Below are 273,319 nucleotides of genomic sequence, written 5' to 3'. Positions count from 1 at the left end.
GAAGAAGCTCTTCGAAGGACTGCAGTTCTTTCTCAACAGGGAGGTGCCTCGAGAAGCCTTAGCTTTTGTCATCAGGTGTGTAAGCCCTTGCCGTTGTTTCACCAGCTCTCTTCTGGAATTCGGGCAGGGCTGGAGCACAGCGCTGGGTTGCTCTGCAGCCCTTTGAGGTGGTGGCTTGTGTTTAGGTCTTAATGGAGCGAGCCTCCTGCATGGATGTCTCTGGAGGTCCTCAGTCATCCAGGCCACGGTTGTCCCAAAAGCTGCTCTTTCAGGAGGCAACTGGACTTTCTTGTTTTACTTTGAAGACGTTTCGTTTCTCATCCAAGAAGCTTCTTCAGCTCTGACCATCCACCATCTAGTCAGAGTTGAAGAAGCTTCTTGGATGAGAAGCGAAACGTCTTCAAAGAAAAGCAAGAAAGTCCAGTTGCCTCCTGAAAAAATCACCTTTGGGACTGCTGCAAGGATCTCCATTAGGGAACCAGGATGTATCCTGGAGAAGTCCAAGTACTTGATAAAAGGATGCCATTTTTTCTCCTGGGCGGGCGGTGTAAGTTGTCTTCTCCCCTCTGGCTACCTGAATGTAAAATCGTCCACAAACTCTGCTCGGTTTTTTTTTTTTTTTGCTGACTTCATGGACTCAACCGTACAGCTTGAAAAGGGCATTTGGTCGCTTTCTGTTGGGATGCCTATGGAGATTCTCAAATCATCCAGGTCATGCCCGCCCCAAAGGTGGCTTTTCCCAACAACAAACACATTGTCTGTGGAATTGTAGCACAATGCGAATTTGAATCTAAAACCTGTCGCTAGATCTGGCTTAAGCCCGCCTCTCCTTCCCCAGGTGCTTTGGGGGCAAAGTGTCATGGGACAAGTCCGTCTGCATCGGCGCTACCTACGAGGTTACGGATCCATGCATCACCCATCAGATTGTGGACCGGCCAAATGTAGAGCAGCAGGTGGTTGGAAGGTGAGAGCTGCTCTTTGGGAGTCAAAAAAACAACTTGCCATCGAAGTTGAAGGAGCCACATTGTTCGTGCTGCCGAGTCACAAAGTCCTAGGGCGACTTATGACTGTTTTTCATACTTACGACCATTGCAGCACACCCCTCCCGATCAAAGTTCAGACCCTTGGCAACTGACTTCCATTTATGACGGTTGCAGTGTCCTGGGGTCGTGTGAACACACCCAAAGTCAGCGGGGGGAAGCCAGATTTATTTACCAGCCATTTAACTCACTTAACGGCTGCAGTGTTTCGCTTAACAGCTCTGACGAGAGAGGTGGTAAAATGGGGCAAAACTCACTTAACAAGCGTGTCACTTAGCCAGCAGAAATTTTGGGCTGAGTTGAGGGCTGTAAGGCCACAACGTACAACCAGCATTCTAAAATACCCACTTCTCATTGGCTTTCCTTTCTCCCCAGATATTATCTCCAGCCTCAGTGGGTCTTTGACTCGGTCAACGCCAAGATGTGCCTTCCGGTGGCTGATTACTTCCCCGGCGTAATGCTGCCTCCTCACCTCTCCCCCTTCGTCTCGGAGAAGGAAGGGGATTACATCCCTCCGGAGAAGCTGAAGCTTTTGGCCTTGCAAAGGGGTGAAGCACCAGGTATCCAGCGGTCCCTGGGTTTCTGGCGAGCACGTTGTATTCTGTGGGGGCTGAGAGGGTAACATGGTTTGGGTCTTTCCAGTAGCAGAAGACAGTGAGTCCGAAGAGGAAGAGGGGAGCAGCAGAGAGGACGAAGGCTCAGAGGAAGAGGACGAGAAGGATTCTGACCAAGAAGATGAAGGGAAGCTACGTAAGATGGAAGCACAGAGATCTCGGAACAAGGTATCACAAAAGATGCTTAGGAGGGACCTGATACGATGGGTGTGAATCACCGCAGTGGATAAGTTGGTAACCTGGTGGTTAAGCGAATCTGGCTTCCCCATTGACTTAGCTTGTCGGAAGGTCACAAAAGGGGATCACAAGACCTTGGGGACGGTCATAAATATAAACCAGTCTCGAGCGTCCGAATTCTGATCACAGGATCATGGGGATGCTGCAAAGGTCGTAACTCTGAAAAACGGCCCTAAGTCTCTCTTTTTTCCCAGTGCCGTTGGCTTGGGAAGGCTTCCTGATTGTTGCGTTCTCTGGTTGAACTGGAGTGCCCAATTTTTGAGTGCCCAATTTCCTTTGGTCTCAGAATCTCCCAGTGAAGGTGACCCCCGGCCAGGTGGTGAAGGAGGATAAGCAGCGTCTGATGCAGGAGCAGCAAAGCGAGGAAAAACGGTTGGCCATCATGATGATGAAGAAACGGGAGAAATACCTCTACCAAAAAATAATGTTTGGGAAGAAGCGCAAAATTCGAGAGGTATCCTTCTTGCCTTTGCTTGGTTTGTGGGTGTGTTTTACCTCCTGAGGTTCTTCGGAACTGCAGGAATTACGTCTGACGGTGACTATACGTGTCCCCGGATAATGTTGCAGGAGCCAATCTGGGTCGGTTATCAGAACCACAGGTTTAGTCTTCTGAGCTTTCAGACTTGTGCAAGAGCCCATTTTTTTTGGGGGGGGGGGAACTTAGCTGTGAGAATTGGACCTAGCTTTTTTTTTGCTTTTTTCCCAGGCAAACAAACTGGCAGAGAAACGGAAAGCTCACGATGCGGCAGTAAAATCAGAAAAGAAGAAAAGCAAGAAGGCACGACGGGAATAAAAGAGCCCATCTCATTTTGGGCTATCGTTTCATGACGCAGCCCTGGAAAGGGGACTTGGGACCTAAAGCCAGTTCTTTCCCGTGGAGGTGGACAACATTGGAATTCCTGATTCTTTAGGTGTTTTGCCTGAATCCCCTCCCCAAAGCAGAATTCAATAGAACCGGGTCAAGAATAACCCTGATTTCTTCAGGAAAACCCATTCTGCTGAAAAGACCTGTAAATTCTTGGTTCCGTTTTTGTTTTTATGACGGCCACTGTATCAACCCTCAGTGAGACGGTCAGGCAGATCTTCAGTCTTGGATGGAGAAATGTTATTTTTGAGCAATAGTCACTAACAGCTCCTCTTTGCCCAGGACACATGAAATAGCAGGCATGTGAACAAGGTTCCTATCTGGAATCGGAAAATTGGTTTGCTGAATATTCCGAGAAGATTCCTCTTCTGCCCCCGTTAGTTTTGGCACAGAATAAACATTTTGAGGCTCTTGCCTGACGCACCATTTTAAGTGTCATTTTCTTGCAAAGTAATCTTGCTATACATGTCAATAAAATCTCAAATTAAGATAGTTTGGCTGTACCTCAGTTGGAGGTTGACCTCCCCCCAGCAGACATGGCTCCTTTGCAGCCATTGTGCTGTCTGCCTTTGCATTTCAGTTGCAAATTACGGCAGGGTGAATGAGATTTCATTAAACTGAACTTTAAAACGCATTCAGCTATCAGTCTGCATCCATCTTTTTATTTTTTTAATACGTATATGGATTCGACTTGGGAGAACACACTGGGGTGATGTGTGATATCCGAGGGTTCAAAACATTACAGAGATTCTAAAAGGTATAACCTTGTTTCTTTCCTAATAACTTTTACCCTTTGCATCCATTTTGGCTCTTTTGTGCCCTCATGTCTTGGTTTACGATGCTGCCAGGCTAAAAAGCACATTAGAAGCCTATCCCTAATTTTTAATTTTTTTAAAAAAAATATTTAAACCAAAGGTTTAAACCGCAACAGCCAAAGTGGTCAAAACCCCTGGAAAACCACACCCATAACATCCAAAATAAAGGCATCCACTCAAGCTTAGGCAACCGCAACAGGACAGTCATCTAAATAGCCAATTAAAACGCCACTAAGGCATTAAACCATGGTGTGCTCAGCCATCATTGGGGGAGCAAACCTCAGTTGGTTCAGCCCAACGCTGGAAGACGGGAGTCCCAGCCAAAACACGAGTGACACCATTTTGGATTCTGCCCCATGCAACCAAGAGCCAGTGGGGCACCCCATTGGGATCCTGACCCAGTGCTGCTCCCCCATCACCCCCAGATGGGCAGGGTGCCATGGGGCGGATGGGGAGATGGCTCCCCCAGGCAAAAAAAAGGAGGGGGGTCCTTGCTATGATGTCCAGCCCAGCCATGGCAAGCAGCTGCTGCTTCTCCCAGCCCAAGACCTGCCAGGCAGGCAGGCAAGCCAGGCCTGGGCCCATCCGAGGGGCTGGTTTGCGGGCTGCCCCCTCGAGAGCTGCCCCGGGACGCAAGCCACCTTCCCAGCTTCTCCCCCTTTGGCCCTGGCTGGCTGCAGCTGCTCGGCCTCCATCTTGGTGGTGAGGATTAAGGGCAAAAGGTCAAACTGCTCTCAACTGCCCAGCCTCTCTGCTGGACACAGCGCAGCAGGCCAATGGAGGACAGTCCGAGGTGACCTTGATTTTCGTTCTTGGTGTTTGGTTTGGTTTGTTTTCTTGACCTCAGCTCCTTTCAATAGACCATGGTTCACCATCCTGGTTAAGCCGCCCTGGGGCTGGGCCCAGCCGTGCACCGATCTCCCATGGCGCGAAGCTGCGGCCTGCTTCAATGGTGGTTTACTGGTCATCTCCCCCCCCTTCTCAACTGTGGTTTGCAATGGTGGCCGAGCGAGTGAATGTCCTCAAGAAGGACTCTATCTGGCTGAGGGCATGTCTCAGTTGATGGTGTGGTGTGGCTTGTTTGATCAATCCAGGCTAAACAATGGCTTAGGGAAGCCCAGGAAGAGAGCAAGTTGATCTTTGGCTGGGCTCTGCTGGGCCTTTGGCTTAAAGCAATCCGTTGTTTTTTTTTTAGCAAAATGGCAGCCATGGTGAATTCCTCAGAACAAGGGTGGGCCCTAATATCTTGGATGAAAGGCAGTTACTATATATATATATATGTATCAAGATGAGGAGGTAGGTGCTCTCCCGTGAAGCCAAGAGGGCATAGGGGGGAGGTCAAATTAAATTTATATGCCATCCATCTCACTATCAAGCAACTCTGGGCAGCTTATAATGTTAGGCCTACACCTACGTGAAATTACTTTTTCTAGCCTCAGAAACAGGCTGTTTTCCAACTGCATGTTTACTAACTTTTACCTTTTCCAGCTTCAGAAAGACTGGTTTTTCCAATTGCAATGTGGTTTTTCCCCCCCTAACAACTCTTTTTGTTTTGAAGAACTAGTGATAATATAGAACTGACGCACGCTTCAAGTTTCTCTATAGAAACTTAGGATGAATCATGGCTTCTATAGAGTTCATACAATGTAAGGGGCTGGATTGAGGTCGATGGCTGGAATCAAGAAATAACATATCGAGTCTGTCAGCGGACAAGGGAAAGAAAGAAGCAAACAGTTTATAAGATCACAATACACAGAAGTTTGAATTAGCTAGTGGAAACAGTCCAAAATCCCATCACCCCTTCAAGACACTCACAAAGCTGGACAATATTTGATTTTTAAAAGTTATGCCAGCTGGACAGAGGGCATAAAAAGGATGACGTTTCCTTCTTTTTCCAGTTGTCTGGTAGCCCTAACCATAACAGGATGCAAAATAACCATTTTGAGGAAAAACAGACCTCAAAAGCAAGAAACTAGCTTTTTCTGGTAAACTGAGATGTTCACAACAAACATTACTAATAGGGTAATTTGTATTATGTGTAACCTGAATCTGCATATAGATTGTCTTCCCTTTCCCTTTCCCCCCCTTTCCCCAATTTAAACCCTACGTCACTCCAGCGTGCATCTGATAAATAAAATGTGCCTGCATTTTAATAACAGAATAACAGAGTTGAAAGGGGACCATGGAGGTCGTCTAGTCCAACCTCCGGCTCAAACAGGAGACCCTGTGCCATTTCAATTAAATGGCTGTCTAGTCCCTTTTCAAAAGCTTAACGACATCTGTTAGTTGGGAAAAGGGCTGCCAGACTGCTGGTTTTAGGATATTTAGGATAATTATTCCACAACCTTATTGTGCTGAGATTTTTAAAATCCAAATTTGAACAAGGGACTGAACTTTATCCTCTATTTGCCAGGAAGAAACATTATACTGAATTTAAGAAAGGTCTTCCCACAAAGTAAGATTAAACTGGGGGTAAAAAAAAAATCTGATGCCAAGTCTTAAGGCCTCTTTTTTAAAAAAATAATTTATATAGAGAAAGTAGCACAAGTAAAGATGAGCATGCTTTCGAATCCTACATTTATATTTAGATTTCCCCATAGGAAGTGTGTTTGGAACGTGGCTCAAGATCCCAAAACAAAGTCACTTGGAATTCCAGCAAAAGTTTTATTTAGGAAGAAGCATTTGCAAAGGCTTGGTGAACTGAAATACACGCAGGAATTCAGTCACACCTTAAAACACCTGTTTTACACATTTTATAGCCTGCTTCCGAGGCAGATTTGTCCTCCCTTATGACTCTCAAACCCACTTCCCTAATCATCTAATAAACTATCCCGACTGCCTAAAACCATTGTCCCTCGCATGTTTCAAGAATCCCTTTTGAGCACATCCTACCTATCACCATCTAATTTTCTGTTAACAAAGTTCAACTCCTATAATTATTTCTGTATTTCCTTTGCTTGCGGTTTAGGTTAGCTACAACTACTTGTCAGAGTTTATGTCTTTCAGGTGGCTTCCTCTATCGATTTTTTTAGGCTCATTAGAAATTTCTGAATAATAATCTGTTCCTTTCAAGTAGGATTGTCTTCCTTCAAAACAGCAGTTTACGCTCAGTTGGGACAGAGTTGATGGACTGCAGCATTCATAGTCTCAGAGCCTTACTGGAGCATTAGTGGAGCTGTGTTTGCAGACACTTGTGCAGTAGTCTGCAAGCACAATCATGAAGGCTTGCTGCTAGAAGATTAGCCACAGATAAACCTGAGTTTAATGGTGAACAGCTACTACCTTTGCCTGGTTCCGAACATCACACTTCTTCAATAAGCTGAATGGTTTCAAAATGTTTTCTTTTAGGAATCAACTAACAACGAGGGGGGGGAAAAACAACAACAACAAAAGTGATGCAATTCATTTCAGCTGTCTTCCAGGCCAGAAAAGAAACAGGAATATTCCCTTAGCAATCTCTCAATAGTGTAATTTGATTTGGAAGAAATTAGGGGGGTGGGGGGTGGGGGCTGCACACAGCTTCAGATGTAGCATGAAATCTGTCCGGACTGTGAAAGTATTTCAGCTCTAACTGAAACTTTTTGCGTTTTTGTTTTGCAGCTTTCAAGAGAAGGAGAGACTCCAATCCCGTAATTCAAAAAACATTTTCCAGGTAATTTGCTCTGCTGTCTCCTTTTAGGCAGTTGTTGTTGTTAGTTGCGAAGTCGTGTCCGACCCATCGCGACCCTATGGACAATGTTCCTCCAGGCCTTCCTGTCCTCTACCATCTTTTAGGCAGTGGTGGGATTCAAATAGGTGAACAACCGGTTCTCTGTGTGGATGCCGCTTCCGGAAGTCCATTCTGGGCCTGGGCAACAACAAAAATTAGCTACCGGTTCTGCCAAAGTGGTGCAAATTTGCTGAACTGCAGCCCAAGCCAGCATGGGCTAATGGTTGAAGAATGCTGGGCATTACGATTCACTAAACAACTGAAGGATCTCTAGTACTCCCATCCTAAAGTAACCCTTTGTAGCTCAGAGTTTGCCCTTTGAATTGCGCCGGGTCACCAGTGGGCTGGCAAGGCTGCAGCCGAATGGGACGAAAATGCCAGTGGCCACGTGGAGCTGTTGAGCCCCTTTGCATCCCAGGTCCTCGCCAGATGCTGACCTTCCCCGGTTGTTCATCCCAAGTGCAGCCCTTTCTGTTTGCTGCTGTCAGCTCCTACTGGGGTAAGACTGAGCTGAGAGGGGGGGCGGGTCTGCTGACTTTTGCTGTTCCTCGCTGGAGAAAGAGGGAAAGGGAAAACCAATTGTGCCAGGGACAATGTCTTTCTTGATCCCAGTCCTGCAGAGAGATACAAGCAGTGGCTTTGTTCCAGAACGGGCTCTGGGAAGGCTGGTGAATGTCTCCTCTGTGCCAGGAAAGGTGGGAGGAGAATCCGCTGTGTGGCAGTACAGTAGCTGAACTGCTTGAGCATTTTCTGCGGAGGAGATGGGGAGGGTCCCGTGAGCTTCCCAAGGGAAAGAGCTAGCCCTAAGTGGGAGAAAAAATTGTCCGAAGCTTGGAAAAAGCTTTCTGGAGCGCTGGGACGGATGCCCTTGAGGAGACGCTGCTCCATGTCGGAGAAGCATCCCCAGGTTTTCTTGGCAAGCTTCGCTTTAACACACGCCAAGGAGAAAGACTCCAAGAAAGTGCTTCAGAGAAGAAAGAGGTAAGCTGCAACCCCAGGATTATTTCTGCAGAACTAGGGCAGGGGCCGAGGCGTTGGAAAACTGGGCAAGAAAGAAATCTGGACAGCAGGTGATATTTAATAACAATTAGGTAGTATTCCAGCAGGAAGGAAAGGCATGTTTATACCTCCCTGGCATGTGCGCCAGTTGATAAGAAAATATCTTGGCAAAAAAAAAAGATGCTGAGATCCTAGAAAGAGTACAGAGAAAAGCAACCAAGATGATAAGGGGACATGCAGGATGAACGGCACGATTGAACGGTTGAGGGAGCTAGCAAGTCTAGTCTAATGGAAAAAAAAGGACTAGGGGTGATATGATAGCAGTCTTTGGGTACTTGACGGGCCATCATTGAGAAGAGGTGGGAAGGGAATCCTATTCTACAAAGTTCCTGAGGGCAGGAGAAGAAGTAATGGGTGGAAACTTGGATCCAGCCTGGAACTAAGGAGAAATTTCCTGACAGTGAGAACAATTAATGGGTGGAATTTCGGCTTGCCTTCCGAAGTTGTGGGTGCTCCATTGCTGGAGGTGTTCAAGAACAGACTGTATAGAACTATTGACGGGGGTGGTATAAATTCTCCTGCCTTGAGGAGGGGCTTGACTAGAGGATCTCCACAGTCCCTAACAACCCTCTTATTCTATATTCTGTGTTCTAACTGGTATTGTTTTAGGGCATGGTGAATTCTTGCTCCAACCAATCTCTGCATATTCATTTGCACCCTCTCTCTAATGTCCCCCTGTACTAAATTCTCCGCTACATTCTATGGAAAAGCAGCGGGGCAAAACAGCTAACAGCTCGTAAATCCAATCCAAACTCAGTAAACCATGTCAGGGATAGTTTAAACTTAAACTCCCGAACATTTTTTTTTTAAAAAAAGCAAGCAGCAGAGTTATTCTGCGTTTACTTCCATAGTAGTAGGTTTTTTTTTTAACTGAACATTGTTTAAATAAGCCGACACCAAAATTCAAGTTATTTCTTGCGGATACCGTTCGGAGTTCTTGCCTGTTGCCGTGCGTTTTTGCGTGGAAAGTGCTGAGAGAAATAGTTATGTAGTAAACACTACCATGTTAAAGAGTGACATCTGAAAACCCACCCTGAGACAACATGGCTCTCCAGGACTTATTGCTTCCCTCTCTACCACTGGAGCGTATTAATGATTAACCTGTAGGCTGAATGGAGAGGCAGAGGATGGGCAGCACAAAAGAGAGAAAACCGGTGGAGCTCACATCTGTGGCCCCTGATAAGGCAGTCAGAAGTCCAATCTTTTAAAATTATGCTCAAGCCTTCTTGATGTTTTTTTTGGGGGGGGGGGAGAATACAAATTAAATTAAATAAATAAAATAAAATAAATAAAAACATAGGATATTAAGGGAGCACTAATGCCACACAATAATCTCAGCAACAACAGCAGCGTTGTTTGTTTTGTTTTGTTTTTTGGGGGGGGAAGCTCTGTTATGGCTCTGATGGACGTGTTTTTTAAAAGAGGAGGCGCAGGAGGGCTTCTAGGGATAATAGCCCTGCAGAGGATGATTTTACGACCTTTCTTATCGCAGTTGTTAAGTGAATCAGTGCAGTTGTTAAGTTGCTAACACAGCGGTGGAGTGAATTTGGCTTCCCTGTTGACTTTGCCTGTCAGAAAGTCACACAAAGGGGATTACGTGACCCCCCCCCGGGACACTGCAATTGTCAATAAATATTTGTCTGAAATGGTCTACCGGTTTCCTGCCTGAGCAGGGGGGTTGGACTAGAAGACCTCCAAGGTCCCTTCCAACTCTGTGATTCGATTCTATTCTAAATATGAGCCAGTTGCCGAGCATCTGAATTTTGATCGGGTGACCCTGGGGGATGCTGCAACGGTTGTAAGTCGTGAAAAACGATCATAAGTCACTTTTTTCAGTGCCGCCGTAAATGAACTGTCGTAAGTCGGGGACTACCTTTAGAGGCTTAAAATGGTATCCGCTTGCCCAACTCACAAGCTGTCTGCCCGTTGAATTATATTTGAACATGGGCCTGGTGCTAAATTCATGGATCAAAATAGACGGAGTGAGAGAGCTACGGTGGGCATGGAGGATGTGGAGAAACAATGGCACAGCACACCAACATCAAAACCTCATCACTGTAAAACATGGCGGAGGGAGCATCATGCTTTGGGGCTGCTTTGCTGCCTCTGGGCCTGGACGGATTGTTGTCATTGATGGGAAAATGAATTCCAGAGTTAATCAGGACATCTTGCAGGAAAACGTACGACCATCTGTCCGCCAACTGAAGCTCCGCAGAGGATGGGTGATGCAACAGGACAATGACCCAAAGCATACAAGTAATTCAACAAAACAATGGCTTCAACAGAACAGAATACGCCTTCTGGAGTGGCCCAGTCAAAGTCCTGACCTCAACCCGATTGAAATGCTGTGGCATGACCTTAAGAGAGCGATTCACACCAGACACCCCAAGAATATTGCTACACTGAAAGAGTTTTGTGCAGAGGAGTGGTCCAAAATTACTCCAGATCGTTGTGCAGGTCTGATCTGCCAGTTTGTATCGGGTTCCTTGCGAGTCCTGTGGGGTCCCTGCGGAAGAAGGTCAGTCCGAGACAGAAACAGCGGTGTTGAATGTCAAGAAGGAATAAAGGAGCCTTGTTCCCCATCCAGGATCTATTTACAGTTTCCATTCATTATTCATTGGTGCGCAGAAGCTCAGCTGTATCAAACAGGCACGAGCAACACAAAGCACACTCACCCCTTCCTCCAGGAGTCTTGACCATAGTGGACAAAGGCTGCCAGCTAGCAGGATGATCTGCACTACAGAAGAATTCAGATTTCTCTCTCTCTCTCTCTCTCTCTCTCTCTCTCTCTCTCTCTCTCTCTCTCTCTCTCTCTCTCTCTCTCTGTGTGTGTGTGTGTGTGTGTGTGTGTCTTTGTCTCTCTCTCTGTCTCTCTCTCTCTTTTGGAATGCTCCGTAACAAATCTACAAAGCCTGTTTGCTGAACCTCACATTTTTCAATAATGTAGAATTTGAAGTTATTTCAGCAGGCGGATTAGGCCAATCAACAAATGAAACAGGTAGCATTAGAAGAGTTGTTCAAAAGAACAGGCAAGAAATGACATGGCAGATTTTTCGCTAAACCGAGATACAGGTGAAAGGAATAAAAGTATTATTCAGAAATTTCTAATGAGTCTGAAGGTTGAAGCAGAAGCCAACTGAAGATCAGAAATAATACTTTAAGTATTGACAAGTAGAAATACGAAAAGCAGAATAGCTGAGCCTCCCTTTGTGCTCCCACCCCACAACACACAGTGACAACAAACCATCTTACCACACCATGTGAACCAACTACACCACACACCGGCCTCCTCAGTCAATTATGCATAAAATTCACAAAAGTTCACAAAAGTTATTTCTCATTCAAAAGCCTAAGATAGAAGCTGTTTTTCAGCCTGTTGGTGTGGCTGGCTATACTCCTATACCGTCCAGGGTGTGAGTCATCCCTGAGAATTTTCCTCACTCTTCCAAGGCAGCGAGCCCTGGCGAGGTCATCCAGTGGTGTCAGGGGACAGCCCACGATGTCTTGTGCTGTGCTCACCACCCTCTGTAATGCCTTCCTATCCACGGCTGTCAGACCAGCACACCAAACCACAATACCATACGAGAGGATGCTCTTTATAGTAGACCGGTAAAAGAGGGTCATTAGCCGTTGTTCTACCCTGTTCTTCCGCAAGTCCCTGAGAAAGTGAAGCCTCTGTTGGGCCTTTCTAGTCACCTGGGTTGTATTAACTTTCCAGGTCAGATCTTCACAGAGGGGCCTGTGGTAACAGAAAATCAGATGGTGAAAGATAGGATATGGAGTAAGGGGGCTTCCTGGAACATGGGAAGGAGAGTGGTTTTAGGCGGTCCGGATAGTTTATCGGATGATTAGGGAAGGGGCGTTGAGTGCGATAGGGGAGGTGGAATCTGCGTCGGGGATAGGATATAAAAATGTGTCAAACAGCTCTGTAAGGTGTGGCTGAACTCCTGTGTGTGTTTCAGTCCAGCAAGCCTTTGCAAACGCTTCTTTTGAAATAAAAACTTTGTTGCTGGAATTCCAAGTCAGTTTGTTTTGTTTTGGATCTTGAGCCACGTTCCAAACACAGGTTTTCAGCTTCTACACATACCACGCTCAGATCTGGAAAACCAGTTTCCAGAAGCAACTTAGGAACTCTGACCAAATCAGCCGTTTATTTATTTAATGAACCCCCAATTCTGCTCTCCGTCGCGGTCATTAAGTCAAGGAGCACCTGTAGTATTGTGCTCCTTATCCAAGGACCCGAGTTAAGGGATATTAGAAACGATTAGGGTTTGTCCTTTATTAGAAGGAAATCTGGCAGTGACTGGGGATTTTTTAGTTTTTATTTCTGGCTTGGTTTTATATGTTTATTTTTGAAGGGAGATTGTTTTAGGGTTTGTGTGGCACTTTTTTATATGTTTTCAGGCTCAAAATAAACATGAGGCTGAAGCCTCTGGTTGCTGAGTCCTGCCCTCTGTTGTAAACTGTGAAGACTTATGGAACCACCTCCCCCCCCCCCAGGGAATCTCTGCCTATGTCACTCTTTTGAGATTATACTATTCTTTGTACATGGACCAGGATCTCTGAACAGGAAGCACTGCATTGCAGGAACTTTTTCCTTTCGCCTTCACAAAGCATGTTCTCCACCGGTGCCCTCCGTTTGTGGAATGGGTCCCTTCTGGACCTCTGCGGGCCGGCCCTTACCCTCCCCAGGCCTTGTCCTCCCGCAGGCCCCCGGAACACAACCACAGAGGGCAATCCTGCTGCATTGCAGTTGTTCTCCTTTTACTCCCGGCACTCCTGATCTTTTTGCAAAGTGCCGGCATTCCCTCCAGCCCACCCACTGAGCTTCGGTGGACTCCTCCTGGCTAGACGCGGCTCCTGTCACCTTTCACTCTCTCTTCTTTGGTGACTGCAAAACAGACGGCGGGGGTGCAGGCTGGCCAAGCGTGCAGTGTGCAGGTATCTCTGCTTAGCGAGACCTCCTCCCTCCCACACACACTTTCCCTCCCGCAGAGACTCTGATGTGGTTGGTGGGCTGCATGACCAGTAAGGAGAAAATGTCAAAAGTACCTCTCAGCTAGAAAATGCATCCAAATGGCCTGGGGGGTGATGGGTGTGGGGTGGGTCTGTACGTGCACTGCTGCCTTCTCTCTCTAGATGAAATTAGGAATCAGAAAATCCACCTCGTTCCTCAGCCTTGCTCCCTTTCACCTGCAGCGGGTGGATAACGGAACCCTAGCAAATGCTTCTGGGTTTTACAGTTGCATAGGTGATAGTCCCAGCAATGATCCAATGCAAGAGAATCCACGTGGCTAGACTTTCTCCAAGCCCTTCATAGTTTTATGGAGTTCTGATGAGCCAACATGTCCCATGCTTGCTCGCTTGCTTACCAAAAGCCTGTGTCTTCCTTTCCATACCTCTCGTTTCTCGGATGATCTTACGAGGTGTAAGGAAAGCCTCGGCACGATCGGTATGGGCTCTGGAATTCCTGAAGGGCAGCTGTCAGCCAGTTGCTAAGCCAGTATTAACCCAAGATGCAGCAAGGCTTGTATTTTGCATTAGGCAGCCTTCCCTGTTATGTAGGAGTTTGTCGAGCGAATTAACCCAAGCGTTCTCTCACTTTCTTCTTCCAGACGATCATAATGTTCCCCCAAAGGACGAACTGGAAGTCCATGTGCAAAGGCCTCGTTCTGGGGACCCTACTGACTAGCTTCTTGCTGGTTCTTTATTCGTATGCTGTTCCACCCTTACAAGTCAGCATGACAGAGTGAGTGAAACTGGCCTAGACGGTACGAGGCGATGGAGGTGCGGGAAGCGACAGGGGAAGCCATGCGTTTTCCATCCGGAACCAGCCCAGGAGGGATCTTCCATGGAAAGCCTTTGGAACCATTTAAATTTGTGAGACAATAGGGAGGGGTACATACCTGGGATGCTGAAAGTGTACATTCTGTCTCCATCTCTCTCTGTCCTTGGCTTGAGAAGCCCTTGTAGGCCAACAAAAGTGGAATGCTGCGCCTTTGCAGAGAAAACATAGGGTGGACACCTTCTGCTTTGATCTTACTGTGTTCAGTTTTGCTTACAAAGGGCTGCACTGTATTGTTGTAAGGCAAACCAAAATTGCAAGGCCATTGTGACCAATAGCTGCTTTCAACATTAGCGATGAGGGCTGGAGGCCAATGGCAGGTCTAGAACCTTTGCCAAGTAGACCTAAGAAAAGGTAGAGATGATTTCTCCTAAAATAAATAAATCCTTATTAATTGTTCCTCTTTTTTTTCTTCTTCTTCTTCCCACCAGGATTCCCATCCCGTATTCCTGCTCTTCCTACCGCACTCGGGCCCGGCTATCGGCTTCAGGGAACAGTAGCCAGGGCTCAGCCGGAGAAAAATGTCTCCCCAAACTAAATATCATGTTCATGAAGACCCACAAGACGGCCAGTAGCACCATTCTGAATATCCTCTTCCGCTTTGGAGAGAAGCACCAGCTCAAGTTCGCCTTCCCCAACGGACGTAGCGATTTCTACTACCCGTCTTTTTTTGACCGCAGCCAGGTGAAGGACTATCAGCCCGGCGTCTGCTTCAACATCATTTGTAACCACATGCGCTTTCAGTATGAGGAAGTGCGCAAGCTGCTGCCGGCCGACGCCGTCTTTGTGACGGTGCTGCGGGACCCCGCCTACCTCTTTGAGTCTTCTTTCCATTACTTTGGGGGTATCATCCCTTTGACCTGGAAGGTATTGGGAGATGATAAGCTGGCTGAATTCCTGAGGGATCCCTGGCGTTACTACGACCCTAACGGGTTCAACGCACACTACCTCCAGAATCTCCTTTTCTTTGACTTAGGCTATGACAACAACATGGACCCCAACAGCCCGCTAGTCGAACAGTACATTCGCGAGATTGACGAGCGTTTCAGTCTGGTGATGCTTTTGGAGTTCTTTGACGAATCTTTAGTGCTTCTGAAGGACTTGCTGTGCTGGGAGCTGGAAGACGTTCTCTACTTCAAGCTCAACGCTCGCAAAGGCTCCCCCGTCTCAAGACTGACCAACGAACTCTACCAAAAGGCCACCGTCTGGAACCTCCTGGACGCCAAGCTCTACCAGTACTTCAACACCACGTTCTGGCATAAAGTGGAGGCCTACGGGACGGCCAGGATGGCTAAGGATGTGGCCAGACTCAATGAGGAGAACGAGAAGATGAAGAGCATCTGCATAGACGGAGGCCGCCCCGTGGATGCCAACTCTATTGAGGAATCCGCCATGCAGCCCTGGCAGCCAGTGGGTGAGAAATCCATCCTTGGCTATAATTTGAAAAAGAGGATCAACAAGAAGCATCGTAAGCTTTGCCGCAAGATGCTGACCCCCGAGATCCAATACCTGTCAGACCTCGGGGTCAACCTGTGGATCACCAAGCTATGGGGCTGGGTGCGGATGTTTTTGAAGTGGTAAGAGGGCGAGCACACCGTCCCTCCACAAGAGTCATGCCGATGCTTTTCTTTCCCTTTGTTCCCTTTCCACTCATTTCTCCCATTGGTTGGCCAGGCACACACTGAACTGGGTCTATGGCAATTCGCCGTGGCCGATTCACCACGGCCATCTTGCCCCAGGGCAACTCGCTGCGGGAGAAGACTTCCACGAACATCAAAGAAACAGTGGAACAGTATCGTTAAAGAAAGGGTGCAAAAAGGAGGGATAGAACAAAACGTGACTGGCAAAAAAAAAAATGTAAATACTTTTTGTGTATTTTAAATAATTAAACAGAACTGTTAAAAGTGTTAAACTGCAGCGAGTTGGCTGTGGGAAGTTGTCCCATTGCCCCACTGAACTCGCATTGTGGCCACCAACTAATGTGAGAACTATCTTGAGAATAAACTGTTCCTGAAGGTGCAATTAAACACAAAAATAGGTGGGAGGGAATGGGCCATCCAGGCTTGTAACCAAGGTAGGGGGGAAAGGGGCTGTGCCTGTGGCTCGTTTTCGGCTGGACTTTGGCAAGAAGAAAGTGAAATGGAAGCCATCAGCTCTGCTGCTTTAACGACTGAAAACATGCAGTGAAAAACCAGGTCAAGAAGCTTCCAACAGCTGCAGTATTTTGCCACTCCTTCTCCTCTCGTATTCAAACTCTCGTGGGCCGCAATCGTAAGAGAAACTGCCATCCTGCCGCTTATGACAGTATAAGGTAGTTTGGCAGGTCAGGGAAGCAAGTACGTGACGATATTTGCTCGTACCATACCTTGTCTTCTTTGTGAGTAGGACTGGATGCCTGTTCCCTAGAGGCCAAACGAACAGGTACTTTGCCCTGAACCATAGTAAAAAAGAGAGAACATTGGTGCATTGGTGGAGCAGTACAATTTTTCACGTACTTTGAGCAGATCTGCCCCAAAAGCTTTAAAGCAAGCATACTGTCATTCCTTCTTCCCTTGGACCCTCTAAGTACTGTAATTTTCTGCCAAAGTTTTGGAACTTTGGGACTTTCCATCAAATCCCAGTTCTCGGAACGCTTTGCGGAGAGGGAGCAGCCAAGCACTTAATCAGTATCGCTGTTACAATTTTATAGTGCAGGTGCGCCCGTGTGAAACTTTTACTACGCTGAGTTACGTGAGCCGGGAATGTGCATTTCTGTAACACGTGCGCGCATAAATTCCTCCGTTGAACCACAGTAGTGTTTTGTTCACTTGCCTTACTAATGTTACATCCTGAGCATGAATCAGCGCTGAGCATTTTGTTGCTTGCATGAATGGGAGATGAGCGTATTCTTCCCCGGGTGCCCTGAATCTCTCTCTGTTTAAAATTGCACAAAAACAGGGTGTAAAAGGCAAAGAAAAGATGGGATTTGCACAAATTCACAGCATTCTACACAGTCCATTCCGGTCAACGGATGCCAAAGTCAATGTAGGTTACTTTCTTATGATTCCAGGCAAACTGAGGCAGGAGAGCATGGCCAGGAGATCTGCTACTCAATAGGAAGGAGATGATTGGCCAGGCAATCTGTTTTTCGCAAAACCTATTTTTGATGCTTACAGATAGTTAATCTGGAGTTGTCTTATGGGTTTCTGAATTACAGATTCCGCTGTGGCTGGATGCATCTGCACCAATCACTCTCAGAAACCATTGGTGTGCATGGTTTCATCAGCTAATGTGGCTCTTCCTTTGCTCCTAAAAGCACATTTTTTAAATTTATTTATTTTATTTTATTTTATTTGTATACCGCCCTTCTCCCGAAGGACTCAGGGCGGTGAACAGGGACATAAATACCATAAATACCCAAAATAAAGAAATTAAAAACAAATTAAACCCTATTTATTTATTTATTTCCACTATGGAGTTAATTATCGTTTCTGGTGACCCACTTCCCAGAGGGCCTCACGGCTCTCTCAGACTCCGTCCCCAGAGTCTACTGGGAAGGAAGCATCATGTTCTGGGCCCAACTTCCCTGCCATTCCTGCCATCTAACTTTGCATCCCATTTAGTTATTTGATTTACAAATAATTCAAGGCAGCAAACATACACAAACACCCTCTCCTCCTCCTGTTTTCTCCACAACAACAACAACCCTGTGAGGTGGGCTGGCCTAAGAGTGATTGGCTTGAAGTCACCTGAATCACAGCTGGCAGATTCCAGACAAAGCCACTGCACCACCCTCACTCAGCCAAGTTTCAGTAATAAATGCCACCACCGTGCTAATTACAGATCCGGCATTGACAATAAGTCCCTTGTGGCCAAGATCTCCCACTTGTCCAACCCTGTGGGCCTCAGGTTGATAGTTAAGATGGCCACAAAATGAGGTGTCTGCGGAGATTGTGGACAGTCACATATCTGAAATGGTATATAAGCTCTGCTTGAGCAGGGGGCTGGACTAGAAGACCTCCGAGGTCCCTTCCAGCTCTATTCTGAATCGCTTCCTCAACCTAGTCTACCTTGTAGAGCTAGCTAGCTGGCTGACTCAGTATGATGTGCTATCCGAACCAATTTGGCTTGCTTGGCAAACCACGATTGAAACTAACCCAGCTGTTACAGACCTTCTGCTAATAGTTATGAGACCTACCCAGCCAACTGCCTTGGCTGAAGACACCTCAGGCTGTGGATTCTTCAAGAAGGATTCCAAAGAAGTCTTTTGTGAAAGTGGACTCAACCCTTAGAGCAGGGGTCTTCAAACTTGGCCCTTTTATGATTTGTGGACTTCAACTCCCAGAATTCCTCAGCCAGCGTGTCTGGCTGAGGAATTCTGGGAGTTGAAGTCCACAAGTCATAAAAGGGCCAAGTTTGAAGACCCCTGCCTTACAGCATCATTTGACTCAACCCATAAACCTTTTTGTGAAGCCTGAATACCCCCCCCCCCCCCGCTGGCTGCTTTCACAAAGAGCAGGAAAGCGCTAAGGTCACGTGAGGTCAGAAGACTTCCATCTGAATTCTTCCTGAAGCCCTAGTACAGGGGTAGGCAACCTGGGCTCTTTTCTGACTCATGGACTTCAACTCCCAGAATTCCTGGCTCAGGATTTCTGGGAGTTGAAGTCCATGAGTCAGAAAAGAGCCCAGGTTGCCTACCCCTGCCCTAGTAGAAATAATAACCAAGTGTCCAAGCAAGGGTTAATTGAACTCTGGCTTGTCCGATCAAAATCGACTGAGGGGTTCACGTAATCACACTAAGCCAGAGGTCTCCAAACTTGGCAACTTTTAAGACTTGGGGACTTCAGCTCCCAGAATCCCTCACCCTGCTTTACCTTTCTAAATGGGTCAAAAAAATTTATCTTACATCAAAATCATTCTAGTTGTCCAAACCCAAACCGATGTTTCATTATTTTTTTCTCTTTCCCTTTTTGAGTCTTGAGTACCCGTGGTCCTTCTTCTGATCAGCTTCTTTGCTGGCCCCACCAGCCTCTGTCTTTGGGTCCTTGCTAGAGAAAATGAGAAGAGCAGCACCTGTGTCTCTGGGTGGGGCTTCTCTGGGATGGCGATAAAGAGGTCCTCAAGGGACAAAGCCTGGATTGATTTATTTCTCCTCTGTTGCAAGTGGAGGGCCACCAAGATGCAGAGGGCCATTCCCACACTCTTGGTCTGCTTGGTGCTGCTGGGAGCCACTGCGGCTCAAAGGGGTAACCATCTTTTTCTCTAGGTCAAAGCTGAGTTAGAAGGAAAGTGCTTGGAGGTGACTCTCATTCTCCCCCCTGTGAGGAGAAGGCTTCTTTCTGAATTGGAGAAAGGTGTGGTCAAATGGAAGTAAATTTCTGCTCCCTAGATCTTCTGATGGAGTTTAAGGGGGAACCAAATCTGGAATTTGTCCACGATGAAGCATAAAATTTGCTTTGGTGCATTACATGATTCCCTGACTGGCATGGTTAGTCTGTGGTTTAGTATGCCTTGAAAAGCTAAACAAAACAAAACCCTAGATTATTTGAATAAACTGGTTTAGTTAATGATAAGCATGAGTGGCAAGTGAGCAGAGATACTAGCTGACTTTGCAAGTTACACTGACTAAGCCATAGTTTTGAAATGCTACCGATTTGTAGCTCAACCATGGTTTATTGAATTAACTCCAGTGTTAATTCATGTGAGATAAGTTTCCCTTGAGTCAGGTTTGAAATCTGATGACTACATGAACAACAAAAGTTTCCCCCCCACCCCAAAAAAAAGTCTGACCTATAGCTCTGGACTTAGTCTCCCATCCAAGTTGTAACCAGACCTCTTCCTGCTTATCTTCCAAGTTTAGTACTATATAACCTACCAATTGACTTTGTGGACTATATACACCCAGTCCAGATGCATCACCATCCGATGAATTAAGCAGAAACAATGTTGGTTTAGTTTGTTAATTGCAGCTTCCAGGACAATGGAAAGGACAGGGCCACCCCCCAATGCTTCTCTGAACCAAGACACCTTATGAAATGGAAGGCCAGCACCTGCAAGTATTCCTCCCCTGGCCCCTTCTCATTCCCCTTACTAATGATAAAATAGGAGAGAGAGAGATGACCTCTAAGCCCTCTCCCATGCTGGTTTGTTCCAGGAAGTAGTAGGTCTGATCATCGCTTGGCTTTGTGTTTGATTTCTGCCCTGCTTAACTCTCACGTATGGCCAATATCTCTTGACTGCTCTCATCCAGCTTGCTTGATAGAAACCACAAAGGGGTTTCAACTGGTTAAGTCAATTCAAACCTGTCTCCCTCTTCTTCTTTGCTAAATCTCTAAAAATATCATTCTGTTGCATTGCACTATATAATGCTCCTTCAGCTGGTTTCTGCTACCTCCTATCTTTTTTTATTTTTGGGGGGGGGGAGATGGATATGCTGCAAAAGACCAGCAAGTCTAAAATCAGGCTGATGGTTCTACAGGTTTCAGACCAAAATGTAAAATCTCTTTCAAGCCAGACCTTGCAACTTCATGGACCTGCCTGGCCAGTTTTCTCAGTAACAACCACCATGACACAACATTTGTTGCCTTCGGCTAGAATCTTCCCGGTTTGGATTATATTCCAGGATCTCCTGATGTTCTCCATCCAAGCTTGTGGTCCGTAAGCTCTTTTCTCTGATCCTTCTCTTTCCCACAGTCCCTGCAAACGCCATTATTTATGAGTGCAACAGGACCAGTATCCAACTGGCTGTCAAAATGGACCTGTGGGGGACCGGCCTCAGGCTGGACCCAAAGTTTTTATACCTGGGCAGCTGCCATACTTCACATGTGAACGATGCCTTGGGCTTCTTCCATTTCCAGTATTCATTCCAGGAGTGTCGCTTCGCACGACTGGTAAGGCGGGGGTGGGGGAATGGGGTGGGGTTAAGATTTCCCCTTCAATTTGGGGAAAATTGGTCCTGAAAAAGGACTGTAGGTGACCTGGGGCATCTTGATCTAAGGGCCTTTCCCCACTGGTGCCCAAGCATGGCACAAATATCCTTGACACCTTGTTATGTTTCCTCCTCTGTCATCCTGAGGTGGATTTATGTTAAAGTGGAGAAATATGCAGGGATCTAGAAAGGAATCTTAGAAGAGAATAACAGAGTTGGAAGGGACCTTGGAGGTCTTCTAGTCCAACCCTCTGCTCAAGTAGGAGACCCTATACCATTTCAGATTCTTAAAAGTTGCCGAGGCTGAGAAACATTGGTTCACTAAATATCCTGACATTCACCTAAAGTTCTGATTTTTCTAGACATCCGGCATCATGGTTGAGTACACAACCCAGCTGGTGTACAGGCCAATATCCAGCCACCACAGCCCTTTCACAGAGAGGATTAACTGTACAACCTATGAGTAAGTGCTGAGTTTGCAGAATTGTAACCCAAGGAATTATTGACGGATGCCGGGCAGCAGGAGAGCTGATCGGGAAGAAATTATTTCCAATGTTCTTTTTCAAATACGGCTTAACCAAATGGCTGCCGCTCTTACAATTGTCTCTTTTTTTCCCTCCTTTGTGAATCTTTAATATTCAGTATTAAGAATATTTGCCAGGCTTTTCAAGATCTGTTAGAACAGGGCTCTCCAGCCTTGGAAATGTTAAGACTCCTGGCTGAGGAATTCCGGGAGTTGAAGTCTCCCAAGTTTTACAGTTGCCAAAGTTGGAGAGCCCTGTGTTAGAATACCCATAAATCAGAGTTCCAGCAATTCGTGGGCTGCCTATTTGCAGAGCTGGTCATCCTTGAAGGGCTGACGCTGTCCAGACACCCTGTGACCAGTTCATGCTCTGCTGGGAAATCATTTTTTTATTTTTATTTTTGTTCCCTGCCTTCTAGGACACAACGCCGAACTGCTGTCGGAGTCACGGGATCTGGCCCGCTTTCTGCTTCCAGTGGATTAATGTTCCGAGGGACATTTATGAATGGTAAGCAGAAATGCATTGAATAATTTAATAACGGATGTAGCTTCCCACCACACCAGAAGTGATTCAATAAAACTACAACAATGATTGTTAAAAACCATCATTAAAATACAATCATGGCTAATAGAAGGCCAGCAGAGTTGGAAGGGACCTTGGGTCCTCTAGCCCTTTCTCCCCCCCCACTTTGAACGGTCACTAAACAGTCTATTTAGGGCTACCTGCGTATGGTGGATTTGTCTAAATTTTGTTAAGCCCCCACCCAAGGTCACCAAATCTGCAAGCTGGGCAGCTCTATAAACGGGTTAAAAATAAAACGATAAAAGCCCGTTTTAATTCTCTCGCAGAGGACTTCAGCGCCCCTTCGGATCTGTCGGTCTTCCTCTTGGGGGCACAAATCCACATCGAGTTTGCGGTCCAAGAATTCTTCCACCAGCCTCTGCGGGTTTTTGCCGACGAGTGCATGGCTGCCGATGCGGCAGAGCCGGGCAGCTCCTCCAGAAATCACACCATTATTGCAAACCACGGGTGAGCGCTTTCTGACAAGCCCACACGTCTTCAGGTGGCGAAGGGGGAGGAATCTGGGTCAGCTCTAGGGGGCAAAGTGGGGCTTGGTACAGAGTAGCGAAGGGATGGGGGATGTGAGTGACACCACCCCCCTCACCATCCGGCACAGGGACAAAAAGATTGATTTGCTAAACCAAGGTCACCCTGGTTCTTCCTACCTGACACACTGCCTGTAAAAGATGGCTTTCCGGGAAGGTGCTTGAGTGCTGATGGGTTGGTTGGTTGGTTTGTTTTTTCCCCCTTGCCGTTTGGGACAGGTGCCTGCTGGACAGCAAGGTTGCGAATTCGAGGTTCCTCCCTCGACCCGCTCCGGATGTGCTCCGCCTTTCTCTGCAAGCTTTTGAATTTGTGGGGATGAACACAGAGGTAAGGAACTGAAGAAACAGGGTTGGCTGGCCTCAGGCTTTCCCTTCTGGAAATGGCTTGAGGTTTTTCCTCGCCCCGACATGTTTTTCTGAGCAGCGGTGAGGACTAGGAACTTGAGCTAGGGAAAACTGAGGGTTTGTTGTTGTTTTTTGCTCCTCGTGGGGTGTTCAGGGCTCCTCCCGAAGGACACCACATCCATTATGTAACAGGAGGGGGTGCCCTTCGCGGGGACCTCTTTTCTGAGCCTAGTTCCACCCAAAGGCCACGGAAATGGGATTTTATTTTATTTTGCTTTTATTTATCTAATTTTCATTTTTTAATTTTCCTTTTTTGTTTTATCTATTTTATTTTTTATCCTTTCTTATTTTGTCTTTATTTTTTTATTTTTATCTAATTTTTATTTTATCTTTATTTCCTATTTTTATTTTAGCTTTATTTTTGTCTTTATTTGTTTTAATCTTTTCTTTTTAAATTTTTTTTATTTTATTTCTATTTTTTGTGGGATGACCCCTTCTTGCCACCCTGACAAGTTCTAAACAGAGCCCCCACCCCACCCCACCCCCGAAATGTCCACACAGACCAGGGCTTTTCAACCTCGGATGCTTTTAGACGGGTGGACTTCAACTCCCAGAATCCCCCATGCTGGCTTCCAACAAGCCAAGTCTATGGGGAAAGCTGGATCCACTTAACAACCTTGTGGTTCACTGAATGACTGTGGCAAAAGAGACAGCAAAACCTAGCGTGACTCAATAACCGCCACACTTACAATTGGACGTTCTGGTCCCTATTTGTCATAAGTCAAGGACTACCAATCATGGGATTGATCTGGATAGGTAGGGCCCCAAGCCAACTTTATTCTATCAGCTGCTATAGGAAATCATTGCTGACATGCAGTGGATAAGACACAGGTCGGTATAGAAGGCTGAACAGGGCTAGCTAAACAACCAGAGAAGAGACGAGGGCAGCTCCGGATGAAAGTCCCAAAATGAACATTGGCTTCTCCAAATCCTTTAATTTTTCAGATTTACCTGCATTGCCAAGTTCTCGTCTGGGAACCCGCAGCGCTGACCGATCCCAGAAGGAAAGCCTGCTCATTTAACAGGGATACTAACAGGTAAGAGTTCTCTTTCCGTGAACGGCGCAAAGAAAGAATTCTACGTTCCGGGGTTTTTTCCAGCCCCCCCCCCTCCCTCAGAACATCTGCCAAGACACAGGTGTGAAAAGGCAACGTGGACCTAGGTTTGCTGTTTAATGAGAATGCATTTCATGCCTTCAGAGAGGAGGGGAGCACCCCTCTGTCCAACTGGTGCTAAGGGGGGTGTGTGCAGCGAGTGAAGGTCTTTCATGCAGGGGACTTGAATTATTCTGCCAATTTTCACTCCAACAAAATCTGGGTTTGGGGATCCGTAATGGGCCTCTTCTCCTGCAGCTGGGAAGCTCTGGATGGGACGGCCAGCGCAGTCTGCAGGTGCTGTGACTCAGTGTGTGGATCTGCTGGCTCTCGTCAGAAGAGAGAAGTAAAAGGTACTTTCCCCTTCCCTTCTCTTTTTTTCCTTCCTTCCTTCCTTCCTTCCTTCCTTCCTTCCTTCCTTCCTTCCAACTCCTTCTTTCCTTCTCTCATCTCCTTCCTTCTTCCTTCTTCCTTTCCCTTCCCTTCCCTTCCCTTCCCTTCCCTTCCCTTCCCTTCTCCTTCCTTCCTTCCTACCTTCCTTCCTTCCTTCCCTCCTTCTTTCCTTCCTTCCTTCCTTCCTTCCTTCCAACTCCTTCTTTCCTTCTCTCATCTCCTTCCTTCTTCCTTCTTCCTTTCCCTTCCCTTCCCTTCCCTTCCCTTCCCTTCCCTTCTCCTTCCTTCCTTCCTTCCTTCCTTCCTTCCTTCCTTCCTTCTTTCCTTCCTTCCTTCCTTCCTTCCTTCCTTCCAACTCCTTCTTTCCTTCTCTCATCTCCTTCCTTCTTCCTTCTTCCTTTCCCTTCCCTTCCCTTCCCTTCCCTTCCCTTCCCTTCCCTTCCCTTCCCTTCCCTTCTCCTTCCTTCCTTCCTTCCTTCCTTCCTTCCTTCCTTCCTTCCCTCCTTCTTTCCTTCCTTCCTTCCTTCCTTCCTTCCAACTCCTTCTTTCCTTCTCTCATCTCCTTCCTTCTTCCTTCTTCCTTTCCCTTCCCTTCCCTTCCCTTCCCTTCCCTTCCCTTCCCTTCCCTTCTCCTTCCTTCCTTCCTTCCTTCCTTCCTTCCTTCCTTCCTTCCTTCCTTCCTTCCTTCCCTCCTTCTTTCCTTCCTTCCTTCCTTCCTTCCTTCCAACTCCTTCTTTCCTTCTCTCATCTCCTTCCTTCTTCCTTCTTCCTTTCCCTTCCCTTCCCTTCCCTTCCCTTCCCTTCCCTTCCCTTCCCTTCTCCTTCCTTCCTTCCTTCCTTCCTTCCTTCCTTCCTTCCTTCCTTCCTTCCTTCCTTCCTCAGATAGCTGGAGAGAGGACAAGGTTATGTAGGAGAAACTGGTCATTCCCCACACCAGCACCCCGCCAGGCGAATGTAGGAATTCCAGGAAAGAGATTTAAGAAAACTTTTCCATATGAGAATACTTGACACATAAATGTATAAATTTCCCATTTAGCTTATAGTTGTAGGATTTCCTGGTGGTGACTCATCCACGTTCTAACCAGATTCCACCTTGCTCAGCTTCTGACCTCAGACAAGCTTAGTTTTTTTTTTTTTTTTGAAGCAGTCAGACGTTAAACTTTGAATGAACTGGACTCGCTTCCTAAAACTTTCTTAGATCCGCAGGCCTAGGATGCTTAACCGCGACGAACGCTTCTTTAGTAAAATAGCACGTATCAAAGGGAATAAAAGATTCCTTGCTTTAATCAGATTAACCGAGAGAGAAATGTGCAGAGAATGCTTTTAACCATCCTTGTTAAAAGATAGAGGTGCACCAGGTTAAACTTAAGACCGTGAGGATTGTTCCCTTTTTCAACCCCTAAGGAAAGTTCTGCCTTGTTCAACTTGTTCAGATCCGGCTTCAGAAGTCAATCCGCTGCAGTCAAAATGGTTGCTGGTGGGTCAGTTGACGGTTCAGCAATCTGCACCCAGTGGGGGCGACTCTGAGTGGGGTTCCAATCATGCCCTCGTTGAGAGCCATCAAGACAAGGTAAGTAAGGCGCTATTAGTGTAGCAGTCAATTCTTTCTGCTAATCAAGGGGAATAAAGGAGTTATTTCTGCATTTTAACTGTGTCTATTCTGTTCTTGGGGTGTCGGTAAGGTGCGGTAAAGTCAGATTGCTGGCCCAAACAGTAAAATCAAAGATTTCCCTGGGTTATGTATGTCAAGCATGCTCTTGACATTTTTTGCTGAACAGACAGTCCCCAACTTACAACAGTCTGTTTAACGACCATTTGAACTTATAAGGGCACTGAAAAAAGTGATCCGGGACCGTTTTTCACACCTACAACCATCGCAGCATTCCTCACGGTCACCTGGTCAAACTTTGGATGCCTGGAAACTGGCATGGACTTAAGACGGTTGTAGAGTCCCGGGATCACGTGATTCCCCTTTTGCGACCTCCCGACAAGCAAAGTCAATGGGGGAAGCCAGAATCGCTTAACAACCAGATTACTAATTTAACTGCAGTGTTTCACTTAACAACCGCGGCGAGAAAAATGGGGCAAAAAGTCACTGAAAAAATGTCTTGCTTAGCGACAGAAAATTGGGCCTCAGTTGTGGTCCGTAAGCCGAGGCAGTGGGTATTTGCCAGGACTCTTCAGGCAGAGCCTGAACTGAAAGTCTTAAGGTTGGGAAGCACTGACCTATTGCTTTTGGTGCCTTGAATATTTGCAAATAAAACCTGGATGGAGATCGAGTAAGTGAGCCGGGTTTTGTCTCTCCTTCCCAAGGAGAGTCGGAGAGCTGAAGTTCTAATTTAAGAAGGTCCAATCCTAATGTTCCGGGATCAGATAAGGACAAAAAGTTTTGTCTTTTTGAGATCAGTCAAGTTTGTGTAGAGGTTGCCACTTTGTGGAGCAAGTAGGTATCATAGCTAAATCAACAGCTCTCCTTTTGAACGTTGAAAATGTCCTAAGCATCTCCTGGTTAGTTGTGTGAATCTAGCCATTGTGGTCTGGAAGCTATGAGTTACGGCGTATTAACATAGACAAAGCTAGCCAACTGAGGCTTCTTCCACAACTCTGTTTAAGTAAAGCATTATTTATGCAGTTATTCAATGGAATAATTTGTCCAATTATTCGTTAGCCAATGAAATCATATTTCTCTTTGCCTTTCTTCTGCTAGGAGGGAAGCAAACTTTGATGCCACCCGTTGTGGGCACCCTTCTTCCTGGAATCGCTGCGGCCATTTCCTCCTTGGCCTACTGCCACTTTTCAGAAAATATTGGACCTGCACAGCAGGGATGTTGTTGTTGACTCAGGAGCGCAAGAGCTGGGCAATGCTGACCAAGACTGTGGCTGTAGCTGTGCTGCTGGGGACAGACTAAATTAAAAGCAACGGAAATGCCCTTGTTTGTGTTGATCAGGCCCTCGACGAATAAGACCAGACAAGGCAGTACGAAAGAGAGTTGGGATTCAGTCTAAATGAGATGGGCTTTGGACCCCTTCTTGGGCACTGGGGCCACACAAGTTCATTCCCTGCCTGAGCTGGGTCTCTCAAGGTGTGTTTAGTGAAGGTATAACACGCCAGGTGAGACCGGAGTTTTGAATCCCTTTTCACACTTGAGGCTTTTCAGGGATCTTGAGATGTAGCTTGTGGTCCTCCACCCCACAGAAGCTTAAAAAGAGCCCATTTGGCTTTTAAATCGGCAGCGTAACACTGGCCCGGTGTGTTGTTGTTGTTTGCTGCCTTTGAGTCAGTTCTAGAACATAGAATGATAGGGCTGGAAGGGACCTTGGAGGTCTTCTAGTCCAACCCCTTGCTCGAGCAGACGACTTTATACCATCTCAGTCCAATGATGGAGCACCCTCAACTGCAGGAGGCAAGCTGTTCCACTGATTAATCGTTCTCATCCAGCTTCATGGATGAGAAGCGAAACATCTTCAAAAAATAACAGGAAAGTCCAGTTGCCTCTTGAAAAAGCACTTTTGGGACACATGCATCATCTTTAAGTTACCAAAGTAGAGAAATATTGTTCTACCAGGTCAGTTGATACCCCAAAAACCAATGATAAATCACATAACTCAGCTATATAACCATCATGGCTTATTTGGTGCACCCAATCAAATTAAACCAAACACACCCTGAGCTCTGTTTATATGTTCACAGGCCGACGTTGGTTTGTTCAATTTTGTGAATCAGTTTTACACACCAAAACAGCAAATGGGAATTCAGCTATTGGGTGCACACGTAACACAAATCATTTGGTTGTTTAATTTGTGCTTTGATGTGTTGTGTGAAGACAACAGTATACTGGTAGCATGTTGGTGAGCCCCAAGCAGTGTAGTTTGTAGATCACAGCTTAGTGCGTTATGTAAAGGCAACCAATTCTGAAATTCAACAAACTCTTTAAATTTTTATTTCATTGCATTTAAAAAAAAAATACAAAAAAAATGAACTAATTAAAACACAAAACTATAAACACAAAAGTTAATAAACAGAAGCGAAACAAAATGCCATCAAGCCATTTATGTATCAAACTATAACATTTCAAATTTCAAAGATGTGAAATACCATGAAATTTATGCCAAAGGGATACATAGCACACCATTTTTAACTAATAGGAAAAAAATGCCTTTTTTGGTAGAAAAATAAGTTAACCATCATTAACACAAACCAGCCATTGCAAGAGATAAGTTATCAGGGCTAGAAACCTGGTTCTCTTCAGGTAACATGGATTTTGATTCCCACAATTTCTTCACATTGGCCATGCTGTCTGAGAACAATGGGATATGAAGTCCAACATTTTGGTTAGGAGCAGAGTGACCTTGTCTTGCTCCAGTGTAAAAGCAAGTATATACAGAAAATGCATACAGATCTGTTGTATATTTGCACTCCTGCCATTTAAGGAAAGCAGCCCCCCCCCCCCGCTCTTTTGGACTCCAGCTTCCATTAACCTGAGCCATCAGAAAAGTAGAGATTTGGGGGATCGGCGTCAATATAGAATGTTAATATCACTTTATAATGCCTTGGTAAGGCCACACTTGGAATACGGCATCCATTTTTGGTCACCATATTATAAAAAAAGATGTTGAGACTCTGGAAAGAGCGCAGAGAAGAGCAACAAAGATGATTAGGGGGCTGGAGGCTAAAACCTATAAGGAACAGTTGCTGGAATTGGGTGTGTCTAGTTTAATGAAAAGAAGGAGTGGGGGACATGATAGCAGCCTTCCAATATCTCAGGGGCTCCCCCAAAGAAGAGGGAGTCAAGCTATTCTCCAAAGCGCCTGAAGGCAGGAAAAGAAACAATAGATGGAAACTTGTCAAGGAGAGAAGCAACCTGGAACTAAGGAGACATTTCCTGAACTATTAGATTCAATTAATCAGGGGGAAAGGCTTGCCTCCAGAAGTTGTGAAGGCTCCAACACTGGAAGTTTTCAAGAAGAGATTGGGCAACCATTTGTCTGAAATGGTCTAGGTTCTCCTGCTTGAGCAGGGGGCTGGACTAGAAGACCTCCAAGGTCCCTTCCAACTCGTTATTCTGTTAGAGGGACTGACCAATCTGAATTGAGGGAAGCAGCATCAGGTGGGCTTGATCCCAGGCTATCCCTAATCATTTAAGGAGGTCTGAGAGAACAGGCTAGGAGAACTTCCTTTGGAGACAAGATGGTGCTTTGCAGAAGAGGACTCTATGGGGTCTGGGGTGTTCTGTTGCTGGGTGAGTCCAAAATGGTGGTGTGATGAGAAATGGATGACTGAGACACAGTCATCCCCACGGACAATTAGTTAAACAGGCTTCTCGTTTCTTCTGATTGTTTAAAGAATTGGTCTCTTTGAACCTCCTTCACTTCGCCTCGTTAAAAGTTGCCGCTAACTACGAGACTCAAAGCACACACAAAGCTTGAACGGAAGGGTGTGTTTGCTCTTGGCTTAGTTCGAGGTGAAAACCCACCTCCAGAAAGAAATGGTCCTTTGAAAGCCACGGTGGATGGGTTTATAAAGGAGAAACTTAATATTGGGAAGTGGGGTGTGAGGCGAGAAGCAGAGCGACAGCTGTGTAGACTGAGAGAAATTACAGGCTCCAGATCAGCCGCTTCGTTCCTTTGTTGTTGTTTTTTCAGCAACTCAGGTTTTGGCCCAAGGGCATGGCTTGTTCTCCCCAGTCACGGCTCCCAGATCTCATCCGGAGACGACCGAGGAAATGGGCTTCTTCAAAAGAGTCTATCACGGTAAGCATCCTACTTTGCAGGCATGAAAGAGCGTGGATTTTGTGTGCAGAGGTCGACTCTGGCTAATGCGTTGAGTTGCATCCCCCTTCAGGGAAGGGATGGGAGACCAACTCAGTGCCGTGCCAGTCAATTAACATAGAGCTGGAAGGGACCTTGGGGGTCTTCTAGTCCAGCCCCTTGCTCAAGCAGGAGACCCTATATCATTTCGGACAAGTGGCTGTCCAGTCTCTTCTTAAAAACCTCCAGTGATGGAGCACCCACAACTTCTACAGACAAAGCTGTTCCACTGGTTAATTGTCCTCGCCGGTAGGAACTTTCAACTTTGAGTTGAGTGGACTTCAAGTCCCAGAACTCCGCAGCCAGTTTGGTCTAGTGGCTAAGGCACCAGGCTAGCAAGCAGGAGGTTGTGAGTTCAAGTGCTGCCTTAGCCGTGAAGGCCAGCTTGGATGACTTGGGGCAGGTTATTCTCTTCCAATCCAACCCGCCTCACAGGATTCTTGTTGCAGGGGAAAATAGAAGGAAGGTGCGTTGGATATGATTGCAACCTTGAGTCACTGTAAAAATAATAAAAGCGGGGAAGTAAATAAAATAAAATAGTGTTTTGCAAACTGCACCTTTACAATGTTTGGATTTCAGCTCCCAGAATGTGTTTATGGTTATTTTCCATCTCCACAGGACCACTTTGTCCTCGTGGCTTCGAAAATGGCCAGTTAACCTTCTCTTTTTGTCGCTTCCTGCTTTTCCATTCCCAGCTGCAAGAGGACTGGTGTGGCGTGACTCCCACAGTGCCACAAAACTGACCACAAACGGGTTGCCAATTCCCCCAAGCCCCGACAGGAAACCAGCGGAAAGCCACTTCTTGCAAACTATTGAATTCGACGCCAATCTGACTTTCTCTCTAAGAGTCCTGAACGGTGAGACTTGATTCTCTCCAGCGGAAAAGCATGAGAGATCCTGGATTACGTAGGATTATCCGTGTTACACAAAGGCTTTTGTTTTCTGCAATCTCTCATTCCACCACTCAAGAGAGGCTCCCCAGATTGCGCTAGGGACCTCCATCTCCATTGTGTGGTCTTCTCTCTCTCTCCTCTCCTCCCTCTCTCTCTCTCTCTCTCTCTCTCTCTCTCTCTCTCTCTCTCTCTCTCTCACACACACACACACACACACACACACACACACACACACTTGAGATAGAATTGGAGAATTTATCCTTAGGGATGTCTGTGAAGAGTCTGGGTCATCCAGGTCATCTGAAAGGGGTTTTTTCAATAGGCAACTGGAGTTTTTTTCTTTCAGGAAGAAGAAAACGTTTCGCTTCTCATCCAAGAAGCTTCATCGGTTCTGGAAAGGATGGTGGTGTTGGGATGGAAGGAGATTTTCTTCCAATTTTTCTGCCCACCACTTTGTGGGGGGAAAAAAGCCATTTGGGTCCCTCTCTATCCCAGATCTGGCTAACGGGGATTTTTGAGCTTGTTTTCTGGATTTCGCTTGCCAGTTTGTGGTGTTTAAGGTGTGATGTTTTTTGTCTCGCCCTCCAGAGGACTTTGGTGTTGAAGCTGCTCCTGAGGTCCACGTGGAAGGCTCCGTGGTCCACATAGAAGCCAGCATTCAGGCCAGCCCAGGCGTGTTCCCCAAACTCTTTATCGAGGAGTGCTATGGGGCCGACACCCAGCACCGCAGCCATGCCCGAAGGATCGACATCATTGTCAACAATCACGGGTGAGGACGGGTGGACTGGCCTGTGGATTATGGGGCTGGGGCTGGTGGGGGTCTTTCCCTTGAAATATTCCCCAACAAGGCAGCGCTCGGAGAGGTGAGCTGAATCTCCCCTCTTCCCAAAACAGAAATGGACCGTGGGGGAAAGCCATACGAGAGGAATCAGATAGTTCTTAGCTGGCGCAGTGTTTTCTCAGTTTTTAAGAACTTTTAAGAGGCATGGACTTCAACTCCCAGAATTCCCCAATCACGTGACTCTGGGATGCCGCAACCGTCATATGTACATGCCAGTTGCCAAGCCCTTGAATTTTGCTCACACGATCGTGGGGAATGCTGTGACGGTTGTAAGGAGAGGATTACCTGTATAGCATTAAAAAAAAAGCAATGTTGAGGCTTTCCACACTGTCAATCACCCAGAAGGGTTTGCATGGTGCTGAGGAAGAAGTGGGGACTTTTCCCTTGAGCCCCATCTTCCCTTGCCTGGTGTCTCATTCAAGAGGCTCTCCTCCATCTCCCATCATCCCCTGCCGTTGGCCATAGTTGGGTGGGAAGATGGAGCAGTGGGTTATCTGGAAAGCCCCGATGCCCTCCCCTTGCTATAAAAAGTTTTGGCACTTGCTCTCTGGACTTGGCAGGTGTCTGCATGCCGGGGAGCCTGAAGTAACATGGTTTCGTAAAACAGACTCTTCGATCGTCTTCAAGCTGCCTGCTTTTCTGTTGAAGGATGATTCAGAAGAGGTAGGAATGGGTGGGACAGGCAGGTCTGTCCTCGGATGGATCCTGGGAAAACGATGCAAACTGGAGGGTCCAGTGAAAGGCAAATTCTTCGCAGACACAGCCCTGCACCACCAGCCAGGCTGGCTGCATTGCAAACCGAACTGTACCACATTCTTCAAGGGATCTTTGCTTAAAAGCTTTTGGCCCAGTGCTTTCTGGGTAAATCAGCCCAAATTGGGCAAGAGTGTTTTTTTTTCTTTGGCTAACGCTACGTGAACCCGTCAGAACAAGGACATTTGCCTCGACTTTAAAGATTACCACGTGCGCTAAACTATATTTGAACGTTTCTGAAAGTATTCCTATTAAGGGAAAAATAGACGATATTACCAATCGGGAGTGAAAGGATTTGCTTAATGGCCGCAACCTTTGCTTAGCAACCATGGCAACAACCTCGGCAGCTTTTACGATGGGTGGACTTCAACTCCCAGAATTCTCCAACCAGCACAACTGTCTAGGGAATTCTGGGAGTTGAAGTCCACCCATCTTCAAGTTGCTAAGGTTGACAAACGGTCCCCTAAGGTGAAGATGGGAATATCCACGTGCTGCCTCAGCTGTAGGGTTTGAGCTTGGGGACCAACCACGGTGGCATCTCCATATCCCAAGTGCTGGTTCCTTTCTCTTCCAGGTCTATCTACATTGCCTTCTCACAGCATGGAGTCAGAAGCTTCCCACCAGCCCTGGGAAAAAGATGTGCACCTTTGACGGGGCTTCCTCCAGGTGAGCCCCCAACCCCGAGCATCTCTTGGCCTTCCGTTTCTGACCCAACCAAGGGCAACTGGAGGAAAAAGCTAAAAGGGCTGCTTTGATTGTTTTTAAAAGGTGGAAGAATCTGGACGAACTCTCAAAGTCTTCGACCTGCAACTGTTGTGACGGCTACTGCCCCCAGGAACCCCCTCCTCATGGAATTCCCAAAGGTACCCGCTGGCCAGGCTTCCGTATCTTATCGTATTTAAGCCAAACAGCAACAAGTGCCACTCAACGTGCAAAATTACGACGTGATTTCCAGGTTGTGAATTTGGTGTGTGGGGTGAATGTAATGCCTATGGTTTCTTTCTTTTTCTTTCTTTCTTTCTTTCTTTCTTTCTTTCTTTCTTTCTTTCTTTCTGTGTTGTAAAGGTAAAGGTAAAGGTTCCTCTGCACATGCGTGCTAGTCGTTTCCGACTCTAGGGGCCGGTGCTCATCTCCGTTTCAAAGCCGAAGAGGCAGCGCTTGTCCGAGGACGTCTCCGTGGTCATGTGGCCGGCATGACTAGACGCCAAAGGCGCACGGAACGCTGTTACCTTCCCACCGTAGTGGTCCCTATTCTTCTACTTGCATTTTTACGTGCTTTCGAACTGCTAGGTTGGCAGAAGCTGGGACGAGTAACAGGCGCTCACTCTGTTACGCGGCACTCGGGATTCGACCCGCCAAACTGCCGACCTTCTGATCGACAAGCTTAGCGTCCTAACCCACTGAGCCACTTCTTTGCCTCTGGTTAAGAGCCAATTTAATATAGTGATTAAATGCATCAGTCTAGACACTGGGAGACGGTGAGTTCTAGTCCTGCCTTGAGCACAAAGCCAGCAGGGTGATCCTGAGCCAGTCACATTCTTTCACCTTAGAGACAGTGTTTCTCAACCTTGACAGCTTTAAGATGTGTGAACTTCAACTCCCAGAATTCCCCAACCAGCGTAGCCTAGGAAGGAGGCAATGGCAAGTCAGTTCTGAAAAGCCCTGCCAAGAAAACCCGTAAGGATTTATCCAGGGCAGTCTCCAGGAATCGGACACAGCTGAACTGAAGGAAAAATAAAGATAATAACCTGCAGGGCCAAAGGTGGTTAAACCATAGAGTGGGCTCCGTAGCTCAGCCTAGAGGGGCTCCAGAGCCCTCGGAAGAGTCCACATTGCTCCCACTTGAAGCTCAGATGCCGTTTTAGTTCTGGCAGAAATTTGGCCAGATATTTCCTGCTGCGATTTCCTCAATTTCCCCTTCCCCGCCACTAATCATGGTGTGCTTTGCCCCGTTCAGCGTTTCTAGGTGAAGGGATATCACACAGAGAACTCCTTGGTCCGCTGAAAGTCCACAAAGAAGATGCCACGTGGCTGGAAGGTTAGCATTTCTCCAGATTCTTTCTTAATAGTCACTTTTGGGGCAGGATGGAAGCCAGACCTGGGCGGCCCATGTGAAGACATGGGACGCCACTGGAGGAGCCGATGTGGCAAAGCGACCCATTGCTTGGATCTGCCTCTGAATCGTATAGACGAGATGTTGAGACTCTGGTAAGAGTGCAGAGAAGAGCAACAAAGGTGATCAGGGGACTAGATACGAAGAATGGTGGCAGGAAGAAGGACTAGGGGAGACACGATAGCGGTCTTCCAAAATTTGAGGGACTCCTACAAAGATGCAGTTTCGGAACGGCGGTCCCTTGAAGTTGTGTGGAAGATCATCCAGCCCCAGTTTTGACATCTTCTGGACTGTGGACTTCAACTCCCACAATCCTTCAATTCCCACAATCCCAACTGGGCATGCTGGCTGGGGAATTCTGGGAGTTGAGGTCCACCCGTCTTCAAGTGGCCAAGCTTGAGAAACGCACATCTGGAAAGATCAAGGCAGTGGTGCTGCGTAATAAAAGCCTCCATAAATTTCTGAAGGGTACTTGGTTGGGCCCGGAAGTTGACCTACCCTCCAGATGTGTGGCCTTCCAACTCCCAGAGTCCCTCATCCAAATTGGCCATTGGCGAGGATTCTGGGAATTGTGGTCTACACACCAGATGTCAGAGCTGGAGAAGTCTCTAGAGGAACATCTCCATTCTTCCCTTCCGCAGGGAGGTGCCAGACCATGAAGAGGATGCTGCTGGTGAGCGTGGCCTTTGTCTGCAGCTACATCTTGGCTGCCTTCTTTGTCGGGGTCCTCGTGGCGTTGATCCTCGCTGTGCTGCGCTACTCTGGCATGGTGGCAAGACCCAGGCTCCTGAGGAACCAGAAGGAGCAGCCTTTCCACACGGAGCTCCAGACGATGGTGGGAGCTTGCATAGAGACCGAAGAGATCGAGAAGGAATCCAGCATGGACTATTGCAAGCTGAACAGCGACACCCCGGAGAAAGCATAACCAATAAATAGTTAATAAATTCCCCCCCCCCCCCAGGCTTTACAGCTCTGGCGTCACTTTGCCTGGGCCTCTGCAACACATTCAACCACAATCTAGCAGATAAACCCTTTTTTTCCCCCTGCTGGATGAATGCAGCCAACTGTGGTTTATTTAAGAGACTGCAATATAGATCAATATACTGCAATCTGAGAAGCAGTTTTTTTGGTCTGCTTGGTTCTTCCGGTGAAGGCTGCTTCTTGGCCCTGGCCTGGTTCACACGTCCCACGTAACATTTATTTATTTATTGGGGTGGGCGGAGGGGCATTTAAAGTGGGAGGGAAAGACATTCAGGGGCTTTTAAATAGGGGTGGGTGGGTGAGGAATCTTTCCTTTCCTGTATTATATTTCCCTCTAGAAGTTGTGAATGCTCCAACCCTGGAAGTTTTTAAAGAAGAGATTGGACAGCCATTTGTCTGAAATGGTCTAGGGGTTTCCTGCCTGAGCAGAGGGTTGGACTAGATGACCTCCAAGGCCCCTTCACTCTACTCTACTCCCATTCCCATTCTACATAAAGCAGTATTTCAGTTAACAAGCCGGTTACTAACTTAAAACAACTGCAGGGATTCTTAACGACGGTTGCAAAAAGAAGTTGTAAAATGGGGCTAAACTCACAAGAGTTGTCTCGCTTAGCCACCGAAAACTTGGGGCTCAAAATTGTGGTCCTAAAGGCGAGGCCTGCTTGCACATGCCCGAAATATGCAATTCTGCATTAAGAGTGCTATGATGCAATGCAAAGAACAGCCGACATCAACTTCTTTTCCCGTTTATTTTTTAAGACAGCAAAAGGAGAAAGAACTCCAGTGAGCCCGTCACCCAGGACAGGTTGGTGAGAATTCAGTGGACCTGAAGCAATTCCATTTGTGGCAAATTTCAGTGCAATTAATCATTTGCAAAATTATCTAGTACAATTCACAGTGTAGGTGAAAAAAGTGTGCTGGTTTCTTGCTAATCCCGGCTACTATATACCTATTTAATACAATTTGAAGGTCACCCACCTCCAGGTAAATTTGGATGGCTTCCATGAAGAAAAGTAAAACCTTTAAAAGTTAATAATAAGCATGTGGGAGCAGCTGCTCTAAAAACCCAAGCTTGCTCTCAGAACTGTACCTTATTTTTATTAAGTAAGACCCGTTTCTTGAAACAGGATCTGAAGATCCAGCTTAAATAAATGCCCTGCTTTTCATTTGCTCCCCAGTCCCTGAACATACTTTGAAGGAAAATCTTATCCCTTGCTTGATTCACTCCTTCCCCAAAACCCAGCCACATAGTGAGGGTCTGTTCTCCTGATCTACAATTAACCGGTTTCAGACTGGATCGTAAACCATGGTTGGGAGAGGTAGTGCAGATAGATACAAACGCCTGACCGGCCATCTCAAAATGGAGGCGGCTTCTCACTTTTGTAGAGTTTGCGAAGGCTGGAATCCATTAAGAAATCCACGGACCTGTATAACAGCCAAGGAAGAGAGGAGGAATTAAAAACGAGCTTTCTCTTAAGAGGAATTCATCCTTCCAGAAAGGCAAACTTTGCCTTTATATCTATATCTATATCTATATCTATATCTATATATCTATATCTATCTATCTATCTATCTATCTATCTATCTATCTATCTATCTATCTATCTTTCTATCTATCATCTATCTATCTATCTATCTATCTATCTATCTATCTATCTATCTATCTATCTATCTATCTATCTATCTATCTATCTATCTATCTATCTATCTATCTATCCCACCCCTCATTACAAATTCCAGAATCTGGAAACGCAATTTGGCCTACCATGAGGTTTCTTGACCTCAGCAACTTTAAGATGGACTTCAGCTCCCAGAATTCCTCAGCGCGACTGGGGAATCCTGGGAGCTGGGGTCTATACATCTGAAAGTTGCTGAGGTTGAGAGTTACTGCTGCAGTCTGTGGGCGTCTCAAGCTCAGGAACTTGAGCATCGCTGCAGTACAGCTAGTCCTTCGAATTACAATGGTTTGTTCAGCGACTGTTCAGAGTTACAGCGGCACTGAAAACCGTGATGGGTCTTGTGATGGGTCAGGTCTGAGTCATCAGAGAGAGGCTTCCAATGGGTCTTGTGACGGGGAGGTTACATCAGGTCAGGGACACTGGGAGGTGAACTGCTGGTGGGAGTGGGGGATTGCACGGGATGGTTGAAAGGCCGGTGCTGTCTCTGGTTGGCTGCGCGCTTGATTTGGATTCTGAGGGGTTCGTAGGCTGGTTGTCGGTTGTGTGAAAAGGGGATTGTGCTGGTGGACACTTGGCAAAGCGGTTCCTTACCAAGAGGCTGGCCCAGACCATACCTGTCAATAGGCTTGATGATGAAAGGAATGGCCGTAAGCCCAATGGCCGTCGTCGTCCATTTCCTAACGGGGAGGGGCCAGTGGGTCAAGCGGCCCATGAGGTAGAGGGACCCAGCGCAGATGCGGTTGATGGTGAATCCAGGGATGGCCACCGAGGCCAAGGCTTGCCAGATGAACGTGTCCACCACGGCCACGGCTGCCTGCGTGGTTCTCCCTTCCTCCTGAGGCGTCGCCTGGCCATCCCAGACAGAACAAACCCCCAAACACGGGAAACCGTGAGCGTCACCAACTTAACCATCATCCCGTCACGTTTTAACAAATTCTTCCATCTGAAATCGGAGGTTATCCAGGATAGGGGATACAAAGCGTGTGTATTACACACACACCAACAACCATCGCACCAAGCCAGAGGCCGGAAATTAATTTTCACAAGGGGCCATGTACAGCCTCTTCTTAAAATCCCCTGAAAATGGAGAACCCACATGACCTATGGAGAGATATTCTACTGTATTTAGAATAAATATGGATTATTGATTGACCGATGATGATGGGCCGTCATGTCAAGGTCAGCTCTTTGTGAGCACGTAGGTTTGTCTCATGAAATAAAATTTACCCATCAAGCACATATGACTGTATAGTAACTGTTTACATACAACTCTGGCCACTGGTTTGCCAAAATTTGTTTGGACAAGTGTCTGTATACTTGCCTACTCCCAAGGATACAGGACAGTTTGGAATATAATATCAATTGAACTATAAAACAAATACACCAGTTCTAATAGACAGGTTAGGTAGATAGACAGGTGAGCAGACAGACCTGGTCCACGCTCCATATCCAGTTTAATTAACTCTATCCCAGCTCAGGGAGCTGGAGTCCACGCGTTTTAAACTTGGCTGAAAAACACTGATCTACATTATTTTCCTGCCCTAGGAAAAATATCCAAAGCCAGCCGGATGTAGCCCTCCAGCCTTCATACTTACAGCTGCTGCCGCTTTTTTACCCTTGTCGACCGCGTCTGCTGTCACGTAGGCAGTTGCCACGCCATAACTGGCCCAGACCACGGAGATGGGCACCAAGGCCCTGAAGGACTCTCCCACCTCATTTGCGTAGCCTGCAACACACAGCGAAGCCTCCTCAGCCCGACAGCCCTTCCCCATTTTAATCTTCTTCCCAGCCCTGCAAAGTAGGCGGGGGGGGGGGGGGCTCAGCAATCACGGCCTGGCTCTTCCTCCTCCTAGCTACGCCACACCTTGTTTAACCTTAAAGGCTTAGCCTGCTCCTCTCTCGCTACCCAACTCGGCAATCCGCTCCCCCCTTTGCACACTTACAGGGGGAGCAGCTGTCCCATCCAGATTAAATTTCGTGATGCTGTGACACAAAGGGTGGGAAAGTGTCATCTCTGCACTCAGCTGTGCCCTTCAAAGTACAGCCTTTTCCCTCCTCCTCCTCCTCCTCCTGCCTCGGATCCAGCAAGTCCACCTTGAGCCACACGTCCAGCTGTCTTCTTCCACTCCAAACCCAAAATCTCACACTCTCTGGGCCTTCTCCACTTGTACCCCAACACCTTTGTATCTCCTGCCCCTAATGGTGCCTGCCTGGCGGGAGGAAGCTTTCCCCCCCCCTCCCCTCTGAGGCTTTCTTTCAAAGCAGCAGCCCAGCGAGTGCATTCACACAACCCAGCCAAAAAACACACACCAAAAAACCCTAGTTTAGGATGTCTGGAATCCCCCCAACAACAGGGAGGCATAAAGCCACCAAAGGGTTCAAGCTACGCACAGTTTCACACACCCCCCAAACACACAAAAGCCCATCAAGGTTAAAACCACGTTTAAGACGAGCTCCGAGCACAGCAGCTTTCCTTCTAACGGGGCTAGAGGTAAGAGGTCGTGGGAACTTGGGAGATTTCTGCCCGCAGGTTGGGAAGGACGGCGACAGGCTTGTGCCGGCAAAAGTGAAAGCTCCTTTGGGTTTCGCCCAATTTCCTTGGGCTCTGGGAGAGGCCACCATACACTCCCCACCGCCCCGCCTCTCCTTGCCCGGGATCCACTCGGATTTCAGGATCTCCCCTTCTGCTCGCTCGCCGGGTGCGCTCTTTCCCCGCGTCTGCCTCCGGGGGCGCTCCGGGGCAGCGACCGGCCACGAGGCGCTCGGCTCGGCGTCGCAGCAGCCCGGGGAGGCTTCAGTCCCCCCCCCCGATCGCTCCGGTCGGAGAGCGGGGCTCGGCCGGCCGCTTTTCCTTCTGCGGGGCTTGGGAAGGAGCGCACCGGGGAGAGCCTGGGGACCCGGGGCGCCCCTTGGCGGAACACTCACCCAAGTAGCGCACCCAGGTGTCCCGGTAGAGGTCCGGCGGGGGCTCCGCGGCGCCCGGCCCAGCCATGCCGCCTCCTCCTCCTCCTCGCTGGCCCGCTCGCCCGCCCCCAGCGGCGGTTGCAGACCGCGCTAGGCCGGCTCTCCACCGTGCGCCCTGGGCGCACGGCGCACCGAGGGGCCGGCCGAAGCCCGGCCTCTCCGCTTCCCCCTGGGCGCGGAGAGGGCGGGGAGAGGCGGAGGAGGGGCCGGCTTTCGCCTTGCTCTCGCCGGCGGAGGAGGAGGAGGAGGAGGTTTCCTGCTTGACCTCGGGCAGCAGGGCTCTAGCCGGCCGGCGCGCCTTCCCGCCGGTCTCCCCGACCTGCCGCTGGCGGAAAGCGGGGCCAGCCCGGCTGAGAAGCAGCCGGAGGGTCCCCGGGATGAAGCCGCGGGCGGGACGGCGCCGAGTTAAAGGCTCGGGCCGGCGGGCGCTGAGAGTTGCCCAGGGCGGGCACCGTCGGTAGCCAGAGGTCGTGGGGAGGGTCCGTCTCGGGCTGAGAGCGCGCTCGGTCAGCCCGGTCGGCAAGTTTGGGGGAGCAGTTCAGAGCCAAGCTGAGATAGGGGGGATGATGATGATAAATTAATAATAATAATAATAATAATAATAATAATAATAATAATAATAATAATAATAATAATAATAATAATAATAATAATAATAATAATAATAATAATAATAATAATAATAAAATAAATAAAAGTTGGAAGGGGCCTTGGAGGTCTTCTAGTCCAACCCCCTGCTCAGGCAGGAAACCCTGTACCATTTCTTTGCGTCCCTGGTTCCTTCATTGCGTCCAACCACAAGACTCTTTTTAGTAGCAGATTGGGAAAAGAGGGCAGCTAGTCCTCAACTTACAACAGTTTGTTTAATGATCGTTGGGCACTGGGAAAAAAAGGGACTTGTGACCTTTCTGAAACCAAATGGGGGGGGGGCTTTTTTGAATCAAACGGGCAGAGAAGCCAGTTCAAACCACCAGATGGCAGTCGGACAATCGCTTCCCATCCTGGTTTGAAGCAAACCCCCTTTCGGTGAAGTCTGGGAAGTTGGTGGCTGCAAGGATGCTGGGCTGGAGAGAGAAGCTCTGAGCTTCCTCTGTTTCTCTGACTCGGTTTTTGGGTCGCCACGTTTGTCCCGTAACTTGGCTTCCTTCGAGAGCCCAAAATCTGAGCAGCTTGCTCCTTTTTGTGGCTTCTGCAGCTGAGCCCGTTTCCCCATTTTGCTTTGGCTGCAATAAAAATCACCAAATCCGGATTAGATTGTCTTTCCCTGTACAGTTGTGAACTTGGGCAGAAATATTGGAAGTATAAAACGTTGGTATTTCCCCTCCAGACCAGACATACGTTCAGGTATACCGTACACAATTCGCGTAGTCCCAAATATATTCGGGGGGGGGGTTTGTTTGTTTTTTTAAATGTTATTGGGTTTTTATCTTTGCTTTCTTTTGCTCTGTAAGAATGGTATATTTGGGTAGGCATTCTGCAAAAAAAAATTAAACCTGGAGAAATTTGTGCAAAGGTGGTCTTGCGCTAGTCCTTTTATTCAGACTGTTGGAGAGGTCACTTCTAGAACTGGCTGCACGCACCACAGCATACAGCTGATTTGAAGCCACCTTCAGGATGAAACACTTTTCAAAGGAGTTTAAAAATAATGACCAGAATAAAATAGAATTGAGGGTTAGGGTTTGTTTGCTTTTCCTTTTGTGCTGTGGCTTTAAAATTGCAACAGTATTGTTTTTATGCGGTTGGGCATGCACTGGGGCCAAAAGAATTAAAGAAAACAGCTTAGAGTAAAGGACTTATCAACTCCTTTGCAAAATTTTCTAATGAACTGAGTTAATCTGCCAAATTCGTCTCCATAGTAAGATAAATTAGAAACGCTCATTGCCAGCATCAGTTTAAAAAAAAGGAATGTTCTTGGTGTCTTAATTTAATATTACTAGACCGGAGAAAATGTTGTTTTTACATTTTGTAAATTCCTACGTAATTTTTTTTTACAGTTTACAGTTTACAAATCCCTCTGTTTCATTGTTCTTCTTTTCTCCTTCTGGTTTATTAAAAATATTCTAAAAATATTTTTTTTAAAAACAAAATTATCTGAAGGTTGCAGAGGAAACCCGAAAGTGCACAGTGGCTTCATATTTCATTTTTGGCCATCCCGCTCAGAATAGCCAGAATATAGAGACAGGAGCAGGTAAGGGAGACAAATTCCCTCTTCTTAATTCTTCTGCGGTCTCCCCAACTTGTGCGGCGGAAAACATCCTGTTGTGCAAAGGATAAAGTCACCAGGAGCAAAAACAGGTGGGTAAATCTCGAGTGGGATTCGGTAGACAGAGAGTTCTGTTGAGGCTTGGTGGCTGACAGTTCTCTCGATGTCACAGAGTCAGCAAGGGAATTGAGGCAGGCTGGTTGACTGTTTCAGGCAATTGATGAGCAGCAAAGCACGTGTGTGTATGTGTGGTGTCTTAGACATTCGGGGATAAAAATGTACGGTATCAAAGGGCAGATCTTTCAGTGGCTTTCGAAGCAGAGCCTCCCCACAAAGGCACAGTGTACCTCAGCCAACGGCAGAGAACTCCGCTGTCTTTGGACAGGGCGGATCCCTGACGCAAGCCAAATGCTAAGTTTCCCTGGATTTTGCTGTGACCTGGTGAGGAAGGGGAGGGGGATTCTCTGGACCCCATCATACCCTGGGGGTCCAAAGCATTCTGCCACCCCAGAGGCCGGCGAGCCCCATTACCCCGAGTAGCCCTAAAGCAGAGAGCAGGCAGCCGATTCCCACACAAGCTTGACCTCTACGTCTCTCCTGCGTCCTGAACCAAATGATGGTGGGGGCCACGGGGCCCTTTTTTTATAAAACTCCGGGGCTCCAGGGACCGATTCGCTGTCCACTACCCACATCGTTGAAACTCTGGCAGCCCGCTGACTGCCCGAGCGTGAATCCCACCCCCAAAGAAGACCTCTGGGGAGGTTGCCCACCCCTGGGGGCGGATAGGAGAGCAGGGTGGGGGAGGCTCCTGGGAGATCCCATCTTCATCAAGCGTGGTTGATCTCCAGCACCCTGGTCTGTTCCTCCAACTCCTGGAACGTCTGCTCCGATTTCTTATCCGGGAGTAAAACCTCCACCGTGTAGCTGATTTTCTTGGCGTAGAGGTAGCTGTAGGTATTGTCAAAACGCAGGACGTCTGCGGGGGCAGAGGAAAGAGGCCGTCACCCAAGGCCAGCCGTTGCATTTTAAAGAGGGGCTATGGCCCAAAATCTTTTAAATAAATCTACTGGATTTATTAACATAAGACGCCCCCAACAGAAGTGCAAGAAGGAACTTCAAATATGAAATATGCAAGGGGAGAGAAAGCAAGCTGGTTTCGGCAGAGGCTACTCACAGATGCCAACATCTGGGCAGGTAAGGCTGCCGTCTTCAGGGACCAGGTGTGCATTGTAGCGCTGGTTGGGATACACCTCTGCCATCTCCGCAGCGTGCTGGCGGGCTCCCACTTTGGTCTTCAGGTAGATGCCAAAGCCTATGTCGCCACCATCGGACATAAACTGCCACCTTGAATTCACAGCAGGAAACAAATCAAACAAGAATGTTTAAATAGGAGAGCCCCAATTATTATTATTATTTTTTGGTCTGTCTGTATTTTCATAACGATCCCAACATTGTCAGTTTAGTTTGGGATATTTTGAACATCAGTTTTCCTGTGCTGGTTAATGACTGCAATAAAGTAATTCAATTTCATTTACTATTAAAAGGGGGAAGACTGTTCAGACATTCAAGTTTCCTACTCTCATCTCCTCTGCAGTGCTAAAATCCAGGGACGTCTGTGGAGATTCTCAGTCATCCAGGTCACGGTGGTCCCAAAGCTGCTTTTTTCAAAGGGCAACTGAACTTTGTTCTTTTTTTTTTCCTTGAAGATGTTTCGCTTCTCATCCAGGAAGCTTCTTCAGTTCTGATTGAACAGTGGGGAGTGGAAGGATTTATATTCTTTGCAGTCATCTGGTCGTTAGTACTCTCTCTGAGAGTCGGTTGTTAGCTCTCTAAGAGTCATTGAGAAACCATGGTAAACTTTCTACAAGTTGATTACCATACCAATTTGCGAACAGAGGGTTTTGAAATTTCTATCTTGCCTTTTTTTTTGTATTGTCCTACAAGGTCATGAATGTAGCAGATAAACGACAGCTTAATAATCTGCAAATAGAGTTGGTAGTTTAAAATTTGTTTGGGCCTGTTGAGCTCTCTGGCCTGGACTGAGGGTATTAATTGGGGTTTTAATTGGTTTTTAACTAAGATTTTTATATTCAAGGTTTAATATAATCATTTTAATTGTTTTAAATTTTGTAATTGTGGTATTGTTTCTTTTAAAAAACCTTGTGAACCACCCTGAGTCCTACAGGAGAAGGGCGATGTATAAGTCTAATAAAACAAACTGTTTCGCAAGGGGTGGGAAACTAATATCGTTGATAGTATATTTATCAGTATTTAGTTGGGGGGGAGGGATAATACGTTATCCCCACCCCGATAGGTGTTGGTGTTTTTTTTAATGCACATTTTTAAATGTCTTGCTTGGTGTACATTTTGTTTGTGTGAGAAAAAATATTTGGAGTTTAACTTCTTTTTTAAAAAAATAAAATAATAATAGGCTGGAAAAAAAGAGAGAAGAATCTGGGTTCAGAATCTGGCCAGCCCTGGAGTTCCTTGGGTGTTCCTGACCTGCCCCTTCTCCGCCATCCTATCTGGCAGGTGTAAAAGGTATGAAGCGAAGGTGCAAGAAGGACCAGCGTGTCCATCTCACCGAGGTCTCTGAAGGCCTCTAAAGCCTCCGTCTTCTCCCCCCACCCCCTATGCTGCCAAGGGGGAACCTACCTCAGGACGCAGCTTGGGAAGAGGATCTCGTATTCCAGCTGCTGGGAAGACCCCCGGCTGACCGTTACGGAATGCTCATACTGTTGTTTCAGCTGATCTTGCACGTAGTATTTTTGGGGGACGTCACCACCAAAGCATATCTAGAACACAGAACGTTATCCATGAAGCGGAGAGCATGAAATCCTATCTCAGTGTTTTGTTTTGGTTTTCAACCTTGGCAATTTTAAGATGTGCAGACCTCAAATGCCCAGAATTTCCCAGACTGGTATTCTAGGAGTTGAAGCCCACCCATCTTAAAAATGGCCAAGTCTGAAAAACACTCTGTCGTTCTCCTGACGTTCCTCATTTATGGCCTGTTCCAGAACGTTTAGCGGCCACGCTTTCCGACTGCCAGGGGCTAATTTTGCAAAGGTTTCTGGTTTCAGGGTGGCCGATAAATATTCAGTACCTTGGATTCACATTTGGGGTTTCCATCAGGGTCCGTGAGGGTCCCCCCATATATCATGGGAATCTCTGCGGGGTCAATATATTTCTGCAAGTCTTCCTTCCAATTTGCTAGAAAAAAAGGGAAAAAAAGATGCTCTTTTTAATAGGTGACTTGCTTTTGGCTGCCGTGTCACTCCAAAACATTTTGAACATTTACAAAATCATACTGAAGAACCAAAACATAAAAAAATGCCTAAAAGGACAATTGTAACCTTAGCTGACATAGCAAGATTTTAAATATTCCTATTTAGAGCATTGTTTTATGCAGAAATGATGTACTAGGAACTACGTTGCTAATATAACTTTTAAAATAGGTCATAAAAGGTCTTTTGTCTGAATTTTGCTGAATCCACCCCCCCCCCTTTTTTCTGCTAGCAATCAAAGAATCAGTAACGACGCAACCCACCTCCTAAGATAATTAACTTCTTGCGAGTGTCTTCACTCAGAATGTGCTTCACCATATTGTAAGCTACGGGGAATAGTTTCGGAGCTGTATTATGTGCAGGAAAAACAAATGAGTGTTATGTCAAGAGATAAATGACATTTTTCCCCCCTCCAAACCAAATGCATGCTTCAACAGGGAAGGACTGATGCTCACCTTTAATGACAAATAAATGTTTAAGGCACTCAGGGAAATTGTCTTCGAACATGCCAAGAAGCTGGAAGTGTGGACAAAGAATTAAGTTGCAATAGTTTACAGTATGGTAGACCATGGATTTAAACCTAACGCATCCTAACAGCAGGATCCAAAAGCCGAAGTGGGACATTCAGGATATAATGAATGTCCCCTTGAAGCTGTGTGGACTTCAACTCCCAGAATTCCTCAGCCAGCATGTTTTAAGATACGTAGACTTCAATTCATTAGCCAGAATGTTTTAAGAGCGTTTCTCGACCTCAGTCACTCTAAGATGGCTGGCTGGGGAATTCTGGGAGCTGAAGTCCACACACAGGTCGAGAAATATTAAGAAATGTGGACTTCAGCTCCCAGAATTCCTCAAACAGAAGCTTTAGGATGTGTGGACTTCAACACCCAGAACGTGTGGCTAATGTTGAGAAATTATGTTGATAATCAGGAAAAATTCTCCATGCAGGAGACACGAACCTCTTTGCCCATCTCACCTCTATGTAGACTTCAACAGCTGGCTTCCAGAGGTGCTTCAAACCAAGCCCTTCAAAATCATAAATCATGACGATAGTTTCAATTCTTCTCCCCAGCTTAAGAAAAAGAGAGGAAGGGGGAAGAGAGAGAGATCGCGGGGGGGGGGGAATTAAAGACATCAAATAGGAACAGCAGCAGTCACATTTTTATCCCTAAAGCTTTGAACAGAACCACAGAGTTGGAAGGGACCCTGGAGGTCTTCTAGTCCAACCCCCTGCTCAAGCAGCAGAAGCTAGACCATTTCAGACAAGTGAGCCTCTTCTTAAAAACCTCCAGTGATGGAGCGCCCACGATTTCTGGTGGCAAAGCTGTTGCACTGGTTAATTGTCCTCACTGTCAGGAAGCTTCTCCTTAATTCCAGGTTGCTTCTCTCTCTCATCAGTTTCCCGCCATTTTTTCTTGTCTTGCTTTCCGGCATTTTGGAAAGTTGGTTGACCCCCCACCCCCCTCTTCTTCGTGTAGCCCCTTAGATACTGGAACGCTGCTGTCGCGTCACCCCTATTCCTTTCCTCATCAGACTAGACACATCCAGTTCCTGCAGCCCTTCCACATATGTTCTAGCCTCCAGACACTGAACAGGTTCCATGGCCTGGGGGGGGGGAAATTCAGAACGTCTGGATCGCAGCCTCTGGCTCCTGTCTTACCTTTTGGGTCTGATTGTCGCAGATCTCCCTCAAAAACTCGCAGTCCTGGAATTTATTTTTGAGCAGATCCTGTTTCGAAGCAGAGTAGAGCAGCCCTTTGGGGTCGAGGGTCCCAATGATCTCGTAGCAAACTGGACAGCCGTCCCGATCAAAGCCACATATGCCTCCAGCCATGTACTTCTGGATAACCTGAGAGAAGCCGAGGGCAAAAGTGAGAAGGGCCAGTCTCCAAGTGATGGACCTAGCCCAGGGGTAGGCAACCTCGGCTCTTTTATGACTCATGGACGTCAACTCCCAGAATTCCTGAGCCAGCCATGCTGAGGGGAAAGGGAGAGGTTTCCAAGCTGAGCCGTGCTGGCTCAGGAATTCTGGGAGTTGAAGTCCATGAGTCATAAAAGAGCCGAGGTTGCCTACCCCTGGGCTAGCCAAACAATGCCGAAAAACATCTGACCCAGTGAACAGGATGGCAACACTTCTGAGGCGACCAAGATGGTGCACCCTGGAAGCTGAGAGACGGGGGAGAGCGTACCATTTTTGGGAGGAACCGGCATCCCCGGAGATCACCTGAGACTCACCTCTGGGGCTTTCCATTCCTTAATGTGGTCAGAATCCAAATACTTGCGTACCTGCACATGCTGTTCGCCAAGAAAACGAGAGAACAAGCCACATAAGTGGGGAGAAAGAGAATGTTTGCGTCAGCCTCACTACAGGTATCCCTCAGGTTACAATCCTAACGGAGCCTGCCGCTTACGACTGTTCAGTCGTAATGTGGTAAAGCAGTGTATCTTTCTTGGTTTGGGGAGACTGACACACACAAACAAAAACAAACAAACACACAAACAACAAATCCAGGCTAGCCTAGAAGCACAGCCTTGTAAAATGGGCAGTTTGCTAGGTGTCCTTTCTCCTACGTGCATAAAATAATAATAATAATAATAATAATAAGCTGAGCGAGTTGCCTCTTACCTTCCTGAGCATGGCTTCCGACTTCTGCAGGTCAAAACACCGGGCTGAAAAGAAGATCACGACAGTTAGGGATAGAAACGCACACACCGGACCGTGCCAGAGTCACCGATGTGGCATTGTTGTGAGAGTTCCCACCCCTTTCAGTAGGAAGAGTTCTTCCATTGATCGAGTCCGACAGCTAGATTTGAACCCAGGTCCAACAAGAGGAATCATTTGCCACTTTTATTTACCTTTTGTTGAGCTTCCCCTTGGCTCACTTTAATCCCCTTAAATGGCAGTCTTGCCCAGACTCACTCTGGCTAGTGAGACAGGCAGCATATAAATTCCTCAGGCAGCAAACTCAGCCAGATTTGAAGGAAACGTTTTTCCTTTTGAACGATATTATCTCTTGCCTTTTTGCAGAGTTGCATAACCATGATTTGGAAAAAAAAACAAAAAAACCACAACTGCCTGGCTCATGCGCTAATTAAAATTAAACCTAGACTGCAACTGTAGCTCACGTCCAAAGATTTGTTTTTAATTGCACCCTGGGGGCCGAAAAACGACTCCATTTAACAGCTTTGGCACTGGCCAAAAAGCTTCTGTCCTGTCCCAGATTTGCCTGGGCTTGTGGCATTCTGCAACTGACACTTCTTATCTGATCACCATTCAGAGGCCCGGTAAAGAAATGCAAGGCCACTTGGCTCCTTGTCCAGAATGGGTTGCCATCCCAAAATGGCAGGCTGAAAACATTTCCACGCTTCTTAAGAACTCAAGGAATGTCTTTGGCTTTCCCAGTTTCTCCTAACTTCCATCCAGGGACGAATCTGACCCTAACCTATGATTTACTCATTCTTGTAAATTGGCAGGATTCTTTTTTCTCTCTCCGTGTAGATGTATACATCCGAATTAAGACTGTGTTCTTTCTCTGTGTCATGTGTGTGTGTGTGTGTGTGTGTGTGTGTGTGTGTGTGTGTGCATAATCATTTGTCAGGTTTATGTAGTGTATATTGGAGTTGGGTTACCCTTTGAGAGCTGAATGTAGCTCGGCAGTGGGCTGGGGCCCGGGGGTGAGGACCCCAGCTCTAAGTGTTTCCCATTAAGTGGTCCTGTTCTGACATCTGGATCATCTTTGCAATGGGAGCGTAGCTTCCCACGGCTGAAGTTTCCGTTCCCGATTGATCCTGTGCCCTCAGAAGTATGCTCTGGCCACGGAAAATACACCCAGCTTGCTACAAACACGATGCAAATTTCTTTCTTACCTCGGAGCCATTTCAACAAGTAGTAATCATCCTGAACCGGAAGACCCGGTAAGATATCTTGGATATTCTCACGGAACTATAGAACAAGGGGCGGGGAGAGAAATGGGGGGCGGTGATTTACATTCAAGTTACAATCTTTCATTTCTTGCTCAAGCCTCTTAATGTTTTCATGGAAATCAGTCAAAATAAAATAGTGGTTAGATTTGCACGGCAGATCAGGCTATCCCGAAGGTATATAATTCATTTGTAACTCACAGCGGAGGAAAAGTCAAAGAAAACTGCCAGTGACGGGAAGGTTGGGAAGCAAAGGGTGTACTTTTCAATGGTAGGGACACCAAGTCCCAGTAGCCCTGGTGGCAGAGTGGTTAGAATGCAGTATGGCAGGCTAATTCTGCCAACTGCCAGCAGTTCAATCCCGGCTCAAGGTTGACTAAGCCTTCCATCCTTCCAAGGTCAGTAAAATGAGGATCCAGATTGTTGGGGGCAAGAGGCTGACTCTGTAAACCGCTTAGAGAGGGCTGTAAAGCACTATGGAGTGGTATATAAATCTAGGTGCTATTGCTGTCTCCTGGTGATGCCTAAGGTGGGACTAGAACTCACCATCTCCTGGTTTCTAGCCCGGTGTTTTCACTACTAAACCACCGGTCTACTGGACGCTGCAGTCACGAAGGAATATGAGCATGTGTGGACCAATCCTTCGTGACATGAAGCTTCATGTGTGAATGCAGCCCAGGGATTGTGGAATGGGAGTGAGCCTGGATATCAAAATGCACTTAATCCGATTTAATCACACCCCTGGTTGCTATGGAAAACATCCCACACATTAAATGAGGTTATTCTAGTTCAGTTCCTCTTGGTTTCATCTTATCACACAAGATCTTTACAAGGTCATAATCTTCTAGATGCAGGCAAACATTGTGATACCTTGATCCTATTATCACTTTCGGCTCTATACATTTCTTCTAATGCCACCTTTTACCTGTACATTAAAAAGGAGTGTCTCAATGCCAGCAGGAACCAATTGATCAATAAAAATCAGGTCAGGAGAAACGATTTGGAAGCACCAATCGCTACAAAAAAAATGGCTTTTATCTTTAAATGCACTTTTTAATTTTGAAAGCCTGGCCTTTTTTTGCAAAGCAAAGCCCCACAGATTTTTTTTTTTTTAGCTCAGCGATCTCACCGAGGTGGAAAAATTGAAGAAGGGATTTCTCTTATCCATTTGTGCTCTTAATGGAAAAGTAGGGATAACGCTAATGCATTAATAAAGTCCCCTCCTATTTGAAAAAAATATATTCGCCTCCTCAAGAAAAAGAGATATCAAGGTCATACAGGGCAACGTGGAACAACTGGCCACATTGACCAAGCCACCATATGGTGAAGGTGCTGACACCCTGCGCCCCCCCCCAATCAAAATGGGTCATTGACTCAAAATTATACCCCAAATTGGATTATTCAGCCAGAAGGGATGAAACCTGGTTTAACCTGAAAGGACAAAAAGGGAGAGGCCGCGGAACCTAAGAAATTAGGAAGGATTAGGGGTACCATGATGGCCGTCTTCCGGTATCTGAAGGGCTGCCACAGAGAAGAGGGGATTGAATTAATCCGCAAAGCACCTGAGGACAGGATGAGAAGTAATGAAGTTTCTTAAAGACAGATACAGCCTAGAAATGAGCAAGGATTTCCTGACAGTGAGAACAATCAACCAGTGGAACGTCTTGCCTCCAGATGTTGTGGCTGCTTCATCGATGGAGGCTTTTAAGAAGAGACCGGACAGCCCCTTGTCTAGAATTCTATTATAGGGTCTCCCTGCTTAACCAAGGGGGTCAGACTAGAAAACCTCCAAAGTCCCTTCCAACTCGAGTTATTCTGTTATTGCCCATGGCATAAACCTGATACTTAAATGCTCATCCGATGAAAAGGAACCTCACACACAACTTGGGTAAAGAGACAATTTGGAGGCATAACTTGGTGCAGAATGCAGCCGCGCGAGTTGTGATGGGAGTCTCCCGATACTCCCATGTAACGCCTCTTCTCCACGAGCTGCATTGGCTTCCAGTTGCCCTCCGGGTGAGATTCAAGGTGCTGGTGATGACCTATAAAGCCCTAAATGGCTTGGGTCCGGGATATCTGAGGGAACACCTGCTGCCAACATTAACTTCCCATCGTCCTGTGCGCTCCCACAGGGAGGGCCTCCTCAGGGTACCGCCGGTCAAGGATTGCCGACGGGCGATCCACAGGGGGAGGGCGTTCTCTGTGGGCACGCCTGCCCTATGGAATCAACTGCTAACGGAACTCCGGACTGCCGCCGACCTTCGTTCATTTCGCCGGGACCTAAAAACCTGGCTCTTTGAGCTATCTGGTCTGGACTGAGGGGTTTAATGTTTTTAAATTGTGATTTAATTTTTGTGGCTAGACTTAATTTAATTTATTTTAATTTTATATTGGATTGTTTTTAAATTTTGCCTTGTAAACCACCCTGAGTCCTTTGGGAATAGGGCGGTATATAAACCGAATAAATAAATAAATAAATAAATAAATAAATAAAATAACTGGACCCTCAAACAGAAGCCACATAGATAAGTGAGATCAGTGTTTTGCAACCCTGGCAATTAAAAAGTCTGGATTTCAGCTCTGTGCTAGCTGGGCGTTGTAGTTCACATGTCTTAAGTGTGCCAAGCTTTGAGAAACACGGAGTTGAATAATCTCGTAAGATGAAATGCGATGAATTCTCTTCTGGTTAAGAACAGGTGTTGGAAAGAGAGAAAAGCAGGCAGGGGAAAAAATGGGCAACCTCAGCAAAAAGCATTTCGCAAAGGACTCTCCAGAGTACAAAGGTTGGGGCAGCCCAGAACCATCCTTACCAATCAACCAGGCTGAATGGAAGGGTCAATAACCTGGACTAAATTCTTTACACACACACACACACACAAAGAATTTAAGCCAGATTTCTGGCTTCCCCACCAAGTCAGGTAGGGCAGAAACACGCATGGAAATCCATTTTCCTTCTAGAAGCCATGCACAACATAGGGCAAATAAAAGAATGCTTTTTTAAAAAAAAAATACTTTTTATTTTGATGTGAAAAGATTTATTTTTAAATAAAATAAAATAAAATAAAGCATATCATTACAGATGCTGCTGGCTGGGGAATTCTGGGAGATGAAGTCCACATCTCTTAAAGTGGCTGATGCTGTATAACCTGAGTGGCATCCAATAAATTGATTCCCCCAACCTCCTTTGCCTTTTCAGCCCACCAAGGGAGCAAATCCATCGGTCTCTCTTCGTTTCGTTCTTAAGAGGCACAACTGCCAGACTCAGCAACGAAGTGTGTAGATGCAGTTGCCCTGGTTGCCAAGTCCCAGGATAGCTCACTTTCTCTGCCCAGTTGCCCAGGCAACCCCATTCCCCGGGCAGAGACGCCGATTCCTGCATGGCAGGTACCTGGGGGCAAAGGGAGGTTGATACACCTGTACAGGTAGTTCTCACAGCTACAATTGAGCCCAACAATTTCCATTGTTAAGCTTGTTTGAAGATGGCATGTTATGTCAACACAACCATTGTGGCGTGCGTCCTCTGTCCTTGGCGCTTAGCATGTAAGCTGAACCCAGTTCTTGGGCTTTAGTGCAAATCTCATTGTAATCCCTTCAAATATGAAAGCTGAGAGGTAGGTGCCACACAAGGGTTGGACTGCCTCCCCTTAGCCTCAAGACGGATGGATCAGCTGGCTGAAGAGCCTTAAGCAGGCAGGCAAAACCTTGTTTTTAATCCAAACAGCCGTACTCACACAACAGACTGAAAGAGCCATGTGTTACCTAACGAATTAAGCCCAGTTATCTGCATTCAGCATGGACCCAAGCTGTTTTTTTAAAAAAACAAAAACACCCCAGGTTAAATTGGTTTAACAAGGTTAAACTGTGATTGCCCATTTTTGTGGATCGCAGAGTTGCACAGATTCTCTCGATGTTGTGTCACAACAGAAACAATGGAGATTGCACTATCAGAGAAAGAGAGAGATTGACACTGCAGAGCAGGATATAACAGAGTCTTAGAGGAAGATAGCGGCTGTACGCGGTTAACCAGGATTAAGGCGAAACATGTTGTGTGAATCCGACTGGCCATCTGCTTCCACCCTGAAAGAAGCCAGGATGCTTAAAGAGCAAAACACCCTGGCATGGGAGGGTGCAATCTCATTGCCTCATTTACAGTAGGAAAGGAAGCTGAGTGCCAGCAAATTACTGTCTACTGGGGCAGCCACTGACTTTAGAAACACCATCCCAAAATGAGGGAGCTAGTTTCAACTTGCTAGGGAGATTCCTTCAGTACGCAGACGTGAATCTGTTTATCCATTTTTAAAATCCCCAAATGGGCCTTTTCGAAATGCTTCTGTTTCTGCATTTGCTACAGGAAACCAAAATTCCCCCCCCCAAAAGCAGGAATCCTGGGAGTTGAAGCCCACACATCTTCAAACTCCCAAAGTTGAGAAGTACTGAATATCGAATACAGAATAACAGTTGGAAGCACGCTTAGAGGTCTTCTAGTCCAACCCCCTGCTCAAGCAGGAAATCTTATACCAACCTAGACAAATGGGTCTCCAATCGCCTCATTAAAAACCTCCAACGCCCTAAAAAGGACCCAGAACTTCCTAAAGGGAAAGAATGTTCAGTTCACAGGGAAAAGAGTGCACTGCAACGGCGCAAAAAATAGATCAAGCTTAGTCAAATATTGAGCTTGGTCACTCAACAGCGAGGCCCTGGTGAAGCGGGCACGGCAGCGCCTGGCTTTTCTGCGTCACATGAGAAAAGCACATCTTCCTTCCCCCGTCCTGGCCACTTTCTACAAAGGGACAATCGAGAGCATCCTGTCATACGGCACCACAGTCTGGTTTGGAAGCATCCCTGCTTCGGACAGGAAGGCGGTGCAGAGAGTGGTGAGGATGGCAGAAAAGATCATTGGCAGTTTCCAGGACATGGTACAAAAGCGTTGCTTGAGCAAGGTCCGCAGGATTGTCTGCATCCTCTCCACGACCTGTTTTCCTTGTTACCTTCTGGGAGGAGGGGGCTTCGTGGTATGCGAAGCAGAACTTCCAGATTCAGCCACCGTTTCGTTCCATACAGTATCAACCTCCTGAACTCTCAAACTTCCTCCTTCCGCTACGTGTTCAAAATGGGCTGTGATGAATATTTATATGGATATACACGCATGGGTGTATACATAGCACGCGTGTATGTGTGTGATGCATTCGTACAGGTAGATATATATACTTTCTTTTTGAGAGCAGGCAACAGAGTTTCATTTCTAATGCGGGCCAGTAAAAAAAATGACAATAAAGGTTATCTTATCCAAGAGTAATCAGTTTTGCACCCTGCCTTAGGCGTGATTTAAGTCGAGCATGCACAAGGATGAAGGATGAGCATGTTCCTGCAAAGGAAAGGGCAGCCAGACACGGATTTTTCCCAATTCCCTTCCTTTCTTTAAAAAGAAGAAAGAAAGAAAGAAAGAAAGAAAGAAAGAAAGAAAGAAAGAAAGAAAGAAAGAAAGAAAGAAAGAAAGAAAGAAAGAAAGAAAGAAAGAAATGCTTTTGGGAGACAGTTAGGAAAGAGTCCAAGCCAAGATTTGCATCAAACCTTCACCTCCTCTGAAGGTGCCTCCTTCCCAGGCACCTTTGATAGCAACAGCGCTTAGATTTGTATACCACTTCATAGTGCTTTGAAGGCAATCTCAAAGTGGGGCCACTTCATTGCGCAAATCACTTCTTGTCCACCCTTTGGCGATGTGGGGAAATGGCGCTTTCTCGCAGCGGCAGCGGTGGTTGATTCGTGCCTCGAATTACGTAGGAATCACTCTTGGAAACCAAAGACCTTTAACCCCACTGTCCAGGCCTGGTGTGAGCTGCCCGCTGGGTGAATGACCTGCGCCGTGCCAAGTGCTCACCGCTAGAGAGGTGAGTTCTAACTACAACTACCACGGCCCCGGCTGAGAGGGTGCTCCTCTCTTACCTACAGGCAAGTCCCGGGTCCGTCTTCACTTCTGCCCCCTCCCCTGCACTTCAAAGCAAGAACCCTGCAAGGGAGATGCACTGCAGGATCCAATCTGAGTCTCTCCAGAATGCGTGGGCTGCAAATGGGATCCAGCCACGAGCCCGAAAACTTGGAAGAATAAAACTCCAGTCCCGGTGACCAACTCAGATTGGATCCTGCAACATTATTAACCCGGGGAAACTATTCACCTTCCTTCCTGAGTTACTGGACAACCCTTCGTCTGAAATGGTACAGGCTTTCCTGCCTGAGCAGGGGGTAGGACTAGAAGACCTCCAAGGTCCCTCCCAACTCTGTTATCCTATCCTATCCTATCCCATCCTACCCTATCCTACTGTACTATCCGCGGCCCCGCTCCCTGGAGAGGCGAGTGGAAACTTGCACGCGAAGGATCAAGCTGCGCAGCGCGGCGCGGCGAGCGCTATGGGCAAGGGCGCTGGCGAGGGTCCCCGGCACGAAACCGGCTTGGTGAGTCGGCAGATCGAGAGAAGCCCAGATGCAGCCCCGCCACCCACTCCTAGAGCTACTCCTGGCTGGGGCTGAGCGGCTCTGGAGTCCCGCAGGCTTTGCGTAAAGAGCCTTTGCGTAAAAGAGCCTCTGCACGCCTGGCTCGGGCAAGGGAGCCTCGCTGCGCGGATCCCGGGCGGCCAGGCGAACGGGGGGGGGGCACGGTCGGAGTGTGTGTGTGTGGGGGGGGCTTCTTCTTTGCAAGGGAGGGGAAGGCAGGGCAGGGGCTCCGCTCACCTGGGCCAGCGCCGCCTCCTGCTTGGCGCTCAGGTCGCCGACGTGCCCGCTCATGGTCCCCGCGTCAGCTGGTTTCGGGCTGCCGGGCCCCGTCGGCTTTCAGCGGCAGCGAGTGGGCGGGTCACGCCCCCTCCCCTCCCCTCCTCTCCCCTCCCCGGGAAAACGCTCCGCGCCCTCGGAGGGGGCAGGAGGAGGAGGAGGAGGAGGAAGAGGAGGAGGAGCTTCAGGGGCTGGGGAACTACTACTCCCACGAGGCATCCTTGGTGCGCTCTGAGCTGGCTTGTTTTCTAGCAGACGTTTCGTGACCCAAACTAGGCAACACCATCAGTGCTAGAAGAGAATGGGGAGGAGGAGGAGGAAGAGGAGGACCATGGGGTCCTGGGCGCTCTCTAAGCTTGCTTCTTTTCTTGCAGACGTTTCATGACCCAACTAGGTAACATCATCAATTCTACTGCAATGCAGTGTTAGCTCTGATGATGTCACCTAGTTGGGTGATGAAAGGTCTGCAAGAAAACAACCAAGCTGAGAGAGCAAGCTCAAGGACCCCACAACCCTCCTCCTCCTCCTCCTCCTCCTCCTCTTTGTAACTCTTCTAGCACTGATGATATTCCCTAGTTGGGTCACGAAAACGTCTGCAAGAAACCGAGCAAATGCAGAGAGCGCCCAGGACTCCTCACGTCCACCCTGAGCTACAAATGTTCTCCTTTCTGTAGGACTACTGCTCCCAGCAGCCCTGCCAGCAGTGCCAATGGGGGAAGAATTCTGGGAGTCGTAGTTAAAGTAACCGGCTCCTGGACTGAGAGGGACGGGTTCACAGGGCAAAGGAGGAACGGGTGGGCTGTGTTTGGCTAAAGGCCGCCAGAATCCATAAACGACTCAGCTCGGAAAAGCTGAGGCTGTCCCATCCCGCCTCCAGCTGTCCTGCAGAGATGGAAGGATGATGTGTCATCCTGTTGTAATCAGCTCCTAGCAACCACCTAGACAGGTATTCTCCAGGATGAGCTGTCCCTAGCCTGCTCCTTCAGATCTTCCAACGGTGCCCCCATCTCCCCTCAAACTGACTCCTTTCACCTGGTCCTTGGTCATCCTCTTCTCCTTTTTCCTTCCTTCCACTTTTCCTAGCCCCAGAGCTTTTCCAGAGAGCTAAGTCATGGCTGATAGCTATCAAGGAACTTTGTTTGATCAGCTTGGATGTCCTCCTGAGGTGAAAAGCTGGCAAGGTTATGTCCAGGGCTGGGTAGGCAGGGGGCGAGGCGGAAGCTTTGTGACTGGAAGACCTTGGAGGCCAAAAAAAAAAAAAAAAGGGGGAGAACATAATAGAAGTCCTGGCTGAGCAACTTGGCAGGCTGGATCAAGTTGCATTCCATCCAGCTCTTCTTACGTAACTGAGCCCCTGAGTGTTGACATAGCATTTAGAGCGGTGCTTCTCAAGCTTGGCAAGTTGAAGATGGGTGGACTTCAACTCCCAGAATTCCCCAGCCAGTCAGATCCCACAAGAACAGAATAGGAATCTCCATAGATATTACTGGAATATTGGCTAGGAATCCCCCCCCCCCGGAAGCTGAGCTGAAGAAGGAGGCTACCCGCCATCTTAAAGCACCTGAAAAATATGGACTAATTTTTCAGCTTGTGTGTGTTTTGTTTGGATTCCTTGCACCCATGTACTTTCACACACACACACACCCCTAGAAAATTCCCAGCCTCCTAAATTCTTCTTCTTGGTCCTTAAATCCTTTAATCTTCCCTCCCCCTGCCCCCCCCTCGTTTGCCAAATTGCAAAAAAATAAATAAAAAAAATCTCTTTCACAACATCCTGATAGCCGGAGTTGAAGTCCTACAGATCAAGAGAATTTCCATCTGGGTTTCTGGTCATACCGGTTCTGCTGAAATCTGAAAAAGCTTCAAATTGAAAAAAGACTTTTTCTTCTTCTTTTTTTTAAAAAAAAGTGTGTGTGGGGGGGCAGCCTGTTATGCAACCGCAGGGTGTTAATCCCTTTAAGCTCCTTCCCTTAAGTGTCAGGCCAGTGATTAACAATGGAGAATTGTTGGTCCCTAGGATTCAACTGGCCTTGCAGGCATGGTGTGATGTTTGGATGGTAACAATAAAGGCAAACAGGCTGGGTGACGAGATGTGACTGCAGATCATCTCACTGGCAGGTACAGCAAAATCACAAATGAGAACACAGATAAGAGCGTGTGGCAAAAACAAAAAAAAGATATATTGGCATTTATGCAAAATATACAGATTTGATCCTTGCAATTACTGTTGAAAATGCCTTACTGATCCACGTGAAAAAGTTGTTTTCCATAAAACGTAAACTGACATCACCTTGTTGAAAGAAATGTTTCACTTATACAGGTAAAACTGTCCACTTACAAGAGTTCACTTAGCGACCACTCAAAGTTACAACGGCACTGGAAAAAAGGGACTGATGGCCATTTTTCACAGCTACCACTTTTGTAGCATCCCCATGACTGTGTGATCAAAACTCAGGAGTCATCTAGTCCAGCCCCCTGCTCAAGCAGGAGACCCTATACTATTTCAGACAAATGGCCGTCCAGTCTCTCCTTCAAAAGCTCCAGTGATGAAGCCCCTACAATTTCTGGTGGCAAGTCGTTCCACTGGTTAATTGTCCTCACTGCTGAAGTCCAGGTTGCTTCTCCGGAAATCTGGTTAGGGAAATTCTGGAAGTTGCAAGTCCACCCAGTTGCTGAGATTGAGAAACGCAGGTCAGGGTGCTTGCAAAAATTGGGGAAGGCAGAGGAATTTAGCAAACAAACCCGCCCCCTCTTGTCCGCTTGAGATCTGATAGCAAAGCATTCCAGAGACATAATGGAAGGAGAGAAAGATAAACAAAGCAAAAAGAAAAAAAGCCGAGAAGGAAAGTGAAGGGGGGGGACGACAAAAAGCGTTTTTTGTTCTGCTGCTCTTAGAATGTGTGTGTCAGTTGTCGCAAATAATGGAGGAAGCCTTTTACTCTGCTTTCAACTTTGCGTCTCTCTGCAGAGAAGTCAGCGCTGGATATTTCCACTCCAGCATCTATGAAAATTTTCACTGATGCTCCGTTCACTATCTGACCATCGCCCACGCTGCTAAATTAAAGGAGAAGATATTTGCAATGAACTTGGTGACTCTCATCTTGAGGAATAGCTGGAGGATTGCAGGGCACTTTGAAGAAACCTGGTATCACCTTTTGAAAGTGAGTTTCCAAATCACGTTAAGCGGATCAGGAGTTACTGAGAACCGTCAAAGCCTTGGAGTTTCCACACACTTGTTAATCATACAAGTATCACGCTAATTAGTTTTATAATCTTCATAATCTTGGCCTTGTTGTTCCTGGCAGCAGCCTTAACCATTATGACCAGATTCTCACATTATATAGAAAGGGAACTCTTAGATCTGCAGGCCTCTCGGGTGGGTGAGATGTGTAAACAAGATGTTGGGCAATCAGATTCATGCTCCAGGCAGGCTCCACCCGAACGATCTCGGTTACTGGAGCTCCAATTCCAAGTTTCAGTGTATCAAATGATCTGGCTTGTTTCACCAGCTTTATGGTTCAAGAGCTGTACCAATTTCCTTGCCCTACTTGGGAATGTTTGCTGGCTGCAACCACCGTCCTTTCCTTTCTCACCCTTCTTAAAATTCGAACACAAGGGATTATTACTCTGCTAGGATTTCTGCTTTTACAGCTTGAATAGGCAAAAGGGATCTGTAAAGCAGGTTAGAGCTCACACCAACACACCAACACACACAGGTAGTCCTCAACGTATGACCCCAATAGAGCCCCAGGTTTCTGTTGCTAAGTGAAACATTTGTTAAGTGAGCTCTGCCCCATTTGACGATGTTTCTCTCCACGGTCATTAAGTGAATCGCTGCAAGTTGTCAAGTTAGTAACCGGGTTGTTAAATGAATCTGGCTTCCCCATGGGACTTTGCTTGTCGGAAGGTCGCCAAAGGGGGACGCTGCAACCGTCTTAAGCACATGCCAGTTGCCGAGCCTCATGGGATCGTGGGGATGCTGCAAGAGTGGTGAGAAAACCAGTCATGTCACTTTTTCCAGTGCCGTTGCAACTTCCGTCACTAAACAAACCGCACTCGTCTCCTGGTGCCTAAAAGAAAATGAGGTTGTTTGAAAGAGGGACAAGGCTTGGCTTAGCTGAGCAGCTGTCTTCGGCCACAAAAATGTCCCCTACCAGCCACCGTCGAACATGTGGAGCTTCCTTCTGCAATCCCAGGCAAGACCTCTAGAGGGCATCTCAGCCCGTCAGCTCTTCCCTGGCTGGAGCCTTCTGGGAGTTGAAGTCCACACATTTTAAAGTTGCTAATGTAGAAGTGACACCAGATGTAAAAGGGACACATCTGGAGGGCAACAACTGGGTTTGCCTCCTGAGTTCTGCAATAATCAGAACTCTTGTCTGCTTTGCAATGACAGAACTTCTCTGAAACCTTTTTTTGTTTTTTTGGTAAGAGTTTTGTTGATTTTTTACAATAACAACCTTAGTGCCTGGTGTACAGCGTGTTTTCTTGGTTCCTGATTTCTTTTTTTACCATCAATAATAGTTAATCAACAGTCAATAATAATTACTTTTTATATTTCCATAATTATTATATCAATTGATATTTCCTTGATCCTCTCTTCTCCCAATAGTATTCTCCTTCTTCAGCATTAAACAAATCTAATTTTTGATATTTGATATTTTCCATCGATCAATGATTAAATAAAAACATTTTCTTTCTTCTCTGAAACCTCTGACACAGAGAAGCTGCCCCAATCAGCTGGTTTAGCGAAGGGTTGCATGTCTGCAGGCTCGCAAGATTTATATTTATGTTTGCAACACTATAGTCCTCAACTTATAACCATTCCTTTAGTGGCCGTGTGAAGTTACAATTGCGCTGAAAAAAGTAACTCCTGACCAGTCCTTGCCTTTATGACCATGGGAGCGTCCCCACAGTTGCACGATCACAATTGGGGCCCTTGGCATGGATATATGATGGTTGCAACGTAGGAGGGTCCTTCGATCAGCGTTTGAGACTTTCGCTGCCAGCTTCCCAATGGGCGACCATGGAGTGGGAACCCAACCGCTGCTGTCGCCCCCAGTTAAACCAGCCCAAAGTAGCCCGTTACGTGCGTGGCGCAAATGTGGCACTCCCAACAAACCCCGGCTAAGAGGCGGCTTTGCGGGAGCAGAGCCACCATGCATTAAGCCATGGTCTTCTTGCGCGTGCACCTCTGCAACAAACCCCGGCTAAGAGGCGGCTTTGCGGGAGCAGAGCCACCATGCATTAAACCATGGTCTTGCGCATGCACCTCTGCAACAAACCCCGGCTAAGAGGCGGCTTTGCGGGAGCAGAGCCACCATGCATTAAGCCATGGTCTTCTTGCGCGTGCACCTCTGCAACAAACCCTGGCTAAGAGGCGGTTTAGTGGGAGCAGAGCCGGCCCCCAAAGCAAGCCGGGGCTCGGGCCCCTCTCCTGTGCACGCAGCAGGTGCAGCTCTCCAACAAACCCTGGCTTAGTGGGAGCTCCGCCGCCCCGCATCCGGCCGCCAAAGCAAGCCAGGGCTGGGTCCGCGCGGGCAGCGGGCGCCGCTCTCCAGCTTAGCCGGCCGAGAGGCGTCTCGGGGGGAGCGCGGCCGGCCGGGGCTCCGCTGGCGGGGCTGCCGGGCGGGAGGCAGGGCTGCCGGCGGGCGGAGGGCGGAGGGCCGGCCCGGGGGAGGCGGTTGGGCGAAGGCGCGCGGCGGCGAGGGCGATGGCGGGCCGGGCGGCGCCGTGGCTGCTGCTGGGCGGGCTGCTGGCGGCGGCCGAGGCTTCCGCGCCGGGCTCCCCGGCGGCGCAGGTGGAGGTGACGCTGCGCGGAGAGGCCGAGCCGGGCCGGGGCTGCACCCTGCAGGGCGCGCTCTTGGGCCGGGCCGGCTTGGAGCTCCAGGCGGCGGCGGCGGCGGCGGTGCGGGGCAGCCTGGTGCTGGTGAGCCTGCGGGACAATGCGCGGGGTGGGTGGGGGGGGGGAGCGTGGCCCTCCCCGGACACCCGTGGACCGCCCCTCCCGTGGCCTGTCGGTGAATCAGCCCCTCTCTCCCAAGAAGCCCCCTCCCCCACCCAGGCCCCTCCCCGGACAGCCCACCCTTCCGCCCCAAGCAGCCCCTTCTCCAGCAGCCCCCCTCCCCCCAGCAGCCCCCTCCCCAGGCAGCCCTTTTCCCAGGCAGCCCCCCTCCCCCCAAGCAGCCCCTCCCCAAACAGCCCCTTTCCCCCCCAAGCATCCCCCTCCCCAGAAAGCCCCCTCCCCAGGCAGCCCTTTTCCCAGGCAGCCCCTTCCCCCCCAGCAGCCCCCTCCCCAGAAAGCCCCCTCCCCAGGCAGCCCTTTTCCCAGGCAGCCCCCCTCCCCCCAGCATCCCCCTCCCCAGGCAGCCCTTTTCCCAGGCAGCCCCCCTCCCCCCAAGCAGCCCCCTCCCCAAACAGCCCCCTTTCCCCCAAGCATCCCCCTCCCCAGACAGCCCTTTTCCCAGGCAGCCCTTTTCCCAGGCAGCCCCCCTCCCCCCCAGCAGCCCCCTTCCCCCCCAGCAGCCCCCTCCCCAAACAGCCCCCTTTCCCCCAAGCATCCCCCTCCCCAGGCAGCCCCCTCCCCAGGCAGCCCTTTTCCCAGGCAGCCCCCCTCCCCCCCAGCAGCCCCCCTCCCCCCCAGCAGCCCCCTCCCCAAACAGCCCCTTCCCCCCCAAGCATCCCCCTCCCCAGACGGCCCCCCTCCCGAGGCTTTCACCTGAGTGAATGGCGCCCACCTTGCCTTCCCCTCTCTCCCAGGTGAACGACACAGACCCCAGGCTGGAGGATGAGGACAGCTGGATTGGCGTGGTTCCAGTGGGGGCAGAAGAAACGGAGGTCCCGAAGCGCCACAGAGAGGAGTCTTTTGCCAGAGCGGTGGTCAACAAGGTACACCTGTCCCCTTGACCTGACTTCCGTCTGCTTCTTTCTCCCTTGATAGTCCCAAAGGTGCTTTTTCCAGCGAGGCAGCTGGACTTCCTTGTTTTTCTTCGAAGGCCTTTCGCTTCTCATCCCAGAGGCTTCTTCGGCTCTGACTGGAGGGTGGGGAGTGGAAGGATTTGCTTACTATGAGGTTCTGAAAAACCTGTTCCTTAGTGCAGCCTATTTGGGAGAAATGGAGAGAAAACCGGAACCGTAGAATTGATGCCCACGTCTTCCCCGTGCTGGCCTGGTTAATTCTGGGAGTTGAAGTCCACAAGTCTTAAAAGTCGCCGAGGTTGCACACCCCTGTTTCTAGATCAGCATTTCTCAACCGTGGCCGCTGGAAGACGGGTGGGCTGCAGCTCAGCTCCCAAAGGACTGGGGACTTCTAGGAGATCAAGTCCAGACTTCTGATCTTGGAACCAAGGCCACCGTCCTCTTCCTGGTTCTTAATTTGGTGGGTTTCCCTTCTTGCAGATGAAGCGGGCCCTGGTTTTGGGGGCTTCGGCCCTGCTCATCCTCGCCCTGAACCAGAACACAATCCGAGAGGTAGGTGTGGGTGCTCTTGCAGGGGCTGGAGACGTGATTGAAGCCCCCTGCCCTCATCCCCACTGAGGGGCTGTTCTTTGCCTTCTCCCTGCTACAGCTGGATGTCGCCCAGGTCCTTTCAAAGCCCGTGGTGATTGTCCAGACTTCAGAAAACGTGACCAAACTCCTCGGGGCACTGCTGCGGTGAGCTGGCTAGGAACTGGGCAAAGGACTGTGGGTGAACTCTTACTTTTCTCTTAGGCTTCTGAATGTCTGTTTGCGTTAAAAAAAAAATAAGTCACAGAACACGTTTCTTCGGAGAATTCCCCCAAACACCTGACTGTATACAGCAGAGATCTCCAAATGCGGCCACTTTGAGACTTGTGGACTTCAACTCCCAGGATTCCCCAGCCAGCGTGGCTGACTGCGGAATTCTGGGAGTTGAAGTTGGCAAGTCTTAAAAGTTTGGAAAGCTTTGATATACCGGGAAGTCCTGTATTGGGATCACGTGGGAACGCCGCGATAGTTGTGAGTGTGAGGACCACCGGGAAATTCTGGCTGGGGAATTCTGGGAGGTGAAGTCCAAAGTTGCCACGGCTTGAGAAAGCCTATAGTGGAGCCAGGGATTCCTCACTCCCAGTGCATCTTCTGCCCCACCTCACACCCACGGATTGGCCTTGTCTAACCCCATATTGAGAAAACCCAACCTAATCCAGAAGGAAATCAACTGCATGGACGAAGCGAACTCCTAATTCTTGTCACGTCCTCTTTGATCCTTTGCACTCTCTCCATCAAAGGTGCCTGGATGGAGAGAGGAGTTGAACCTGGGAATCTTTTAAAGCTATTTCCCAAAGCACCAAAAGGCAGAACGAGAAACAATGGATGGAAACTAACCAGGGAGAGAAGCAAGCTGGAATTGAAAAACTTCTTAACAGTGAGAACAATTAAGCAGTGGAACAGCTTGCCTCCAGAAGTTGTGGGTACTTCATGACTGGAGGTGTTTTGTTTTTTTTAAAGGAGACTGGACAGCCATTTGTCTGACGTAGTATAAGGTCTCTTGCTTGAGCAGAATAAGAAGAACAAAAAAAAAATGTTGAGATTTTGGGAAAAGTGCAGAGAAGAGCAACTAGGATGATTAAAGGCCTGGAAACAGACATATGGAGGGTTGCATGAATTGGGTATGTCTCGTCTTTTGAAAAGAAGGACTAGGGGGTGACATGATAGCAGTCTTACAGAGTTTGAGGGGCTGCCACAAATAAGAGGGGGGGTCAACCTATTCTCCAGAGCACCTGAAGGCAGGACAAGAAACAACGGATGGAAACTTATCAAGGAGAGAAGCAACCTAGAACTAAGGAGAAATTACCTGACAGTTAAAACAATCAGTGGAACAACTTGCCTCCAGAAGCTGTGAATGCTCCATCACTGGAGGCTTTTAAGAAGAAACTGGAGAGCCATTTGTCTGAAATGGTATAAGGTTTCCTGCCTGAGCAGGGGGTTGGGCTAGACGACCTCCAAGGTCCCTTCCAACTCTGTTATTCATTCTTCTCTCTCCCTCTATTTTGCAGAGGTCTTCAGGCTACTGCGAAGATCACATATCAAGCGGGGCTGCTGGAGAACATGGTATGTGGCCGGCAAGGGAAGAGGGATGTCGGACAAACTTGGGCAGGGAAGCTGGGCCAAGAGATCCATTCATTGAAAACTGTTGTGTGGCAGTTTCATAAGGATTCTGACCACCCGCCCTCCCACAGTTTGCTGCGTCCCCTGCTTGAGCATGGAGGGGGTTGGACTAGATGACCTACAAGGTCCCTTCCAGCTACAGCTTATTCTGTAAACCACTGCTATTTGTGTTTTGTGGGTTTCGTTGTCGATATTGCTGGTTTTAGCCAGCTCTCCCTTTTCCCTTTCAAGGGGCTGACGCTGACCCTGTGGTCAACATGTGGCCTCTCGCGGGGCGGCATGTATGCCGAGTGGCAGGGCGTTATCTGCACGGGAGAAAACAGCTCAAAGGTCCAGGTTGGTGAAGGAGCCAGATGTTCTGTTGAAATATATTGACAGGTCACTGCAGGTCATGAGAAGAACATTCTGAAGGCTACCTAATAGTAGTATACAGGCAAACCTTGACTTATGACCAGTTGGGACCCAGAATTTCCATTGCTAACTGAAGGCAGTTCTGTGAGTTGCGTCCAATTTTACAACTTTGTTGCCATCGTTAAGCAAAACAGCTGGTCATTAAGCGAATCCAGCGGGCCTCATTGACTTTGCTTGTTGGAAACCGGCTGGGAAAATCACAAATGACAATCGTGTGATGTCAGGATGCTGCAACCATTGTAAATAACGTGTTTGTTGCCAAATGCCCAAGTTATGATCACCAGACCAGGGGGATGTGGCGGTGGCCGTAAGTGCGAGGAGCCCCTTTTTTCAGTGCCGTCATAATTTTGAACGGTCGCTAAATAAATGGCTGTAAGTTAAGAATTACCTGTACTAAGTTTACAGGGCTGTCCAATTTGTAAAGTGATTCTTGGCGACTTATCAGTTAGCAGAAGCATGAACAGAAGAAAGTTTCAAATAAAATACAGTTAACTAAATGACCTGAATTCTCACAACTTGCTGAGCTGGCATCTAAATCAGGGGTCCCCAAACCCTGGGCTGTGGCCTATTCAGAACTCAGCCATGCGTGTGGTGGGCCAGCACGCACGTTCGTGCACACAGCTCAAATTGTGTGTGGCCCGCTGCTCGCGTGGCCCAGTTCCCCTCTTCTCCCCCCCCTGCCAGACCGCCAAGCCACAAAGGTTGGGGACCGCTGATCTAAATCGAACCCAGGTTCAAAGTGGTGCAAAAAATGGCTGCTAGATTTTGACTAGACCCGGGTAAGCATGTTGTGTGAATGCAACCCAGAGTGACGAGTGTTACTTTTTGGGTGGGGCTCTGTTTGCAGAAATACCTCCAGCAGCTGTGGAATGCCATCCTGCTCATCGCCTTGATCCTGTGCACCGGTGTGATTGTGCAGGCACAACGACACTCCCGGCACAGTCAACTGGACCAGGAATCGGAGGTGGGCCCGCTCCCGTCCTCCCACTGCTCTTGGCCCAGCCCTTGCAGAGCGCGGATCGTATCGGTTGGCCTAATGCTCGCCTTCGCTTCTTGCAGCTGGATCTCAAGCAACACATTGCGCAGAAGCTGCTGGCATTGAAAACCAGGCCTTACCATCCTGGCAGGTCACCCCACAGCTGGGCGCATGAGATCGACAGCTGTGCCATCTGCCTGGACCAGTTTCAGAAGAATCAGGTAAGAATCAGAGGGGGGAAAAAAAATCTGTCCGCAGCCGGTTCCTCAAATACTCATCCACCTTTGCCTCTTAAGAAAATGCCTCTACGGATCTTTGACTTTAACAGCCATTTGAAGTTGCAGCGACGTTGAAAAAAGGGACAAGTCCTCACACTCATGACCATTGCAGCGTCCTGGGGTTAGGTGGTCACCAGGTGTGACCTTCCCAAGGCGTTTCCAACAAACAAAGTCGATGGGGAAAGCCAGGTTTCCCTTAAGGACTGCGGCCGAAAAGATTGTAACGTCGGAATCACGTTGGATGCGATTCACTTAACAGCCAGCCCCTTTGCTTACCAACAGACATTCCTGCCCCAAATGTGGGTCGTAAGTTGAGGACTACCTGTACATCAGCCCTGTTCACACGGCCTGCTTCTCCATAATGAGGCAGGATGCCATTTTGTTCCGTTTCCCAACTTGCTGGATTTCCACGAGGCACTGAATGAGCAACTAACGCTGTAGCTAAATTTGCACAACGTGCTGGGTTTTGTGTAATGGGGTTTTGCGTAATGACTAGTCTGGCGTTTAGCACATCAAGAAAAATGCCACTGTTGTGTATCAGGGACTCGAGTAATGTTTAAAAGCCACACAAACATAGACTTAAAAAAGCTTATTGTATTCAGGAAGTTAAAATGCAAATTGCTCCTAAAAAGGTATTTTGTGGCTTTTTTTTTTTTTTGGAATTTGTATTTTAACTTCCCGGCTTATTTTCTGACGAAGAAATACCCCGTTACTTCAACTGATCGTTTTTTATCCTTAAAGTGGCGACCCTCACTAAAAAAAAAACCCCTCCTGAGTTGATTATAATTGTGTTCTCAATGCTCTTCTGCAAATGGGCGTTTCAAGCAATCGTCCATAGATTGCCACGGGGTCGGGCTTCTCGAACAAAACATGTTTCAGACCAGCCTTTCTCACCTTCAGCAACTTTTTAGACGGGTAGACCTCAAATTCCCAGAATTCCCTTTGCTGGCTGGGGGATTCTGGGAGCTGAAGCCCAGCCGTCTTAAACTTGCTGAGGTTGGGAAATGCTGCTTGCTTTGACTCAGGGCAGCGTTCATATGTTGGAATGTATAACCAGGAGTTTGGCCAAAATTGGATTTGTGATGGTTGGTCCCTCCATCGTGGATCCCTGGTCTTTCCTACTGGAGGTGCTGAGTTCGAGTCGGGATGTCTTAGCCAGAGTTCTCCGAACCAAGCCGGTGTCTTCCTGATCCTGTGGGCCAGGAGGAGCTAGCAACTTTTCTCAAGAGCGGAGGATGCAGGTGGACTCCTGCAACTCCTGAGTAGGTCTTGACTTGCCCAACAGTGTCTCCGGGTGTTACCCTGCCTGCACGAATTCCACCAGGACTGCGTAGATCCCTGGCTTCTCCTGCAGCAGACCTGCCCACTCTGTAAACACAACATTCTCGGTAAGAGCCCGGTGGGGGTAAGACTCGGCTGCCCCCCGCCCCCCCCCCAGGCTTTTTTATCCTTGCTTTCAAACATTCAGGGGCAGATATAATAAATTAGCACCTTGACTACTGAGCAATAAAATAGGACTTGAGAAACACACGTTTGCTCGAGTGTTTCCTTAACCTGGCTAACTTTTAAAGAGGCATGGACTTCAACTCCCAGAATTCCCCCAGCCTGCAGGTCTCCCAGTTCCGGGAATCGAAGCCCAGAATTAAAAACTGCCAGGAAAAGGTGGCAAAATCAGGTTGCGATGGCTGGCTTGACAGCCACTCCGACTTACAACCGTAATAGGCAAGTTCTATTGTGATCGTAAGTTGAGAACTACCTTGTGTTTAATTTGCTGATCCCAGGATAGGCGGTTATCCTGTGTTTTTTAGAAGCAGATTGCTGTTTTTTTTTTAATATTTAAAGACAGCCAACATGCTTTCCGCTTAGGAACAAAAGAATTCCGGGGTCCTTTCTGGATAAATGTCCCCTTTGCGGTGAACTCCGGAGGCTGCTGGTTCATCGCTTTGCTTGCTGCTGTCACTCAAGAGGCTGGCCCTGAGTTTCTGCCTTTCTAACAAATTCTTCTTTTTTTCCTTCCCCTTATTCCTTCTTTTTTTTTTTAGGAAACTGTTGCTGAGACAGGTAGCAAGACACGTCTTTCCTGCACCCCGAGGGAAGAGAGCACTTTTGCAAGAGGCCGTTATTTAACAGCAACTTCTCTCAAGCTTGGTGGCTTTTAAGATGCGTGGACTTCCCACATCTTAAAAGCCGCCAAGCTTGAGAGAAGCTGCCCTCCGGTTATGGGCCCTCTCTGGGGTCGCTTTGGGCAGCGAAGCGGCTACGTTGGGCCACACCAGGACAGGGACCAGCGTAGTTATCGGTAAATGACGCGTTCCTCTCTCCTTTGGCCTGCTTGGCCACCCCTGGATCGAGAGCTACGCCCCCTCAGGTGCGTGTCCTCCGAACATTTCGTGCAGCTTGGATCTGAGCTGGGATGAACCTGCCCTTCTGGGGAACTCACCTGAGGCCTTCCTCTTGTGAAGGAACGAAGACGACGAGTGCCGACAAGTGAGGCTTCCAACTTAAGCCCCTTTTTCGGACAATTTGCAAGAGAAACGCAAGTTTCAGCTGGTGGGGTGAGATGGGAGGGAGGTTTGAACTGCTTCCTTATTTATACTAACTTATTTGATTGAGCAAGGGCAGCCGAGGTCCTGGGCTGACATCTCGGAAAGAGCCGAGATATTCCAGACTTTATTGGGATATGTATATAAGCCCCTTGTCCTAATTAAAATAATTCTAGCAAACTGAAAACGGGGGGCCGCTGGTCCTTCTCTTGTCCTGTTCTTTCCTCATCCAGGCATTCCCTCTTTTGCAGAATTTCAGAGTTGGAAGGGACCTTGGAGGTCTTCTAGTCCAGCCCCTGCTTGAGCAGGAGACCCTAGACCATTTGAGACAAGTGGCTGTCCCATCTCTTCTTGAAAACCTCCAGTGATGGAGCCCCCACGACTTCTGGAGGCCAGCCGTTCCACCGGTGGATTGTTCTCTCAGGAGATTCCCTCCTTACTTCATGGTTGCTTAGTTTCCACCCGTTGCTTCTTGCCCTGCCTTCGGGTGCTTTGGAAAATAGGTTGATCCCTTCCGCTTTGTGGCAGCCCCTCAAATATTGGAAGGCCGCTATCACGTCATCCCTGGTCTTTGGAGGTTTATCTGAGTAGGGCAGATCCTAACCTGGATCACAGATGCAAAAGGTCAGCAGCCGTTATTTCGTTCAACCCGATGGGAAGCACCTGAAAGCTTGGAGCAGCACCGAGAGCCAGGCGACGCTCGTGCTGGAATGCCGAGGCCTCGATCCGGACGGTCCCCTGATTCCCTACAATCTAGGGAAGAGCCAAGGCCAGCCAGAGAAGTTCCCATCACATAGTTTGTAACTATGTTAAGTCAAGGGCCAGGAGGAGGCTTCTGAGGCCTCTCGTGCCCTGGGATCACCCAGCGTTGGGTTCCCCCCCTCCCACACTACCCCTTGCCCTGCCCCTCCGAGACCCCCCAGCGACGCTCCCGGAGTCCTCCTGAGTGCGCTTCTCTTTTTTTATTTCTGGTGGTTGTGGGTACAATAGCCTGGCGGGGGTGGACAACGGCCTCTCCCTTTGGCTGGGCCGTAAGGGCTGCTGACTGCCTCTTTGTAGAAAAGATTGAAGGGAGCAGGGCCCAAGGCGGCCTTGGGCGGCTGGGGGCCGGAAGTCCATTGGGGGGCAGGCGCGTAGGCGAGGGGGTGTTTCGGAGGCCTGTTTCGCGAGGCGCTTCCCCCGCTGCCGCTATTAGTCGGGGGCCTGGAGGCCTGTCCCTGAACGCCGGTCCCTGTGGGGTCCCTGCGAAAGGAGAAATCAGAGACGCCATTGGAAGAAGAGCCCGTTGCCCCATTTCTAAACCAATCCCCCCCTCCAAAATGGATCCCTTCGGGCCAGCCCACTCACCCCACGGGAGGTGGCATCGCGCTGTCCTGAGGCCCGGCTTTTCCGGCAGACCGAATCCAGAGCTGGGTTGGAAGTACAAACTACGGAGAGAGGAATTCCCGGTTAGGCGGTCAGTATCCTAAGAGACGGGAGGAAGGCGCTTCTCTTGACACTCTGCACGGAGGCCAGACGGATCTTTTCGGGTCGGGGCGGAGAGCAGCTGGGGGAACAAATGGATTTCCTTTGGAATTCACATCTGGCTGAGCGTTTGGGAAGGAGAGACTCCGCGCCAGCTCTCAAAAAAGAGAGGATTTCTCCCAAGGGATCAGACGGGAACCCTGCTACCCAAACGCGCGCGGGGGAGATATCCTTCTGAAGTCCTCCGCGCGGGTTTTAATGGGAACGGGAGGCAGATTGCAGGAGAAATGGCCTGGCAACAATTAACCAGTGGAACGGCTCGCCTCCAGAGGTGGTGGATGCTCCATCACTGGAGGCTTTTAAGAAGAGACCGGACAGCCACTTGTCTGAAATAGTACAGAGTTAGGAGCAATGGTTTTTTTTTTCTCATGACCCGCTGGCCAAACGGCTGATAAGTCTGGTGCCTTTTGATTGCCCCTCCCTCCCCCCCTTGGGGACCCCCCTCTACCTTCTGCATCTCCTGCTGGGGCGGCTCTTTCATTTTGCCTATGGCGTTTCGGAGACGCGAGTTCTCTTCCTCCAGAATGCTGATGCGGATGTTGTTGGCCTGCAGCTGTTTCCCCATGTCCTCCATGACATTCCCGGAGACTGCAAAGAGGCAAACCGGGCGTTTTGGGTGGGACTCGGCCTGGTCTAGGACAGTCGCCTTTTCCCAGTGGAAACGATGGTTAAATCTGTCCGTATGCCGTTGCAGTTCAAAGGAGGTTGCTGGGTTAACCCAGAGTAGCCTCCGGTGGGGGAGAAGGTGGGATGGGGAATCCAGATGGTGGGGCTTCGTTGGTAAGTTGCTTCAGGCCCCCACCCCGGGCCTTACTTTCAAACTGGGTCTCGACGGGGACGTGAAGGTCTGGGAAGAAGACCAAGAGTTTCTCCTTCTCCTTCATCTCGTGGATCAGCTCTCCCAGCTCAGAGATGGTCCTCTGCAGGTCGGAGGCCGACTGCTCCAAGCTCTGCTTCTCCTGCTTCAGCTTCTCGGTAAGCTTCTGGGTGGAGAGAGCGGTGGTGGTCATCTCGCAAGCTTTCTGAACTCTACAGCAGAAGTCCTACGGGGAGAGGGAAACTAAGCCTAGCCTCGCAACTAGCGAGCGATGGGATTTAAAGGGTGGCAACAGCACTTAGGGCTTACTTATGCGCAGGGCTTCGCAGCCCTCTAAGCAGGTTTACTAGAGCCAGCCTCTTGCCCACAACAATCTAGGTCCTCATTTGGCCCATATGGGAAGGAGGGAAGGCTGAGTCAACCTTGAGCCAGTCAGGATCGAACCCCTGACGGCGGGCAGAATGAGCTGAATTAGAGCAAACCTTTTATGCTCTTTGGCTGGCAGGCTGAGAACCGGGCAAATTCTTCTGCAGGTTGGGTGTGATTCAGGGCCCTCTTTCATCCTGTGCTTTCTCCCTTGTCGGAAAGGGCACAATCCAAACTGGGCCAAGGGGCACCTGCTCTGCTCTGGCTGAGGTTCCTACCCCACTGCCATCCCCCCAGACCTTCTGGGCCTCCAGCCGGCCTTGGATCTCCCACTTTTCCTCCTGGAGCTCCTTCAGCCGCTCTCTCATCGTCTGCCGGTCGTCTTCCCCGTCAGCCAGGCTGGTCTTCAGCTGCTCGCATTCTTGGTCCAGGCTGTCCAGCTGCTGCATTAGAGTCTGTTGTTTGGCCTGGAGGGACTGCAGGGAGAGTTGGGAAGCTCACGATGGGGCCAAAATGCCAGGAAAAGTGGCCACCTTCACCTTGCCAGCTAAGAGCTCCTGGCTGACCGTGGGCTTCAAGAAAGCTTCCAAGAGCTTTCAAGTCTCTCCCACATTGACCTCGTGGACCCCTCACCTGCTTTTCTGGGCATGGAGACAGAAGGGGGCTTCTCATTCCTTCTTCCATTTCCCAGCCTAACTTACAGTTTCCTGGGGGAAAAGGAAGGGGAAGGACACACCTCCTCCTTGGTCAGCCTCTCCGGCCCACCGCTGCCCCCTCTCACCTCCTGGTGCTGCAGCATGCTAGCCCCTCTGGCTCTCTCTTTGTTGAGTTCCAGGCTGGTCCAGTTCAACTGCTGCTTCACTCTCTCCAGCTGGCTGCCGAGGGCTTCCAGTTGCTCCTCCCGTTTGTCCACCTCCTCCTTGTCCACCATCTTGGACTCCATCTCCTGCTGCAAATCCTTTCTGGCCTGTTCTGTGAAAGGCACAGCAGTTCAGGAGCTGAGGGGTTTATTTCAGCTCCCTGGGGGACCCCCTCCTGAGGCCTTACATACGTTTTAGCCTTAGAATAACAAAAGAGTTGGAAGGGACTTTGGAGGTCATCTAATCCAACCCCCTGCTCAAGCAGGAGACCTTAGACCTTTTCTGTCAAGTGGCGGTCCAGTCTCTTCTTGAAAGCCTCCAGTGATGAAGCACCCACAACCTCTGAAGGTAAGCTGGTGGATTGTTCTAGCTCTCAGGAAATTTCTCCTCATTTCGCGGCTGAACCTCTGCTTGACGAGTTTCCATCCCTTGTCCCTTTGTCTGGCCTTCGGGTGCTTTGGCGAATAGGTTGCCCTCCTCTCTGCGACAGCCCCTCAAATATTGGAAGACTGCTATCGTGTTCCCCCCCCCCCCGCTACCCTCTCGGTCCTTGTCTTCACTAGATTAGCCATGCCCAGTTCTTGCAACTGTTCTTCATCTGTTTTAGATGTTTAGGTGCAACAGCGATTGCAGATGTTGCCCATTAGGTTAAACTCAAATGTTTAAGTAAGGGTGCTTTGGACTGCAGCCTTAAGGATATGGCCCTATTTCAACATTAAGGTAAAGGTAAAGGTTTCCCTGCACATGCGTGCTAGTCATTTCCGACTCTAGGGGCCGGTGCTCATCTCCGTTTCAAAGCCGAAGAGCCAGCGCTTGTCCAAGGACGTCTCCGTGGTCATGTGGCCGGCATGACTATAGACGCCAGAGGCACACGGAATGCTGTTACCTTCCCACCGTAGCGGTCCCTATTTTTCTACTTGTATTTTTACATGCTTTCAAACTGCTAGGTTGGCAGAAGCTGGGACGAGTAACAGGCGCTCACTCTGTTACGCGGCACTCGGGATTCGACCCGCCAAACTGCCGACCTTCTGATCGACAAGCTCAGTGTTCTAACCCACTGAGCCACCGCGTCCCTATTTCAACATTACTACGGTGCTAAAAAAAGAAGTTTTCAACTGGAAACACCATCTAAATTCAGGGTGCAAGTTGTCCTTACCCAGTTCCTGGATGGTGCTTTCCTGTACCTGAAGCTTTTCCTTCAAGGTGGAGAGATTCATCTCCAAAGAAACGGCTCCTGAAAGAAGCCACACGGAAGACTCTTTAGGAGAGCTACACACTGAAACCAACTAAGAGGAGCAGCTGTTCCGAAAAGAGAGGAACGTTTCTGAAGCGGGGCCTGAGAAACGGAGAAATGCCGGTCCTTTTTATTTAATGGTTAAATCCACACACGCCTCCCGCCGCGCTCTGAAAGGATGATTTTGGGAGGCTGACAATTAAAGGAAGCCCTGCTGAGCATTGCCAGCTGTTCTCGGATGCTCCCAACATCACCTCGGCTTCTGGGAAATTTAAAACTGGATGTCGAGTGCTGGGAAAGGAGCTGCAGGTTTGGAATGGGGGTCTGGATCCTCCAATGGGCCCCGTTAAAGGGCATTCCCTCTCGAAGAAGGGACAAGTCGTTCTGCAAGAGCCAGAACTGGAGAACAGCTGGCCTGCCAACCTACGTGCCTCAGCTGGCATCAGCGGCAAAAGTGGGGCTTAAAAAAAAAGAGAGAGACGAGAGAGATATTCACGGTTTCCAAGCTCTTCCTTCGCCTTCTGCAGCTGAGCCATCAGCTGCTGGCTTTCCCTCTCCTTTTTCTGTAAAAGCTGCTCGGTCTCCTCCCTCTGTTGCTTCTTGGCCTCTTTCTCCTTTTGCAGACAACCATCCAGGTTCTCCAGCTGCTTCTTCAGCTCGTTTTTCTGCCTCTCAAACTCTTCCAATTCTCCCTTCAAAGGGTTGATGAGTCCCATCAGCATCTGGATATGCTTGCTGATGCGGGAAAGGTCCTTGCTCTGCTCGGCGGCCCAGTAGCTGACATCCTTGGCTGTGAGGAGCCTGCCCCCCAGTTTTCCCTCCACCATCTTGAGGAACTTTCCCAAGGAAGAGGAGATGTTCAGGGTGCTGCAGATGTCGATGACGGCCTTTCCCACTTCCTGCAGGCTGACCTGGGTGCTTTCGCACGCGTCGCAGGGCACCAGAGAGGTCTCAATTGTCTGGGAGTGGACACTCCGGCCAGGCAGATGAACGGAAAGATCCGAGCGGGCACTGAGGGCATTGTCCAGCAGCCTGCTGCCAGCGGAAGAGGTTAAAAGGGAAGATTGAAAGCCGGGCAAACTCACATCCGACTCAGGAGAGGCACTTTTCAAACGCTCGTTCTCAGCTTTCGTGGCCCGGAAGGAACTTTTTAGACTAGAAGCATCTTTGTTATATTTTTTCTAGGCACAAAAGAGAGAGAGAGAGAGAGAGAGAGAGAGAAAGGGGGGGGAGTCATTGGCCTCTTAGCAGAAACTTTTACTTTGCGTGCGGTGCATTAACGGATATAAATAATACATTCGTGACGCCAGTGTTGAGAAATCACCTGGCACGAAGTCACTCAGAGTGAAATCGAGGAGAGGGTAGGGCAAAAGAACAAAGGAAAAGAATTAAAATAGTCCGGGAGCTGATGTCGTGGATAAAACAACTTCGGAGTATTTGACCAGATTATTAGGGGGGGGGGAAACAACAACCCTGCTTCTATGTCAGCCCTCACAACCGACAAACGGCATGCAACAGCAATCGAACCTCACAACTAAATTTGCATGTTGTGCTTAACCCATCAGATGTTTGGTGTTTTTTTTTGGTTTCGGCTTAGGCTTTGCACAAACCCACTAATTGGCTTTTACCCCAAGAAACCAGGATTATATTATAGCTCAGCAAATGTGTGAACAGGCCGCAGTGGTAGCAACGCTTGTAAGTAACCGCAGCAATGAGGCTGGATGGATCATATTGTCTGAGGGCATCAGGGGAAGTTTTTTTCTCGGCTTCATCCCTGGGTGTGGCCTGTGGAAATTCAGAGGAGAAACTCCAAGGGGAAGAAAAAAAAAACACCACACCTTTGCCTACCTCAGCCACCAGCTGTTGATAAAGAGCACCCAGTTTCAGCATGCTGTTCCAGTACTTCCTTACAGCCAGCCCAATAGACATGGAGGGTCCTACCACCCTGGATGAGGGCACTGCTTCCTCGCTCATGAGGCTCTCGGTGTATCCTGTGAAGCTCTGGAGCAGCAACAGAAGCCTTTGGGGGAACCAAAAGAAAATCTTCTTTTCATTTCATGGCAAATCCATGCCCCACTGCTCCTTCCTTAAGGAAGCCCAACACATTGCAGGAGAAACAATGTTTTTTTTCCCAAAAAAAATCATGGGAAAAGAAATGTAATCAGCATTTGTAGGGGGAATAACAGGTCAATTTATTACCCCTGTACAAAAATTAGGAGCCGTGGTATTGCAGGCTTAATTCTGCCGATTGCCTATTGTCGATTGCCTATTGTCGGCAGCTCAAGTCTCAGCAGCTCAACGTTGACTCAGCCTTCCATCCTGAGGTCAGTAAAATGAGGACCCAGATTGTTGGGGGGGGGGGGTAAGAGGCTGACTCTGTAAACCTCTTAGAGAAGGCTGTAAAGGACTGCGAAGCGGTATGTAAGTCTAAGGGCTATTGCTATTGTTTATTCAATTTCATATTGCCTTGACTCCAAATTACTCTAGGTGGCTCAAGATAGGCCAGACAATATAAAAACAAAACAGTAGGAGGAAACTGAAGATTCTCAAAGAATCTCTCCAAACGAGTCGCACACGTATTTACCCAGAAGCAAGGCTCCAGTGCATTCACCGAGGCTTAGCCCCAAAGAAGAAAAAGCGAAAGTTGCAGGAACAGATATAAGCTTACCTGTCAATCACTAGTTCCAGAAGAACCACATGAGACTGCTGTGTAAATTCCGGGTCATTCTCGAGAAAGTCATATTGTCCCATCAAAGCCACCAAGTCTAAGTCACAGGACACTTTATCTGGAAATTTCCAGGAAGGAAAGCGCACGGCTCCAACGTGGGAAAACACGCTGATGACCGTCCCTTGGAGATCCGTGATGTCCTTCCGCAAGCTTTCCATGCAGTTTCTGTTAACCAACAAACTCACCATGTTGCCCCCCGCCCCGATGTCATTTGAACCGTGAGAAAAGCGCTGGAGTCTTCTTCAGACAGATGTTCCTGGCGGGAAGCAATTCGTGTAAGAAAACTGGCATGGCAATGGCTAACTAGAGCACAGGAAAAGCAAGCCAGGTGGGTGGGACTTTGCAGAGCTCAGCTCCCAGGTGTGTTCAGCCAGGTGGATTTGGGTGCCATGGCCTCTCATTTAGCAACAACCACCCCCAACCCCCAAATTTCTCAGGTTGTCAGATGCACCAATCTTATGTGGCAAGGCGCTTGTCGGTTCTAACACAGGCATTCTGTTGATCAGATCTCGCTTGACAAGGTTGTCTACATTGTTTTATTTACAAGAAGGGGGCTTTAGAAACACAACGTCTTGACGCTAATTAAACAAAAGCCCAAACTGAAAAGAGTGGTTAGATTTATTAGATCTGAATGCTCTACTGTAAAGACCCAGGAGACACGCCAAGGGTGGATAACACCCCCCATTGAGAGGCAAATCTCTGCTGCTTAATTGCAGGAGGATTTTCTGCTTAGTGAACAAGAAGGACTTCATGACGCGACATAAGAAACACGCCTTTCGTGCGTGCATTTGAAAATCTGACAAAAACATGCCATAGGCGCTTAAAGGGTTATATAGGAAGGGTGAGAAGTGGGCATCTGATGCAATGAAGCCTGGTGCTTCCTCGCATTGAGAGAGAGAGAGAGAGAGAGAGAGAGAAAGCAAAAGGCACTCTGCCCATGCCCAGAGGCACTCTTCCCCAATGCTGCAGAACCCCCCCCCCTTCGCCAGAGCAGCCGAGACTTATGGGCTCCCTGCCTCCCAAAGGCTCCTCCCAACTAAAAACTGGGGAGGGGGTCCACGGGGGCGGGGGGAAGACCCACCTGCCAAATAGCAGCAGCCGCCGCCGGCTCTCGCCAGGCGTCGCGCAGGCCTCCGCTGCCATGGCAACCCCCTGTAAGCCTCCCCGGCGCACGCGCGGCTCGAGGCCCCGCCCCCTTTCGAATGCTGGCTAAGGTCTTCCTCACCCCGTCCGCAAAAAAAAAAAAAGAAAGAAAAAGGGGCCGCTCTACCCACGTCCTCTATGGTGCCCGACGTGTCCAAGAGTTGTGCGCAGGCGCCGCTTCTTTCTAGGCTCCACCTCCTTCCAGAGGCGGAGCGGGCGCCTTGTGTGCGCGCGCACTCTGGCTGCGTCCGCCATTTTATCCCCGAGGTTTTGATCCGTCGGGTTTCGCTCGGAGCCTCCTCGGTGCCGCCATGCCGGCCGGACCGGTGCAGGCCATGGCGCCCGCCCAGCCAGCCCCTCCGGAAGCCAAGCAGGTGATTTTGGAGCTTTCGCCTTCGTCGGGGTTGAGGAGTTTCCCACCCCCCCTTCCCTCCTCCCTCCGCTTCTCGGCCTCCGCCCCTCTGAGAGGAGGGGGGGCGAGCGAGGCTTCCTCCCAGAGTGCTTAGCGAGAGGCGCGGTGTATCCTGGGAGTTGTAGTGGTGAAAGGGTGCTGCAAAATCGCTTTTCCTGCAGCTCTGCCCTCCCATAGGGCTGCAGGTCCCATCGTCCCCAGCCAGCTTGGATAGGAAATGAAGGCAAGGGACGAGGGTTGTAGGGGCAGAGAAACTGAAGAGTGCAGTGACATGCAACCACAATTAAACCCAAATCTCTATCGCTAAACAAGACAGTTGTTAAGTAAGCTTTGCCCCATTTTATGACTTTATTGCCACAGTTAAGCAAAAAGGTGGTGGTTAAGTGAATCAGGAAGTTAAGTAAACGCGGCCTCCCCATTGACTGCTGGTTGAAAGCTGGCTGGGAATATTACAGATGGTGACCACATGACCCTGGCACAGCTCGACTGTCATAAATACATGCCAGTTGCTAAGCACCTGAATTTTGACCATGGGGATGCTGCAGTGCTCATAAGTCACTTTTTTCCCCCTTGCTGCTGTAAAAAGTTACAGCAAAGGCAGACTAAACAAATAGTTGTAAGTGGAGGACTAATTGTATTTTGCTTTTGACAGCCTAGGAATTTGATGACGGAAGGAAGGACTTTTTAAATGGTTCATTCTCCAAACTGCCCTGTTACGCTACCTGTCCCACAGCACCTTTTCAGCTCTTAGAGAAAGCCTCGTTTCTTCCCCTGAGCTAATGCTGAAAGCCCTCATTATGTTTTCTCGTGTCTCCATACAGCCAGAAGATGAACCAAAGGAAGAGACCACACCTGCCAAACCTATTGTGGGAATTATATATCCACCACCGGAGGTTAGAAATATTGTGGACAAGACAGCCAGTTTCGTGGCCAGGTGAGAAAGCCTAGATGAAGCTCCTGAAATAAATTCTGCTTGCAGCACAGAGCAGAGAGACTTTGGGCCACTTCTGGTAGATGGAACTGGGGCTTATTATTATCATTTATTAGATTTGCATGTTGCCCAACAATTCTGGGTAGCTCAAAGTAAAAACAAAGAAAAAATGCAATAAGTAAAAGATGGCAAGGATGACAAGAGTCAGATAGGACAAACGTACGCTTGCCAAAGGCATGGGAGCAGCCAGGTCTTCACCGCCCTACAAAACACCAGAGAGAGGGAGGCCATCTGGATTTCATGCTCTAAGAACTCTTAGTGGTAAAATTCGCTTTCTGATCAGAGTCTGAAATGTTTCAGAACTGATTTTAAACTCAGACTGCCTTGCCTTGGGGTAAGAATGGCTGATGAGACACACAAAACATTCTGATGCTGTTCTGGACTATTCTGGAAGCGTCTGGAAACCGTCTCCCATCTTGGATGCAAAATAAGTTGTAAATGTGGGGTTTTTTTCAGGCTCAGAATAGCTCGGTGATTTTTGGGCTTGAAATGTTTTGAGTTTGATATGCGTGGCGGCACTCCTTGTTTCGAGATGACGGGATCTGCTGGCTTCAGTGGCTTCCAAGCAACATTTTGGTTTTTGACTTTTCCCAGAAACGGCCCTGAATTTGAAGCTCGGATCCGCCAGAATGAAATAAACAACCCCAAGTTTAATTTCCTGAACCCCAACGATCCTTATCATGCCTACTACCGCCACAAGGTCAACGAGTTCAAGGAAGGGAAGGCGCAGGAACCCTCGGCGGCGATCCCAAAGGTTATGCAGGCTCAGCAGACGGCCCAGCAGCAACTTCCCCAAAAGGTAAAACGGGCTTCATCTCTTCGTGCAGCTTCTTTCTTTCCTTTGTGATAAAAGCTTACAGCTTCTCTTGACTTTTCTCATGTCTCCTGGGAAGGTACTGCCAAACATAAGGGTTTCTAAGAAATCCCAACTGGTGGGGTCTCTGCTGTTGCACCCTCCCTTTAGAACATGTTATCCTCCGAGGCGAGGCGAACCCGCACCCTTCTGGTTTCCCAGCGGTGTGTAAAAAGCCTGGTTCTGCCCGTTGGCGTGGGGGCATAAGAGCGGGGTGCAACTTTAGGGAATGGCTGATGGCTTGAAGGGGTTTCTGCCTTGTCGGCTTTTTTTAGCCTTTTGGATGTTTTAACTTTGAATTCCACTTTTGCTTTGCAAGTTTTAACCTGCTGGCCAACCCCATCGTAATCTGTTTTGAACGTTTTATTATGTCGTCGAAAACCACCCCGTCACTTAGGTTGAGACGGACAGTGTAGAAACGCAATCAGTAATTTAAATACTATTTGTGAAGAGAGAACCGGAGTTCTGTGTCTCTTGTTTTCTGCAGGTCCAGGCCCAGGTGATTCAGGAAACCGTGGTTCCAAAGGAGCCCCCACCAGAATTTGAGTTCATTGCGGATCCTCCCTCGATCTCGGCTTTTGACCTGGATGTGGTGAAATTGACCGCCCAGTTTGTGGCCCGCAACGGCAGGCAGTTCCTGACCCAGCTGATGCAGAAGGAACAGAGGAACTATCAGTTCGACTTCCTGCGTCCCCAGCACAGCCTCTTCAATTACTTCACCAAACTGGTGGAGCAATACACCAAGGTGATGCTCTTTGGATGCGAGGGGGCTTTTCTTTTAAGGGGATTTTTTTTTTTTGCAGAAAAAAAAGGTAGAAATGGAATCAATTTCATGAGAAATATTAAATGAATCTGTTTTTACAGATCTTGATCCCACCAAAGGGCCTTATTATAAAATTGAAGAAGGAAGCCGAAAATCCAAAAGAAGTCTTAGATCAGGTAACTGAGGATTGTTACTATTTTTTGTATAATTTGATTCTTAACATTCAGGTCCTTAAAAACGTCTGTCCCAGATAAGAACGTTACTCCAATTTCATTCAGGCAGAGCATTGTTTTGCTAGCTGGGTGCAACACTCAATGTTGGTTTTTGGTGGGAAGGAATTAGTAAAACTGGATTTTGGTATAAAATGGGTGTGCTTGTGGGCAGGCTCAGGATTTTGTTTCATTTTCTGATAATTTTTTGGGAACAGGAGAAGCCTTGAGTTTCTTTTTACCAAAGGCTTATGCCTATTTAAAGTCTACCCTGCTGTTTCCATTATTTCTTGCCTCAATATATCAGCCAATTGAAATACTCTTTTTTCATTTTTGTTGTTTGGATCCAGAGAGGCTAATGCTGCCTAATGCTGACTTAGAAGTATAATTTGATCTCTTCCAAAGGCTTCCTTGAATTTTAACGAAAAAGGGGAACTTTCCCAAATCCTGTAAAAGGAGGGTAGTGTTTTTTTTCCTGTGGCCTCCCCTCACAAGGACTCTGTTTTCTTGGCCCCTGTGTCCCCTGCAGGCGTGCTACCGAGTCGAGTGGGCCAAGTTTCAGGAGCGTGAGCGGAAGAAGGAAGAGGAGGAGAAAGAGCGCGAACGTGTGGCTTACGCCCAGATCGACTGGCACGATTTCGTGGTGGTGGAAACGGTGGATTTCCAGCCCTCGGAGCAAGGTTCGTGTCCCCCCCCTTGCTCATTTCAAAAGCATCGTGGGTTTTTTTTCAGAGGCTCCCTGCATGCAGAGGCAGCCAGGAACCCCTGCTGGTAACCAGGAAAGTGAAAACAGGCATTAGACCAGCATGCTTTCTGCCTTCGGTCCCCGCCGGCTTTTGAACGGGGCGGGGCGTTGCGGAATACACTGAGTCACCAAGATCAGAGTTGACTCACAACAGTCAGCCCCTCTCAAACTGAAGTTAATTTGCTTTTAAATCCTGATTTGAATTACGATTGAATTATGATTCAAAGATACGTCTTCCTGTGTATCTGTGACCCTCTTCACCTTCACCAATGCGGCGTGTATAGTTAAAGGACTCGTGGGTACTCCAATTTATTTATTTGCTCAATTTATATAGCCGCCACCTTACTTTTTTTAACATCAGTCTTGGTGGCTTAACAATAAAACAGGGAGAATACATAATAAGAGAACCAAAATAAAACCACCAGGCATGATCTCAACCCAGTGCCTCCCAAACTTTTTTTTGCTTTCTTACTCAAAACCGTTTAGTCTTTTTTGACTAATGTTTTCTGAGGATTTGATTTGGCGTTTGGCTAGAGACAAGTAATTAACAAGGAATTCGTCCCCTCTCCCCCTCCTCTTCTTTTCCGGTGAAGGAAATTTTCCTCCTCCCACCACTCCCGAGGAACTAGGCGCTCGGATCCTGATCCAGGAACGCTACGAGAAGTTCGGGGAGAGCGAAGAGGTGGAGATGGAGGTGGAATCGGACGACGAAGATGACAAGCAACAGAAGGCGGAAGAGGCTCCTTCCCAGCTGGACCAGGACACCCAAGTCCAGGATATGGACGAAGTGAGTGAGGAAAACAGCCCCCCCCCCTCCAATTGGGGGTGCAGTTTGAGGGCTTCCTCCAGATCTCTCTCTCTGCAGATCAGACGGAGTGATCTTTAGGGCTTGGAAGCGGACCTGAGCCGCCACCCTCCTCTTTTTATTTTTTATTCTCCTTTCCTTTTTTTTCTCTTTTTACACGTGAAAGGGTTCCGATGAAGAAGATGAGAGCCAGAAGGTGCCGCCACCCCCAGAAACTCCAATGCCCCCACCGCTCCCCCCTACTCCAGATCAAGTCATTGTCAGGAAAGATTACGATCCGAAAGGTAAGGTTAAAGTCCAGAGCCTACGTCAGTGTTTCTTAACCTTGGCCCCACTGTAAGATAACAGAATTAACAAAGTTTTTTTAAAAAAATCCCATTTATATCCCACCCTTCTCCAAAGACTCAGGGCGGCTTACAATCTAAGAAGCACAAATGGATGTGCTTAGCAATAGCCTTCATTCTGTGTATATGCCTGCTTATTATTAGGGCTTTTGCCCCCCCCCCCCAAGCGGCATTATTACAAAGTCAGCTTAATTGCCCCCAACAATCTGGGTCCTCATTTTACCTACCTCGGAAGGATGGAAGGCTGAGTCAACCTTGAGCCTGGTGGGATGCGAACCTGCAATAATTGCAGACAGCTGGTGTTAACTTAAGGAGGCATTAGCCCACTGCTCCACCAAGGCTTCACCAAGTTGGAAGGGACCTTGGAGGCCTTCTAGTCCCACCCCCTGCTCAAGCAGGAGACCTTATACCATTTCAGATAAATGTTGTCCAATCTCTTCTTGAAAGCTTCCAGTGTTGGAGCAATCGCAGCTTCTGAAGGCAAGCCTGATTAAATGTTCTAACTCTCAAGAAATCCCTCCTTAGTTCCAGGTTGCTTCTCTCCTTGGATTAGTTTCCATCTGTTGCCTCTTGTCCTGCCTTCAGATGAGTGGACTTCAACTCCCAGAATTCCCCAGTCAACACTAATCTACCTGGAGGTTTATTTTGATCTCCACAGCCGGAGAAAACATTCCTAACCTACGCCTTTTCTGCTCCCTCCAGCTTCCAAGCCTCTTCCCCCAACCCCAGCTGCGGATGAGTATCTTGTCTCCCCCATTACTGGGGAGAAAATTCCTGCCAGCAAAATGCAGGAACACATGCGTATCGGCCTTCTGGATCCCCGCTGGTTAGAACAAAGAGATCGTTCTCTCCGGGAGAAGCAGACAGATGACGAAGTGTACGCCCCAGGTGAGTCCAGCCAGCATCTCCTCACCAGCTGTCACTGTGCTTATTTAAAGAGTTTGCATTTGATTAACCTGGACTATTGATCTTGTAAACGACTCCTGCAAAGTTCGGAACATTTGTAAATTTATTTCTAGCAAACTTAGTCCCTGGGATACTTTGGACTTTTAAAAATGAGGAACCTTCTACAGGTAGTCTTCTATTTAACGACCGTTCATTTAGCAGCCATTCAGTTACGACGATGCTGGGGGGAAAAGGAATGACAACCGATCCTTACAGCAATAGCACTTAAGACTTATATGCCACTTCACACTGCTTCACAGCCCACTCTTAAGTGGTTTTACAGAGCCAGCATATTTGCCGCCAGCAATCTAGGTCCTCATTTTACCGACCTCGGAAGGACGGAAGGCTGAGTCAACCTTGAGCCGGTCAGGATCGAACTGCTGGCAGTCGGCAGAATTAGCTTGCAATTCTGCATTCTAACCACTGAAGCCGTTTTTCTTCTTGTGTGTCCATTTAGGCCTGGATATTGAAAGCAGCTTGAAGCAGCTGGCCGAGCGCCGTACGGATATTTTTGGGGTGGAAGAAACGGCGATCGGCAAGAAAATCGGCGAAGAGGAGATCCAGAAGCCTGAAGAAAAGGTCTGCTCCTGGCAGGGTAGCCAAGAGGAGGGGGTCTTCCCTTCCCCACCTGGCCTGCTGTTGGCTTGAAATCAGAGGGGCCGTGCTTGACCCTTGCCCCACGGTGTCTTTCAGGTGACCTGGGACGGCCACTCGGGAAGCATGGCCCGGACGCAACAAGCAGCCCAGGCCAACATAACCCTCCAAGAGCAGATTGAGGCGATCCACAAGGCCAAGGGGCTGGTGCCAGAAGACGACACAAAGGAGAAAATTGGTCCGAGCAAACCCAACGAGATGCCCATGCCTCCCCCTATGTCCTCGGCCCCCAACATCCCCACCAGCGCTCCGCCCATTGCCTCCGTGCCCCGTCCTCCCGCGGTAAGCGCTCTGCTTGCAGGGTTAGGTTTATATCCTGCCCTCATTGTGTACCCTCTCCCTATTTTCCCCACAACCCCTCGGGCTTGCCCAGGGCGACCCAGCCTCTGTTCCAAAGTGAAATTAGGAATGTCCTGGTTTCTGGTCTGGTCCCTTTCCAACTGCTCCACCTTGAGACTGGTTTGCCTTCAAAGGGCTTGGAGCCTTGTTAGAGACCTCACCCACCCACTTCGCGGTCTGAAGTTTCCGTTGCTCCTCTCTGGGAGGAGGTTTCGAAGTATTTACAGCAGAACGACTGAATTCTGCAACAGCTTTGTTCCTTATGCTATCTGTCTCGTAAATTCGCAGGATTCTTCCTCCCCCCCCCGCCCTGTATGCGTATACATTTGAACCAGACTGTGATGTTTCTCTGTGGGTATCTGCATAAGGGTTACCTTCTGAGAGCTGAATGCAACGCAGTTTCATTTTAATGCATGCTGACCAGTGTACGTTTAACGTGACAATAAAGTTTTCTTCCTATTCTATTGTAGATGCCCCCTCCAATTCGCACCACCGTCGTAAGTGCGGTTCCAGTCATGCCTCGTCCCCCGATGACTTCAGTGGTCCGTTTACCACCAGGATCCGTCATCGCAGCGCCAATGCCCCCAATCATCCACGCCCCCCGGATTAATGTTGTTCCGATGCCGCCTTCAGCTCCACCTATTATGGCCCCACGGCCTCCTCCCATGATTGTGCCAACAGGTCAGTGCTGAGTGGACTCCTCTTCGTAGCCATAATTGTAGGAAATACTGAAAGTCCTTAGAATCCCAGGTCTCTCAAGACTTCCTGGAGGTAACATCCTTCCCAACATTCAGAGCTCCTGCAGTGCCCCCAACAACAGCATTGAACATTACAAGGTGTCACTTAAAAAAAAAAGCATGCTTGCATTCTGAAAAGGCTCCACAGTTTCGTTAGAAAATTCCATGTAATTTTTTTTTACCGCTGCAGAAAATGTTACGAGCCTCGAAAGTAAATGTTCTTAATTGTGAGGGGGCCAACATTTGCCTACTGGCCACTTTCATGCAAAATGTTAAGCTTAAGCCAGAGTCGAACCGCATCCTGACTTGACAAGGGTACATATAGAGCATTGTGGTTTTAAATTGTACAGATTTACACGAACCACGCCAGTTGTGGCCTAGTTGGCAAACAGTAATTAAAACCAAAAACCGAATGACTTTAGTATTTACATTCAGATATTGTTTGGTCCCCCTCTGTTCCTTTCGATGTGATGCTTTAATGAATGTTTGCTCTCTCCTTAAGTTGCTTTCAGGGCCGCCTCTGTTTTGGGTTGTTTTTAAATAACTGTATCAGGCTTTGGGCAACAATAATTTTACACATTGTTCTATTATCCAAAGAACTCTAAAAAGTAGAGTTTATTCACACAGACAGCATTTACCAACCTTGGTCTCAACGGACCTTGTTTTGCAAAAATTAGCACACACCTTGTTATTCTCATCCAGTCCACCATTCTATTTTTGTTTCTTATTCCTTTTTTTTTGGCACTGGGAGTTTTCCACTGGTATGGAAAAAAGCACACTGCCCGTCTTAAATCATTAGAATTCGGTACATAAATGCTTATATGACAGTAAATAAATGCCTATAAACAGTATATAAATGCTTATACGGAGTTTGGCAGCATCCTTGTGCAGGGGGAATGAACGGAGTGGGATTTGCATTTCAGGTTGAAGCATGAAAAATTAAACTAGCGCTCTCTGATGATCATAGGCTGCGGTTGAGCTAAGCAGTTGACTAATGATATTTAATTGTTACAATATAGGCTACAGACAGGGACCGGTCAGCAGTCCAGGTAAACCTCTTTAAGTGTCACTGTGATCTCAGCTAATCGCTAACCTTCCAGTTCAGCTCTGATCTGCATGCATCCACTTCTCCTGTCTGTCCCGGGTGGGACCCTGGCAAGTCCTCACTGTGATGTCTGTCTGTCAGTACTTCTGATCCTGTAGGCTTCTTGGCCTGATTGTTGCCGCTCTTCTAAGGGGTGGGGGTGGTTTTGCATGCTAACCTGGGTGCTGGACCACCCACTTTGTGAGGGAGCCCAAGGCCGGAGCACAGAGGGATCCATCCTAGGGGGCCTTGCAAAAAGATCTGCTCTGAGCTGTGTTGCACTGCTACAATCATTGTGCAGCTGCTAACGATTGGCTTACTAAGGTAACAAACAGGAGGGTCTGCCGTTCGGTTTGGTTAAAAAGTGGGGGCCGCAGCCGCAGTGATGTGCCCAAACCCCCCCCCCCCGATACGTATGTGCAAGGACCTCATGGGTGCTTAGAGGCGTTCCCTCTTATTTAACCGTCCTGTTTCTCCTGCGAAACCCAAGTTTTTAGAGGGACTGAAGTTTAGGCTCTTGGTCGATGGGGTATCTGGCTTGTGTGGTGTTTGGCTAAGAGAGGGGTGCCAGGCCCTTTAGTTTTTCAGCTCAACTGACCTGATTGTTAACAGCAGCTTTTTTTTTTTTGCTTTGGAACTACGACTGGTCACTTTCCTTTTCTCCTTGTCTTGCGTCTTCTCCTCCTTAAAAGCAAGGGGCGTCCAATGGGTCTCGCATTTGAAGAGCCGTAGTCATTCCTACAGACGCAGGGTGTGCATTTGGGCCCCTGCGTTGTTGCCTGCGGGAGCAGTGACAGCAGCAGCAGCAGCCCTTTGCAAAACTCAGTAGCCTCTCCGAAGAAAAGGGCCACTTAACCTGACCTCTTCTGACCTGCTTCTTGCAAGAGGCTGAGGAAGAGCCCGTCCGTTAATTCCGAAGCGGACGTGGAAATAACCTTTTAAACACCCTATTTGACTCCCCCTCTGCTTCGGGACGTTGCACAGCCCTGTTTCTCCCTCCCCCGCCACCCCTCCCTCCCCGCTGCCTTCCAAATATTGCTTGCAGTTCTCTTATCAAGCCAGTGTTTCTGTTGCCACAGCCTTTGTTCCAGCTCCACCAGTAGCACCTGTCTCAGGTCCGGCCCCCGTGCCTCCAGTTCACCCCCCACCTCCCATGGACGATGAGCCGGCCTCTAAGAAACTGAAGTCCGAAGAGAATCTGATGCCGGAGGAGGAGTTTCTGCGCAGAAACAAGGTGCAGACCTGTGCCCTTAATGCAGGGCAGGCAGTCCTCGGCTTACGACCAAAAGCGACCTCAGCGTGTCGATTGCTAAGCAAGACAGTTAAGGGAGCTTTGCCCCCATGTTACAGCCTTGCTTGCCACAGCCGTTAAGGGAATCCTGGCAGCTGTTAAGCGAGGAGCCCGGGGGCTGAGCAAATCGGGTTTCCCCCGTTGACGTTTAAGGTCGCAAAGGGGGATCACGCGACCCCCAGGACACCGCAACTGTCACAAGTAGGAGTCGGTTGCCAAGCGTTTGAATTTTGATCACGCGACCCTGGGGATGCTGCAGCGGTCCCAAATACGAGAAATGTCATCGGTCACCTTTTTCAGTGGCGGCGTAACTTTGAATGGCCGCTAAATGAACGGTTGTAAGTCGAGGGTTACCTGTGACACGCTTTGTGGTAAATCTGTCCTTTCCTTGGGGCCAGTTTAGCGAGTTTAGGACAGGGTTTCTGAAAAGCTCGGCCCGTTTTAGGAAGTCTGGACTTCAACTCCTTGAATTGCCCAGCCAAGCTTTTCAGAAACCCTGCGTTAGAAGTTCCATTCAGACAGTCCTCGACTTACGACTGTAACCGAGCCCACGGTTTTAGTCATTAAGTTGTGAAATGCTTCTATAAGGAGGCGGTTGGAACCAGCCCTTTCTAAACGAGCCCAGAAATGTCTCTCTCTCCATTTCAACTCAAGTCCAGTGATTGTTCTTGGGCCTTGTGCTCTCGTCTCTGCTCCCCCAGGGTCCGGTCACCGTCAAAGTCCAGGTGCCCAACATGCAGGACAAAACGGAATGGAAGCTGAATGGCCAAGTGCTGGTCTTCACCCTCCCCCTCTCCGACCAGGTATGTATATTGGCCAACATTGCGATTGAGGGGATTCTGGGAGTTGTAGTCCATACAACTAGCAAGTAGCTTTAAACCCAACTCTTTGTGGCCCCAGCCAGCTGGCTTGATCTGAGTCCTGGAGAAAACCCAAACCGTTTGCAACTTCAAATAGTCACTAAATGGATGGCTGTAAGTTGAGGAGTTCCTATCTCTTAAAAATGCAGTCGAGTCTGGGTGTTTCGTCAACCGCCCATTGTGGCAAAAATACCGGGGACCTTTGTTGCCTCTGAACCAGTCAGTCAGAATAGAGTTGGAAGGGACCTTAGAGGTCTTCTAGTCCAACCCAACCCCCTGCTCAAGCAGGAGACCCCGTACCATTTCAGAGAAGTGGATGTCCAGTCTCCTTTTAAAAAAAAAAAAACTCCACTGATGGAGCAGCCACAGCTTCTGGTGGCAAGCCGTTCCACTGGTTGATTGTCCTCACTTGTTCGGAAACGTCTCTCTCTCTGGTGTTGTACCGTCTTCTGCTAAAGGGGCCCGTTTCCTTTGGCCCGCAGGTTTCCGTTATCAAGGTGAAGATTCACGAGGCCACCGGCATGCCCGCTGGGAAACAGAAGCTCCAGTATGAGGTGAGTCAGCAGGCAGGCCTTGGAAATGGACCCGTTCCATTTCCATTGGTTCTGCTTTTTATGTTGTGACTCTGGGTTTTGGCACCATTTTAATCGGGATCTTAAATCAGAATACAGCTGGAAGGGATGCTGGAGGTCTTCTAGTCCAGCCCCTTTGCTCAAGCAGGAGACTATACCATTTCGGACAGGTGGCTATCCAGTCTCTTATTTTTTTTAAAAATAAACCTTCAGTGATGAAGCACCCACAACTTCTGGTGGCAAAGCTGTTCCGTGGATTAATTGTTCCCCCCGTCAGGAAGTTTCTTCTCCTTAATTCCAGGTTGCTTCTCTCCTTGATCAGTTTCCACCCCTTGTTTCTTGTCGTGCCTTCAGGCGCTTTGGAAAATACGTTGACACCCCCCCTCCTCTTTGTGGCAGCCCCTCCAATCCTGGAATACTGCTCTCACGTCACTCCTAACCAATCCTTGGTCTTGAAACCGGTCTTGTGTCTTTCAGGGCATCTTCATCAAAGATTCCAACTCCTTGGCTTACTACAACATGACCAGCGGGTCAGTGATTCACTTGGCCCTCAAAGAGAGAGGGGGCCGAAAGAAGTGAACGTCCACCTCCGGCATGAGGGACAGCCCGCTGTTTGACTTCCTCACCTGAGTAGTCTTTCCTCGGGCTGTTTTCTTGGCCCTGTGCATCTGTTCTAGTAGCCCAGAGGCTAGAGGAGATTTGACCTTACCCCGACCGTCACTATGAAAGTTTGTGCTGATTCTGTGCTGTTTTTAGCAGCTTGCGACATATTTGTAACCTGTCTTGTGTTGCACCAGCTTGGGTTTAATTCCTCATAGCAATCTTTTCCCCTTGTGACTAAACTCTCGCCGTTTAACCCTGTGTCTTAAGGGGGGTTGGATGGATCTGCTTTGGTTCAGAGTCTCTGACCCGTTGTGCGGAGCAATCGGTTGTCTAGTGACGAGCAGGTTTTGCTAGGCTCATTAAAAACTTCTTTGATTTCCCACCTGAACTTTGTGCGATCTCCTGGTTCTTTGTCTCCCGAGTGTTTTGAGAGAACGCACGGTGTGCCAATGTACCCATGCTTATTTGTGCTTCCCTGTGCTCAAGACTATTTCCCAGAAATAAAGGTGTCAGACCTGCCCCAGGTCCCGGCCCTAGGAAAGAAAGACTCTCGACTCCATTTGGTTGAAGTGATAGGCTCTTTTACTAAGGAATAGTGGTTGCAGCAAAAGCAAGGCTAGATCTAAAGTTCCCACGCAAAATTACAAAGATTTTTCCCCTGTTGTGGTTCTCACCCCTGACTGGATTATCGGTGGCCAATAGCATCCGGGTTTGATATTGAATCCAGAGACCGTTTCCCCCCCATTCTAAATTAGTTCCTAGCACTGTTCCTTTCCTTCAGCTCTGCAAAAGCCTTCGGTATCCTTATATCCTTCATGATCTGTTCCCCCCCCTTTTAAAAAAAAAGCGCTTCCTTCCCCCCATCCTAATTAGGGGACCTGCTTACGGGATCGTAATTCAAAAGAACCACCAATAACCTCCCGAGACCACAACTTCTTTCTCTGCACTGTAGAACATAAACTTGGTTACACTACATTAAACCAACTCCTCAGCAACATATAAGACAACATCCTGTCGTGTTCGATATATTTATTTTATTTTTATTTATTTTAATTCCATTTATATCCCGCCCTTCTCCGAAGACTCAGGGCAGCTTACAAGCTTAGCAGAAGCGAGAAGGCTGTTCCGGGCCGTGGCTGACTCTGCAGGGTTGCTCTGCCCCATGTACTGGGACGGTTCTGAGCTACCGGACGGGGAGCAGGCTGGCCGGGTGGCAGCTTGGACGGTCTAGCGGCCGAGGCTTATGTGCTCGGGACTGCAAGGGTGCCCAAGGGGTGAGGGGATTCTGGGCTTGCTGGAGTGGGCTGCAGAGGCAGCGACTGGCGAGGGGGTCAGCTGGCAGGACGGGCAGGGATGGGGTGGGGGCTTATGGGCAGGGGTCGCAGGACTGGGAGAGGGCTTGCAGGTGGGGGGGCACTGCAGAGGCAGCGGCTGGTGGGGGGCAGCGGGGGGGTGTGTCTTGTGGCAGACGGCTGGGGGAGGGGGCTTGGAGCGGCGGGAAGTCGGTGAGGGGGGGCTTGAGGGGGTGACCGGGGGGGGGGGGAGACGACGGCAGGCCGTCCTTCTGGCCATCGATCGGCAGCTAACGGCGGTCAACCGGAGCCGAGGGGTGGGGGGCGTCCAGCGGCCGGTGCGCTCCGTTCGGCAGCCCCTCCCTCTCCCCCCCCCGCGGGTCATCTAGGTCCCCCCGCGGTGCTGAGTTGGGGGGAGCGGGGGGGGCTATGAACCAGCCTTCGTTTGGGTGCGCCGCGGGTCCCGGGGACCCGGCACCTGGAGGACGGAGCCCGTTCCTTGGGAACGGAGAGGCGAAGAGTGGCGTGTGAAAGCAGCCCGCGGAGTCCCGAGTGGACGGATGCCTAGCTGGGTTTTGTGATCCTTTCCGTTAAAAGGGTTTATTCGAAAAAGCCAGGATAAGCCTTCAACCCACCGGTACAATTGAGCCCAAAGAAGAAGGGGCGACGCGGGTGGGTGGGAGGGAGGGAGGGAGGGGCTGGCGTCCGCCCCTCCCCTTTCACGCTGCTCTAAAGTGGGGGCTTCTGGCCCGCCGCCTCCTCCTCCGGGTTCCGCGCTCGTCAGCACGCGCCCCTCCCGCGGGTGAAACCTGGACTCAGCCCGAGCAGCTCGGGACACGGCGAGCGGATCCCCTCTTCTTGCTCGTTCTCCTCTTCCTCTGCCTTCCTCCTCCTCCCTTCTCTTCCTCCTCCTCCATCCTCTCCTCCCTTCTCTTCCTCCTCCTCCTCCTCCTCCTCCTCTTCCTCTGCCTTCCTCCTCCTCCACCCCCTCCTCCCTTTTCTTCCTTCTCCTCCTCTTCCTCCCTCCTCCTCCTCCTCCTCCTCCCCCCCCCGGGGGCGCCTCTGCCTCTCGTTCCTGGACCATCCGCGGGGGGGTGGTGGTCGCGCGAGGGACAGGCATGGAGGCGGCGGGCCGAGGGTCCCCCTGCCCGGCTCTGCGCGCCCCTCTTTGGCCGCGGCTCTGCTGCCTGCTGCTCCTGCTCCCGCGGCCGGGCAGCGGCACCTGGACCCGGGCGGGGCTGCAGTTCGCCTCCCGCAGGTAAGAGACGAGCCTTTGTTTCCCCCCCCCTTTCCTCCCCCTCCCTGACGGGGCACCCCGCATTCAAGGGCGGCCCTGGAAGCCAGGAGGGCCGGGCCGAGCGAAGCCCTCCTCGCCGTGCAGGAGCCACAGGTACGGCGGCGCTCCCGAAGGGGGAAGCACCGGACCTGTCTGGGGGGGAGGCCAGGGCCGCTGCCCTGATTTCTTTGCCGCTGGGTTCGTGGCGGAACCGGTGGAGCGAGGCTGCCTTTCCAGAGCCCGTTCGCACGACCCGCTGGATTCCAAGCGAGCCGACTGCGTGCCGGGACAGCCTGTTGCGGGAATGCAGCCTGAGGAGGGGAGGGGGACCTGCAGGGGCGCAAAGGGGTGTTATAAATCGGGATTCAGTTAACCCTGGAAGAGTGTTTTGTGTGTGAATGCAGCACTGTTTAGGAGATTGCCTGGGATCTTGCATCTCAGTTTATCAAAGAAGCCACCAGCCTTTTGTGGGGGGGGGGGTGGCTGCGTGGGCTGGAGAGTCTGCATTACAACCAAAACAGATCAAGAAACTGTCGCTGTTGTAGAACTCAAGGAATCTGCAGCCGTATTTTTTATAAAGCAAGATCTAGTGGCAGTGAGTTCCATGGGCTCAGGATGCTTTGTATGGCCTGGGTGTTGGAAGCCTGGCTCCATGGTAGCCCTCTGGACTTTCCCAAGCCAACCAGCCCCCCCCCCCCCCCCCCCGCCTTCTGTTCCATCAAGAAGCTGTTTGGCTGGTGGAATTCTGCATTTTTTTTCTGTTTATTGGCCCAACAGTGTAAATCAGGCTCCCTCCAAGGGCACTGATGACAACATGAGTTGCGACAGGAGGCCGGGCATGGCCTCGGTATCTGGGCACAGGATCCTTCTTCCCTCTCAAGGCTCCCCTGAAAATGGGGAAAGACTCAGAACCTGGATAATGACAGGGAGAGAAGGGAAGTTGCCGCATTTACTCCAAAGGAAGGAAGGAAGGGAGGAAGGAGGGTGCGTTTAATTATAGACTCAAGGCTGGGGAGTCACGGAGACGCCAGGCTGGACCTCCAACTCCCTCTGGACTCTCAGCAGCCTTGACCACAGGGGCGAGGTGGAAACCAGAGTCCCCCCCCCCACCCCAAAACCTCTGTGGGCAATCTCAGGTCATCAGCTCCAAGGGTGGCACCCAAATTGCCTGTCAAGTGGGTGGGTGGGTTCCTGGTGCCTCCCAGCCTCACGGTGGTCTTTCAGCCTGTGTGTGTGTGTGGGGGGAGGGCAGATGAGAGAGCAGGGAATTCTGCTTTCCACTTCTCTGAGCTGCTGGCGCTGGTCCATCCAGCTGTGGGCGGGCGGGCCTCCATCTTCCCAGATGCTGGGCTCAGCATCCCAGCAGCAACTGTGGCTACTTCCACAGCAGAGACCTTTTAACCTCCTGTTCCCAGCCAGGTCCTCTGGCCAGGGATCGGCCGGGGCAGCCGGCCACCCACACACAAGCCTTCAGAAGAGGCAGAATGACAGGGAAAAGCGACACAGAAAGAGCCTTTTGTGAGATGTGGGGCCTAGCGGGGAGTGCCAGGCGCTCTGCTCCTCCAGGGCTGGCAGAGGGGGCGGCAGGCTGGCAGGATGCCGCAAGCCAAAATGTGGAGATTCCCCGACAGCCTGGGGAACCTTCCCAGGTGATGTTAAGCTATTACGGCACCCGCTTTGTGCATTCGTTAACAAACAGCAAATTTTCTTAGGTTATGGTGTGGACGCAGGTCTGAATCAATGGCTCCAAAAAGAAAATAAACTCCAAATAAGGATTAATCGGATGTGGTCTTCTTCTGACTTGCTAGGAATTTCCTTGATAAATTAGGAACCCCAAACTAGGTAACAACGGGGTCATCAGTGCTAGAAGGGAGAGGAGAAGTAGGAGGAGGAGGAGGATTAGTGCAGGCATTTCATTACCCAAACTAGGTAATCAGTGCTCTGAGGACATTATCTAGTTTGGAGATGAAACGTCTGCAGGAAACCGCCAAGTTCAGGGACCACCAAACAGGAACCCTTTGGAGAGAGGTGGCCAACCGCATCAAAGCGTTGTAGCTTCGAAGTGGGGGGTGGGGGCTCAGCATTTTATCCTTAGCCTCTAGGGCACCTTCCCGTCACTGTTTTGATAACAAGCACAAGAAATGCAAAATGTGGACTCTAAAATGTAAAATAGTCGCTGAACAAACGTGGCAAGACGAGGACTGCCGACTTGTGCCAGTTGGAAGGGCTGGGGAGATGGAGAGAGGGGCAGCCCAGGGTCAGGCACACACACCCCCTACGTGGAATGGAAGGGTGGGGGGGAGGGCTGGTTTCCTTCCTCCAGCCTCCCGTTCAGTGATTGATGACTCTGGCGTGGAAAATTACAGACTCTCCAGATGAGAACTTGGCAGTGGAGGGTGGAGGGAATTTCCCTTCCTTTGCCTCTTCAGAGCGGATCTTGCAGCTGGGCACTTTTGCACCCTTTCCAAGTTCCTGCTCTCCCATCCCCTGCATGGCAGGCACCCACCCGCGCAGCCCCGCCTCCCACGTCTCCTCCTTGTTGCCCAAATGGCGAAGAGCCCATGCAGTTGCATGCCAACAATGAACGCCTTCAGCAGCTCACGAGTAGCTTTCCTCGGCCGGCTAGGGTTGCATTGGGAAAAAAAAACCCTGCTTTGTTTGGGTTAAGCAACAGCCCATTGAGTCCTAGGAGGTCTGGATAATCTGTCTCTCCCAGGCAGAAAGCAAGATCCTCCCTTGGATTTTCTTTCTTGGAAAGCAAAGGCATCAACAAAAGCTAGGGCCGAATTGGACCAGGTACAGGAACCTGGAAAGTTGGGTTTGAAAAATGAAAAATGTCCATGAAAAACAAAACAAAACGCTAAATGAAATTTAGATTTTTAACCCTGTGAGCCAAACAGTTGGTCTCTGTCTGCTGGCCTTGGAGATGCCTGGACAAGTTTGAGTGGGTTTCCACACTGCAGTAATTAATGGTTTGTTTAATTCTGATTGGTTGAGTAAAGCAGCGTTGTTTAATAAATGGAATCAGGTCAATTTAGGAAATCCTAGCTGAATTAGCCATAGCCTGGTTTTTACAGCCTTCCGTGTTTTCATTTACAAGCTCTAGGACAAGTTGGCTAAAGACCAGAGCATGAGTATGTTCAGTAAACAAACCAAAGCTTATCGAACCAGCATCCTCTTTCCCACACGGCTGTTAATCACTGGCCACATCCCTATCAAATAGAAACAAAATGAGTTAAGTGGGGCTTTTCTGTTGCATTAAAGTCACACTATAGGGGGCAGTTTTCAGAGGAATTATGGGGCTTTGAGGAGAGGATTGGCATTTCAAAGCTCCGGGTGGTACGTCTGTTTCTAACACGGGCAAAAATGATGTAGAAAGAATGGCAGAACCTAAGGGGAGGGTGAAAAGGGGAATCAGCCTAGAATCTCTACGTAGCCACAAACAAACCAAAACCCATCTCCTTTGAAATTTGCTGGCCCTTATCTAACTCCATGCAGATGCAAAACATGAGCGGAGTAGATTCCTGCACTAGATTCCTGCACGTAGACAGGAATACCAATAAATCAGTTCGACCTTCACGTACGGACCTGATCCTTTGCATCCAACCATCGCTAAGTGACGAGAACCGTTGACCTCTACTTTTGAGTTATGACTGTCCTAATTTATGGATTTCCAACATGTGGCCCAGATGTGGCGCCCACAAATAAATGTCTATTTATTTCTGCAAGATCCTCTGATCTTATCGGATGCTGTCGACCCATCTGACATCAAATAAGAGTTTGCTCGCCGACTCCAAATGTTGCAGGATTCCAGGCTGGCGTTCCAGTTTTGGAGATCTGGCGGCCTCCCACGATGGCAAGGCCTTTCTTTCCAAATCAAAATTCTGTTTAGTTTTTTTTTGAAGCCTCGCAGACTTCCCTCTCAGGAATGGAAACATGGGCTCGCTGTCCAAGGCACCGCATTGCCAACCCACAGAGGTTGTGGTCATCTTCAAAGGGTTTGGTTGATGCTGTCACGACCTACCCTTAAGTAAACACTTGGAAGCAGCTGCCCTTGTTGACATCCTGCATTTCTGGCCTCTTTCAGAAACTGGTGTTCCTACACGGCCATCAAGACGGTTTCCTGTCACATCCAAAATGGCACCTACCTCCAGAGAGTTTTCCAGAATTGTCGCTGGCCTATGAGCTGTTCGGGGGGCAGGTGAGGACTCGGATGACCGAGGAGCATTAAGGTCTCCCAAACCCACCCTATCTTTTCACCATGCCGATCCGAAAGACAGGCTTCTACTGGCCTCACAGAGTGACCATTCATGGTGAAAACGGTGATGGAAAAAATAACTTCGCCTCTACAGCCCTCCCAGGTCTGAAAGCGAAGAAGAGCTGAAGGAACATCGTAAGCACCGTCGCCGTTTCCCTCGGTGGCTGCTTCCCTTAAGGACCAAGTGGTCAGTCACGGTTACAGTCACTAAGTGGAGACTATCTGCATTTACTTCCCCAGCTGGCCTTCCCCCGGCTTGGTTTGGAGACCCCCTGCTCTAAATGCTTGGTTCCTTGGTCTCGCTTTCGAATTCTCCCTCCAGGCACAGTTTCCCAAGGTTGTTCCTGTCGCCTGAGGTTGCCTCATCCTCTTCTTTTGTCCTTCAGCTACAGGACGGTGATCCGACCGACATACAGGCAGGCGTACAAGACGGTCACAACCCTGCAGTGGAAATGTTGCCCTGGGCATACGGGAGTCAACTGCGAAGCAGGTACTCTTGTGTGTGTGTGTGTGTGTTTGCGAGAGAGAATTACAAAGCTTAATGTCTATGGAGGTTCTCCGTCATCCAGGTCAGGGTTAATAATAATAGTGAACCTTTATTGTCAAAGTACAACATGTGTACATTGAGATTAGCTGAGCCTCCCCCCCCCCGTGCTCCCTCCCCCCAAGACACAGTGACAACAAACCCTCCATCCTACCACACCATGTGAACCAACTACACCACACACCGGCCTCCCAAGTCAATTCTGCATAAGTTCACAGAGATTATATCCCATTCAAAAGCCTAACAGCCCACGGATGAAAGCTGTTTTTCAGCCTGTTGGTACGGCTGGCTATACTCCTATATCTCCTACCCGATGGGGTTGTCCCCAAGGGGCTTTTTCAGGAGGCAACTGGGCTTTCTTGGTTTTCTTGGAAGACGTTTCGCTTCTCATCCAAGAAGTTGCTTCAGCTCTGATGGGATGGTGGGGAATGGCAGGATGGATCCCCCTTGGTCATTTGCCTTCTTTCGGAGAGTCGTTGAGGCCACTTGGAGCTGACCTTGAGGACACAGATTAAAGCCCCGCGTGGCCTCAGGCTCTTCTTAAATGGCACCCTTTAATACAGACGTCTGTCTAGATGGGTGAGGACCTCAGGTGATCTCAGGAAGCAGAGGAATCTGGGAAGGAAATAGGACAGCTGGCACAGATGTTGGGAACGTTGCTCGTCCAGCAAGGCAGGTTAATAAACAGGGGAAACAGAGCATTTCCTGAGCATTTCCTCCTCGACTTGCGTCACTAAAAGGCCAGCGTCACAGGATGGCCAACGGGGCAGGGAGAACAAACGGCATAACAGAGTGGGAAGGGACCTTGGAGGTCTTCTAGTCCAGCCCTCTGCTCAAGCAGGAAACCCTGTATCATGTCAGAAAGAGGGTTTTCCTCCCCTCCGAGTCACCTTTGTGGGATTATGGTCTGCCCGTATATTGGTTTCTGTCTCAACCTCTCGTCTAATCGTGCTTAATTCAGGGGATATCCATATCGTATCAATTCTAGACCGTGATTTGTGCCTGTTTGAGTAAAATGTAATTGTGATATTTTGGGGTGGGGTGGGGGGGTGTTCTTTTCTCTCCATGTATACAGATTCCTTCTGCCATTTTAAAGAAAATCTTAGGTCGTGTGTTCCTTCCTCTTCCCCACCTGCTTCGCTACTTCTGTAGTCCAGCTTTCCATCTACTCTCCCGTTAAACAAATGTTTTGATATTCCAGTTCCACTATTTTTGTTTGTGTAATTTTGGATAAAATTCTTCTTCTTTGTTATTAGGAGCATATATTGCTACCCTCAATATCTGTTTCTGATTTATCGTTATTTCCACTATTAATATTCTTCCCTCTCCATCTGCGTAGACTTGTTTGGGGCTTCACCGCCTCCTTGATACATAAAGCTATTCTTCTTTTCTTTCGTTGTGCTAGATAGAAAGAAAAATACACTGAGCAAGTTAAGTGAAGCAGGGGTTGGACTTGAAGACCTCCAAAGTCCCTTCCAACTACTACTACTACTACTACTTCCTCTTCCTCCTCTTCCTCTTCCTCCTCTTCTTCTTCCTCTTCTTCTTCCTCTTCTCCTCCTCCTCCTCCTCCTCCTCTTCTTCTTCTTCTCCTTCTCCTCCTCCTTCTTTTTCTTCTTCTTTTTCTTCTTCTTCTCCTTCTCCTTCTCCTCTTCCTCCTCCTCCTTCTTCTTCTTCTTCTCTTCTTCTTCTTCTTCTTCTTCTTCTTCTTCTTCTTCTTCTTCTTCTTCTTCTTCTTCTTCTTCTTCTTCTTCTTCTTCTTCTTCTCCTCCTCCTCCTCCTCCTCCTCCTCCTCCTCCTCCTTCATCATCATTAAGCAGCAAAGTTAAAATTCCAAGCACTCAATCAAAGCAGTCTATTAATTAGCTAATCGATTTTTTTTTAAAAAAAAAAACCTGCAAAAAACGTAACGTGATGGGAGGAGTGGGCCTTCTCCTTGCTCCCCTGCTCAGGGTCCCTTGGAACATCTCCCTCCTCCGTTGAATTCCAGCTGCACGAGAGGGGAAGGAGCCCTCCCTTTCTTTCCTCCCCCCTTTCCCCTCTTTTCAGAGCAAATATTTATGCTGGGTCTTGTCAGCAGCATCCCGGCTCTGGCCGAGGGAAGGGGATGGAGGTCAGTGCCGGGTGGGCTTTGTGTGAACAGAGCGCAGATCAACAACCTTTTCTTCGCTGTGTCCCAGCTGGTGACCCGAACTGAACCGGGAGACTTGCAGAAAAAAAGAAAGCTGAAAGAAGAAGAAAGAGAGGCAGAGCCAGAAGGATGAGGCGGTGGCAGCTTTCTGAGGGCCTCTGTGACAAGAACGAGTGTGTGTGTGTGTGTGTGTGTGTGTGTGTGTGTCTGTGTGTTGGGGGCAATAGGCTGACATGGTAAACCGCTTAGAGAAGCACAGCAAAGCAGTGCTATTGCTATTCCTTCCTTCCTTCCTTCCTTCCTTCCTTCCTTCCTTCCTTCCTTCCTTCCTTCCTTCCTTCCTTCCTTCCTTCCTTCCTTCCTTCCTTCCTTCCTTCCTTCCCAGTGGTTACAATGCAGTATTGCAGGCTCATTCTGCTCACTGCCAGCAGTTCGATCCTGACCGGCTCAAGGTTGACTCAGCCTTCCATCCTTCCGAGGTCGGTAAAACCAGGACCCAGCTTGTTGGGGACAGTTTGCCGACTCGCTTAGAAAGGGCTGCAAAGCCCTGCATGTAAGCCTAAGTGCTATTACTGCTATTAACCGTAGGTTGTCCCCACCGAACGCCGTGTTTGTTTAACACTGAAGAACTAGATATGTCTAATCTGACGAAGAGAAGGACTAGAGGTGACGTGATAGCAGTCTTCCAATATTTGAGGGGTCACCACCACAAAGAAGAGGGGGACAGCTTGTTCTCCAAAGCACCTGAGAGCAGGACAAGAAGCCAATCAAGGAAAGAACCAGCTCGGAATGAAGGAGAAATCTCCTGACGGCGAGAACAATTAACCAGGTTTTCAAGAAGAGACTGGAGAACCGTTTGTCTGGCCTAGGGTCTCCTGCTTGAGCAGTGGGTTGGACTAGAAGACCTCCAAGGTCCCTTCCAACTCTGTTATTCTGTTATATCCTTTTTCTTTTGCTTTTTCCAGAAACCGTCAGTTATCAAGATATTCCAGGTGCCGCACATGGGATCCCGGCTCTGAGCAGAGTGCCCGTTCGACCTGCAACGTATTCTGGTGAGAGGATTTTTTTATCTTTCCAGTGTCCAACTTCTGTCTTGTCCAGAAAAATGTTAAAACTCCTTTCTTTCTTTCTTTCTTTCTTTCTTTCTTTCTTTCTTTCTTTCTTTCTTTCTTTCTTTCTTTCTTTCTTTCTTCCTTCCTCTCTCTCTCTCCCCCTTCCTTCCTTCCTTCCTTCCTCTCTCTATCTCTATCTCTTCCTTCCTTCCTTCCTTCCTCTCTCTCTCTCTCTCCCTCTTCCTTCCTTCCTCTTTCTTTCTTTCTTTCTTTCTTTCTTTCTTTCTTTCTTTCTTTCTTTCTTTCTTTCTTTCTTTCTTTCTTTTTTCTTTCTTTCTTTCTTTCTTTCTTTCTTTCTTTCTTTCTTTCTTTCTTTCTTTCTTTCTTCCTTCCTTCCTCCCTCTCTCCCCCTTCCTTCCTTCCTTCCTCTCTCTCTCTCTCTCTCTCCCTCTTCCTTCCTCTTTCTTTCTTTCTTTCTTTCTTTCTTTCTTTCTTTCTTTCTTTCTTTCTTTCTTCTTTCTTTCTTTCTTTCTTTCTTTCTTTCTTTCTTTCTTTCTTTCTTTCTTTCTTTCTTTCTTTCTTTCTTCCTTCCTTCCTTCCTTCCTCCCTCTCTCCCCCTTCCTTCCTTCCTTCCTCTCTCCCCCTTCCTTCCTTCCTTCCTCTCTCTCTCTCTCTCTCTCCCTCTTCCTTCCTCTTTCTTTCTTTCTTTCTTTCTTTCTTTCTTTCTTTCTTTCTTTCTTTCTTTCTTTCTTTCTTTCTTTCTTTCTTTTTAAACCTGTTCTCTGTTTTGCCTCCGCAGGTTGTTTCAACTGCAGCAAATTCTCCGAGCTTTTGGAAAAAGTCAACCACCTGGAAGCCAAGGTTATTTTCTTTCTTCTCTTTCTTTTTCAGTAATTGTGTTCAGAACGACATTAAAAGGATAAAAACCGGCGCGAGAAGCTAATACGAAAAAAAGAAAAAAGAAAAGAAAAATATTAAAAAGGGTTAGAAAAAATCGCCCCAAACAAAGAAGAAGGAGGGGGGGAAAGGAAATTGCCCCCTTAGCAGAGATGGAAAGGTTAACTATTTTAATTAGGGGAAAGAATATAACAAGCTTTGTTTCTCCTTGGAAACCGCCTCTGAGCTAACCGTCTCACTTAGCAAAGGAAATTGTGGGCTTAACTGTCATAAGTCAAGGACTGCTGCTATTTGTGTACCCCGCTGCATTGGGGTCCAGCTGTATTTTCGTGCCCCTGTTAAAGCCTGATTGGATTTGTCCCTTTTTGCCCCCCAGGTGGCTACCTTCACGGCAGCTGGATCCGGACCCTCGGCTGTATCTCGACGATGCTCCACGGGCGATACGGCCCCCAGCCCTTTAAATCTGTGGGACCCTCAGGGCACGCGAGGAAAACCCGGAGAAGAACGCGTGACAGGTCAGTGAGCGAGAAGGGAGGCTTGCCTGCAAGGTCTTTGCGCAGGGTGGGCAGAAAAGTCAAGATGGCAGCCACGCCAATGGGAGCAAAGCCCCACCTTTTCGTTTGCTTGTTTCTTCTGGGCGTCTCTTGTGCAAAGGTGTCTCTGAGATCTACCCCCAACCTGATGCATTGTGTGGTGTGTGGATAGAATAGGACAGAATAAAAAATGTGGAAATAATAGAATGGAATGGAATGGAATTCTTTATTGACCAAGTGTGATTGGACACACAAGGAATTTGTCTCCGGTGCAGAACCTCATAGTGTCTGTGTATGTGTATATATATATAATAGCTTCAAAGACTCAGCTCCAGGCCCCCTTGGCCCCCTCCCCAGATTCAGTGTGGTATCAGAGCTGGGAAGCTTCAGGCGAGGGGGCTGGGGCCGAAGACGGCTGCATCCCAGGGCATCTGGGACCGGCTGCCTCTCAGCTCCGGCGCTGGTTTCAGTTTCTGCAGCTGGAAAGATTTATCTGCCTCCCCCCTACAACTCTGCCCTCCCCCTTTTATTGCAACACAACATATGCTTCTGGTTTAGTATGTAAGCACTGAGAATGGTTGATTGCCGGGCTGGCTCCATTTTGCACAAAGGGAGGGCTGGGAAGAGGTGTGTGTGAGATGAGCAGGGGTTAAGTGTGGAGGGGGGGCTCTGTTTCCCCTCAGGATGGCGAACGTGTGCTGGACCCCCACCACCCACCCCGACCTTCATTTCGCCACAATTATAAAGGCAACCAGAAAACCAAATTTGCAACCCCCTCCTTTCTGTCTCCTCCTAATTGCTTTGCATTGCACCCCACCCCCAAACTGGGCAGTTAGTAGCAAAGAGGCTATGGGGTTGCTGGTGTGGGGCCCAGACAGGACGCTTCAGCAGCTTTAAATCAGCTCTAAATTACACAATAGCAGCTTGATATTTGCTCTGGACAAGCGGACGTGGGAAGCCAGATTCATTTAATGGGGAATGCCGCAACGATTGCGCATAACTTTGAATGGTCACTAAACAGAACTGCTGTAAGTCAGGGAATACCTGTCTCTGCAGGTATTTGGGGTTTGATTTAACCTCCCCCAACTGACAGTCTTCAACAACTTTTACGGAGTTTCCTCTCCCTTCTTTTCTGTGTTCCAGGAAGATTGGCTTCCCAAGGACCACCGGGCCCCGTAGGGCCCAAGGGTGATGCTGGGATTCGTGGCCCTTCGGGCATTCCTGGGGTCAAGGGCCCCGTTGGACCACAGGGTAAGTTTGTTATTGTGCCCATGGAATCCCGGTTCAGATGCCAGAGAACATGGATTAAAACCTGCTCTGGGAGCCTTTCCTTGGAGAAGATTAGGGCAGGGGTCCCCAACCCACGGCCCAGAATTGGGCCCAGTGAGTGGCAGGCCGAGTGACGGGCTGGTGGGCTGCGCACGTGGTTATTTATCGTATATTCAGGCTGGGAAAGGCACCCCGAGGGTCCTGCTGATGTCCTTGGTGTCCTTCCTTGGTCCATCTGGACCTCAGGCCTCGCCCATAACTGCTCAGAACAGCAATCACAATAGCACTTAGACTTATATACCGCTTCACGGTGCTTTACGGCCCTCTCTAAGCGGTTTACAGAGTCAGTACATTGCCCCCAACAATCCGGGTCCTCGTTTTACAGACCTCAGAAAGATGGAAGGCCGAGTCAACCTTGAGCCGGTCAGGATCGAACTGTTGGCGGTGGGCAGAGTTAGCCTGCAATTCTGCACTCTGACCACTGCGCCTTCAGTTGTTACTTGCTTGGTTCATCCTTCTCCATTGTCTGTATTTCTTCCAGGTCCTCCAGGTCCACCTGGCCCACCGGGACGAGATGGAGCAAGGGGATTTCCTGGTGAGAAGGGTCTCCCCGGACCTCCTGGATCACCGGGACCACCAGCCCCAGTCGGCCCCCAAATTTCACCAATCCCAGATCAAAGTAAGTCCAAGCAAGGCTGGCTGGGGAATCCTCCTCCTCCTCCTCCTCCTCCTCAGGAGAGACACTGCAGTAGACGGAGATAGATAGATGCTCTTCATGAGATTTTCTTCATGATCTTTCTTTTCTCTTCCATTTAGGGGATTTGCTTCTCTCCAACTCCTTCCCTGAAACTGCTATAACTGGTCCAATTGGACCTCCAGGACTTCCGGGCCCAATTGGTAAGAATAGCTACACCCCAACCCACTTCAGTCTACCTGTTGCATTTGATTAGAATTCACAGTGTTTCGGAGTTCTCTGTGCTTGTGTTTTTTTTAATAACGAGGACAAAATCTCCATCGGTCAGTTGCTAATGGTAGCTTTACTTGGAACAGCCTCCATCCTGTGATGATGATAGTTTTGACCCCCTCATAGAGGTTGACCAGGATGTGCCATCTTTTTCTTTCTAGGTCCCCCAGGACCCGCTGGAAAACCAGGTTCCCCAGGACGTGATGTAAGTAGACCATCCATCTCTCCAGGAAGAGAATTGGGGAAGCTGGATGGAATTCCACCTCTGTTGCTGTTGTGGTTTATTTAAGATTTATGTTTTCATGGGGGGGACAGGGGGGGAGAGAGAGAGATTGTTTCCTGGCTCCTGGAATACCTAATATTGGGATGTTATCAAGGAGAGAGCCAACCTACCGTAGGATGAAGGAGAAATTTCTTTAGGAAAACCATCGATCCTTGGAACGGCTCGCCTCCAGAAGTTGTGAGTGCTCCATCACGGGAGGTTTTCAAGAAGAGATTGGGCAGCCATTTGTCCAGAATGGTATAGGATCTCCTGCCTGAGCAAGGGGTTGGAGTAGAAGACCTCCAATGTCCCTTCCAACTTATTCTGTTATTCTGAGATCCTGGAATTCCCAATATTGGGAGGTGAAGGACTATAGCTCCCAGGAAGCCTAGCCTAGAAAAACTCCTCTGAGTCCCACCACCCGTTGGGAAGAATGCCTTGTGTCTGCAGTAGTTTATGTGAAATGGGATCCTGTTGAGATATTAGACAAGGAGGCAGAAACGGAGGGCAAGTTGGGATGGGGCGCAACACTTAGAGAGGAACCAGGGCAGGAGAAGGAAACGGCCAGGACTTCTCGGCAGTAAACTATGCTCAGGAAGCACCCGACCCCGCCTGACACAATATGATGGCTTCTTCCAGGGAATTCCAGGATCACCAGGTGCTGACGGGGCCGCCGGCACCCTTGGACAGAAAGGAGAGAAGGTGAGTTTCCAGTTTGGCTCCTATGGAAGTTGAGGATCCAAGCAGACAGAAACAGAGATGGGCCCCCAATATGAGCCGTCTCTCCTTTGTCTTTCCCATGGCTGAATTCCCCGTCCCCCAAATTGGGTTGCGCTGGATTACAGCGCCCATTTCCCTCGTCCCTACACAGCCAGGTCTGATGGGAGTTGTAGTCCGGCTCCTTTTCAGCAAAGAGCCAGGTCGAGAGACAAGCTCTCTTTCCTGGTTTCCTAACATCTGTATTTTGGTGTCTTGCAGGGCGACGCAGGTCTCAAGGGCGACCCAGGCGAGAAGGGGTCCTGGGTAAGTTCGGGGTGCTGATAGCCCCCTTTCCTCCTTTCCTCCCCTCCGTAGCTCTTATTTCTTGGTTTCTCGGGCCAAAGAAGACCCCCACCCCCACCCCCACCCATCTTTGTAAACAGTTGGTCCCACCTTCCCACGAACAAGGGGGTAGCAGCCATCCAAAAGACCTTCAGTCAGAAAATGTAAAGGCAGAACGGTCGGGACATCATCATCTCTCCCCAAATTAGTCATCCGGGCGTTTTTCAGTTTTTAACTGAGAATGTTCAAAGCTCAGACAACTTTACGTCAGAGGTTCAGCATTTTGGGAGATTGCACGTTTGAAAAGAAAACACGAAATAATTACTGATAGAAGAGAATAATTGCAGCTCAAGGACTGGTTCTTGGTGTTCTCTGAGCTTGGTGGTGTTCTTGCAGACGTTTCATTGCCCAAACAAGGTGACAACATCAGTGCTAGAAGGCAGAGGGGGAGGGGGAGGAGGAGGAGGAGGAGGAGGAGGATTGTGGAGTCCTTAATGCTCTCTGAGCTGGGTGGTTTTCTTGCAGACGTTTCATGACCCAACTAGGTAACGTCATCAGTGCTAGAAGGGAGCGGTGGTGCTTTTAAAAAGTGGGGGAGGGCTTCAATTATTCAGTCACAGCTGCCATTTGCATCCTCTTTGGTGGATCCTTCTCTTTAAGGCTAATTAAATACTTGCTTTTATTTTAAAATGGGAGGGATTGGACGGACCCCCTGAAGCAGGGATGGAATTTATCCTTGATGGTATCCCGTTTTCTCCTTGCCTCTGGAGAAAAAAAAAAGGCTTTCCTCTGCGTCATAAGAAGCTGCTTTCTGGGTTGTGATGAGATCCTCCGAGTAATGCAGTCGTCATGCACAGGAAACTCCCTTCTTCTTCTCCTCCCTTCCTTTCCCCGCTGAGTGCCCAGGCCCCCAACTCACCTATACAGCCCTTTGCAAGGCTAAGGAACTCTAGGAGTTGAAGTCCACAAGTCATACAAGGGCCCAGTTTGAAGAGCCCTGTTTCAAACCCTTCCCTGCTCTTCTTTTTCACACGGCAACTTTTAATAACAGCAATAAGAGACAGGTAAACGTGGCTCATCTGAGGTCAGTCACCGCTCAGCCTCCCTTATGAGGAGAAGATGGCCAGGAAAAGCTGCTTTAGATGCCTCCTCTGGAGCTCTCGAGGCCAAAACGCCAAGCATGAATCTCCAATTAACCCGCCCGTCATGGCTGGGCCACGGGAGGTGGTCACGGCAAGCTTCCTGCACCCTTGGACCAAGGCTTGATCTGGGTAGCCTGCAAGTTCTCGTCTAACCCTGTAATTCTTCAGGGTGGGAGTGGGGGTGGGTGGGTTTGCAGGTTCCTGAGGATGTAATGCAAATGTACCCCCCCTTTCCCCCACTCCACCTTCTCTGGACCGCATGTTTTCTATGCAGACCTTTTGGTTCCTTCTCTGCAGCCCAAATCCTGCACCAGCTGGCTTTCTTTGCCTGCTTGTCAGCTTCCTCCCCAGGAAACTCTCCCTGCATGAAAGATGCCTGGTTGCCCTTGGAAAGACTCGACCCCCTGCCTGCCTGAATGATAATTGGATTCACACGTACACCCTCCTCTGGACAAACCCAAGCGCGTTCGGTGGCTTGGATGCCTGCGAGAAAGTTGGGACCGTCTAGGAAAGGCGCAGCGGGCCTCCCTCCCCTTTCTCTCCCCCCGCCCCCACCCCTGCACACGCGTGTGCGTGCCTTCCTTTCACGGCTGTGTCTGTCTCTTTCGTCCGCAGGGGGAGGGGTTACACCAGCTCCGAGAGGCTTTGAAGATTTTAGCAGAAAGGGTTTTAATCTTGGAGGCCATGATTGGGCTGCATGGTGAGTAGAGACAGGGAAGGAGGACAGACGACCCCCCCCCCAAGTGAGCCGCTCTCTGGGCTGAAGGGCCCGGGGTCTCGGAGCCCACCTTCCCCGAGCTGAGCTCTCCGGATAGGATGGGGCTGCAGTTTCTGGCACCCCAGCTTTCGTCTCTGTTGATGGGGAAGGCGCCAAGGTAGAAAAGGCTGGCCTGGATGGATGCATCTGTTTGGGAGAAGCTGCCCGGACTGACCTCTCTCTCTGAATGGGAGCTGGATTGGTGCATATGAAAAGTGACATATCCCCTCCGGCCAGATGGTCTGGCTCCCTCCCTCCCTTCCCCCTTTCTCAGGCTCCTCTTTACCTACCTACTTACCTTCCTTCCTTCTTTTTGTCTTTCTCATGCTCATCCTTTCCTTCCTTCCTTCCTTCCTTCCTTCCTTCCTTCCTTCCTTCCTTCCTTCCTTCCTTCCTTCCTTCCTTCCTTCCTTCCCCCTTTCTCAAGCTCCCCTTTACCTACCTACTTACCTTCCTTCTTTTTGCCTTTCTCATGCTCATCCTTCCTTCCTTCCTTCCTTCCTTCCTTCCTTCCTTCCTTCCTTCCTTCCTTCCTTCCTTCCTTCCTTCCTTCCTTCCTTCCTTCCTTCCTTCCCAGAAAAACTGCTTAGTAGTGGCTACCTTTGACTGGATTTCGGCCCGTGAGCATTCAGAGGGCTCCCCCTCGTGGCCAAAGAAAGGAAAAAATGTTTATCTCTTTTGCACAATCTCGGTGATGGATGCTGTGCCGTAGTTTCCCACAAGCGCATTAATGCAGTCGGTGGTGGTGGTGGCGGCAGCACCAGCAGCAGCTTAGGGAAGCTGGATCCAAATAGTGACAAGACTTCAGGAATCAGCCCTATGTGACGAGCTTTTGTGACTTTGTGATGAGCTGAGTCCAGGCGGAGGCCAAATTCAGTTAACGACTACGGCAAGAAGAGCGTTTGCAAAATGCGACCAAAAAATATATATCACAACAATGGTCTTGCTGAGCAACAGAAATTTTGGGTTCAATTGTGGCCGTAACCTGAGGACCACTTGCACTCCCTTTCAGCCTTATCATTTAAGGCGGGGAGAGAATAACATTACTGCTGTTATTGAATGCTTGCGAATTAGTCTTTTTTTTGTGTGTGTGCTGGATTCCTGCCTCTTTCTGAATTGGGATCCTGTCTCTGCTATTTCTGTTCACGGGGGGACCTGAGGCTCCTGTGTCAAGTGAGAACAGGGCTGTGTCAGGATGCGTCTTCCAGGAAAAAAAAAACTTTGCCTCCGTCTGTTCCTAGAGGGGGCCTCTGCTGTGCACATATCTGTTGTGAGTCGCTTATCTGCCCTGTCTGTTGTGTGCACACTCAGACTAAAACCATACCAACCCAAGAAAGTCCAGTGGCCTTTTGGGGTAAAAAAACCCACAACCCACCTTTGGGACAACCACGATTTGGATGATGGAGAATCTCCATCGTCATTTGACCACCTTGAGCTTAGCAGTGGAAATTCTGATCCCAAGTGTGGGTCATATGTCAAGGACTACCTTTTTTTTTTAAAAAAAAAGACCTGTATTTTTCCGATCTTCGTCTCTGGAAATCTCCATTCCCTCCAAACTCAGAACTTCTCCTGATCAGGCATGACCTGCAGGTTCCATAGATGGGAGAAATCCCCCGGTACCTTTCTCTCTATCCCGTAAGGGAGACCCTCTCTCACCCACACACCCCTACTTGTACCCCAGCGCCACCTTTCCAGAGGACCCCGAGTCCCCCCACCCGCCCCCTCCCCTTCCTGTTCCCTCCGGGTGGGCCAACCAATTTGCACTCTGCTCTTCTCGCTCTCCCCGCCAGGCCATTAGCTTGCCAAGCTTCCTAGAGCAGCAAGCCCAACTGGAGCTCCTGGCTAGGAGAGTCACCTTGCTGGAAGCTATCATCTGGCCAGGTAATACGCAATGCGAGGCCTACCTCTCCCCCCCCCCCTTTCCTCTCCTTCCACCGCATGGTGCATTCGCCAGATGCCAGGATCCCAGGGCCCGGCAGCCATGGGCTTTTGCCTTCTACCTCCAAGACTTTGCATGCCATCTCTGCAACAGCCAACCTTTTTCCTGTTGTGTACAACACCTTCCTGAACACAAATGATTTTTTTCCCCTTTCAATCCTTAGCATGGTTTGGCCTGTCTCGATTCCCTGGCTGGTGGGAGTTGGGGGCAGCAGGGGCGGGGGGGCGGCTGCAGAATTGGAGGGGAATCGGAAGACTCTTCCCCTCTTCCCAAAGGCAAATCAAGGGTTCCAACATCTGTGGTATCGAAGCAAATGAGATTTGCATTGCTGGAGCTGTAGAATACCCGTTTCTGCTGGGCATCCTTTGCACATGCTCGGGGGCATCTCCGACTAGCCTGCATGCAACAGACAAAAGACAGCTTGCACCCATCCAGCAGGGACGGGATTAGCAATCGGTTGTTCGGGACGGGTGTCCAAATGCCTGGCGGGTCCAGCTCCATTGAGACTGCAGCTCCCGTTAATCCCAATGGCCAAATTGCCTGGATAGTTCTGGGAATTGTAGTTCTAGTGCACCTAGAGAGTGTGGGAGAGAGCCCCGATAGAGACAGGTGTAGGGAAGTGTCTATCTGGGAATGATAGGGGGATGCATGGGAATGGCTTAGAATCGGCTCGTCTTCCAATAGCACGCCTCTCTGGAACGCCTCTTGAGCAGAGCAGAGCTGCTCCTGTACATGGAGGTTCAATTTACCTCCCAGCGGATCAGTCACCTTCACAGGCTCCCCAACCCTCACCCTGCTGATTGTGCCTTGGTTATCTTTTGCTGGGAGTCAAGCCATTTCCAAAATGGGGTGGGGGTGGGGAAGAGGACCCCAGAGGGGCACCTCAAAACCCTAGTCCTTCCTAAGGGCAAGCCAGCGCATTTCCCCATCTATCTCAAGGTCACAAGGACGCTCGGCTAGAAACGAGCAAATCCTAGAACTTAGCCATTTTTGCCAGGCTGACGTTTCTTCCTCCGTTGGCAGAACCAGATCTGGGATCCGGGCTTGATCCTGCCACTACGGGGGTCCCCGGCTACGATCGGAGTAAACGCAACGAGAACTTGGCGGCCTACCCGGTGAGCTTGCACCGTCCTCAGAAGGGAGAGGAGAGGAAGAAATGAAGGAAGGTCCGCCCGCCATCAGGCGAAGAAGAGGGCCACGCCTGGACTGAGGGGCCTCCGATTTGGAGGGAGCACCACGCTCCATCCTCCTCCTCCCTCTGCCTTGGACCGCTGGTGACGGAGACGGGCTGTTTGACGGCCAGGCAGGGGACAGGGCCCTTGCTAACAATCCTACTTTGTATTTATTCTCTTCGCACAGATTTGTTCCTGCTACCGAACAAATAGGAATAGGTGTTATGGGGTCTATGCCAACGGGGGTGGGTGGGTGGATGGGTCTCGGCCCCCGTCGCTTGCCACAGCTCCCCTCTTGTGGTCAGACTGGGCCACAAGGCAATGTGGCAGGGATGGGTCAGCATGTGTGGTGCCATCTCTCCGGCACGTGTTCAGCAGCTCATGATGCCAAGATGCTTCCTCTCTCGCAGCACTGCTCACAGTTTGAACCTTAATTTTAGCTTTCTTCGAAATTGGATCTCCCCCCCCACCCTTTTCAGTTCAAAAAACCCCCCAAACCCCAGCCATTCTGCATGACAGAGCCCTGGTGGCGCAGTGGTCAGAATGTAGTACTGCAGGCTAACTCACTGCCGGCAGTTCGATCCTGACCGGCTTAAAGTTGACTCAGCCTTCCATCCTTCCAAAGTCGGTAAAACGAGGACTCAGATTGTTGTGGGCAGGAGGCTGACTCTGTAAACTGCTTGGAGAGGGCTGTAAAGCACTGTGAAGCCGTATGTAAGTCTAAGTGCTGTTGCTGTAAAGCAGGACTTCTCAATCCTGGGAATTTTAAGACTTGGCTGGCTGGGGAATTCTGGGAATCAAAGTCCACATGACTTAAAAGTTCCCAAGGTTGAGAAATACTGCAAGTGGATGGAAATGGACTGGGAATTCAGTCATTCTGGACAGACAGACAGACAGACAGACACACACATACACCACCACCCCAAGTAGCTGAGCAGAATTGGGAGCTTCCCCGCAGGGATTTCAAAAGTGTTTCAGGAGTCAGGTGAGAAAGAATCTTGTGACATTTGTTGGATAAACCGACAGATTCTTGCCCAAATTCTGGGCATTTTGTGAAAGGAAATCAAGATCCGCAAAAAACAACAACAACCCTTACATGGGATTAAGAGGGGAGTCTTTTATTTATTATCACAACTTTTTGAAACTTGTGTCTTTTCTTGTAATAACAGTCTTCCTTTATTATTTTTGGGAAAGGTTTGTTGGGGAAGGGATGGTGGCGAAGCGAGGATTGCTAGCTTGTCCTTTCCGGCATCAGTCAACAATTTTGAGGGAGAGTAAATATATATATATATATATATATTCCTCTGTTTAAAGAATAGCCTTTGTGCTTCTTCATGCCTGCATCTACTTGATCTGCGTTTTTAAAAATTAGTGGTATCCTTGCACACCTAACACAGGGCGTCTTTTCCTGGATGCCTCTCTTGGCATCCCTTAGGCTCACTCTTGCACCCCACCTTTTAAACCGGTCCCTGGTGCCCAAAAGGTTGGGGGTGGGGTCCGCTGACCTAGAATGGGCGGATACGCTTGGCAAAAACTGCATCGGGTTCCTGCAGTTCTGTTCCTGTTGCACGCAACTTTGGAGTGCGGTTTTGGAGGGTGTTTTTTTTTCTCTCCGTTCATTCACGTCCAGGGTAGAAAAAGGAATTGCAAGCAGGTAAATCGCAACTCTTGTCTGGAAAGGCATCCTGGGTGCCCACCTGCTGCCTTCCAGGTAGGCACAGATGAAGCTGCGTCTCTTGCCCCAGAGGCTTCGAAGCCAATCAGAAGCCGTTTCACGCTCTCGCAAAAAAAAACAACAACACCGGGTTCGATTTTGCAAGACATCCCTCTGTTTTTTGTGGCATTCGTGGCCACTCCTGTTTCTTCCCGGCGTGGGCGAAGTTCTGCCCAAATGCCAGTGGTCAATCTCAGAAGTTGGGGGTCAACTGAGGCTGTGCAAGAGGTCCTGAGCGGTTCTCGGCCATCACCACGGCTTTGTCCCCGACGTGGCCTCCGATCAGTAGAGAGACGGCTCCTTCCACGTGACCGGTAGCCGCCAGAGCGATCACGGCCTTTTCCATTGGGAAGCCCATCTTCTGCAGCTGCTGGAGCCTGGGAAGGGGGCAAAGAGAAGGCAGCCTTGGGGGTGGGGGGGTGGTCAGAGGCCGGAACTGTCAGGCCCACAAAACAAGAACGATGGGCGGCGTTACTTCTGAGTACTGTAATTTACTGTGGTTTACCTATAGACAGAATCTTGCCGGAGTAAAGCAACTGCGTGCGTAAGTATAAACATACAGGTAGCCCTCTCCATACAACAGTTCGTTTAGTGACTCTTTGAAGGTACAACAACACTGAAAAAAGCGACTTGGGACCATTGTTCACACCTACGACGGTTGCAGCGTCCCCACGGTCACGTGATCAAAACTCAGAAAGACACCTGGCAACTGAAACTCATATTTATGACGGTGGCAGTCTCCCAGGATCATGTGATCAATGTTTGCTACCTTTTTTTTTTGCCAAGCAAAGTTTGTTCCCAGGGTTTTGCACTTACAAATACACTACTCCTGCAGCTGGAGGTTCTGCGCAGCTCTGCCCGCACCCGATTTCTCCCAAGGACTTACCGGAGGGAAGAAACAGAAGATTTGGGTAGCTTCAGTTCTTCTTCATTACTGTCTTGCAGAGAAGCCCGGATTCCTGCTTGTATTAGCTCTTCTTCCGTCAGGAAATCTGGGAGAGAAAAGACAGGAGTGCCCAAAGCCTCTCGGGGGTCTGAGAAGGGGTGCTGGGACGTAGGGGGAAAGAGCAGCTGGGACTCCTGGGCTGCCCTTTCATCAGTCCAAGATGGAGGAGGAGGAGGCGGCAGAATCTGGACAGCAACTGTCCCTGCCAGGTCAGGTGGAAACATCTGCTGCGCAGGAATTCTGGGAGACAGGAGAGAAGAAACAGCCAAGGGGGAGAAGTGAGTCAAATTGGGTTGTCTATTAAGATGAGAACTGGGGCAACTTGGGATTGTGACAGATACCATCCCACAACTTCCTAGCTAGTAAGGTGAACGACAAGGGCCGTTGGGAGTTGTAGTTCAGCAGTCCTAGAAGGCGATGGGTGCCCAACTCTTCTGCACCCAAAAGGGTGATATGTGAATGCAGAACGCAGCCAGGTACGCATGAATGCACGTACAGGCTCATCCCTGCATGCTCCAATGCAGTGGGGTTTTGCATGGCTGGCTCAGGAATGCTGGGAGTTGAAGTCCACAAGTCTTAAAAGTTGCCAGGCTTGGAGACTCTTGCTCTGTGCATCCGAGAAAGCCCTGGCTGCACCGAGGATTAAATGGGCTCTTTTTTCCCAGATCTATCAGAGCCAAGAAGAACCTCTTTGGAAGGAAAGCATCATGAGATCTCCCTCACCTTCCTAGTCCCATACGGATCCTGTATCCCAAGGCTGATCACAATACCCGGTGGAACAAGGGGGTGTTGTAAACTCTATGCGGTGCTTCCCCACTCAGTAACTTTAGGAGTTGAAATCGGCGCCTTTTAAAGTTTCTGAGGGGGAGCAAATTTCTCCATATCATTCCAAAAATACCTGTTCTTTCCAGCTGGCTGGGGAATTCTGGGAGTTGAAGTCCCCCTAGGATGCCTGGGGAATTCTGGGGGCTGAAATCCACGTTACCTTAAAGGGTTCCTGAGGTAAGGAATGCTGTGGTAGGGGCACAACTTTACACGGTTCCAAAGATACCTTTCCTTCCTGTCTGTAAATGGGAGGGGGCCGGATGCGAAGGGCCCGATTAAGCGAGAAAAAGTCCTTCTGAGGCGGCTGCAGCCTGGCATCCACTCTGGCAGCCTTTCCAGGCGTCTCCTGGATGACGTCCCAGCACAGTCTGAGGCATTAAGGGCAATCACAGAATCATAACATCATCACAGGCCTGAAGGGGACTTCGGAGGTCTTCTAGTCCAGGCCCCTGGTCAAGGCAGGAGCTCTTATTCCAGCCCAGTCAAATGGTTGTCCGGCTTCACCGAAGAAAACCAGAGTGTGAAGTTTCCTTCAAAAGGCACCTTGCTGCCTTCTAGTGTCGCCAGGTTAATAGCCCCCACCTAATTGCAAAGGCCTCCTTCTCCCAAACCGCTAACATTGAATGTTATTGCTTGACCCAGAGGGAGGGCTGCCAGTGATTCGGGGGCCGCGTGAGTCCTAGAGTGGCCCTTCTCTTTCCCTACGGGTCATGGAGAGGGCCCTTCTCTTCCCATTTCCCACCCTCAAAGCCCACCTGTTTGGAAAGGATACAGGCCAGACCTGTCAGCAGCCCAGAGAGGTGCAAGAGGAAGGGAGAACGTGGGGACAGGATCTCCCCGAGGCCGAAGAGCAATCCAGCCAGCAGAGCCACGGGCAGCCACCCCGAGTGCCTTCCGTGGCACCCCAGCAGAGCCAGGTGGACGGGGATGTAGCCGCTGATGGTGGTCTGGGCTTCAACGCCCCAGAGTCCAGCCAGGAACAGGTAGACCAGGGCTGAGATGGCAGCAGAGAGGGCAGTGGTCCGGAGGTAGCAGAGGGTCCCTTGCTGCAGCTCCAGGCGCCAGCTCAGCGGTGGGAAGAAGAGCAAGCTGGCGGCCAGGAGGGGGGCGTTGGCATGGCCCAGGCAGTACGTGACTAGGCGGAAGGCTGCAAGAGAAGAGACCTGGTGCTGTGAACGCCGCTTCCTGTTCTGTCATTGTCATGGCCTTTATAAGACCCCGTTGGAGGTGCTCCGTGGGCCCTGGAGTAGACTGCAGTTAATTCAGTCAATCAACCAGAATAGAGCTGGAAGGGACCTTGGAAGTCATCTAGTCCAACCCCCTGCTCAAGCAGGAGACCCTAGACCATTTGAGACAAGGGGCGGTCCAGTCTCTTAAAAGCCTCCAGCACCCACAACTTCTGGTGGCAAGCTGTTCCACCGTTAGGAAGTTTCTCCTTAATTCCAGGTTGCTTCTCTCCTCGATTTTCATCTTAGTTGCTCTTTGCACTTTTTCCAAAGTCTGAACATCGTTTTTGTAACTAGATGCGGCATTCCAGGTGTGGCCTTACTAAGGCTTGATAAAGCGGTACTAAGACTTCACATGATTTTGATCCTGTTTATACAACCAAGGATTGTGTTAGCTTTTTTGGCTGCTGCCGCACACAGCTGGCTCGTGTTTAAGGGATCGTCCAGGAGGAGTCCAAGGTCCCTCTCACAGTTACTGTTTTTTTTGAGCCAGGTCTCGCCTAATCTGTGCTTTCTAAGGCATAGCTTAAAAATGCAACCTGACAGAAGCATGGGGGAAAAAAACCCAGTAAAACTCAAAGAGGAATTAAGTATTTATAATAGGGATGTCCAACCTTGGTAACTTTTAAAGACCTGTGGACTTCAACTCCCAGAATACCTTGGGAGCCAGGCAGCCACTCAGGTATGAGACACCCCATGATCCCCAGCCGGCTGCACTAGCTGTAAATCAAGGCATCCCAAGGCGCCGAGTGAGGAAAGTCATCTTGGTTTGAACAGAGGAAGTTTCAGAGATGGAGACCCACCTTGCAGAGGGCTGCTTAGCAAGCTGGGTGATAAGACGAAGTGCCCCCCAATTCCAGTCCCCCAGAAGACGCTGAGAAGTAGCATCAAGACAGAGGAAGCGATGGGGAGACGCCGGACCCACCTCAGCCTGGGGATTAGCATGCCCCTAGGAGAAGAGAGGGCGATTATTAACTGAAGGGAGCAGTCCGGCCACTTACTAAGACTTTTATTCCCAATAAACCTCGTAAAATGGGTGCCACACAGAGGGATGAAGGACCCTGCTCGGATTATCATCTCTTGTCCTGCAAAGAACAATCATCACGACCGCCTCCCAGCCAGGGAGATGCTTTGATTTGCTGAGTAAATTATCGAAAGTTCAACCGTGTGGTCTGGGCTGAGATCGCTACAGGCACGCCTCAACTTATAACCATTTGCTTAGTGACTGTTCAAAGTTACAATGGCATGGGGGGGGGGAGAAGTGACAGCCCAAGCTTTTCTCTGAGCCACATCACCCACCCACCCACCGGCAATTAAAACCTCTTAAATTTAGTTCAAGCCCAGCCACTCTCGGCTTTGCAGCTGCCCATTCTGAGGCTTCCCCCTTTTTTTGCAGCCCGGAGTGAAGCAAGGTAGCCTGGCTTGCGAAAACAGGAAGATTCCCCCCATCCCCACCCTCTTTCTTCCCATCGATTTCACCCTGCTCAAGAATGGCTGCTAAAGGCAGGGCTGGGGGCTGCCCCGGGTTGGCTGGCTGGCAGCTGATCGGCTTGCCGAGGGCCGGCCTGCAGCCATTTTGGACATGCCAGCAGCCGTTTCAGGCGTTGCACATGTGGGAATGGCGAGGGAGCGTCTCTAAAGAGAAGGAAGCAGGCAAGATGATGTGGGTGTGGGGGGGTGTTCTAAGCAAACCAGACCAGCCGTTCGAAAACCCAACCTTTGCCTGGGGCTGCAAAGAGCCTGATAGACCCCATTCTGGTGTGTGTGTGTGGGTGTGTGCAGGTTGGGGGGTGCTTATCTCCCACCCACCCTGTCCATCAAGCCTGGCATTTTTCACTTCCTTGTTGGCTTTCTACACCGTTCCACAAGCCAGCGGTTTGCTGACATTAAATTCCAGTTTCTTAGGCAGAAGCCGGCACGCGCTGTCTCCTTACGATCTTGGACCACAATTCAGGCCCGTTTGTGGAGGAAGAGGAAGTGAACTTCAAACCGTTTACCTCGAAGGAGGCAAAATTGTCCATTCCAGAGGCGAAACTTGAGTCTGCAACAAAATCCACTCGTTATGGCTGAGCTACGATTTGTTGGGATGGTGGCTGGCTGGATTCACACCCTGCGCTAAGCCAAACTCTAATCGTATTTGTGGCTTGGTTTGGATCCGCAAACGCTGCTATCGTCTTTAAAGTAACGGGATGGCTCAAGCTGCTGTGAATCACAACCGGCTTCCTCAGAGAGAGTTGCTGTGCCCCACCGAGGGTGCTCCCCGATTAAAACCATCTTCGGCAATTAATTTCACAAATTACTGGTGAAATGCTAAATGCAACGTGAGCTTCCAGGAGGAAAATGCAGTTCAAAAGAAAAAATGTGCACCGTTTAAAGTCGGTGCCTGGTGGATTGCAACCACGGGAACATAGAATAAGAGTGTGGAAGGGACCTTGGAGATCTTCTAGTCCAGCCCCCTGCTCAAGCAGGAGATCCTATGCCATTTGAGACAAGGGGCTGTCCAGTCTCTCCTTAAAAACCTCCAGTGATGGAGCAGCACCCACAACTCCAGGAGGCAAGTTGCTTCTCTGCTTAATTGTTCTACCTGTCAGTAAATTTCCAGGTTGCTTCTCTCTTTGATCATCTTCCATCTGTTATTTCTTGTCCTGCCTTCAGGGGCTTTGCAGAAGAGATCAAGCCCTCCTCTCTGTGAAGACTGGAAGTTTGTTATCGCATCACCCCTAATCCTTCTCTTTTGTTGGGCTAGATACACTTAGATTTTAGCCTCCAGCCCCCTAACCATCTCTGTTGCTCTTCTCTACCTGTACCTTAATTTGAGAGCAAGGAAGTCTTCCATGAAAGATCAGAGAAGTCTCTGATCGGGATCGACTGCTGTTGAGGAATCGGGGAGTCTCACTTTTTCACTGCCCTTGTAGCTTTGAATGGTCACTAAATGAACCGTTGTAAGTCGAGGACCGCCTGTATATCCTTGGCTGGTCTGGGTGGGAGTTAAAATCCAAAGCCCGGTACTCAGGAAAAGCACCACGTGACCGACCCCTGCCCTTCCCTCTTGCAATCATCATCGCGGATAGGCTGTGCAAACTGAATAAGGTACGACCCTTCCCATCATCCACCGCCGGCCTAACCCAATCCCTTGGCCAGAGCCCTCCACGTTTTCCCATCCTTCCGCCTCTTGCGCGACGATCCCCAAGAAGAGCCCAGACGGTACCATTCTGCTCCTGGCACGGGGGTGCACCAAAGCGGAAGGAAAGAGCCACAACCCCACCCTGCCCCTCTGGCTGCCCCTTACCGCCTCTCTCCTCGCCTCACCTTTCTCTCTTCTTTGCAGTCTTCGGGGTTTTTTTCCTCTGCGAAGGGAAGCGCAGGAATGGGAGGAGCCGCGCGAAGGGCGGCGCCCCCCTCCTCTCCGCCGCGCGGTGGTAGCGTCCCTTGCTGGGAAAGCCTCGCGCCTGCGCAGTCGCGGGCTGCAGAAAGACCGGGAGGACGTTAGCGAGGAGGGAGGAGGAGGCGGAGGGACGACGCTGACGACGCCGAAGCGGGACAACTAAGCGGCGGCCGAGACAGCGGAAGGGGAGCGCGAGCGAGCGAGCGAGCGAAGCGATGGCGTCGACGGGTGAGGCGAATCGTCCGGGGCCTAGCCGGGAGGGGAGGTGGGGGAGAAGGCCCAAAAAACAAAAAAAAAGGCCGTGAGGGCGCCGGTAAGAAGCGGGCGGCGAAGAGAAGTCGCGGCGTCGCCTCCTCCTTCTGGAGAAACCCCCGCCGCTCCCGAGCGCGGGTGGAGGGCGGACCGGGGAAGAAGGTCGGACGGGGCGACCGTTGAGGGGGCCGAGGCGGGGGAGGGGCGGACGGGCCGCCGGCGAAGCGCGCAGGCGCGGGGCCTGGTTACGGAGCGCGCATGCGCAAGCGAGCCGCCGCCGCCGCCGCCGCCGCCGCCGGGCCTACTTGCTCGATGGAGCGGCGGCGCGCGGGGGGAGGAGAGGCGGAGGGTGGAACAGCAGCGCGATCCTCCCCCCCCTCCCGCTTACACTTCTATTTACTCCACCGGGTGACTTCATTTCCCCCTTTTGGGCGCCACTTTGTGGATTTAAAATCTCTTGCTCGCTTTCACCTGGGCGCCCTTCCTTCTTTCCTTCCCGTTTTTTAATGCTTCCCTCCTCGTTGTGTTCTTTTAGCTCTGCCTCTGATTATACTTTTTAACTCTTGCTTTCCTCCCCTGTAAAAAGGGCTTCTGCTTCCTTTGCCTTTATGCTCTCGTTCCTTACCGATACGAGCGTGCACGTGGGTGTATATGCATTGTTTGTTTATTGCCATGTTTAGGCATGGCAATAAATATTTGGAGGCGGTGACCCTTTGAGAGCTGTAGGCGACCAAATAATAATAATAATAATAATAATAATAATAATAATAATAATAATAATAATAATAATAATTTGGAAGGGACCTTGGAGGTCATCTAGTCCAACCCCCTGCTAAGGCAGGAAACCCTATACCATTTCAGACAAATGGCTGCCCGGTCTCTTCTTAAAAACTTTCAGTGTTGGAGCATTCACCACTTCTGGAGGCAGGTCATTTTGATGTACGTATGCTGATCAGCGTACATATAAAGTGACAATAAAGTTGTTATTCTGTCCTGTTTCTGTGTTTCTCAAACTCAGCCATTTTAACCTGGGCGGAGTTCAACTCCCAGAATTCCCTAGACAGCATGGGAGTTGAAATCTGCGCGTTTTAAAAGTTGGAGTAATTAAGAGGATTGGATTTTGATTTTACTGCTTTCATTTTATGCCAGAGCTGACTGATGTTTTCCATTCTGCATTTCTGCATTATTGAACACGGTTTGCAAGAAAATGAGCAATATAGATGGATCATTCTAAATACAAGACAGCCAACCAAATTTGTAAAGCGTTTGTCTAAGGGAAGCAGATGTGTTAAAAGGAAACTTCGTTTTTTAACCAAGGAAATAGATTGTTCTTAAAATATTCTTAGCAATGCCTTTTTCCAAGCAACCAGTGGTAGCAATTTACATCTCCTGAAGTTACATCTAGTTTATAAAAGTTAAAGGGTATAATTTGCTAAGTTACAAGGTGTGGGAACTTGCTTACTGTAGTTTACCCTTGCTGCAGCTGATAATGGCTTTTGAAATTTGTCCTGTGGGCACAAAAAAAGGCAGTTCAAATATGTGTGTATAGAACATAATCCAATCACAACTCTGCAATTTAGAAAGCCAAGATCAATAGTACATTTGGAAATAAGCCACTGCCCTCTGTTAGTGAGCAGGCTTAGAAAGGTCTGTTAATTCCAGTTGGAGATTTAGGGGGTGAGATTTGTTTAGTTTCTTTCCTCACTGAGACTTTAAAAGAATTATAAGATGCTTTTGTGAGGGTTACCTGCGTACAACATATATACACATGTATATTTTAGTACGGTATTGCAAAAAAAGCAGCTTTTAATTCTTTAGATTCCATTTTGAATGCTGTTAAACTGTCTAAAATACAGTAATGCTCCTTATGGAAAATGAAAAGTAGTCAATAGTCCGTGGACCAGTACCAGGCCACGGCATGCCAACAACCAGGCCGCACAAACAAGCAAAGCCCCATCCACGAGATGCAGGCAGCACACGAAACCAAGCACCTTCCGGTTGGCGGAAAAACCTCTCTCCACGGAAGTGGTCCCTGGTGCCCAAAAAGTTGGGGACCTCTGGTGTAGAGATTTGGGTTTTTTTTTTTTTTTTTGGCTATCTGGCACACTTAAATGTGGCATTCCGGAATCATTAGGTAGTTCCCTCCAGGTTTAGAGGTCTAAGAAGAAACTGTTGTTGTTAGCTGCAAAGTCGTGAAGAAAGTCGTGAAGAAATCCCAAAGGGGAAAAGGAAAAAGAAAAAAACCAATTTTTGGCAGTGATTGTTTTATCTAAATATTAATAAGGCAAAGTTGATTGAACTTAATTTGATGTCTGTGCTTGTACATAAAATGTTTTAAATGAAAACCTTTTTTAGGAAAACGAGCACCAAAAGTTGTAAAATGAAACTTCACATAAAAACGAAAATTACACTCTGATTGCACCATATAAAAAATGCTGCTTGCATATTGCTTCCATAATGGTGATTCTTTTAATTGGTCCATCTTCTGCTGAATATTAACACAAGCTCGCTCTTCTCAGGAGTTCTTAACGCATCTACTCTGAAAGGCAAAGACCAGATTTTAGATTTGAGTTGATTTTATAGTAATTTTCCCCCCTTGATTTTTGTCTTCTTACCGTCTGCAGATTATAGCACCTACAGTCAAGCAGCTGCCCAGCAGGGGTGAGTTTTTCTATTTATAGTAAATAATAAATAAAAATAAATAAACCTTTATTGTCAAAGTGCAACATGTGTACATTGAGGTTAGCTGAGCCTTCCCCCCCTGTGCTCTCTCCCCCCCAACACACAGTGACAACAAACCCTCCATCCTACCACACCATGTGAACCAATGTAGTAATGTTGCATAAAGAAAATTTGGATTAGGGTTCTAAAATGTTCTCATTCTGAAATATTATTTGATGTTGCAGAGCTGGCATTAAGAGCTTTGCTTTTTGCTTTACATCGGAAGCAATGCGTTTTACTCCTTTTTAAACCATGTTTTTTTTATAAACCTTCCAATATCTTGTCTTCTTTTCACAGCTACACAGCATATGCAGCTCAGCCCGCTCAAGGATATGCGCAGACTACCCAGGTAAAATTCAGCCACTGTGATAAGAATATATAAACTGTGACCAATTTGAAGCTTTTACATATTTTGCTAGATTAAAAAGGCAAGCAGGGAGCTATTAAATTAGAAGGAGCCTAGCTCGTCTCCATTCACAAAAATGCCTCTTTGTATCGGCAGTCTTAAGAAGGAAAATGCCAAATGCCCATGAAAAATGTTGGCAAGTTTTTTCTGTGAAAGCCGCTTCTCCCCTGACCGAAGTGTTCTTTTTAAACAAGGTTTTGTGTAGTCCTTGATGCTCTCTGCGTTTGGTTGTTTGCTTGCAGATGTTTCATTACCCAACTCGGCCGATGATGTTGCCTAGCTGGGTAACGAAACGTCTGCAAGCAGATAACAAAGTCAGGACACCAAGGACACCACATTTCTATCCTAAGCTGCCCAGATTCTCTCTTGTTGAAAGTAGGTTTTATCATGCATGGAATATAGAATAGATAACTTAATGCTAAAATTAACTGAAATATCCCTGAAAAGCAACTAACAGTGGTAACATAGGAAGTAGCAATTTAATCTCTCTCCCACATTTACCATTTGGCCTCTTTGAAACCCTGGCAGGAATAGGGGATTACTTACCTCTGAATAGACAGTGCTGTGTACTTTGTAGAGTAAGGCATATATTTTGAAGCTGCCTTCCCATACATACTGGGAATATTCTTCATCAAACTCTGCGGATCGTGTTAGAAAAAAACCCCCAAAGTATTTTATACAGGCTTGACTCTTAATTCCTATTTATTAGCAAGATAAATGTTTTTGCATAGTACTTAAGTATTTTTTTTTTTAAAAAACCCCACACAATTTGCCACAGACATCGCAAAAGTGCTTTTTGCAAAAGGTCACTGGACTTTCCCCCCCCCCCAAAAAAAATTTTTTTCCTTCTCATCCAAGAAGCTCCTTCAGTTCAAGTTTGGATGAGAAATCAAAATGTTTTCAAAAGAAGGGGAACCCCCCCAAGAAAGTCCAGTTGCCTTTTGCAAAAAAGCACCTCTGGGACAACCGTGACCTGGGTGATTAAGAATCTCCATAGACATTGTGCTGCAGAGTCGAGAGAAAATGACAGAAAATTTGGGGAGCTTTAGGGTAGAGAAAAATTAACAACAGAGGACTTAGCTGAAGGTAACTTCATTTCGCTAAAGGGTTAGTTCTGGGTTAGATGAAATGTACTTTATTATTCATTGGAACTGTCTGCTAATGTACCGTCATTGATTTTTCCCTCTGTAACATTCTCCTGGCAAAACAGAGTGAATTGGGCTAATGGGGAAAGCCCAGAATGCTTCTTCCTCCGGACAACCATACCTCTATCCCTTTTTCTCTTGGTCCTCGTGGGTTTTGTAATCTTGGGAAGATTATTCCCTTCGTCTGCCTGACTTTGAGGACATTTCAAAGTAGGAAACGGGAGGATGTAACCTCTGACACGCCTGCACGTAGAACGACAGCCAAACTTGGGATTCTGACCTCTGTTCTTGCAGGGCCCCGTTTTAAAACATTTCTTCTTGCTAGCAGGCCTACGGACAGCAAAGCTATGGCACGTATGGACAGCCCACTGATGCCAGCTATACCCAGGCTCAGACCACAGCTAATTATGGGCAAACTGCATATGCCAGTTCTTACGGGCAGCCTCCAACCGGTGAGCACACCTTTCTTCAGTCACTCTAGTACAGGTAGTCCTTGACTTAGCAGCAGTTCGTTTAGTGACCGCTCTAAATCAGAGCGGCACTGGAAAAAAGTGTCTTGTGACCGTTTTTCACCCTTTTTAACGACCATTGAACCATCCCCATGGTCTCGTGATCAAAATTCAGACGCTTGGCAAGTGACTCGTATTTACGACGGGTGCAATATCCCCGGCGACGTGTGGTCTCCTTTTGTGAGAAGCAAAGTCAATGGGGAAGCCCGAATCCAGTTAACCGTGTTACTAACTTTAACAACTGCAAGGGGTTCCGCTCAACAAATGCGGCAAGGAGGGTCGTGAAATGGGTTTTTTTTTTACTTAACAGATGTCTCAGCGACAAAAATTTGGGGCTCAATTCTGGCCGTGTGTCGAGGACTACCTGTATTTATTTGGGATGGGGGAGAGAACGATATCGTGGATTAATTGGCCATCAAGGAAGATTGAGGGTGCTAGTTTTCACATAATTGAAATGCTTCTGAAGACGAGTCAAAAAAAAAAGGCCACTCGTGAATTAACATTCCTGGGTGTTCTGTGATGTTAGACTTTTCTATTGTTTTGAGGAACTTAGTTTAAAGCGTGCTTGTTTGTTCTGATGAAATGCCCTCTACTTTTTGTCTCGTGCTTTCCACAGTAGAAGGGACCAGTACAGGTTTGAATACCCTGCTCAATTTTGCATGGGAAATGCTGTCCATCTTGTCTAAATGTATGGTGTTCACTCTTTAGGAGTTTTATGTTAACTCCGCTTAGAAATGCCACGTTTCTACAAAAAGGGCCGCTAATTAGTTCTTTCTGGCTGCTGATTAAAAAATAAATAAAACAAACCTCAGCTATGGGAAAAGACCATTTGGGTTAACCCTGCTTTTCCTAGTTTACTAAAGGGTGAGCAACATAATGAGGCATATTTCAATTGTTAACACCTCTCATCCCTGCATGTTTCATTTGATTGGTTGTTCTTCCAGAGGTAATCCTTCCGTGTTTTGTAAATGTCCGGTAGAATACTTTTGCACGGTTAAAGAATCAGGATCTGAATGCTTCATTTTGATATCGTAAGGAGATTGCCTTTGAAGGCCGGGCAGAAATCAGTTGAATTTTCAGTGCATGCAAAAACACTGGAAAACACTTCTACTACATTTCTAAGTAGCATGGTTCCCCCCCCCCTTCTCCCGTGTTGGAAACCTGTGTTGCTGGGTAATAGGTTAGGGCTTTTAAAGAGGAAGAGGGCTTCCACTATGCAATCTACAATAGAAGCACTTCAGAACAGCAAGAGTTGGAAGGGACCTTGGAGGTCTTCTGGTCCAGCCCCCTACTCAAGCAGGACACCCTATACCAGTGGCTCCCAAACCTGGGCACCAGGAATCTGTTTCCTTGGAGAGAGGTGTTTCCACTTGCTGCCTGCATCTCGCGGATGGGGTTTCGCTTGTTTGCGTGGCATGCTGGTGCCAGTCCACAGACCGGGGGGTGGGGGGGTGGGGTTGGGAACCCCTGCCCTATCCCATCCCAGACAAGTGGCTGTCCAGACTCTTTTTAAAAAGCTCCAGTGTTGGAGCACCTACGCACTTCTGGAGGCAAATTGTTCCCCTGATTAATTGTCCTCCCTGTTAGGAAATTTCTCCTTAATTCTAGGTTGCTTCTCTCCTTGATTAGCTTTAATTGGTTCTCGATCACAAGGTTTCATAATTTCAGGGTACTCTATTAAATTTATTTGCCACCCATCCTGCAGTTTGAGGCAGCTGGGTGGCTTACTGTATAATAAAACGTTCTGCAGTATAATAAAGCAACATAAACATGTGGGCATAAAAACAATTATAAAAATAAATCACAACGAACTGAAGAGCCACAGATGCGCAGTGGCGCAGCGGTTGCGGTACCTTCAGGGTCCCAGGCCAACAGGCACAGCCAGGTTGCAAGGCCTTTCCTGAAGGCCCGAAGGGAGGGGGGCATGTAAAACCTTTGCCACTGTTGCAGCATTTTTGCATTATAAATTGGAAATGGCTGGATTCTGGCAGTATCTTGATGCCATCCTGTGATGTGATGGCCTGCACCTTTAAATCTTGGGCAGAAGCTTCCCCATCTGGTCTGCATTGCTTATGTTTTCATGTCAGTCCATGCAGGGAAAAGGGTGGAGATATCTGGGAAAGTCTGGCGGACTGTATTTATGCTAGCGGAAAAATTTAACTGAAATTGGGGTTGGGTGGGGGGTGGAACACACTTTGGGAAAAAAACTTTTGCACCCAGCCAGCGCTGTGCTACTTGTGAAGATTTTCTCAAGTTGCGCATCTTTGGTGCTGGGGAGGAGGGCTTGGTATTTAAAGGGGGGGGGTTACCCTTTTCATGAATTTGAAGAAAGCTTGTTCAGAGATCTAATACAGCCAAAAAAAAAGAAAGATAGATAGATTGGGGAAGAACATTTTCAATTGAAAAATGAGTACAGGTAGTCCTCGACTTACAACAGTTCACTTCGTGGCCATTCAAAGCTACAACGGCAGGGGGGAAAAGTGACTTAGGATCGTTTTCACACTTACGACCGTTGAAGCATCCCTGTGGTCACGTGACTTAACATTTACATATTGGCTGGCCTTCCCCAACCTGGTTACCCTCCAGCTGCATGGTTTTCAGCTCCCCGAATCCTCAACAGTAGTCAATCCTGATTAGAGAGTCCTCTGGTCTTTTAAGGCTTCCTTGATCTCGGATTAAAGTTATTTCAGGTGCCATAACACGTATGTTTGTACAGGTAGTCCTTCGCTTACAACCGTTGGTTTGAGGGCTCCTTGAGGTGCTGTCTGAGCTTGGTGTTTTGTTTTTTTTGCAGATGTTTCCTTACCCAAACTAGGTAACGTCCTCGGTGCTTTTGTTTAGTGACGGTTCAAAGTTACCAATGCACTGAAAAAAGTGACTTCTGACCGTTTTTTCACCCTTATGACCGTTGCAGCATCCCCATGGTCAGGTGATCGATATTCAGCCGCTTGGCAACTGGCTTATTTACAATGGCCGCAGTGTCCCCGGGGTCAGGCGATCCCCCTTCTGCGACCTTCTGACAAGCAAAGTCAGTGAGGAAGCCAGGTTTACTAACTTAACAACTGCAGTGACTCACTTAACAACTGTGGCAGTAAAAGGGGGCAAAGGTTCCTTAACAGATGTCTCGCTTAGCAACATAAATTTTGGGGGGCAATGACGGTCATAAGTCGAGGACTACCTGTGCAACTTGACAGATGGTGAGAAGCATCCCGGTTTTACTTGCTTTGCTTCCTTGGCAGGTTATGCTACCCCAGCTGCCCCTCAGGCTTACAGCCAGCCCGTCCAAGGGTACGGCACTGCTGCGTATGACACCACGACTGCCACCGTCACCACCACGCAGGCTTCTTACGCTGCCCCATCTGCCTACGGCACCCAGCCTGCCTATCCTACCTATGGACAGCAGCCAACGAGCACCACACCTGCGAGGTAACGTAGGGATTTTGGTTGGGTTTTAAATAAAGTTGTCTCGTGCATTGGTTCTGCTTTTTCCCTTGGTTTGCAAATGCACCCCAGAATCATTTCCTTCCTGTTCTCCAGTCTTCTCTGGCCCCATCTCCAAGAATGCGTACGTGAAGCAGCTCATATCTATAACTCACTCTTGTGTTGTGGAGAGATACCTGTAGTCTGGATTTTTTTAAAAAAATAGTTTACCTTGGTGATTGGTACAGATTGTTGTCTTGGACAATTATTAATATAGCTGCAGGTTTATTTATTTTTATTTTTATTCCATTTATATCCCGCCCTTCTCCGAAGACTCAGGGCGGCTTACAAGCTTAGCAGTAGCCTTCATTCTATGTATATGTGTGCCTCCCTCCAACACAGAGAAAGAAAGAGTGAGTACAGGTAGTCCTTGACTTAAGAGTTCATTTAGCGACCGTTCGACAGCACTGAAAAAGGGGGATTTATGGCCATTTTTGTGGCGAACCCCCCCCCCACTATGGTCACGTGATCAAAATTCAGATGCTTGGCCGCTGACTCATATTTTATGTCTCAGGGTCACCTAAGCACCCTTTGCGACCTTCTGGCAAGCGAAGTCAGTGGGAAAGCCAGATTCACTTAACAACCGTGGCAAGGAAGGTTGTAAAATGGGGCAAAGCTGTGCTCGTACGTCAAAGGCTACCTGTAGCCATCTTGATGGTTATTGTCCAGAAGTGACGTTTTGCGTCTAAAGCAGCACAGGTATTAAAAGGTTAGGTTTGAAACTGAAGAAGTCGTGTATTTTTACAACTGCGTTCTGTAAGAGGAAAGTGCTTTTTTTTTTTTTACAGCTTGTTGCATGATGTTCGTGCAGTAGCTCGTTCTTCACCTGAAAAGCGAGGAGGAGGCTTTGGTATAAAATACGCTTTTGTTTCTTAATTTCCCATTTAGGCCCCAGGATGGCACCAAACCTTCAGAAACCAGCCAAGCTCAGTCTACTTCCACAGGCTACAGTCAACCAAGCCTAGGATATGGTCAGAGTAACTACAGTTACCAGGTTCCTGGAAGTTACCCAATGCAGCCAGTGACTGCACCTCCATCCTATCCGCCAACCAGGTGAGCATTCACAAACTCTTAGGGTGTCCCCTCTCTTGTCTTTCCGTGTTTGGTTTCTGCTGGATGAAAGGTGCTAGGATTGGATGACCTTTTTACAAGAAGCAACGAAGCTGGTGGCCCTTCTAAAGCTTAAACCATCTTGGGCCTTTGGCGACACACAATTTAAATACCTTGGCATCCCAGATCATGTCTTGGAGAGTGATTTCCGGAATAAAGACCCATAATACTGTGTTTGTATAGCAGGCTAGTTCGAAACCCAACAATAAACACAGTGGAACATAAAGAAGTGGTTCCTTTTAGGCTCTTTTTTTTATTAAAAGGTTTTGTAAAAATTACAATATAATCCCCCAAACCAACCCACCCAAAAAAAACCCCTCCCTCCCCCACTTCCCAAAGGTGAATACAGGGTTACAAATATAATCATAATCTAACATTAACCAACTATATAAATAACCAAGTTCATAATGCGCTTTAACTCCCCTTTAAACAAAATAAAAGTGAACATAATAATAATAAAAACATAAACAAATTAATATCCAAGTTATTAAACAATACTAATACTACAAATAATAACAATACCATATAATTAAAACTAATAAAAATTCTGCTATAATAAACTATTAATAATAATAACAATCTAAATTTTACTCATAAGCTAAATGGAACTTTTTGGTCCCATATTTATTCTGAATATAATCTATCCATCTTCTCCAGACCGAAATGTATCTTTCTTGTGAATGATCCTTCAGATAAGCAGAAATCTTAGCCATTTCTGCTGCTTTTTTTAGACTCTTGAGTCTAGTCCCTTCCTCCTGCCGTCAGTTGCATTGCACTTTATTAGGGCAAATTATACTAAGGCTATCTATTCAATGTTCAGGAGATAGAACCATATTCTGTAGTAGGTCAGGCACCAGACTAGATACCAGGAAACCGCGAGTTCAAATCCCACCTTAGCCGTGAAAACCAGCTGGGTGACTTTGGGCCACTCACACTCTCTTAGTCTAATCCACTTCATGTGGTGGTGGCGGTTGAAGGGAAAATAGAAGTAGGCAAATGTGTGGGATATGTTCACTACCATTTGAGTTATTTGTAAAAACAATAAAAGACGGAACACAAATTAAGAATAACGTGATAGGTGGATAAAAATGCCAAATTCAGGCTGTCTTGTGTGATGAACCATAATAATAATAATTACTTCATTCCACCCCTGGCTTTTAAACTTCCAATCTTGTGAAAATTTAACTGGTGGACCATGTCGGTCTGGTTAGAGAAAAATCAAATCTTCAGCAAGGATAGATTTTTTTTTAAAGAGTAATCTTACAGGTCGTAAGGGTGACCAATGATTGGGATCGTTTGAATATTTCATATCCTTGATGGCGAACTGCTAATAACATACGTCCTTTAAATATGAAAATGCCTCAAGCCCAGACTTCTTTTTTTTAAAAAAAAAAATATGTCGGTTTATGGAGAGCGGCTGGCAGTTTGGGCGAGACCAGTTGTGTAGGACCCTTTAAAAACTTCTCTTTTTTTAACCAGTAGCTGCTTCCCTGTGCTTTGGCATGTCTTTTCAGCTACTCTTCTTCTCAACCGAGTAGTTATGATCAGAGCACTTACTCCCAGCAGAGCAGCTATGGGCAGCAAAGTGGCTATGGGCAGCAGAGTAGCTATGGGCAACAAAGCTATGGGCAGCAGCCCCCCACCAGCTACCCACCTCCCACTGGATCCTACAGCCAGGCACCAAGCCAGTACAGCCAGCAGAGCAGCAGCTATGGGCAACCAAGTAAGTAACCCCCTCCCCTCTTCCTCCCCCCTCGCCCTCCCAGTCCCAGGTCCCCATTTCTGATATAAAAGTTCTCTTTGCTTCGCGGCCACAATTCGGTCCAGAATTTCCGCAGCTAAGCAAGAGAGTTGCTAAGGGAGCCTTTGCCCCATTTTTACAGCCTTTCTTGCCACGGTTGTTAAGTGAATCACTGCAGTTGTTAAGTGAATCTGGCTTCCCTATTGGCTTTGCCTGTCAGAAGGTGGCAAAGGGGGGGGAATCGCGTGAGCCCCGGGATGCCGTGACCATCAGAAATGCAGGCCTCCAAATTTTGACCAAGGGGGTGCTGAAATGGTCGTTAAGTGTGAAAAATGGCCACCGGGGGTCACTTTTTTCCAGTTGCCGTTGTAAAAACTGAACGAGTTAAACCGTGAAGCCAATGGCTGTAAGTCAAGGGCTACCCCTGCCGTTTCGGTTGGGGTTCATTCAAGAGATCTGTTTTCCTGTCGGATCCAATTTCAAACCTCTGCTTGCCTTTTAAATCCAGCGTTTCAGGGGTTTGGGGGGTTTTTTAGGCTGGTTTCAAATCATTGATAAGAGGAACACAAAAAGCTAGGTTATTTAATGGGACTGTTGAAGGCCGGTGAAGCCCTCGGGGCCGTCCGGGTGGCTTGTGGGGGCCGTCCAGAGAGCCCACCTCCCTAACGCTGTGTGTGTGACTTGTTCCTCCAGGTTCCTTCCGTCAAGACCATCCCAGCAGCATGGGTGTGTATGGCCAGGACTCTGGAGGCTTTTCTGGGCCAGGAGAAAGCCGGAGCTTAAGCAGCCCTGAAAACAGGGGCAGGGGAAGAGGGGGATTTGATCGTGGAGGCGTGAGCAGAGGTGGGCGGGGAGGAGGAGGAGGCCGCGGCGGAATGGGGTAAGAGTAAACCTTTTTCTTCCTTCCTCTCCTTTAATTTGATTTTTGCCCTCCTGTAGGGTGGTGTGCAGCAGCGAGAAGGGCTGAAAGATGTCAGAGCAAATGGCCTTTTTTTTTCTTCCTTTCTTCCATGGAGGATATGTTTATTAATAGCAAGAGGCTCTATGGCTAATTAATCCATGGAACAATCTCGTTAAGGGGGATAGGCGCAGGATGCATTTTCCCTGCAGCGATGGGAGGCCAGGCCACGAGAGGGATTTGGGTGTCCAAATTAACGAAGCTTTCAGCTGCCTTCCACACTGAACAGAGGGGCCATCCTCTGTGGGTTGAACAGTCTCTGGGCGGAACACACACACACACACCCCTTCCGAGAGCTCTTGCACATGATGCCTTTGCTCCTTGCTGGTTTGTGCTGTTTCCAGGTATATACACCGAGGTGCCCACGGCTTCTGGCAAAGCCTTTTCTCGTTCTCGCTGTGTTTGCTCTCGGCAGTAGCTCCTTGAGCTAGTGGCAGAGCTGCGTGGAGGTGTCAGCTACTACTTCCTCAAGCCCCACAGCTCTGGGGTGGCCATGGCCCGCGTGCAGGTTTTGAAAACACAGTGCCCTTAAACAAGCAAGTCACAAAGAAGCCAGACTTGAGAGCTCCCCAAAGGAGCGTTCAGATATCCCTAAATCAGTTCGGCCGGTTTCAGCCATGGCGGCATCTGATTTTGGGGAGTTTGTTCCCATCCGTTCTTGTCGCCCGCGATCGATTGATTTCAGGTAAAAAGGGTGGTCGATGGAGGGACTTGGTAAGCGAAGGGGCTGCTGTGTGTGTGTGTGTTCTACCCACGTACGCCATGCTACGCAGAGGGTCCGCTGGGCAAACCAATTGGAGAAGGGACTGGGGGGGGGGAAAGAAGAGGGTTCCAGCCGTCATCACTCCTGATGCAAGGGCATCTTTTGAGCTCCGTTTAGGTCTGATGACGTGCATAAAGCCAAGAGACCCTCTGCATAGCTGACACACCAATGAATCCCCGCAGTCTGAAATCTTTATTGTAGCCCTTCACTTGCTTTTATGACTGCCAAACCAGTTCAGTTAATGACCCTTAAACTGCTGAAGAAATTGGCTTGAATGGGGGGGGAGGGAAAAAGGGCTCCCTAGATTTATGTGTAAAAGTTTTCATTTATTAGGTGTTCCTATAGATGTGTTTAAAATAGACGTAGACACTTGAAATGGCCATCACCACATCTCTTTCTCCTCCCCTTCCCCTTTCTTTCAAATCTCAAACTCGTCTGTCTCTAGCCTTTTCGGACACGGGGCATCCCAATCCGATTCATACAGATGCCCCTGTCCCTGTATGGAAATTGGAAAAGTGGGGGGGGGGGTTGCCCTTGCTATTGGCAGTGGAAAAATCCCATCTCGAAGCTGGCTCGGTGGTGTCAGCCGAGAGTTCAGGTGCGGGGGTCCCCCGTGGTGTGGTGATGCCTTTCAATATCTATCCCGCAGGTAAGCAGCCCGATGTTCTTAACGTGATGCCCTTTTTCACTGCCTCAATATTTTTTATATTTTCACTGGCTGTTAAACATGGAAACTTTTTAACATGCTTTGTCGCATTTATATGCTACAGGTTACAAAGTGAGAGACTTGTATACACTTCAGTACTTAAAAAGTACCCGTACTCAGTACTCAGCCGGCAGCATAATGAAAAGTGGGACTAGACACGGTGTCCATATGGAGAGGAAAAATAAATATATATATATATATATATATATACATACATAGAATATTTTTAAACCAAATGTGTACATTGTATAAATGGAAACCTTTTGTAAATTTGGTAACTGCATATAGTATTTCATGTTTGGTAATGAAACTAGAGGGGAGGTGTGATAACTTTAGAATTGTGTAAAATTAAAAGTGTAAACATCTGTTAAAAAGGGAAGGATTACATATATGGTATATACTTTGGGAACAAAGAAAAGCTGCATGCATCAGCTTGAAATTGTGTTTATTAAATTTTTTATGGGTTAATGATGCAATACTTGCTAACGGTTAGTTCTTCTCCCTCTTTTTTTAAATTCACATTCTTGTACTTTTTTAAAAAAAAACACCACCCCATTTTACAAATGAGGCTCTATTTGCCCACAAATTGTATTTCATGATTCTCCCCTGTGTTAAAGACACAGATGCTGATCTTCGTGGAGTTGTGATACGCAAAGTTGCATCCTTTAGACCTTGGAATACGGTGTATTATGTAAGACCTCCTTTCACAGAGACTGTTAAATCGAGTAGAGACCTGAATGTATGGTTTAATGACTTGTCATCTGAATTGTATTCTAGGTTTGCTGTCTTTTTATTTATTTATTTATTTATTTTCATTTTCGTTTTTGAACTGTTAATGTTAAAAAAAGGTTTTCCATCCAGGAACTTGGCTTATGCTCCCTCTTGCAAAAGAGGCTGAGGATGCAACTTTACAGTCGCAAAACAAGGAGGGAGTTGATGAGAGGACTATCCCCAGTGTACCTGTATATAAATATATATATTTTTAAAAAAAATGGGGAAAAAAAATTCCATCACTTCCGCTTCCGGTAGCGAAGTATTGCATGGTTAATGTCATTAGCCGTGGAACAGTCCCGCTGCCCAAGTGTGGTGTCCAGCCCCAGGCAAACAAAGGTGTTACGTGTGTAAAGGAGATTTGAACAAGCTGCCCTGAAGAAAGGCCTAGTGACGAGATGACAGACAGACAGACAGACAGATGCAATGTTTGGATATGTTAGCCAGTGCCCTCCTCCCAGTGAGCCCCAGTGGCTCCAAGCGGTACTGGCTTTTTTAAAGGGAAGGCCTTCATTTCTTCGTTTATCCCCCCAGCAGCGCTGGAGAGCGAGGTGGCTTCAGTAAGCCTGGTGGTAAGTTTTTGAGCATTACAATGGGATCGTGTTTTAAAAAAAATGCAGCCAGAAAAATTTAAAAAAATAAAAATAAAATAAATAACTTAATATTTGTTAGTTTCATAAACGGTTAAAATGCCCTATGCAACAGAAACTTTTAATGGGTACTGCCGGCAATGCCTTTGGGTCTAGAAGGTTTTAACCTACGGGTACAGAACAAAAGGGTAAAAAAAAAAGACCAAGGGTGATGCGGTGTTGAGAGAAACTAATTGGGGAAGGAATCCCTTTTCAGAGGCTTCGGCGTTTAATAAGCAACCTTGGTAAACTTTGGCAAGACTGATTGACCCATGAAAGCCCCCCTCGAACCACGTGTGTAAATATCAGGTGATGGTTTAGCAGGCCGCTAGAAACGGCAAGCCGCACGAGCATTTAAGGGTTGTTGCATTGCAAAAAATTTTTGCGGTGCGGTCAATTTGAGTTTTTTTTAACCCATGCCATCTAATCGCGGTTGTAAATAGGTAGTTGTGTGTTTTGTTGGTGGCCGAGCTCACAAGGCATGCACTAAACAATGGCTTCTGTGATTTCTTTCTCCCCCCTCCCGGACGACAGGACACATGGATGAAGTGCCAGATCTCGATTTAGGTAACTTTTGAAGTCCCCGCTTAAAATACCTGAAGTTCCCCTATCGTTGGTTACCCTTCAGCAAAGCAGCCACCTCTCCCGTCTGCATCCGTTTGTCCTTTGCTGAAAGGAGAAGGCAGCATTTTGAGAAACGAGGGGAAAACTCTTCTCCAAGCCCAGAATGGGTGGATCAGCCTGTTCCTGCCCCTGCTGTTTTGATGGAAAGCGCTTAGGTCTCTTTTAAGAGAGCCTGCACAAAATTCCAGCTCTTTTTACGTCTTTGTACGTTTACTCGCTCTGTTCTCGCACCTGCCTTACCCTCTGCTGGCTGAAGTTAGGATTAAGCAGCCTTGCTAACTTAACGATTTGTCGTTCCGAGGGTCTCCTTGTGTAAGCCTCTCTGGCTGATATAAATCGAGAGTGGCTACTTGAACACAGCAACCCAGGTTGATGTGCAGGTTGCACAGGAAAAAGGTCCTTGGAAAAGCAGGAAGTAACATTGAGTTACATGATGACGTGGCTGTTTTGGGGTGACGCGTGATTTGTGTTTGCAGGCCCACCTCTAGACCTGGATGATGAGCTCGATAACAGTTCTGTGTACGTGCAGGGCCTGACCGACAATGTGACTCTAGAGGAGTTGACTGACTTCTTCAAACAGTGTGGCATTGTTAAGGTGAATATCAACGGGATCCCTAAGAGGTTTGGTGCCACTAGTAATTTGGAGGCATTGATGGGGGAAACCCTGGCTTCATGTAGTTCTCCATTTCCCCAAGTTATTTACTTGAGCCGGGATCGCTTTCTATTAAATATGTTGAAACCCAGTGCCATGAGGTGTGTGTGTGTGTGTGTGTGTGTGTTTGTGTGTGTATAGGAATGAAAAACAGATTTGGCTCCAATAAATTGTGTGTGTGTGTATGTATGTGTGTGTGTAGGAATGAAAAACAGATTTGGCTCCAATAAATGTCTTGTTTCTGGACCTTTTGCTTAAAGACCGAATTGGGGTGCTAGATGGCTATGCAAGTTGTCGAGCTCGGTGTCTTTCAAATTAAGGTCTTCTGCACGCACCTTACGTTCAATTGCCTTAATTTGCAACTTAAAATTTTCAGCACTCTAAAAAATGTTCTCTCCCCCCCCCCTTTTTTTTTTGTTCCCCAGATGAATAAAAGAACTGGACAACCCATGATAACTATCTACCTTGACAAAGAGACTGGGAAGCCAAAAGGAGATGCGACTGTGTGCTATGACGATCCGCCCACTGCCAAAGCAGCCGTAGAATGGCTGGATGGTGAGTTAGTGGCAACACGCAGGTCACTACTAAGGGTTTAGTCGAGAGTTTGCGGGCCTTCGGCTTAAGGTGCCCACAGTCAGCGAGCTTGGCTTATGCGTCGATTTCTGCAGACGTGCCGTCAGAGGAGTGAGTAATTCAATCTTGCACAAAAGGGATGTTTTGCCTCAACAGAGAGAGAGAAACATGCAGAGGTCTGCCGAAGCCTCTGAAATGGCTAAAAGAATGCAGTGTGTTGAAAGCTGCCTGTCCCTCTCTGTTGAGTTTAGTGGTTTCTTCCAGCTTGGGGAAGGATTGGAAACTTCTTCCCTGGGTCAGCTGAGTGGAGGGGACCCCTCCTTTCCATGTCACTTTCGGCCATCCCCGTTGAGGAAGACACGGGACCGCTCTTGCCAGTTCAGACATTTTACACCTTTTCCCCCCTTCAGACAGCTTGCTGATGCTCTTCAGACGAGCCTGGCATGAACATTGCAGCTTCGGCTGGCGGGTGGCTCCTTCCTTCCCACCAGTTAGGCTGCTGGGGCAGCGTTTCCCAACCTCAGCAGCTTCCAGCCGTGTGCCCTTCCACTCCCAGAATTCCCCAGCCAGCCTTGGAAGTTGACACAGCTGAGGTTGAGAAATACTGTGTTGGGGAATGGAGTCCGGCCCCTGCTCCCAATTCCTCCTCCTCCTCCTCGCACGACAGCCCTGAAGGCCCTCCCGTAAATTTGAATAGCTCAGGTCTCCTTGCCAGCCGTCCCCGGATGCGGCGTTGAGGCTTGGATGACCCAAGACCGTTTCTGGTTCTTTTCAGGGAAGGACTTTCAAGGCAGCAAACTCAAGGTCTGCATGAGCCGGAAGAAGCTGCCTCTGAACAGCATGCGAGGAGGCATTCTGCCACGGGAGCCTCGTGGCATGCCCCCCCCTCTCCGTGGAGGTAACCTTGGGGCCTAGGGCATGTGAGCCGCCACGTGTGTGTGTGTCTGTCTGTCTGTCTGTCTGTCCTTGGACTCACCAGCTGTTGTCTTTCAGGCCCAGGAGGGCCAGGTGGCCCTGGCGGTCCAATGGGACGTATGGGCAGCCGAGGTGGTGACCGGGGCGGTGGCTTTGCCCCGCGAGGGCCCCGAGGATCCCGAGGAAACCCTTCGGGTGGAGGAAATGTTCAGCACCGAGCTGGAGATTGGCAGTGCCCCAACCCGTAAGTCCTCTGATGGCTCTTCTTCCCTCCCAAAGACCATCACGTCCCTGCATGGCATGTTTGCCGCCCAGCTTTTCAGTGCGTCGGCCCACCTTGGGCAGAACGTACAGGTGTTCCTCGACTTAACAACAGTCCGTTTAGTGACCGAAGTTACGACGGCACTGAAAAAAGTGACTTGGGACTGATTTGCACCCTTAGCCCCCATTGCAGCGTCCCCGTGGTCACCGGATCAAAATCAGGCGCTTGGCGACTGGTTCCTATGTATGGCCATTGCCGTGTCCCAGTCTCTCTGTGATCCCCTTTTGCGACCCTCAGCCAAGCGAAGTCAGTGGGGAAGCCGGATTCACTTAACAACCGGGTTGCTAATTTAATAGCTGTAGTCAGGCAGAATTCCCTTAACAATTGTCTCACTTAGCAACAGAAATGTTGGGCTCTGTTGTGGTAATTCAAGGGCCAGTTGTCGTTCTTCTCTGCACACGTTCCTAGCTGCTGCTCCTGCTTCCCCAGAAAAGCAGAGGTGACGCTCTGCGCAGCGGTCCTCCCGCAGGACGAGGGGCGCTGCTCTTTTGCCCTTGCCCGAGAGTGTGGGGGGGGCTTTGGCTGTCTGGGTCAGGCCGGGCCTCCCCCCAACAAGTGTTCTCCTCTCAATGGAACCCTGGTCCTCCTTTCCAGGGGCTGTGGGAACCAGAACTTCGCTTGGAGAACGGAGTGCAACCAGTGCAAGGCTCCAAAGCCTGAAGGCTTTCTGCCACCGCCCTTCCCACCACCAGGTACGTCCCGACTCTCCGCGAGCTGGGGTGGGAGTCGGAATATGTGACACTGATCTCTGCTTATGTGATATTCACAAGGTCCTGGATTCTTGCTTGGAAAACCGCTGCCACTTAGAGGGCTCATATACGGGACAAATAGTGGTAAGGGTACTGTACAGGTGGTATCTTTTTCCTTCGTTTGCACATACGCTTCTGGAGCAGTAAATGAGGAGCTGGTCCCACGCAGAGTAGAACAGGAGACGCTGTTGGTAATTAGCAGCACGACCCACGGGCGCATGCTCGGGACAGGAGCCCAGGTAGAGAGGAAGCTACTCTTGTCATTGGCGGGGGTGGGGGTAGGGGTAGGGGTTCTTCCGCGAGCGCTACGCCAGGTTCCAGGGGGCCCGGGGTAAGGAAAGTTCTGGAAGAGCCTCAGTATCTTCCCATCTCCTGTGCCATGTGTCGACGCAAGCAACTTCTCTGTGTGGCTGCTGACGACTTCAGAGCCCTCGGAGCAGGGGGTCTCCAACCTGGGCGACGTTTAAGACTGGTGGACTTCAACTCCCAGAATTCCTCAGCCAGGCAAATACAGCCTCCCACTTAACCACCGTATTGTAGCGTTCCTGCAGTCCCGTGAATTAACGTTGGGGCCCTGGGGCAACCGGAATCGATGTTAACCATGGTTTGCAGCTTCGGCCTGGGCTCCTAAGATTACCATGTTGGCAGGGGTCTCCAACCGCCGGTCCGCGGCATGCCAGAAACCGGTCCGCGCAAACAAGCGAAGCCCCATCTGCGGGATGCAGGCAGCACGCTAAACCCGCACCCCTTCCCATCTGCAAAAAACCCCCCTTCTCTCCGCAGAACTGGTCCCTGGTGCCCCAAAGGTTGGGGGGCCTCTGCATGATGGGACCTTCCCAGTAGGCTCCCAGTGGACAGAGTCACCAAGGGAAGCTGGATTTGCTTAGTGACCACACGCTTCTCCATCGCAGTGATTCACTGAACGACTATGGCCTAAATAGGTCGTACAGCTCGGCCTTGCTGGTGGGATGGGACCATTTTTGTAGTGACCTTGTGGCCTTTTCTAGGCAGCTCCTCCCATCGTGGTTTCCTGTATTGGCAAGCTGCTTTGGAAAGGACTGGTTGGGGCTGAAGGAATTAAAAGGATTTTTTAAAAAAAAACCAGAGTGACACTATTGGTTGCCCTGTTTTTGCTTTCTAGCCAACCTTGCCTGAACGGTCGGCCTGGCTCCAGTTTTTCTCACTGGAGAAAGCAAGCCGGTTGGGTGCTGGGCACAGTCTGTCTTGACCGAGTCACCTATTTTGTTCTTTTCCCCCACCTTAGTTGCTCCCTACTTGAGCTAGCCAACTCGGCCTCAACTTGCCTCCAAACTCTCTTGAAATGTTGGGCTTAAAAGGGCCAGCAGCACCCGGAGGATAAACCGGGGGTTGGTTTATCTCAACTAACCGATGCCTTAAATATGAGATACGGAGCTGGGCACGTGGCGGATTCTCTTGAATAGCGTGGTGGTGATGGCAAAAGAGTCTTTTGGTGCTCCGTGCTGCTCCTTTCACCTGCCCAGTCCCAGAGATGGGCGATCCCTGCCTCAGCCTGCATATAACGTACCCTCCTCGGTTGTGGCCCTCGCCACAGCCCCCCCCATCCCCAAAAAGTCTGCATCTGATGGAAGATGCCTGCCCCGGGGTGCTTCCTTTGTCCCTAGACGAGCGGAACAAGCTGTCTCCTTGCCCTGGAAGCAGGGATCTCTACCGCGTCAGCGGATGTCTTGCTTACTTCTCTTTTTGTTTTGTCATCTTGTGCCTCTTTCGAAAACAAAAAATCAGCCTGATTCCAGAGCAGTGCTTTTCAAACTGGGGAACTTGGAGATGTGTAGACTTCCAGCTCCTAGAATTCCCCAGCCGCTGTGGTCCACATATCTTTAAAGTTGCTTAGTTTTTTTTGGGGGGGGGAAACCCCACTCTTTTAAATTTCAAGACCCGTTAGGAAAACCTGATTTCCTAATTTGGAATCTCTTAGCGCAAATCCCACCGCTACAAGCCCTCCGGTTTTTATGTACTCGCTGGAAGCCGACCTCTTGATGTAGCTTTTAAGGGCGGCTGCGCCCAAATTCAGCTTGGCCCTTTCTCTCTCTGGATATCCTGAAAGCGTGAGAACAGCAGAGAAACGGGGCGTTTGGGAGTTTGCTTGCTGCTCTGTCCACACCCGCCACTGTCACGTTGACGAGAGGAGTGGACGGATCCTGGTTTTTTTGGGGGGGGAAGCGGGGGACTCTCGGGTGATTTAAAATGCACCCGCCATTTTATGATTTCCTGAGTAGCTTGACCCGGGTGAAGCCCGCCCGCCCGCCCACCGTTGGTGCCCGAGACGGGTGGCCCCGCCTTGACGGAGCCCTGCTGTCTTCCTGCCTTAGGTGGCGACCGCGGCAGGGGTGGCCCCAGCGGCATGAGAGGAGGCCGAGGAGGGCTCATGGACCGTGGCGGCCCCGGAGGGATGTTTCGTGGCGGCCGTGGCGGAGACAGAGGTGGATTCCGAGGAGGCCGTGGCATGGATCGAGGCGGCTTCGGAGGGGGCCGGCGAGGAGGCCCTGGGGGCCCCCCTGGACCTCTTATGGAGCAGCTAGGAGGCCGAGGCAGCAGACGTGGAGGACCAGGGAAGATGGACAAGTAGGTGTGGGAATTTGGGATGGCGGAGAAGGTGGGAATTTGGAGAGCTTAGCTCTGTTCTGACTCCTTACTTTTTTCCCCAGGGGGGAGCACCGTCAGGACCGCAGAGACCGGCCCTATTAGCGGCCAGCGACTCTCCTTTTTTTTTTTCCTGCTGGACTGCATTTACTACCAGATTTATTTTTTAAACCAGAAAATGTTTTAAATTTATAATTCCATATTTATAATGTTGGCCCACAACATTATGATGATTCCTTGTCTGTACTTAGTATTTTTCACCATTTGTGGAGAAACATTAAAACAAAAGTTAAATGGTAGCGTGCTGAGTTATTCTTTATTCTTTTTTCTTTCTTTTCTTTTTTCTTTTAAAAAAATATGGTTGTTTTAACTAAAAACTCATTTAAAGGAGGAAAAAAAAAGCAGCTTTGTTGTGAGCATGCCCAGTAAATGTGTGTGTTGGAAGTCAGGAGGATGGAAACTTAAATGTAACAATGTTCATGATTGTGATGTTTTTTTTTTATTAAATAAAGTTCCGAATGTTTATAAATGCAACACTTTGGAGCATGTCTTCAACACGAGGCTCTGGTAGGACTGGAGAATTCTTTGGCCTACAGGGAGTCCTCAACTTACGACACAAATTTTCTGTTCTTAATCTGCGGTTGTTAAGTTGGTAACGCGGTGGTCAAGGGAATCTGGCTTCCCCTGGACTTTGCTGGTCAGAAGGCTGCCAAAGGTCCTGATCCCTGGAATACTGCAACGGTCCTAAATAGGGGTCAGTTGCCAAGCATCTGAATTCTGACCAGGGGGATGCCATTCGTGTGAAAAAACAGTCCTAAGGAACCTTTTTCAATGCCGTTGCAACTTCAAACAGTCACTAAACGAACGGTTTTAAGTTGAGGACCACCTGCATGCTTGAGGCTGCTTGGTTTCTTGCACGCAGACTCTTTCAGATCTGAAGTTTTTCATTCGGTTGTACGCTGAATTATTCCACACGGCCCCCGGGGTTCGTCTGCAGAGCCACCCCAGTTTGCAGGACGATGGTTTTAGCGGCTTTTCCCCCTAGCAGAGGAAGACCACCTCAGCCATGCTTCCCAACCTCGGCAGCTTTTAAAATCTGGGGACTTCCAACTCCCAGAGTTCCCCAGCCAGCATGGAGTCTTCAATGACACTCTCGAGGTCGTCAGGATGGGAGCTGCGTAGGAATCTGGTGGGAACCGTACCACAATGGAGAAGTCGCCTCTCCACAGCAAGGTGGCAGCATTTTGCAGGCTCTCTCGCTCTCCCTTGAAATACGGTAAACTAAAGGTTTTCCCTGCCAGATGTGCAACAGTGAAAGAGGCTGGCTTGAATAAAAGGAGCCAACAATTTCCAGATGCTGAATCGGAAGTACTGCAGCGTGTAATAATTGGAAGATCAGAACAAGGAAGAAACACCCCAGGATTACGGATTTCAGCCTGGTGCCAGAACTTAGATGAGCGTCTGCTCAAACGCAGCCAGAGATTCAAGCCCAGGGTTAGGAGAAGCCTTGAGGTCATCAAGTCCAAATCAAAACATCCTCGGCTGCCTAAGAGAAACAATAACAGAGTTGGATGGGACCTTGGAGGTCTTCTAGTCCAACCCCCTGCTCAAGCAGGAGAACCTACACCATTCAGGACAAGTGCTTGTCCAGTCTCTTCTTAAAAACTTCCAGTGTTGGAGCATTCACTGCTTCTGGAGGCAAGCCGTTCCACTGGTTAATTGTTCTCACTGTCAGGAAGTTTCTCCTTGGTTCTAGGTTGCTTCTCTCCTTGATTCGTTTCCATCCGTTGCTGCTTCTCCTTCCTTCAGGCGCTTTGGAGAATAGCTTGACCCCCTCTTCCTTGGGGCAGCCCCTCAAATACTGGAAGATGCTATCACATCACCTCTAATCCATTTGTGTCTCAAGTGAGAAGACTTGATCCGTTGGTTTATTTTCACGGTGGTCCCCTGTATCTTCTCCCAACACCCACCCGTCATTCAAGGGCTTCAACGCTCTTCATCTGCTGCTGCTTCAAAATCCACAGTGTGGTGGTCTTTTTAACAAATGCAAAGAACTTGCTCTCTGGGACAATATTAAGAATTTATTTGCAACATCTCCCATGGGTAGATGGAGATCCACCAGTGAGTGCCTTGTAGCCTTGGGCTAGGAAATGCAGTTTTCAGCGTTTCAGGCTTATATAAAAATGTCGCTGCCAAGTTATTTCCTAGAATCTGGACTCCCTTTGAATCTAGGCGGGCCCTTCCCCCCCTCCCTGCCCTCAGCTTTGTCCAGTTAATCCTCTTTTCCTTTGTTTTCCATGTTCAAACTTTGCAGTGCGATCGTGACTCAGCTACTGACAAAGCAGGGAGGAGAGAGATGTGACGCTGTTAACTGAGTCATTTTGCAATACTTCCTAGTGCTACCAAACTGGGGGATATAGTGGAGCTGTTCTGTCATCTTCTTTCCCTGCAAAGAAAAAAAAACGAGCTAAAAACAAATTATATAGACATGCCCATGAAATCACCAGGTGTTGACTTCGACTAACCGGAAACTTTACATATATATCGTTTTATGGTTTGTAACTTATTTGCTTTCCTGCTCTGCTCTCTACTCCAGTAGGACAAACTCTCATGTTTGAACTACTTGTCATAAAAAGTAAAGTTAATTTTGCTCTCCATTGCTCCTCGTCTATTTACCCAGTGCCGCAAAATGTACGGGGGAGGCTAAATGTTTTTTTTTAACTAAATGCCACAAAATCAGCACAGAATTCAGCCAGAAAATTGGGGCAACAAGGCGGTGCAGACTCTTGGGATCAGGCCGAGGGGGCCCAGCTGGTGAATTTGCGAGTCTTTCCATTCTGATTGCTCCCGGATTGTTTTCCCGGTGACCCAGCTTGCTTTTTTGCGTGCATTCGGGTTCAACGACGCTTTCTTGGCCCGCTGCCCTGAGTTGGGCGGTCACTGACGTGCGCTAAACAAATAAATGGAATAAAAGTTCTGGCCAAGCGGGGTTTGAAGAACTCGAAATCATGTCTGGTTGAAGAGCTTTCTATACTTCGCTCGCTTGGCCGGTTCCCAAGCTGGGGTAAAGGAAAGAGGATGTAGATTTTCCTCTTTTTTCCACCACCCCCTCCCCCCCCCTCACTGGCTTGTCTCTGTTTTCCTCTGTTTGTGCCTCCAGTGAAAAGCAGGGGGTTTCCATAGCAATCTCCATCTAAAGAGGAACCGGGGTGGGGGGGGAAACCCCAGGACCCTACCGGGTTCAAACAAGTCTCTGTTTCAATCCTTAGCAACTCTGACCCGAATCCAAATCCCAGAGCTGGATTCACACAGTACTCTGGTTTGGATAATGCAGGGCTGCTTGGTTGTGTGAACACAGCCCAACCCCCTGTGGTCTGTAAACCTGGGTTGAAGTGTGGCTAAAGGCAGAGATTGGGGACTGGCTTGCATCGTCTGAGCCAGATCGGGCCCCCTCGGGTCTCTGAGCTTGCACAGAGCGTTTCTCGACTTAGAATTAAGCAAGGGATCTCCTTCCCTATTCTAGAAGTTGGAATATTATTATTATTTTTTTAAAAAAAACAATGATTGTGAAAGGAAGGATACCAAGTTCACGAGCTGAGAGAAACGGGATGCATCCGGGAGCCCATCGAGCAAGCCAAGGTCGCCTCTGAGCGCGTGCTGAGTGCCTTTGTCGCGGCCGCCCGCACTGCGCAATTCTGACCCCCCCCTCCAGCTCCCTTCCCCCGTCCCTCCCCCACCCCCCACCCCGGCCAGAGCAATGCAGCGCTGACCCGAAGGAAGCGGGGCGTGTTCGGCTCTTGATCCGGATGAGATCAAGGCGCCGGCAGCGGCAGGCGGAGCCGGAGTGGCTCCGGTTTGCTCAGGACCTGCCCAGTCTCGCGCTCGCCGCCTCGGGCTCCGGAGGCGCGCAGTAGCCGGGATGCCCTCGGGGAGCCGGGGGCAAAGGCGCTGCTAGGGTGCCCCTCCTCCTCTCTTCCTCCTCTCCTCCTCCTCCTCCTCCTCCTCCTCCTCCTCCTCCTCCTCCTCCTCCTCCCCTCCTCCTCCTTTTGCCGGGCTGGCAGCTCCACCTCTTCCTTCGCCTGGAGCCGCGGGATCCCGGGCCAGAGGCTGGCAAGCTCGGCGGCAGCCCGCTCGGCGCTCGGGGAAGCCTCCAGCACCCCGGCCGGCTCTCCCCTCCTCCTGGCCCAGCGCCGCCTCCAGGATCCCGGGCCGCGGCGGCGGAGGACGGATGGGACGCGCGATGCCGGACCGGCCGGGGTGAAGCCTGGCACGAGGCGCGGGGGGCGTCCGGCCACCCTGCTTTGAGCCGGCCCGGAGCGCCCCGACATGGCCGGGCAGGTGAGTCGAGTCGAGTCGGGGGGCGGCGGGACCCGCCGGTCGCTCTGCGGCGCATCTCTCCGGGCGACGGCGGGGGGGGGGGTCGCGCCCCCTCCCGGCGCTTCCAGCTGCGCAGAGATTTCGCCGGGGAAACTGCGGCGCCCGCCAGGATGACTTGCAGGTGGGAAGGGTGCCCGTGACGGGTCCTCGCCCGCCCGCTTCCCGAATCCGCCTGGAATAGGGCGGGGGGCTCGCTGGAAAGGCGAAGGAAGCATGGGCCTTGGAGTCCCCGGAGGAGAGACCCTCGGAGCTCTTCCGGCAGGAAAGCCGGGGAAGCATGGGCCTTGGAGTCCCCGAAGGAGAGACCCTTGGCGCCCATCTGGCAGGAAAGCCGGGGAAGCATGGGCACTGGGGTCCCCGGAGGAGAGACCCTTGGCGCCCATCTGGCAGGAAAGCCGGGGAAGCATGGGCACTGGAGTCCCGGGAGGAGAGACCCTCGGAGCTCTTCCGGCAGGAAAGCCGGGGAAGCATGGGTATTGGAGTCCGGCTTTCCTGACGGAAGAGCTCCAGGGTCTCTCCTCCAAATGCCCCCTGCGTCCCAGCCCTGGGCCGTCCCCCCTCTCGCTACAAGGTTGGCGAGGTTCCGGAGATTGGGGGTCTGAGCCGCGGCGGGGGCTCCCCTGTCTATCCGTCTGTCCATCCCTCTCCGCCTGCCCCCCCCATCCCGCTTTCCTGAAGTGTACCCCACCCCCTACCTAGACGAGAATGGGCTCTGGAGTTGCCGGCTGGGGCTGGAGGGAATCCCCTCCCCCTCTTTCTCCCCCCCTCCCTCGAGTAATTCAGAGGTTGCATTAACGGGACGGCGGATCGGCTGCGGAAGGAGGGGGAGGGGGGGCGCTGAAATAACCGGGATCGCACACGAGCAGAAAGAGGTGGGAATCGGAGGGATCCGGACGTGGGAATGCCCTCCCCCCCCCCCACTCTCCATTCCGGCAACCTCTCCTTCCTTGTCTCTGGCTGCCTGGTTTCACTTCGCTCCGGGGCTGTCATTTTGTGGGGAAGGGGCATCAGCCTCTTCTGGGAAGGTTGCAAATAGTGATCACGTGCTCCCAGGGTGCTGCAACCCTCCTAAATGGGTAGGGGGGGAAGGGGGGGTAGCAAATGTACAGAACACACAACTGTCCCCCTTTTGAAACCTCCCTCCCTCCCCCCCCCTCCCTCAGCACTAAGAGAAATCTGAACCACAGTAGCAAAACAGAAGCCGCCTTCTTGGGCAGGGATGCCTTGGCACATTCCTGGGCACAACATCTGCTGGTTTGTGCAGAGGTTGGCTGGCAACCTACCGGATGTCTGGCGGCACCTTTTTCCCAGTAACACATTTCATTAAAAGGTGTGTGTGTGTGTGTGCTGTTTGTTGTGAGCATCCGCCTTTTTGTAAAAGTGTGTTACTCGGAAAAGGCGTTCACCTGACCCCTCCTGATTTTATTCGTGCAAGGAACTGATCTCTGTCATAAAAATAAATGAGACGTGCCATCCTGGAAGACAGAATAACAGAACAACAGAAGTTGGAAGGGACCTTGGAGGTCTTCTAGTCCAACCCCCTGCTCAAGCAGGGGACCCTATGCCATTCCAGACAAGTGGCTTTTCCAGTCTCTTCTTGAAAATCTCCATTGATGGAGCATCCACAACTTCTGGAGGCAGGCTGTTCCGCTGGTTAATTGTCCTGGCTGTCAGGAAATCCCTCCTTACTTCCAGGTTGCTTCTCCCCTTGATTAGTTTCCATCCGTTGCTTCTTGTCCTGCCTTCGGGCGCTTTGGAGAATAGACTGAACCCCCTTTTCTCTACGGCAGCACCTCAAGTATTGGAAGACTGCTATCCTGTCACCCCTAATCCTTCTTTTCCCCTAGACTAGGCAAACCCAATTCCAGCATCTGTTCTTCGTATGTTTTAGCCTCATTCATGCAGGGAACTGATGGTCCCTGTAATAAAATAAATGAGACGTGCCATCCTGCAAGATTAATAAAGTGAGTCGCTCAGTCAAAGATCACCGATACGGAGAGAGTTATTAAGATTAGTGGAAGGTGCTCCCGCCAGGGCTCAGATCCATGCTGGCTTTTGCCCCAGCAGCATCTGAAAGAAAGGAACGTTCAAAGGCTTTGGGGAAAGAGTGAGCCAGTCCTTAAAAGGTTCCCGAGAATGAAGAACTAGTGAGGAAGAAACTCAACATAACCCCTTCTTGATTTTGTTTAGAATAAGACGGGGCAGAGAGAGCTTTCGCATTTCTGTTTTTCAACCTTTCAAAAGGGTTCCAGACTTGAGTTCTGCACGATGGGGTGCGCTCCTGTTCCTTGCTCCAGCTCCTGCCCATCTGGCAGTTCAGAAAGCATGCAAATGCGAGTAGACGAATAGGTACCATTTCGGTGGGAAGGTAACAGCGTTTGCCCTTTGGCGTATAGCAGCCATGCTGACTACATGACCACGGGAATTGACTTCAGACAATGCTGGCCAAGAAACGGAGCTGAGCACGGTGCCCTAGAGTCGGACACAAGTAACAGGAAAAAACTTTTATCTTTTTTTTTACCCTTCAAAAATAAAGGCTGTCCCTGGAATCCTGCAGTATCTGTTTATTGCCCTACCTTGAAGGGTTGGTGTGCATCACCCGGAACTGTTGTGCTCAACCTTTGAAACTCGTCTCAAAGGAAACCAGGTTTATGCACGACACAATTTCTAGGCAGGTTCTCTTCCAGTACTGGGCTGGAGGGAATTGTGAGAAATAGCACAAAGCACCCCCCCCCCACACACACACACACTCCTTCCAACCAGCTCACAATGGCAAGTGCAGCTCAGCAAATCTGAATACACAAGGGTGACTCACCCTCTAGCAGGCAAGCAAGCAACAACAACAACATTGCCTATGTCCAATCCGCGGGAGGGTTGCTTTCCAAGGGAAAAAATTTCCAAGCATCCATGGAGACCCTTACCCCTGTTTGCCCCCGGCCCAACCACCAGCTTTGTAGACGGATGCTGCATCTGGGATGTGCTTTTAGCAAGAAGAATTCCTGCTTTAAGGAAAACGAGAGAAGGTTTGGTTTTAACCGAAGTTCTTTGTCTCTGTATATACTTTGCTAAAAAAAAAAAGTTTTAAAAAGTTTTTGAGCAGCTCTGTAGCCCTCTCTTCTCTTTGGCCATACTTCGTGGTGCTATTCAAAATGAAAAAGAAGAGGTACAGATGGAAAGCTGTCCGGAAAAGGACAGAGGAGTGTGGAAAGTTCTGTGTGCAGGCCAGGTGTGTAATTGTTGCTCTCACTTCTGGCTGCAATGCTGTTCTCACATGTCTGGAACTAAGCAGGTCTGGACATAAAGGCCACGTCAAGTCAATCTAAGATTAATGGCTTTGGTGTGCACCGTAGCAGCTTCACTATCCGCTCTAAATTTAGAGCAGGGTTTTAGAGCACTGCTTTAAGATGAGTGGACTTCAACTCCCAGAATTCCCCAGCCAACTCCCCATGGCTGGCTGGGGGATTCTGGAAGCTAAAGTCCACCCATCTTAAAAACAGGCAAGGTTGAGAAACATTGATTTAGACTAGACTGTCCAAGTTAGTAAGATCTTCTCCTTCGATAAAACACAGCTGGCCTGCTTCCCATGTCCCGGCAGGTCAAAAAAGTCAAGATGGTGGACATGCAGCTGAAGATCTGCTTGTGTGAATAAAAAATAGATGGGCTTCAACTGCATAGTTTAGCAGCCTTCAGACTACACTTTTAAACAGCTTGGGTTAAGGCTTAGCAACTTACTTCCCCAACCTGGTTAGTGTTCACCTTGGTTAGTTTTATACGGGTCAGCATGTTGTGTGAACCCATCCTATTTGCTTAGTTGATTGATCACATTTTAGCATGCGGGCTGGGGGATTCTGGGAGCTGAAGTATCGTATCTTCTGTATCTTAAAAATTGTCCCCTGCTTGACCAGGGCGTTGGACTAGAAGACCTCCAAGGTCCCTTCCAACTCTGTTACTGGCTTATTCTGCCATGATAGAGAAACACCGATTTAGTGCATGGGACATAAAATATTGATTCAGTAACCAAGTCACTTAGGTGAGTTGGGCTGTGTAGAAATGGGATAAATAAATATGTTTTAGGCCCGAGCTGGTTACTATGCTGGATCGGCTACAGGATTAATAGAGAGAACAAAGGAATAATGGGGTGAGTCTTTGCCGCCTTGATAGTATCTGATATCTCCCTTCCTCCATGCCCAACAGTGACCACGCTGAGACTGAACAATGGCTGACCCTAGCAACATCCAGTCAGCGGCTTCTAAGAGCATACGTCCGTTCCGTTCCAGCGAGGACTATCTCTACGCCATGAAGGAGGACCTGGCGGAATGGCTGAATACCCTTTACGATCTTGATGTCCAGGTGGAGAACTTCATGGATGCCCTGGAGACGGGCTACGATCTCTGCCAGCATGCCAACAACGTCAACCGTATCGCACTGGAATTCCAACAGTCCAACCCGGAAGCTGCTTCTCACATGAGAATCCCTCAGAAGGAGGTGATCTTCCAAGCAAAGAACGTAGTCCCCGGCTCTTTCATCGCTCGGGACAACATCTCCAACTTCATCCAGTGGTGCCGTCAGGAGCTGGGCATCCAAGACGTGGTGATGTTTGAAACCAACGACTTGGTGTTGAAGAAGAATGAGAAGAACTTCGTCCTTTGTCTGCTGGAGGTGGCCAGGAAGGGTTCCAAGTTTGGGATGCTGGCTCCCATGCTCATCCAGATGGAGGAAGAGATTGAGGAGGAGATGAGGGACCACCAGGTGATCTGTGGAGAGCTAAAGACAGAGCAAGTGATCCAAGATTTGGACCCAAAGTCTCCCATTTACTTGAACAAAACGCAAAGGATAACCTTGTGTGACCTCAAGAACCTGGATGAGCTGGTGAGTTCTTGCATTCCCCTTTGGTTTCATTTGTTGAACATAGCTGCATCTTCCCCCTTTCCTTCGACTTTTCAAGATGACATTTTGAGCTTCGTCTATCATTCCCATGAAGTCTTCAAGACTGGCTTCTGGGTTTGGACCTGGCTATTCCAATCCAAACTGGCTCCCGTCCTTTGCTCTATTTTCAAAGAGTCTGTAGCTGAGAATGGACGCAGGTAAGGGGAGAGATGGCTGCCCTCTTCAATCTGGTGTCCTCCAGATGGACTCCTACAAGTCCCCACTAAGAGGTCGTGGAGATTTTGGGAGTGGATTTTGGTCCCAATACCTCTGAATGATCCCAGGTTGAGAAGACTGTTGGTGGTTTCTGAGATATTCTTGATGTGTGCCGGTGTAATTCTTTTTAGGGTGTGTGTTAGTTGTGCTGTACTGGGTTTGAGTGGTCAGGGACTTTCTGATAAAGTTGCGTGGATATCCATTTTGTTGGAACTAAACTAAACTCCTTTGTGTTAATTACAGCGGTTAATGCCATCAAAGAGAAGCTGGAGAGCAAGAGTCATGAGCCATTCCAATCCCTGCCCTGCCCTTGCCCTTAACGAGAGTTATACTCATTATAGGACTCTCAGTGGCTCCATCCAATTCTGTAATCCGTGTTTTAAATTAAATAGATCCCAATGTTTGTAGGACATGCTAAATCCTCTGGTCTAATTCAGTTGGGCCCGCAGGCTGGGCCACCCCATGCTCCAAATGTGTCTTGGCCGTTTCTTTGCTTGAAGTTTTACATTGCTTTCTTCAACCTCTACGTCCTCTTGGCTTTCTCTTTGATGGATGCTGTTCTTGGATTTGTGAGCGAACTGGCTCCTACAGTATTATTTCAAGGTTATCAAGATGCCTCTGGCTAGCTTGATAGGAAGCAGAAGGAGAAGGATGACTGCCTGTCGCTCAGAGAAGACCAGAAATTGTTGGCTACAATATTAGCCCGGTTTGCTGGAGGTGATGGGAGATAGGATGGTGAGATAGGATAATTCTAGATTTAGCTTTTACGTAGTTTAGAGCTTTAATTGTTCTCAGAAGTGCTTTTCCAGTTGTGGTTCTGAGCCTCTTTAAATATTTAATTCAGTCAACATTGCATTGTTCTGGATGCCTCCTTTTTCCAAAGTGTGTTTGTTTTGGCCACCTTTCTCTTGCGTCGTCTTTGCGTCTTTTCATCAGATTTGCAGACCCCTTCATCTCTTTCTCCAACCCTATCTTTAAATAACCCTATTTATATAAATAACCCTATCTACACAAATTTATTTTGCTGGTGGCCATCGTCTTTTTATTCTGTCTTTTTAAGGTACGTTGCCGCGATTGGCAGCTAACGACGTGCCAGAGTTAGGCCCCAAAGGCTCATGGCTTCAGTTAAAATGTGACATTAAAGGGAGAAAGAATTAGACAAACTCAAGACATACGTTGTTAGTTATAAAGTTTTATGGGAGAACCAGCCAAACAGCACCAGTGGGCTGTCAAAGGACTCGATGGTATAGCAACAGGAATAAATGAACGAGGGCCAAATTCAGCATATTGTAAAGTCAGACTTTTCCTGATCCACGTTTTGCCTCGGCATCCTTCTTGTCACACCTGTGATTTGCATATTTTTTACTTTATCTCATGAAGAAAGCCATTCCAAAAAATAAAATTGGAGAAAGGAATTAGGGGTGGGAGGGAAAAAAACAACAACAACTCTCTTCTGCAGCACAGAAAATGCTTATTGTTCCTTCTGAACATTGCCCTGTGCTTTGGACTGAAAGGCCCACTGTATATTTATTTAGGTTATATTATGTTTGTTTTAGGGTTGGCTTCCCTAAAGCTGCTACTTTAAGCCACAAATCGTTTTGGCCACTGGAGAAAATGTTGGGCTGCTGTATTCATCCCCAAGACGTCACTTTTCCATCTTCTCCTCCGCCCATGTCAACAAGTAGACATCCAGCCCATAATTTTGAGACTGAAATAGCAGAGAATAACAGAGACATTCATCCGTTATTCTTCATGTGGACAAATGTCCCTACGTAGCCAGAGGGCGAATATAGGACGGGAAAACGAGAAACAAACCTCAAAAACCAGGGTATTCTCACTACCAACTGAAGGGGGGAAAAATGCTGCGTATAGGAAACTTACACCGTGGCCGTAAGGCAAGGACTACCTGTGTTTCCTCTGCCATGGTGGTCTGTGACACAGCTTTAGGGGTTCCCTACAAGCCTATCCAAACTTACTTAGCTTGGCGAGACAATCTTGAAGTTGTGGGAATGCAACCGCTCTTGTAAAAACTGGGTCTGAAAACAAACAATCCTGAGTAATTTTGTCTGTGAAGAAATACCGACAAGGGTGTCAGAGTTGAGATTTATCTTCTACCTCTGACATACTGTGGCTCTCGAATGGCCCACAACGCTCTTTTTTCAACCACCTCATCTGCTGTACCTGGAGGGGAACACGTTGTAATAACAGGACACAACCTTGATGAAGTCACTTCTTCCTAACTGAGCAAGCCTCACGGCTAATTGAAGTTTTATAGAAGGCGGCCGAGTCAGCTGATGTCTCTCTTTCCTGGCCCGTCCTGGATAAATTGCTCTTTTTATTTTTAGGTGTGGAGTTCTCAGGCCTTTTATGATTTTGCCAACGCAAACTCGCCCCAAGGTACGACACACCCATTGTGCAAAGCAGACGCACATTCAAAGACGGAAATGGGGGTTATTTTCAAGTAAAGGGAATCCTCTTCAGAATATTCATAGAAAGTTCTGGTGGCAAAATCGATGGGGCAGCCTTTGGCTGGACTGAAGACAAGTAGTTAGCATACGCAGGCATCTTTTTTTCGTTTTAATATAATCTTGACCGGTGGAGCGGGGCCTGTAAAAGTTGACAATTTCTTGGGTGGATAGAGTTTGCTTGCCTCTCAACCAAGCCCAAGGGGAGTCTCCTTCTGTGATGGAGAGGATGAGAAAGGAGGATAAGAAAAAGAGGGGAGGGAAAGAAAAAGAAAGAGAGAGAGAGAGAGAGAGAAAGAGAGAAAGAAAGAGAAAAAAAGAGGAACGAGGATGAAGGAAGAGAAGAGAGGGAGGGAGGAGAGAAAGAAAGAAGAAAGAGAGGGAGGAAAGAAATGAAGGAAGAGAAAGAAAAAAAATCAATACAATACAATACAATACAATACAATACAATGCAATGCAATACAATACAATACAATACAATACAATACAATACAATATGGATTTCTGTTTTCTGAGTTCAGATAGGATATTTCCTTGCCACAAATCTGGGCATTAAATTAGGAATGGCATTAAAGACCTAACGAGGTCTTCATTGGGGGAAATGCTGCAAAAAAAATCTCTCTCTGCCTTTGATGTTTTTACTCTTTTTGGGGTGGGCGGGGAGAACTTGTGCGAAAAGAGACTGGACTGACTCTTGTCTGGAAATGGTCTCTAAGTGGTCTCTCCGGCTTGAGCAAGGTTCAGACTAGGAAGGTTGGTCCCTTCCAACTCGGCTATTCTGTTATATCCACGAAGACTAGAAAGCTGCTTTTATTTGAAAGAAGGAATGCTGGAACGAGGCAAAAAACCCTTAGAAAGCTGCTCTCCAGATCCGGAGGACTTTTTCCACCTCAGCTGGTCTGAAAAATCCTTTCCCCCACCCCCGCCCCACCCTCTGCGAGGGCTGGTTGGGACTTGGCGCTGGTTGGCTTCCCGCTGGGACTGCAGTGCAGTTTCACTGGCTGTTCATTCATCTCTCTGGGTGGGGGTCTCTCTTCTAAGCAACCGAGTGTAAATAAACCGGCTCTTCAACTTTGACTGGATGCTTTCCAGAGCTCTGTCTGGTGCAAAGGAGAAAAAGTACAAAGTGGTCTAGTGTGTGTGTGTGTGTGTGTGTGTGTGTGTGTGTGTGTGTGTGTGAGAGAGAGAGAGAGAGAGAGAGAGAGAGAGAGAGAGAGAGAAATCTCCCTTCAGTCCAACTTTGATTTTATAAATTTACCACGTCGTTTTCTTGCAACCACACGGAAGATATTTCCCATTGCCTTCCACTTCCCAGCCCATCCAGAATTCTGGCACCTTCTGGCGATCTGCCATTCGAATTCTGGCCTGCTCCAATCCTGTTTGATCAACTGATGGTGGACTGGACTTCAATGCCCAGAGGTCAACTTCAACTGGACTTCAATGCCCAGAGGTCAACTTCAACTGGACTTCAATGCCCAGAGGTCCCCAGCCAGCATACTTTATTATATGTGTGGACTTCAATTCCCAGAATTCCCCAGCCAGCATGGCTTAAGAAGCATGGCCTTCAACTCCCTAGCCCAGGGGTAGGCAACCTCGGCTCTTTTATGACTCATGGACTTCAACTCTGAAGGACCCAGATTGTTGGGGGCAATTTAGCTGACTTTGTAATAATGCCGCTTGGGAGGGGTGTGAAAGCCCTAATAAGCAGGCATATACATAGAATGAAGGTTACTGCTAAGCTTGTAAGCCGCCCTGAGTCTTCGGAGAAGGGCGGGATATAAATGGAATTTAAAAAAACAACAACTCCCAGTCATAAAAGAGCCGAGGTTGCCTACCCCTGCCCTAGCCAGAGTGTGCCTTAAGACGTGTGGACTTCAACTCCCAGAATTCCACCGTCAGCATGCGGGCTGCGGAATTCTGGGAGTTGAAGTCCACTCAACTTAAAATCCCCAAGGTTGAAAACCATAGCTTGAAGTCCTAACCAAGCCTGACTGCTTATCTCCCAAACTTGGGCACAGTTGGCAGGAAAGCGCTTCTCGCCATGAGCCTGTCTGGAGAGGACAGGAGCCAAGGCGGATCTTTTCTGATTAAGCTTAACATTCCTTTTTAATTTCCAATTCCTTCCCTGCCCTGATTCCTTGCTAAATCTGCAGCTGGCAGATGGGTGACCTTTTTGTTGCGTGCCAAGGGACCGGACTCAGCTCCGGACGGATGGGACTCAGCTTCCCATCCGATGCTAACCAAGGACCGGCTGGTCTTGGAGCTGACCCTTCTCTGCAAATAGACGGCCATCTGCCAAATTCCTAAGCCCGCTGGATTTAAATTCCTTTCAAAGGATCTTTTTAATTTTCTTCTTTTATTACGGCGATGGCACCGGGGGAAAAAATCATGTTTATCTCTAGGAAGATGCTTCAGGCTCATTATTTAGAGCCAGATGCTGTCATGGGGTCTGCCTTAGAAGACAGAAGAACAGAATTGGAAGGGACCCTTGGAGGTCTTCTAGTCCAACCCTCTGCTCAACAGGGAGGCCGATACCATTTCAGACAAATGAGATGTCCAATCTCTTCCTAAAAACCTCCAGTGTTGGACCATTCATCATTTCTGGAGTCAAGTCTTTCTGCTGGTTGATTGTTCTCACTGTCAGGAAATTTCTTCTTGGTTCCAAGTTGCTTCTCTCTCCTTGATGAGTTTCCATCCTTCTTTGCTTCTTGTCCTGCCTTCGGGTCCTTTGGAGAACAGCTTGACCCTCCTCTTTTTTGCGGCAGCCCCTGAGATATTGGAAGGCTGCTATCGTGTCACCCCTAGCCCTTCTTTTCATTAAACGAGACTTATCCAGTTCAGGCAAACCGTTCCCGTTCGGTTGATATTTTTTTTTGTAACGGCTTTCTTTGCATCTTAGGGCTGCGTATGAAACAGGGACGCGGTGGCTCAGTGGGTTAGGATGCTGAGCTTGTTGATCAGAAGGTCGGCTGTTTGGCGGGTCGAATCCCGAGTGCTGCGTAACAGAGTGAGCGCCTGTTACTTGTCCCAGCTTCTGCCAACCTAGCAGTTCGAAAGCACGTAAAAAATGCAAGTAGAAGTAGGGACCACTACGGTGGGAAGGTCACAGCGTTCTGTGCGCCTTTGGCGTCTGGTCATGCCGGCCACATGACCACGGAGACGTCCTCGGACAAGCGCTGGCTCTTCGGCTTTGAAACGGAGATGAACACCGGCCCCTAGAGTCGGAAACGACTAGCACGCATGTGCAGGGGAACCTTTACCTTTACCTGTGAAACAGGAGGCAGGGAAGGAATCTGAGCAAGCGTTAGGATGGCTCGCAGTGAAAAGTCTGAATCGAACAGAGCCGCCCTTTTCAAACTTGGCAACTTTAAGACGGGTGGACTGCAACTCCCAGAATTCCCCAGCCAGCCAACCAACCAAGATGATGAGACAGGAAGTCCAAGTTGCCTTTCGGGGTGGGGGGGGGGAAAGCTCTTTGGGGACAGACTGGGTTCAGCTAATGGAGGTTTTGTCTTGGCAGCGAAGAAGGGGTTGGAGAGAAGGGTCTTTCTCCCCTTTGGGACCAGACAAATCAGAGGACTTTTCTCTCTGCCTTCTTCTCTCGACCTTCCGGCCTCTTCTGCTCGTAGAGCGAAGGAGACGGCTTGTGGCATGTCAGCGGGTGAATTGAACGATTAATCCACTTTCCATCCAGCTGGGTTGTTTGGAAATGGATGCCTTAAACATTTCTTTCTGGTTCGTAAGAGCCCGGCTGCCTGCCCAACGCTTCGCTTTTATGGGCATCGGGCAAACAGAGCAGGAACTGGGAAACACCCTGACTCCTTCCTTTCTCTTTCGGTGGAAAGAAAGGTTTTGTCATGGAGCCCGGCCAGCTGCTTTCTTCCCAGGGGTTCCGCAGAGACAAATGGTTTTTCCCCTGGGGATGCGGGACTGAACGATGCTTGAAGGTGCCAGAACAGCAAGAATCAGAGAAAGAAAGAAAGAAAGAAAGAAAGAAAGAAAGAAAGAAAGAAAGAAAGAAAGAAAGAAAGAAAGAAAGAGAAAGGAAGGAAGGAAGGAAGGAAGGAAGGGAAAGAAAGAAAGAAAGAAAGAAAGAAAGAAAGAAAGAAAGAAAGAAAGAGAAAGAAAGAAAGAAAGAAAGAAAGGGAAAGAAAGAAAGAAAGGAAGGAAGGAAGGAAGGAAGAAAGGAAGGAAGGAAGGAAGGAAGGAAGGAAGGAAGGGAAAGAAAGAAAGAAAGAAAGAAAGAAAGAAAGAGGAAGAAAGAAAGAAAGAAAGAAAGAAAGAAAGAAAGAAAGAAAGAAAGAAAGAAAGAAAGAAAGAAAGAAAGAGGAAGGAAGGAAGGAAGGAAGGAAGGAAGGGGAGGAAGGAAGGAAGAAAGAGAAAGAAAGAAAGAGAAAGAAAGAAAGAAAGAAAGAAAGAAAGAAAGAAAGAAAGAAAGAAAGAAAGAAAGAATTAAAGAAAGAAAGAAAGAGGAAGGAAGGAAGGAAGGAAGGAAGGAAGGAAGGAAGGAAGGAAGGAAGGAAGGAAGGAAGAGGAGGAAAAAGAGGAGAAGGAGATGGAGAAGAATTATTCCCAGAATTCCCCAGGCATCACGGGCGGACTTCATCTCCCAGAATGGCAAGGGATTTCTGGGAGTTGAAGTCCACAGGCCTTTAAGCCGCCAGGGTTTTTAAAACAGGGTTTTAGGACAACGTGGACTTTGGATTCTCCCTCCGCCCTAACTAAATATTATTGGATCAGCCCTGCTAGATTTTTCTTTTCTTTTCTCTTGTTTTGGGCAACTAGGGTGCACTAAATGTAAGGGGGGAAAAATCGGGTTGCTTTTCTTTCCTTTCTCTCTTTCAAATGAACAGGAAAAAAATAATCTTTTTCTTTGCTTTCTTTTTCCTCTGCTAGTAAGAACCCTCCCAAACGGACTTTGGAAAATTCCGCTGATCAATTTTGTTCCATCCAGGGACAAAAAAAAAAAAAGGGGAAACTGTTCATTTTCCCACCGGGACCTTGTGCCTGCTTTCAAAAAAACAATGAGCTCACTTTCCCAAAGTCTCCAGGTAGTTTTTAGGGAGGCAGACTCATAAAAACCCAATAATTGAATTGGCAAAGAGGAGAGAATAATCTTGCCTCAACCCTGGAGGTGGCTGATCACCACAGATTTGGGATCTGCAGCCACAGGGCCTTGTGGAAAGAAACTTTAAAACAAGCACTCTTAAACGAAGCAATACATAGTGGAGCGAGCAAGTGTTTCTCAGCTGCCGTTGTTGTTAGGGATAAATGCAGAGACCGAAGACGACACCCTTGGAAAATAAATAATAATGAACTGGTGATTTATGGGTTTGGAGATTAGAAGAGCAGATAATGGTAAGAAGGAAGTGAGAAAGGATAACTTATGAATGCTGTAAAAAAAAAACAGATTAAAAGCCACTTTGATACCACCCTTGCTTTTTCTTTTTCTTCCTTTACATTTTTTTTTCTCTGTCTCCTTTTTTTGCTTGCTTATTATCACCTTTTGGGCTTTTCAAAATTTGTATTGTTTTTATTCTGTTAATTTTTTTTTTTAAAAAGAAAGATGACACCCATGGGAAATCTTGTACAGGCAGTCCTTGACTTACGACGACAACTGAGTCCCCAATTTTTGTTGCTAAGCGAGACAGTTGTTCAGTGGGTTTTGCCCCATTCTGCGACCTTTCATTGCCACAATTGTTAAGTGAATCGCCGCAGTTGTTAAGTCACACGGTCATTAAGCGAATCCAGCTTCCGCCACTGACTTTGCTTGTCAGAAGGTCGCAAAAGGGGATCACGTGACCCCCCCCGGGATGCTGCCACCGTCATAAATACGAATCAGTTGCCAAACGTCTGAACACTGATCACGAGACCATGGGGAGGCTGCAACAGTCGTAAGTGTGAAAAACCCTCATTAGTCACTTTTTTCCAGTAACTTTGAATGGCCGCTAAACAAACCATTGTAAGTCAAGCAGTGTCCCTGTAGCTGGACAGGTTATTTGCTGCCTGATTTAACCACTGTGTTTTTCCTCTATTTCTCCAACCCGGTTTGTTTCCCGTCCCTCCAGGTAAGAGAGATCCTGGGCCACTGTACCTGCCCGTCCCAGTTCCCCATGGTCAAAGTCTCGGAGGGGAAATACAAAGTTGGAGACTCCAACGCGCTCATCTTCGTCCGGGTAAGAGCTTCTGCAGCTACTCTCTCTCTCCCTTTGTGCCAGAAGGAAAGCCTGAAATATATATAAGGTTTGCTGCCTGAGCAGGGGGTTGGACTACCTGAGCAGGGGGTTGGACTAGATGACCTCCAAGGTCCCTTCCAACTTATTAATATATATATATATATATATATATATATATATATATATATATATATATATATGTGTGTGTGTGTGTGTGTGTGTGTGTGTGTGTGTGTGTGTGTATATATATTCCCCGTGCTGCATCCTATATTTTCACCGGGGGGGGGGGAGCAGCTGTGCTCATTTTCACATGCCCGAAGAACAGCAGGAAACAGATGTTGCTAGCAGAGCATCTGCAGGAGGTTAATGACCCCCTTTGCAAGAGGCTCCTTCATTATGTCCCTCTTTGAGTCACCCAGCAATTCATTCCAGCTGTTTTCGGGGACGGCTCTGCATTTATGCCACGCTGCCTGCCCCCCCCTCCCCCGCGCAATCCTTCAGAAATAGGCTTTTCTTCAGAAAAAAAATAACATAACAGTATTGAGGAAAGACAGCAGCCAGGGCCGTGGAATGGGCAAACCAGAGCGGGCGAAGGAGCTGAGCTGAGGGTCTGGAAAGCACCACCAGCCAGGTCAGATCCACGGATCATCTGGCACAGATTTATATAAGCCGGGGACGGGTGGGGGAGGCAGGGAAGGGAACCGGGGCTGACCCAGCGCAAGGGGGAGGAATCAGGCCAGGGCTAAAGAGCCGGGTCCCTGGAGAGGCTTCAAAAGCTCTGCCTCATTCGTCGCCTGATCCTCAGGTCTCTCCCTTCTCTGTGCAAAAGTCCTTTGCTGCTTTCTGCCTCTGCACCCCAGCAGAGGCCAAAAGGGATGGAGGGGGGGGGCTTCATCCCACCCCCACCCCGATATCTATTGCATGGTTCCAGCGACAGTTTTGATAGTATACACACACACGTACATTCCCTGCACCCTCCTATAGCTCTGTTTTTCCACAACCTAAACCGGTGCATTTGCAGTCAGATGTTACCTAGTAGGGTAATGAAACGTCTGCAAGAAAACCACCAAGCTCAGAGAACATCAAGAACCCTCCAGTCCTTTTTCTCCACCACTCCTCCTCCTCCTCCTCCTCCTCCTCCAACTTCAGTTCCTTCTAGCATTGATGAGGTTACCCAGGGCTTTTTTTCTCATAGAACGCTCAGAACGGAGTTCCGGCACCTTTTTTGGATGGAACCTTGTAGGGTAAGCAAGGCGGGTTGTATGACACGTGTGTGAGTTCCGGCACCTTTTTCTTTTACAAAAAAAGCACTGAGGTTACCTAGTAGGTTAACGAAACATCCGTAAGAAAACAACCAAGCTCAGAGAGCATCAAGGACCCCCAGAGTTCAACCCTCAGCTACAAATGTTTCCTTTGAAAGTTGGCTTATAGCAATTCAGATGACCCACAGCCCCCTTGTTTTTTTATTGCTGGCAATTTCCAGCTTTACCTAGAGAGATTGTGCTCCCAACGGAGAATAATTTGACCGCAGAACCCGTAGGCATCCAATCTGATGAAGCCCTTACGACATTCTGGAAGGCATGGATGCTCAGCTAACGTTCCAGAAAATATGCACGAGGAACATAGAGATGGAAGCTGTTTGACTGACCCCAATTGCATTTTGCCCTGCATGCACATTTTTTTCATTTAAAAGTCCCCGTTTCTGCAAGGCTGCTTGAGCTACGGTCGGGCTTTCTATATCTGATAAAGTCTATCAACGTTCTGCCCTGAAATCTTGGTGTTGGGATGTTGCTGGGACGTTGAGCTTAATCACCACTCTGAAAGCAGGGTGTGCAAGATCCAAAAGGATGGGTAATGGCCTCAATGGCCTGTTTTATCCCCCCGCCCCCCCTCTCTCTCTGCTTACCCAGCCTTTCAGATTACATTTTCTAAGCCTGTAAGATCAAAGTGAAATCTGCACGGTGGATGGAAGGAAGACATTTCCCCCCAATTCTCCTTCATTACGACGTGGTTCTTTTTTTTTTGCAGTTTTCAGTAAGGATGGCTGCAAAACAATCCCTGAAAGATTTTGGAGGCCTGCGCGAGAAAACAGCTAGGATAAAAATAAAAGTCATAAGCGAAGATAATCTCCTGCCCTTTCATGTTATTCCAGGCAGGATTCTTGTCCTGTTGTACGGTGCTTAATGACAGAGCTGGCTTTTTAGGATAAGTTTACACAACCAGCTGCTGCTGTTTGATAGCGTGTGCCAGCAAAGTGAGGACCATCTCTGAAATGGGGAGATTTGAGACGGCTATTGTCTGCTTCAAGAAAAGCTTTGAAATTGCAGCCTTTAAATTCTGGGTATTTCAACGAAGCCTTTTTTTTCCCCCTGGGCAAGGATTTCCAAAGACGACAAGCGGCCTTTGAGAAAATGTTCCACGAATAGTCTCAGAATGTACAGACGGTTCTCACGGCCACGACTGAGCCCAAAGTTTCCGTTGTTAAGCAAGGCAGCGGATAAGTCAGTTTTGCTCCATCTTACGACTTTCCTAGCCACAGCTGTTAAGGGAATCACCGCAGTTATTAAGCCGGGGACACGGTCGTGAAGTGAAGGTCGCAAAAGGGGATCGTCTGACCCCACGGACATTGCAACCGTCATAAGTACACGCCAGTGGCCACCAGTGTCCTTATTTTGATCACCTGGCAACGGAGATGCTGCAACATCCCTATGTGTGAAAAAAAGGGTCATAAGTCATTCTTTTCAGTATCATTGTAACTTTGAGCCGTCACTAAACGAGTGGTTGTAAGTTGAGAACGGCCTGCCTGGTAAAGCCAAAAATGCAGAAGCGTTATTTGCCTTCAGAAGATGACCCCACCAGCCTGGTCCAGTTCTGGTCCTCGAGCCACGGCGAAATGGCACAACTGTGAGATGTTATTTCAATTTCTTCCTAGGTTCTCCGCAGTCACGTGATGGTCCGTGTAGGCGGGGGCTGGGACACGCTGGAGCATTACCTGGATAAGCATGACCCCTGCCGGTGCGCCTCCGTCTGTAAGTAGCTGGGGGGAGGAGGGGCTTGGTGTCAGGGAAGGCATGCAAGCGTCACGCGTGAAGAATCAGGGCCATACAATAAGTCCCAGTTAAGATAATTTATTGCTTATGCCCAGACAGGTGAGTCCTCAAAATACGGCCACAATGAAGCCCCCAAATTTCTGTCGCTACGGTGGGCAGGACAGTGAATCTTGCCCCGTGTTATGCCTTTTCTTGTAGTAACATGTTTGTTAAATGAATCTGGTTTCCCCCCTGACTTTGCTCATCAGAAGATGGCAAAATGTGATCCCAGGTTCCCAAAGTTAAGGCATCCTTGGCCAAATAGCTTCCATGGCTGGTAGCTGCTGCCTGTGAAGCTTATCAGGCCGGGCCCTGAGTTCAAATGCTACCCTATGCATGTCTGTCTGTCTGTCTGTCTCTCTCTCTCTCTCTCTCTGTGCGTGTGTGCCTGATGCTACCTCAAACAAATAGAGAGGGGGGGTCTCAACATCAGCAGCAAAAGAGAAAGTTGTTTTTAAAATTTCCTTCCGCCTGCAAAGCACGGCGGTGCTTTGGGCACATGCTGAAATTTTAGGAGCATCCAGCGTTTTTGGAAAGAGCCCACTTCATGCTCTCGTGTATCCCCGAGGGGTTAACCGGACGCTTCCTGTGAGAAGAAGGCAACAGGAAACAATATTCGTCCCCAAAATGACATAATTAAAAGGTCCCTTCCAACTTGAAGGCTCAGGCAGGATGTTGGCTCGATGCAGCATTGCAATGGCGCCCCCTGGTGGCTGCTAGCCACCAGACATTTCTTGATTGATTTATTATTATTTTTCCTTACTTTTTAAAAATGTCCGCAAGGCTTGCAGTTCCTCTCTTGACACTGCAGCTTTCCTCCCTAAACGGAAAGTCGCAAGAGAGCCAGTTTGGCCTCGTGGTGAAGGCACCAGGCTAGAAAGCGGGAGACTGTGAGTTCTAGTCCCACCTTAGGCACAAAAGCCAATCAATCTCAAGATTGAGCGTGGCACGGCTGACTGATTTGGTTATTCTTTCTCCCTTTTTTTGCAGCTCACCGTCTGACCCAGGGTCGGGGGCTCGGCTTCTCCCCCCAGAAGACCAGCGGCCTAGCCAGTCCCCAGGCAAACAGCCCCACCACTCAGCGTCGGGCTGAAGTGGTGGGTCTGCACAAAGCCTCGGAGGGGGAGAAACGGGTCTTGGTTGGAGGGGACCCGACTCAGCTCAAAGGAAACCGTCCTCCCCCCAAGAGATCTGGGACGGCTACCCCACCGAGGCAGGGGTCGCTGGTTCCTCCAAGTGGAAAATGTAGCAGTGCAGGACAGACGGGTGCCAGCCCTCTACGCAGGTGCACATCCCAAGCCCACCAGGACGCGGGAGAGTCCCATCTCTCCGTCAGGTAAGTCGTGCTGAAAGGGGCTGCCTCTTGAACGTCAGGTTGCAGTTCTGGTCGTAAGTCTGAAGACAAGAACTTTATCCTGAGACGTCCCAAAGAGGCTTTTTCACAAGGCAGCTGGGCTGTCTTTTTTTTTTTTTTTTTGGCTTTGAAGACGTTTCGCTTTGCATCCAAGAAGCTTCTTCAGTTCTTGGATGAGAAGCAAAACGTCCTCAAAGGAAAAAGAAGGAACGTCCAGTTGCCTGGTCTCGTCTGGACTACTGCAACGCTCTCTACATGGGGCTGCCCTTGAGGACCACCCGGAAGCTCCAACTGGTACAGAATGCAGCCGCGAGAGTTGTGTTGGGAGTCTCCCGATACTCCCACGTTACACCGCTGCTCCGTGAGCTGCATTGGTTGCCAGTTGTCTTCCGGGTGAGATTCAAGGTGCTAGTAATGGTGTTCAAAGCCCTCCATGGCATGGGGCCGGAGTACCTTAGGGAACATCTGCTGCCGGCATCAAGCTCCCTGCGCCCTGTGCGTTCCCACAGAGAGGGCCTCCTCAGGGTGCCACCGGTCAGAGAATGCCGACTGGTGGCCCCCAGGGGGAGATCCTTCTCTGTGGGCGCTCCGGAGCTGTGGAACCAGCTACCGGTAGAGCTCCGGATGGCGCCCGATCTTCGCTCCTTTCGTCGCGATCTCAAGACCTTTCTGTTTGTACAAGCCGGCCTAGCCTGATGGGGATTGGTGGGGTTTTTTATTTTGGTGGTTTAGTTTTTAACTTGGTGTTTTAGAATTCTATTTTAACTGTTTTAATATGGGCAACTATTTAATCTCTTTTTAACGTTTGTATTTAGTATTTTATTCTGCCCTGTGAACCGCCCTGAGTCCTCAGGGAGAAGGGCGGTATACAAATATTATTAAATTAAATTAAATTAAATTAAAAGCACCTTTGGGACAGCCATGAGCCGGATGACGGAGAATCTCCACAGACCTTTATCCCGAGACTTGTGAGCTTTGGAAATGAAATGCAACAGCCGGAAAAATCCCCCATTAAAAACCTAAAGAAAAGAATTCACGATTAAGAATTAAACGAGAGTATTTGATCCCGGGCTCAGAGATCACGATCGGGGTGACTCATAGTAAATAAGAATCCGTGCAGGCTTTCGACAAGTAAATTACAATAACAGAGTGCTCTGAACTTGAACTTCACTGTTGTTTAACCTGTTAATTAGTTTTTCTTTCCACACAGGAAATGTATGATAGATGAGTTGGGTTGCAAACAGATACACAAACTTATAAATTTGGGACCTGCTTTGCAAAGGGAGCGGGGGGAAGCGATTATTGTTGCAATGGGTTTCTCAGCGTTCAACTGGACAGGGAGGGAAATACGCAAAGACTTTTCGCTTTTCATCCAAGAAGCTTCATCGGTTGAACTTGGATGAGAAGTGAAACATTTTCTTCTTCTTTTTCTTCTCCTCCTCCTCCTCCTCCCCCCTCCTCCTCCTCCTCCTCCTCCTCCTCCTCCTCTTCTTCTTCTTTTTCTTCTTCTTCTTCTTCTTCTTCTTCTTCTTCTTCTTCTTCTTCTCTTCCTTCTCCTCCTCCTCCTCCCCCCCCCTCCTCCCCCTCCTCCTCCCCCTCCTCCTCCTCCTCCTCCTCTTCTTCTTCTTCTTCTTCTTCTTCTTCTTCTTCTTCTTCTTCTTCTTCTTCTTCTTCTTCTTCTTCTCCTCCTCCTCCTCCTCCTCCTCCCCCACTCCTCCTCCTCCTCCTCCTTCTCCTCCTCCTCCTCCTTCTCTTCCTTCTTCTTCCTCAAGGAAAAACAGTCCATCTGCTTTTTTTTGGGGGGGGGGAAACACTTTTGAGACCGCTGTGAACTGGATGACTGAGAATCTCCATAGACACAAGTCCTGCGGAGTTTGGGGACCCCTGGCTTAGACAGGTAGCAGAAGAGAAGTTGTAGCCACCCCCAGCCAGGTGTTGGGAAAAAAGCAAAGCAGCCAAGGGTGACTCACTCAAACCACAGAAGCAGGATAAGGCAGAGAGCCCGTCTGACGTGATGACAATCTTTCCCCAGACTGCTTTCTCAGCCAGAGCTATGAGTAAACAGAAGGCTCTTTGGTTATCTCTTCCACTAATTGCTCCATAATGGACTTTTAAGTGGAAAGGGAGGGTTAAAACAGGAGTTTGAAAGAGAAACGGGAGAATAGGAGCCCCTTTTCAGACAGCCACGTGAGGGGGAAAAAGGCAGAAGCTTCTCCCTGGTTTGTCGACAAAGAAGCTTCCAGATTCTTCCTGGTTTTTTTTGTTTTTTGTTTCTATTTTGCTCTGGTAGATTGTGGCTCTCTTCCCACCGTGTCTACCAAAGGGCCTGGTTTTCCTGCAAAATTTGGCAATTGCCCCGTTTCAGCAGAATCTCCGCTTGCTAGACTTGCACATCCAAAGTGTTAAATTTGGCACCTTCCTTAGACTTAGAAGAGATGAGCGACTTTGCCAGGCTTCTTACCTCAGGGCAGGAGAGACAAGAAGCAACGGATGGAAACTCATCAAGGAGAGAAGCGACCTAGAACTAAGGAGGAATCTCCTGACAGGGAGGACAATTCACCAGTGGAACGTCTTGCCTCCAGAAGTTGTGGGTGCTCCATCACACAAGAGGTTCTCAAGGGGAGACTAGACAGCCATTGTCTGGAATGCTGTAGGGTCTCCTGCTTGAGCAGGGGGTTGGACTAGATGACCTCTAAGGTGCCTTTTGGCCCTATGATTATATGTTCTAAGTGTGGCTGCTCCATCACGGGAGGTTCTCAAGAAGAGACTGGACAGCCATTTGTCCAGACTGCTATAGGGTTTCCTGCTTGAACAGGGGGTTGGACTAGATGACCTCCAAGGTCCCTAGGATTCTTGGAGGGAGGGTGGGAGGAAGGAAGAAAAGGAAGGAAGGAAGGAAGGAAGGAAGGAAGGAACAAAGGAAGGAAACTTAAGTGCAGAGAGTAAAACGTGATGTGTCTTAAAGGCTGCCGTTCTTTCTTGCAGGACCCCCAGAGCTCGGCGTCTTTCCGGAGACAGCGACTCCTCCTCCTCCTCCTCTAGGCACAGTGCCAGTTTGGGAAGGAAGCGGCACGAGGAGGCCATCCTGGCCCTCCGGAAGGAGGCTGGGAGGCGCATCTCCGAGGGGCCAGCCTCCCAGCTCCACGCCAGTCCCAAACGGCAGCCAGCCAGCCGGAGCCAGTCCCGAGACCGTCTCAGCTTGTCCAAACCCGCGGCGGTGCCCAGGAGGATTGAGTCCGAAGAGCGAGGCCGTCCCCACGTGACAAGCCGGCCGAGCAAGCCTGGACCGCAAAGCCCTCGTCCCCGGGCCCGCAGCCAGGGAAGGCCTGTAGGAGAGCCCGTGTTGCTGATCAGCCGAGCGAAGGACGGACAGCACTCCTGGACACGGGCAGACGAGCCCAAGGAGAACCCCGGGGGCTCTGGAAGAGCCACCCCCAGGACCAAGAGCCCAGCAAGGGGTCATCTGACCCCGCTGGGTTCCCGAAGCCCTGCCCCCACCAAGCGCAGGGGTTCCCTGCCCACCACAAAAATGGCCAATCCCTCCGTCCGAATCCCTCCACCAGCCCCGGGAAGACAGCGACAGCCCTGCTTGTCCGGACAACGGGGGACGGTGAGGCAGCCCCAGGCGGGGGAGAGTGGGCCCTCCAGACAGCCCAATGAGGACGCTTTGGGACAGGAGCTGGAGGGCCTGGCGCAGGCTTTCCGCACCCCGTTGCGCCTTGACCCGAGCCAGGAGCAGCAGCTCTACCGGCGCCTGGAGGAGGAGTTCCTGGCCAACTCTCAGATGATGGGCTTGGAGATGGATGAGGAGCTGGATCCGGGCAGCCAGGCCTGCGACGGTGCCCGGCTCTTGCCCACCAATCCGGACCAAGGGACCGCCGACTCCGCCTACTGCTCCTCCAGCTCCTCCTCTTCCTCCCTCAACGTCTTCAGTAAATACGGTCTCCAAGCAGAGGAGTCCAAGCGGAAGGCAGCCCACCAGGGGACTGGAGGGTCTGAGCTGGCGGCTTTCCAGAACGGCTCGCCTGAGGCTTCTGAGCTGTGGGACTCGTCCGGGTCCCGCGAGCGAAGGAGCCGCTGGAGGAAACCCGTCCTTTCCAGCTCCTCCGACGAAAGCAACTGCTACCTGGGTCTCAATGACGTCCAGGAGGTCCAGGAGGGTCTGGAGCTGGCCGAGCCTTTGGCCGATAGCCCCTGGGCGCCTGGGGAGCCGGCCCCTTCCCACACAGAGCTGAGACCCTCCCTCCAGGACGGCACATCCCCCGCGGCCCCTATCCTGGAAGAAGTCATCCTCTCTACCCAGTCGTCCCTGAGGAAGTCCGACCGCGTGCCTTCCAGCTCCCCGACGAAGCTGCGCCCGCAAATTAAGCCTCGTGCCGACTCCCAACCGGACAAGACCCCTTCCAAAATCCCCACTCCCCTCAGCTACAAGGCGTCCGGAGGACCCAAGGCTCCAACAGGAAGCGCCTCTTCCAGGGACAGCCCAGTCAGAGGCCTGTCGGAGCGCTGGGGCTGGGCGGCCTTCCACCACCTCTTCTCCTCCTCCTCTTCCTCCTCCGGGGAGTGTCCCGGGGGCTCGGTGGAGTCTGCTGTGGCTGATGAGGGGGCTTGGGCCTAGGGCAGCCCCGCCCAGCCCTCCTAACCCCTGCACCCGCTTCTGTGGCCCAGCCCTCTCTTTCTCCCGCTGCTTCCTTGGACCTCTTCCCAGTGTGACTTTGTCATATGCTGCTGTCCGGAAGAGAGTTGTGTTTTTGGGGTGACGGGAGGAGAGAGGGAACAGGAGCGGGGTGGGGGTGGGGGTGTGGAGAAAGCCTGGGATTGCAAGGGTCCGTCCTTCTATATTTTAATTTTGGAGTGCGAGGCTGGGAGTTGGCAGAGGTTAGTGCCGGGAGGCTTGGGCTGCATGTGTGTTGTTTGGGGTGCGTACGTGTGTGAAGCCTTTGTACAGGGAAGTCCTTTAACACTGGATACTAGAGGGAGCGTCAGGGCTAATATTCACTCCCTTGGTCTGTCACTGTCCAGCTTCTGCCATCTTGGTATTTCCGTAGCCGTCTAAGCTCAGTACAAGGAGTCCTCAATTTACGACCAGAACCTCTATCACTCTTAAGTGAATCGTCACCAATTTTACCACCGGTTTTGCCACCGTCATTAAGCAAATTCATCCCTCCCCCCACATTAGAATCCCCCTGAAAGGGTCACAAACAGCAATCACTTGAAACCCCCTTCCCCCCCCACCCCAGAGGCTGCAACCACAGTAAATATACTGGCGGACAAACATCTGAATTTGGATCACGTGACGTTCATAAGTGCAAGGATCCGTTGCGAGTAACGATTTTCAGTGCCGCCGTAACCCTTGCTGAAAAATGATCGTAAGCCGAGGACTTATTTGTTAGCACATCTGTCGGCTTCTCCCATTTCAGCAAAGCCCGGGGTTCTTTCGGACCCCTCTGGAGAGAAAGTCCAGCATGAAAGCTGACCCCCAAGACTTAACCTCATCAGAGCTTCTTCCTTGTGGTCTGGCTCTGCCATACTATTCGAGCGAGGTGGAAAGGCCACCATTTTCGGGAACAGGGTTTTAAAAAGCGGAAAGGAGGGTGACTTTGATTGTGCAATGGCAGTTGCCCTATTGATTTTTTTGGGGGGGCTCTTCCCTCTCCCCACCCCCATGCGCCTACCCCTATTTCCGGCCCTCCAGCCAGGGAGGCAGCATTGTTGGGTCTACGACAATTTGACTGCCGGGCAACTTGCTACGGGACAAGAGTTACACTAATATCAAAGAAAGGGTGGAGCAGAATCATGAAAGAAAGGAGGCCAAAAAAAAAGGAGGGAGAGAATGAAATGCGAATGGCGCACAAATTAAAATATTTTTTTAAAATTTATTTATTTTAAAATAATTAAATAGAATTGTTAAAATTGTCCTGTAGTGAGTCGGCCGTGTTAAGTCGGCCGTGGCAAGTTCCGTCCTTGGCACGGATCGAGCCTTCCAACTTCGTGAGGATTTGGGAAAGGATTGTTTTGTGCACTTGGCAGGGCGTTGTGCAACGGAGCGGCTGTCCCTTTTGTCTTTTTGCACACTCCCCTTGCTTCTGCGCACGCCTGCGCAGAGTCGGAAGAGTGCCTTATGGGGTAGGCTTGGTCGGGGTGGGAATGCCGAAGAGAAAGCGGTTTGACTCCGGTTTCTTGGGTCCCATTTGGAGCCAAACCCTCTCCCCGCAGGAGTGGCCCTGGTGGATTCACACAACGGATGCTGAGCGGCCCCTGGCTGAGGGTCATTCTTGAAACCTCGGGAGAAGCTAGGTAGACGTTTGTGGGACCGAACAGAAGGGGACCCCCCGCCCCCCTATTCTGCAAGGCAATCGTTGCACGTGGCAAAATGCCGGGTTTGGGCAAAGTGGCCGTGTGAGTGGAAAAGAGGGGACAGGGAGGGAACGCTGAAGGCTTTGCACGTGAATTTCTCTTTGGCAGGGCCCCTCTTGGCCTTGGCGACACCCCCCCACCTGCTCCCCCATCACTGGAGGTCTGTTGAATAATCTATGCATATTTAAATAAGTAATGGGGAGCCTGGCTCTCCTCCCGTAGAGTGCCTGCTATCCATCCCCGTGAATGTAGCTGATTAAACCGACCTGCTGATTCCTGAACCCAGACAGTAAAGACTGACACCTCGTCTGTTTTGCCCCGCCCCTTTTTGTGTGCGGTGTGTGCCTGTGAAGAGGTGTGTTAGTACGGAGGGAAGCTGTGCTCCGGATCAGAAAAGTGAATGGGTTTTCTTGGGGTTTGGGCAGCTTTCCTTCTCACGGGCCACGAGCCGCAGTCGTCACTTTCAGCAATGACTCGATGTCAGCTCATCATTGAAACCCTTCCTCTTTTTTCCTTTAAGAAAAAAATTATATTTATTAAGGTTCTTTTTCCATAGGTTGAAAAAAGGAGAAACGAAAAAGTGCAAGAAACACCCCCCCCAAAAAAAGTTCTCAGAAGTACAGCACCTGGGCTCCCCCAGAGCCGGCCACATGCGCCTTTTAACCATGTTCCCTATTGTGCATTTCCACGTGCGTCATTCTTCTTCCTGTCGGAGGAGGTTGGAATATTTGCCCAGTTTTCTTAACCTATCATGGTTTGCTCGGCTAGGGCTTGCGATCTGTCCGCCCCAGGGATTAAAACTGTCAACTGTGATTTACAGATCACAGGGAGAGAGGTTGGTGGCCTGCCCGCGCTAAGTCACAAAAAGAGAAATAATTCTGTTTTGGTGAGAATCCAGCCAACACTGGCTTTAGGAAGCTTCTTTTCAGATCGGTCTTCTCCAGATGTTGAAATGGGGACTTTTTTCTCTCATGAAACTGTTTTTCTGAATTACAGCCCAGCGCATGCATTTCCTCTGTTGCATGGTGCTCTGCAAAATGCCAGAATTTGTGTGTGTGTGTGTGTGTGTGTGTGTGTGTGTGTGCATGCGTGCAATGGCTGATCTAGTGAAGAGCGCGTCTGTGCTGGTGAAAACTTACAGGTAGTCCTCAAATTATGACCGCAGCCGAGCCCCAGATTTCTATTGCTACGCAAGACAGTTATTAAGCGAGTTTTTGTCCCATTGCAGGCCATGGAAGCCTTGCTTCGCTTTTTGAACCCCAGGCGTGTGCAAGAGTCTAAGGTGGCTAGCAGGCTTTGAGTTGAGATCCTAATCCAATCCATGCTTTACTTCTTTAGTCCCAATCCTGAAGGGGGTCCTTCCACATGTGTCATTAAAAAGCCATTCCTATTAACAGGAGCTGGGGACCACTCTGCACCACCAGCACAATCGCTAGAATTCTCCCCCAATGTTGACTTTGCAAGGTTTTAGATCAGGGGTCTTCAAACGTGGCCCTTTTATGACTTGTGGACTTCAACTCCCAGAATTCTGGCTTGGGAAATTCTGGGAGTTGAAGTCCACAAGTCTTAAAGCGACCCTGTTTTCAACACCCCTGTTTTGAGATGAATGTCCGGGACATCCCCCACCTTCCCGCCCATTCCATACTCCCCCCCCCACTCCCAGCTCACATGAGGCTGCACCTGTTTGTGTGCAGCGCCCCCTGGAGGCGCACCGCGGAGTGATTGCTCTGACAGCCCCGGGCCACGGCGCTGCACAGCAGCTCTTTGAAGAGCAGGATGATGTGCCAGTTGTACCTGGCCGAGCACTCCACGTAGCCGCACTTCCAGGCCTTCTTCACGAGCAAGGAGAGAGTCCGGCGGGGTGTGAAGCGCTGTCTTTGCAGGTCCCGCTTGTTCCCCACCACGATGATGGGGGCTTCGCTGATGTTGCTCGTCCTAGAAAAGAGGGGACACGAAGGAGATTCAGGTTTTGGGGGGGCAAGTTGTAAGAGCAGCAGTTCGACAGAGCTTTGGTGTGCAGGCTCATGAACGTAGCTGCTTCTAGCAAGTCCATTTCTAAGGAAGGAGAATATTTGTAGCTTGGGCTTGACACGAGCGGTCCTTGGCCTGTAGAGTTAGTCCTCAACTTAGAACTGATTGCTTAGCGACAGTTCAAAAGGTGACAGAACAGCCTTGGGGCGCGCCTTATTCAAAGTTCCAACAATTGCTCCCCCCTCCATGGTCATATGACAACATTCGACAACACAGACACAATTACAGCTGTTTGAAGAGTCCCACCATTCCAACAGTTTTGACTCAACAGTTTTGCCAAAAGTCGGCACTTCCAGTGGGCAAAGTTGCAGCCATAGCATACTATCAGTTCACTTAATGACCGGTGTCCGCTTAACAACCATGACAGCTGCTTTATGACCATGCTTGCTTAACAACGACTGCAAAAAAAAAAGGCTTACGTGACTGACTCCTATTACGATCATCATGACTTGCAACCAGGATGGGCAGGTTCCGTTACAGCCAGAAGCAGAGGACTAGATTTCTGAGTTGATGCATTGCCTTATCTTATAGGGGGTGTCTCTCCTTCACCCCCTACTCTTACCTGTTGTCCTGGATCTGCTGACGGAGAATTTTCACGTATTCAAAGCTTTCTGGACTGCAAATGTCGTACACCAGAATGTAGGCGTCGGTGTTTCGTAGGCCCCAATACTTTAGGTCTGACCACTCCTGATGGACAAAAACAGAAAGACTTGGGACAGGAAGATGTGTCCTTGCAGCCAAGGAAAAACCATCTAGGGGTTGACTTAGCCGTTGCCAGGATCCCGACAGAAACGACAGAGGGACTTGGCTGAAACTTTTACAAATATTAAGTTCTACGTGATTTCATAGAATGGAGTTTCCTTGAATTCTATGCAAATACTACCCTTCTTGTCTATGGAGATTCTCAGTCATGCCGGTCATTTGTTGTCCCCAAAGTCCTTTTTCAGAAGGCAACTGGATTTTCTTGTTTTTTCTTTGAAGACATTTCGCTTCTCATTCGAGAAGCTTCTTCAGTTCTGACCGGATGGTGGAGACTGGAAGGATTTATACTCCTTTGCTGGTCCTTTGCCTTCTTTTAGAGAGTTGATGGACACAGACAAACCTCCAAGTGGCCTCAACAACTCTCTAAAAGAATGAAAACGACCAACGGGTCTGCAAGGAATATAAATCCTTCCATTCCCCAGCATCCAGTCAGAGCTGAAGAAGCTTCTTGAATGCCAAATGACAGGGGCACGGAGATGAGCAGCGCCCCCTAGAGCCAGCAATGAGTAGCGGATTAAAATCCCCCTCCTATCCCTCATTTTGACTTTTTTGACCACCCCTCACCCAAGATGCCTTTTCCTGCAGGAACCGATGAACCTGTCTTCTACCTAGCCAGCCAACACATCGGTAGCCCTTGACGTACAATCGCCATTGCGACTGGGAATCCTGCCGTCGGTCATTAAGGTTGTAAGTTGAGGCATCCATGTAACTGGGATGTCTTGCACATTTGCCGCTCTTCGGTGCTTCACGGGCCATTGCTTGACCTGGCCATTTGGCCTGTTGAGGTTTCTAGCCCACATGGGATCAGCAGGCTCCACAAAGCCCTCCCTTCGGCATTACTATTTAAGGAATTCTAAAAACTCAAGTGGGAAGACAAGACGAGCTGCTTGGAGAAAGTGTGAGCGCTAGAGGAAAGTGCCTAAAACGCAGCCAGGTTAAAACTCACATTTTTTTATTATTATTATTTTGAGAACCAGCAAGTGTGAAGAAGGTGACAGCCACATTTTACAGACAGCTGGTGCTACTATTTTGCTCCCTCCGGCTGCAGAAGGTGAGAGCCAAGGTGACATGGGCTGCCAATTAGTCACTTCAACCTTGTTCAGAAACATCTTTCATGGTTTCTCCATAGAATGTAGATGAGGATATAGCATAATAGGCTTGGATAGGACCTTGGAGGTCTTCTAGTCCAACCCCCTCCCCAAATAGGAGACCTCATACCATCCTGGACAAACGGCTGTCCAGTCTCTTCTTGAAAAGATCCAGTGATGGAGCACCCACAACTTCTGGAGGCGAGTCGTTCCACTGGTTAATTGTTCTCACTGTCCGGAAATGCTTGTTTTTGCTCTCTGCTAGTCCAAGAAGCCAAATAGATAGGAGCAAAATATTTAGGAGCCAAGGGCAGAAGATAAGAGAAGCTCCTCAATGTTTTATAATTTGCAGAACTGTGGTGGAAGAAATGGTTTCAATTGGTTCAATGTGGTCCAACTGGTTAAATTTCTAAATTTCGTACTCCCTAAAAGTATGACTTTATACCTATTTGTGGCACCATCAATGTCTACATTTGGTCCAAAATCTTCGTTATAATATTGATTTAGAACTGAGAGTTTTATGGCTAACGCTTTTTTTTTGCTTTTGCTTTTGCTTTTTGCTGTTTTCCACCCCCTTTTTAACACCTCTCAAGAGGAGGTGTAGGTTGAAGAATTCAAAGCATGAATAAGCTGTTTAGCTGGAGCTGGAGAAAACTAGTATCCATCTGTAGATTTTTGGAGGCTAATGCAAGTAACTGAAAAATCCAGAAGCCGTGTGTAATGTGAAAGCTAAATCATCATCATTGACTTCGCTTGCGAGAAGTTCGCAAAAGGGGATCACGTGACCCCGGGACGTGGCGACCGTCATAAGTACGAGTCGGTTGCCAAGCGTTTGGAAAAGAAAAACTGAAAGAGTCAGCCAACTCCAACCTAGCTTGACCCCTGTCAAACTAGCACTCCGCTTCTCCCCAGCTGTGGTTGGGTTGGGCTGATGGAAACTGCCAGGTGGGGAGGGAGGGGGAAGAGGCGCTCACCTGAGAACGGTTGGCAGGGAAAGCCGCCACGTAGGGGACGTCCATGATTTTCAGGTCGTAGGAGTTCCCGTTTAGCATGACTGACGGCCGGTAGATGTAACGGTCATCCGTGGGGCTGTACTTCTCGGTGAAGTCGTGGTACAAGAATTGGCGAATGATGGCCATCTTGCCTACCCTGGGGGCCCCCAGGACGGCGACGGTCAGCGTCTCCGCCATGCTCTGCCTTCAGGACCCTGGAGAGTTCCAGCTGCCAGCGTTGCTCCTCTGAAGAGCCGCCTCGCGCTTCCTCCGAGCCATCAAAACCCCTTCCCTGCCCTCCCCGCGGTTCACACAATAAGCTTCTTCACCGGCCTCCTGAGTTAGCGTGTTTTTGGGTTCACACGCTACACGGAAGCATTTAAGCTGGGTTGATGGCACCCGAGGCTGAGCCTCCACCAAGAAAAAAAAAACAACCCAAGGCTATGAACGAGCCAAGCTGTATATGTTAGACACGTCAAGGCTGGTGCCAGGTTTGTAACGGACTCCTGAAGTGCCTTGTGTGGGCCCAGCTTGAGACTCACCCCCACTTTCTCCTCCCTCCAGGACCCCAGACGTCCGAGGATCGCTCCCACTTAGTCTCCAAGCCAAGTTACTCAACTTTGCAATTATCTCCAAGCATCTCCTCCGCTGCAGCCTTGGGCTAACCCACGAGCTCAGACTTCATCCAAATCCAGGACGGATTCCGACGGAGTGGCGTGAACGGGAAGGGAGAGGGGAATTCAGCTAAGCCGCGGAAGCCAAACACGAGGATGGCGATGAACCGAGCAGGGAAGTGCATGGAACCAAAGTCCTCAGAAGTGCAGTTGGCTTGGGGGGGCGAGCTGCCTTCTCGCTGCCTTCTCGCTGCCTAAAGACTGTGCTGTGGTTTTGAGAGAGGTAGGAAGGGAAAGAAGTTGCTGAAGAGCGAGAAGGGGGAGGCAGAAGGAGAGAGACAGAGAGAGAGAGAGAGAGAGGGAGGGAGAGAGAGAGAGAGAGAGAGGGAGAGGGAGGGAGAGGGAGAGGGAGAGGGAGAGGGAGAGGGAGAGGAGAGAGAGAGAGAGAGAGAGAGAGAGAGAGAGAGAGAGAGAGAGAGAGAGAGAGAGAGAGAGAGAGAGAGAGAGAGAGAGAGAGAGAGAGAGAGAGAGAGAGCGGAGGGGGGGCTGCCGAGCCGAGCGAGCGAGTGGAGGATGGGACCTTTCCACGCCGACTTCCCCAGCTTTCTCCTGAGCGCAAAGGCTGCTCAAGGCCGCTGCAAGGCCAAGGGGCGCCAGCTTGCCCGCCTCGCTCCTACTCAACCACCCGACCGGGCAGCGCGATCCAAGCGCCCCGCCGGACGGAGCCAAGGCAGAGAGAGCTGGGCGTAGCGCTGGAGTCGGCGCTCCGTTTCAGCACCCTGGACAGGGAGACTGCGACGCGCAAGCCCGCCGGGCTTATCCCCGCTGCGGCAGAGAACCCGGGATTGCAGGACAAGCACGTGAGAAAGGCGGCGCGGCGGGCAGGGCAGGAAGAACGACTCTGCCTAGCAGCAGGCAGGGGTAGCCTGGGGAAGGCTGGGCGCGCGGCGGAGGAGCCGCTCGTCCCCCCCCCCCCGCAGACACGGAGAGCGTCTTCCCCGCCTTCCCCCTTCCGAGATGCGGACAAATATGACTTCATACTTTTCTGCCAGGGCGAAGTGGGGGCGGCAGTTTCCACGCTCCGTCTGCCGGCACGGTTGGACGACCACCAGCCCCCCCCCCGGGAGAATGTCCCTCAAAGGGAGGGTCAGCTGAGCTGGTCCTCTGCTCAGAGGCTAAGACGGGTTCCTGCCTGAAGAGCGAATCAATACATTAGGAACGGAGAGGAAGCTAAGAAAGTCTCTAGGGACGAGAGGGGGGCTGCTCCAGCCTGTGATCTTGAGGAGTTAGTAAAAAAAAACAAAAAAGCCCACTTCCTTGAAGCGTTTCGGTTCTTTTGCTTTGTGGCCTGAGACTGTAATATTTCCCTCTTTTCTAAAGAAAACTGGAGGGGTTTTGTCCCCTAAAATTCAACCCACCCAAAGTGATGCGGGAATTGGAAATCTGCGAATAGAAGTTTGCTAAGGGAGATCAGAGGCCCCCGCGTGGGTTTGCACGGACCCAAATGGGCCACGAAGAAAGAGCGAAGGGACATTTTTTTAAGTTTTACATTTGAAACTTAAATTTTAAGTCCTGCGTTCTACGTGACTTGACAGAATGGAGTTGCCTTGATTCCTATGCAAACGCTACCTTTCTTGGTTTGTTTGCCTCTTTTTCCGCTTTGAGATATTAATATTAGCTGCTGGGAAAGTTATTTTTTTGTTTGCCAAAACCTCTGCAGCGGCCTTGGAAAGGAATATTGGAATTATGACGCATATTAAGGAAAACTTTAATCCAGTGTCTAGCCGCGATGAAAGAAGTCCATTACAAAGTGAAGGTCAATAGGAGTGGGATGGACTGTCATTGTCTTACATAAAGCTATGATGTGACCATGGTAGAAATGCTGAATATATAACCTGCTTCAAAACGTCAGTGAGAGGAGAAATCAACGTGAGCGAACACCTGCTGTGTTTCGAAAAGTTATAACATTGGGGAGGTTTGACAAAAAGATGGTGAGCAAGAAAAACTTGCGAAATACAATATAATAGCAGTGTGAAACTGGAGTTTCCAAACTTTTCCAGGCCTTGTTTCCCCCCCCCTCCACACAAAATATCCTGGAATGTGGCTTCACTCTGCAAGCCTTACCACTGAACAAATACAACAGCATCGAAAAGCCCCTGACCACTAAACCCAATACAACACAACCAACACAAACCCTAACGAGAATTATACTGCTTGAGCAGGGGGTTGGACTAGAAGACCTCCAAGGTTCCTTTCCAGCTCTATTCTGAATTGAAAATTGATTGCCAGAGAGCAGCTTCTGAAAGTGTCCCGAGCTGAGAATAGCACAAAAGCTCCGATTCTCCCAGGCAGCTTGTTTCTTTTCTTTTCTTTTTTTTTTTGCACAAAAGCTCATTGAGAGGAAGAAAATGTTGACTGCGGCAAAAAAAACCCCCAAATCGGAAAAAAGAAAAAAACCGCTTGGCTCTTCCTTGCCAAAGGAACGGATCTCATTACTCTTCCTGCGGTACTGAATACAAATAGGAATGAGATTTTTTTTTCCCTAGGCTGCAAAAAAACCCAGTTATCCATTAGATGTGAAAGGAAACAAGATCAGGGATGTCTGTAAGGAAAGGGTTAAAAAAAATGGTAGCCGCCACCAGGCCACACCCCTTTTTCTATGTGCAAAAAAGGGGGCGGTGCTTTGCAATGTCTGCAGTTGCCATCTTGCCTTTTTTGACTCCTTCCCTGCGGATACCTCCACAAGACTGGTGCAATCTTGAGCACTCCAGGTTTATCAACCCACATCTGATGTCTTTGGATTAAAATCACACAGGAGCGTAAAATGGACATACCCTTGTAGATTGTGAGCGACCGTTGTTCTCCGTTCTGATCTATTCTATTATTCTACTCCATTATTCTATTGTTATTCTAATTATTATTTCTATTTTATTATTTTCTAGTCTATTGTTATTCTAATTATTTCTATTCTGTTCTATTATCTGTTCCATTATTCTATTTCTATTCTATTCTAATTATTTCTATCTATTCTGTTCCATTCTATTGTTATTCTATTCTTCTATTCTAATTATTTCTATTCTGTTCTATTGTCATTTATTCTATTCTAATTCTATTCTATTCTTATTCTACTCTGTTCCATTCCACCCTAATTTGTAATCCTTCTTGTCCTGCCCCAAATAAAAAAATAAAAAGCAGAATTTTGTCTGCAATGGCTTGATATGGAGGTGGGCTGGTGATATAAACAGAAGCAGGCAGACTATTTTGGGCAGCCGGCAAGAAAAGGATTAAATAGTGTTGGGGGTGAGGGGGAAGACAGAAAACAGAGAGCTATAAGTCGGTCACAGCCAGCCAGAGGTATTTATCCATTCACTGAGTCCTTCCCCAAAACCTGGGATGGCTAGATATTGCTTGATGATGTTAAAAGTATTGTTGCAGGATGGAAGCTGTTCCAAATGCTCCATGGCACATGGTGATTAGCCCAAATTAGCCCACTCATCTTTCACGCCTAAAGTGGGACTAGAACTCACCGTCTCCTGGTAATTGGCCCAAAGTCACCCAGCCATCTTTCATGCCTAAAGTGGGATTAAAACTCAGTCTCCGGCTGACTGGCGCAACGTTACCCAGCTGGCTTTCATGCCTAAGGCAGGACTAGAACTCACCGTCTCTCACTGTCTAGCCTACTGCCTTAATCACTAGACCAAAATGATGCAAACACCCCCCCCCAAACTAAACCCCATGAAGACCGCCTGGAGACACTCCAGCTTTCCAAATGAATCAGTTGCCAAGCATCTGAATTCTGATCATGGATGTTTGGCTAACAGACTAACCTGGCTGGTGTCCCACTTATACCCTTATACCTTCGTCCGCACCCAAGAAGACTTTCCCGCTCAAAAACGGTCTTCGTGCTCTGGAAGTGGTCACCATTGATTTCTTTATTGAGGTGGAAGAATAGCAAGAGCACAAGGAGATGCTGAAGGATGCAGGGGACATTCCCAGCTGCAGCTGCAGCACGGCACTCGTGCAGCCAGTGCGATTTCAACACACAAAGCGCCTCAAGGACACGGGCGGTCTCAGCAGAGGAACACGGCAGGCTTTGTTGTACACACACACACACACACACACACACAGAAAGAGGGAGCCGGGTCTCCTTCACCCCACCCCTGCTTCTCATTCTCCGACTTCCGCACGGGACTCCGTTCCAGCCACTCGTGAAAGCCTGCCCAGATCCCAGCCATCATCTGATCCCTGCCAAAAAATTATTGATCTTCCGAACCGGGGAGGGGGAGAGGGGGGAATGGAGGGTGGTGGGGGTTTTTTTGTTCTTTTTTTTTGATCCGGTGTTTTTGTTTTTCACGACTTGGTCCCCATCGGTCTCGGCTGCTCCGGGGGTGGGGGGGGGGGAGAAGGAGGAATTGGCGTCTTCAGTTTTTCAGGATGGTTTCGTAGGCTTGGAAAATGTGCTGAGCGACCTCCGGGGCGCGACACTTCAGGGAGAGCTGCAAGGAAAGAAAAGAAGGGTGTGAGGAGTACCTGAAGGGGTCCTCGGAGTAGGCGACGGGGTTAGTAAATCAGAAGTGGGATCCAAAGGCAGAGGGGGAGGGGCGAGGAAGGGGGCGGAAAAAGCTCAAAGATTAGTCGTTCAGAGCGGAGACCGAAAAGCCAGCAGCTGCTGTGAACAAACCATCCCGTTAACCGACAGAAGAGAATATCGCAGATAGTCCTCGATCTTACGACCACGACCGAGCCCAGAATTTATGCGGCTAAGTGAGCAATCTTTTTTTTTTAAGTAAGCTTTGTCCCATTTTATGACCTTGGTTGTTAAGTGATTCACTGCCGCTGTAAAGTTAGTGAAACTTGTTTGTTCAGTGAATCTGGCTTGTCGGAAGGACGCAAAAGGGGATCGTGTGTTCCCGGGGACGCTGCGACCATCGTAAATACATGATGGGTGTCTGCATTTCGATCATGTGACCACGGGGATGCTGCAATGGTTGGTAAGTGTGGGAAAATTGGGGTAACGCAAGAATGGTGGTAAAAATAGGGCAAAACTTGCTTAATCGCCGTCTTGCTTAGCAATGGAAATCTTGGGCTCATTTGTGGTCGTAAGTTGAGGACTACCTGCATTGAGGACCACTTGGGACGGGTATGGTTGGTCAGAAACCAGACAGACGTAACCATTGCAGCCAACGGTTGCTGGTACTGCCAGATCCGCCGCCTTCGGCTTGGCGTCTCGCTGGCGTCCTGCCATCAATCGGGAAAGGAAGGGGGGGGGAAGCAAATGGGCAATAAAGCTATATACCTTTATGATTGGAAATTGGGAGGGGGGGAAATTGACAGTTGGGGAAGAACAGAGCAGTTTGTAATCCGGTTTGCATTGGCACGCTGGCATTTTCAAGGCCGTCTGCCCTAAGAGTGGACCTTCACCAGCCCGGACACCTTAGCGTTTCCCAAAATATCTCAGCGGTGCCGGATTGGTTACGCACAGATGAGATTATTGGTGTGTGGGGGGGAACAACTGGGATAACCAAGGGGTTACTTTTGTATTGTTGCACGGGAACTTCAGATTCTGTGTGACGCTGCTGCAATCTGCATCTTTTACTAAGAGGGTCTTTAAACCAAAGGGAATCGAGAGTTTTACTTTCCTAAGAGATCAGAAGTGGGGCAGCTCTGACAGATATCCTGTAAATTTCTGCAGTCTGCAACTCCCCACCCCTCCCTACCTCCCAATGGCAAAAAAAACCCAACCCAACCCCCCCCTCCCCCAGCCATTTCCTAACTTGCATTGAGCGGAGGAAATGCATGTTTTGCAGTCAGGGGCGTTAAAAGCCAGGCTGGAATGGAACAGTACAAGTGGCCTTGTGAGAACAGAGTGGCTGGCTGGCTGGCTGCCGAAAATGGGAAAAAGAGAGAAGCAAAAGGTATTGAGCTAACCTCCAGATCCTGTAAGTTGAGGGGGGGGCAGGCCCGAGGGAGGGGGCCGGTGGCCAGGCAGCGACGGAACGGAAGGAAACGACACAACAACAAAAGGGGAAAAAAAGAGAGAGAGATTACATTGCCATCCGGAGGAGAGGAAAGGCAGGGAGGAAACGAAAGGCAGTCCTCGCTTACAACAATTCACGAAGTGGCCGTTTGAAGTTACAAATTATTTTTTTTATCACCCTTACGACCGTTGCAGCATCCCCCGCTCGGCAACTGACTCGTATTTATGAACTGCCCTTAAGTCGAGGACTATCCTGTATTCTAACGCCTTGATGAATTAATAAAACTTTGAAAGGAATACATCGGTTGAAGGGATGGAACAAAATCTAGAGCAAAAAGCCGGAAAGGAGGCCTAAAATTGCGGGATTCCCACCCCAAACCGGACCGGGAGAAAAAGCCATACCGTGAAGTTCAAACTCCCGGGCTGGATTCTCAGCTCAGCCAGGACCCAGATGCCGTTGGTGAGCTTGAGCGATTGGTACAGCATGTCCTGCCCTTCCACGTTCCTCTTGGCAATGGTGAAAATGTTATTACCTTGCAGCTTGCTGCTCGCGGCCTCTGTCCAACCAGAAAGAAAGAAAACCACATTGTCAAAAGCCAAAGAGAGAGACTCCTGGCCTGGCACCAAGACGGGCTTCCCGGCTTTTAGAGGTTAAGAAATTCCTAGCAATTATTCGAATAGAACAATAGAGTTGGAAGGGGCCTTGTAGGTCATCTAGTCCAACCCCACCACCACCACCCCCGGCCCAAGCAAGCGACCCTACACCATTTCTGGCAGATGGCAGTCCACTGGAAATAGTTTCAGGCTTGTAAGGGCATCATTTTTATTTATTTTTTTTATTTTAATTCCATTTATATCCCGCCCTTCTCCGAAGACTCAGGGCGGCTTACAAGCTTTTGATCATCATCATCATCATCAAAAAGACAAAAAAAAGGGATTGCTGGATGAGTCACTTCCTGCTAGCAACTAGGAAAATGTCTCCAGTTTCCAGCCTGTTTTTAAAAATTCAGAACAATTGGGGGTCTGTCCGGGACAGCCCCGTTTTGAGCAACGGGCCATTCCATTCATATTCACGATGGGTGTTTCAAGCTGGAAAGGTTGGGCGCGGCCTTATTCTCGTCTCACCTGCGCTAAGCGGACACTCTTTAATCTGGAACTGGGCTTCATTCTCATTGGGAATGTCCTTCCACGTGGCCAGGAACATCTGCCGTTCTAGCCGGAAAAAAGGAAGCAAGTTGAAAAACAACAACTTAGAATTTAGAACTTACAAATCACGCTTGGCTGCTCTCAGTGCCCCAGCACTGCACTCTCTCAAAATAAAACCAAGCCAAAAAAAAAAAAAAAAGAACAGAAATATAAAAGGTAGTTTTTGACTTACGACCGCTTGTTTAGCGAGGGTTCAGAGTCGCTGAACAAATGGGGCCAGAAAAGTTGTAAAGTGGGGCAAGTTAACAGATTTCTCACTTAGCAACATAAGTTTAGGGCTGTTGTTGTTAAGTCGAGGACTACTTGTAATTTGGACCATTTTCCACCCGCCAACTTACCCATTTTCCCGTCTTCCACAAAGAGAATGTACAGGGGATACAGGGTGCTGAAGTAGAACACATCAATGTTGTTTTTCACAGCCACCTGAAAGCAAAGAGAGAACATTTCAAGCCCATTAACAAATGTCAGAGTTGCACTGTGCATAATCAAATGGTCTCCATCCTCCAGAGGTGTTAAAACGTCAACCCCTGGATACATCTGGAAGACATCAACCTGGGGAAGGAAGAATACAAGTAGTCCCTGAATTAACAACCATTAGTGACTGTCCCAAGTTACCAAGGGCACTGACAAAAAAGTGACTTATGTCCGGTCCTCAAACTTATGACCATCACAGTGTTCCCAGGGTCAGATGATTAAAATTTGGGTGCTTGGCAACCGGCATATATTTATAAGTCACCCAGCTGGCTTTCACGCCTAAGGCAGAACTAGAACTCACAGTCTCCTGGGTGATTGGTCCAAAGACACCCAGATGGCTTTTATGCCCAAGGTGGGACTAGAGTCTCCTTGCGATTGGATCAAAGTTACCTAGTCAGCTTTCATGCTGAAGGTGGACTAGAACTCGCCGTCTCCCATTTTCTAGGCCAGCAGTTGAACCAGTACACCAAACCGGCTCCAGGTGTTTAGACAGAGTCTTCTCCAAGTGAGCTGGATCCACCTCTTCTCCCCAGAGATGCCATTCCCAACAATCTTGGGCCCACACGCTGAGCCTGGCTGAGCTTTAGCCCTTCCCGGCATCACTGCTGCTTGGCCTTTTAAAAGACCCCCGTTCCCTCCTCCTCCTCCAATGCCCCTTCAGCTCACCTGGAGATTATTCAGGGGGTCCATCTTCATGACTGAGCCAACAGTGTTGAGGGGAAGAGAGATCTCCACATTCTGGTTGGGGGCGAGAGGGGTGTGGACTTGCAGAGGGGCAGCGGGGGCCAAACCGAAACTGGAGAGAAATGGCCAGAGAGAGACGGGCAAGCCATACATTGGTGGGCAGTAATTTCAACAGAAAACAGCTCTAGAATGAGTTGTGCCCCTCCTAAATAAATTAAAATAAAATAATAAAATAAAATAAATAAAATAAAATAAAAAATAAAATAAAAAAATATTTTATTATAAAATAAAATATAAAACATAAAATAAATAAAATAATAAAAAATAACAAAATATAAAATAACAAATAAAATATAACATAAAATATAAAATAATAAAATAAAATAAAAACATAAAATATAATATATATATATATATATATATATATAAATAAAATAATAAAATAAAATAAAAAATGAAATGAAAAAAATAATATAAAAAAATGAAATAGAAAATAAAATAGAAAAAATAAAATAATAAATAAAATAATAAAATTAAAAATAAAATTAAATAAATAAAAAATACAAATACAAATACAGTAAAGTGAACGCCACATTCAGTTTGAAGGGCAGTTTCTGGAGCCTTCTCCAACCTGGCTGGCTGGGGATTCTGGGGCTTGGAGTAGGCCACTCTGCCAGCTAAGCCTCTTCAGCCAACTTCTTAGAGGGCTTGGCATCATGGAGCCAACCGCTCAGCACAAAGGCCGTCATCATCAGAGGCTGCCGACCAGCTGGGGGGGAAAGCTTTTTACCTGTTCCGGTTGAACTGGATGGCGAAGTCCGACATGACCTGCAAAGCTTTGTTGGACAACGTGAGGTCCATGGAGAGAGAGCCTGCCCGGCGACTGAACGTTCCTGAGATCTCCAGGCCTTTGGCTTTTACCGCCGGGAGCCACACCTGAAACCAGAGAGGACCACTCAAGGCTTGGCCACCAGCTCCTCCAGGGATGCGTCAATCATCCAGGCCCAAGGTGTCTAAAGGTTGAATCATGGCAACTAGACCAAACTCGGCTCCTCTGAGAAGACTCTCTGACACTCTGCCTAACGAGCCTTGCTCCGATGGATGAAGTTGCTTGGATGAGCAACGAAAGGTCTCAGATGAAGAAAGTTTGGTCCAGTTGCCGTGAGCCAACCTTTAGGCACTTTTGGTCGGGATGATTTGGTCCAGCGCCCGGCTGTTGCTGCTGAGAAACTCTCTTTTATGACTGGGGAAGGATGGTGAGGGAAGGCCCCAGCAACCATGGACCGTGGCGAGACCTGGCCAAGAGAAACTCAGTTGCCCTCACAAGGCTTCGGCCAGCAAGAGCTTCTACGGGACGCCGCCATCTTTGGCTTCCGGGGATCCAACGAGATGAAGGCTACTCACGGTTTTGGGAATAACGTGGGAGCCCGACAAGTTGCTCACACCTCCGGCCAGGTCAAAGAGGTCTCCCAGCCCACCTCCGAGGGGTCCTCCCAGGTTTGAGGGGATGACTGTACTGGGGGCGGCAAAACTGGGCCCTCCCATCTGCAGGAGAACAAAAGGGACGGCGTTCTTGGAAGTTTGTAATGCTAATCGGAAAGAGAGAAAAGCTATTGCAAAAAAGCTGGGAAGAGGAATCCCCAAATCAGGGAACGCGGGAGATCCCTTGCACAGGATCCCCAGGAATGAGACATCTCGTCCCTCAAACTGGCAGGAAGACCGGGAGCCGTCCAATGGCTGACTTAGGTCAGCACATCCATCCTATATTTAAATTGGTCCTGAAAATACGGTATTCCTCAACTCTTACAACTGCAATTAGAACTAAGAAGAGATTTCCTGACAGTAACAACAATTAACCAGTGGAACGACTTGCCTCTAGAAGTTGTGGGTGCTCCATCACTGGAAATTTCCAGGAAGATTTGTCTGAAATGGTATAAGGTCTCCTGCAGGGGGCTGGACTAGAAGACCTCCAAGGGCCCTCCCAATCCTGTGATTGTATGTACTATGTTCTAAGACCGACCGTGAAGCTTCCCTGCAAAGCTCAGAGTTTGACACGTGGAAAAACTGGAGGTTCCTAAATGTGGCAAAGCCCCCACTTTGAAACGCTAAAAGATTATCCGACTCCCACAACCGGGTCGCTCTAGATTTTCTGATCAGCATCTGACATGGCAAAGTAGCGCAACGCACAACAGGACAAGACGGATTCAGAAAGCGGAGGGAAACTTGGCTAATATATACATACATACATACATATATATATATATATATATATATATATATATATATATATATATATATATATATATATATATATATATATATATATATATATATATATATATATATATATAAAAACCACGTCCCACAAATGAATGAGAACTGGGCTTCTCTCGCTGCGGATTTTCTGGGGGGAGGCCAAACGGGGAACCCTGGTGGGTGGGTGGCACCTCAGTCGTACGCCCCCCCATTTGCCAAAAGGGGAAGAGGATAAGGGAGGGTGGCGGCCTCACGGAACGCAAGGCCCGTTCTCAGAAACGAGTAAGGAGAGCGGAATCCTACCCCTTCGGCTTCTTCCCCCATCTTGAAACAGAAGCAGGAGGTGAAGAGAAGAGCAGCGGCAGCAGCGGCAGCAGAAAGAGAACGGAAGAGAGGAAGGAAGGAAGGAAGGAAGGAAGGAAGGAAGGAAGGAAGGAAGGAAGGAAGGAAGGGAGGGAGGGAGGGAGGGAGGGAGGGAGGGAAGGAAGGAAGGAAGGAAGGAAGGAAGGAAGGAAGGAAGGAAGGAAGGAAGGAAGGAAGGAAGGGAAGGAGGGAGGGAGGGAGGGAGGGAGGGAAGGAAGGAAGGAAGGAAGGAAGGGAAGGGAGGGAGGGAAGGAAGGAAGGAAGGAAGGAAGGAAGGGAAGAAAGGAAGGAAGGAAGGGAAGGAAGGAAGGAAGGAAGGGAAGGAAGGAAGGAAGGAAGGGAAGGAAGGAAGGAAAGGAAAGGAAGGAAGGAAGGAAGGAAGGAAGGGAGACAACAGGGGAGGGGTGGAAAGTTACGTTTGCTCAGCACACAACATGGAAAAGCTACAGAGAAGCCTCCTATTCTTAGCCCAGCAAGTTGGCATCAACCAAAGTGGCTTTTGCTAGCCCCTAATCAAGAAGAACAGAACGGACAGGACAAAACAGGAACTATGGAATGGAATAGAATGGAACGGGGAGAGAGAGAAAGAGAGAGAGAGTGCCAAATTTTGCCTAGTGGTTAAGGCACCAGGCAAGAAAGCAGAAGGCCAAGAGTTCGAGTCCCGCCTTGGCCATGAAGGCAGCTGGGTTAACTTTTAGGCCAGTCCCTCTGCCTCTCTCAGCCCAGCCCACCTCACAGGGTTGTCGTCGTGGGGAAAACAGGAGGAAGGAAGGGAATATTAGCTATGTCGGCCGCCTTGAGTTGTTTGTAAAGTTAATAATAAAGGCGGGATACAAATAAATAAAATATATGAAAAATAAAGTAAGGGATTCAACAGAAAGTACGGAATGGAGTAGACCAGATGGAGTGGAACGGAATATATGAAATGGAATCGAACTGAATAGAATATATGGAATGGAATGGAATCCTATGAGCCTTCGGAGAAATTTGCAGACCTTCTGATTTTTTTTTCCTTTTTGAAAGCCTGTCAGCGTTTTTGGGAGGCAGGGTCCTTACGCAAAAAAAAAAAGCATACTCGACTGCCTTATTTTTTTTACTGCAACGACATTTTTACTTGGAGGGGCTTCTGTTACAGTTCAGAGAAATGTGCAACCTCTGGATCTTTTTTTTAAAGGATTTTTTATTTTTATTTTTTGGCAAGAGCTTCTCAGGATTTGGAGGCCACCGAACGAGAGTGAGAGAACCTACCAGACTTTCCAAGCCACCGCCGAGAAGGTCCACGCCTCCCATCTGCACCGACGCTGTCGCAATCGGAGGGCTGCTGACCGGCGGTCCGAGATCAAGGTTCAACAGGTCCCCCAACAGATCTCCCTGGGTTGGGATGACGGCCGGCTGCTCCGAAGGCGGCACTCCAGCGGCCACAACATCTGGGCTCTCTGCACTTTCGCTCCTGATGGAAGGGCAGGAAGGGGAGAGGGTGGCTTTTTCAAGGGGAACAGCCTTAAGACTGTTTTTGTTGCAGACGTACGCAAGCACACACCACGTGGCCAAAACAGGTTGTGTGGGGCAAAACAGAACGGGCTGCCATCGGAGTTCAAAGGCTGCCTCAGTCGTGAAGCTGGAAGGATCGTCGTGAATCAATCAACCTGGTTGAATTGACTCCCTAGATCAGCGTTTCTCGACCTTGGCAACTTTACTTCAACTCCCAGAATTCCCCAGCCACACAAGAATGAGGAGAAGCAGGTTGTGGTCCCAACTCAGCCCTGGAAGCTCCCTCAGCCCAAGCGCCACCACGGAAGAGTCACTAAGGTTCTCAACTAGGAGCGGGAGAAGCATCTTAGGAGACTTCAGGTCAGGTGCTGCGTCTTAGCTCGGCCCGCCCCACAGGGTGGTTGTTGTTGTTGTTGCTGCCAGGAAAAAACGGGCCCCCCACATGAACGCAAGCCAGGCAACCAATGAATCGGTGGGGATTTCGGAGTCTGACTTACGAGCCTGTCCGGGGAGGGAGGCTTTTGTGCACGGCGCCCCTGCTCCCCTCCACAAACGCGCTGGGGGGCTTGTGGTAGACCGAGGCCAGCGTGCCGATGTAGCAGATCAACTCGTCCAGCAGGGTGGGCTCGATCAGATCTGTCTCCTCGGAAATGAGAGGCTTTTCAGCCAGGACCACTTCTTTGGCTGCCACGGGATCCGTGGAGAGCAAGCGCCAGTAGATGTAGCCCCTGTCCCTCAAGTCGGGGTTATCCGAATCCTACCAGGTTGGATGGAAGGAAGGAGGAAATGATCGATTTACCACAGGGCTAAAGGAGGCGGTGGGCTTGGATGCGAAGCTGGCTCAGGCCCAATTAGTCCCTGAACAGGAAACCCCAGCACTGGGGGCGGCGGGAAGTGAGAAAGAGATTCCCAAAAAGTAGAACGGGACAACTCAGTACAGCCAAGGCGCCGTGCGCCGATATGGCCACGAGGGCTTTCGCCAGCCTTTTCGGTGGCCGTTAAGGAGACCCTTGTGTTGGGGTGTGCGTGACATTTACCTGCGTGGCCAGACTCAGCACTTGCTGTACCAGCTCTTGCGTCTCGGTGGGCTTCTTCAGAAAGAGCTTCACGATGGCCGTCAGCAGCTGCAGCTGGACCTGAACGGGGCACGAAAACCCGATCAGAGGCTAAAGGACGGCAAGCTGGTTCGTGTCTTGCTGAAGGCTCAGACGAAACCCCAGGAGGAGGCACTCAACGGGGGGGGGGGGGGGAGTTGACCCCAAGCAAGAGACAAAGAAGGAAGACCATGTCCCATCAGCGTACATTTGGTCTTCTTGCTTCAGCAGAAGTCCTTAAAGCAGCGGTCCCCAAGCTCTCCAGTGGAGTGGCAGGCGCACGAGCATGTGCAAAGTTCCATTTGTGCGATCTGTCTGTCTATATATCATCTATCCTACCCATCATTTGTCTGTCTATCTATCTATCATCTATCTATCTATCTATCTATCTATCTATCTATCTATCTATCCCATTTATCTATCATCTATCCCACCTATCATGTCTGTCTGTCTGTCTGTCTGTCTGTCTGTCTGTCTGTCTATCTATCTATCTATCTATCTATCTATCTATCTATCTATCTATCTATCTATCTATCTATCCCATTTATCTATCATATATCCCACTCATCATCTGTCTGTCCATTTATCATCCATCCATCCATCCTCTTTTTCTGTCTATTAATCTATTAATACACTAAATGAATGTCTGTGAGTTGAGCACTAGCTGTAGTTTGGGGCACCCACCATTCCCCCCCCTTCCCCCAGACCTAACCAGCCCAGGGCCACCACCTGGGTGCTTTCGTCGTGAAAACCCTCCAGGAAACTCTCCAGCAGTTCGTCCGCGTTGTCAATGCGCTCGGCGTATTCTCCCACGATCCAGATCATGGCGGCCCTGGCTTCCGGTTCGTCCAGCGAGTCCAGGTTCTCGCACAAAGTAGCAATCACACTTTCATACCTGCAAAGAGCGGGAGACGATAGGAGTCTCGGGTGCCCCCAAGGAGAACCTGCGAGCTGCAAAGATCAGACTGGCCGAGGAGACATGGAGACAACCGGCTGCAGACTGTCCATGAAAGCCGGTTCACACGGATTCACAGGAAGGGAATTAAGAAATAAAAATAAAAGACGTCACTGTCTCAATCGTTACCGGGAACAGATGGGAAGCAGTTCAGTCGTGGGGAAGCTTGCCGCCGAACACAGCCATCACGGAGCCCAGAATGACCATGTCAGGATGGTCGTAAGTCGAGGCAGCTACGTGACTGATTTGATTTTTACAGCGTGTTGTGAATGCAGAGGTTGTTAAGCAAGCACCCTGTCTGCAACGGCCGTTTTTGGCTGGAAATGTCGGTTTCTGGCAAACCCTAACCCCTCCCCTTACATCGCAGTAAAAATTTTTTCTAGAAATCAGCCGTTCCTATTTGTGAGCTTCTCGAAGCCTGGAGAAGAGCTGAACCCTGGAAATTTCCTTCAGCCTGATTCTGGCCTGCTCCATCCTCTGCTCCGGATTACTCCTGGTTCCTAATGCAGAGCAGGAGGAGCATCCAGGACTCGAACTCAAATCCCCTTAGCAAGTTCACAGCCACAACTGCTCAGCCTCCCAAAAAAATGCTCCTACTTGTTTGGGTACTTGCGGAAAATGTCCTTGATGACCACAATCGCTTCCTGCACCACGTAGTTGACCTTGGTCTGGATGAGATCCAGCAACGTGCTCACGCAGCGCTCCGCGGATTGCTGAAACGGAGGGGGAAAAAACAAGCCGGGTCAGTCAAGAAGTTGGCGGATGCTCCAATCGTTAACGGAAGGGGAAAGCGAGGAACGTCCAAGTGTTATCTTGCAAGCAAGAGTTTTGCTGTGGTTTTGCTCTCTGTGTGTGTGTGTCAGGAGTTAGTGCTGTTGTGATGGCGCTAATTTCTGTGTGCTTCTCAGACCCGTGGCTGGGAGATGGGTGGCTGGGAAGGAGGGAGGGACGCTGGGGGGGGAGGAAAAAGAGTAAGGGGAGAAGGGAAGGAAGTGTGTGGGGGAGAGAGAGATGGAGTGGGAAGCAGAGAAGGGGAAAGAGGGAGGAGAAGGAGAAGGAAGGAGATGGAGATCTGGGCAGAAAATGAAGGAAGGAGAGAGAGAGAGAGAGAGAGAGAGAGAGAGAGAGAGAGAGAGAGTCAAGTGGCAATGCAGGGGAAGGGGAAGAAAGGAGAGGAGAGGAGAGGAGAGGAGAGGAGAGGAGAGGAAAGGAAAGGAAAGGAAAAAGGAAAGAACGTGGATTCAGGAAGCCAAAGATTTTTTTAAAAGATAATAGTGACCCTCAGCTTCTCCCTGGTGGCTGGGGCATTCTGGGAGTCGAAGTCCTCCCATCTTAAAAGTCTCCAGTCTTGAGAAACACTGGCCTAATCCGTGCTCCACAGCCCCAACGAGCAGATTCATTATTCAGATGCCATGTTCCTTCTTAAGGCTCACCTCAACCTTAATGGCGCATCGGCCAATGGCCCGGACAGCTTTCCTGACAAAATCCACATCTACTTCCGTGGCGTATTCCTTTAACTCGGCAAGCACCTGCAAGGGAGCAGAGAGGGGAATGAGATCGGACGTGTTAGCGCGGAGGCAGCCACTTGTCTCTCCCAGAGGGAAGGTGGGAATTCAGTGGAAGGAAACCAAAACACATCCTTTGGGAAACATAAGGAGGTGTGAGCATGTGGGGCGAGTTCCAGATCTGCAAAAGGGTCATGTGAAACAAAGATTCAGAAACGCGCTGGGGTCTCCCTGGTAGACGGCAACAAAACAATGTGTGCTGTTGTTGGAAATCTGATTTCTCCCGTCTTCATAAGAAGGAACATTTCTCTGATGGAGGGAGGGAGGGAGGGATAGCTAACAGTCGTAAGTCACTGTTTCCAGGGCTTGTTGTATCTTTGAACAGTCACTAAATGTAACGGTTGTAAGCCGGAGCACTGCCTGCATGCAGGGCCCGGTGTGTTAGTGGGGGCGTTCCGCGAAAAGCCTACAAACTCTGTGGGTTTCATTATCAAAACTCTGGAAGTTCTCCAACATCTGTCTGGATCCTTGATGGATCTTAAAGAGCTGACAAGGGAGGCAGGCCGAAGTTTTCCTTTAAGAACTTTACCTGTGCGATGTTGGCCTGGGAGGCCAGGCGGATCATAATGTCCAGCTTCTCCAGCTTGACGTAGATGGGGTCGTTGTACTTCACAAAGAAGACTTTCATCTCGTGCTTGAGAATTTCAGGCCTGGAGAAGAAGAAAAAGGAAAAAAAAGGAAATAACGAGTCGTCAAAGAGCCTTGGTGGAGCAGTGGGCTGATGCCTCCTTAAGTAACACCAGCTGCCTGCAATGAGTGCAGGTTCGAGTCCCACCAGGCTCAAGGTTGACTCAGCCTTCCATCCTTCCGAGGTAGGTAAAATGAGGACCCAGATTGTTGGGGGCAATAAGCTGACTTTGTAATAATGCCGCTTGGGGGGGCAAAAGCCCTAATAAGCAGGCATACACATAGAATGAAGGCTACTGCTAAGCTTGTAAGCCGCCCTGAGTCTTCGGAGAAGGGCGGGATATAAATGGAATTAAAATAAAATAAATAAATAAAATAAATATACATAGAATGAAGGCTACTGCTAAGCTTGTAAGCCGCCCTGAGTCTTCGGAGAAGGGCGGGATATAAATGGAATTAAAATAAAATAAATAAATAAAATAAATACACATAGAATGAAGGCTACTGCTAAGCTTGTAAGCCGCCCTGAGTCTTCGGAGAAGGGCGGGATATAAATGGAATTAAAATAAAATAAATAAATAAAATAAATATACATAGAATGAAGGCTACTGCTAAGCTTGTAAGCCGCCCTGAGTCTTCGGAGAAGGGCGGGATATAAATGGAATTTTAAAAAAAGAAAAAAGAAAAAAGGTTGCCTAACCCTGGTCTAGTGCTGGGAACGCTCGTCCTTTTCCACCTGTCGCCAGGTGTGCAGGGGAAACTCACCTCTTTTGCACAATCAGGTTGATGTTCCGGAGGGCCACGTACTGCAGCTCCGGTTCGGCGGAGAGCAGAGTGACCAGTGGGGGGGCCAGCTTCTTCAGCAAAGTCCCGTAATAGTCTAGATCTTTCGAGAGCATCTCAGTGAACTTCATCAGCACCTTCACGGCGGAAAGGACCACGGCCGAGTTGGCGTGGGATAGCCGTGGGGTCACCCGTTCGCAGATGCTGAAAAAAAGGAAGGCAGGGTGGTAGTGGTGGGGGCTCTTCCAACTCGGAGATCCAAAGCACAGCAGGTCCAGGCTAGCATCTTTTTCCGAGCTTCTTCATTGGGTATTATTAATTTCCCACCTTTAGGATATATACCGTATTTCTCCGAAAATAAGACCAGGTCTTATATTAATTTTTGCTCCAAAAGACGCATCAGGGCTTATTTTCCAGTTAGGTCTTATTTTTGGGGAAAATGTGCTACTAAATGCGTCCATTTGGCTGACAATCTTAACTGGGGCTTATTTTAATTAGGGCTTCGAGTTTTGGGGGGAAAATAACGCCGGCCTCACAGGGCCAACCAGACAGGAAACGCAACCCGGAAAAGCTAATTCTACAACAAACTACATTTGCAAAGTGATTAAAAAGGTGTGAATCTTACAAGCTCCCATTGGGCACACAAACAGAGAACAGCTGTTCCTTCGTCGCTGTCAGGTGGTTTCTTCTTATATAGCGCGCTCGAGCAAGCGAGCCAAGCTGCAGCTCTTACCTCTGAGCTTCACGATCATCCTTGGGCATATAGTTGGCCAGGCAGTCTAAGATGAAGATCTGCCCCCATTCGGTGCATTCGTTCAGAGCAGTCAGAAGCTTGTTGATGGACTGCGGGTTCAAGTCGAGGAGATTGCTGCTGGGGTGGGACTCGGCGATCTCCGATAGGGCCGCAACCGCATTGGCAACCACCTAAATAAAAGAGAACAACCTCGAATACAGACCCACCCACCCCCACCCTTGCAAAGGATTCTTCTTCTTCTTCTTCTTCTTCTTCTTCTTCTTCTTCTTCTTCTTCTTCTTCTTCTTCTTCTTCTTCCTCTTCCTCTTCCTCCTCCTCCCCCCAAAGATTTTAGTACCTTAATCAAAAGATTATCTCAGCTCCAAAAAAAAGGTGCTCACCATTGGGTTGGAGTCTGAAATGAGATCTTTCAGCGTATCCAGGAATCCTTGGTCTTCCACCAGCTGGGCATTGATGTCATGCAGCTTTGCCACACAGACGGCAGCCGTCTTGCGCACGTATGGGTCCTCGTCCTTCAGGCATTTCCGTAACGGCTCACAGAGATACTCGGTAATCTTGTCAACTCGGATGCAGCCCATCGTACGGACGGCCAGGGCTCGGATCAGGGGGTTTGCATCTTCGCAGTCCTAGGGGAAAAGAGAGAAGCTGAGGGGGTCATCCTGCCTCTTACAGTTACTGCAATTGAGCCAAGTTTCACCTAATCTGTACCTGTAGCCATTTGATGAGGTACAAGTACAGAACCTATCGGTAGCCTCCCACAGCAATGAACAAGAACACATTCAATTTTGCAGCTAAGATTGTTGGACGATGTGGGACAAAAACAGCCAGGGAAATAATGAAACCCTGGGAAACGGGCCCCTCATCAGTCAACAGGAGGGCTGACTTACCACCAGCCTCTCAAGTACTTAGAAGGCGAGGGCTGGGCAGCACAAGGAAAGGACAGCCAACGACTTAAAAACCAGCCATCGACACATCCCAATCAGCAGCTAAAAAGCCACATACAACAGGCACCATACAAATATCACGCACAGAACAGCACACACTCGGCTAGAGAGAAGTTCCCTTGCTCCAGAACGAGTCCAAAAGCTCGGAAAACTAAACCTTCGGTCCCAGCGACCAACCCAGATTGGATCCTGCAACGTTCTCCTGAGACACCTCTATTCACCTTCATTCGTAAGTCCAGATTCACCTAATTTGAACTTGTGAACAATTGTCACGAACTCAGCGTAAAGAGGGATCTAGCATGGATTACACCAAGGAGACTTTGGGGGCACGTTTTCTGACTTTGCCAGCTCACTCTCCAGAAGCCTGTGGAAAACCTCTTGTCCGGCTGCCCCCTCGCCCAAAAGGCACAGCCGCGCTCACCTTAACGAAGGTGTTGACCGCCATGATGGCCATATCGGGCTGACTTTTGGCGTAGTTCATCAGATACAAGTAAACCAGCTTCTTCAGCTCCAGGTTGTCCGTCTGCATGCAGTTCACCACGTCGGGGAAAAGAGCGCTGGGGGAGACCAATGGAAGGTGTGTTAAAGGATCGCACAGGTAGTCCTCAACTTGCGGGCCGCAACCGAGCCCAAAGTTTCCGCTGGTAAGCGAGAGAGTTGTTAAATGAATTTTGCCCCATTTTACGACCTCTCTTGCATGGTTCCTAAGTGAACCACTGCAGTTGTGAAGTTAGGGACACGCTTGTAAAGTGAAGCTGGCTTCCTCCTTGACTTCGTTGGATCATGTGACTCAGGGACACTGCAACCGTCGTAAGTATGAAGTAGTTGCCAAAAGTATCTGAATTTTGAGGACGTGACCAGGGGGATGTTGCAAATGAAAGACTGCTGAGGGAGCAACCTTTGTCCTGATAAAACAAGCTTCTTGTGTGCTGAAATTAAATATCTAAAGAGCTAGTTTGGTCTGGTGATTAAGGCACCTGGCTAGAAACCAGGAGATGGTGAGTTCTAGTCTGGCCTTAGGCATGAAAATGGCTGGGCGACTTTGGGCCAATCACCTGGAGACAGCAAGTTCTAGTCCCGCCTTAGGCATGGAAGCTGGTTGGATGAGTTTGTGCCAATCACCAGGAGGCAGTGAGTTCTAGTCCCACCTCAGGCAGGAAAGCCAGTTGGGTAACTTTGGCCCAATCACCAGGAGGCAGTGAGTTCTAGTCCCGCCTTAGACAGAAAAGCCAGCTGGGTGACTTTGGGCCAATCACCAGGAGACGGTGAATTCTAGTCCCTCCTCAGGCATGAAAGCCAGCTGGGTGACAGTCCCTCTTCTCAGCCCAAGCCACCTCACAGGGTTGTCGCGGTGAGGAAAACAGGAGGAAGGAAGGAGCATTGTACATTTGCCGGCTTGAGTTGTTTATAAACACAACAGCGGTGGGATATAATAAATAAAACAAAGCGGCAGACAGACGGAGGGAATGCAGAGGGCTCCTCCTGTCCCGCAAGGCGTACCTGACATCCTTGCCAACGGTCATGGAGGCGATCACTTTCTTCACTGCCTCCTTCTTCTTCTCTTTCTTGTCACTGTTCAGCTCGGCCTTCAGTTCAAATATTTCTCCTGGAAAAGAATCCAGGATGTGCATCAAATGCGGGGAGGGCCCGATTCGCGATCAGGGCTGAGCCCAAAATTTCCTCCGCTATGCGAGACCGTTTTTAAGTTTCGGCCACGGCCTTGCCGGCTGCTAACTGAATCGCGACTGCTGCGATTTTCACAAGACAGCGATTCTGCTTTGATCGTTTTGCCTCGAAGCGAGATAAGTCGGCCAATAAATTTAATCCAAGAAAATTAAGAAACCGAGGCAGCCCTCAGCCTCTTTCCCCCTGGACTTGGGTGTTCTGTGAATTCTGCCTGGAGCACCAAGCCCCACCCGCCGGCTTACCTTTTTTGGTGGTGGTGAAATACTTGGAGTCGGACATCTCGACGGCTGGCTGGTTCAGTCACCTCTGGAAGAGAAAAAGTGAGAGAGATTTAAGAGGGAAAAAGAAGCCATGGGTTGTTGTTGTTGTTGTTTTAAAAAAAATGGGTAATTCTCGAGGATTAGCAGTAGGAGAGGGAAAATCAAGGAAAGGACTAATTTAGGAAGGAAGGAAGGAAGGAAGGAAGGAAGGAGGGAGGGAGGGAGGGAGGGAGGGAGGGAGGGAGGGAAGGAAGGAAGAAAGGAAGGAGGGAGGGAGGCAGGGAGGGAGGGAGGGAAGGAAGGAAGGAAGGAGGGAGGGAAGGAAGGAGGGAGGGAAGGAAGGAGGGAGGGAAGGAAGGAAGGAAGGAAGGAGGGAGGGAGGGAAGGGAGGGAGGGAGGGAGGAAGGAAGGAAGGAAGGAAGGAAGGAAGGAAGGAAGGAAGGAAAAAATAGGATGTATGGGAGGGAGGCAGGAAGAGCATGGGGTAGAGCAAGGGGAAGGACAAGAGGAAAAGGAAGGAAAGGAAAGGAAAGGGGGAGGGGGAGGGGAAGGGGAAGGAAAGGAAAGGAAAGGAAAAGAAAGGGGAAGGGGGAAGAGAGGAAAACAAGAGAGGAAAAACAAGCCTTTGATGGGTCTTATCTGGAACTTTCAAAAATGCAAAAACGGTTCGGTTCCCTCCGGAAGCCTAAGACTAATCTTATTAGCAGCTGCTCCACAAAGGGTGGGGACAAAACCTCCCAGAAGGTTAAACTGGATAAAACAACAGTTGCTGCTGTTGTGGTGGTTGTTGTTGTTTTCGCCTGTCGCAAGACAAAACAGCCCCTGCAAGGCAGTTAGCAGAAAAGGACGGTCTAACCCCGCCTGCCCCCCCCCCCCACAAACAGGATGCTGGCTTGCGAAGGACATTCGCCGTCTCCCAAAGGCAGTTAGTTAACCCGGCCAAACTAGAAAAAAACCCGACCACTTTACGGGAACAAGAGTCCCCGAAAGGCCGTTTACCGACGCTAAGCGAGTCTCGCCCCATTTTACGACCTTCCTTGGAATAGTTGTCAAGTGAATCAGCACAGGGGTTAAATTAGTAAGCTTATTAAGTGGCTTGCCCCCCTTGGCTTGGCCGGCCAGAAGGACTCAAAAGGGTGTCACATGACCCCCCCTCCCCCTCCCCCCCGGGGACGCTGCAACCGTCATAAATGCGAGCCAGTTGCCAGAAGTCTGACAACTGCAAATGGCCCCGTTAAGTGTGGGGAAACGGTCATAAGTCGCTTTTTTTTGTAGCTTTCGGGCGGTCGCTAAATGAACCGTTGTCAAATCCAGGACTACCGGGAAGCAATAAAGACCCCAACCCACCCCACACACACACACACCCCGTTTCCTTCGTTCTTTCCAGAGCTACACACACACACAAACGCGATTATGTAAGGCTACAGATGTTGGGCGGTGAGAGTAAGGATAACAGCTTCCCCTTCCTTCTCCTGAGCAGCCCCCCCCCAATTTTGAGGCCTTCCTTGGAAGTTTTACAGTGTATTTGCAATGCGGGGGGGGGGGAACCTTCCTTAGGAGTCCATCCAGCCCCCTCCCCAGAGACAGAGGCTCCCCTCTCTGGTCTGCCCAAAGCAGGTAATGGGGCAGTGGGGTTGAGGAGGGGGTCTCTCTCTCCTGGGAAAGGCAGACAGGTGTGTCTTTGGGGAGGGGGTCTTCTGCTTCTACCCACCCCCCTACCCCCCGAAAAAATAAACGGACATGGGCAGCAAAAAAAGAGAGGAGGGGGTGCTGTGATTGCCTCCCCCAAGAGCCATACACTTGGGGTCCCCTATGGCTCCCCACTTAGCAAGACAGACCAAGGGGGGGGCTGGATCTAGTTCGGCCCCCCCACCCGGAAGAAAGCCCCCCCCGGACGGTTCCCATCCTTCTTCTACCCAGGCAGGTGCACTCCCCCTCGCCCCCCTCTCCCCCCAAAGCAGGGGGGGGGTCCTTGATCGCCCCTCCCCCAAACTGATCCCAGGGCAGCTGGGGGTCCCCCGAAGCCCCTCCCCGAAGGAGCCGCCGGAGGAGTTGCTCTGCAGATCAAGGCCCCCCCTCCCCTCCCCTCCCCACAATTCCCGGCCGGGCGGGGCTTCTCCGGCTCCCTCGGCCAGGCAGCTGCCGGCGGGCTTCCCCAACCCGGCGCCCCCCGTACCTCCGCGGCGCTGAGCTTGGGCTTCGGCCCGACGGAAGTCTCGGGATCGCGGACGCCACGCAAGCGCGCTCCCGGGCCGGCCAACGGGGAGGAGGAGGAGGAGGAGGAGACCGGAAGGCTGCGGGAGCGCGCGGGCAAAGTCCGCGGGCGCGCGCCGGGCGATTTGCAGCAAGAACGCGCCGGGCGCCCGCAGCAGAGAAGCAATCCGGCCGGGGGGGTTGGGGGTGGTTCTCCGTGCAGAGCCCCTTGGAAGGGAAGCCCCCCCCCACACACACACGCACACGCGCGCACACCGGCTGCAGGGCGGGGACTACAACTCCCAGCGTGCCTCGCCGGCGGTGGGAGAGGCTGGGCGGGGCTACGTGTCGCGATCCCCAACGTGGCGCCCTTTGCAAGGCTTGCCCGATGAAGAGCGTAGGAGTGGGAAGCTGCGGCAGGTCGAAAGCAGTAAAACACCCCCCCCCCCCAACGCAAACACACAAACACACACACAGAGCTGCCACAAAAGGAGCAGAGGATCTGCAAACGGCCAACACCGCCCCCCCCCGGTTTTGGGGAGGTATTTTATTTATTTTTATTTTTATTTTAATTCCACTTATATCCCGCCCTTCTCCGAAGACTCAGGGCGGCTTACAAGCTTAGCAGTAGCCTTCATTCTAGGTATATGCCTGCTTATTAGGGCTTTTTCACACACACCCCAAGCGGCATTATTACAAAGTCAGCTTATTGCCCCCAACAATCTGGGTCCTCATTTTACCTACCTGGGAAGGATGGAAGGCTGAGTCAACCTTGAGCCTGGTGGGACTCGAACCTGCACTCATTGCAGGCAGCTGGTGTTACTTAAGGAGGCATTAGCCCACTGCTCCACCAAGGTAGTGGTTACTGGGCGATGCATTCCTTAAACCAGGGTTTGTCAAGCTTAGCGACCCTATACCATTTTCAGACAATTGGCCATCCGGTCTCTTCTTGAAAACCTCCAATGATGGAGCACCCACAACTTCTGGAGGCAAGTCGTTCCACTGGTTAATTGTTCTCACTGTCAGGAAGTTTCTCCTTAGTTCTAAGTTGGCTTTCTCTTCATGACCTTTCAACCATTGTTTCTTATCGTGGAAACACCCCCCCCTTCCCGTCTTCTCTGTGAGAGCCCCTCAATACTGGAAGATGCTTGGAATCACAAAAACATAGAACGATAACTTTGGAAGGGACCTTGGAGGTCATCTAGTCCAACCCCCTGCTCCAGCAGGAGACCCTATGCATTCTGGACAAAGGGCTGTCCAGGGATGGAGCCCCCGCAACTTCTGAAGGCAAGCCGTTCTACGTATGCCCAATGTAGGCGTTCAACCCTCTCGAGAAAACAACCCCTTGCTAGAGGACCCCCACATCCAGGATCACTCCGCACCCCCACCCCAAAAAAACCCTGCCCTTTTCAGCAGGAAACTCAACCTGGCTGCGCCTTTTCCTCTCCTCTGCAATCCAACAATGCTGACAAAGCTTGTCGTCCTTCAAAGAAAAGCCAAATCAGGACCAGTTTTTTTTTTTTGCAGCTGCTTCCTCTGAGTTCCCCTTTGCAAGGAAGGTCTAAAATTTGCTGGCTCAGCTTTTCAGGGTGACTTTGGGCACTAAACCAGCCCAGCCCCCTCCTCTCCGTGTGCGTATGGACGATTGCAGGATGGCTGCCAAGTTTCTGTGTCTTTGGGGGGGTTGGAAACACACCCAGAAGGAAACTCGCATTAACTTTTTTTTTTTGGCCTTTCCAGGAATCATAAAACGGCCTTGAGCATAGAAAGAAAGAAAAAAATAATAATAAAACCTAGCCTGCTTTTGCTGAGTAATTAACTCGGAAGCCTCATTCTAGGAAAAGGGGATGTAGGAATAAATGTTTCCGGCTTTGAATGTTCAAAGACGTTTCTTTCAACGGAGAACGGCAGCTTTCCTGGAAAGGTTTTATGCGTGTCTGAATGGATAAGTAGATATCTAGTCACATCTCCATCAGTGTCTCTCCCAACCTTGGGCACTTTAAGACGCTGGGACCTCAACTCCCAGGATTCCCTAGCCAGCGTGCTGACTCAGGAATTCTGGGAGTTGAAGTCCACCGCCTGGGATGAAAGCTGAAAAATGCCAGGTTCTCCCTGGCAAAACCATGATCTGGACGTCCTTCAGAGAGGTTTCTCCCACCACACAAATTGCAACCGCTCGATAATTCAATCCCAGTTTTGCAGCACTGATGTCTTCATCCCCTTTGGCTGAGCCAAAGAAATTACTGCAGGACAAAGGAACCCACCTCCCAGTAGACACCCTTAACAACGCAACGAAGAAAGCTCGAATCGCAAAGAAGAACCGCGGCAGATGAAAACCTGTCCTGCCACATTTTTACGGACGCCCCATAAAAATACGCCAGCCAGCTCGACTGGTAGTCCTTGACTGACGTCAGTTCATCTAGTGACCGTCTGAAGTTACGACGGGACTGGGAAAAGGGACTTGCGATCATTTTTCACCCTTACGACCTTTGCAGCGTTCCCCCGTGGTCAGGTGATCAAAATTCAGCCACTTGGCAACTGCCTCCTACTTATGACCGCTGCTGGGTCCCAGGGTTGTGTGTGACCCCCCCCTTTTGCGACCGTCTGACAAGCAAAAGTCGACGGGGAAGCCTGATTCACTTTGCGACCGTGTGACTAACTGCGGTGACAAGAAAGGTCATAAAATGGGGCAAAACTCACTTAACAAATGTCTCGCTTAGCAACAGAAATTTGGGGGGTCAGTTGAAGAATACCTGTGCTTCTTTGTCCAACCAACAAGTGCAGTGCTTCGCTCAACAACCATTAACTAACAAGAAGAAAACCGCCGCCAACAGAGGCCGGGTAATTTGTTGGTAATGAAGGCAGATGGGTTTTTCTGTCTAAATTTTTCAACGGGTCAGGAATCTTCCTTCAATCAGAGTTAACCGCCCTTTAAAGTGACTTCTGTAGCCCGGTTCTGAACGTCTCAAGTTCCAGTAGCGGGCTTCGGCCTTGGGGCTGGGGGACCCCTGCTGTAGCCTCCAGAGCTCTAAGCATTTTTACTGCTCTTCTCTGCCCCCTTTCTAGACTCTCAGCCTCTCAACCTCTCAGCTGGCTGCCCCCATGCAGAATCTGGAATTTATTGGGTGGAGTTGAGGCCAAATGCGATGCAGAGCTATTTTTGAGCTTGCTTGCTAGCTGAGAGAAAAAAAACCCTGCAGGTAACTGGCAAGAGTGGAAGGTTACTGCAGTTTTATTCTAACTCAGCAGACACCAGAAAGATAATGCAGGCTTGCCGGAGAGAATTGGAGCGCTGGTTAGTAATAAATCTCCAAGCTTGTCAGAATCAGAAATAGGATCCGTCGCTCCCCGTAGCTGAATGCAGAGTTTTCAGTATTATTCTTTCGCCACCCAACACATTTATGTTTTATTTTCCATGCTGTGAATGAACAATTTTCAGATGTTAAAGCATGATTGAACAAGGAAATAAGCATTTTTTTAAAAAACAAAACAAAAACCTCAATTGCAAATAGTTCTCGACTTTCAACACTTCATTTAGTGTCCACTCAGAGTTAACAGCAGCCCTGGAAAAAAGGCACCGATGACCATTTTTCACACCTGTGACCACCACCACATCCTTATGGCCACGTGTTCAGAATTCAGATGCTTGTCGACTGACTCGTATTTATGACGGTTGCAGTGCCCAGGGGTCCTGGGTCAAAAGTGTGGAAAACGGTCATAAGTCACATTTTTCAGTGCCGTTGTAACTTTGAGCAGTCACTAAACGAAGTTGAGGACTAGCTGGATCCATATATCCGATATAGGCTCATATAGCTCACACAGTTGCCTTTTGAAAAAGTATCTTTGAGACCGTAACTCGCAAGGTAGCTTGCAAAATGCAAAAATAAAAAAAATGGTTGTGCTTATGTAGTGTATATTGGAGGTGGTGACCCTTTGAGAGCTGTATGCAATGAAATGTCATTTTAATGTATGTGTTCTATGTCTCTAGGGTAGCTAAAATACAGTGTGTATTATTGCCTCTCTGCACCAGGAGATGGCGCTTTAAGGCCATGTTTTATCATTATAATCTAAAATTGAGGATGCTGAAGTCAGCCATTGACCCAAAGCAACTTTCCCTTTCCAGCTGTAATGGGGTCACAGTTCCCAAAAGCTACTTGGGAATGAGGAGATGTCCCTGTCTCGGCAGGCAGTTCATAGTCAGAAGTAGACGAGGTTAGCTTATACTCGGAGAGGAGACCACCAGGAAATCCTGCTGTAAGCAGACCAGGAACACCAGACTAAGACCAATAACAAATCCTTTCCATGTTGCTACCAAGATGACTACAGGGATGTGTCCCTAAAACCTGCCAAGCTCAACTTGAAAAAAGACTTTATAAACTGTTAGGGGCTGCCCCAAAGAAGAGGGAGTCAAGCTATTCTCCAAAGCGCCCGAAAGCAGGACAAGAAGCAACGGATGGAAAACTCGTCAAAGAAAGAAGCAACCTGGAACTAAGGAGAAATTTCCTGACAGCGGAATAACCTGCCTCCAGAAGTTGTGGGTGACCCATCGCTGGAGGTTTTTAAGAAGAGACTGAACAGCTACTTGTCTCAAATGCCTTGAGCACGGCTTGATGGAAACTAGTCAAGGAGAGAAGCAACCTAGAACTAAGGAGAAACTTCCTGACAGTTAGAACAACTAACCAGTGGAACAACCTGCCTCCAGAAGTGGTGAATGCTCCAACACTGGAGGTTTTTAAGAAGAGACTGGACAGCCTGAAATGGTATAGGGTTTCCTGCCTGAACAGGGGGTTGGACTAGATGACCTCCAAGGTCCCTTCCAACTTCTTCTTCTTCTTCTTCTTCTTCTTCTTCTTCTTCTTCTTCTTCTTCTTCTTCTTCTTCTTCTTCTTCTTCTTCTTCTTCTTCTTCTTCTTCATCATCATTATTATTATTATTACTACCCACAAGGTCCCTTCCAAACTCTGTTAACTCTGTTGAGTCTCGACAGAGGGTACCAGCTTAAGGTAACACTGAGCCAGATTTTTTCCAAACTGCCATGTTTGGGCGGCACTGGGCTTCTGCCCTGCTGTTTAGGAAATATTAGACAAGGCTTCGGTCCCAGAGTTGTAACTCTTGTTTCATGGAAAGAGAAACGGTTCCTGGATCTGTCCGCCTAGAGAACAGATATTTTTACCTTCCAGTTTTCCTGATTCAGCAGAAGCTGGGATGGAGAGGTGGCAAGCGACGCAGAGACCACGCCTCGTCGGCGCCACTGGATCCTCTGACGGCGACCTTGAGCGACTGATCCTTCAGAGAGCGGTCACCAACCGCAGACGCCAACTCTGCTCAAACCGGAGGAGGTTGCAGAATCGCGGGGAGACGAGTGGCAGAAAAAAACCCAACAACACCTGCATTAGCTGCCCACGATGAAATGTCTCCCCGTGAATCAACAAACAAAAGCGTACAATATCAAGAAGAGAGTCCAAAGAACGGAAATGGAAAACGAGCTGAGCACATAGCCAGAAGAACTGAGAGGGCAGGCGGACCGAGGAGGTCCTAGAATGGATCCCACTTGATCCAAAGCGCCCATGAAGGAGACCTAAAACAAGATGGATCGACCGCATCAGCAAGTATGGCGGGCCCAACTGGCGAAAAGAACCCCAGGACCGTCTGGGTTGGAGACATGTAGAAGAGGCCTTCCTCCTGCACTGGATGGACACTGTGTTAAAACGAGGATGGATGGCGATGGATCACAGTGATGATGACTATTGTGTTGACAGAATCGAAATGATGGTTAGTTCGACGATTCACATCAGACAGTTTTCAAAGTTCACCCTGATCTCTCTGTCCTTCGGCCGCATCTTGCCAAGAGGTTGGGGCGTATTTCATTTCCCCAACCTTTCTCCCCAGCTGTCAATCAGGTCGAAAGCACAGGCCTAGCATTTGATCTTCTCATATGCTTGGAGGAGGGTCTGGATGGATTGAGACCCTTCTGGCTTTCTCTGAGACGGGAGCATGTATGGCTGACTCTGCAAAGCTTCAACCAGCTTGCTGGATCTGGCCAGGAGTGCCTGTGCTTTTAAGAGGGGGGAAAAATAATGCTCTGTCACATTTGGTCTCTCCTCCTCTTCTGGTCTCCAATTCTCCCGTTCTCCTCTTCTCCAAAGCCCCCGAAGGCGGGACAAGGAGCCAAGGATGGAAACTAACCAAGGAGAGAACCAAGCTAGAACTCTGGGGGGGAGGGGGGGAAACCGTCCTAACCGTGAGAACAATAAACCAGTGAAATAGCTTGCCTTCAGACGTTGTGGATGCTCCACCACTGGAGATTTTCAAGAAGAGACTGTCCAGTCTCTCCTTCAAAGCCTCCCGTGATGGAGCAATCACAAATTCTGAAGGCAAAGCCGTTCCACGTTCTCACTGTCAGGAAATTTCTCCTTAGTTCTAGGTTGCTTTTCTCCTTGGCTTGGTTTCCGGTGGCTTCTCGTCCTGAAGGCAGGAAAAGAAAGCAATGCCTTCATCAAATGCAAGTGCTGAATCTTTGAACTGACCTCCAGGTTGTGCAAACTCTGCCACATCTTCCAAGCCAAGAAAAGTGAGACCTGGGCAATCAGCAAAAACACCCCACCAATCCTAGGAGGGCCCCCCCCCGATTTCTTCTTTTTACCTGACGGAGATCAATACTCCCTGCTAGTTGCCAATGGGTTTCCTTGTATTGTCCTTCTTCCTCGTAGTAGAGTCAGCCCAAAAACTCTTGCAAAGGGCAGAAGCTTCCTCACAGCTTACTTAATGATGGTTTATAACAGCCTTGGTGGAGCAGCGGGCTAATGCCTCCTTAAGTAACACTAGCTGCCTGCAATCAGTGCAGGTTCGAGTCCCACCAGGCTCAAGGTTGACTCAGCCTTCCATCCTTCCAAGGTAGGTAAAATGAGGACCCAGATTGTTGGGGGCAATTAAGCTGACTTTGTAATAATGCCGCTTGGGGGTGTGTGTGAAAGCCCTAATAAGCAGGCATATACATAGAATGAAGGCTACTGCTAAGCTTGTAAGCCGCCCTGAGTCTTCGGAGAAGGGCGGGATATAAATGGAATTAAAATAAAATAAATAAAAAAAAATTAACCAACCGGGTCTGCAGAATACTAGGCCTCCAGCAACCTAAAGATAGATCTTGACTCGCAACCATGTTTGAAATTAAAAGAACACTAAAAAAAAAGAAGACTTACGACCTGTCCGTTATTGGCTGCTCCAGTAAGGGAGAACCCACAATTTCTAGAGGCAAGTCGTTCCGCTGGTTAATTGTTCTCACTGTCAAGGAAATTCCCCCTTAGTTCCAGGATGCTTCGCTCCTTGATGAAGTTCCATCCCTTGCTTCTTGTCCTGCCTTCGGGGGGGCTTTGGAGAAGAATCCGACCCCCTCTTCTTTGTGACAGCCCCTCAGTTATTGGAATGATGAAGCAAGGAGAAGAACGTAATTGCAAGTCATCGTGCACAGCACTGCATTGTGTAGCGGACATAGAACAGACCGTGTGTCTATTTGTGTGCACGGCCGTGCAGGTGCATGGATGTGGGAGAGAAACAGAGGGAGACCTTTCATATTTATGCATTTGTTTTCCTGCTGTTGCCCTTCCAAAGAAGATTTCCCCCCCCACCCAGCGTGGAATCTGAATGATGAAAGCTGCGCTGCTAAAAGAAACCTCTTCCTTTGCCAATTCCAAAATGACTTGCATTTCTAAGCATTTTTTTGTAATGTTCTTCCAACGCATGTGGACTTTGGAAAAATAATTGTATTACACCCAGCTAATAGAAAAACGTAAAAAAAAAAAGGACAGAATGGAAAATGTAACCCGGGGTGGATAGGCTGTGTCTCTATAGTTAGGGAGGCGTATTTTAAAGGGACCTCAACTCGATTTTCAGAATCCATTCGAGCAAGGGTCTACAACCTTGGCCACTTTACAACTTGTGGACTTCAACTCCCAGAATTCCCCAGCCAGCCAGGCTCTACGCATTAGCCCACTTAAGAGAGGAAGATGAAACATGCAGGAGGAATACGATGAGGGTGGAAAAGAGCTTCTCAAATGCGATTAACAGGAAGCCGTTTCCCCCAAAAGAACAACAGAAAAAGAAACAGCACCACAGCTTTACAGCACTCTGCTTTTCTCGCTGACCCATTTTAAATTCCCCCCAAATCTTGTTCTCCCTTAAACTATGCCCGTTCGGTCTCCTGGATGCTCAAAAGCCTCATAAAATCTCTTTGACCGCTGCCTTTATTGGGGCATGTGGGTCCCTGGTGCTCTCTGAGCTTGGTGGGTTTCTTGCAGACGTTTCATTACCAAACTAGGTAACATCATCAGTTTACGGTGGCAACAAGGGATTGTTTGCTATTACTCCATGCCGAGAACCAGTGAAAGAGCTGGCACATTTTTTTTTCCCATCACAAAACAGCAGAGCGCCTCTGAGCACGTACAAACGGTTTTCTCTCTGCTTCCCAACCAGCTTTCAGATGTTTAGCTTGGACAGGGGTGAGTTAAGGCTGCCGTTAACCATCTATAAAAGACGGAATGGATGCCTCAATAAAGCTCAAGTAAAAGGGGGCAGATAATCCTAACAGCCAATTTTCCAGCCAGGGGGATTAAGAACCAGGACGTAATGATCTTTTTTTTGGGGGGGGGGGGATTTTTTTTGGATGATCACTAGTAGGAATAGGAAGGAGTAAATTCTGTTTGGTTGCAGAAAGTCCAATGTGATGAAAGTTTAGGAAAACTCATCTGTTAAATGGGGGCGCCCACACCCACCGCGCACCCATCCCTCGTTTCTTCTCCTGAACAATAACCCTGCGAGGTAGTTTTGGTGGGGGGGGTCTGGTGAGGGGGAAATCGGCCCAAAGCTTATCCAGGCAGCTTCCACAGCAGTGATGGGTCTGAAGCGGGGTCCCCCCACCACCACTCCCCTCTTACTCCTAAGAGAGTCTACCCCCACTCCCCTGGGCGGGTTTGCGGCAGCTTTCCAACTTGATCACTCTTCGGGAGGGTTTTTGTGTGTGTGTGGTGGGTGGGTGGGTGGGGTTCTAGGTCTACCTCTGCGCCGCGCCTCTGCCTGCGATTTGGGGGAGCTGGCTGGCTGGAGGGGGGCCCCTTGGAGCCCCGGGGCTTCCGTGGAAAGGACGGAAGGCTGCACCGAGACTCTGTCTGGTTCAACAACCCCACCCCCACCCCCGGGGTGGAAAGGCGAGGCGGCGCTCGGTGCCTCCTCCTCCTCCTCCTCCTCCTCCTCCTCCTCCTCCTCGGAGGGGTGGCTCCGGGCTGCATATAAGCGGCGCGGCTGGCCGGCTGCCGCAGTGTCCTCTCCGACGGCGCGATGCTGAGCTACGGCGCGGAGGTTCTCTTCGGCGGCGGCCCTTCGGCTTTCCGCAAGGATGCCGGCGGCGGCTTGCGCTCGGCGGGGCCGGCTGTCTTCTCGCGCTCCGGGGCCGTCTCGCTGTCTTCCAGCGGCTTCCACTCGCAGGGCTGGTCGCGCTGCTCGGCCTCGGGCTCCCGCCGCCAGCTGGGCTCGTCCAGCGAGAGCCTGGAGTCGCTGGCGCCGCTGAACGGCGAGCTGCGCGGCGGGCGCAACGAGAAGGAGGTGCTGCAGGCGCTGAACGACCGCTTCGCCGGCTACATCGAGAAGGTGCGCGCCCTGGAGGTGCAGAACGGGCAGCTGGAGGCCGAGGCGGCGGCGCTGCGCCAGCAACAGGCCGGCCGCTCGGCGCTGGGCGAGCTGTACGAGCGCGAGATCCAGGAGATGCGCGGCGCGCTGGTCCGGGCGGGCAACGAGAAGGGGCAGCTGCGGCTGGAGCAGGAGCGGCTGGAGGAGGAGGTGGCGGCGCTGCGCCAGCGGCTGGACGACGAGGCCCGGCTGCGCGAGGAGCACGAGGCGGCCGGCCGCGCCCTGGCCAACTTCACCCAGCAGGCCCAGCTGGCCAAGGGCGAGCTGGAGAGGAAGCTGGCCGCCCTGGGCGAGGAGAGCCTCTTCCTGCGCCGCAGCCACGGCGACGAGGTGGCCGAGCTGCTGCGCCAGATCCAAGGCGGCGGCCCGGCTGCCGTCTTCGAGCTGCGCGAGCTGCCCGCCTTCCAGTCGGATGTCACCTCGGCGCTCAAGGAGATCCGCGCCCAGATGGAGGGTCACGCCTTCAAGAGCTCCACGCAGTCCGAGGAGTTTTTCCGAGGTGAGGCGGGGAGGGCGTTGGGGGGACCCTGGAGGAAGGAGTCTCTTGCAGCGACCTCCCGGCTCCGGGCGATGGGGTGGGCGCCAACCGGGGGTGGGGAGGGGCGCCACACCCCCCCCTATCAGTTTCATTCGCTCCTCGTTTTTATTCATCTCTTACTTGGGGGGTGTCAATGCCCAATTTCGCATCTTAGCGAGGGATGGAGGCAATACATTCACCCCAAACCTGGGGGAAGCGAGGGCTCACCTCAAACTATGGGGCCGAGAAAAGGAAAGGCTGGTGGGTCAGGAGAGACAGCCGGGGGGAGGGGCGCAAGAAAACGCCCCCACCCGCGCCCTTGACCCACCCAGACGGTCAAAGTTGGCAGGGAAATTAGCTTCGGAAAGAGCGTCTGAGAGACGAAAGCCAACCTCTCTTGGGTAGTAACAGGGGGGTCTGTCTCCCCCCCTGCGGAAGAGGGAGCGTCGGTCCCCCTCCCCCGCTTGAGAAGAAGGGGCAGAAAGAAGAACGGGACTTTCCTAGTTCCTTTGGAAGGGCAGAAAAAAGCAGCAAGAAGGGGGCGGGTGTGTGTGTGTGTGTGTGCGAAGAGAAAAACGGGAAAATAAGAGTTCTTGGAGCAGGAGGAGAAAGGGGCGGGAGGGGGTAAGAGGCGAGAGTGGGGGTCACTTTCCCAGCAAGGGGGGGGGGTTGCCCAGACGCTGTGGAGTTGGGGGGGCGGGGCGGGCCAAGTGGTGCCGCAGTCTAGGCTGACTCCGGCCGGCAACTGAAGTGCAAAGTCCCTCCTGCAGTTTTTCGTGGGGGGGGAGGGTGGTGCAAGGAGGGGCCAGACTGGCGCAGCGTGACTAGCCTCCTTTGCCACCCCTCCCTCCCCATCTTTGCAGACACTCCCCCCCCACCCCCCCCCACCCGGGCGCCAGCTCGGCTGGGGACGGGAGGGGCGGGGCGATTTAAAGCGGAAAGAGCGCGCGCGGGGTGGGGGGGGGAGAACGAGGCGGCCCTGGGGAGTTCGATGCGGCTGCCGGCAGAAAAGCCGGCTCTTCTCCGCCTCCGCCTCTCCCCCCCCCAATCAACGAGGCTGCGAGCCAACTTCAAAAAAGATATTTGTGTTGGGGATCGCCTCCCCCTCACCAACCGCTGGAGGACGAATGGGGGCGTTGCAGCCCTTTGGAAGGGGGCTGCCAGACTTGGGGACAAACCCCCCTCCCCCCCATTGTCTCTTGACCCGCGTTGATCCGGCGTTGCAAAGTTTCCCCTCTTTTTTATCAGGGGCGAAATCTGCTTAATATCCTGTCCAAATTCTATAACCTATTGCCCCATAGTTCCACCCCCCCCCACGATCCACTCGAGCCTTGGGGATGCTAATCCACATTCAGGATACTCTCTTGTCTCGTCTCCTCTTGGGGGGGCGAGAGAGAGAGAGAGAGAGAGAGAGAGAGAGAGAGAGAAAGAGAGAGAGAGAGAGAAAGAGAGAGAGAGAGAGAGAGAGAGAGAGAGAGAGAGAGAGAGAGAGAGAGAGAGAGAGAGAGAGAGAGAGAGAGAGAGAGAGAGAGAGAGAGAGAGAGAGAGAGAGAGAGAGAGAGAGAGAGAGAGAGAGAGAGAGGCGTCGAGGCGTGCGAGGCCGGAGCGCTGTCCATGGTGCTGCTTCCAGGCTTGTAAGGACTGGGGTTTCCAAACCGAGAACTTCGAGATCCATCAGCCATCAGCCGCAGCCAGGGATCAGAGACCTCAGCTCTGACTGGATTGCGGAGTTCTCTGAGCTTTGTTCTAAAGGCTCTGGGTTTGCTGAGTCAGACTGCAAAGTGGCTTCGCCCAGGCAGAATCCAGCTTGGGAAATCCGCCTCCAGCTTCCAGGAGAGACGTTTCTCTCGTAGGCATCGTTTTAAAAATCCAATCCTTTCCATTTTTCATCGTGTCATGGGGCTGGAAGGGACCCTGGAGGTCTTCTAGTCCAACCCCCTGCCCTTATACCAGGAGCACTGGTACCATCATGGACAAATGGTTGTGCGATCTTTTCTTGAAAACCTTTCCTTTTTTTCTTTCTCTTTTTTTTCTTTCTCTTTCCTCCCTTTCTCCCTCCCTCCCTCCCTCCCTCCTCCCTCCTTCCTTTCCTTCCTTCCTTCTTCCTTCCTTCCGACACACCTCTGAACGCAGTACTCTGCTAAGGATTAACTTTTTTCCAGAATGCCAGTTAAAAGCAACGCCAATGAACAACGAGGATCTTTCCAGTAATTAGTCCAAACAACAAAGGTCTACATATTAATTTGGTTCATTTCCATAAAAAATAAATAAAACATCTATAATGTGGACCAGGAAGGGGCAGAGTGACCTGCAACCTATAATGGGGATATTTTCATAGCTGGTCGAGAGAGAGTTACCCCTTTGGAGCAAAAACCATCCCAACCCTTTGTAAAACAGGCTTTCAATACCCAACAGTGTCAACTCCAGAAGCTCATTGAAGTTCTTCCCTTTTCCCTACTCCGTTCTGCAGTGAGGCTGGACAAGCTGTCGGAAGCTGCCAAGGTGAACACGGGTGCCATCCGCAGTGCCCAGGAGGAGCTATCGGAATATCGCAGGCAACTGCACTCCAAAACGACAGAGTTGGAAACTCTCCGAGGAATGAAGGAGTCCTTGGAAAGACAGAGGCTGGACATTGAAGATCGCCACCAATTGGATGTCCAGTCTTATCAGGTAACAAGCAGCAAAGATTTGTGGACTTCAACTCCCAGAATTCCCCAGCCAGCCATTCTGGGAACTCCCAGAATTCTGGCAGTTAAAAGCCCACCCGTCTTAAAGTGAGCAAGTTTGAAAATCAGTTAGCGATGATAAGAAAAATAAATAAATAAATTAGAAGTTTTGCGGTATCTTTCCAGGCTAACAAAGGATGAAATTTCATGAGCTTTCGTGAGTGCCATTGCTAAGTGAGACATTTGTGAAGGGAATTCTGCTCCGTTTTATTATCTTTCATGACACAGTTGCTAAGTGAATCGCTGCAATTGTTAAATTAAGTCAGATCTGGCTTCCCCCATTGACTTTGCTTGTCAGAAGGTCGCAAAAGGGGATCACGTGACACCCACACCCACACCGGACGCTGCAACCATCGTAAATATGAGTCCGTTGCCAAGCGCTTGACTTTTGTTCACACGACCATGGGGATGCTGCAACGGTCGTAAGTGTGAAGCGGTCATACGTCATTTTTTAAAATGCCATCGTAACTTCGAACAGTCACTGAATGAACAGTTGTAAGTTGAGGATTACCTGTACTCTGTTGGCTTTCCTTTTTTAATGCAAAAGTGTTCACAGCAGGTTGTGTCTCTTCCCTAGGATACAATTGCCCAGCTGGACAACGAGCTGAGGAATACCAAGTGGGAAATGGCCGGGCAGCTCAGAGAATACCAAGATCTGCTGAACGTCAAGATGGCTCTAGACATCGAGATAGCTGCTTACAGGTACGTGGAGGCCGATCAAGGGAAATCCAAATTAAGAGAGCATGAAAAGGCTCCATCTGAGTTCTTCTTCTAATATTTCTTCTCACCCTGATTTTAAAAAGCTGTTTTTTAGTCCTCGACACCGTTCCTGCCCCAAAAATTTGGCTATTGGTTTTTCAGCCCAACCCTCTGGATTAAGAAAGAAAAACTTGCCTCTGGAAGTTGTGAAGGCTCCAACACTGGAAGTTTTTAAGAAGAGATTGGACAATCATTTGTCTGAAATGGTATAAGCTTTCCTGCCTGAGCAGGGGGTTGGACTAGAAGACCTCTAAGGTCCCTTCCAACTCTGTCTATTCTATTCTATTCTATTCTATTCTATTCTATTCTATTCTATTCTATTCTATTCTATTCTATTCTATTCTATTCTATTCTATTCTATTCTATTCTATTCTCTACTCTACTCTACTCTACTCTACTCTACTCTACTCTACTCTACTCTACTCCGTTCCGTTCTATTTTATTCACCAATAGAGTGATCATCAGGAAATTTCTCCTTAATTCCAGGTTGCTTCTCTCCTTGATTACTTTCCATCCGTTGCTTCTTGTCCTGCCTTCTGGGTCTTTGGGAAATAAGTTGACCCCCTTTTTTTGTGGCAGCCCCTCAAATACTGGAACGGTGCTACCATGTCACCCCTTAGTCCTTCTTTTCTCTAGACTGGCCATAGCCAATTCCTGCAACCCTTCTTCATAGGTTTTTGTCTCCAGGCCTTTAATCATCCTAGTTGTTCTTCTCTGCACTTTCTCCAAAATTTCAACAACTGTTTTGTAATGTGCTGACCCAAACTGGATGCAGTATTCCAGGTTGTGTGTGTGTGTGTGTCTTACTAAGGTTTCATAAAAGTACCAAATACTTGACGTGGTTTTGATTCTCTGCCTGGAGCAACAGTTTTGATTCCCCCCACCCCTCTTCTCTTTGTTTTGGAAACAGGAAGTTGTTGGAAGGAGAGGAATGCCACTTTGGCAGTGGGATGGGGATTTTCCCTTTCCCCGAAATCCCACCCAAGGCCCCAAGCATTCCGGCTCGCGTCAAAGTCAAAAGTGAGGAGAAAATCCAAGGGGTGGAGAAATCGGAGAAGGAGACGGTGATTGTCGAAGAGCAGACGGAGGACGTGCAGGTGACTGAAGAAGTGACGGAGGAAGAAGAGGTTGAGGAAGAAGGGGAAGCGGGAGAGGAGGAAGCAGAAGAGGAAAAAGAAGAGGAGGAGGAGGAGGAGGAGGAGGAGGAAACCCAGGAGGAAAAAGGAGAAGGTGAAGGAGAAGAAAAGGAAGACGCCGGAAGAGGGAAAGAATCTCCATATGCAGAGGAGATCTCCTTGCCAGGAAAGAAGGGAGAGGAAGCCAAATCTCCTGAGAAGGTGACTTCTCCTGCAAAAGAGGAAGCTAAGCCTCCAGCCAAAGTGGTGTCACCCACCAAGGAATTGTTGAAAGTCCCCGGCAAGAAACCAGTGGAGGAGGCAACATCCCCCGTCAAAGAAGAACGCAAATCTCCAGCAAAACCTGGATCTCCTGCCAAGGAAGAGAGCCAGACTCCAGAAAAGCCGAAATCTCCAACGAAGGAGGCAGAGAAACCTCCAGCTTTGAAGATCCCAGAGAAAGTGGCTTCCCCAACAAAAGAGGACCTCAAGACACCAGAAAAGCCGAAATCTCCAACGAAGGAGGCAGAGAAACCTCCAGCTTTGAAGATCCCAGAGAAAGCGGCTTCCCCGACAAAAGAGGACCTCAAACCTCCAGAAAAACTCAAGCTTCCTCCAAAAGAGGAAGCTAAGTCTCCAGAGAAGGTCAAGACCCCCATGGAGGATAAAGCTAAATCTCCCCAAAAAGACGCCGCACCCCAAAAGGAACCGGCAAAGCCAGCGACCAAGGAGGAGAAGGCACCTGAGAAAGAAGCAAAAGAGGGGCCAGCCAAGCCCGTGGCAGAGAAGAAACCGAGCAAGAAAGAAGAGGAGACCAAGCCGGAGAGCCCAGCCAAGGAGGCTCCGAGGCCAGAAGCCAAGGAGAAGAAGACTGAAGACCAAGTGGAGAAGAAAGAAAGCCCCAAGGCCAAGTCACCCACCCTTGATGGGAAAAATGCAGCTGCTGTTCCCAAGGCTGAGGACAGCAAGGGGAAGGAAAAGGAGGCCACCGCCAAGCCATCATCCAAACCAGAACCGGAGAAAGAGGTGGAGAAAGGAAGCAAGGCCACTGGGCCAAAATCTCCAGCCGAGGAAGTGAAAGCCAAGAGCCAGAGCCCGCCGGCCAAGAAGGAAGCTGAGAAGGCCGAGGAGAAGAAAGAAGAAGGACCCAAAAAGGCGCAAGCCGAGCCCAAGAAGAAGGAGGAGGAGCAGAAAGAGAAACCCAAAGCAGCGGAGAAACCCAAAGAAGAAGCCAAGAAGACCTTAAGCCCCAAAGAGTCTCCCACGCCGGAGGGTCCCAAAGAGCCCGCCAAGGCGAGCGAGGTGGAGAAAGCCGAAAAGTCATCTGGGATGGAGCCCAAAGACGGCAAACTCACCGCCAAAGAAGAGAAGGCCAAGAAATGATCAGAAGATGCTGGAGGTGTCTTGGAGAGGGGACCAAAGGACTTGGAAGACCACCGGGTCTCAGGACTGCCTCTCCTCAAGGCTAGATTGATTGAGGGGGTGGTGGGGTGGGGGCACCTGAGAAGTCTGAGATGCATGTTTGCAATACGTCGATCCGGGAGGAAAGAACCAACCCACCCCTAAGCCACGATCGATCTTGAGTCTCGGGTGGGAAAACAAACAAAAACAAACAAACCCCGGATGGTTGGTTCCAATATGTTAATTGACAGCTTCCGTAGCCGAATGTGATATATGCAGAATGCCATTTAAGCACTTGAATTATTTAAAAGGGGAGGGGAGGGGGAGGGGGAGGGGGGGTTGAGGAAAAGCCAGGGCGACATTTGACTGCCTTTCTCAGATAAGTGCATTTATTTCCCAAAGGTGGTCAAAGGGAGGGGGCCACACGCAATAAACTCAGATGCCGGACAGACGCAGCAAGGGCTGGAATTCCGCTTCGGAGAAATGACTTAGGCACGAGAAATCTCCCGAAATAAATGCTTTAAAAGATTGCTAAAGGTCGCTCGATGTGCATTGCTTGCGCATGAGTGTGGACGGCAGGCCTTAAATCCAGCCCTTGGTTGTCTCAGGAGAAAGTGTATTTTCAGGGGATGCCTGTAGAAAAGTGGGAGTGGGGGGCGGGGGAGGCTTGTCCCCTCCATTCAGCCCCACCGCTGTCTCAGAGGAGCCTTCTTTGCCCAAGAGTTAAAAGAATTTGAGGTGGAGGATCGTTGAAAATCCCCTCACCCAAACTCAACGGCTCCTTTGCGGCAGAGCAGGGACACCACCCCCCACCCCCCACCCCCCAAACCTCCTTAGGAGGGAAAAACTGGTGTCGTTTTGTAGCGTCGACACCTCTTGACACGAGCAATCCCGTGCGCAGGTGCATAATCACAGACACGCACGCACGCACACACACGCACACGCACACAAATTAAAAAGTGCATTACACCATGTCAAAACGTTCACCTCCGGTTGCTTCTGTGCAATAAGCCGCCAATTAAAAAAAATTGCTTACAATAAATTGATTCCGTCTCTAGTCTTCTTGTTTGGTGCTGAGCAGGAATAAATGCGTTTTCCACCGCAGAGGGACCAGGTTTCATTAGATGCTCAGACTGGGGAGAAGGGGCAAATTATTGGCGGCAGAAAAACCCTTGCAGAGCCCAAATCTTAAGACGTTAGCCCAGGCCAGGGGTAGGCAACCTTGGCTCTTTTATGACTCGTGGACTTCAACTCCCAGAATTCCTGGCTGGCTCAGGAATTCTGGGAGTTGAAGTCCACGAGTCATAAAAGAGCCAAGGTTGCCTACCCCTGCGTTAGCCGTGGCCCCGGCTGCAGACACGACTGACGAGCGTCTGATTCCTCAGTTCAGAATAAATATTTAAAATATCAAGTCGTTTACAGAGCCAACAATAACATCAATTCCGGTCTATAGGAAGTCCTTGACTTATAACCCCCCCCCCTTTACTTCTCGTCCTTCCCTCAAGTGCTTTGGAGAACAAGCCAAACCCCTACGTCTTCTCTATAACGGTCCCTCAATTTGGTTCAAACCTATGTTTTTAAGATTCTAATCACAGAGTAACAGACACGGATGGGGCTTCGGAGGTCAAGGAAGGATACCTTACCATCCTGGAGCCATGGCTGTCCAGTCTCTTCCCAAAAACATCCAAGGATGGAGCACCCACTGCTCCAGAAGCCATGCAAAACACAACACGCTAGTCCTCAGGATTTCTCTTGCTAGGGAAGAAGCTTCCCCCCCCAAACCGATTGACTTTCCCTTTTAGTATTCAAGGCTTATATAGGGACGTGGTGGCTCAGTGGGTTAGGACGCTGAGCTTGTCGATCAGATGGTCGGCAGTTTGGCGGGTCGAATCCCGAGTGCCGCGTAGCAGAGTGAGCGCCTGTTACTCGTCCCAGCTTCTGCCAACCTAGCAGTTCGAAAGCACATAAAAATGGAAGTAGAGAAATAGGGACCACTCCGGTGGGAAGGGAACGGCGTTCCGTGCGCCTTTGGCGTCTAGTCATGCCGGCCACATGACCACGGAGACGTCCTCGGACAAGCGCTGGCTCTTCGGCTTTGAAACGGAGATGAGCACCGGCCCCTAGAGTCGGAAAGGACTAGCACGCATGTGCGGGGGAACCTTTACCTTTATTCAAGGCTTTCCCACTTTCTGCCCACCAGGGGCAGAAGGGTAGACCAGCCCCCCCTCCCCAAAGTGCCTTGGCAGATCTGCTCCCTCCAGCCTCTCCTCCTCAGCTTCGCTCCCCCCCCCCCCCCGCAGAAGCTGAACTAAAGTGAGAGGTAGGCTAAAAATAGTCCCGTTAAAACTGCAATGCAGCCTGGGCTTCTCTCCTTCCTTGAGGCCGCTGAGTTCCTTGTAACACACACACACACACACAAATAAATCTTTAAGGTGGGGATGGAGACAGCCAGTTTCTCCCCCCCCTCTCTCTCTCACACACACACAGACGCTATTCCAGTCTATTCTCTTGGAGGTGATGGCAAATTTGGAGCAGAATCTGCAACTCTGCACACTGCAGGAGCTGCCAAGTTCCGAGTCGGTTGCAGGTTTCATCTGCTTTGCTAAGAACGCCCTGCATTTTTTCTGTTTCGGGGCACCCGTGGCTCAAGGAAGGGCCCGGCTGTTTTCCGAAAGGGCAAGAGAAGGAAGAGCTGCTGGGCTTGGCTCACGCAGAAAAAAAACCCTGGGTGCCACTTCTCTCGCGGATGCCACCTCCAGCTGTCACTCTTGCAAAAAAAAAAAAAAATGGAGCTTCAAAACCCTTTCTGATCAGGGTTTTACACCTTCGGCCAGGGAAAACCCACCAGCTCTCCGCCAGGATTGTTCAAAAGCTGCTACGTTTAAAACGTGGTGTGTCTCAACCTGGGCAACTGTTAAGAGATGTGGACTCCCCAATTCCCAGAATTCCCCAGCCAACATGGCTGGTTGGGGAATCCTGGGAGTTGAAGCCCACAAATTTTAAAGGTGCTAGGTTTGGAGAACCCTAGCAGTCAGTCTCCTGCCATTTGTTCTAGAACTGCTTAGCCGAGCGAGGTTTTTAAAAAAATCTTGCCCGTTTCTCCATCTATTCTCGATGAGCAGACCTGTTGGAAACCACGCAAGCTGGGGTTTTGTTAAATCACAGAATTGAAAGGGATCTCCTAAGAGCATCTTTCTATCCCCTGACTCCATGCAGAGGATCTTGGATAACTAGGGCCCTTTTAGGACCTCTGGACTTCAACTCCCAGAATTCCTGAGCTAGCCATGTTGAGCAAGGGCTGGTTCAGAGGAATTCTGGGAGCAGAAGTCCACCGATCATTGCCCCTCTATAAAAACATTTTTACTCACTTCCTTGGAGGAAGTAAATAGCACTCAGAGACAGGCGTAAAATTCAGATATTTTTCCCCCCACTTTGCTCTCTCTCCCCGCTAAAGGTTCCAGCCGCCCGTTCTCAAGAACTGTGTTGCACCCCTGCAGGTCCGTCCTGCACCTCACCTGCCAGTCCCGGCTTACTTAAGATTTAACAGGCCAGATTTCAAATACATCCTTTATTTAATTTTAATTTCCTTCAAAATGACTTTCACGAGAGATGAAGGAATGCCGGCAGCTGCTTGGCTGTCTTCTCCAGGGCGGCTTCAGCAAGAACGATGACGCTGAAATTCCATCCCAAATGCACCAGCTCCAGATCCAAAATAAATCCCTTCGCTTGGGAAGTCAGGCCTAGTGGGCTCAGCGATGGCTGAAGAAGCCTTGAGGGTGGTTGTATTTGAAGGGTTTCAACCGGCTGGGACCCCTTTACGGAAGAAGGGAGATGTTGAAAGGGAGGGTCACTCCCATGGCTTTCAAGAAGCCAAACTTGTAAAATCACCAATTTCATCCATCCCGCGTTGAATTCTCCCGTGACGAGACGGCCAGGGCGAGTTGTCCCGTCCCGTTCCGCCAGATCTCCACGGCCCCGAGCCGGCTTACCTGGCCAGGCGCAAGCACATCTTCTCCTGGGGAAATTCCTTGGGTCCTTCCACGCTGTTGTCGTGCGTCTCGGTCTCCAGGTACACATCCAGCACAACGCAGAGGCGTTGCAGCTGGTTGGTGAGGAGTTGATAGCCCGGCTTGGGGCTGCTGAGTTCTTTGTAACAGACGTTGACCTCGCTCTCCATGGCCTTAAAGGCAGAGGGGAGGGGAGGGGGCACAGAGGAGAGGCTGAGAAAACAAAAGCCTTTGACCTTCCAGATCGGCGTTTGTCCACCTAGGCAGCTTTGAAGAGATGTGGACTTCCCAGAATCCCCCAGCCCCGTTCCTCTGTCTCAGACCTACCCGAATGTTGTCATCGTTCATGTTGGTCTTCTCCCCTTTCCAGTTCAAGCACAGGCTGAAGATGGGGGGGACGGAGGAGTATCCGGGGTTGAGCGCCACGGCTGCCTGGAGCTTGGCTGCGGCCGAGATGGAAGCAAGAAGCCCCCTTTAGCAAGGATACCTCTTTTTACACGCAACTATGGCTACGCAACCAGAGTTTCCAGCAGAAACCTGGAAAGCTGGAAGGAGAGCCTTGCTGGTGCCGTCACCGAACTCAGTGAAAACAAAATTCGCGGGCTGCGAATTTGGGAGTGGCTTTTAAGGGAGGTCATTCCCCCCAGCCCCTCCATAAAATCACACCCAAGGGTCTTGCTTCAGCCCCCTCTTTGGAGAGCTGGCAAAAGGGGTGTGTGTGTTAGGGTTTCTAAACGGAGCATCTGCAGTTTGAAACGGAGCGGCCAAATTAAGCCTCCGTTGCCCCCGGGCTGCTATTTGCAGGCCTTAACCCTACGGATCCCTTGGGTTTCTACCCCTAGTCAAGGAGCTCCGTAGACGGCAACTTGTCCAGTTTTATCCCCACAACAGCCCTGCGAGGTGGGCGGAGGGGGGAGCTGAGGAAAGAGGGGACCGGCTCCGAATCATCCAATGAACATCTCAAGGTTTGGGAGGAACGAAACGTCCCACTTCTCCCTCCTCCGCCCCCCCCAGTAACAACCCCCAGGCCTCTTCTCAACCTCTCGTTGGCGGGAGAGGAAGCGAGGGGAGAAGAGAGGCCAAACTCACCGGTGCCTCTTTCTATTAGTGCCAAGTAATAGAGGTGGGTGTCTTCAGCCAAACCGGCCGCAGCCACGTCTTTAGTGTAAGGCAGCTCCTAGAGTCACAAAAGGCGGAAATGCTGTTAGACCCACAATGTGAGGGCGCCACTTGGCGCCTCCTGGTTTGCGCTGGCCAAGTAGAGTTCCCTTATTTCTTCGAATCCGGTTTCAGAGCACACACCCCCTTTCCCAAGAACCCCCCCCCAAACAGGCCCTGGGGTCCATTCACACAGGCTGCAGGGCATGACGGGAGGTGACCCCGTGAGAGGCGTGCAACTTGCTAGCAATCTTCCTGGACGCGTCTCTTAAGGGAATCCCTGCCGTTGTTACGTTTAGTCAGCCCGTTGTGTTCAGTGGCCCCCCCTATTGACTTTGCTTGTTAGGAGGTCGCCAAAGGGGATTCCCGCAACCGTTGTAACGATGAGTCAGTTGCCGAGGGTCCAAAGTTTGATCCCGTGACCACGGGGATGCTGCAACCGTTGCAGCGCGAAAAAACTTTTTCACAGCAAGTCGAGGACTATCTGTATATTTGTACCCTGAAGAAAAAGGCTTCTTCTGATTGAGGCTACTTACCAAGTAATCGTCGTACGTGAGGGACGTCCACTTCACCAAATGGGAGACAATCTTGGCGGGAAAGAGGCGCTGAGACTCAGGGGTGATGGGCAGAATGCCGTGCTCTGGAGGCAACGAGAAAGGAGACATGTGATCCCCATGGAAGAGGTTTCTTGCAACAGACCAAAGATAAGTTCTCTTCTTTGGCCTCTGAGGACCACCATGTTCTTATCCTACAACAGGCTCTCCAACCTTGGCCACTTTAAGACTTGTGGACTTTGACTCCCAGAATTGCCCAGCCAGCCATTTGTCCAGGAGGCAATAAGGTCTCGTGCCTTGAGTAGAAGGTCTGGATGAGAAGACCTCCACAGTTCCCTTTGCCACCAGGGCACTGTGATATAACCGCCACGAGGTTACTATATGCTCAGAAGTGGAAAGGTTTGACGCTACCCCACAATGGAGGGTTTTTGTCTTTCTGCGCCCTGAGGGGAACGGGAGGGTTGCAAAGACTTACCAAGGGAAGCGAATTGCTTGTGAAGGGCAAGGCGGGACTCCAACCGCGTTTTGAGCAATTTCATGGTCCTCTCCATGTGGCTAGCACTCAGTGAGTTATCGGCGATCACAGGATTCTGCAAAGACGTACAAAACACTTTTATAGGGCAGTCCTCTTTTAGGAACGGCCTTGTTCAGCGATTGTTTGCAGTCGTGACTGGGATGAAAAAGTAACTTTATGAGCAATCCCCTTTGTGTGACCTTTGCGGGTCTGTAAAGCAAAGCTGACGTAACAGCATAAGCACAGGAGCTGGAGGGCCGGTTTAAAAGGTTGAGGTTCTGATCTAGAAACCAGGAGACGGTGAGTTCTAGTTCCGCCTTAGGCATGAAAGCCGGCTGGCTGATTTTGGACCAATCACCAGGAGACGGTGAGTTCTAGTCCTGCCTTACTCATGAAAGCGGGCTGGCTGACTTTGGACCGATCACCAGGAGACGGCGAGTTCTAGTCCTGCCTTACTCATGAAAGCCGGCTGGCTGACTTTGGACCGATCACCAGGAGACGGTGAGTTCTAGTCCTGCCTTACTCATGAAAGCCGGCTGGCTGACTTTGGGCAGTCACTTTCTCCCAACCCACCTCACAGGGTTACTGTTCTGGGGAAAGCAGGAGGAGGAAGGAGTATTAGCGCCTCGAAACGAATTTCACATCCCTCACTTTGGCCTGCACGTACGCACACACGCACACAATACATACAAACACATCTGCACTTTTGTTGATGCATCCATTTACCCTCTTGGCCTCGTGGGGGATTACAAAGGAGTTTGGAAAAGAGCTTTCGGAAGGCTTCTGTGTTCAGCCTACCTGGGGTTGGTCCTTGGGGAAGTGCAAGCCCCCCAGTTTTTGCACCCACACGTACGGGTGGCCCAGTTCAGGCACGTAGTCGTTCAGGGTCAGGATGCTGCAAAAGTGAGAGAAGAAGCGATGAGGACAAGCGGCAAATAGAGGATTGCAAAGCAGGGGGCGTCCCTGATTGTTTTTTTTACGACCTTTCCTGCCACGGTTGTTAAGCAAATCGCTGCGGTTCTTAAGCGAGTAACCCCGTTAAGTGAATCGGGCTTCCCTCTTGACTTCGCTTGTCAGAAGGTCGCAAAAGGGGATCACATCTCTCTCTCTCTCACACACACACACATACACACACGGCAACCGTCATAAATGTGAGCCGGTTGCCAAGCGACTGCATTTTTATCCCGTGACTGTGGGGGTGCGGCGAGGGTCGTAGGCGTGAAACACGGTCGTAATTCATTTTTAACAGTGCTGTTGTCGCTTTGGTCGCTGAACAAATGGCTGTAAAATCAAGGGCGGCTCCCGGTCCCATTGGCTTACCCCACTTTGTCAAACTGGAACTGATTGGCAGGATTTGGGGTTCTCTTTCCGTGGTCCCCAGGGTAGAGGCAGCTCAGAAGAGAATCAGGGCACAGCAGGTCCCTGTTGGGGGGGGGAGGAGGGAGAGGGAGGAAAAGCAAGTCATCAAGCAAGGTTTCGCACCCCAAATCCAAAGAGAAGAGGCAGGTCTTGACACGAAAAGCTGCCAGCCGCCATGATTTGGACAGAGGTTTGAGCCAAGGAGGGTTCTGCAGTGTGCAAGTCTGTTAGGGTTAGCATCCCCTCTTGTGGGCTTCTGATGGTTTCTGATCCGGGCCCTCCCCGTGTCTCCCACGCTTCTCAATCCAGGTGAGAATGCGGCTGAATTTCTCTTTCATTTTAGAATAGAGTAGAGTAGAGTAGAGTAGAACAGAATATAGAATAGAAATACAGAATAGAATAGAATAGAATAGAATAGAATAGAATAGAATAGAATAGAATAGAATAGAATAGAACAGAACAGAATATAGAATAGAAATACAAAATAGAATAGAACAGAACAGAATATAGAATAGAAATACAGAATAGAACAGAATAGAAATATAGAATGGAGAATACAACAGAATAGAAATATAGAATACAATAGAATATAGAATAGAATAGAGCCGGAAGGGACCTTGGAGGTCTTCTAGTCCAGCCCCCTGCTCAAGCAGGAGAACTTATACCATCTCAGACAAGTGACTGTCTAGCCTCTTCTTAAAAACCTCCACTGATGGAGGGCCCATGGTTTCTGGAGGCAAGCTCCCCCAAAGCTCAAGCTGACATAGATTGAAGCCCTAGAGACGTGGCCATGTTTAATTACAGGTAGTCCTCTACCTACGACCACAATGGAGCCATTTAACAACTATCCTGCTATCTGCTATCTCCTCCCTTTTCGTATTCTAGCCAATTTGAGTTTCTCAGCAGATTCCCCAGCAACAGCTCACCCAGCACTGATGGGCAGGGTCATCTCCGTGGCTGCCGTCACCTTGGCCTTGACGGTCAGGACGTTGAGGTTCATCAAATAGTAGAAGGTGAGGAGCAGCAAACTGCCATCTGCAAGGACACAGCCGGGGTCATTCTTCCAAAAACAGAAAAGGTGTGTGTGTGTGTGTGTGTGTGTGTGTGTGTGCGCGCGCGCTGCATTTTAACTCAGTTCAACTCAACCCAACTCAACTCAACCCAACAAAACTCAAACAACTCAACTCCACTCCCAGATTGGGACCAGAAATTGGCAATAAAGCCCCCCAAAAACCCTTGTTTTCCCTACCTTTACACTTCAGGTTGACGGTAACAGTCAGGGGGTGCCTCTTCAGCATCTCTTTCCGCTTGTCATCCAGCTGCACCCCCAAAGTTGGTCGGCGACGTTTCTGCAGTGGGGAGGGGGTGGGGGGGGAAGAGGAAAACCAAAGTGTGTTTTATTCCCACCCTCCCCAGTTAGCAACAGAAATGGAACAGGAAAAGGTATCTGTCGAGAGGTTCAGGCAGGAGGTTTTTGCAACCCTTCTGTTCTCTGCTCTGCTCCCAGCAATCTCCAAACCTCACCGTCGTCTGCTCCTCCTCCACGTCGGAATCACTCTCGTCATCTGCGAATACAAAACAAAGAAACATTAGAACAGAAAAACTTTGCAGCTTCAACATATCAAAAGCCGCATGGTTTGCCACTCATCCTGCAAGGAAAGGAATACGGTAGAGTAGAGTAGAGTAGAGTAGAGTAGAGTAGAGTAGAATAGAATAGAAAAGAACAGAATAATAAATAGAATAGAATAACAGAAAGAATAGAATAGAATAGAATAGAATAGAATAGAATAGAATAGAATAGAATAGATAATAGAATAGAATAGAACAGAACAGGAGTAGAGTAGAACAGAATAATAGAATAGAGTAGAATAGAATAGACCAGAATAGAATAACAGAATAAGAAAAATAGAATAGAATAACTTTATTGTCACTTTAAATGTACACTAAACAGCATACATTAAAATGAAAGAGTCACCACCTCCAATATACACTACATAAATATAACACACAAAAAGGTCATATACCCACATATATTCTATGACACAGGGAAACAACACAATCTAGCTTGGATGTATACATGTACATGGTGAGAATCGGGTTTCCCCATGGACTCTGCTTGTCGGAAGGGGATCCCGTAACTCCAAGATACGGCAACCTTCATAAATACGAGTCAGCTGCCATGCGCCTGAATCCTGATCACGCGACCCTGGGGACGCTGCAACGGTCGTGTGAAAAACGGTCCTAGCTCACTTTTTTCAAAGCTGTTGCAACTTGGAACGGTCGCTAAATGCACATGTAATAAACCCAGCCTCTGCCAATAGCCTCGGAAGCAGCCACAGACTGTTACCCTGGGAGTCTTCCGGAGGTTTGCAAAGAGCTCTTGCTTCCTCTACGTTGCCTTCAATAGCCACAGCCAGCTTCTTATCTGCGGGAGAGAGAAACAACAACAACAATACACCTTCCCTTCTCTTTCTTGCAAAGACCCTGAAGGTTTGCCTAAGCATGTCCACCTTCTAAAACAAGAAACAATTGGGCAACGGGTAGGTCTGTTCTAGGGACGCGGTGGCTCAGTGGGCTAGGACGCTGAGCTTGTCCATCAGAAGGTCGGCAGTTTGGCGGGTCGAATCCTGAGTGCCGCGTAACAGAGTGAGCGCCTGTTACTCGTCCCAGCTTCTGCCAACCTAGCAGTTCGAAAGCACGTAAAAACGCAAGTAGAAAAATAGGGACCACTACGCTGGGAAGGTAACAGCGTTCCGTGCTCCTTTGGCGTCTAGTCATGCCGGCTACATGACCACGAAGACGTCCTCGGACAAGCGCTGGCTCTTCAGCTTTGAAAGGGAGATGAGCACCGCCCCCTAGAGTCGGAAACGACTAGCACGCGTGTGCGGGGGAACCTTCACCTTTACCTTAGGTCTGTTCTAACCCAGGCTGGTCAACTTCTCTCACTGGGCCGCTGGAACTATCCCCAAAGCTTGCGTGGCATAGCTGACCCAACTCCGTGCTACTCACCACAGGCCTGGCCGTAGGCGCTGGCCTGGACAAAGAGGACATAAAGCGGGGGCGGGAGATGCCTGGCTGTTTCGTATTGCTTGTGAACTTGGTCGAAAGGCATGGCGAAGTATTCTTGGACAGGAAGAGAGGCCTGAGAAGCAGCATAAAGGGAAAAAAAGTCAGCTTGGATCAGTGGTTGGGAAAAGTGAAAACGGAGGCCGCGATGGGGCAATTCACTATTTTACACAGGAAGTCCCCGACTTACAATTGAGCCCCAGTTGTGAGACATCTGTTAAGGGAATTTTTGCCCCATTAAGTGACGGCCCTGACCAAACAAAAAAACGACTTACGACCGTTTTTCAAACTTTCGATCATTGCAGCCTCCCCGCGGTCCCGGAATCAAAATTCAGACACTTGGCAACTGACTCGTACCTACGACGGCTGCAGCGTCCCGGGGTGGGGTCATGCGATCCCCTTTTGTGACCTTCTGACAAGCCACGTCTATGGGGCAGCCAGATTCACTTAACGGCCGTGTCACTAACTTTAACAACTGCGCTCATTCGCTTAACCGCTATGCCACGCAAGGTCGTTAAATGGGACGTAACTCACTTAACACATGTCTTTGCTTAGCAACAGAAAGCTTGGGCTCCATTGTGGGCGTAAGTCGAAGGACTTACCTGTATTGGTAACTGCTCTTATATTTCCAGCCCTTTCTCCACCACGGAGAAAATTAGATGTAAGATCCTCAAGGATGGAAAAGCTTTTAATCATCATAGAATAACTTTTTTTTAAAAAAAAAGTGTTTAAAGCTTTTAAATATTGGAGTCCAAGCACAGCCTCACTTAGATGAAGAGACAACTGTCTTACTCCCCCCACATCAAGCATGCAGTTGCACTAAAGCAGCAGTTAACGCTTTAGGTTTAGAAATAGGAAATAAAAATAATTAAATTAAATAAACAAACACAGCCACATAAGACGCCACTCCCGAAGTCACAGAACACCAAGCCAGGATGTTTAAACCACCACGGCTTAGTTTGCATGTAATGCTAACCCAGGAGTGTCCAACCTTGGCAACTTTAGGGCCTATAGGCCTCAACCTGCTGCCGGCATCAAATGCCCTTCGTCCAGTGCGCTCCCACAGGGAGGGTCTGCTCAGGGTTCCGCCGGTGAGAGATTGCCGGCGGGTGACACCCAGGGATAGGGCCTTCTCAGTGGGAGCGCCCGCCCTCTGGAACCAGCTGCCGCTGGAGCTGAGAACTGCCCCCGACCTCCGATCATTCCGCCGGGGCCTGAAGACCTGGCTCTTTGAGCTCTCGGGCCCAGACTGAGGAGGAATTTTTAATTTGGGGTTCTTTTTAACTGACTACAGGGTTAATTTAATATTTTTTAATTTGGTTCTTAATTTTTGTATTTTGGATTTTTAATTCCCTGTAAACCGCCCTGAGTCCTCAGGGAATAGGGCGGTATATAAATATAACTAAATAAAATAAATAAATAAATAAATAAACTACCAGAATGGGGAATTCTGGGAGTTGAACTCCATAGGTCTTAAAGTTACCAAAGTCAGACACTAGAATGGCTTGGTTTGCCTCATACGACAAGCTCAAAACCAACTAAGCCACCTTATGCAGTGCCCCATCCAGAATTAACAGCATAATATCGTAGACAGTCAGATAAGGGACATACCTGCATGATGCTGTTAAGCCGAGGCTGGAGATTGCTGAGATATTCTTTCTTCACTTCTATCTCCTTAAGAATCTTCTCTTTGTTGGCTAAACTTTCTTTATACTTCTCTGCCAGCCTGCCCAAAAGAGGTATGTGATTATTATAGAAATAATCTTCAAGGTTGGTGACGCACACTCCAGAAGGACACACGCCCGTCAGGAGCACGACGTTCCGGAGGACGGGAGCCACCACAAAAAAGGCTCCTCCTCCTCGTTGCCGAAGGCTGCCCTGCCCACCGTATGCGCTGCTCCAGTTCCCAGTTGAGGCGGGAGAGGGTTTGCTCGTGAGGGTCGTGGAGCGTAACGTCCGATTTGCTGATTTCTGGAGGGGCTTCTTTATAAAACTCGTCCACGCTCACCAGTTCAATCTCTTCGTGCTTGGATCTGTCCAAAGGGACAGAAAAGAGATTGGCTGGCTTTTAAAATTTCTCCCTTTCACTCCCAGGAGAGACAGGAATGGGTTAAAACAAGTGCTGCCCAACTTTGAGAAAGTTGTAAGATGTGTGGACTTCAACCCCCAGAATTCCCCACGGCTGGCTGCGGAATTCTGGGAGTTGAAGTCCATACATCTTAAACTTCCCTAGATGGTGAAGCACAGGCCGCTTGGAGGTTTGTGTGTGTCCTGCAGGAAAAAACATCCTGCAGCCACAAGAAGGCTCCACGCCCATTTGCACCCCTCAGGTGACCCTGAGGACACAGGTAAGCCTCCAAGTGGCCTCAACGGCTCTCTAAAAGAAGGCAAATGACCAGCGGTCTGCAAGGAGTATAAATCCTTCCCTTCCCCCCCACCGTCCAGTCAGAGCTGAAGAAGCTTCTTGGAAGAGAAGCGAAACGTCTTCCAAGAAAAACAAGGAAGTTCTGCTGCCTCTTGAAAGAGTTATCTTTAGGATAACTATGACCTGGATGGCTGAGCATCTCCATTGACGTGGTCAATAAATTCCAGTCTTGTTCAGAGGGACGAAAAGTCAGCTCTTTTTTTCCAATTTCTCCCAAGTAAAATTTTAAATGTCCACCCTGTTGCCCGCTGTTATATTACCCCCCACCCCCACCCTCCCCACGAACTTACTTGAACTCCAGACACTTTGTGATCTCCTTCTGCAGATGCATCACTTCATAGAGCAGGTTTTGGAGCTGGAGGTGGTAAGCATCCACTTTCAGTTTTGCCTGCATCCAGAAAGAAAAACAAGAGGCCAACGCTGCCATATCACAGAGGTGCTTTTTCTAGAGGCAAGCGGACTTTCTCGTTTGGCTTTGAAGACGTCTCGCTTCTCCCGTTGATGGACGCAGGGCACAAGATAGGAGAAGAAACCCATCAGCAGGAGATTCAGCAGGCCCCCTGCATTTAAAATACAAAGGCCGCTCTTTTGAAGAGGGCAAAGTCCACATTTTGGGACAGAGAGGAAGCGCTGGTTTGAAAGAGGGGTCAAAGAGGTCATCTAGGTCAAAACTGAAGAGCCCCCTCTCTCAACAGAGGGGGGAGGGACGCGACATCATCTACCCCCAATCTACAACACAGTCCTTTCAGCGGTTCCAAGAAGGCTCCACAGCCTTTTGCACCACTCAGGTGAGCCCAAGCAGCCTCAACAACTCTCTGAAAGAAGGCAAAGGATCAGCTTTCTGCAAGGGATATAAACCCTAACCCTTTCCCACCCTTCCAGGCAGAGCTGAAGAGCTGCCAGCCAAGGACTACCTGTGGGTCTGCGGGGACGAATTTAGTGTCAACGAAACTCACACAATAAGCCACTGGGACCCAAACATTGCGAATCCTCCCAGCCTGGCTCAGTTATTCCACCCTTCCCGTCATTTTCTCATCTTTAGACTCGGCCCCACCTCGTGGGTCTGGTCCCTCCCCTTCTTCAGCCGAATGTGAGCCAAGCGGTTGAGCTTCTTCAGAGTCATGAAGTGGACGCAACTCTGGATCCGTCGCTCTTCTATCTCGGCAGCCTGAAAAACAGACGAGGGCGTTGGGATTTGCCAGGTCCTGTTGCGTTTAACTCAGAAGCTGGAGGCGTCGGACGGATCCCTTTGTGTTCCATCGCATGCAGCGAGAGGTACACAAACCAGAATATAAAATGCAGAGCCCCCTCAAGTGTCAACTGGGTGTGTTTGAGTGTGTTAGGGAGGGAGGCAAGGAGAGGGAGAGGGAGAGAGGGAGGAAGGGACAGAGCTGTCAACTTTGCCCAAAATTCTTAGATAGTCCTCAGCTTACAACAATCCATTTAGTGACCATTCAAAGATACAACAATACTGCAAAAAGGGACTTATGACTGTTTTTCAGCCAACCATTGCAGGAACACACACACACACACACACACTGGGTCACTTGATTAAAATCCAGACACTTGGCAACTGACTTGTTGCCGGTCGTTAAGTCGAGGACTACCTGTATTTGCCCCAGGAGGGTTGCTTGATCACCCCAGGTGACTTACACTGTCTTTGTGGCCTTTACTCTTCAGCTCCTGGATCTCTGCCATCAGCCTCTGAAGATCCTGGCAGGTCTGTTTGTAAAGTTCATAATCCCGGTTGGGGTCCCGCAGATCCACCTCAGCCTCTTCGCTGTAGTACTTGGCATCCTAACGGAGAGGAACAGAGGAGGGATGCTGAACTTCACGAACTTTTAATGAAGAGAAGGACGAGGGGGGGACAAGATAGCAGTCTTCCAATATTTGAGGAGCTGCCCCAAAGAAGAGGGGGTCAAGCTATTCTCCAAAGCACCCGAAGGCAGGACAAGAAGCAACGGATGGAAGTCAATCAAGGAGAGAAGCAACCTGGAACTAAGGAGGAATTTCCTGACAGTGAGGACATATTAATCAGTGGAACTGCAGATTTTTCCACCAAAAAAACAGGTTTTGCGAGGACTCCTGCAGACTTTACCTGATCAACGTCCGATCTGCTCCGCTTGCCTTCTTGTGGACCGCCATCCGTGCGAATCACCTTCGGCTTCCGTTTCTTGCTGGACTCGGAGGCCATTTCCTTCGGCTTTCCTGGGAAAGGGGGAGAAAGTCAAAAACCGTTAGGTGGAGGAGCAGTCAATCAACTTTTTTTAACCCATTTTTTTCGTTTCAAACTTTTTATAGAAGTAAAAAATCATACATAAAAGAAAATAACAAGAATAAGAATAGTAGATTGTGGGGGGGAAAAGAAACTAGAAATATAAAAGGAAAAAGGAAAGCAAGGATTGTAAAGATTTTCTCGCCCTTTCTGTTTAAAGTGACATCGTAATTTCCTTCCTTCTAATCTCCAAAATCATAAATCACAAGTTCATTTCTCTCTCTCTCTCTTTTTCCAGCTCAAAGTCCATAAGAGATTCCCAGTCACTAAATGTAGCTGTTGATCCTTTCCTAATCAAGCAAGTTAATTTTGACAACTCTGGCATCTTCACCCACCGTTCTTTCGTTGTACGTAAATTCGAAGTACTTTTATACAATTTTATCCCGGGTTTTTTAAATACATGCATCAACTCCAGCCAGGCAACGTGCCTAATATTCCTGTCTCCTCTTTTCCCACAACAACAACCCTGTGGGGTGGGTTGGCTTGAGAGAGAGATTGGTCCAAACTCACTCAATTGGCTTTCATCTCTAAGACATGACTAGAACTCCCAGCCTCCTGATGATTGACGCAAAGTCACCCAGCCAGCTTTCATCCCTAAGGCGGGACTAGAACTCCCAGCCTCCTGATGATTGACGCAAAGTCACCCAGCCAGCTTTCATCCCTAAGGCGGGACTAGAACTCCCAGCCTCCTGGTCATTGGTCCAAAGTCACTCGGCCAGCTTTGATGCTTAAGGCGGGACTAGAACTCCCAGCCTCCTGGTGATTGGTCCAAAGTCACCCAGCCGGCTTTCATGCCTAAGGCGGGACTAGAACTCCCAGCCTCCTGATGATTGACGCAAAGTCACCCAGCCAGCTTTCATCCCTAAGGCGGGACTAGAACTCCCAGCCTCCTGATGATTGACGCAAAGTCACCCAGCCAGCTTTCATCCCTAAGGCGGGACTAGAACTCCCAGCCTCCTGGTCATTGGTCCAAAGTCACTCGGCCAGCTTTGATACTTAAGGCGGGACTAGAACTCCCAGCCTCCTGGTGATTGGTCCAAAGTCACCCAGCCGGCTTTCATGCCTAAGGCGGGACTAGAACTCCCAGCCTCCTGGTGATTGGTCCAAAGTCACCCAGCCGGCTTTGATGCCTAAGGCGGGACTAGAACTCCCAGCCTCCTGGTGATTGGTCCAAAGTCACCCAGCTGGCTTTCATGCCTAAGGCGGGACTAGAACTCCCAGCCTCCTGGTGATTGGTCCAAAGTCACCCAGCCGGCTTTGATGCCTAAGGCGGGACTAGAACTCCCAGCCTCCTGGTGATTGGTCCAAAGTCACCCAGCTGGCTTTCATGCCTAAGGCGGGACTAGAACTCCCAGCCTCCTGGTGATTGGTCCAAAGTCACCCAGCCGGCTTTGATGCCTAAGGCGGGACTAGAACTCCCAGCCTCCTGGTGATTGGTCCAAAGTCACCCAGCTGGCTTTCATGCCTAAGGCGGGACTAGAACTCCCAGCCTCCTGGTGATTGGTCCAAAGTCACTCAGCCAGCTTTGATGCCTAAGGTGGGACTAGAACTCCCAGCCTCCTGGTGATTGGTCCAAAGTCACCCATCCGGCTTTCATGCCTAAGGTGGGACTAGAACTCCCAGCCTCCTGGTTTCTCTTCACTAGGCACCAAACTGGTTTGTCCCATGAAGCTGATCCATCCAAATGGAGTTGATTAATCCAGGTGAGTTGGGGTTCGCCCTTCGTGGTGATACAAACCCTCCCACACTGTCCCCCCGCCCTCTGCACATGATCAGAGGACCCCTCGCCCGAGCGCCAGCCGAGCCCAGGGCACCTCCAGGCGAGTCTACCCGGCTCCAGCGGCCTCTCCACCCGGAGAAGGCGGCCCCACCTCCAGCCGATGCTCCTCGGCCACCGAAGCCCCGTCTCTCCGGCGTTGCCACCCGGAAAAGCCTTCCGTAGCCCCGACCGGAAAGGCCCGGCCGGAAGTAGACTCCCCCAGTGGGGATTCCCGGCGAGCGGCTAGAGCGTCGCGTCGGCTCTCTTCCAACCCGCAGTGGTAGAAAATAGAACCAGCGGGATTCCCGGCCAGCGGCTAGAGCGTCGCTAGTGGTCGAAAACGGGAAACGCGCGCCGGTGGTTGCTTTGGTGACGCGTGATGGTCCAACATGGCTGCTTGGGCGCCTTCAAAGCCTGCAGGGGATTATCTGCTTTTTAAAATCTATTTTATTTTGCAATGTGCTCCCTTCCAAGCGAGCCAGGCGTTTTAAGCACGCACTCAATACATTCTGAAATTTCAGCAAGCTCTCCTGATCTCCTCGACGTAAATGAACCTCTGCAACCAAGTGATTCCCAACCTGGAAAGCCAACTTTTCGGATGGCTTTGGGAAAAGGGCAGAGAAGAGCAAACACCGTAAGACGACTCAAGGCCCGGAGACTAAAAGATAAGAAGAACGGTTGCAGGACTTGCATAATACTGCACATGATAGCAGTATTTCAACGTTTGAGGGGCTGCCACAAAGAAGGTCAACCTATTTTCCAAAGGACCGGAAGGCAGGACCAGAAGTAATGGGTGGAAGTTTGTTAGAGATGCAACACAGAAGGAAGGAATTTCCTGGCAATTAATCAGTGGAACGACTTGCCACCAGAAGTTGTGGGCGCTCCATCACTGGAGGTTTTTAAGAAGAGACCGGACAGCCCTTTTGTCTGAAATGGCATAGGGTCCCCTGCTTGAGCAGGGGGTTGGACTAGAAGACCTCCAAGGTCCCTCCCAGCTCTATTCTGATTGATTAATTGGTTGAGTGGGTGGACTTCAACTCCCAGAATTCCCCAGCCAGCATAGCCACCCTACGCACCGAGGGCAGACGGGCAAGCGCTGAACACAATGAACTAGCATTTTAGGCTGTCAGGACTGCATTGTATCTAGATTTCTCTGACATTGTATGCATGATACTTTCAAGAAAAGACCGGGCAATCGCTTGTCTGGAATGGCACAGGGTCTCCTGCTTGAGCAGGGGGCTGGACTAGAAGACCTCTAATGCCCCTTCCAACTCTGTTATTCTCTTATTCTGTTCTGTTAAGGTCAAGGTGGGGGTGCGATCTGCATTCAAAACATACAGAGCGGACCTGTCTTTTCGGCTTCCCTTGCCGCTCGTGCTTAGCGGCACAACAAAGTCGCCACACAATCACAGTCACAATCATCACAGTCGCCACCTGGCTACCCATGGTGCACAGAACTTTCATTTGCTTAGTATCTTCCTCTCTGCCAAGAGAGGTTCAGGATCCTGTTGAGCGAGAATCAAGGTCCGGGTTGTTGTTTACTTTACAATCTTCTTTAAAGCTCCTTGGCTTAGCCAACACTGCAGGGTTGATAGTTGGAGAACAAGCTTGCCTGGTATTTGCCAATGATCCGGTTGGGCTATTAGTGGTGTCCCTAGAAGAGGAAACAGAGCCTTGTCAGGATTCCCAATAAATCCAGGATATTCCCTATTTAAAATGATTTTCCACACAGGTTCCGTTGTGATAATAGGTTAAAGGCTGCAGTGTCTCTATGTGCCCCTGGGAATCTCTGCCTGCTGAGCAGACCACAAAAGGCACTAAAAACGGGGGAGAGTGACAGAAAGGCCTTTGCCAAACTAGCAACTGGAGGGGTCTATTCTGTGAGTACAGGTATAGTCCTCAACTTACGGCCACAGTGGAGCCCAAAATTTTTGTGGCTAAGCGAGACAGTTGTTAAGTCCCTTTTTCGGTGCCGTTGTAACTTCAAATGGTCAATAAATGAACGGTTGTAAGCCGAGGACTTCCTGTAAACACAGGGCCTGATCATTCGAGGATCAAAGAGGGCCATCCGAATTAGGAATACAGACCTGGCTTGGGAACGGTCCGAAGATTTTGGGCATGGTTGGGATCACCGGCTCCCCACGTTTGGTTTGGCTGGGGTTGAAGGCTCCCAAAGCAAGATTCTTTCTTGTTCTTCTCTCCGGGGTTAGGTATGATGCTTTTTTGGCAGCTGTGGAAGGAAAGGAGGCCACTCAGAGGGAGCTGTTTTGGAGCAGCATAAATCTTCAGGCCACAGAGACCTCCAACCTCAGACTTACCCAAAGCGTAGTTATTCACCTTCTGCATCTCCCGTTTCAGCTGCTTGACCTCCTTCTGTATGTCATCCATTTTCAGGGAATGCTCGGGGCGAAACAAGGAAGAAAACTTGGCCTGACAATGAGAAGAGCTTGTTGTCTATCATCCCTTCGCCAACGTTGGCTTTGGCTGTACCAAAACAACGGCAATCAACAGTGGCTCTCGGTCTCTGGGAGGGAAATAGCCCAGGAGAACGTGAGAAGGAGGGCAGGAAGCAGAGGAGGACCTGGAACCCCATCTAGGACACGGGTGTCCAACCTTGGCCACTTGGAGACTTGTGGACTTCAACTCCCATGCTAGCTGGGGCTGGCTGAGGAATTCTGGGAGTTGAAGTCCACAAGTCTTCCAAGTGGCCAAGGTTGGATCATCCCTGATCTAGAACGGGTTGAAATTGGAACGCTCATCTCACTTCTGAATGTTTCATCCTGTTCCTCCTCCTCCTTCTCCATCTTCCCCCTTCTCCTTTCCCCCTTGACTTTTTTTTTTAATCCCATTTATATCCCGCCCTTCTCCGAAGACTCAGGGCGGCTTACAATTTAAGCAGAAACCAATGTGCTTAGCAATAGCCTTCATTCTATGTATATGCCTGCTTATTAGGGCTTTCGCACCCCCCCAGTGGCATTATTACAAAGTCAGCTTATTGCCCCCAACAATCTGGGTCCTCATTTTACCTACCTCGGAAGGATGGAAGGCTGAGTCAACCTTGCTTGTCAGAAGGTCACAAAGGGGGGAATCTCTTGACCCTGGGACACTGCAACCGTCATAAATATGAGCCGGTTGCCAAGCGTCTGAATTTTGATCCCATGACCATGGGGACGCTGCAACGGTCATAAGTGTGCGAAACGATCTTAAGTTGCTTTTTTCAGGGACGCTGCAAATTCGGGCGGTCCCATAATGAACGGCCGTTAAGCCGAGGACTAGCTCTGTCTGTCTCCACCACTTTCCGATAAAACCTAAATCGTACCTTCACATAGGACACCAACCCAGTGTCCTGGCTGTCCAGCTGCTTCCGCTTCTGCACAATCGGTGCGCAGATGCCCGGATTTTGTTCCATGTGGGCGTAAAGCTCCCGCAAAGCTTTCTGGGTGTAGGTCAGGGACTGGCTCTCAAAATCCTCCGGGGAGACCCGCCTGCAGAAGGAGACGTACAGCGGGGACTCGTTGTCAAATTCACTGAGCATCTCCATCCTTGTCCTACTCAGAAGAAGGAAGCCACGGATTAGAGCTGGCACGTTCCTTTTTTCAATGCCATTGTAGCTTCTAACAGTCACTAAACTAAAGCTTGTAAGCCAAGGATTACCCATATGTGGTTCCTAGCGATGTTTACATACATTAACTATATTATATATTTGATACGCATCCCAAGACAATTCCTCTTAATGACACCCAGGAAAGTCAAAAGGTTGGACACCCATGGATTAAAGCGTCTCCACATTACTTTGGGGTAACTGCAATTGTTGGACTGGAAAGGGGAGAAAAACGTGGAAAGCTGAGAAAAAGGCTTGTGTCCATCACACGTCGCCCCGATCCCCTACAGCGGTTTCTTTCCTCACATCTACCCAGTTAATTACAAAACAGAATCCAATTCATTCGCATTACTTGCTGTTTACTTATTAAGCCAATTAAGGAAAAGTAAAAAAAAAACACCTACACAGGCACACCTAGTTTTTATAATCGTACATAATAAATATAGACAGCTTATCTACATGTGGATTATATGCAAATGTTCCTATTAAAAGTGACCGCGTTTCATTATAACTGTCAGTAATAATAATAATTGCTAACGAAGGAAGCGATGACAGGTTTTTCTGATGACCTAGCTTCACCCAAACATCAACTGAGAGTCCCAGATGGGTTCACACAAACGCTAAACTCCGAGCTAGCAAATCTGCAGGTTGTCCTAGGCTCAATCTTAAGTCTGAAATCTCAGCCAGCCAGCATCTCAAAATGTTCTCATCTTATGCTTCCCAAATTCACTGGAGACCCTGGGAACAGAAGGGTCCCAGGTTACAGGCAGCTGGCTTTTGGGATGGCTGAGAGATTGGAACATTTTTTACTTGGGACGTCCTGAGCCAAAGAACCAGATCCGGATACATTTGTCTCGGGAAGATGCTCAACGGAATTGCCACCAAGATTTTGTTCTGGTGGCCACAAGCCTTTGGAAGTATGTACTTAATTACAGAGGTGACTTTGCTGGCAACGGGCTTCTTCTCCCAAGTCTGGTGGGCTTGGAGTAGCCAAAGAGCTGATCTTTTTCAGGAAAGAAGATGTAGTTTGGCCTCTGGGCAGGAGTAGCTCTGGGAGAGAAACCTTCCATCCACTTGGCCCACAGCTGCTCCGGAGAGGAATTGTGACATCAAGAAATTAAGAACCAATTGCGTGTTTCCAAGACTGGTCTCCAACAGTGTCAAAATGGCTGCAACCTAGCTGCAAATAGTTGGGTGTCAGGCTGATCCCTGCTTTGTCGCACCCCTTCCCTCCATGAAATCAGGTTGCCAACATCTAAAGCAAAGGTGCCCAACCTTGGCAACTTTAAGACCTGTGGACTTCAACTCCCAGAGTTCAACTCCTAGCTTTGCCCCAGTTTAACTCAACTCTCGGTTTGTCCCGTTTTACGATCTTTTTTTTTTTTGCAAGGGAATCGCTGCAGTGGTCAAGTTAGCCACACGGTTGTTACGTGAATCTGGCTTCCCCTTTGACTTTTGCCTGTCAGAAGGTGGCCAAAGGGGATCCCATGATGACCGTCATAAGTACGAGCCAGTGAGCAAGCGTCTCAAATTTTGATCACGGGCGCGAATGGTCATAGTGGTGAAAACAGTCATAAGATACTTTTTCCAGTGCTGTCGTAACTGAACGGTCACGAACTGAACTTGTAAGGTGAGGACTACCTGTGCAGATAGGCCTTGCTTACCAGCTGTCTTGTTTAGCAACCCCTGGAATTTATGACGACGTGAAAAACGAGGTTGGTGACTAATTCTGGCATTTACAACCATCACCCTGTTCCATGATCATCACCGAGGCACTTCATAACCAGGATTCTTTTAGTTCTCTGACATGGAAGGAGCTAACGGTAATTTTTTCAGCCTTTAAAGGAGGAATTTGGTTGGGTGAAGGGGCACCTGTTTTTCCTGTACACACACACACACACACACACACTGCAAGTCTGCAATTTGAGAGGCCCTGGGCAAAAATGCAGTAATACGGCAAAGGATTCTGGGTGTAAGTCACGACCTGCAATGCCCACACTGGGCTTTTCTTCCCATCAATAAAGAAAACATAACGAAAAACCTAAATGGACATCAATGCCTCATTTTATTGTTCAGGAAACGATTGCTTCATTTCTGTTTGGTTTTTTTAATAAAAAAATTTTGTGCTGGTGCAGCGTCTGTCTTTTCTGTTTCACGGGCGGCCACGCGAGGCCCCGTCCAGAGAATTCCCACGCGCGCCTGAGTAGTGGCCGAGGTCCTTGTGTTGAAGTCTCTCAAACATTATTTGCAATGCTTGCTGGTATCCAAATTCTTGTACTCCTTGTTGTAAGGGGCCCTGGCGAAGCAGAGGGCGGCCGAGCGGTCGCAGTTGCAAATAAAGGCTGCGCACTCACGTTTGTCATCTGAAAGGAAGGAGAAAATTGTGAACCTCGGGGAGAGCACATGAGCCGGGGACTCTGCGACCGTCGTAAATACATCCTGGCTGTCGAGCAACTGAAGCGTGAACAGGTGAACGTGGGGTGATAAGCACCTGCACGAGAAGATCGGTCTCAAGTCCCTTTTTCCCCCCCTTGCCGTTGTAATGTCACACGGCCGCTGAACAGAATAGCTGAAATTCGAGGATTACCTGTCTTTGAAAGACAGGTTGGGGGTTTGTGATATTTACCTTTGCAGGTGATGCTGCCTCCAGAGCAGGTGTAGGAGTAGGTCTTGGTGTACGGATTGTCCAGGAGGAACCTGCATGCAGGATGTTTCTTGGCTTGAGCGTAGCAGAGGTCATGGGTCTGACAGCACCTGGCCAGAAAGCAGGAAGATTTAGGGCTGGTTCTCCAGGTGTGAGAAGTCCTCTCTGGGGGTGGGGGTGGGGGCCCTTGGAGCTCTCTGAGCTTGGTTGTTTTCTTGCAGATGTTTCATGACCCAACTAAGTAACGTCATCAGTGCTAGGAGGGTGTGGGGTTTGTGGCAGGAGGAGGAGGACAACGACAACTGTGGGATTCTTAGAGCTCTCTGAATTTCATTGTAAATCTACCTTACTGTAACCTTGCAGATCTGAAAGTGCAATTCTCCTGCCATCTCCTTTTCTGAGAAAGTAGGGGTATGTGTGTCCCTTCAGAGTCTCTTTCTCCACCCCTTACGTAGCTGCGAACTATGCCCTCTCTTATCTGGCTGATCCCTAGATAGCATCTCTTTGCCACGCCTCCCAAGTTCTGTCCCCTGTATCACTCCACGCAAGCGATCCCCTTTGATTTACGAAGCCAAAGTAGGGGGTGACATGATAGCGGTCTTCCAATATTCTAGGGGCTGCCCCAAGGAAGAGGGAGGGGGGGGGTCAGGCTATTCTCCAAAGCGCCCGAAGGCAGGACAAGAAGCAACAGATGGAAACGAATCATGGAGAGAAGCCACCCACAACTAAGGAGGAATTTCCTGACAGTGAGGACAATTAACCAGTGGAACAGCCTGCCTCCAGAAGTTGTGGGTGCTCCAAGTCGGGAGGTTTTTAAGAAAAGACTGGACAGCCACTTGTCTTCCCTTGTATCCATCCCGCCAAGCCCAAAGGAAGTCTGGAATGGTGTAGGATCTATGCCGTGCGCAGGGGGTTGGACTAGAAGACCTCCCAGATCCCTTCCGAACCTATTTAGAACATTTATGTTCTACATGTGATCTGGAGAACCCCTGTGCTGAGGGAGGTCAGGGCTTACCTGTCCAATTGGTCTACAGGTGTCCCGCTGCCTCCGAAGCCACAGTAGCAACCGTAGTTTGCATAATCCAACAAGGGTTTACTGCCGGGGATGGCGCATTTGATCATGTTGCTGAATTGTAACAGGCTGCGAGGCCTGACGGGTTCCGAGGCGGCCAAAAAAGGGACCCAAACTACACACAAGGAAATCAGTGTTAGTGTGTTTCGCAAATAACCAGCAGCCGAATCCCTGCCCGGTGAAGGTTGGGTCAGCCTTCCTGCTTTTTGGAAGACTTGTCTCCTAGACAGCCTAAACCTCTGGAAACTACTGAGTTAGGAAAGCCTGCCATATTCCTGAGTGGATTCTTTAGATCGACTGGATCTCCACTTACCTGCTGCCAGGACCAGGAGGTGAGCAGGATTCATTTTGTCAGCGGTCAGGATGAATGTTGATACCCAGGTGAGTTCAGCCTTTATAGCCTTGTCACAACCTTGGCCTTGGCAGCGATGGGAGATAAGATACGGATGGTTTTATTCCTCTATCAGAACAATTTATCTTCCAGGAAGGAGAGAAAAGCAAAGCTGTTTGCTTGCGAGGATTGACCTATTCAGCTTTTTGAGTAGGGGTTGACTTATTCTCCAAAGCACGCAAGAGCATGATAAGAGGCGGTGGTGTGTGTGTGGGGGGAGATTGTTAAAGAGAGAACCAATCTGGAACTAAGGAGAAATTTCCTGACCGTGAGGACAATTAACCAGTGGAACGGCTTGCCACCAGAAGTTGTGGGTGCTCCATCACTGGAGGCTTTTAAGAGGAGACTGGATAGCCGCTTGATAAAACATAGAGGAGCGGTTGAAGGAATTGGGTATGTTTGGAACGTGGCTCAAGATCCAAAACAAACTCACTTGGAATTCCAGCAACGAAGTTTTTATTTCAAAAGAAGCGTTTGCAAAGGCTTGCTGGACTGAAACACACACAGGAGTTCAGCCACACCTTACAGAGCTGTTTGACACATTTTTATATCCTATCCCCGACGCAGATTCCACCTCCCCTATCGCACTCAACGCCCCTTCCCTAATCATCTGAGAAACTATCCGGACCGCCTAAAACCACTCTCCTTCCCATGTTCTAGGAAGCCCCCTTTGTCCATATCCTATCTTTCACCATCTGATTTTCTGTTACCACAGGCCGTCTCCTATGTTGTTTGGATATTTCCCCTTACAATTTGTGACTTCTGCTTTTCCTAGTTGTACTTGTCAATACTAAAATATTATTTCTGATCTTCAGTTGGCTTCTGCTTCAACCTTTAGACTCATTAGAAATTTCTGAATAATACTTTTAATCCTTTCAGGTATGTCTAAGGAAAAGAAGGACCGGGGGTGACGTGATAGCAGCGTTCCAATAGTTGAGGGGCTGCCACAAAGAAGAGGGCGGGTGTGTGTGTGTGTTGTCAATCTATTTTCAGAAGCAGCAGAAGGCAGGACAAGAAGCAACAGATGGAAAGTAATCAAGAAGAGAAGCAACCTGGAACTAAGGAGAAATGCGCAACTAAGGATGCAGGCAGCATATGAAAACAGACTCCGCTGCGGTCCGTGGAAAAAAAACCCTCTGGTGCCCAAAAGATTGGGGCTGCTCCTCCAGAGCAATTCTACAGCCGGATCCAAAAAGGCTTTTTTCAAAATTCTCCCTCCAGCTTGTGGGTAGAGAAATAGGCTGCGTCATTTCTCCGCATTCCAGGGAGGCCAGGAAAAACTTTTTAACAGTCTTTCAGGGCAAAAGCGTTCTTGCTCTTGCTGAAATTCAAGATTCCCGGCAAATCAACAGCAAGAGTTTTTCCTCTCTCTCTGTGTGCGTGTGTGTGTGTTTGTGTGTGTTCTGTAATAAAGCAGAATTTACCCATCTGGTTACAAGTTATAGGAAGGCTGAGCAGTTTTTGCAGATTAAAAAAACAACAACAATGAAGGAGTTTTATTATTTATTAAGTTTCTGCAGCCTGGGAAATTTGGGGAACCTTTTTGCCCCGGAGAAATATGCTGGCTTGAAATGACCCAAGCAGAAAATGCATGGTGGTGGTGGTGGGGTGTTGGAAGAGAACCGGGGAAAAAAAAAGAATCCTTCCATGAAAACGGGGTGATCTAACTGCCGAGGTTTGCAACGCAGCCAAGCGTGACATGGACTTGCAAGATCGACGGGTGGCCATAAAATGTCTTGTCCTTTTTGCATGATTTCTGGATTAGATAGTGGGAAGGATTTCAAAGTTCTTTTTTTTAAAAAAAAATTCCAATCTGGCCACGATCCAGAACTCAGAGTCAGCAGTTGATAAATACCCTCCATTTTTACAAAGAGAAGCTTTCCGTACTTAAGGGCTAAACGTGAAGAAAGAAAGGCCTGTGTTGATGTCTCCACCTGTTGCCACATTTAGAATCGAGAAAAGTGGGACAGAAACATTGAGGTCATTTAGCCTCACCCCTGCTCTGCGCAGGAATCAGGATTAAAGCATGCCAGTCCAGGGAAAGTCATCATCTCCTGCGAGCAGAGGTGATGTCTGTTGACTCTTGTTTGATATTTTGATTTATTTATTGAAGGAAATATTCTGTTGCTTGGTTTCCTGCCTGAGCAGGGGGTCGGACTAGATGACCTCCAAGGTCCCTTCCAACTTATTATTATTATATTGTTACTTCTTATAACTTCAACCGGTTATTCAGCCCCCTGTCTCTTGGACTGATGGGAGGTCGATCCTGTCTTTTACAACATGATATCTCTTCAGACACAAATGCCAGTTTCCTCACTCAAAGTTAACTGCACCTCACCTCTTCCTCCTTGCCTCCAAAGAACCTAGACCGAGTCGGAAGGGACCTCGGAGGTCTTCTAGTCCAACCCCCTGCTCAGGCAGGAAACCCTATACCATTTCAGACAAATGGTGGACCAGTCTCTTTTTTTAAAAGTCTCCAGTGACGAAGCACTCCACAACTTCTTGGAGGCAAGTTGTTCCCCTGGTTAATTGTTCTAACAGTCAGTAAATTTCTTTTTCGTTCTAGATTGCTTCTCTCCTGGATTATAATTAATGTTTTTTTTAAAATTATTATTTGGATATCACTTCTGGATTTTGTGCTTGGGATGGAAACCCCCCCCCCCGAAACTCCGACTTGTTATAGAAATGGCTAGTTTATATTCTAATGGGTAGAAGTAAAATGTTGAGGCTGGAATGTTATCATCTTGCACTGTGCTAAAAAGAGTCGGAAGTCAACGCTTCCCCCCCCCTTTCTTCCCTCATACCTCCTATTTTCTCCGCCCACCCCTTTTTCCTTCCCTTAATTTCCCATTTTTATTTTTGTTTGTATTTATGAAACAGTGAAATGGGAAATGAGTAAGTCCTCCCAAGGTAGGTCCTTATAATTTCAGCTGAGTGCTCCTAAGTTGAGGATTTACCTATTCTTCTAATGGATTAAAAATTCCCTCAATTAATTATTATTATCATTATTATTTTTTTAAAAAGCCATCCATGCTTCAAAGCCTCCTTGCCAGGACGAGGTCAGGCCGAGTGCGACCTACAAACTTTTGTTGTTGAGACTTTGGCTTGACGCTGACCAAGCACCTGCTCAGAGAGAAGCAGAGAAGAGAACAAAAGATCACTCTCGGGAGGTCAGCGTGCACCCCACAGATGCATCTTGCATACTTGAGAATTGTTAATATCTTAGGCACGGCAGCGGCTTCCTTACCAAAGGGTTACCATCCTGAGAATTACAAACCACACAAAAATAACTGTGCAAAGGAAAGCGGTATTATCACAAGGCTGGAAGGGACCTTGAAGGTCTTGTAGCCCAGAGGTCCCCAAACCTTGGAGCACTGGGGACCGTTTCCGTGGAGAAAGGTTTTTCCACAGACCAGAGGGTGTGTGGTTTTGTGTGCTGCCTGCATCCCACAGATGGGGCTTTGCTTGTTTGTGCTGACCGGTTGCTGCCATGCCACGGCCCCCTGGCAGACTGGGGGTTGGGGACCCCTGTTCTAGTCCAACACCCTTTTCCTAGGCAGTTCTTATAGCACCCCGATCAAATGATTGCCCAAACTTTTCTCGAAAACCTCCAGTGACGGAGCACCCACAACTTCTGGACCTTGGGGGTTTTCTAATCCAGCCCCCCCCCCATTCAGACAAGAGACCCTTTTAGCATTCCGGATAAATTGCTCTTCAGTCTTTTCTTGAAAATCTCCAATAATGGAGCACCAATTTCTGGAAGCAAGTTGTTCCACTGGTTAATTGTTCTCACTGTCAAGAAATTTCTCCTTAGATCAAGGTTGCTTCTCTCCTTGAGTAGTTTCCATCCGTTGCTTCTTGCCTTTGCCTTCAGGCGCTTTGGAGAATAGATTAAACCCTCCCCCCCATCTTCCTTGTGGCAGCCCCTCCAATATTGGAAGATGCTATCATGTCTCCCCTACTCCTTTTCGTTAAACTAGACCTCCCCAATTCCAGCAGCCGTTCTTCGTTTGAGCCTCCAGGCTCCTCCTCATCTTTTTGCTCTTCTCTGCACTCATCTTTTTTTCTATTGCACTGACCAAAACCTGAAGCAATACAGGTAGGTCACTGCAACCTCCATAAGTGTGAATCACTTGATCCCGTGACGGTGGGGATCCCGCAACGGTCGCTAAGTGTGAAAAAAGTCACTTTTCTTCAGCGCCATTGTGACTTTGAACGGTCCCTAAACAAACTTGAGCCTTGGTGGAGCAGTGGGCTAATGCCTCCTTAAGTAACACCAGCTGCCTGCAATTAGTGCAGGTTCGCGTCCCACCAGGCTCAAAGTTGACTCAGCCTTCCATCCTTCCGAGGTAGGTAAAATGAGGACCCAGATTGTTGGGGGCAATTAAGCTGTAATAATGCCGCTTGGGGGTGTGTGAAAGCCCTAACAGGCATATACATAGAATGAAGGCTACTGCTAAGCTTGTAAGCCGCCCTGAGTCTTCGGAGAAGGGCAGGATATAAAGGTAATAAATAAAATAAATAAACTGTTGTTGAGGGATACCTGTGTTCTATCAGTGGCGTATCAAAGGTGACCTTGATGCTATCCCTCCATTGATGCGGCTTCTGCCCCAAACATTTAAGCATTTGTCCCAAACATTTAAGGTCATGCCCTCGCAGGGCACCCAGATCAGTGTGTTAAATATTTAATTGCGTGTCCAATAAGGCAAGTCACACAGCCCTTGAAAAGCAGACCTTATGATTATTATTAATGCTACTGTCAATTCTTTTTTAAGTCGCTAAAGCTCAAACTATTTGTCACAAGCATCCGTGGCCACGGCAGGCCCACATTAATGCTTCCAGATGTCAGAATGCTTTTCGTTCTAAAGGAGGTGGGGGGGGGGACTTTCCCCTCCAAAAAAGAGGCCGGACACTAAGGAAGAGAATCTGGTGGACAAAATTTTTTTAAAAGCGTCCGTCCCTCACAATAGGCACCAGTCAGCTCTCGGCAATAGCCACTCATCAAATATTTGATTATCCTCTTCCTCTGCAGAACAAGCTAAGCGTTCATTGGTCCAGCAGCCTCTGCTCCAACTGGGAATTAACACGCTGACAGTTGGGAGGAAGAAAAAAAAATGGAATGGACAGATTAAAAAAAGGACAGAATCTTTCTAGCTCAGGGTTCCTCAAACCAGGGCGATTTAAGAAGCACGGACTTCAACTCCCAGAATTCCCTAGCCAGCCACGCTGACTCAGGAATTCTGGGAGTTGAAGTTCCAGTCTTCTTGAAGCGTGCTGGCTGGGGAATTCTGGGAGTTGAAGTTCGCACATCTTAGAGCGCCTTAGGCAGAGAAACACTGCTCTCTAAACAAAGCAGAAAAGGTCAGGAAACCAGGAAGTAACGAAGATTATTAGAGGGGAAAGGGCTGGGGAGGAAATGTAACGAAGTTTTCTTTTTCCCCCCGGGTGATGGCTGAGCCTTGCGCTGCCCAGGGAAGGTGGGTCACTGCAACGGGGAAATCTTCAGGGGTATCATGATTCGGGATTCCATGCTTCGAACGAGAGGAACTGCAAACACAGAAGGACATTCAAAGTGTCACAGAATGAGACAGTATCTTGGGAAATTGTGACTCGTTCTTGGCACTCAACTTGAGATACCCTTGGCCAACAGGAAATGCCTCCCAGCCTCCCTCCCTCTTCAGCAGGCAGGTGAGTGGCTGCTGCTGAGTGGGGAAGGGAGCAAGGGATTGCAAGATTGGCTGGAAAACTGTCACAGAACACTGAAAAGGAAGGTCATGTGGTCAGAGCACTGAAGCAGCCACAACTCTGAATAAGCTATCCAGCAGCACCTTATCAAAATGTCTGACCTGTATAGTAAACATTTTCATCCCATCCTCGCTTCCTCCAGGCCGCGTTCCTCGTCTCCTCTCGAGATTGCAGGTCTCTGTAGGCTGCAAAGCGACAAAAACATCTCCTAAATTATAAGCTTACTTTCATGCAACTTGGATGGTAAGTGAACTCAACTGGACTCAGTTGGGGCCGAGGACAATAGTACCTGCATGTTGTGGGAAACTCAGCCGCTGCCTGGTTTTGGCTTCATATGAGAAGCGCTAAGTACATCCAGGCATTATAACCTTATAAACCATAGGTAATGATGATCATGTTATTAACCTGGACACAATAGCTTGTTCAGCAAAGTAGTCTGTAGCGTGATGGGTGAAATCAGCCAACAGGACAAAGTAACAGAAATGGACAGACTCTAGAGCAGAGGTCCCCAACCTTTCGGGCACCAGGGACTGGTTGCGTGGAGAGAGGTTTTTCCGTGGACCGGAGAGCACGTGGTTTTGGGTGCTCCCTGCATCCCGCGGATGGGGTTTTGCTTGTTTGTGCGGCCTGGTTGCTGGCATGTTGCAGCCCGGTGCTGGTCTACGGGCCCGGGGGTTGGAGACCCCAGCTCTAGAGAACTATGGGGTTTCAAGACTACCTACCCCACAAGTGATGTACGATGTATAACTCTCCAATTTGGGAGAAGAAGCCCCCCACCGCTTCCTGGTTATCTTGACGGTGTTTAATTGCTCGAGCCCTGCGCCAAGCGAGAAAGACAGCGATGAAAGAACACTCATCATTACTCTTTCGCTAGTCATAATTGTTTTGCTCTGTGCGAGCTGCAAATGTCCTTCGGGGAACTCATTAATCTCTCTTTTATACTGACCTGTGGGCAACTTTAAAAAAATATTTAAACCGCTTTCTGCTTACCAGTTGTTTCCCCACTCAATCATGGTGCCGGGCTGAAATTCAAAAAAAGAAAGAAAAGATTGACTGGGTGACTTTGAGCCTAGTATCACCAGGCGTTTGGGAGTACTAGCCCTGCCTTTAGGCATGAATGGTGCCTGGCTGTCTTTGGGCCTCTCTCAGCCCACCCTACAGGGTTATTCCTCTCGACGAAATAGGAGGGGGAAGAGGGGAAGGCTAGCATGCTTGCCGCCTTGAGTGATTTGTAAAAAAATAATAATAATCAAGGCGGGATGCAAATAGACGAATAAATAAATTGCCAAGAAAAAAGGGAAATCTCTCAAGGAGGACTTCCCTCTCCCGGCCCTGCAAAGAGACCTCACCTTCAGCTTGTACGAGCGCAGTTCGTAGATGTTGGGTCCGGCGCGCGGCAGGGGCTCATTCCAGAAGCTGAACTCCAGGAGCAGCTGGTTCCTTCGCGAATGGAGCATGCTACTCCTCTCTTTGCGGAACTGCAAATATTCCTGCCGGAAGAGAAGAAGGGGAGAGTCAGATGGCAGGAAGGAAGGAAGTGTTGTCTTGGTCCAAAATGTTCCCAAGAAATTGTCTAGGAGATGGAGGTAGAGCTGAGGAATTCCGGGCACTGAAGTCCACAAGCCTTAAAGTGGCCAGGTTTGGAGCCCCCCCCTGCTCTAGCCACTCAACTTGGTGGGCCGCTAGCTTGTGCGGCATCACCTGGCCAAGGACAAACCGCCTAGAGTAGCCCCACAGTGAGATACAGAGCATATTGTAGGAGATGAGCAGGCTGACACCGAGGGAGGAAGGGAGGAGTCAAACGTGTCATCAGCTATGAATCCCTGCGTGCCCACAAGTGATCTAAATCCAGCCCACCTGGATTGCCTTCTTAATTCCCGCTCATTTCCCTTGACCGTTAGTGGTTCAGATTCTTGTAGAGTTTTTCAACTTGTGATACAGGTAGTCCTCGATTTTCAACAGTTCATTTAATGACCGTCTGAAGTTACAATAAAGGGACTTATGACCATTTTTCATACTTTATGACCCTGGCGGCCCTCCCATGATCAAAATTCACACGCTTGGCAACTGACTCACATTTATGATGTTTTTTGCAGTGCCCCAGGGTGACGGGATCCCCTTTCGTGACCTTCCGACCAGCCAAGTCAATGGGGGGGGGAGGGAAGCCAGATTCACTTAACAACCGTGCAACTTATTTAACAACTTCAGCGATTCACTTAACCAATGGTGGCAAGAAAGGTCGTAAAATGGGGGCAAAACTCACGGAAACGTTGGGCTCAATTGTGGCCGTAAACTGAGGACTACCTGTAAATCTTTATACTTTTTTGAACAGCCGGAATCTCCTGCAGCACTTGGCAACGTACAATTTTAACAAGCCAATCAACAACGGACATTTGAACAGCACCGCAACCTGCTGCATCAGGGAAGGCCGGGGTGCGATGGGGCACCCCCAAATACCTGGTTCTCCCTCAGCTTGTTCATGGACTCCATGAGGGCCGAGTAGCCGCCGACGAACCTCCAGATGTGCACTGCAAAGAGACGAAAGAGGCCGATTCTTACACAGCTCCCAAAAGAAGGAGTGGGTGTCAAACGCAAGCGAGCCTCGGACTGGGTTGTTCCACCGTACAGCTTGTCCTCGGCTTACGACAGTTCCCTTCGAAATTACAATGGCACTGGAAAACGCGACGTGGGGCCATTTTTTTCACACTTAATGACACAGTCGCAGCCTCCCCCGTGGTCACGTGATCAATTTTACTGCCTTTGTTTTTGCTGTGGTTGTTAAGCAGAACAACCACAGCAAAACATGTCCGCCTCGACGTGACTTGCCGTCTTCCCTGTCAGTTTCCCCGCTGATAACTTGCTCGTCGGGAGAGGGAGGGGAAAGCTTAAAGTGGCCATCGTGGGGCTGCGGGTGGCTGCGACCGTCGTAAATGGCGGGCCGGTTTGCCAACTGCAGTCCCGTGACCACCAGGGATGCTGTGACGGAGTCGTAAGTGTGAGGATCGGCCCCAAATCACCTTTTGCAGCGCTGTTCATCACCTTGAGTGGTCACTGAACATACGTTTGTTAAGTGAGGACTGTGTACCATAACCGGCTCGAGCCAGTTTCCCCTCCTCACCTGCTTGGTCCTGCTCGCCGTACCAGGTATTCCAGTTGCCAACTAGTTCGCAGGGATAATCCGTGTCGGAATGCAGCTTGGGAAGCACCTCTTCCCTGCAAAGCAAGGCTCCAAATTAACAGAGGGGCAGAAAGCCAGATTTGCAAAATAACAGAGGGGCATAAAAGCTGAATTGCGCTAAAAGCCGAACCCTCTCCTCGTTTCGCACCATCACTGAGTGCGCCCTGGAGGCTAACGAACAGGGGAGGCGGTGTTTCTCGCTCCCAGGGAAATGCAGTTAGTTTAATTAAATTGTTTTAATGAAAAAATATTTCCCTTGGACCGACAAACACCGCCTTCACGCTTATTCTTGGCTGCTCAGAAAGAAAGACAATTGCACCAGCCCTTAGACTTATATACCACCTCACAGTGCTTCGTGGCCCCTCTCTACGTGGTTTACAGAGTCCACATGTTGCCCCCCAACAATCTGGGTCCTCATTTTGGGGGGAGGGAAGGTTGCGTGAATCTGTAGTAGTAGTAGTAGTAGTAGTAGTAGTAGTAGTAGTAGTAGTAGACGACTTTATTGTCATTTCAACAATATACAGTACAGTACAGAGTGAAACGAAACAACGTTTCCCCAGGACCAAGGTGCTACATCAGACGACACGAATCAAAAAAAGAACAGAACACAAACTACACATAACTCTAAACTAAAAACTTTTAAAAAAATACAAATACAAGTATTTATAGTTCCAGTTTCTTCGTATTGAGAATTCTAATGGCTTGTAGGAAGAAACTGTTACACAATCTGGATGTCCAAGCTGGTCAGGATTGAACTCCTGGCAGTGGGCAGAGTTGGAAGGAAGGAAGGAAGGAAGGAAGGAAGGAAGGAAGGAAGGAAGGAAGGAAGGAAGGAAGGAATGAGAAAGGGAGAAGGAAGGAAGGAATGAGAAAGGGAGAAGGAAGGAAGGAAGGAAGGAAGGAAGGAAGGAAGGAATGAGAAAGGGAGAAGGAAGGAAGGAATGAGAAAGGGAGAAGGAAGGAAGGAAGGGAGGAAGGAAGGAAGGGAGGAAGGAAGGAAGGAAGGAATCATTTCTGGCAACCCCTCTGTGGCAATTCTAGCTTTCTCCTCTCCGCTCTTGTTCCTAAAGCTTGCAAGAGGGCAGGGAAGGAAATTGCATTTTCCCTTCTGCAAAATCTTCTCGATCCCAGCCCCCTTGCACGAAAAACGAGGCAGCCGATCCTTACGCGAGTCTGTTGTAGGCATCCAAGCATTCGGGCTTCACGTTGTGGACTGAAACGAGAGCAAAGAAAAACCAGTTGGGGAACCGGATGGGAAGTGAATCACAGCAAATTAATTGGCAGCCTAGAGTCCACTTCGCACAATTTTCTCCCTAATCGCGTTAAAATGGCTAAATTTATGTAGCCGGTTAAATTCATTGCGCTCGCCCGCTGATGAAGTGTAAGACCGTTTAATAAATTGCTTCATGCAGATAATATATATTTAACAAATCATTGCATACAGGGATTAAGATCATCAACTTTACAGCTTAACACGCGGACTTCAACTCCCAGAATTCCTCAGCCATTCTGGGAGTTTGAAGTCCAAGCGTCTTAAAGGGGTCCGAGTTCAGAAACGTTGCCTGAAGTGGCCATAAAATTAGGATACGGTTGTGCAAATGAAGCTGTTCCAGGAAAGAAAGGAAATTTAGAACTTTTTTTGGGGGGGGGCTCACATTGGATCTTGTAGAGGTGATTGGTCTCTTTCTTGGACAAGAGGTTAGAATGAGCGTCTTTCCGAGGATCCACCTTGTGGACGAAAAGTGAGCGAAACCAGCTACTTTCACTGTCTTTGGAATAACCTCTGGAAAAAAGTTGAGACGTTTATTTTATTGATTGGTTATAATTTGTACTATTCTATTCTATTCTATTCTATTATTCTATTCTATTCTATTCTATTCTATTCTATTCCCATTTGCATATTCTATTCTATTCTATTCTATTCTATTCTATTCCTATTCTATTCTATTCTGTTGTCTCTTCTGTTCTGTTTATTCTATTCTATACTGTTTTATTTCTATTCTTATTGTATTGTATTGTATTCTACTCTAATTCTATTCCATTCTAATTCTATTACTCTATTCTACTCTAATTCTATTATTCTAATTCAATTCTAATTCTTCTATTCTATTCTATTCTATTCTATTCTATTCTATTCTATTCTATTCCTATTATTCTATTCTATTTCTATTATTATTCTAATTCTATTATTCTAATTCTATTCTATTCTGTTCTGTTCTACTCTATTTTGTTCTATTATTTTTTTTACTCCATGTAGGCCTCCCGTAATAAGATAGAGACCATCTTGAAAAACAAGTCGCAATCAAACCCTTCTCTATGAGCTCTCTTTAGATAAAGGCCAAGGTAGTCTTCCAGTGTGATGATCCAGTATATACCAATCAACTTTTGCTAATAATATCCCCCCTGTTTTATTTGACCAAGACCTTTGCTCCAATCCTGGTCACTCATTAACTTCAGAAAATAGCTGGCAAACAATCTTTTCAAAAGGCTAATCTGAGATCTCTGGTCAGCTACCCCTCTCCTTACTGTACAAGAACAAACAGTTAATTTCTGATTTGTTTCCCCCCCCCTCACAAATGATATTTTCCTATTGGGGTCGATGACAATACCCATCATCCACAGCCAGAGTGCACACACCCCTCCACCCAACTGTGCTGCCTGGGTGAGGGAATGGGAACTGTAGTACAAGCACGGCCGAATCTCTCTTTTTTCCCCTTTTTAGTTATTTTTTATGGAAGGTGGTGGTTGTTTTTTACAGTCAAAACAAAGAAATTGAAAGTGATCAGTAAAGAGAAAGCAAACAAAACACCTATTAAGTAAAATAAAGTTATAAAGGAAATAAATAAATATTATAAATAAATAAATATTAAAGTTATAAAGGAAATAAATAAATCTCTTTGCAGCAATTATAAATCCACTTATATTAACATCACTCTAAAGGGGTAGTAATCGTGGCTCCTCTTTTCCCGTATTCTACACTTTCTAATCACCAAACTCGTCAATCACCTTCAAATTTCCCCCCCCCCTAATCAAAGAAGTCAATTTTGCCTTCTCAGGAAATTCTGCCATCTCCCGCCGCCTTTCCTCCATTGTGGCAATTAGCCCGGCTGTTACTTTCAAAGGGACTAGTAACTTGGCAGGGATGCTTGACACACCAAGCGAAACCCATTCCCGGTTTACTAAACATAAACCACAATCACCCGGCATCCTCTTCTTTGGTCCCAAGCTACAGTTTTGCATTTTATTTTATTTCTCCATTCATTTTGTATCCGGCACGTGGAAGACGTTTCCCTTCCTGACCATCATGGCTAAGGGTTAAAACAACCCGACTGTTTGGCCTGTTTTTTTAGGACGCTAGCCTGGCCCAGCAGGGCCTGGACTCCAGTCCACCTCCGGTTCTGCAAACTCACCAACTTCCTTCAGCAGGCCATTTGGGGGGCAAAAGAGGGGGGAGCACCAAGCACCCCATCTTTTTAAGTTTAGAATGAAAGAAGGAAGGACTTAAGTGTCATTTTCAGCACCCAGCCACGAGGAGGACAGGATTGCCACTTTGAGGTCCCTTTTCCCATCAACCCAAAGCATCCGCTCTCCTCTGGCAGGAAGGAATCCCAGGGTCGAGGGGACCTCAAAGATCTTCTAGCCCACCCCTTGCCCAGACAGGGACGCACTGGACCATCCCAGCCAAAGAGCCTCCAGCCTTTGCTCACACTTCTCCCGGATCTCTTGCGCGGGGGGGGGGGCGGGCAGTGCAGAAGACCTCCAGATTGACCCCAAGGACTGGGTTCCTACAACCTCCCGTGCCCAGAAGGGGCTTGAGGAGTCCCCTCCCTTCTCTGGTGCGCCCGCAGCGCCCCAGGCTGCCTCTTCGCGCAGGAATCGGGCCCGGAGAGGAGGAGGAGGAGGAGGAGGAGGAGGAGGAGGAAGAGGAGGGATAAAGAGGAAGAAGGGGAAGAGGAGGACGAGGACAAGGAAGAAGAGGAAGAGGAAGAGGAGGAGGAAGAGGAGGAGGGATAAAGAGGAAGAAGAGGAGGAAGAAGAGGAAGAGGAGGAGGAGGAAGAGGAGGATGAGGAAGAGGAGGGATAAAGAGGAAGAAGAGGAGGAAGAAGAGGAAAAGGAAGAGGAGGAGGAAGAGGAGGAGGGATAAAGAGGAAGAAGAGGAGGAAGAAGAGGAAGAGGAGGACGAGGAAGAAGAGGAGGGATAAAGAGGAAGAGGAGGAGGAAGAGGAGGAGGGATAAAGAGGAAGAAGAGGAAGAGGAGGAGGAGGGATAAAGAGGAAGAGGAGGAGGAAGAAGAGGAGGAGGGAAGAGGAGGAGGAGGAAGAGGAGGGATAAAGAGGAAGCAGAGGAGGAGGAGGAAGACGCGATAGAGGAGGAGGGGAGCGCCGGGCCGGGCCGGGGCTGCTGGAGCCGGGAGGGAGGCGCGGGGAGGAGGAGGAAGAAGAGGAGGAGGAGGAAGGCGCGCCGGGAGGGGAGGGGGGCCCTGGGGGGGGGGTCTCACCGGGCTCCGGGGCTGCCCGGCCGGGGGTCGCCTCCGCGCAGCGCCCGCAGCCAAGGCCGGGCCGGGAGGGCGCCCGCCCGCGTCGCCATCTTCGCTCGCCTGCGCGATCTGCCCGGGCCGAGCCGAGCCGAGCCGAGCCAAGCGGCGCGGGGCGGACCCGAGCGGGGCGGCGGGCGGCAGCCAACCCGGCCGGGCGAGGGAGGGCCGGGGGCGGCGCCGCGCTCTCCCGCCTTGCCCGAAAGTGGCGGCGCTCGGAGCCTCTTTCCAGCGGAGCTTGGCAGCTGGCGGGAGGGAGGGAGGGTGTGTGCGTCTCCTTGCAGACGTTTCATTGCCCCCTGATGAGGTTCCCCATCGGTGCTAGGAGGGAGGGGGGTTGGAGGGGGGAGGAGGAGGAGGAGGAAGAGTGTGGGGTCCCCGGTGGTCTCTGAGCTCGGTGCTCTCCTTGCAGACGCTTCATTTGACCTTCATCATCTGTGCCAGAAGGGAGGGGGGGGGTTGCAGAGAGGAGGAAGAGGAGGAGGACTGTGGGGTCCTCTTTCATTTGACCTTCATCATCTGTGCCAGAAGGGAGGGGGGGTTGCAGAGAGGAGGAAGAGGAGGAGGACTGTGGGGTCCTCTTTCATTTGACCTTCATCATCTGTGCCAGAAGGGAGGGGGGGTTGCAGAGAGGAGGAAGAGGAGGAGGACTGTGGGGTCCTCTTTCATTTGACCTTCATCATCTGTGCCAGAAGGGAGGGGGGGTTGCAGAGAGGAGGAAGAGGAGGAGGACTGTGGGGTCCTCTTTCATTTGACCTTCATCATCTGTGCCAGAAGGGAGGGGGGTTGCAGAGAGGAGGAAGAGGAGGAGGACTGTGGGGTCCTCTTTCATTTGACCTTCATCATCTGTGCCAGAAGGGAGGGGGGGTGCAGAGAGGAGGAAGAGGAGGAGGACTGTGGGGTCCTCTTTCATTTGACCTTCATCATCTGTGCTAGAAGGGAGGGGGGGTGCAGAGAGGAGGAAGAGGAGGAGGACTGTGGGGTCCTCGGTGGTCTCCTTGCAGACCTTCCATTACTTAAGTAGGTAAGTTTTTAGCCACAGAATAACAACATCAGCGGATGGATGTTGTGGGTGCGCCCCCGCTGGAGGTTTCCAAGAAGAGACTGGAGAAGCTCGAGCAGGGGGTTGGTTTAGAAGACCTCTAAGGTTCCTCCCAACTCTCCTCATTCTGTATTCTATACCTCTTAAAAGTTGCTAAGGTTGGGAGCCGCGCCAGGGCAACACAATAAGCCAGTCGCCATTCCCGAACTTCTTGCCCTGCCTCGTTTTTTTCTGAACTGGCCTCCCTCGCAGGGGTTGACCGCAGAGGCCATCGAACAATGTAGAGGGAAGTCTTAAATCACCAGGAAAAGCAAGCCATGGGTTTTGTGATTTTAAAACTCAGGAGCTGACCTGACCAAAGAGTTCACAACATCTTCATCAATTACGCTGGCTACAATCCATGGTAGCTACAGCCAGCCAGCTTAAGTCTTTCCACGTCTTCTTCAGCCAGGCCAGAATGCCGATGAGGTTCCTGTCTCTGAATGGTCTAAATGATCCATGATGAGAATCCGCTGGCATTTAGCAAGGGCATGTTACAGAGGGGCACAGCAGATGTCTCCGGAATGGCACGCTTGCTGGATTTCCAAATGAGGGATGGCAGAGTTTTAGACAAGCTGTGGAAATCATTGGATCCTTCCCTTTGGCCTGGAGAATGACTAGTTTAGGACTCAGTTCTTGGCAGTAAAAAGAGTGGTTTTTTATTATTATTATTTACTTTTTTGTATGCTGTTAAGATTGCATAATCGTAGCTTGCTATTTAATGCTGGATCCACACATTGCGTAAAACTTCAGCCACAGGGGCTAGGGCAGCCTAGAAGAGTCTTGGTCAGCTCGTGGTGTCTGCGATGCAACTTACCTGCTCAATTTTACCTTTCAGTTATTGCTTAATCCACCATAGATTGAACATCAGCCAATAAACAGACTAGTTTGCTCCCCCCCTCACATTGTTACAAAGAAAGAAAGGTCAACACCAAGCAAGCTTTGTTGTGTGATAGTGGCTGCCAAAGCTTTGATTGATTGGGCTAAGCAAAGTGCCCATTTTTCTCAATGTTATTTAGGACTATTTAATAGATTTCCCCCCCCCCACCCTGGATGTTTCAAGTTAATGAGGGGGAGAGATTGCTTAAAAATGCTGTAAATTAAATGCTCTTAGCTTGGAACATCTGTTCTTTTTCTGTGCATTAAATGCACTGATCAGATTTGCACATCAGGCCATAACAAGGGTTCTTTCGCTTATAGTTTAATATGTTATTTAAAGCCAGCATTTTGCATTTTCAGAGTCCAAAACAAACTGGCAAGGCTCCTTTCCCAGATGGTGCTGGGATTCAAAGAGCAGCTGAAGCCATGAAACAGGCAGTTTAAATTTTGGCTTTGTGGACGAGGCAAACCCCGATCTGGTTCTTGTAGCCTGGCAAAGATGCGATGTTATAAAGCCCAGCTCATCGTGCTTCATTTATTATACAACTATGGGTTAAACATATGGATCCAGACTAAACCCGGAGCAAAGTACCGATTATCCGTTTGTGGTTTAACTTTTGCGGCTTTTAACCATTCCTACATCCCTTTCGTTTTTTAATAAGTTGAAATTGAAAATAAATTATATATAAAAAAAGCCCTACAAGCTACGTTTACACAACACACTACCTAAGTCAGTTAAAACTCCACCAGTTACTTCTGCAGAACACACTTAACCAGATTACCTGGGTTGAAGATTTCCTAATAACCACTAAGGCAGGGGTAGGCAACCTCGGCTCTTTTATGACTCATGGACTTCAACTCCCAGAATTCCTGAGCCAGCTGGCTCAGGAATTCTGGGAGTTGAAGTCCATGAGTCATAAAAGAGCCGAGGTTGCCTACCCCTGCACTAAGGGAAAAGCCAGAGATGGAGAAAACACGGACTCTGCTTTCCCCTACTGGTTGATTAAATTTTCGCAGCCCTCATTTGATTACTGTAACCAGTAAGCGAATCCTTTGGCTAATTTAGCTGGTCAGGCAAACTCAGCCCATTTATTTGGTTTATGGTGCGGTGTATTGTGTGAATGCATAATACGAGTTCACTCTCGTGTTGCGGGTTGCGAGAGCTCAGCCCGAATGCCTTTCTTTTCTTTCCGGCCGCGTTTTGTCCTCCGCCGTTTCTTGCACTAGAGGGCGCTCGAGGCCGCGCCATCTCCGGCTCCTTTCCTTAGACGGGCAAGCGGGCAGTCAGCCTCCCTCGCCTCTGTGCTCCTTGCAGAGGGAGGGCCATTCCTGCAGATAGACAAGCGCCTCCACCAATCCGTCATTCCCTACCTCATTTCGGCTAGGGGCTGCGGTTACCTTCAACCTCGCATCCACCTTTCCGGTTCTTTTTAGAAACGCGCGTGGAAAGTCGCGCGGGACAGCAGCAGGCCCGCCGCCAAAAGCCGCCGCTCGAAACGGCGCCGCTACAAAAGCCGGGACTAGGCCCGGGGAAAGGTTTCGGAGGAGCGGGGGAGTCCGGCGCGGCGCCTTGTCGCCCCCGCAAGGATGGCGGCCATCGCTCAGAAACCGGAAGTGGCGCGCGGTCCTCCCCTTCCGCCCCCCCTCCGCTCAGGGAACCGACTTCCCTAGGTCCGAGTGGGCGGTGGCAAGCGCGGCGCCCCGCCTCCGGAGGCGGGCCCGTGCCCTGGTCTCCGCCAATGAGCGGCGAGGGGCGAGGAGTGGCAGGTTAGGCTGTGGTGGCCGAGGTGAGGGCAGCGTTTCAGCGCGGGAGGGGCGGGAGGGCGGCGAGGCACCCCCGAGGAGAGAGACCCCCCCGTCCCCGAAGCCCCCTCCCCACTTGTGAGGCGGGGGCCCTCCTCCCCCGCCCCCTCCCCCGCGGAGAAGGCCCCCGGCCCCCCCCTTGGGCGAGAAGCGCCCCCCAAGCCTGGCCCTCCCCCTCAGCAGGTCTTAGAGAAGCCCCTCCCCCTTATAGACCCCCCCAAAGCCCCCTCCTAAGCTTCTGCCCTCGAGGACCCCCCCATATATATATATTTTATGGCAGCCTCCCCCCCATAAATGCAGTGGCAATAGGCAGCCCCCTCCCCCTAATTACAAGGGGCCATTTTGAAGCCCCCACCCCATATTAGCTAGATACTGGCACTGAGAGAATTCCCCCCCCCCCCAATAAGCCTTGGGGATATTGGATTTGGGGTCTCGGGAAGCCCCCCCCAGAGCCTTTATTTCCTCCCTCCCCTTGAATTTAATAATCCCCCCCCCGTTTTAACCAATACCCCTTTTCTTGCTTGGTTTCTCCCCCCCCCCTTTTATTTCTCCCTTCCCCTTATAGAGAAAATATAGGGTAAATTGCAAAATGGATAAATCTCCCTTTCCCCGTTCTGCTCTCTTCTGGGTTTCCTGGCTGGGATGGTGGCTTGGGATTGATGATGATTAATCTGTGGTTTCTTTCTCCCGGAGCCGGCACGAAGACTTCCTTGGTCTTCCGTGAATAAATTGCCTTTGCTCTTAACTAATCTGCCTTTTCTTTCTCCCAGGTCCCTTCGGCTCTGGATTTCCCTGCCCTCTCTTCCCCCCCTCAAAGAGTCCTTTTTTGGAAGGGCAGCTTCGGCCCTCCAAAAGATAGACAGGAATATCAAGCCTTGAAAAGGAGCCCACCTGCCCACCCGGGTCAAAATTGGGCCTTCTTTGAGACGCTTTCATTCCCAAATAAAATCGGGGGAGGGGGGGCGCTACCGTCCCCTTTTCCTCCTGTGCCCCACACCCATCCACCGGCAGGCATCTGTTGGGCTTGTCGCCCCTGTGTGAATTGTGCCCGTCTAAAAACACCCCCGTTAATCCCTCCACCAATTTATTTTCCAAGTTTTTTCCCCCCTTAAAATTTAGGAAGGCTGAGCAGAGAGAAGGCAGGAAGGAGACGGTTCCTATAAAAAACCCCAAAATTTAGGTTTTGCAATTTGGGGGGCGGGTGTCACCCATTTTGAACGGGGTGTGCATTTCCTTTTTCTTCCTCCTTTTTTTTGGACTCCCATCGGTGAAGAAGACCAGTGGGACAGAACCAGCTGCTGGAAACATGTTAAAGGGGGTGAGTCGGACCCCCCGTCTTTTTCTCGTTCTCCGGACGAGCTGGCTGGTTCTTTGGACTTCCGTTTGACCCACCAGCTTGGCATCTAAACCGTGGGCGATTCCTCCCACCCACTTCCCCCCTTTGGACCTTCCCCACAGAGAAGGGTCAGGGTACCCCCTTGGCATAGGTGAAGTCTAAGGGGGATTCGCCATGGCGGGGGCCATCGCCTCCCGCATGAGTTTCAGCTCTTTGAAGAGGAAGCAGCCCAAAACCTTCACAGTTCGGATTGTTACCATGGATGCCGAAATGGAGTTCAACTGCGAGGTAAAATGCCTTTGCCGCACTTTTAGAAGCTGTGAGAAGCCTGCGAGGTTGGATTGATTCAGTGCAGAACAGGCAGTCCTCGACTTACAACGGTTCCTTGAGTGGTCGAGGTTACAGTGGTGCTGAACAAATTGACTTACGACCATTTTTCACACCTAAACAGCCGTTGCAGCATCCCCTAAGGTCGCGTGATCCAAATTCAGATGCTTGGCAACTGACTCAACCTTATGACTGACGGTTGCCGTGTCCTGGGGTCGTGTGATCCCCTTTTGCGACCTTCTGACAAGCAAAGTCAGCGGGGGAGGCCAGATTCACTTAACAACCGGGTTACCAACTTAACAACTTGCAATGATCCACTTAACAACTGTGGCAAGAAAGGTTGTAAAAATGAGGCAATCTGACAGCCAGTGTCTCAGCAACAGAAATTTTGGGGGCTCATTTGCGGCCGTAAGTCAAGGGCTGCCTGTGCTTTCTTTGCTTTCTTGTTTTTATGGTCCTTTGCAGAGTCAGCCGGATGTTTAGACTGGACATCCCACAAACTGCTTCCCAAAAACCTGGGATAGGCAGGTACGGAGGTTTGATGGTTTTACAGTTATTGTCGCAGGATGTCAGCTGCTCAGAGTAAAGCTGCCTTTTGCAATTGACCGATGGTGAATTAGTCAATGCCGATGGTGTTTAAGTGGTGCTCCAGAGGTTTTGGGATTGCCAACTACCATTCATACTACTTTTGCTTTTTTTATTCTTATCTTTTCACTGTCAGCCAGATGTTTAGATTTGGCATTTTTATCCCCCTGTCCAGTCCTCCTCAAGGACCTGGGATAAGCAGAGGTGGAGGCCGGATGGTGTCAGAAGCATCATCGCATTATTGTTATCGTCACCATCAAATTTAGTTGCTGCCTGTCTTGCAGTTCAAAGCGACTTTGACATGACTGAAGGGAAGGGGGGAAAAAAAGTTGAATAGGATTCACTTCTGAGTAACTTGCCTACAATGACGTGGTGAGGAATTTATTAACTGTCCCAGCCAAGAGGTGCCTTTGACCTGGTTCACGTCGCACGTGGCCGTGGCTTGTTCCACTGTGTTTAATAATCCATAATTGGCCAGTATCACAGTACCTGCCGAGCCCAGCGCAAGGTGACTGTGGCTTGTTCGGTGCTTGTTCGGCACCGAATTCTAATTTAGCCTCTTCACCTTGCAAGCCGCCAGAAGTTTTTCCCAGCCATCGGAGGGAGTTTGGTGTTTCGCTTGCAAACCCTGGGCGGGATTTGGGGGTCAAGATGAATTGGATCCCAAGCACTTGTCCAGGTCCTCTTGGAATATTCATGAACCGCTAGAAAAGTCTGGGGAAATGAAAGCTGCCTCTGCTCTTCTCTTAAAGGAAGGAGGCGTCTGACAGGTGCATCTTAGTGGAAATTTTTTCCTGGAGGTGCCTTTCCCAGGAGGCTGAAGCTGTCCGAGGAGGGGAAAGAACCCCCCCCCTTCATTTTCCAAAGCAACTTATGCCTACCCCATCCTCTTCCCAGGCCATTCGAAAAGGTTGCCACCTCTTTGTATTTGACAGATGCTTCTTGGCAACTGACTCGTACTTACGACGGTCGCAGAGCCCCAGAGTCACGTAATCCCCTTTTGCGACCTTATTACGAGCCAAGTCACACTACAATCTTACATTCCAGCGTTGCATAAATCCTCTCGTTTTTAACCTGTTTCCTCTTGGCTTCGTTTTCTGATCTCCCTTTGATGCTGCTAGCAGAGTGTTGAGTCTCAGTGTGTTATCCACACTTGCGTATCTTCACGTGTCCCCACGGAACAAGCCGAGTGGTTTTGTTCTTAACTCGGTTTACAGTATTTCCTTGGTGGATTAGCAGAAATGGCTTTTAATTAAAAAGGCATTATCGGGCTGTCATGCAGCCTAAGAAAACAGAAATAGCTTTTCACGCCTTCTGTACACGGCCCAGTTAACTCGCCCTTTATCTATTTATTTTGACATCTCTTTGTCGCAGAACGAAATGGGAGGGTGTCCCACGGGTTTGGTGGGTTTAAAATACTTTATTCGCCTGCTCTCATAATAGGTTTTTTTATTTTATTTTTTTATTTTAATCCCATTTATATCCCGCCCTTCTCCGAAGACTCAGGGCGGCTTACAAGCTTAGCAGTAGCCTTCATTCTATGTATATGCCTGCTTATTAGGGCTTTCACACACACCCCAAGCGGCATTATTACAAAGTCAGCTTATTGCCCCCAACAATCTGGGTCCTCATTTTACCTACCTCGGAAGGATGGAAGGCTGAGTCAACCTTGAGCAAATAGCAAATAGTTATTTGGGGGAGTTGCTTTTCCTTCCATTGTAAAACAGGAGCGTCCAACTTCGGCAACTTTAAGACTTGTGGACTTCAATTCCCAGAATTCCCAACTAACACTGGGGCTGGGGGTTTCCTGGGAATTGAAGTCCACAAGTCTGAAAGTCGCCTAGGTTTGATATACTTGTTGTAAAGCGTCCTTTTTAAATGCACCAGTATCAGCAGCAGCAGCAGCAGGGGAAAAAATTGTCTCTTTTTACTCTTTTCATTTCTTTGAAATTTCAGCTTGCTACCCTGGTTCATATCCTTCTTTCGAATTGTGTTGCAGTTGTATCTTTCTTTATCTGAAGTTTGATTTAAGTCTGTAGGATGTAACTGCCCAGTTTGGGTTATGCTTATGTGGGATAAATTTTTGTCGGCCAGTTCTGTCAACATCTCTGCATGGAGGAACGCCATGATTCACTGTCCTTATTTGTCTGGTCTTCCTGTCCATTGCTTCTAGTTCTGCTTTGAGTCCAGTCCACTATTCCAGCTGTGTGTCTAATGATTGGAATTGCCCATGTGTTGATTGCCTTCACGGTATTTCCTCCATTGAGTTTTAAGATCTTCACATTTGTGATGGATTCACCTCTAACCTTCTTCTTGACGGGTGTGCTTGATAATGATTATCACCTTTCAAACAATTCACGAATGTTAGTCTTCAATCCTTGCAACGGCTTTTACAAGCTAAATCATATTATCCTGCTAGATGAATGTAGAGGATGAGATTAAGGTTGTAGGTTCTCGAGAAATGTCTCCGCAGTAAAGTCTGAAATGAGCTCCTTGTAATATTTAACAGCCCACTTTGCTATTAGCAAGCAAAAAAAATAATAATGAATTATTCATCCTAGATTTCTTTTCAGCTTGCTGATTTCTTGTCTTTTCTTGTCATTTCTTTGACTTGTTCTTGAGCTGCTCAGAGTCATGGGAGAATTGGGTGGCGTATAACTTTAATAAATTATTTCTGAGTGAATGTTGAATGTGCTTCTCGTTTTTGAAGATGTTGTTCCCTGAATTGTGTTCTGGCAGTTCTGGGTGATGTTCTTTGGGAATCGCTTTGGATAAAGATGCAGCGGGCATCTATCTTCCTTGATAGACAGGGGCTTCTGAGACCTCTTAATTGTAGAATTATTTTTATGCTGTTCCGTAGTGTTTAAAAATTGTAATTCCATCGTAATGTTGGAATTGCCGCTGTCAGTATTGTAAGTTTTAATTTTAATGCCTAAGGTTTCAATATTTCTCCTGTTTTAATTGTCTATATTGCTGTTTAGGATACTGTAAGTTTCTCAGAGTCGCTTGAGAGTAAGATGGGTGGCACATACGTTTAATAAATAAAATATTGCAGCAGCAGATGGGGGCAAGACTGTGGCTGATTCCCAAAAGCAGGAAGCCGAAGCAGATCCCTGAGTGATTTATTGGATAATACCACGCCTCTGGAGATTCCCAGTCATCCAGGTCAAGGCAACTGGACTTTGTTTTCCTTGAAGACATTTCACCTCTGATCCAAGAAGCATCTTCAGTTCTGATGCTTCTTGGATGAGAAGCGAAACGCCTTCAAGAAAAAAACAAAGTCCAGTTGCCTTTTGGGGGGGGAGGAAAGCATCTTTGGGACAACAACACCATGCATTTTCCCGGCAATACGGAGGTGCTTTGCCGCTGATTTCTGCCATGTTTTCCCCATTTCTCAGTCTTATCTCTGGGCTTTCCTAGTGGTCTCCCTTCCATACGCTCACTAGACCAGACTTTGCTTAGCTTCTGCCCTCAGACATGGTTGGCCAGATGTTGCTGCTGCTTGAAGAATGGGAGAAACAACAGTCCCCCCCTCACCAGTGTTGTCCTCAGCTCTTAAAAACAACAACGACAAAAAACAAATTTAGAGTACAGTTTAGAACAGGGTGTTCTTTCTGATGGGTTTCTGCTTTGCATTTTGTCCCTGGGTTTCCCTCAGATATTTTCCAAGCCCTGATATTTTCCAAGGCTTCCACGTTGTAATTTCCAGAGGAGCAGTTACAACACCACTTGCGGAAAAAGGACGCGGCAGCGTATTCCCGGAGTGATGTTTCCCACGTCTGCCAAATTTGCAAATGACTCCTGTTGCAGCTTAATAAATAATGTACACCCTCTTAATAGATTTCCCCCCCCATCCCTCCAATCTGACAAGAAGCCCAGTCTAAGCCTCCCCCCCCACCCTCACCCCAGCGCTGGCTGGATTTTAAGTACTTGTTCCTGTTTACTTAAAAACATTTATGCTCGGATAAATTGCCAGAGCCCTTGCATTTAGCAAAGATCGTAAATCCCAAACCTGCAAAAATATCAGCCGTGCCTCCCTTTAGCTTCTTTTAATCAGGGAGTTTCTTCACGTATTCTTGTATTCTTCCGGGACTTGCAAATATAGCTAACGAGCCACATTAAGATAAGGCTAATGGAATATGACACCTGTGAAAGGACATTTGCATTCTGGCCAGGAGTTCTCCAGGTAAAAAGAGGAACCACAGGGGGAACCTCGCCTTGTACCCCCCCCACACACACACCCCCGCCCGACGGTTTTTACGGTCTTGCAGTTCAATTACAGGTCTGTCTCTAATGCAGCATATTTTAGTTGGGGATTGTAGCTGTGTAACACAGATGATCCTCAACTTACGACGGATAGTTTAGCGACCTTTTTGAAGTTACAACCTGCCTGGAAAAGGGGACCCAGATCTGAAGCTCTAATGATGGGATCCTCTCCCACTTCAGGCGCTCAGCTGCATAGCGACATGTACAGCCGTTTGCAGAATAATAGAGTTGGAAGGGGCCTTGGAGGTCATCTAGTCCAACCCCCTGCCCAAGCAGGAGAGCCTATACCACTTCCTATACCTTCACTAGCATGTTTCTACCTCCAAAGAACGATGGTCACCGTGTGGGCTTACGATAGACTAATTCCATTACTGACCACGGGTTGGGATCTTCGCTGGCCGCTGAGCCCGTAGAATGCAAGAAGCTCAGGCAGTCTTCATTAAGTCCCTCACCCCCCCTTTCTCCTGTCCTTAATCAATTCAGGGTGATAGCAGCAAGACATGAAATCAATACGTGGATCTCAGTGCAATTTACAGTCGCCGTGCTATCTTAAATTGAGAAAGGAACCCCAACCATTTTGTTATTGTCTATGTCAATTTGTACTTTTATCGTGTCAGTGCCATGGATTTTCCGGGCAGATCCCAACGGAACAAAAGCACAACAATTAAAGAAGGACTAACGTCGTCGTTTATTCCACTTAAAAAGTCCAGAGGGAGAAGGAAGTTCTAATCTCTTGATAGATCCTCAGATAGTCAGATCTAAATTGCCTGGGACTTTATTAAAGATTTAAGTCTCTTTCTTGGGGGCAACCAGAACATGGCTTTAAGCAAGCCTATAAGACAAGCCTGCTGTTGTGTGACCTGAACCGTGGCACTTTGCAATTTGTCTTCTAACAAAGAATGCCACATTGGCAAGGACAGCTTGATGGGCTTTGTAGTCTGGTGCATTGGGAATTGGTCTCAGCGAAGAAGGTTGATTTGGACTATCTCTGTTGGCAGATTCTGTCAATCTGTCCCTGGCCTTTATTGATTGGGACTACAGCTCCCCAAATTCCCAATCGTTCTGGATAATAGCACTAGTAGTTAGAGTTATATATCGTTTCATAGTGCTTTACAGCCCTCTCTAAGTGGTTTACAGCAGAGATCCCTAACCTTTTGGGCCCCAGGGACCGGTTCCGTGGAGAAAGGTTTTTCCACAGACAAGAGAGTGCGTGGTTTTGTGTGCTGCCTGGATCCCACGGATCGGGTTTTGCCTGTTTGTGCAGCCCGGTTGCTGGCATGCCGCAACCCGGTACCGGTCCACGGCCCGGGGGTTGGGGACCCCTGGCTTACAGAATCAGCATCCTTCCCCCCCCCAACAGTCTGGGTCCTCATTTTACCGGCCTCAGAAGGATAGAAGGCCGAGTCAACTGAGCCGGTCAGGATCGAACTCCTGACAGTGAGCAGCGAGTTAGCCAGCAGTGCTGCATCACCACGGCTCTTATAGCTAACATTTGCTCAATTTCCAATTCATCTGTTTTGGCCATGTTCTCAGTGTCGAAAGTATGGAATCCAAGGAAGGAGAGAACCGCTATTTGATCTTAGTTCAGGTAATCAAATTGCAAAAAAAAAGAAAATTGATTTGCAAAGCTCCAACTCGGAGCAATCTCTCCGTGACCATTACATGGGCCTTATTCCATTGGTGAGCAAGCCTAAAGCTTAATAGCCTTAGCAGTCACCGAAAGGCCAGTTAGAAGTGTCCGAGGCTCAGTGACAGATAAGGACGGGCTCCGATGTCTAGAAAAAAGTCGGGCGCACAGTTAAGTCCTCGACTTACAACTATTCATTTAGGGACACACACACACACACACACACCGGAAGTTGCAATCGAGGCTGGAAAAAGTGACTTGGGACCGTTGCAGCGTCCCCACAGTGCTCTGATGTTCGGACACTCGGCCCCTGGCACGTCTTTGTGACCAATTGCATGCCCTGTCCTGGGCTCACGGGGCCACCATTTTGTACCTTCCCAGCTCAACCCGGCTTGGCTTCCAACAATATCGGACGCCAGATTCGCTTAACAGCTGCAGGGAATTCGCTTAACAGTTGTGGCTAAAACAAGCAAAACAACCAGCCAACCAACGGCCTCCAAATGCAGCAAGACTCACTTCCCAACTGCCTTGCTTAGAACCCCAGAAAATGTGTGGCTCAGTTGCCGTCATAACTCAAGGACCGCTGCATTGGACAGACGTTTGAGAGGTGCTCTCGCCGTTCCAGGCAAATACCCAAAAACGGCTTCCCTGGGTTTTTTTCCCCTTTCTTTCTTTCCTTTCCCCCCCCTCCCCCCTCCCCCTTTTCTCATTTCCCTGGAACTGCAGCATTTTAATGTTTTCCCCAAACTTCATTATGAAGACTTTGCACCAGCTTACATAACACTTGGCACTTCATTTGCAGTCAGGCTGGGCTTGAATTCGGGCAAGGGAGGGGGAATCGAATTCCGGCGAGGGAGGGGAGGGGGCGCTCCCCCTCCCTGTCCTTCCTAGCAAAGCACAGCTGGAGTTTGAAAACACCGATTCCTCTGGGCACCGGACTGCATCTGTGGATGCAAAGGCTGTTCTCTGCCTGAGCATCCTTTTTAGCAAAGGACGAGAACACGGGTCCCTGGTCTGCCTCTTCGCTTGTCAATCTTTCCCTTTAGAGCCATGATGACAGTAAAGAAAAGACAGACCGGGGGGCGGGGGGCGGGGAAGGAAACCACTGCCAACAGAGGGGTGAGGGGGTACCTTAGTACGAAACAGACCTCCTTTGAGGAATATTAATCCAATGTCCCATGCTTTCTCGCCATTTTTTAAAGCCGGACATGAGCAAAAGGGAGTTAAATCAAGCCGTTTGCAAACAGATGCATTTGCGTGCTCAGTGCTGAATTAGGTTCACCCACGATGGCCTTAATTGTGGTTTATTTAGCCACGGTTTATTAAGCCTTCTCTCCCCCCCTGCCTTCCCGGACAGGGTTGGCATGTCATGTTAAGTCCATCCACCAACCCACCCCAACCGATTTTATCCCAGTTTAGCCATGTGAAGTGTGAATTCAGCCTTTGGTGCCGCAATAGCAGGTTCTGTGCAAACCCCCTTGGCAAAAAAGCACGGTGCCGCTTTTGCACAATGGGATGCTCTGGTGGATAACAGAATAACAGTCTTGGAAGGGATCATGGAGGTCTTCTAGTCCAACCCGTTGTTCAAGCAGGAGACCCTTTGCCATTCTGGAGAAATGTCCAGTCTCTTCTTAAAAGCCTCCAGTGATGGAGCACTCACAACTTCTGGAGGCAAGCACTAGTTGATTGTTCTGACTGTCAGGAAATTCTTCCTTAGTTCTAGCTTGCTTCTCTCCTTGATTGGTTTCCATCCGTTGTTTCTTGCCCTGCCTTTGGGTGCTCTGGAGAATAGGATGACCCCCCCCTCTTCCTTGTGGCATCCCCTGAGATAGTGGGACACTCCTGTCATGATACCCCAGTCCTCCTCTTCCTTAGACTAGTAAAGGTAAAGGTTCCCCCGCACACGCGTGCTAGTCGTTTCCGACTCTAGGGGCCGGTGCTCATCTCCGTTTCAAAGCCGAAGGGCCAGCGCTTGTCCGAGGACGTCTCCGTGGTCATGTGGCCGGCATGACTAGACGCCAAAGGCGCACAGAACGCTGTTACCTTCCCACCGTAGTGGTCCCTATTTTTCTACTTGCATTTTTACGTGCTTTCAAACTGCTAGGTTGGCAGAAGCTGGGACGCGTAACAGGCGCTCACTCTGCTACGCGGCACTCGGGATTCAACCCGCCAAACTGCCGACCATCTGATTGACAAGCTCAGCGTCCTAACCCACTGAGCCACCGCCTCCTTCCCTCGCTTAGACTAGTAGACACACCCAATTCCAGCAACCGTTCTTTATATGTTTTAGCCTCCATCCCCCCTAATCATCTTCGTTGCTGTTCTCTGCACTCTTTCCAGAGTCTCAACATCTCTTCTGCAGGTCCCCCTCTTGAACCTCCGTGTTCTGTTCTTCTTCTAACACATCAGGAAGGTCTTAGAGCAGGACGTGGGCCTTGAGTTTATTGCTCCTTTAAATTACTGCAAAGTAGGAATTCGGGCCAAGATCCCTGGTCTTAATTCCCCCTTTTCTTCTCCTCCAGAGAATTTTTTTTTAAAATTGTTTCGTTTTGATTCGTTTGCCGACCATCTCGCTTGGAGGGGACTCTGAGCAAGCCTGGATTCTTTAGCCTTGTGTTCTGTTTTTCGCACGAGGAAAAACAAAAAAGAGTGAGGTGGGGAGACCTGAGGAGGATGCTCTTTGCTGTTTTGCAGCCAGAAGTCGTCGCCAGGGGGCGGTGTGTGATAACTACTGCCGGACACTGAATAACACTAAAGCAGAACAGGGCAAATCACCTTTCAGGATAAATATTGATGCTATGCAGGTGATCCTGTTGAAGAGGTGCGGGGGGGGGGCCTCGCGAGAGAGGAATGTTATGCCAAAGCCTAGGAATCTTGCCTGCTTTCGAAGCCCTTGGACTCCTGCATTTATTTCTTTGCTTTCAGGCAATTGTGGTCCCCACCACCCCACTCTTTCCTAAGCAGGTCCTAGTGAGGTATAAAACGATTTGCATCCCTCTGAAGCAAGAGTCCCCCACCCCCCGGTCCGTGGACCAGTACCGGGCTGTGGCACGCCAGCAACCAGTCCTCACAAAGAAGCAAAGCTCCATCCATGGGATGCAGGCAGCCCACAAAACCACGCACCCTCCGGTCCGTGGAAAAACCTCTCTCCACGGAACCGGTCCCCAGTGCCCAAAAGGTTGGGGACCTCTGCTCCGAAGGACTTTGGCTTTAGCAAAAAAAAAACCCCTTGGCTTTCTTAATCATTTAGAACCAACCAGGTTAAGGTTAAGCATTTAGAAACATTTCTAAATTGCATCCCCATCTGAACATGTCTTCTCTTGCCTTCTGATGCTTCCTTGTTGTGTATCGGAAGGCAAGAAAAGAAACAACGGATGGAAACTTAATTACGGAGAGAAGCCACGTAAAACTACCGGTAAGGAGAAATTTCCTAACGGTGAGAACAATTAACCAGTGGAACGGCTTGCCTCCAGAAGGTGTGGGTGCTCCATCACTGGAGGCTTTCAAGAAGAGACTGGACAATGTTGCTTGGGCAGGGGGTTGGGCTAGAAGACCCCTTCCAGCTCTGTAATTCTATGTTCTGTGTATCTAGTACAACTCTGTAGGAGTTCAGCTTTGAAGAAAAGCGATAACTTGGTTCGTTTTCCTATCTTTCTCCATATTTCCACGGCATTCCCTTTGCGCTGCTCTTCTCTCACACGCCTTAAACTATGGATGTATTCATTGACACCTGTGTATATTGGATGAAGGTTACCCACTGAAACACAAACAGGGATTTCAATCGTATGCCCTGTTAGATAAGGTGAAGCAGAACAATGCAATCGTGTTTTCTACCTGCAGAGGGATTTTTTTTCTCCATCACCTGCTTTTTGCTGATAAGATGGATCTGTTTCGCGTGCAGAAAGAGGTTAATAAAAGAGAGTGCAGGCTAAGGTTTTTTCCAGATACAGTTGTGGAAACTGGGCAACTTGTTAAAGATAGGCTTAGCGGGTCTTCACCAATACCTGTGGTCGCCTTCAGGAAGTTTCTAGCTGGCACTAATCATGACTGAACAGGTGGGAAGACAGATGTAGTGCATAGAGGAGCCCTACCTCCTGTGAAATGGAAATGGAAATTTCCCCAGAATTTAGACTAGTTTTATTAAACAAGTCATAGCCATGGCAGCGTCCCCGCCATCATCATCTGATCATGATTTCCAGTGCTCTCTGCAGTCTTCCCAGAAGGAAAACTGCAGGAAATCAGAAGTCACTCCCGCTCTTTTTTTTCCAGCCCACGGTCATTCTGTTTCTCTCTTTGGGTAATTAAATATTGACTTATTATTGATGTTCGTTTGCCACTACAATTAATTTTCCTATTTATGATATATACTCTTCTTGGATGGTTATGTCGGTTCACCACCACCCCTCCCCCCAGTGTTGGGGTTAAAAAAAAACATACGGTCAGCCTTGTGTAGTAGAGTCATACTTTGGCACTTGACTGCTTCAAAACTCATCAAATTCGGTACTCAACACATTTTTGCAGCAGAAGTTTTGTCCCGGCAGAACAAACTGAAAGCAACTTGGGTTTTGAGAAGGGGATCTTCTAACTTTTGTTTCCTGGTGCAGGTGAAGTGGAAAGGGAAGGACCTCTTTGACCTGGTGTGTAGGACATTGGGACTCCGTGAAACATGGTTCTTTGGACTGCAGTACATGATTAAAGACACAATAGCCTGGCTCAAAACGGACAAGAAGGTAAGGATCTGCCTTCCCCTCTCGAAGCACGAATGTCCATTGCTCTCCAACCTTGGCAAGACTTGTGGACTTCAACTCCCAGAGTTCCCCAGGCAGCATGGGGAATCTGAGGACCAGACAATTCCTTAGCATGGCTAGCTGGGGAATTCTGGAAGTTGAAGTCCACAAGTCTTAAAGTTGCCAAGATTGTGTGTGTGTGTGTGTGTGTGTGTGTGTGTGTGTGTGTATATCTATATATCTATATATCAGAAAACATCTATATATCTATATATCTATGTCAAAGGGACGCGGTGGCTCAGTGGGTTAGGACGCTGAGTTTGTCGATCAGATGGTCGGCAGTTTGGCGGGTCGAATCCCGAGTGCCGCGTAGCAGAGTGAGCGCCTGTTACTCGTCCCAGCTTCTGCCAACCTAGCAGTTCGAAAGCACGTAAAAATGCAAGTAGAAAAATAGGGACCACTACGGTGGGAAGGTAACAGCGTTCTGTGCGCCTTTGGCGTCTAGTCATGCCGGCCACATGACCACGGAGACGTCCTCGGACAAGCGCTGGCTCTTCGGCTTTGAAACGGAGATGAGCACCGGCCCCTAGAGTCGGAAACGACTAGTGCGGGGGAACCTTTACCTTTACCTTATATCTATGTCTATGTCTATGTCTATGTCTATGTCTATCTATATCTATATCTATATCTATATCTATATCTATATCTATATCTATATCTATACCTATATCTATATCTATATCTATATCTATATCTATATCTATATCTATGCCGTTTGTGTGCTCAAGGCAACAGGGTGTACTCTTGCGGGTGTGAAGAAGGCACTGGGCAGAGTTTTAAGTGGAGGGGCCATCCGCTTTTCTCTTTTCCTTTCTCTCCGATTTCTTGTCTCTGACAAGATAATTCACTTTTTGCCCAAGGTCTCCATTTCTTGCTTTAGACATGAGACTAACCCTGTTTCGGTTTTAGTGCAAGTACAATAGGAATGAACAAATCTCTTTTCCTTGGGGCTTCTCCAGCATCTGATCTTTTGTTTGGTGTGTTTGGCTTAGATTCACCTCTTCCACTGTGTACTGACATTTTTATTGATGTTGGTTTGATTTTATTTACCTCTCGCTGAGTGAGTTATCCAGATTATACGTTAATTTGTCTCAAATCTTGGTATTTTCAAGATTGTGAACAGCCGTTTAAGGTCAGATTGCCTAAAGCAAAGCTAATGTTATTTCTTTTTTGAGTTATTCTTTGCAATTCTGGATTTGAACTCGGTAACGTAAAAAGCATTGTTTCCCCCCCCCCCCTTCTTTACCTCTGAATGTGAGACAAAGGTGCCAAATGTTTTGGGCAGCTGTTCTCAAATAAAAGTAAATAGGTAATGTGACATGGTCCTTTACTCCTAAAATAATGGAAAATGAATCAGCTTTTCAAACCTTAAATTGGTTTGTAATTGTTTCTAAATAAATGCTGGTTTGCTGCATTTATGTACTTTAATGCAACAAAATATCTGTTATAAAGAACTTCTTTTTCCTTGGTGCACTGAAGATTTGCTGGATTACAATTCCCATCATTCCCAACATTGTTTTGTGGGAAGTCTATATTTAAGCTACTGCTAAACTTGTAAGCCGCCCTGAGTCTTCAGAGAAGGGCGGGATATAAATAGAATTAAAATAAAAAATAAATAATACATGTAACACAGATAGCGTTCTGTGTAATAGAATTTCCCGTTTCCAAATAAATACGGTAGGATTATAAAAAGTCTATAAAATTAATACTAGATCAGTATGATCCTTTTAAGCAATCTGTATGACTGACTGACTGACTGACTGGGATTATACAGAGCATTAAACCATGATTATCCTTGGTGGATTCAGCAAACCACAACAGCGGGATTCCCACCCATTGTCGATAAGCCGCATACTGCATGATGGCTTAAGGCAAACTCGGGATCTTTTTTTGCATGTTTATGGAGACAACATTTTAGCAGGGATGATTTACCTTCCACGTCTTGATAGAACTGAGGTCTGGAAGGATCTGAAGAATTTCTTTTTTTTAAACACAGTCTGCCTAATTTAAGAGCTTACAAAATTCCCACCTCAAAAGGGCAGAGAAATGGCACCGTCAGTTTTTACCGACCACAATTAAAAAAAAAATCTCCCAAAGAATGGATAAAAACAGTTTTGGGAGGTTCCTGGATGAGCAGCGACTACGTGCGGCACACCTTGGTCTGTTTCCAAGCAGCCAGAATTGGGTAACCTTTGATCCCAGATGCATTAATATTAGGAGATGCCCTGAGTGTCAGCTCCTCTAATTGGACACGTCTGCACAGGCTAATGAGACTCTTCGGCATCCACCGGAGCATCTGTGGAAGGCGACATTGTGCTTTGTGGTCACCGCGAGCACCTTGTGCGTTCTCGTCCAGCTGCCGCTCCCTAATTAGTAAGGATTCCGTGTCTTTGGAGCCTCTGAAAGTTAACAAACTTTTAACATAAGAGCATAGAAAACACGGCGGTGGTGGCCAGGGCTGGTTTTAGATTGAGGCAGATCAACAGGAATTTTCTTTCTTTCTTTCTTTCTTTCTTTCTTTCTTTCTTTCTTTCTTTCTTTCTTTCTTTCTTTCTTTCTTTCTTTCTTTCTTTCTTTCTTTCTTTCTTTCTTTCTTTCTTCCTTCCTTCCTTCCTTCCTTCCTTCCTTCCTTCCTTCCTTCCTTCCTTCTTCTTTCTCTTTCTTTCTTTCTTTCTTTCTTTCTTTCTTTCTTTCTTTCTTTCTTTCTTTCTTTCTTTCTTTCTTTCTTTCTTTCTTTCTTTCTTTCTTTCTTTCTTTCTTTCTTTCTTATAGCTGCCTACTGGTTCTTAGCGCCTCCAGGCAGCTTACAAACAATTAAAAACAAAACAGTACAGTACAGGTAAGTCCTTGACTTATAACCAAAACTGAGCCCCACATTTCCGTGGCAAAGTGAGGAATTTGTTAAGTGAGTTTTGCCCCACCTTTCCCTTGCCACTTTTGTTAAGCGAATTGGCGCAGTTGTTAAGTCTGTCAGATGGAGGTGAAGCGAATCTGGTTCCCCGCTTGACTTGGCTTGTCAGAAGTTTGCCAAATCAGGACGGTCAGGTGGGTGACCCGCTTGATGACCATCGCTACTTGTGACTGTGACG

The 273,319-nt window shown here is 49.0% G+C and overlaps 20 protein-coding genes across 43 annotated transcripts in view; 10 read left to right on the top strand and 10 right to left on the bottom strand.

The window, feature by feature from the left end:
* PES1 (pescadillo ribosomal biogenesis factor 1) overlaps window positions 1–3,182 on the top strand; it is a 9,747-nt gene extending 6,565 nt beyond the window's left edge. The window contains exons 10-15 of one of the 2 annotated variants that reach the window (XM_081338935.1): window positions 1–75; window positions 839–964; window positions 1,416–1,600; window positions 1,686–1,822; window positions 2,178–2,345; window positions 2,598–3,182. The exon at window positions 1–75 is cut by the window's left edge and continues 56 nt beyond it. In XM_081338935.1, the coding sequence (XP_081195061.1) occupies window positions 1–75; window positions 839–964; window positions 1,416–1,600; window positions 1,686–1,822; window positions 2,178–2,345; window positions 2,598–2,684 (778 nt within the window). In that variant the 3' untranslated portion in view covers window positions 2,685–3,182. Of the gene's footprint in view, window positions 76–838; window positions 965–1,415; window positions 1,601–1,682; window positions 1,823–2,177; window positions 2,346–2,597 lie in introns of both variants that reach the window. The other variant, XM_081338934.1, reaches the window with a different exon arrangement.
* A 4,014-nt stretch (window positions 3,183–7,196) lies between these two features.
* Window positions 7,197–16,962, top strand: GAL3ST1 (galactose-3-O-sulfotransferase 1). Its single transcript, XM_081338877.1, has 3 exons — window positions 7,197–7,223; window positions 13,955–14,088; window positions 14,616–16,962. Exons 2-3 carry the CDS (start codon window positions 13,964–13,966, stop codon window positions 15,763–15,765), a joined length of 1,275 nt encoding a protein of 424 aa, XP_081195003.1. The 5' UTR covers window positions 7,197–7,223; window positions 13,955–13,963; the 3' UTR covers window positions 15,766–16,962.
* On the top strand, window positions 15,879–27,468 carry LOC308674403 (zona pellucida sperm-binding protein 3-like; the record flags this gene model as incomplete). The annotated part of the gene is made up of 11 exons (XM_081338827.1): window positions 15,879–15,976; window positions 19,216–19,409; window positions 20,857–21,053; window positions 21,454–21,554; window positions 22,034–22,122; window positions 22,464–22,644; window positions 22,941–23,049; window positions 24,072–24,163; window positions 24,479–24,573; window positions 26,047–26,183; window positions 27,321–27,468. The coding sequence occupies 11 exons, from the start codon at window positions 15,879–15,881 to the stop codon at window positions 27,336–27,338; spliced, it is 1,311 nt and encodes a 436-aa protein (XP_081194953.1). The 3' UTR covers window positions 27,339–27,468.
* A 9,272-nt stretch (window positions 27,469–36,740) lies between these two features.
* On the bottom strand, window positions 36,741–40,781 carry MTFP1 (mitochondrial fission process 1). Its single transcript, XM_081339420.1, has 4 exons — window positions 40,607–40,781; window positions 39,277–39,407; window positions 38,296–38,528; window positions 36,741–37,427 (listed from the first exon to the last, which is right to left on the bottom strand). The coding sequence occupies exons 1-4, from the start codon at window positions 40,671–40,673 to the stop codon at window positions 37,358–37,360; spliced, it is 501 nt and encodes a 166-aa protein (XP_081195546.1). The 5' UTR covers window positions 40,674–40,781; the 3' UTR covers window positions 36,741–37,357.
* Window positions 40,782–42,639: 1,858 nt separating this feature from the next.
* SEC14L2 (SEC14 like lipid binding 2) lies at window positions 42,640–56,890 on the bottom strand. Its single transcript, XM_081339317.1, has 12 exons — window positions 56,780–56,890; window positions 50,000–50,075; window positions 48,759–48,802; window positions 48,368–48,427; window positions 47,793–47,981; window positions 47,109–47,204; window positions 46,588–46,648; window positions 46,396–46,479; window positions 45,952–46,058; window positions 45,504–45,643; window positions 44,023–44,192; window positions 42,640–43,824 (listed from the first exon to the last, which is right to left on the bottom strand). The coding sequence occupies exons 1-12, from the start codon at window positions 56,831–56,833 to the stop codon at window positions 43,676–43,678; spliced, it is 1,230 nt and encodes a 409-aa protein (XP_081195443.1). The 5' UTR covers window positions 56,834–56,890; the 3' UTR covers window positions 42,640–43,675.
* Window positions 56,891–62,526: 5,636 nt separating this feature from the next.
* Window positions 62,527–70,786, top strand: RNF215 (ring finger protein 215). 3 transcript variants are annotated; one of them, XM_081338704.1, is made up of 10 exons: window positions 62,527–62,744; window positions 63,575–63,703; window positions 64,214–64,285; window positions 64,383–64,468; window positions 65,830–65,884; window positions 66,173–66,277; window positions 67,200–67,316; window positions 67,412–67,549; window positions 68,892–68,994; window positions 69,649–70,786. In XM_081338704.1, exons 1-10 carry the CDS (start codon window positions 62,529–62,531, stop codon window positions 69,660–69,662), a joined length of 1,035 nt encoding a protein of 344 aa, XP_081194830.1. In that variant the 5' UTR covers window positions 62,527–62,528; the 3' UTR covers window positions 69,663–70,786. The 3 variants fall into 3 exon arrangements, with proteins under 3 accessions (XP_081194830.1, XP_081194831.1, XP_081194832.1); XM_081338705.1 differs by lacking the exon at window positions 68,892–68,994; XM_081338706.1 differs by lacking the exons at window positions 68,892–68,994; window positions 69,649–70,786 and adding an exon at window positions 67,889–68,012.
* A 316-nt stretch (window positions 70,787–71,102) lies between these two features.
* On the bottom strand, window positions 71,103–74,903 carry LOC308674537 (coiled-coil domain-containing protein 157-like). Its single transcript, XM_081339102.1, has 7 exons — window positions 74,873–74,903; window positions 73,638–73,823; window positions 73,135–73,332; window positions 72,488–72,716; window positions 72,122–72,261; window positions 71,497–71,576; window positions 71,103–71,391 (listed from the first exon to the last, which is right to left on the bottom strand). The coding sequence occupies exons 2-7, from the start codon at window positions 73,797–73,799 to the stop codon at window positions 71,112–71,114; spliced, it is 1,089 nt and encodes a 362-aa protein (XP_081195228.1). The 5' UTR covers window positions 73,800–73,823; window positions 74,873–74,903; the 3' UTR covers window positions 71,103–71,111.
* Window positions 74,904–74,968: 65 nt separating this feature from the next.
* Window positions 74,969–78,817, bottom strand: CCDC157 (coiled-coil domain containing 157; the record flags this gene model as incomplete). 2 transcript variants are annotated; one of them, XM_081339100.1, is made up of 4 exons in its annotated part: window positions 78,760–78,817; window positions 77,619–77,934; window positions 76,799–76,970; window positions 74,969–76,131 (listed from the first exon to the last, which is right to left on the bottom strand). In XM_081339100.1, exons 2-4 carry the CDS (start codon window positions 77,864–77,866, stop codon window positions 75,412–75,414), a joined length of 1,140 nt encoding a protein of 379 aa, XP_081195226.1. In that variant the 5' UTR covers window positions 77,867–77,934; window positions 78,760–78,817. The 2 variants fall into 2 exon arrangements, with proteins under 2 accessions (XP_081195226.1, XP_081195227.1); XM_081339101.1 differs by lacking the exons at window positions 74,969–76,131; window positions 76,799–76,970 and having other exon boundaries at window positions 77,615–77,934.
* A 255-nt stretch (window positions 78,818–79,072) lies between these two features.
* SF3A1 (splicing factor 3a subunit 1) lies at window positions 79,073–91,416 on the top strand. Its single transcript, XM_081339099.1, has 17 exons — window positions 79,073–79,195; window positions 80,055–80,167; window positions 80,819–81,023; window positions 81,565–81,822; window positions 81,942–82,016; window positions 82,579–82,729; window positions 83,388–83,581; window positions 83,766–83,883; window positions 84,646–84,831; window positions 85,346–85,467; window positions 85,582–85,824; window positions 86,352–86,562; window positions 87,638–87,667; window positions 88,782–88,936; window positions 89,695–89,796; window positions 90,336–90,407; window positions 90,903–91,416. The coding sequence occupies exons 1-17, from the start codon at window positions 79,133–79,135 to the stop codon at window positions 91,002–91,004; spliced, it is 2,400 nt and encodes a 799-aa protein (XP_081195225.1). The 5' UTR covers window positions 79,073–79,132; the 3' UTR covers window positions 91,005–91,416.
* Window positions 91,417–97,680: 6,264 nt separating this feature from the next.
* On the top strand, window positions 97,681–111,729 carry EMID1 (EMI domain containing 1). Its single transcript, XM_081338653.1, has 13 exons — window positions 97,681–97,797; window positions 98,241–98,344; window positions 101,495–101,581; window positions 102,381–102,442; window positions 102,855–102,993; window positions 104,155–104,262; window positions 104,822–104,959; window positions 105,097–105,177; window positions 105,406–105,449; window positions 106,146–106,208; window positions 106,485–106,529; window positions 110,237–110,327; window positions 111,409–111,729. Exons 1-13 carry the CDS (start codon window positions 97,778–97,780, stop codon window positions 111,543–111,545), a joined length of 1,119 nt encoding a protein of 372 aa, XP_081194779.1. The 5' UTR covers window positions 97,681–97,777; the 3' UTR covers window positions 111,546–111,729.
* Window positions 111,730–112,063: 334 nt separating this feature from the next.
* Window positions 112,064–119,635, bottom strand: RHBDD3 (rhomboid domain containing 3). 2 transcript variants are annotated; one of them, XM_081339324.1, is made up of 6 exons: window positions 119,578–119,635; window positions 117,072–117,217; window positions 115,815–116,189; window positions 115,269–115,410; window positions 114,158–114,457; window positions 112,064–113,648 (listed from the first exon to the last, which is right to left on the bottom strand). In XM_081339324.1, the coding sequence occupies exons 2-6, from the start codon at window positions 117,211–117,213 to the stop codon at window positions 113,465–113,467; spliced, it is 1,143 nt and encodes a 380-aa protein (XP_081195450.1). In that variant the 5' UTR covers window positions 117,214–117,217; window positions 119,578–119,635; the 3' UTR covers window positions 112,064–113,464. The 2 variants fall into 2 exon arrangements, with proteins under 2 accessions (XP_081195450.1, XP_081195449.1); XM_081339323.1 differs by lacking the exon at window positions 119,578–119,635 and adding an exon at window positions 117,748–117,954.
* A 98-nt stretch (window positions 119,636–119,733) lies between these two features.
* EWSR1 (EWS RNA binding protein 1) lies at window positions 119,734–141,600 on the top strand. Of its 11 annotated transcripts, none has more exons than XM_081338766.1 (19): window positions 119,734–119,881; window positions 122,530–122,566; window positions 122,924–122,975; window positions 124,506–124,629; window positions 125,303–125,320; window positions 127,926–128,112; window positions 129,055–129,219; window positions 130,791–130,999; window positions 131,711–131,897; window positions 134,750–134,787; window positions 135,379–135,411; window positions 135,945–136,063; window positions 136,546–136,675; window positions 137,469–137,591; window positions 137,687–137,852; window positions 138,525–138,622; window positions 138,701–138,763; window positions 141,031–141,283; window positions 141,367–141,600. In XM_081338766.1, exons 1-19 carry the CDS (start codon window positions 119,869–119,871, stop codon window positions 141,404–141,406), a joined length of 2,055 nt encoding a protein of 684 aa, XP_081194892.1. In that variant the 5' UTR covers window positions 119,734–119,868; the 3' UTR covers window positions 141,407–141,600. The 11 variants fall into 11 exon arrangements, with proteins under 11 accessions (XP_081194892.1, XP_081194893.1, XP_081194889.1 ...); XM_081338767.1 differs by having other exon boundaries at window positions 124,503–124,629; window positions 134,753–134,787; XM_081338763.1 differs by having other exon boundaries at window positions 124,503–124,629.
* Window positions 141,601–145,444: 3,844 nt separating this feature from the next.
* On the top strand, window positions 145,445–170,838 carry GAS2L1 (growth arrest specific 2 like 1). 2 transcript variants are annotated; one of them, XM_081339097.1, is made up of 7 exons: window positions 145,474–145,639; window positions 149,584–149,708; window positions 149,873–150,547; window positions 159,354–159,461; window positions 162,394–162,490; window positions 163,541–163,886; window positions 166,890–170,838. In XM_081339097.1, the coding sequence occupies exons 3-7, from the start codon at window positions 149,894–149,896 to the stop codon at window positions 168,520–168,522; spliced, it is 2,838 nt and encodes a 945-aa protein (XP_081195223.1). In that variant the 5' UTR covers window positions 145,474–145,639; window positions 149,584–149,708; window positions 149,873–149,893; the 3' UTR covers window positions 168,523–170,838. The 2 variants fall into 2 exon arrangements, with proteins under 2 accessions (XP_081195224.1, XP_081195223.1); XM_081339098.1 differs by lacking the exon at window positions 149,584–149,708 and having other exon boundaries at window positions 145,445–145,639.
* A 1,087-nt stretch (window positions 170,839–171,925) lies between these two features.
* RASL10A (RAS like family 10 member A) lies at window positions 171,926–175,332 on the bottom strand (the record flags this gene model as incomplete). The annotated part of the gene is made up of 3 exons (XM_081339314.1): window positions 171,926–172,196; window positions 172,855–172,979; window positions 175,117–175,332. The coding sequence occupies 3 exons, from the start codon at window positions 175,330–175,332 to the stop codon at window positions 171,926–171,928; spliced, it is 612 nt and encodes a 203-aa protein (XP_081195440.1).
* Window positions 175,333–179,662: 4,330 nt separating this feature from the next.
* AP1B1 (adaptor related protein complex 1 subunit beta 1) lies at window positions 179,663–199,133 on the bottom strand. Its single transcript, XM_081339385.1, has 21 exons — window positions 199,044–199,133; window positions 196,850–196,913; window positions 196,422–196,527; window positions 195,343–195,478; window positions 194,358–194,603; window positions 193,957–194,147; window positions 193,206–193,427; window positions 192,343–192,463; window positions 191,682–191,777; window positions 190,846–190,961; window positions 190,023–190,188; window positions 189,237–189,335; window positions 188,697–188,956; window positions 187,957–188,158; window positions 185,494–185,634; window positions 184,880–185,025; window positions 184,072–184,201; window positions 183,270–183,354; window positions 182,851–182,937; window positions 182,128–182,282; window positions 179,663–180,244 (listed from the first exon to the last, which is right to left on the bottom strand). Exons 2-21 carry the CDS (start codon window positions 196,884–196,886, stop codon window positions 180,170–180,172), a joined length of 2,817 nt encoding a protein of 938 aa, XP_081195511.1. The 5' UTR covers window positions 196,887–196,913; window positions 199,044–199,133; the 3' UTR covers window positions 179,663–180,169.
* Window positions 199,134–208,390: 9,257 nt separating this feature from the next.
* NEFH (neurofilament heavy chain) lies at window positions 208,391–215,238 on the top strand (the record flags this gene model as incomplete). The annotated part of the gene is made up of 4 exons (XM_081338826.1): window positions 208,391–209,237; window positions 211,726–211,925; window positions 212,559–212,683; window positions 213,651–215,238. The coding sequence occupies 4 exons, from the start codon at window positions 208,391–208,393 to the stop codon at window positions 215,236–215,238; spliced, it is 2,760 nt and encodes a 919-aa protein (XP_081194952.1).
* Window positions 215,239–218,806: 3,568 nt separating this feature from the next.
* THOC5 (THO complex subunit 5) lies at window positions 218,807–232,567 on the bottom strand. 2 transcript variants are annotated; one of them, XM_081338892.1, is made up of 20 exons: window positions 232,486–232,567; window positions 230,438–230,547; window positions 229,993–230,136; window positions 229,394–229,507; window positions 228,630–228,727; window positions 227,801–227,947; window positions 227,526–227,640; window positions 225,858–225,990; window positions 225,196–225,273; window positions 224,373–224,413; window positions 224,098–224,197; window positions 223,775–223,883; window positions 222,810–222,911; window positions 222,288–222,384; window positions 221,451–221,565; window positions 220,958–221,061; window positions 220,353–220,440; window positions 219,591–219,706; window positions 219,246–219,436; window positions 218,807–219,069 (listed from the first exon to the last, which is right to left on the bottom strand). In XM_081338892.1, the coding sequence occupies exons 2-20, from the start codon at window positions 230,531–230,533 to the stop codon at window positions 219,006–219,008; spliced, it is 2,052 nt and encodes a 683-aa protein (XP_081195018.1). In that variant the 5' UTR covers window positions 230,534–230,547; window positions 232,486–232,567; the 3' UTR covers window positions 218,807–219,005. The 2 variants fall into 2 exon arrangements, with proteins under 2 accessions (XP_081195018.1, XP_081195019.1); XM_081338893.1 differs by having other exon boundaries at window positions 232,429–232,544.
* Window positions 232,568–238,178: 5,611 nt separating this feature from the next.
* PLA2G1B (phospholipase A2 group IB) lies at window positions 238,179–240,245 on the bottom strand. Its single transcript, XM_081339057.1, has 4 exons — window positions 240,004–240,245; window positions 239,634–239,805; window positions 238,601–238,728; window positions 238,179–238,337 (listed from the first exon to the last, which is right to left on the bottom strand). The coding sequence occupies exons 1-4, from the start codon at window positions 240,035–240,037 to the stop codon at window positions 238,216–238,218; spliced, it is 456 nt and encodes a 151-aa protein (XP_081195183.1). The 5' UTR covers window positions 240,038–240,245; the 3' UTR covers window positions 238,179–238,215.
* Window positions 240,246–244,732: 4,487 nt separating this feature from the next.
* Window positions 244,733–253,720, bottom strand: NIPSNAP1 (nipsnap homolog 1). The gene is made up of 10 exons (XM_081338703.1): window positions 253,504–253,720; window positions 250,660–250,787; window positions 250,172–250,217; window positions 248,945–249,039; window positions 248,284–248,354; window positions 247,176–247,316; window positions 246,817–246,848; window positions 246,549–246,643; window positions 245,928–246,011; window positions 244,733–245,628 (listed from the first exon to the last, which is right to left on the bottom strand). The coding sequence occupies exons 1-10, from the start codon at window positions 253,590–253,592 to the stop codon at window positions 245,564–245,566; spliced, it is 846 nt and encodes a 281-aa protein (XP_081194829.1). The 5' UTR covers window positions 253,593–253,720; the 3' UTR covers window positions 244,733–245,563.
* A 4,242-nt stretch (window positions 253,721–257,962) lies between these two features.
* Window positions 257,963–273,319, top strand: part of NF2 (NF2, moesin-ezrin-radixin like (MERLIN) tumor suppressor) — a 57,485-nt gene continuing 42,128 nt past the window's right edge. For 5 of the 7 annotated variants that reach the window (XM_081338989.1, XM_081338992.1, XM_081338988.1 and 2 more), the window contains exons 1-2: window positions 257,963–258,926; window positions 270,048–270,173. In XM_081338989.1, the coding sequence (XP_081195115.1) occupies window positions 258,813–258,926; window positions 270,048–270,173 (240 nt within the window). In that variant the 5' untranslated portion in view covers window positions 257,963–258,812. Of the gene's footprint in view, window positions 258,927–259,299; window positions 259,494–270,047; window positions 270,174–273,319 lie in introns of those variants that run through there. The other 2 variants (XM_081338993.1, XM_081338994.1) reach the window with 2 other exon arrangements.

Source organism: Vipera berus, assembly GCF_964194415.1.
Source record: "Vipera berus genome assembly, chromosome: 14".
NCBI lineage: Eukaryota > Metazoa > Chordata > Lepidosauria > Squamata > Viperidae > Vipera > Vipera berus.
The sequence above is the reverse complement of the archived record's forward strand: the minus strand, read 5'-3'. Positions and strand labels throughout refer to the sequence as shown.

Coding starts and splice junctions, on each gene's coding strand:
- GAL3ST1 (XM_081338877.1), top strand. CDS start 13,964: ATGTTCCCCCAAAGGACGAACTGGAAGTCCATGTGCAAAGGCCTCGTT. Junction 14,089..14,615: donor TTACAAGTCAGCATGACAGA/GTGAGTGAAACT, acceptor TCTTCCCACCAG/GATTCCCATCCCGTATTCCT.
- MTFP1 (XM_081339420.1), bottom strand. CDS start 40,673: ATGGCTGGGCCGGGCGCCGCGGAGCCCCCGCCGGACCTCTACCGGGAC. Junction 38,529..39,276: donor GTAAAAAAGCGGCAGCAGCT/GTAAGTATGAAG, acceptor TGGGATGGCCAG/GCGACGCCTCAGGAGGAAGG. Junction 37,428..38,295: donor ATCATCAAGCCTATTGACAG/GTATGGTCTGGG, acceptor GCTGTTATACAG/GTCCGTGGATTTCTTAATGG.
- SEC14L2 (XM_081339317.1), bottom strand. CDS start 56,833: ATGAGCGGGCACGTCGGCGACCTGAGCGCCAAGCAGGAGGCGGCGCTG. Junction 47,982..48,367: donor AGGAATGGAAAGCCCCAGAG/GTGAGTCTCAGG, acceptor GGCTTCTCTCAG/GTTATCCAGAAGTACATGGC. Junction 47,205..47,792: donor GCGACAATCAGACCCAAAAG/GTAAGACAGGAG, acceptor CTTTTTCTTAAG/CTGGGGAGAAGAATTGAAAC.
- RNF215 (XM_081338705.1), top strand. CDS start 62,529: ATGGCGGGCCGGGCGGCGCCGTGGCTGCTGCTGGGCGGGCTGCTGGCG. Junction 64,286..64,382: donor ACCAGAACACAATCCGAGAG/GTAGGTGTGGGT, acceptor TCCCTGCTACAG/CTGGATGTCGCCCAGGTCCT. Junction 66,278..67,199: donor AAAACAGCTCAAAGGTCCAG/GTTGGTGAAGGA, acceptor CTCTGTTTGCAG/AAATACCTCCAGCAGCTGTG.
- LOC308674537 (XM_081339102.1), bottom strand. CDS start 73,799: ATGGAGTCCAAGATGGTGGACAAGGAGGAGGTGGACAAACGGGAGGAG. Junction 73,333..73,637: donor GCATGCTGCAGCACCAGGAG/GTGAGAGGGGGC, acceptor CTCTCCCTGCAG/TCCCTCCAGGCCAAACAACA. Junction 72,717..73,134: donor TCTGGGGGGATGGCAGTGGG/GTAGGAACCTCA, acceptor CTCTCCCCGTAG/GACTTCTGCTGTAGAGTTCA.
- SF3A1 (XM_081339099.1), top strand. CDS start 79,133: ATGCCGGCCGGACCGGTGCAGGCCATGGCGCCCGCCCAGCCAGCCCCT. Junction 85,825..86,351: donor CCGTGCCCCGTCCTCCCGCG/GTAAGCGCTCTG, acceptor ATTCTATTGTAG/ATGCCCCCTCCAATTCGCAC. Junction 86,563..87,637: donor TCCCATGATTGTGCCAACAG/GTCAGTGCTGAG, acceptor GTTACAATATAG/GCTACAGACAGGGACCGGTC.
- EMID1 (XM_081338653.1), top strand. CDS start 97,778: ATGAGCTGTTCGGGGGGCAG. Junction 102,994..104,154: donor CGGAGAAGAACGCGTGACAG/GTCAGTGAGCGA, acceptor TCTGTGTTCCAG/GAAGATTGGCTTCCCAAGGA. Junction 104,960..105,096: donor TTCACCAATCCCAGATCAAA/GTAAGTCCAAGC, acceptor TCTTCCATTTAG/GGGATTTGCTTCTCTCCAAC.
- RHBDD3 (XM_081339324.1), bottom strand. CDS start 117,213: ATGCTAATCCCCAGGCTGAGGTGGGTCCGGCGTCTCCCCATCGCTTCC. Junction 115,411..115,814: donor GCTGCTGACAGGTCTGGCCT/GTATCCTTTCCA, acceptor TTAATGCCTCAG/ACTGTGCTGGGACGTCATCC. Junction 114,458..115,268: donor TTTACAGACAGGAAGGAAAG/GTATCTTTGGAA, acceptor CCTGTCTCCCAG/AATTCCTGCGCAGCAGATGT.
- EWSR1 (XM_081338763.1), top strand. Junction 137,853..138,524: donor GATTGGCAGTGCCCCAACCC/GTAAGTCCTCTG, acceptor CCTCCTTTCCAG/GGGCTGTGGGAACCAGAACT. Junction 138,764..141,030: donor CATATACGGGACAAATAGTG/GTAAGGGTACTG, acceptor TTCCTGCCTTAG/GTGGCGACCGCGGCAGGGGT.
- GAS2L1 (XM_081339098.1), top strand. CDS start 149,894: ATGGCTGACCCTAGCAACATCCAGTCAGCGGCTTCTAAGAGCATACGT. Junction 150,548..159,353: donor TCAAGAACCTGGATGAGCTG/GTGAGTTCTTGC, acceptor CCGTCCCTCCAG/GTAAGAGAGATCCTGGGCCA. Junction 162,491..163,540: donor CTGCCGGTGCGCCTCCGTCT/GTAAGTAGCTGG, acceptor CTTTTTTTGCAG/CTCACCGTCTGACCCAGGGT.
- AP1B1 (XM_081339385.1), bottom strand. CDS start 196,886: ATGTCCGACTCCAAGTATTTCACCACCACCAAAAAAG. Junction 194,148..194,357: donor TTTCAGACTCCAACCCAATG/GTGAGCACCTTT, acceptor TCTTTTATTTAG/GTGGTTGCCAATGCGGTTGC. Junction 182,283..182,850: donor AGAGTGTCCGCTTAGCGCAG/GTGAGACGAGAA, acceptor CTGGTTGGACAG/AGGCCGCGAGCAGCAAGCTG.
- THOC5 (XM_081338892.1), bottom strand. CDS start 230,533: ATGGCCTCCGAGTCCAGCAAGAAACGGAAGCCGAAGGTGATTCGCACG. Junction 221,566..222,287: donor TCCCCAAGGACCAACCCCAG/GTAGGCTGAACA, acceptor ACGTCTTTGCAG/AATCCTGTGATCGCCGATAA. Junction 219,070..219,245: donor ATGTGCTTGCGCCTGGCCAG/GTAAGCCGGCTC, acceptor TCTTCCGTAAAG/GGGTCCCAGCCGGTTGAAAC.
- PLA2G1B (XM_081339057.1), bottom strand. CDS start 240,037: ATGAATCCTGCTCACCTCCTGGTCCTGGCAGCAG. Junction 239,806..240,003: donor CCTCCTGGTCCTGGCAGCAG/GTAAGTGGAGAT, acceptor CCTTGTGTGTAG/TTTGGGTCCCTTTTTTGGCC. Junction 238,729..239,633: donor CCTGTAGACCAATTGGACAG/GTAAGCCCTGAC, acceptor CTTTCTGGCCAG/GTGCTGTCAGACCCATGACC.
- NIPSNAP1 (XM_081338703.1), bottom strand. CDS start 253,592: ATGGCGACGCGGGCGGGCGCCCTCCCGGCCCGGCCTTGGCTGCGGGCG. Junction 249,040..250,171: donor GATGCCTACAACAGACTCGC/GTAAGGATCGGC, acceptor CTTGCTTTGCAG/GGAAGAGGTGCTTCCCAAGC. Junction 245,629..245,927: donor TGAAAATGTTTACTATACAG/GTCAGACATTTT, acceptor CTGTGTTTGCAG/TTCCTCTCGTTCGAAGCATG.